This window comes from Limanda limanda, chromosome 16, assembly GCF_963576545.1.
Source record: "Limanda limanda chromosome 16, fLimLim1.1, whole genome shotgun sequence".
In the NCBI taxonomy this organism is placed as follows: Eukaryota; Metazoa; Chordata; class Actinopteri; order Pleuronectiformes; family Pleuronectidae; genus Limanda; species Limanda limanda.
The window spans coordinates 26,142,436-26,389,258 of NC_083651.1; the positions used below are offsets into that span (position 1 = coordinate 26,142,436).

The following is a 246,823-nucleotide window of genomic DNA, read 5'->3' on the forward strand; positions in this document are numbered from 1 at the left end:
TGGGATAAAAGAACACAACACATTCAATGTGAAGGCATACATTTTTGTGTTTTTTTTGTCATTTGATTCAAATATAGAAATACATTATTGGTTTGTCTAATAATATAAAAATGTGCTAAATATGGAGCATCAGGATTTCCTGCTTTTTTATTGATTTTGTGAATTGATAGTCATCAACTATAAGGGTTTAGTTGAGGGAACATAGGGCTTACACACATAATGGTGAAGGTAGATAGACACACTCTCTCTGTAGTACAGGAAAATATGGTTAGTAATATTGAGTGTTGTTTTTGTGTGTTTCAGCAGGGTTAGGCAACATCTGTCACGGGAGGAATGTAGAAGGAGGAACAGAGAGTATGAAAAAAGCGTAGAGAGAGAAATCAGTACACAGCCAGAATTAAAAGAAGAATTACTAAGACCGGAGAGAAAGAGATTGAGAAAGCGAGTTAAGGAAGGAAAAATTTGTATTTGTGTATTTTATTAGGGGCTTTCTGCAGAAAGGATCAACACAGAAAGAGAGAATGTTTTATGGTAGAAATATCAGCTATCCGTCAGTTAAGATAACAGTTCTGTTCCACAATGTCCTAATGAAAGAATTCAGTGAAGGAAAACAAAGAGCAGAGCCACTTCACAGATTTTGTGCAAAATCAAAGAACCTTCTATTGTCAGAGAAGAAAACATACGAGCTGCTGAAAACAACGACGCAATTTAGTCATACAAAACCAAAGGCCAAAGGAATCCAAAGTCAAAAGGCCCACCTAAAAACAGTCCAAAACGTCTTTTGTAATTCTGCACGTATAACCACTGATAAGCAAGACAAAATTACTTGAAAAACAAATGTGAATACAATTTTCATAAACAACATTTTATTGTTTGTTTTATTGCTGTAATTGATCAATTCAATGTATTTGAGAGTTCTAATTACTATAAATTAAAGTTATTGTCACTACTGTCAGATTATATTGGCAGATCCTGGATCGTGTGGGCTGATCGTGATGATAATGGCGGATCCTTTATTGTGTTGGCATCTGATAGTGGTGGTGGACCACGATTGCCGGCGGCATACAACTGCAGGGTGGTTATTCTAGATACATATTTTTGATCTTGACTGTATGTATTTTAATAATTTTTTCTGTATCATGGTCAATACTGTTGCAATATTACTTATAATACTTTTGTTTTCATTACAATAACACTTACATCACTCCACTTTCTCCCCAGTACCTGCTTTTGCACAGTGTCTGTTTTGCAGGTTGTTTTTTGTTTTTGTTTTCTGTATATTTTTACTCTCATTATGTATAGTCTAGTAGTGTATATATTTTGATCTTTCTTTTTTATTGTTGCTTCGGCACTGTTATTTAAATTCTGTTTTTCTCTTTTTTGCTGTAACAAGTGAATTTCCCCGTTGTGTGGATAAATAAAGAAATCTAATCTAATCTAATCTAATGTTCTATTTATTTGCTTTGTTGTTTTTATAATGACTGTGTGCTCTGTTTGATTTTCTTCTGTTAAAAAACTTTTTAAGTCTGTTCAAAAGTCTTCAAAACTAATATATAACTAAAGTTATTATAAGGTTATCATCATTACTAACCACTACACTGTAGGGTGTTTTGCTGCTGAATTTTGGCCACCTCAGCAAAAAAATTCTCAACAGTTCCTTCCCCTACAGCAATCTGTGTCCATGTCTGTTCTTTTGTGGGGACTCTCTGTTGCAATCTGGTGAGAATTGTGTTTTCCTGTGTACAGAGTGTTGTAAGGGATCCTGAACTGGAAAGTAAAGGTAACTCTGGAGTTAGAGAGAGAGACATCAGCAGACAAGATAATGGATCGAGTTTCATACACTCAGAATAACCCGCTGTTTGGCATTACACTCAGCAGAAGTGATCTCTCCAGTTTCCAGCCAGTCGGTGAGTACTGAGGCAGAAAGTAATCAAGGTATATAGATTGAGTTTACTCAGACTTTTGGGAGAAACTTGACAACCACAATATTGTTACATCCAGTTACTGCTGTTACTATGTGTATATGACAATTCTCATTTTAATTCTGTGAATTGCAGTTATGATTCATCATGTAGGCTAGGAGAGGGCTTATGAACATTTTCAGTTGAGCTACAGCATTTACAGGAGGAGAATGAATAATTTTATCTTGTTGGGGGAAAACATCATGTATTAATTAATGTATTTTTTATAATATATATTAATAACATGGCATTAAATCTCAAATCCTTGAATACAATCTCAATAGAACAATCTGGCTTTGTTTGGAACCCCGTCCAATCTGCATGCCAGAGACTCAAGACTTTATTGTCATGTGCACAACAATAACATTAAACAGTCACTGGCAATGAAATGCTTGGGTAACAGGCTCCCTTCCAGACATGCTCAAAATATTACAAAAGCAAAACAAAAATGATTTTAAAAATAGAATATATATTTTTTTTACTAAATAAATAAAGCTTAAGTATTAAAATAAAAATATACATCTAAAAAAGTTTGGAGGAATTATTGATGATTGGAGGAGTTTAAAAGTCTTATGGCCTTGGGGATGAAACTGTCTCTGAGCCTGCCTGGTGGTGCGGGCCCAGATGCTGCGGGACCGTCGGCCAGATGGCAGCAGGCAGAACAGTTTATGGCTGGGGTGAGAGGGGTCTTTAATGATCCCGTTGCTCTTCTTCCTTCACCCCTGGGTGTAGAGGTCCTCCATGGATGGCAGCTCCTTCCTGGTGATGTACTGAGCTTATGGTTCAGGGCGGTGCAGCTGCCATACCAGGCATGGTTTATGAGCTTCAGGGGCATGATGGTATTGAATGCTGAACTGTAGTCAATGAACAGCATTCTCACATATGTGTCCCTCAGGTCCAGGTGGGAGAGGGCAGTGTGTAGGGTGAGATCAAAGTGTCCTTGGTCAAGATACTGAGCCCCGAATCGCCACTGATGACTGTGATGTTCTCAGAAAAAGTGCCCATAGATGTGTTGTATGAATATGTGTGTGTGTGACTGGGTGAAAGGCTGGTGAAAGGCTAAGACGGTACTGTACATCGCTTTGAGTGGTCATCGACACTAAACACTATTTAAATACAGATGATAAAAAAGATCTTCAAAAAATCTTTTAGCTCAGGCTACACCCTGAACAGGTCACCAGTGTTTTGCATGGCCAACATACAGATACAAACCACCATTCTCTTTCACATTCACACCAATCTGCATGTTTTTGACTGTGGGAAGAGAAAAGACAGAAAGACCTCGGCCAATGGCAAAACCGGGACCAAATGAAATAAAAGACAAATTAAAAAAAAGGCTAAAAACGAGGTTGGAATGCTGCCACCAAGAAATACGATTTTTACAGTGTTAAATATTAATCTGTGAATAAATTGACCAATTTGAAAAATAATTAAAACATTTAATTTCAATTTAACTATTCCAAAACTCATAATAAATAAGACGACAAAAACAGATTTACAGCCAATAAATAATTGTAATGCATTACTGTTTTTCATAATCACATCAATAAATATACTTTTCATGATACTATTCACATGGAATTGCAAAACTAATTCTAAAAATCCTTTTTGATTCAATATTTCTATATTTGTATAATATAATATTTAAATTCAAAAATAATTTGTTTCCTGTAACTGTAAACTTAAAACTAAAACATAACTAATAAGTCCAACCCAGAGCAGCACAACTAGACTTTGAGTGGAAACTTGGTTTATGTTGCCATGCAGGGCACTGGCCAATAAGAACTTCTATTATTGCTCTTCGGTGCAATTGCCTGTTTTAAATAGGAATAATTAAAGAAGCAAAAAATATTAGAGTAAGAAGACACTAAGATGCACTCGTATGTTGCTGAAGGCATTGTGTAATAAAGTTACTTTGGGACTTAAACTAAGCCTCATCCTTCTTAACAGGAACATAACATGGGGCGGCTGTTGAAATTCATTCCCAACCTGACTACAAAAACATCATGCATCACTAGGCTCCTACACAATGACTGTGAGTTTAAATGGACAGTCAAACATGAGCATGAGTGGCAAAAACTCAAGATCACACTGACCACTGCACACGTGTTGACATTTTATCACCACACAAGGAGGATAAAATTGTCCACTGACGCCTCAAATGATCGCATTGGTGCAGTTCACTTACAGGCTGAGGGGGAACACTGGAAACCACTGGCCTGTGCATCCTGGGCCATGACAAACCATCACTGACCACTAGTTTCTATAATCCAAAAGAATCTCAACAAGATGTTTCCACGGATTCAACTTCTGATGATTAAGATGCAGAAGTATGACTTTGAACTGATTTACACTCCAGGCAAAGTAGTGGTACTAGCTAACAGCCTCTCCAGACACAGAACTGCAACAGGTTATTCAAAGCATTCACGAGGAATGGCTAGCAGGTTCATGTCCACAGTTCGGCTATGTCAGAGGTGAATTCAGTGTTGTGGATGGAATTAAGATTAAGAAGTCCTTTATTAGTCCCACAATTGGTTGATTTGCAGTGTTATAGCAGCAAGAGATCTGCGAGAAAAACATCAGAAATATAGAAAAATATCAATGTAAATAAAGTAGTATAGTGTAAAGACAGGAATATATATATATATGCAGTGTGAAAATATTTACATTGAATATATTGTACGTAAGCCTTTATAATGACAGACAGATGAAAATTGCACAGTTGAGACTTAAAAATGTATACAGAAGGCCAATATTGGAAATTGATTTTTCTTATTTCCAATGAGTTTTTGCTCAGTTACTTGAGTTCTCATGCATGTTTAGCCTCCCAAAAATGCAAGCATCAACATGCGCTGTGTGGCCATGGCAACACCATTCAATGAAAAGAGAAAGCATTCACATTCTTTGTACAAATTTTCAGCTGAATCTGGAAGATTGGTGCAGAATGGAAAATATATAGTCAAGTTGCAAGAACTTCCCGTTTTAAGATGAAACATCAAACTTTGTCACGCAACCGACAGGCCATTCAAGGAAACCTCACAAATTGAACAACTTTTCATCTTGAAGGTGATTAGATGACACTGACCTTATATGAAGCTGATCCCATTAATCCTCTAGGTCGAGACAACTGACTTTTGGCAACGAAGATGGGATCTTCCTTAGAGTGAATCGAGTTAAAACTGGCAGCAGCATTCGTAAACAGTGAAGATTTGTACTTTGACAAAAATTTAGAAATATTTGAAACCTATTTGAAAGGTTAGAACATTTCTTCATGGCAAATGGGCTGACTTAAGGTGATAAAAAGTCAAAAGCTGTTTTCCTGACTGTTGTGGGTAGAGGTCCACACCCTCCTGAAGGACTTGTGAGAGCCATTGAGGCCGTCCGATAAACAGTTGTCGGACCTAATTTAATTAATGTGCACACACTTTGTGCCAAAGACAAATTTCATAGCAGTTTAACATGAGGAACCAGAGACAAGATGACTCCATAAGCGAGTATATGGCTAGTTTAAGGAAGCTAGCATTCACTTGCAAGTTTGGGACATTTTTGGACGATGCTCTCAGAGACAAATTAGAATGAGTAAGAAGTGCAGAGCTATGCGACCGCATCTTGCCCACACAAAATCAGATCTCTACCAGAAGTAGTGATGTGTCGGTCATGAACGATTCTATCACTATGAACGAATCCTTACAAGGACTCGGGAGTAACGAGTCCTCTCAATGAGAGATTCGTTCATTTTCTTGTGGCCGCGCATCGGGACTGTTCCATAGGCTCAGTCAAGGAAGCAGAAATGATTCGTTCACTTCCCTACTGGGTCTTCGGGTACGAGTCTTTGGATCATTTTTCACGTGACCTGCATTGGCTCAGTAGAGGAGCGCTGGAGCTGTAGCGAGGGACGTTCACTGTCTCCCGGAGAAATGAACACTCTGTGTTTTTAGTATAGAAAGACGTGAATTATATTCGTTCACAAGTCATACTGACTGGTTTTGTTATTTTCACTTTACATTAACACTTACAGTTTAGTGCAGTGTAATTGTTTGCCGTGATAATTAAATGCCAGTATGATAATAAATGACAATTTCAAACCATACAAACTGTAATGTTGTACTGTATTTAATAGGTTTACTTTAAAAAATATGATCTGCAGTAAACTGTAAGTGTAAATAACAAAACCAGTCATTATGACTTGTGAACGAATATAATTCACGTCTTTCTATACTAAAAACACAGAGTGTTCATTTCTCCGGGAGACAGTGAACGCCCCTCGCTCCAGCTCCAGCGCTCCTCTACTGAGCCAATGCAGGTCACGTGATAAATGATCCAAAGACTCGTACCCGAAGACCCAGTAGGGAAGTGAACGAATCATTTCTGCTTTCTTGACTGAGCCTATGGAAACGTCCCGTTGCGCAGCCCCCCCCCCCCCGTTGAAATGAACGAGTGACTCGAAAAAAGATTTGTTCCTTTTACTGAACGAGATTCAAAGAACCGGGTCGGTAAAAAGATCCGAACTTCCCATCACTAATCACTAACCAGAAGGAAGACAAGATAAGCAGACCAAGTGTACCAAACACCTGGAATGACAGGCCAAGTGGATGACAGGGGTAAAGTCCACAAAGAATGTTGCGTTACAGCCAAAGCACCTGCAATATTTAAAAAGTTAAGGGATCAAGTTAAGGGATGCAAGTTCCATATTACATGTTCAATCACTCATAAGCCGTTTTCAGACATGACATGTGGGTAGTCTGGAAAATTGGGTCTGGAGTTTAGCCAGAGTTTGCCTTTCACATATTCACAACGTAGCTAAACAACAGCAAGAAATCCTCATTATTCAGCCAGAGGCAGGAAGTGAAGTATTAACTCGACTGCGGCAATCCCAGGATGTCCTTTACAACAAACAGACACATCAGCTTTTATCACCACAAACATCTTTGGCACTGTATGACACAGCTTTTTCAGTCCATATCTGTACAGCTATGTACTTACTTTCACACACAGGGACATCTGAACCCTTCAGAGTGGAAAGTAGTTTACCATTCAGTCAAAGACAGTTTGGTCTAATGCCAACAGAAAGGCAGCTCTCATTATTGTAAATGAGCTTTTCAAATTTATAAAAGCATTTGTATCATCTGGGTGAACCAGGCTATTTTCTGTTTCCTGAATTAATTTAACCACGATGCAAGTTTTCTGCAGGACACTGATCTAATTCTAGTGTTTCAAATGTTCAATGTTTGTGTTTCAGATCCGAAGCCAGCTAGGCCCAGAAGACAGTGGTGTTTTAATGTGGTTGTTGTTTACCTGATCTTGCAGACTGCCCTCAATGCCTTTCTCCTTTATAAAGGTACAACTGTATTCAAATAATATTCGTTAGGATATAATTCTATAACAGTTTCTGTAGTACACTTCATATTTATATGCTCTATACAGGTGAACTGAATGTTACTGACAACACTTGCCTATTTGTTCTCTCCCTGTCCCAGTTTTCACATTGGAGTCTTCACTGTCTGGGGCTAGAATGGAAAAGTTGAAAGGTGATCACATTGGTCCGGATGGGGATCAGCATGAAGACTTTAAAACTCTCATCCACAACAACAGTCAAGAAACCAAGACCCTATGGGCCCTGCAAAACCAGGTCCTGTGAGCATAAAATGCTGATTAAAGAATAATGTTTGGTTTGTGATACATCTGCTAGTTCAAATGATAAGTTAGCATGTGTACCTTTGTTGAACAGAGGCCAGTGTTGCCTCAATTGACATTCACTGGATAATTACATGCACAAGTAAAAAATAAGAACCATAAAATGGCGTTCTTACGATCACAATAATTGACAAAAAAAACAAAAAAACTCGATATTATAAAATGTTTCTGTATTAACCATTAAACGCTATTCCGACTGACCAGAGGTAATCATACTTCAGGCGTGACTTGACACGTCATCACATGACGCCTTACAGTATGGAGAACCAAGCTTATTTGCCTACAAAAATAACTGCAAAACACCATGCTAAACAATTCCCTAACATTAAACATGACCTTGCAAAATTGTGGTGGAACTGGACAGACACTTCTCCACTGCAAGGCCTCTCAAAATGGTTTCAATGCCCCAGCATGGACAATGACAAATCACTGTCACCGAAGCGACAACATCAAATACGGTAGCAAGTGCTGAAAGAATTGAGGTAAGTTGCCTATTATATTTAAGTTATTGAGATTATGAAATAATAAATAGTTTAATGAAATGGAGAAAGCCACAGAAGTGTGTGCACTGGCGGGGGGCGGGGGACCAAAGAAGGTAGGAACAGAACCAAATAATTGTGGGAGCGCGAGACTAATGACATTGCTATCTGCATACGCTTCATACCTGTGTTTGCAGAGCATGGTATGTCGTTCACGTCTACGCTGCAATGCTAAATACAACGGCATATTTTTCACCAAGCTCTTTGCTGTGCCCTGACATTTCTTGTCGTTGTTATCCAGCATTATCAACATTATATCATGCTAATTATAAAGCCTTATCTATGTTTTTCCTTTCTTGTCTTCAGAGACTTAAAAGATTGAGTCTGAAGGAGCACAGGGTGCTGACCGCCACAGGCATACTGCATTAAAAAATGCTAATGCAGGACCAGGAGGACAATACGGTATTAGGCCATGCTTAAAATGCTAATGCAGCATATTAGGTATTTAATAATTGGCAACATGGTTTGAGCTAGCCGCTGAGAGCTAGCTCGATTTGACGGTTCTCGACCTCTCAGTCCGGTTGTTGTCATGTCCTCACTCCCGGAACCCCTCATCCAGACCCGGCTCTGTCCGGGTCCGAAGGGGCTAGCTTTGGAGCTAGCCTCCGCTTGCTCCAGAGGCTAGCTGCGGAGGCTAGCTTAGAAGCTCGGCTTAATGTCTGCACACGGACCCTCAGTCCACGGAGAAGGGAACCCGGACAGAGTGTTGGCAGTGAATGCGACAAAACAGAATTTCGTCGATGACAAAATAATGTCATAGACGAAATTCTTAATGATCAGTTAATCGATTGTCAATTAATTATGCCCATCCCTACCGCACACCACCTGAAAATTAGCCTTGATAAGACTAAAATACTTTTTCCTCCAGGGAAAGGCTCTCCCACCCACAACCTGACTATTACCTTTGACAACTTCGTGTTAGCCCCCATCCAGACTGCTAGGAACCTGGGTGTAGGGTTGGGTACCGAGAACCGGTTCCAATATGGCACCGGTTCCAATACAACCGGTACCTACCCGGACCGAAATGCAACGCAGATTTCGGTGCTTAATTTCGGTGCCTGAGACTGAGGTCTTTGTTCCTCCCACCTTCTCACACTTCCACTCCTTCCTTCACGGGAAGGGGCGCCTCCCGTCGGGCCCCCGCATGAGTCGGGCGCGGCTGCCGTTGGACAAACTCTTGTCTCTGTGCTGCCCGCGCGTGCATCAGGGCTTCTCTGCAGGTGTGGGAGGATCTCCTCGCGTGACCTCTCCCGGCGCTGGCTGGCCGCCGCCGGGCGCATTTCCTCTGTTGCTGTGCGCCGCGACCAGCTCTAGGTCGGCTTTGAAAGGCTGTGGGCAGGAGGTTCGAAGACCACCCCGAGAAAGGTTTCACAAAAGCATCTGCATTTTTGGGGGGACGCGGAGACACGGGGGTCTCCGAGTGATGGAAAAGCGACCCTCAGTCTTCAATTGGGTCAGGCACTGAAGTCAGAGTCACCAGTCAGAGTGTGTGTTTTTTATTTATTTTTATTTATTTAAGTATAGTGTAAACTTTTGTTAACGTTCGTATATTATTCATAGTTTTAAGTAAAAAAGTGTTTTGTATTTATTTTTATTCATAATCTTCTTTAAAAAGTTCATATATTTGGCAATAAAAAAAGCCTTTCTTAAATGTCGTAAAGCGTTGTTTTTTTTTAAGTATCGGTTTAGGCATCGTTTAGACACCTGGGTGTGACACTCGACAGTCAACTCTCCCTTACTGCCAACATTACTACAACAACACGTTCCTGTATATATATGCTGCACAACATCAAGAGAATACGACCCCTTCTCACTCAGAAGGTGGTGCAGGTTCTGGTCATCTCACGCCTAGACTATTGCAACTCCCTCCTGGCTGGTCTACCTGCTAGTGCCATCCGACCTGTGTAGCTCATCAAGAATGCAACCCTCGACTGGTCTTTAACCTACCTAAATTCACTTACACTACTCTGCTCCTCCACTCCCTTCACTGGTTACCAGTGGCTGCACGCATCCGTTTCAGAACATTAGTATATGCGTACCATGCTGTGAACGGATCGGTTCCAGTATACATTCAGGACAAACCTTACACCCCAGCCTGTCCACTCCGCTCTGCCAATCTGCTTGTTGCTCCCTCATTGCGAACTAAACACTCAACAAAATCCCAATTGTTTGCTGTCCTGGCTCCTAAATGGTGGAACGAGCTCCCAAATCTGGACAGCAGAAAGTCTACACGTCTTCTGCCGCAAACTAAATACACATCTCTCCCGACTATACCTTGAATTAAAAAATAAATATAAAAAAGTAGCGATTTAGTAGCACTTAGTAGTTTGGCCTTCTTGAATAAAATTGTACTTTCTTGATTCTTGTTGTTCTGGGTTTGTACCCTCATGGTTGAAGGCACTTATTGTAAGACTCATTGGATAAAAGCGTCAGCTAAATGAAATGTAATGTAATGTAATCTATGACTATATGAGAGTTTATATGCCACAAGTAAAAACTAATTTGTCTAGATGTCTCCTGACTTGTATCTGCACTAATTCTGATGTGGATCGTGCATTACATTACATGTCATTTGGCAGACACTTTATCCAAAGATAAATTAGTGCATCCACATCTATGTGCATGTATTGGGGGTACCAATCTCTCTGTGATTCTGGGGTTCAGAACAGAAAAAGGTCTTAGATGTATTTGTAGATTTAGAATGTGTGTACAATGTGTGTTAATGGGGGAGTGGGAATAAACTGTAAATAGAAAGCGATTTGTGTGGTAATCAACACTAGAAAAGGGCTATATAAATACAGACCTTTTATCCGACCATTTACATCCTTTACAATCTGGCATTCTTTTTGTATAGCCTTCTGAAGCAAAGAGTACAACAATTTAATATCGTATATACACATAAGACACAGAACACCTGTTAACAATCAGACTCCCTCCCTGGCACTGTTCTCCAAACCAAATCCTCAATCTCTCACTCCTGCAGCCGGCGCTGACCACACCACACTACCACAGTACCAAATAAACTACTTTTTGTTTCAAGAAAACATAAAAAAACAACATTACATATTTTCAAATGCAATTAACTTGCCTGTCCATTCCACAGGAAACCCAATCCAGATCCAAAGTTAGATCTTAAAAAGGTTGGAGTTGATGTAGCATGACCTTTCTTATAGCTGGAAAAGAAAAGTAAAAAAGTGTATTGGTTAACATTGCATGTATCACGTCATGATAATTCAGCCTCTTGTGGCGCCCTCCCGACCTTTTGCGCCATAGGCAGTTGCCACCCCTGCTGGACGCTCGGAGCAGGGCAGAGCAGTGGAGCAAGAGGGAGAGAGAGAAGCCATCGCTTATAGACTAGCCTGTTAGCCTGCAAGGGTGGGCTCAAACAGAAGGTCCAGTGAAACGCAGAGGAAAAATCAGTCAGTAGATGGAGTGATATACTGTATGTGAATAATTAACTATAGATCAGCGATTAGCCATAGGAATATAGAGAAATATTGGTGTTAGCAGAGGACCTAGTTCATAGAGGTTGACCACCACCAGCAGCAGGAAAACAGGAAATGATGAGTACACTTACCGTAGCATGTAAGCCATACCTCTGGAAGGTAAGAAAATGCTCACCTACTTTAATCTGTGTCTGCGTAACATTTGGCATGTGTCATTGAATTATGAATTCAATGAACGCAGGTGATTGTATGACCCGGTGCGGTGTTGTCATCCATGAGAGTGGCATATAAACTCTCATATAGTCATAGATTACATTACATTACATTTTATTTAGCTGACGCTTTTATCCAATGCGTCTTACAATAAGTGCCTTCGACCATGAGGGTACAAACCCAGAACAAGAATCAAGAAAGTACAATTTTATTCAAGAAGGCCAAACTACTAAGGGCTATAGGTAAGTGCTACTAAATCGCTACTTTTTTATATTTATTTTTTAATACGGCTAAAGCTGCTGTGGATGAGCCTTAGTTGGTGAAAAGAGTTTGTGATTTTTTAGTCCAAGGCAGCTGTTAGATTAAATGCGACTAGATGAGATGAGAACCACCAACAGAAGCCGCTGTCTGTGGTGTCTGACTGCTGGTAAATTACCTATCCTGCTGAAAACTGGAGACTTCTGAAACCCTTTATCTCTCATCAGAGATTTCCATTTGGGAAGCAACACAAGGGTTTATCCTTGTTATTGTAAAATGTCCTGCTCGTTTCAGTTTACGGTTCCTAGTTTTTTTAAGGTATTAGTATGTTTCTCCTTTTAACGTAATTTCTATGAACACACTTTCAACGACCTTTTATACAAACCTCCCTTTCTGAATTCTTCTTCTTCTGATGATGATGATACTTTTATTCTCAAAACCCATCTGAATTTAGTTTTGCGTCACTAGTAACAAAAATTAGGACAGATAAATTTGACATAGCATTCAAATCACAAAATGTTAATACAAAAGGCAAAACATTTATCCGTATGAAACAACGAAGATGAGAGATTAAGTTCCATATTTCAGATTGACTGTTGCACAAAGGAATTTTTCAGTTTCACATTATTAAATCGTGGAACTCTGTTGTATAGTAACAATGTACTCTATATTCACTGTTCAGGACGAGATTTGGATAAGAATGAATTCCAGGTTATTGTATGGGCACGGTTGTTCTTTGTCTTTTGAATTCATATAGTACTGCTGCATCAATATACAAACCCGAAACGCTGTTTCTAACCGGTTTGCCCTTTTTGGGCAACTATAGCAACATGGCAGTCTTTGCCCTAACATAATAAAACACTGCGGTTTTTATGAAGATATGAGAATTATATTCCAGTTTTTCAGAAAGATCCTGAGAAATTCTTCACATTTTTTCTTTAAATCTTCGATACTTAATGTTGGGTAAATAATTAACTCTCTGTTATTCCCAGGATAAGGGGGTCCGCCCCCTGTACCACCATGATAAGCGCCCCTGTATAACACATTTTCATTCATTCATTGTGATCATGATTTATAGCAATGATTTAGCATTTAGGTCATATTTCTGTTGTTGCTTTATCAACAGTTGAACAGTCTGTGTGGAGAAGATGGTCAGCTGGACATGCTAAGGGCTGACCTGAGTCTGCTCAACATAAGCACCCGCAACTTGGAGGCCAAAATGACAACCATCAATCTCAAACCAGGTAAGCCAGTGTATGATTGAAGTCATCAGAATGTCATAAAACATTAACTATGCTGCTCATAAATAACACAAATAGAACATTTTCTAGTTGGTGCCCTCTGTGGATTTTTGTCGGAAGGATGGTTTCCAATAATGAAATACATTCATGTTTGAATCAACCCTAACAATATATTGTTTGTTATCCTCAGGGCCTCCAGGTTCTCCAGGAACAGATGGACTGCCAGGACATCCAGGGGGACCTGGAGAAATGGGCCTCAAAGGTGAGTCCACCGTATGGAACTCCATAGATAAAGTAAAGCCTTAGATAAAATTATTTAAAAAATGAGGAGGTGGTTGTGCCTGGTGCTGTTATCACTGAGTAACTGGGAGAACACTGATGAATTAAAAGGAACATCCTGTAAAGTAAAGTTATTGATGTGGCTATGTTTCTCTTAAATGCATCCCATTATTGTTCAATTTAAGATATCTGGTATGGCTTGTTCCAATCTTTAATCTGAAAACAACATTAGACTAAGTTTTTCTTTCTACAAAATTACAACTGATTTTGTTGTCCAAAACCACCTTTAGTGGTATGTCCCATCAGGACTTGGGTACCTGTATTATTTTTCAGCTCTCCCAGGACAACTGGTAAAGGTGGAGGGGTAGCCACTAGGGATGGGCATTCGATTAAATTGTCTTAATCAATCGTCGGGAGAATTAATGACGAATTTTCGTTTAATCATTAATATTTTTATATTCAAAAATTCACTATTTATAGGCTATATTAAAATGCAGTGAAAATAAAAAAAACAAAGAGTGTTTCTTCATTCAGATCTTTATTACAAGATGGACAAAATATGCGCTGCCGTAATCTCAAGCAGCGGAGCCGACAGCCAGAAGCTGGTGCTACTAAACACTAATAATATAAAAAACAATCATGTTAAACAATAACTTAACCACAAATATATAATACTTAGGTCTGATAGGTTTTGCCACATGTAACTCAAAACTATCAAACAAGGCACCGAGTCAAGAAAGCTTCATAAAAATAACTGGTAACTCACATACAACTTCAGCACCAGCCTACTGATTTGGGTTGAGAAAGATGACATGTTAACATGCTCTGGGGACAGACGCGAACGCAGCCTGGTGACCGTCGGTCCAGCCGCCGAAACAACTCGCTCTGAGAGGACTGACGTCGCCGTGATACACAGGTAGCTCCGTGCTAACTTGGCTAGCCTGGGGAACCTTATTCCATTCACTTTCCACCTGTTGAGTCATTGTCTCTGCTCGTTGTGCATCGCAGCTCCTCTGTGCTAACACCGAGTTGATGCTAGGTTGAGAGTGAGATCGAGAGCAGGATGCGCCGCCATTAACCAGGGTCGGATGTGCGTTCTTCAAGTGGTACATCATTTGAGTCGTGGCCGAGTTGTACTTAAACACAGCTTCGCAGTGTTTGCAGTGAACCAAGTCACTTTTTAATACTAAATGGTCCCAAGCTAAACTTCGCCGTGACTTCTTCGTGTTTACTTTGGAAATGGTAACACGGTAACACGGTAACTCGCAGGTAACTGAGTAGGTCTGTGGCGTTTTTGTCAAACACTGCCCCCCGTGGTCAAATGTGTAATTACCGAATGTATCGATGAAAAAATTATTTCCTCGACGAAATTCTTAATGATCAATTAATCGATCGTCGATTAATTATGCCCATCCCTAGTAGCCACTGTATTTAAATCCATCTTTCAGTGTATTTCGATGGATTATGACCATAATCAATAATTTGTGGGGATTTCAATGTACATATATGCTGTGAAACTAAACCTATGGCTAAAGCAGTGGTTCTCAAACTTGTTCTGTCATGCCCCAATTTGGGTCTAGAATATTTTTCATGCCCAACCCGCTCACCCGACCAAATAGAAAACATGCATGTGACTGGGGTGTAATATTTGTAAGTGTCTTCTTAATTTGTTGGGTCTCATAGAGTTTTCAGACATAAAATACACACTGGTCTCTCCTCATGTCCTACTGCATTGACTGTGAAGCCAAGAGCAAGACAGGCTTCATCGTACTTTCTTTTCAACTTGGTTTTTGAACACTGTCTCTGATCTGACCGGCTGCTTCACGTGAACGATCTCTGATCTCACTTTGTGTGTCTCTGAGCGAGTGAGCGGGGGGCGGAGCCCTGGGGCCTGTGTGTGTGCGCTCTCCGTTCGGAAAAAAAATTGCGCAACATGCACAACACTGTACAGGGAGCCACTGCAGAGGGGCTGAAGTCGCGGGTTGCCGACACCTGGCTATGGCGAAAGAGCCTCTACTATAAAAAAGACACTTGTTCTCACAGGCTTTCTCCTCAAGTTGAGTGCGTTTCATCGCAACTGATTACATTTTTCTTATCGTATTTCTTATATTTTATTTTGTTTCGTTTTAGTATTTTTATACATTTTTATTTTACAATAATAATTGTATTTTATTTGTATTCCTTTTACTTTAATGTATGTTTAATGTATAACTTGAACTTTAATGTATTACGTCTTTACTGTCCTTTGGTCGTACCTCTCCACCTGTAAAGTACTTTGGTCCACCAAGTTGTTTTTAAAAGTGCTATATAAATAAAATTGACATTGACATTTACCTGTAATCCATACCCTGCACAGATATTACTCTACACTATCAAAGCCACTTGGTTTCAGGGGCATCACCGCATAGCCTGCACTTTGGGTTTTTTTCTATGAGGTTGTTGCAATTGCTTAACAGACCTCTGAAATGCTGACATTGAATGGATGAAAACACAACAGCAGTTCAGTAAATCATTCAAATCTATATATTAGCCACAGACACGAAGAGTAATGAAGCAAACAGTTTAATTTGATTTCATGGAATGAAAATCTAGGTAGGATGAACACAAAGTTTTCTTACCTCACTAGTCTGCACAATAGACTACACACAATGCCCAGCACCACTTTAGTTAGTTAGTAAAAGTGTATTTTAGGCCTATTGAAGGAGGACTAACTATTTTCATGAGACCACATCAAAGGTAGCCTAGCTGCCAGACGAACTTAGCCCCGCCCACAACATTTGAGGTCGGGGAGTTCGGTCTGGCATCGCTCCGTTGGGGAGAAACTATGCCCGAACAGAAGCTGTTCGAACCAATCAAATTGTCAGGGCGGGCTTTATACGATGATGGACAGATGATCAACAGTAACGTAATCAACCAATCACCAAAGAGCGCAGCTGGCCCCGATGGACCCCATCGGGGGGTTTTAATTTTACCAATTTTACCAATAACATTATTAAATGTCCCCCTCTGCCACACAAGCAGTCATATAGATAAAAAGAGAGAGAGGGGGGCGCTACGTATTCTCCACATAGGCTTGAGTGGAGAATACGTAATTTACCCTCCACACCCGACATTGAACGGAGCAAACAGCGGAGAAGTTCTTGAAGATGGATGACAATAAATTAATAATTGAAGTGGAGAAGTACAGTGAGCTGTATGATCCTCAGCGCATATGAGACAAAAAAGACACTTGTTGGGACGCTGTTGCAGTTAATGTTGGAGCAACAAGTAAGTATATGCTTGAATAAAATGATTAACTGCCGTTTTTACTCCTCGCTATCTGGATTTACGAGCGGCATTTGAGCATTTCCATAGATTTATTTAGAGAGTGAATAAACTCGTGAAACAGAGAAGTACCGTCATGTAATCCATTTATTTCAACAATGTAACTGTATTCTGAATACCATCTACTTAAATTGTAACTGTAACGGAATACAGTTACTCATAATTTGTATTCTAAATACGTAACGGCGGTACATGTATTCCGTTACTCCCCAACACTGTCGCTTTACATACGTCACGTACTTCGTTGCTCTGATTGGTTGAAGGTCTATCCAATTGAGCGAAGAGGCTTTTTTTTTCTGGTTCGGTTGAAACACGCCCCATAATCAAAGCCCAATGGAGCGATATCAGACTCATATTCTGACTAGAATTATGAGTAGGTTAACGTCAGGCTACATCAAAGGAGCAGTGATTCTTAAATGTATAATACACATCTATTATTCACCTATTGTGAAAGGTGAGATAACACAGATATTGCTAATAGCTTTTCATCTGACTATTATTTTAGACATCTCTGTATGTATGTCTGTCTGTCTGTCTTTCTGGCATGTGTAGAAGGGACACTGCTTTAGTACAGGAATAATTTGCTGAACTCACTTGATTCGATTACTTCTTTAAATATCTACAAGACATCTTTGCTTGTTGACCTTAAATCTAACTTGTTCTTGTTTTTGATTATATTTACATTTGGCTTTAGCTTAGAAGTAGTTTTGGTATTTCTGACATTTTAGTTTGTTCACCTGGTTTATATTATATTTTGGCTTTATTTATTTACATCTGATTGCAATTGGATTGATGCAGTTGATATAGTTTCTTATAGGGGGAGCCCTAGTGTGTATGTACTGTTGATGTTATTGTGTTGATTTTTCCTGTGCTGCTGATTGTTTAGTTCTTTCTAATTATTATTCATGTATTTTTTTAATTAAATTTGTATGTGTTATTTTTAGGGCTGTCGATAGATTAAAGAAAATTAACTAATTAATCTCACATTTTGAAATTCATTAATCTAGATTAATTGCGATTAAAATTCTTCTAAAGACTAAATCTTATAAATTAACGAGTAATCACTTCAGACAGCCTGTATTTTACACAATGTTGTGTTTTCAAAGAGGCTCAGGCCTATAACACCTACCTATAAAGTGGCAGCCAGGTCGTTAAATATCATGTATGATAAATTGTGTAAAAAAAAAATTTAAAAACCAGCTGAAAATATTCCCAATGTCCTTGGAAACAATAACACTGCTTCTTTCTTCATTGAAACATCCAGATTAGTAAAAGGTAGAAAAAAAGGTGTATTTGAGACACCATTGGTACTGTCATCTTTAACATTGAACAACACACACAACAGCATAACAAGTGGCCTTGGTAAACTGAACTGACATTCAAATCTGTCATGTTAAAGTGCAAAAACTTAAAGTGCAAACAAACATGAAAATGAAAACAGGAAGATCTCTGCTACTTCAAAGGTCCCACCTTATGCCCATTTTACCACAGTTGATATGGTTCCTTGGGGTCTTAAAGGGACTCACCTTTGTTGCATTTGAGAATTACAGCACATTCAAATCATCCCGCCTTCCTCCAATGCCCCACCCCCTCGTTCCCATCCGCGGTGTTTTATTTAAGAAACTTTATTTACACAAGCAGACTTACAACCATCCCGGTGTTTTTATTTTTTTGAAGAAACTTTATTTACAAGCAGACTTACAACCTATTGCCTCCGCGCACGGAAGCATTCAGAAGCACCGGTAAGTTATATACATTTACATTCACATATATATTTTTCAGTTCAATGGTTATTTGCACCATTTGCGGGCCCGAATGCGCCACAAGAAGCAGACGGAAAACCTGCATGTCCATGCAGCAAACAGACAGGTCTGTCGGCCAATAAGGTCCTTCGGTCCGAAGAATTTTATTGGTTGAAGTTTTCACTAAATATTATGAGAGTGAAATAATTGTTTGTTTTTACTCCTGGTGGGTCTGTCTTGCATTTTAGAGTGTCATTACCTTATTAATACCAATTTAACCTTATCCAAAAAAAGTGTAAAAATGCAACAAAGGTGAGAGTCCCTTTAATGAAAATGAAACATATTTTGGTCAAAATACCACAAGGATCATTTAAAACACCATCATTTTACCCTGTCTAAAACAGCCCTCCTCAGATTGACCTGTTTTGAGTGCTGGAGACGAAGATAGAATCTTACAACCATATTGTTTTGAACCAGAGTCAGGTGGGCCGGAGCCTGGCTGCTAGAGCCCCAGCGCAGGCCCGCAGTGGGAGCAGTGGGAGCTGGAGCTAACCACTGCCCATAGCCCACTGCACATAGCTCCAGTTAGCAGCCCGGTTAGCTGCGCGGCGCTAGCTCATAGATAATAATCTCATAGATTAACGCGTTAATTTTGACAGCCCTAGTTATTTTGTATGCTTGCTAAATTCCATGTTTTGTGTATGAGGACCCACTATACTTGATTTACAGCGATTGAAATATATGTATTATTCACATCGGCCTCAAATCAACTAACTAAGTCTGTGGACTTGTATGTAGGCTGACATGTTACTGGTATAGAGCATACATAACTGTCTGTGTGAATAAGTCTTCATACTTCACTGATAGTACTGAGTAGCAGAAGCTGGAGTCCATCAATAACTTACATAACTGAATGATTCTGTTCAGGTGACATTGGTGTTGCTGGCCCTCCAGGACCAGAAGGTGTCAGGGGACCTAATGGACAACCTGGAGAGACAGGAGTTGCTGGGCAAACTGGTGGGTTTAATGAGGACCATTTATGTAATAATGTGTGTTTATTATTCTTTAAGCTGTACAAAGTATGATTCACAAAAAAGGAGGTTAAATCAAAATGTTGCTGCAGCATAAAAAGTGCCCCATTTACAACAATCAAAATGCTGATGAGGACTTTAGTGCTCACCAGAGCTGAGAAAAATAAATGGAAGACCAAGTTTGACATATGGAAAAAGTTGGACTCACAGATGTAGGAACCCTATACATATCTGTCTACTTTGGGAAAAGGAAGGCAGCTATGTTTATTGAATTCAAATCTCGCAGCTCCAACTCAAAATCACTTCACTGTTTCAGGGCCAATTGGATTCACTGGACCTCCTGGACCCACTGGTAAGCTTCCCCTTCTATTTAGCAGTCATGGTATTGGAAGCCATTATTAGCCAGGATTACAGCATAGATGTAGGGCAGGGTTCGGCAACCTTTGTTACATGAAGTGCAATTTGAAATGTTCTTGTTAGTAAGTGTGACATATCAAGATTATTTGGGGGGGGGGGGGGGGGCGGCTAGCTGTTGCTAAATGCTTCACTTGCTGCCCCATTACTGCAGGGAAATTAACTAGTTTTGAGGTCACTGTTTTCAAAATTCCCCTATTCCAAGTTGCCTTTGTGATGTATAACCAGAGGTGTAAAAAGTAGTGAAATATTGTACTCAAGTAAAAGTATCTTTACTTTGATGAAATTTTACTTAAGTACAAGTAAAAGTACCCATCTAAAAATCTACTCAAGTAAAAAGTAGTTAATTTAAAATGTACTTTAAGTAAAAGTTATTTAGTTACTTCCAACAACTTCATGGGGGCCGCTCCTATACAGTGCAAAAAAGGACAAGGGTCATAAATACAATCCAAAAACAGTTATTTTTAATTAAAGGAGAATCTTTACAAATATAAGTGCAATGACATTAAACATGTCAAACATTAAACATTGAACATGTCAACATAACATTTAAGAACTTTTGGGAGGACATGTCAAGACATGAACCACACGACAGCTAAAATAAAAAGTTAAAATGCAGCTGTCGCGCTTCATATATAAACGTTTGGTTAAACTTTGCTCCACCTTTAGAGCACTAGTCTACAAACTTCTTGTTGAGTTTGAGCATTATATAGCTGTTGCCTTGTTTGCCTTTAAAGGCAAACTGCTTGCTGAGATGTGGCCGCGGGTTTTCTTCATCTGCTTTCATCTCAACTGGCGGAAAGTTCAATGCTTCCGCTTGTTGGTCGTCCGCAGCGTGTTGGTAGTCCGCAATATCATCCTTCTCTAGCTCTCGTGACTCGGCACCGGCGGCTTGCATCGACTCCATCATCCACTCTATGCAGCATCTACCACCAGTGTTGTGCAAGTTCACACCTCTCATGAACAAGTTCAAAGTTCAGTTCATACAAGTAAACATGAATAATTCACATTCAAAGTTCACCATTTAAATTCTTAAGTAATTCATGGTTCAGTTCATTTCATAGTTTTAAGGTGGAAAGTGAGAATGAAAGACTTAACTTGATTTTTAAAGAAAACTTTATCCATCACTACCCCTTGCCTTAAACTGTACTTCTTATGTATCAATTACTAAAATAAATTTTTTTTTAAATTTTTTTAAATTATTTTTAATTTTGCCTGTTTATTTATTCATACCCTGCAAACAAAAGGCACAACAAATCAAAGTTTTGATACATTTATTTTGAAAAGGTTTCTTTAATTTTGAAAAGGCACTTCCTGAAAAATACAGAAAAGATCGCTACTGGCAGGTGTGCCTCTCGCTGTTGGAATGAACGCGTTCTTTTGAACTCGTTTATGCACAACACTGTCTACCACTGCAGTAAGAATTGCCTTGCACCTTAAAGGGACTCTCACCTTTGTTGCATTTGAGAATTACAGCACATTCAAATCATCCCGCCTTCCTCCAATGCCCCACCCCCTCGTTCCCATCCGCGGTGTTTTATTTAAGAAACTTTATTTACACAAGCAGACTTATAACCATCCCGGTGTTTTTATTTTTTTGAAGAAACTTTATTTACAAGCAGACTTACAACCTACTGACTCCGCGCACGCACGTGAGTTTTTGTTTACCAAAGCAATGGATTCGGATTCAGAAGCACCGGTAAGTTATATACATTTACATTCACATATATATTTTTCAGTTCAATGGTTATTTGCGCCTTGATGACGCGGGCCCGAATGCGCCACAAGAAGCAGACGGAAAACCTGCATGTCCTTTCAGCAAACAGACAGGTCTGTCGGCCAATAAGGTCCTTCGGTCCGAAGAATTTTATTGGTTGAAGTTTTCACTAAATATTATGAGAGTGAAATAATTGTTTGTTTTTACTCCTGGTGGGTCTGTCTTGCATTTTAGAGTGTCATTACCTTATTAATACCAATTTAACCTTATCCAAAAAAAGTGTAAAAATGCAACAAAGGTCAGAGTCCCTTTAAAATATGTCTTTTTTTTACTCAGTAACGGATGTTATTTCCAATGTAGCGAAGTACAATACTTCAGCCAAAATCTACTAAGTAAAAGTAAAATTGCCCATTTCAAAAACTACTCAAAAAATTACAAAGTACACAAAAAAACTACTAAATAACAGTAACGTGAGTAAATGTTATTTGTACTTTACACCTCTGTATAACATTATCTGCATAGAGAGCAGGGAAGTGATAGTTGTCACAGGAGACACATTCAGGACACAATTTAATGCCAAGTACGAACAGACAAACTTGAAGCTGTCAACTTGAAATCGGATTTCTCAGTACGAATGTTAAAACCAGTCCTGAACTGGTTCAAGGACTTGCTTACAGACACACAGTAATACATACCAAATGATCTTTACTGTGAGAGGACGATGACCTTCCCTGGTTTCACATCATGTTGCAGGTTTGTTGAAAGTGGAACATAAAGCGATATAACACTTCCTGTATGGAAAAAATGGATCAGCAAATTTAACTTGTGAAACAGTTCAGTGTCTCTTCCTCATTTTCCTCATCACTAATAATATATTGCATATAACCTGCTATTTCATGTGAAAAACATCCTTTGCACAGCTAGTATTGTTCATAATCATCACTCTGTGTGTGTGTGTGTGTGTGTGTGTGTGTGTGTGTGTGTGTGTAAAAACCTGGGCTCCAAGGGGCCCCAGGAAATCAAGGTCCAGGTGCAAAGGGAGAAAAGGGAGAACCTGGGACCCCAGGTAAGGGATTGGATATAAGTTGTGGTTCATAGCACAAATATTAAGTTTTATTCAACTAGACCTGACAACAAAGAATATCTTAAGAAACAGTTTTTATTTCTCATAGCCTATTCATTTGTTTCCTTGTCAGTGAAAAAAAAAGTGTAGGGTCTCCATTCATAGAGTACCAAGAGTTGTTGTTATTGAAAATAAATAACCTTTTAGTATTTTGTGCATTTCTATTTTAGAGACCTTTCTATCTTAGGAAGTAGTAGTAATTTCGAATTATATTTTGATATTTGTCACATATACTTTAGTAACTGCTGTCCTCTAATACTCTTTCAGGCCCTCATGGTGAAACAGGGAATTCTGGCCAAAAAGGTACACATTTTTTCAATTCAGTTGAATTTAATTCAAGTCAAATTAGTTAAAATAAGATTGGAAATCGGAATAATTCAACAACTCCTACAATAAACAAACACTTGGTAATTGTGGAGTGAAAAAACTCTTAACATGAAGAAACTACAGACAGAATTTTGGGGGAGGGCTGTTTTCTATCGAAGATGTTACATGCCCAAAGTGTACACCAAAATGTGTGTTTATTTGTGCCCATGGAAGTATGCTTGTGTGTGAATACCAAAATCATTTATGCTGATTTGTTTGTACCTACAGGATCTTCGGGAGTTTCTGGTGTTCCTGGGCACAAAGGAGAAAAAGGAGATCTTGGACTTGTTGGTCCACCGGGACCTCAAGGTCAGGTGCATAGTGTGTAACATCTATAATGCTTATACAGACTATTACAGGTCATTATGTCCTCATAAAATATGTAAACTAGTCATGTCATTTTTAATGGCATAAATCATTTTTGAATCCTGGCTTGATTTGTTTTATATGATATCAATTATTGGTTCAGTATTAAGTGTTTTTTTCTGTCATACTTTTATTCATAGTCTTATTTAAATAGGGCTTTAACATGGCGTGACATCCTCTGTCCTTAACCCTCAGCAAGAGTAAGGAAAAACTACCTGTAAAAAAAAATGGGTCCACCATTGCGACCTCTGATGCGCGATCCACAAATCGTAATCCAAGGTGCGGCCACAGCTGTGGCCCTTCCTCTGCGGGCGATAAGGCACAGCAACTCCGGGGAAGGGGTCAAGTTAGTAACATGTACTGATGAGATAAGAATTACTTTGATGTGATAAGGATGGAGAAGAGGAAGGAGAAGCTGGAAAGAGAAGCTCAGTGTGTCATGTGTCATAAATTCCCTTTGCGCCTTAGCGTCATCAGGGGTTTTTGCCATGTAATCAATGATACAATGACACAGGCTGAACTTGAGGGTGAACTGAGGCTAAGGTAAATCTGACTGGCTACTTGTTTGTATGGTAGTATGATGAAAACCATGTGGCCCACTCAGTAGATTAGATAGATAGATAGATAGATAGATAGATAGATAGATAGATAGATAGATAGATAGATAGATAGATAGATAGATAGATAGATAGATAGATAGATAGATAGAGTACTTTATCCATCCCCGAAGGGAAATTAAGTTGTCATAGCAGCCGGTATATTTGAATACAATAAAATACAATACAATGCAATAAAATTAAAAATATTGAGGTAGAAAGAATAAAAAAACAGAAGCACAAGATAAAATACAATAAAATAGGTAGATAAGGTGCAGTGGCAAGATGATGGTAATAGTACTGATGATATGATTGTAATGGTATTGTTAGAATACAATAAAATAGGTAGATAAGGTGCAGTGGCAAGATGATGGTAAAAGTACTGATGATATGATGGTAATGGTATTGTTAGACAGAATTTAAGAATAGTACAGTATATATAGTATATAATATAACATAATATATATTTATATATGATAGTAATTATACCAATATAAAAGCAGTATATGGTAATAATGGCAGCAACAGTATATATAATAATAATAGTAATGGTGATATAATATAGTAATTATAACATGTACACATGTATAAATATGTGTATATAGACTTATGTATACAAAGAATATACAGAGAGTATGATATAATATATGATATATAGTAGAGGTATGAATATGAATATAAGTATTTGACTATACAATAGGTAATATAATATACTATGAGTCTAAGAATATGTAGACAGAGTGTGCAAAAGACAATATTATTGTATAAAATTATATATAATATCAATATGGTGTATATGAACACATATCACATATGATGTGAAGTAAGTGTATATGGAGCGGAGTGTTGTACAGGTACACAGTGCAAGGAGACAGGTTTAGTGCAGTTCTGTGATGGTGGCTCTGACAGAGGTAGAGGAGTTGTACAGTCTTATTGCAGTTGGGAGGAACAATTTCCTGTAGCGTTCCTTCGAGCAGCGGGGTTGAATGAGTCTGTGGCTGAAGCTGCTCCTTAGCTTGTCCAGTGTTTTGTGGAGGGGGTGAGAGGGATTGTCCATGATGCCAGCAGTTTTGCCAGCATCCTGTCCTCCACCACCTTCTCCAGGGTGACAAGCTTAGAGCCAACCACAGACTCTGCTTTCCTTATTAGTTTTCTCAGTCTGTTTGCATCCTTTGCCTTGATGCCCGCACCCCAGGACACCACAGCAAGGAAGATGGTGCTTGCCACAACAGACTCATAGAACATCTGCAGCATCTTGTTGCAGACGTGGAAGGACCTGAGCCTCCTCAGGAAGTAAAGCCGGCTCAGGCCCTTCTTGTAGACGGCCTGTGTGTTGGTGGACCAGTCCAGTTTATTGTCCAGTGTGACACCCAGGTACTTGTATGCAGACACCACCTCCACATCCGTCCCACCGATGCAGACAGGAGAGGGCAGGGGCTTGTTCCTCCTGAAGTCCACCACCATCTCCCTCATCCTCGCCACGTTGAGCTGCATGCAGTTCTCCCCACACCACTTCACAAAGCGGTCAACCAGGTCCCTGTACTCAGCCTCCCCCCCGCCCTCAACACACCCCACAATGGCCGTGTCATCAGAGAACTTCTGCAGATGACACGACTCAGTGCAGTGCTTAAAGTCAGCAGTGTATGTGGTGAAGAGGAAGGGGGACAGTACAGTTCCCTGGGGGGCCCCGATGTTACTGATCAGACGATCAGACACACAGTTCTGTAATCTCACAAACTGCGGTCTGCCCGTCAGATAGTCATCGACCCAAGTGATGAGGGGAGCACTCACCTGCGTGCCCTCCAGTTTGGCCTTCAGCAGTCTGGGCTGGATGGTGTTGAAGGCGCTGGAGAAGTCGAAGAACATGATCCGGACTGAGGTGTTGGGTCTGTCCAGGGAGGAATAAGCCTTCTGCAGCAAGTAGATGATTGCATCATCAACCCCAACATGGGGCTGATATGCAAACTGCAGGGGGTCTTGTGATGGGAACACCAGCGGCCTGAGGTGTGCCAGGACCAGTCTCTCCATGACCTTCATGATGTGAGAGGTCAGTGCCACCGGCCTGTAGTCCTCCAGTGCAGCAGGACGTCCTTTTTTGGGCACTGGGACCAGGCAGGATGTTTTCCAGAGCACTGGCACTCTCTGAAGTTGTAGGCTCAGGTTGAAGAGGTGCTGGAGAACTCCACAGAGCTGGCTGGAGCATCCTTTCAGCACACAAGGGCTGATGCGATCAGGTCCTGCAGATTTCCTCTGTTTGAGCCTCTCCAGCTCTCTCCTCACCTGGCTGGCAGTGAAGTGGAGTCCAGACTGGGGGGTGGGGGATGTCAGTGGTGGGTTTGAGGGTGGAGGGGATGAGGGTGGTGCAGAGAGGTGTGTGTTGTAGGAGGTGGTGGGGGGCTGTGGGTGATGTGAGGATGTCCTGGGGGTGGGAGGTGTGAGAAGGTCTGTGGTGAGGTGGGGGGTTGTTGTTCGGAGAAGCAGAGGAGGCAGTGGAGGGTCCGCTGGGGGTGGGGGGGTTGGAGTTGAACTTATTGAAGAAAGTGTTCAGCTCGTTCGCATGTCCCTCATCCCCTGCTGCTCCCCCACCTCTCCTCTGGAAGCCGGTGATCTCCTTCATCCCACTCCAGACGTCCCTGGTGTTGTTGTCCTCCAGTTTGTGCTCCAGTTTTCTCCTGAAGTTGTCCTTTGCCCTCCCTGATGCTGCGTTTGAGCTCCCTTTGTACTCGCTTGAGTTCTACACTGTCCCGTGATCTAAAGGCCCTCTTCTTCTCGTTCAGAAGGGCCTTCAGGTCGCTTGTTACCCACGGCTTATTATTTGGGTAACAGCAAACCTCTTTAGTGGGGATGGTGTTGTCTATGCAGAACCCAATGTACTCAGAGACACAGTCAGTCATGCCATCAATGTCCTCACCATGTGGCTCATACAGAGCAGCCCAGTCTGTGGCCTCCAGCGCTCCACGCAGTGTTTCCATGGCCTCAGGAGACCATTTCCTCACTGTCCTCACTGTGACTGGGTGCTGCTGAACCACAGGCTTGTATGATGGTGGGAGCAGGACTAGGTTGTGGTCTGACCTGCCCAGTGGTGGCAGGGCAGTGCAGCTGTATGCATCCTTCACATTTGCATACAGCAGGTCCAAAGTCTTATTATCACGTGTTGCACACTTGACAAACTGGAAGAAGGTTGGGATTGTGGATGAGAGGGAGGCATGATTGAAGTCACCTGTGATGATGATGAAGGCCCCGGGGTGTTGTGTAATCCTGCAGTCACAGTGTGGATGACGTCACACGCTGCTTCCGCGTTCCCGGATGGAGGAATGTAAACAGTGATGGCGAAAACACTGGTAAACTCCCTCGGCAAATAATACGGACGAAGTCCGACGGCGACGAGCTCGATGTCCGGGCTGCAGACCCGCTGTTTAACCGTGACGTGCCCGGGGGGACACCACCTGTTGTTCACGAGCACGGCGAGACCCCCTCCTTTCTTCTTGCCGCTCGCGGTGGTGTCTCTGTCGGCTCCGTGTCCGGTATCTGCTCGTGCAGCCACGTTTTCGTGAGACACACAACACTGGACTCCCTGTACTTCCGCTGCGTCCTGATGAGCGCTTCCAGTTCGTCCACTTTATTCGCCAGCGATCTCACGTTTCCAGTGATGACTGCAGGGATGAAGGGCTTAAACTTTCTCTTCTCCATCCTCAGTTTAATCCCCGCCCGCAGCCTCGCCGTCTCTTCTTTAACTCCTCCGGGATGGTGGGTCTCTCTCCGGCCAAGAGGGCTGTGTGCCTCAGGGCCATCAGCTGGTCGCGGGTGTAAACAAAGCCGGCGTGTGTAGCAGGCATGCTCCCAGTGATCCGAAGAGACCGAAGTGCAGTTAAAAGTTGTAAAAAGTGTATAAAAATCAGTAGTAAAAGCACCTCGTCCTTGTGCGGTACGCTGATGCTTAGAGCAGTGCAAAAATAAATATAAAAAACAAACAGCAAACCTAATAAAAACACAATAAACCGACAGTAGTACCAGGAGCTGCTACGACAGGCTGCTGTTAGTACGGCGCCATCTTGGAGAGATGAGACCTCTATGCCTTTTTAAACTAAACGCTTCCTATTTTGGAACATAGAACGAGTTACTTTAGGCTTACGTGGGCGGCTGTGGCTGAGGGGTAGATTGGTCGTCCTCAAACCTGAAGGTCTGCAGTTCGATCCCCAGTCTGACACATCTGAATGCCGAAGTCTCCTTGGGCAAGATGCTGAACCCTGAACGGCCCCTGTCGAGCCCGGTCCCTTCAGGACCAGACAGCGTGTTCGTTGATTCGAGGTTCAAGTGGGAAAGGTTAATAATTTAGACAAGATCAGTGTTCAAAAGTTTCTCAGTAATACGTTTATTGTATAAGAACAATACTTACAGAGAGTCTCTGGAGTTCTCCTGGACACGTCACCAGGTCACTGGATCATGTCGAGAAGAAGTCCACAGTATTTGTAAGAGACACAGCGTGCAACACAGAGGCGGGTCTTTTCTTGGGCGCACTCAGCAATTGGCCAGATGTGTACTGTCTCTCAGTGCAGTTTTTTGCAAGCACATCATTGTCAGAGAAGGTTTACTGCACCAGGTGTCTCCCACCATTATGCCCTTATTAAAAAAAGGGAGTTTTTCACAGTGGAGAGACCCAGGAGATTAGACTTTAGAGGAGGATTTAATATCTTTTTCTCATAATAACTTGGAAAATGGTTATCTCAAGATGGATTTCCTTCTCACGCATCCCTAAACTGAGTCCAGAAGTTATACATTACTCCAGATGAATGAAACAGTTGTAATATTGTTAATTCTATAAACTACACAGCTAATATTGATTGACAGGATATAAATATAGGTAAAATATAGTAGAATATATTCATAAGGTAGAAAACAAAACATAGATATCTCAACACCCCTCATAGAATAACAAAGTGCTGTGAATAGATGCACTGTATGAATGTGTGTGTGAATGGGTGAATGTAAAACTGTACTGTAAAGCGCTTTGAGTGGTCATCAAGACTAGAAAAGCGCTATATGAATACAAAACCATTTACCATTTACTTTCTGCCGCACTAATTAGATCTAACTATAAGCTTTATCAAAAAGGAAGGTTTTAAGCCTACTCTTAAACAAACAGATCGTGTCTGAATCCCGAACTGAAAGTGAGAGATTATTCCACAGGAGTGGGGCTTGATGGCTGAAAGCTCTGGCTCCTACTCTTCATTTAGAGACTTTAGGGACGACAAGTAAACCTGAATTCTGGGATCGGAGTGCTCAAGTGGGTTGATAAGGTACTAACAGCTCTTTAAAGTAAAGAAGCGCCATATTATTAAGGGCCTTGAAGGTGAGGAGGAGAATTTTAAATTCTATTCTAGATTTAACCGGAAGCCAGTGTAGCGATGCTAACACTGGAGAAATGTGCTCTCTTTTCTTGGTTCTCGTCAGGACACGTGCTGCGGCATTTTGGACAAGCTGCAGAGTCTTTAACAACTTACTGCTGGAGCCTGATAATAATGAATTACAATAGTCCAGTCTCGATGTAACAAAGGCGTGGACTAGTTTTTCTGCATCTTTTTGCGAAAGGACATGTCTGATTTTTGAGATATTACGCAAGTGGAAAAAGGCGGTCCTAGAAATTTGTTTTAAGTAACAATTAAAGGACAAATCAGGATCGAAGATCACTCCCAAGTTCCTGACTGTTTCATTGGAAGAAAGGCCAATGTCGTCTAGCGCAGCTATATCATTAGATAGGGTCTCTCTAAGGTGTTTAGGGCCAAGTATTATAACCTCCGTTTTATCTGAGTTTAATAAGAGAAAATTGCGGGTCATCGTGGTTTTTATGTCCTTGAGACATGCTCGAAATTTAGTTAATTGATTACTTTGTTCAGGTTTTATTGACAAATATAACTGGGTGTCATCCGCATAGCAGTGAAAATTTACAGAGTTTGTCCTGATAATGTTTCCTAGTGGAAGCATATATAATGAGAATAAAATTGGGCCGAGCACAGAGCCCTGTGGAATACCATGGTTAACTTTGGTGCACACAGATGACTCATCATTCATTTGTACAAATTGGGAGCGATCAGAAAAATAAGATTTAAACCAGTTTAGGGCGGTTCCATTAATGTTAACTAACTGTTTCAGTCTCTGTAATAAAATTTGATGGTCAATTGTGTCGAATGCTGCACTGAGATTTAACAGAACGAGGACAGACACAAGTCCCTGATCTGAAGCTATTAGAAGGTCATTAGTGACTTTTGCCAAGGCTGTCTCTGTGCTATGATTGGCTCTAAACCCAGACTGAAATATTTCATATATATTATTTTGCTGGATAAACTCACACAGCTGATTGGCTACAACTTTTTCTAAGATTTTAGACAGGAAGGGGAGACTAGATATTGGCCTGTAATTGGCTAAAACCTCTGGGTCTAGGGTGGGTTTTTTGAGTAGGGGTTTGATTACAGCTATTTTAAAAGACTGTGGTACATAACCTGATGATAATGACAGATTGATTGTGTTAAGTAACGAACTATCTATTAGGGGCAGAATTTCTTTAAGTAATTTTGTAGGACTAGGATCTAAGAGACAGGTTGTTGGTTTAGAACCTGAGATTATTTTGGTAAACTGATCAGGGGTGACCAGAGAGAAGCTGTCTAAATAATAGGTAGGATTCTCAGCCATTTCTGAGATCTCTGTTGTTGGGTGGGTATTAGTGCCAATTGTGGGCAGGAGATGGTTGATTTTGTTTCTAATAGTTAGAATTTTATCATTAAAAAAGGTCACAATGATATTGCTATTTAGGGATCGAGGAATACTAGGTTCGGTGGAGGTGTGACTCTCTGTCAGCCTGGCTACAGTGCTGAAGAGAAACCTGTTTTTTTTTTATTCTCTTTTATTAGTTTTGAAAAATAGGCAGCTCTTGCTTTGTGGAGGGCCTTTTTATATTCTTTAACACTACTCTGCCAGTCTAGGGGATTTTCAAGACTGTTGCTGGACTTCCTTTCTAGTTTTCTTGATATTTTTTTCAACTCACTATGTTTTACACATTTCTCTTTTAGAGGCACTATTGAGTCTAATGTTAATCGTAATGAGCGGCGCTATCGACGAGGTGGTCAATCTCACTGGAGCTCGGGTTTTTAAAGAATTTGTTGTTTATGTCGACGGATAATACGGGTTTAAATGTAATCTGAATTATTTCCTTAAATTTAGCTACAGCACAATCAGGTAGACACTAGAAAATTAGTTCTGTTTATTCGGGGCATATATTCAGATAATGAAAAATCGAAGGTAATTAAATTATGGTCTGATAGTATTGGATTGCGCGGAAGTACTGTTAAATGTTCAATTCCGACACCGTATGATAATTCAAGGTCAAGTGTGTGGTTACAACAATGAGTAGGTTGGTGTACACACTGACTGAAACCAATTGAGTCTAGTATCGAAATAAATACTACGCTAAGGCTATCTTTATTATTGTCAACATGAATATTAAAGTCACCAACAATAATAATTTTATCCGTCTTTAGGACTAGGTTTGATAAAAACTCAGGGAATTCCGTTAGAAATTCAGTAGCCCCAGGAGCACGGTAAACTACAGCAAACATGATTGGCTGGTGGTGTTTCCTGGATTGGATACGCAGACTGAGAACAAGACATTCAAAAGAGTTGTAGCTGAGTTTAGGTTTAGGATTAATTGATAGACTGGAGTTAAAAATAGCAGCAACTTCTCCTCGTCCAAGTTCCCTGGGAACGTATGAATTTTTATGACTGGGGGGAGGTACATTTCTTTGTTTTAATAATCTTGTGGGCTTTAAAATCCTGATTGGTACCTATTTATGTAAAGCAGAGTGCATGTTTTTCAAGTCTGACAGAACAATGAACATTTTCCCAGGAAATTTAAATTAACTGTAAATCAACTGAAATCAAATTACAGTTCCAGCAGGAGGAAAGAGAACACATCACAAGGTTTAGCAGCTCACATCAATGATTTCCAGCAATGTTTCATTCGTAGCAGAGGAACTAATGGTCTAAATGGAGCTCAAGGAAAGTTAAAGTTCTGAAAAATGCTACAGTTAGGGTTAACAGAGATAAAGATAAAAATAATAACAAAATAAAAAATAGCACAGGGGTATTTTCACGAGTTGTACGTGTATACATAAGAAACTGGACAAACAAGTCCAACTCCTGTACAACTTCTGAAGGCAGCTTGTTGTTGACCCTTGCATAAGGAAAAAAAGAGGAAACTATTGCAGCGAACTGCACACAAATTTGTCCCCTAAATATGCTAGATTTTTTGCATCAGAATCCATGAATTATTCCTTTGGAAATAAGTAAAAATGTAAAACAACAACAACAATAAAAAAAAAGTTACAAAATCCCTGGATCTTCAGAAAAATGAAATGGGTTCTTCCCTGACCCATATCACATCCTTTCACCATGTTTCAAGGTAATCCATCCTGTCTTTGCATAATCTTGCTTACAACAAGTGAGCAAGCCAACAAAAGGACAGGGCTGATGAAAAAATGTCATTAAAAAATGATGCAAACAGTATGAAACACAATCACTATCAAGTGCATTTTCCTTTACAGGTCCTTCCGGACCACCAGGGACTAAAGGAGACATGGGAGAGCAAGGAAACCCATCAGGGTGTAAGTCTGCACAGTACTGACACTGGGACAACAGGAGCAGTAATCAGCATAGATATGAATACAACGTGGAGAATCTCACTTGTTCGTGTGTAAAAAGAAACCTCTGGAGAAAGTCTGGACCCAATTCTTTAGATTTCATGTTTATACTAATCTAGAGATATTCTCGAAAGTAATATTGTCGCCCGTGTTTTGACAAATTTTGTACAAATACACTGACAGATGGGGATTTTAAGCCTGCTGCAGGCTTCGCTGGTGCATATATATCAAAAACCACCTTCTACTCTCCAAAGGGAAGAGAGGTGATGCGGGAGCAGTGGCTCATCAGCTCTTCACAGGGCTCTTCACAGATGGTCAAAAAGGGGATTGTGGAGCTTCATCTTCTTCGTATTTTGAATATTTTGACCACATAATATTAGAGTTTTTCATACCTTTAAAACAAATTGTGGAAAGGGGTGTAATATGTCTCTTAAAATTGACTTTGATGTTCACCATACTATTGGAAATGAAAGAAAAAGCCAAATATGCTCCAAAGAAGAAATTGCAAAAGCAAATTGACCCCATCATGAAATCCTTAACATCTGGAGCTTTTTGCTGTTGCAGTGAATGTGCGTCTTGTGCCCGGGAGATCCCGAGGGCGAGTGGAGGTGAGGAACAATGGCCTCTGGGGAACCGTGTGTGACGACAGCTTTGACACGGTGGATGGCAGGGTGATCTGTAAGATGCTTGGCTTCCAATCTGCCATTTCCACCTACACTGCCAGCCCAGGTAAGGTCTAGTGCTACAAACGCGTAATTTCCTCTGTTCCATATAAGAGGAACAGAGGCCATCCTTATCTAAACCATGAACCCTAAATTTGTCTGCATACATGTGGTTCTATGTCTGTGTGTGTCATTTTAACTACTATTTCTCCCTTTTGTTGTGTTGAATTTGCTGATGACATGATGTTGAATGAAACCACTGTGCAAGACCTAAGAAATGATAATGAAGGGTATCTGCTACTAAAATCTCTATTACTTGGAAAAATACCTACTTGGCTTGTAAAAACACAAATTGCTGAAGTGTCAAAATATCTTCAGTCAATTTTGAAAATTAATCTTTACAGAGAACATGTATTGGGGACAAACACTTATCCATGAAGACTGGTGGCTTGTTGATCCACATGCAGAAAATGTAAAGAGCATGAGGAGTTATGGGCCAGAAATATTTCTTGTTGAACGTCTGTGTTTCTAGTCTAGTACAGCTTATTGTCTATGTGGACACCAGGTACTCCTCGATGATAACAACGATAACTAGGCTCACATAGGTCTTTCACTTTCAAAAGTCCACCACCAAATCCTTATTTTCTGTGTGTGTGGGGTTTAATCCAAACCACTCAAAAAACCTGTCCACCAAACTTCTCTACTCAGCCTCCCGTTCCCTGGGAGAAAGGGCCCCTAAGGCCATTGATGAAGCATTCACCTGCACAACCAGTAGCTTGCGGCTGAGAAAGGCAGTCCGAATAGAGCCAGAAAAGTTGTTAAAAAAAGACTTGCAGTGCTCCCAGCACTTTCCAGTTGAGCATAAGCTCAGTGAAGCAGAGACATGATGGCGTCTTTCACTCCAATATGGGGCTTGTAGGTGAACTGCAGAGGGTCCAGTGATGGCTTGACTTCTGATGGCTTGACTTCTGATCGGATTCTCTCCTGTGTTGAGGTAAATGCTATTGAGAGGGAGAGATGTGAGGAGAGTAGGGGTGTGGGGAGTAGGGAATGGATATAGATGTTTGAGGAGAGGTCACTGAGGGGGGTGATTCATAGAAGGGTCTGGAGGGAGGCTGAAGTCATATCGACAAACCTGTTAAAGAAAACATTTCACTCATTGGTGAGGTGCAGGTCTCCTTCTAAGCCAGTAAGTCATTATTTTTTTACTCACCCAGGGTATATTGTTAGGGAATAGCATACAGAGTATTAAAGGGCCCATATTGTACACCTTTCCGGGATTTTCAGGTATTGGAACCCCTAAGATATATGCTCTCTGGAGCTGCAGACAGAACAGGCCGTTTTCGCAGCTGAAAGACACGTATGTTTGCAGCTATAGAAGAACAGCCACATATTTACAGTTAGTTACAATAGAACATTTCTTAGCAGTAAGTTACACCTTCCTCAAGTTTGTTCAAGTTTTAGCGGGACAGTGGGTCAATGTAGGAGTAATGTCCCCAATTACAGTATGGAGTTTCACAATGGAGTTTCACTACGGAGTAACGTAGACTTTACACGGCATGTCAGAAGAAATAAAGTGTAACCGTTGGTCTCGAACAGTACCGGCTGAATGGGGTTGAGAGACAACATATTTCTTAAAAGGGACTGAGTGAAAAAGTCTGCGGAGTGACTGTACCTACTGACCCCCTTCAAGTCATTACGGATAGTAAAAGCCCAGAAAATGTATTTTACACAATGTGTCCTTTAAAGTGTCAAATCAAATATTAAGATAATCTGTAAAACTGTCTGTGAGTCCGTCTATGTCCTGCCCATGTTTATGACCCTGTTTATTATCATAAAGTATCCCAGTCTGTCATCTCAAAACAGCACTGTACAGTTTGTTCAGCTTCCTGAGACCACCTCAGCACAGTTCTGGTGATCATTGGTTACAGCTGGAGTGCAGGTATGTGGAGGGGCTTGAGGTGAACTGGAGCTGTATGCTTCCTTGACATTTGCACACAGTATGTTTTGTTTTCCCTGGTCTTACAGTCCTGAATCTGCTTGAAAGTGGGCAGAGATGTTGTCAGGGTAAGATGCCCAGATTTTAAGGGTGCAGGGTCTGGAGTCTCGTGGTCACTGAGTTGATTATGTCAGAGGCCCAATTTGATCAGCTGTAGGAGGGATATAAACAACAATAACGGTGGCATAGGAAAACTAATACGGACATAGACTCAGCACTATCAGTTCAATGTCTGGGCCGCATTCCTGTTCCTGGACTGCGGTGTGTCCAGCATTGCGCCACCTGTTGTTCACAAAAATAGTTCTTGGCACTTTGGCTGCAACTCTTGCGCCCCTGTACTGACTGAAAGCTGGCTACCCTCACAATAGAGTCCAGTATGTTTTCAGGAAAGCATGTCTGTGTGAAGAACATAACAGGGCACTCCCAAAAAACCCTCTCGTTCTTTGTGAGTGATGTAAACTTGTCTTATTTGCAGTGATCTCACAATCCCCTTAACAATAGAGGAAAGATATGGCCGGTATCTCCTCTTATATTGCCACCATCTCCTCCCAGTTCTGCAGCTCTGGTATTTTCTCCTCAGCTTCCTGGGAGTTTTGTGATTCTTGCCATGCTGCTTTGTTAGAAGGTCATTAGCTGATCCCTGGTGTAAACAATGGAGACAGGGATCCGGTACTATAGTATTACTCCAAGAGCGATGAAAACATCAACTTAAAAGTAAAAACGTGTGAAACCCCTTTACAATGCTGGCGGATCAAACGTAACTCACAACTATCGGTGGGACAAAAAAGGCAGATTACTTAACTGCCACCCATGACAGTGCAGGAAGTGGAAAAAAATGTTTGGTACCATTGTGCCTTTATAGACACTTAAGCCTAATACGACTTCTGTGCTCTCTGTCAGGGTTTTTGGACTGTAGTACCCTTAAATGATCATGTGGGGGCCTCAGTGTTCTTTTTTTCCTGTCACATGTGTTTTGATTTGATTGTTCGTTGATCAGAGAACCTCTTATTTAGAAACTATTCCTTTGTTGAACCTTGTTTTGTCTTGAGATCCTTTTTGTTACCTGTTTTTGGACATCCTAAGTTTTTGACCAGACTGTGTTTTTGTAGTTGTCTGGCAGTATTCTTAGTTGCTGTTAAAACCAGATGGATGCCTCTGCCTGAACTAAGTAAAGATACCTTTTTTTCCCTTACAAACAACTCGACCGTATCTATCTCTGCATCTGAGTCATCACCCCTCATAGCCCAGTGGTAGGCAATCCGCCTCTCACACGGGAGACCCAGGATCGAATTCCGACGATCCTTACACTCATTTGCTGTATCTGACAATGTATATCATATTTGCAAACACTGAACAAAGTACTGGATGGATTGATAAAAATGAGCATGGTGTTAGTTCAGGCAGGCAACAGAGTCAAGCTCCGCTCACCTGACTGCTGATTTCAAAGCCAGCCCACATGAGCCGATGGCTCAGCTGATTTCCTTCCCCTCATTTATTGGCAAACCTCAAACAAGGCACCTTATTTAACCTACCTCCACCCCAGCTCCACCCTTTTTTCAAAGAATGCTTTGTTTCTCTGTTTGATTTATTCAGTGTGATTTCTGTCTATGATGCCCCCTCTGTTCTGTTCCCTTTGGGGCTCTTGCTGCTGTTCTCCCTGTCATACATACATACATCCATGTATGCACCAAGAACAGATTCCATACCACCAAATGTAACTTATGCAAATTAAGATTTCTTTGAAGAGAGTGGTCCTGACTGAACTGTTGTTCAGGTTCCCTGAAAAAATTTAAATGTTTGTTAACTTCTGGTCACAGGTAGACCAGAAGAGATGATTTGTAATCGTATGAACAGGGATTACAAACCTGAAACCGTATAAAAAGTCCTGGTTGTAGTGAGTGTCTCAATGTCCTCTGGTCCCTCGTCCCCATGATCTCTTAGCTTAGTGTTGGTGTAGTGGCTCATTTCAGAAACAAAACACCTTGATCTCCACCAACCAATTGTTGAGAATGAAAACCATGTAGAACCATATTTCCAAAAATAGCTGTCCTTTATATTCTATTAATGGGATGGGGGGTTGGCAAGCATCCCCTTTTTAAACAAGTTTAATAAAGACATGTAGTAGAGCTTAGTTCCTTTATTGTCCAAAACGTTATTATTACACACAAAAGTAATCATTAGAATTGTTTATTGCTCTCATTCTGCAGGGTCTGGTAAGATCTGGTTGGACGAGCTACGATGCCTAGGAACAGAGTCTGATATCTTTGACTGCCCACACAGTGGAATTGGTGTTAACAACTGCCAACACAACGAAGATGCTGGTCTGCACTGCGTCTAGAATGATACAGTACATATACATGTAGACAGTACAGAATATATGTGTGTCTATACATCTCATGCTATGTTTCTCTTTATTACACTATTTGATTCAATTACAGTGTACTGTCAACATAAGATTGAACAAATAAATAATAATCTCTACTGTTGTCTGCCTTTCTTTTGTATGTTTCCAAGCAATACCTGTCTTCCTTCACTTCACATCTCTTGCCCTAAGCTTCATGCATGCCATCACCTTTTCATCCATCACACAGATGACTTTGTAGAGGTCAGCAAAGATAAAGTTGCATTGCATAAGTAATGTTGAGGAATGGTTTCTGCCTCACGTATACTGTAAAATACACTTGTTTAATTCACTTCTATTGGCATCAGTCATTACATTTAATTTGGTGCTCACAAACACAAAAAACAACTAAAAACAATACAAACAAAAGTAGTAAAATAAAAAAACATCTTACTTAAACCCTACCCCCACCCTCAGTCCAGGCCACAGCTCCTCATAAAATGTTCTTAAAGTAAAAGTTTAGCTTTCCAGCTTAGTACATTTGACTACATAAGGCATGCAATGAAATGGGAACAACTCACTGTGTGAGAGATGGAGCAAGTGCATAAATCTGTATAAGTGATTAGAGTGTGTCTGGAGAACATAGATTCCCATTACCTATTGTAAAATTTTCCTGAAGAAAGAAACATTTGTTGCAATGTATATGTATCCAATCTTTTTGCATGTATAAGTGTGTGTATTGCTGTGATATCAGTGCAGAGGGATGAGAAGAAAATAACTGCATCCTTATTTAAAATAATTGATAACTAACACTGGATCTAGGGCAGGGAAATATAAACACTTAAATAGAAATATAATATTATATTACATTAAAATTCAATAAACCTTGATATACTTTTGACTGACAGCATACTTACAACCCTTTAAAACACTTAAACATAGCTACTTCTTGTCATATACTGAAACAGACACCCCACAGTTTAGGAAACTAGGAAGGACCTTCCCTGGATCCAGCACATCTCTTGTCTCTTCTCCATGTGTTCTTGGACTTTTCGACCTAAATATTGAAATTTGTGATAATTCCAGTGCCATATAGATATCAATCAATCAATCAAATTATATTTGTAGAGCCCATATTCACAAATCACAATTTGTCTCATAGGGCTTTAACAAGGTGTGACATCCTCTGTCCATTACCCTTGTCTTGTCCCTGCTTCCCCTGGCTGTTTCCCCACCCCATATTAGGACGCACACGTAGCAGCCCTTGCAGATGTATTTGTTCGGCATGCGCCGTGCTCAGGAGCACCACGTTCCTGTTTTTCTTCGGGATCTTGAGGACACCAGAGTGGCAGTGGGTGTGAATGCAAATTTGGATTAGAACACTTCTCTTCCCTTGACCGTGAGCAGCCCGGTCGGGAACTCGGGCTAGTTCTTCCGAACCGACCACGGTGATCTTCCTCTCGAGTTCGTAGGAGGTGAAGTAATTGTCGCACGAGACATTACGACCCTGCAGTCCCTTCCGTTACATCAACACTACCCACAGCCCCTGTTTCCGTTCTGGGCGTCTGCCACTCGGCTTTCCGGTGTACACTTGCATCTTCCAGACGTGGATTTTGCATCGTAGGCCAACCACGACTTGATCCCGTATTTTGCCGGCTTGCTGGGCATGTACTGTCGGGAAGGACACCTGCCTAGGGAGAAGAAGAGGAGGAGAAGAGATGAGAGGAGATAAGGAAGAGGACTAGCAGCCGCTATCTACCTATAGATACATAACAAAACATAATAATATTTTAAAAAACGAAAAAGAGGCGGGTTGTAGAGGCGCCGCAGCCGTGACACCTACACGTCCCAGACCTCTCGCAAGGCCACCAATTTGACCGTAGCTAGTCGTGTGCGGCTCGTCTCGCGGTCTTTGAAGCGCAGCAGTCTGGAGTACGTGTGGAAGAGTTTTAATCCGACCCAGGAAGAACACAAGGGTTAACCATCAGCAAGAGTTAGGAAAAACTACTAAAAATTACTTTTAACAGGGTAAAAAGAACGTAGAGACCTCAGAGAGCCACATGTGAGGGATCCCTCTCCCAGGATGGACAGAAGTGCAATAGATGTCAAGTGTAAAGGAGAACATCATCAAGATAAGGGTTTTAGCAGCATTGATAAGAATAAACATTTTGAAGCATAACTGCATAACAAATGTCAATGAATTGATGGATTATTGTCAGTAATGGTCGAGTATCTGAGCAGAAATACTATATAATATATAGTATTTATAAATCATAGTTTATGGTCAGCAGCCACCACGATCATGATCCAACATCAAGATCGGATGCCACTATAGTCCACGGTCGTGTGTGTGTGTGTGCGCCCCCCCGGCAGCTCAGCTTGAATCCAGGGAGAGTTGATTGGCCAACTCATCTCAGCTGTGTCAATCACTTCTCCCTGGTTCAACTGGAGGTGCTCTCTGAGCCACCTCCATCCTCACATACCCCCATCACCAAATTCAGGCCGGGTAGCCAAAATCTTTGTTTAATTTGATGTTGAAAAATGCTTAATTATACACTGACCCATTAGCTGCTTAAACTATAATAAACTTTATTATAAAACTCTGTGCCTGTGTCAGTTTGGAGTTTTGCAGGTACCCAACTCTTGCTAAGAATGTCTGTAAAAACACTGGTAACAGTATTAGCCGATTTGTTTTTGAGACACCTGATACATGCATATTTAGAAAACACATCAATATTCGGTATTTCAAATTATCGTTTTCAGACACATATTCGCTAATATATACCAAATCAGAAGAAGAAGAAGAAGAAGAAGAAGAAGTTGAAGAAACTTAAAGCACGAGTGAAAAGAGCCAGAAATCATGCCAAATTTGAATGTTCAATCCAAAATGGTCAACTTCCTGTTGGGTGTGGTGAATATTGGCAAAGGGATATTTTGTGTGTCTTGGCATGATACACATGTGTGCCAAATTGAATTTATCTGGGCAAAAGTAAATAAGTGCTTTGACAACAAATCAAGAAATGTAAATAATACCTTTAACACATAAAAGCAGTAATATGTAAAGAAACAAGTCAAATAAAAGGTGAAATTAAAATGATAAAACATAGTAAAAACACAACTTCACATGAATGCAAGTCTATAAAAATGGATTTTAAGAAGTGATGTAAAAATAAGTCACTCACTCTGCAAACCTTATCTCCTTTAAATAGGCCGTTCCAGAGCCGAGGGGCCCTCATGACAAAAGCACGCTCACCTTTAGTTTTCAATCTTGAAATTGGAACAGCAAGCAGGGCTCCACCTGAGGATCTAAAGCAATTTATATTTTAAATGGTTCGGATTTGTAGGAAGCAGGACTGGACTTCTTTTTGAATTTGTGTTCAATGTGATTGATGGGGTTAGGTGGATTGAATAATATTATTTCTGACTCTGAGTTGTTGAGTTGCAAGTAGTTTTGTGCCATCCAACAGTTGATATCATTTCGATTGTCTAACACAGCAGCTAGGCTTTTAGGGCAGGGGTGTCCAAACTTTTTTTCCCGAGGGCCACAAACAAAAAAATATACGAAGGACTGGGCCAGTCACAAGACGTGAGGTATACTGCCTCACTTCTAATGCACTAATATTGGCAAAATCAATCAAATGCAGGTAAATTACGTTTGATAATTGAACATGTTTGAAGAAAAAAAGCCTCCTTCATAGCTCTCCATTAGTAGATTTTCATTTGATTTTTTACAAAAAGGATTGGTTCTCTTGGATTGGGTGCTGATCCCCCTCCATTGTCCTGTATGAAGGGAGAGAAGAGAAATAGGGGATGTGGATATTTTAAGCTTATTACACAAATAAATATTGGGCTTGTTAACAAATTGTCATCAACTTTAATTGACTGAATGTATTAAGTAATTGGGCTTATTAACAAATGAAAACTGTGTATAATTTTGAACTCACCTGTAATGGGAAGAATGTTGCGCTCAGTGGGAGCAGTGATGCTTTGGTCTGAAGGACAGCTGGCAGGTCAGGAGTAAGTTTGGCACCACCTAATGTTTCAACTAAGAAGTGCAATACAGTGGACCATAGTCCATTCTACTTATGACTTTGAAACGGGCAATTAAAAATGGATGGCGGGCTGCAGTTGGCTCCTGGGCCGTAGTTTGGACACCCCTGTTTAAGGGTCATCGGGTCTAAGTGGATGGTATACAATCCTGCTCACCATTATTGGCACCCCTTAATTTTTTGCATAACCAGTACAATATCTTCAGAATAAATGGAAATGTAACAAATTTATATCATCAGGATCTTTGAATTGGAGGTCCGAAGTAATTTAACAAAGAAAATTGTTTTTTCAACTTGCATATTGTAATTTCAAAGAAGAAACAGAAAAAACATCATGTGCAGCAATAACGGCACCCCTCTTTAATACTGGTTGCACACCCTTTGGCACTGATGACAGCCTCCAAACGTTTCTTGTAGCCATCTATAAGCTTCTTGCACTTCTCAGCTGGTATTTTCTCCCATTCTTCCTTTGCAATTTGTTCAAGCTCTTGAACGTTTGCAGGGTTCTTTTCCCCAATAGCAGATTTCAGCTCACCCCAAAGATTTTCAATTGAATTGAGATCAGGACTCATTTTACGCTGGCCATTTTAAAACAGTCCATTTTTTCCTTTTCAACCATTCCTGCGTGCTTTTGGATGTGTGGTTTGGGTCTTTGTCTTACTAGAGGACCCATGAGCTTCGCCTCAAACCAAGTTTTCTTACACTGGGTAGGACATTTCGCTCTAAAATCTCTTGGTAATTCTCTGATTTCATCATTCCTGTGATACGGTCAAGGCCTCCAGTACCAGATGCAGCAAAGCAGCCCCACAGCATTATTTATCCTCCACCATGCTTAAGTGTTGGTAGGGTGTTCTTTTCCTTGAAGGCTTCATTGCACCGTCTGTAAACATACTGTTGGTGCGCATTGCCAAGAGAGAGACTGAGAGAAGTCGAACCGAAGCTGTAAAGCTTGGTACTTTGTGTGTGTTAAATTTTATATGTTTTGATCGTAAATATCTCAAAAAGGAATCAGTCCGTTGCTGGCTGTGTGTTGGAGAGCCCCGTGGCATGCACCACTGCCACATCCACCATTCGCACCAACCTTCAAAGACTTCTCTCATCAATTTTTCTCTTCCCCCCCACGTCCAGTTCCATGCTTGGCAAACTTCTTAATAACATTACCTACTGTTGAAACAGGGATACCAAGGTCTTTGGAGATGGTCTTCTACCCTATGGAGGTCTTGTGTATGCTAATAATAGCCCTTCTGATGTCCTCAGACAGCTCCTTTGTATTCAACATTGTGACAAAGGAACAGGGAATAACAGGTGGCTTTTTAAAACACGGAAGTCAGCATTCATTGGCTAATATGTCAAATGGGCATGAAAATTTATCACAGGGGATTATCATTTGTGATTTACCACAGGTGAGTCATAATGTGTTTCCATACTGATTTACAACAGAGGGTGCCAATATCAGTGACACAGCAAGCTTTACGTTTTTCTACCCCCCCCCCCCCCCCCCCCCCATTGTTTATTGTTTTAAATTGTTGTTTATCATTTGCTCTTTTGTATCAAGCACAAATTCTCTATAGAAAAAAGTTGTTTCACTTGATTCATTTTTTTCAGGAGATTTCCACATTATGTACTTAAACTTCTTGGGTGCCGGACTGTATCTGTAGAGCAGTGAAAGGAGACGTTGTGGCATTGGATTTTTTGGCCAAGAGGTAGCATATAAATAGAAAATAAAATAAGGCCTAAAGGGATGTTATTACATCGGGAACATTGTTTGTGATATCATGCGCTTGGAAAAGGGCTATATAAATACAAAACCATTTACCATTTACTGGGGAAACAGAGTAAGAGCCTCTCCAATCCTTGCATTTCTAATTATGGAGTGACCGATTATTAGAGTTGTATCGTGGCAATTTCTACAATCCCACCTTAACAACGAGGAACGAGACACAATTCTCTTGAAGTATTGTCACACTTTAATGCTCAGAGCATGGTGCATACGACAAAGGTTAGTTTGTAATAAGCACATCGATGGGAAGCAGTTCTTTGTCCTTATACATTTGGCTCATCCCTCCCACTCTGGTTGGGGTTGTTACAAAGTCAAGGGTCAGGATCTTCTAATGAGTTGTACAGGATACAGCATGATCAAGGTTACATTGTATGAGATTCAAACATGATCAAAGGGGAAATAAACATGATCATATTGTGGTCAAAATGTTACATTTCCCTTACAGTTGCTAGACACCTATGGGTGTCATTTGCAACAGCCTGGTAGTTTGTAGTTACTGCCTAGGTCCCTGCTGACTGTTTTCCCCAACTCTGCGAAGGAGCTGCATCAACAGGGTTTAAGCCGGGAGGATGACCAGGATCATAGTTAATCTTGTTAAGAGGTTTTGGTTTTTTTTGTAAACAAACATAATACTCTTTTTGTTACAAATACATGTTTGCTTAGGAAAAAAATGTAAATATTAAAAGCAGAACAAACTGTGTTAACGTTAAGGCAATAAACATTTACAGTAAGCTGCCTGGTACCCATATAGTCATCCTTTTGCACCCCATTCCCATATTTACATGCCATGCAATTTTGATGTTCTTTGGCAGTGTCATGCACTTCATATATTACATCCATGGTGTCAGTTTCAAGTCTTGTCAAATAAAATCTACAACATCCCTAACTTCAACTTCATCAACATAGTTTGATTTTAATTATAGTTCAACAGTTTGAATAAAAAGAACAGTCCAGGGGCTTCATTTACAACTGTTGTGTACGCACAAAACAGGACCTGAAACTTTCAAACTTCTATTTCCAAATAATATCCCAGCTTTGACATAAAGATCCACTGATGTTTGAAGTAATCGGTTCGATTGCTCTACATACATTTTAATCAGGAGAGAGTTCGATTCAGCGTTTTAACAATATTTATTGATATGCGAACAGACAGTGATGTGAATGTTATATTCTTCAGGCTATCACTGGATGTGATATTATCGGGATTAGATGGGGGTGAAGCAGAAAGTATTACTGGAATTCCCCCCAGGGTCTAAACACTGGTGGTGGTTCAAATCAAATCAAATCAAAGTTTATTGTCACATACACCAATGACAGCGTCATTGGAGCAGTGAAATTCTTGGGACATGGCAGGCAGCATCTATGCAGGCAGCATCTACACAGTAGACGGGCTTTACAAAAATTTTAAAAAAAAAAGAAAGAATTGACATACCATATAACATATAACGTATAAAATATTAAAATATTAAAATGAACCAGAAAAATATTAAAATGAAGCAGATGTTTACTGGGTGGAGTGGGGAATATTAAACGTATTAACGTAGTAAGTGGGACCTGTGATCTTTTGACCTGGCAGGCAAGGGCTTTACAAAATAAAAAATAACATAACATATAACATATCACATATAACATAGACACAAACATATAACATATAACATAGCAAAGCAAAAATAAGCAGCAGTTTACCAACAGTTGAAGCGGGGGGAATATTAAATTAAATAATATGAATATATGTGTAGAAAGTGTATTTGTATGGGTGGTGGAGCAGAATGTACATTGTAACTGTTCAGAGGGTCAGTATTGCTGATTAAGAAGCCTTACGGCCTGTGGGAAGAAGCTGTTTTTAAGTCTGGTGGTCCGTGCTCGGATGCTCAGATAGCGTCTCCCAGACGGCAGCAGTGTTAGAATTCCACAGCCTGGGTGGCTGTGGTCCTTGATGATCTTCCGTACTTTTCTCAGGCATCTTGTGCTGTAGATGCCTTGCACGGAAGGGAGATGGCAGCCGATGATCCGCTCCGCTGTCTTCACCACCCTCTGCAGGGCCTTGCGATCAGCAGCAGAGCAGCTACCAAACCAGGCAGTAGTGCAGCCTGTGAGGATGCTCTCGATGGTGCACCTGTAAAAGTTTGTCAGGGTTTTTCCAGCCATGCCAAACTTCTTCAGTCTCCTCAGGAAGTAGAGGCGCTTTTGTGCAGTTTTGACCACCGAGTCCGCTTGTTTGGACCAGGTCATGTAATCCGGGATGAACACACCGAGGAACTTCAACTCGGAGACTCTTTCCACCACAGCTCCGTCGATGTGTATGGGATTGTGACCCCCCCTCTGCAGCTTCCTGAAGTCCAAGATCATCTCCTTGGTCTTGCAGACATTGAGACAGGTTGTTCTCTTGGCACCATGTAACCAAGCCACTGACCTCATCTCTATAGGCGGTCTCATCGTTGTTGGAGATGAGGCCCACGATGGTGGTGTCGTCTGCAAATTTGAGGATGATGTTAGAACTGTGTGTTGCTACACAGTCCTGCGTGTACAGGGAGTACAGAAGAGGGCTGAGCACGCAGCCCTGAGGGGCCCCGGTGCTCAGGGTCAGTGAGGAGGATGTGTGGTTGCCCATTCTCACCACCTGGGGTCTGCTCGTCAGGAAGTCCAAGTTCCAGTTACACAGGGGGGTTTTAAGACCCAGGCTCCTGAGCTTGGGGACAAGTTTGGCAGGAACAATCGTGTTGAACGCTGAGACAGATGAAGGGAGAGGTTGAATATGGAGGTGAAGACCTCCGCTAGCTGGTCGGCGCACCCCCTGAGGACACGGCCTGGAACTCCATCGGGCCCAGATGACTTTCGAGGCTTCACTCTTTGAAGCTCTCGCCTGACGTCAGCCACGGTCAGGGACAGAGTGCAGTCATCGTCTCGGTCCTCGGCCAGTCTCGCGGATGGAAGGATGTTGGTTGCCTCAAACCGTGCGTAGAAGGTGTTGAGGTCATCAGGTAGAGAGGCGGCGGGCTGATCATCACTGCTATTTCTCCCTTTATAGCCTGTGATGTGTCGCAGGCCACCCCACAAGCGTCGGGGGCCAGAGCTGAGGTAGTTGGACTCCAGCTTGTCCCTGTAGTCTCTTTTTCCATCTCTGATAGCCCTGCGCAGGTCCCATCTGGACTTCCTCAAGGCCTCTGGGTCACCGGAGTTAAAGGCAGAGGTCCGTGCTCTGAGCTTAGCACGGACATTAAATTTACCAAGGGCTTTTGGTTAGGGAAAGTCCTGACACTGACCCTAGGGACGACATCATCGATGCATTTGGAGATATATGAAGAGACAGTGTCTGTGTATTCGTTGATGTCCCCACACTTCAGCACTCACAGCTAGCGTTGAACTGCCCGAAAAAACGTTTTTTCCTGTTTTAGGCGCTTTCTGTAGGTTGGGATGAGCATAATGGAAGTGTGATCCGACTTCCCAAAAGCAGGGCGGGGGAGGGGTTTGTAGCTATTCCGTATTTGTGTGTAACAATGATCAAGAGTCTGGTCACCCCGGTAGGGAAAGTTAATGTGTTGCTCCGTATTTAGCGATGAAAGTATATCCAAAAGTACGAGTCGATCGTACTGTATGAGCGACAGTGCAGTGTGTACAAAAAAACAAACAAGAAAAAGTGAAATAAACATAAAACTGCGTAGTGCATGTGGAGCCATTGTCAGTGCGACCTTTCTCTACGGCGCAAATAAAGTATATCACGGCGCAAATAAAGTATATCTGTCAATCAATCAAATTACATTTGTATAGCCTTATGAGACAAATTGTGATTCTTGAATGGCATCCACTGCCCTTAAAGGTATGGTTCACCCAGAAATTAAAATTCACTCGTTATCTACTCATCACTATGCCAATGGGTGGAGTAAAGTGTTTGAGTCCACAAAACACTTTAGGAGTCTCAGGGGTAACGTGTTGCAGCAGAATCCAATACAATGGAAGACATTTTTTAAATTAGCTTCAGAGATAACAAAAAACCCAGAAAAAACATGACATGCCTCCATACTGCTCATTCGCGCATACATACATGCATACAGGTCATTTCCACCTACAGTATGAAGCCGTACATCTACCACTCCTGCAAATATTTTACAATAAAATCCCTTTTTTTAAACAAAAGAATGGATTCGGTCAACAGAGACCCTGGAGTGCATACAGAAAGTGTTGTAAAACTGATGTTTGTGACATAAACTCAATTTTCACTCAGGTGAAAGAATGTTCTGTTTATTCTGCTATGAACCACAATATTTATTCAGGAGCCGAAACAGACATTCCTGTTGTATTGCGTTCAATGGGTTGGTGACCATTGTGCTAGAGGTTTTTATCCAGTTAATGAGGGAGTATTTTCTCCCCACAGTCGCCAAATTACTTGCTCATTGTGGTAACTGTTGCGTTTCTCTATAAATGTCAAGGTCTACAGGTGTGCATGTGCACCGTTTTATATATCAGAGCTTTAGTGCGCACATACTTTTAGTACGAATCCCCCTCACTGCTGTATAAATGAGATCTTTCCAGGCGACCACTGTGCTAGAGGTTTCTTCCAGTTAATGATGATAATAATTGCGCCGCATTCGTTGGTCACCTTTTATGACTATGCTGGTGGGTTTTGGTCAAACATAGGGGGAGGAGATGGTGTTGATGAAGGTGTCCATATCAGCTGCATTGGAGAAAAAGACCAGGGGTCTCCTTTATAAATCAGTGCGTAGGATTCCTTCTAAAAGTGTACGTACGCACAAATGCCAGAAAGTACATACGCAGAAGAAGATCCCGATTTATAAAACCGTGCTTACGCACACCTGAACGCAATGTTCGCTTTATAAATCACAGTCCACCTGCAAACGTTTCGTACATGGATCTGCCTCCAAATCCGCCCTCCACACGCCCACTTTCAACCATAAATGGTCAATGCAAAGCACGGCATGATTATAAAATTATGCTGCTGACCAATGGGTTTCCATGTGAGTCCTGACGGAGTCACGGCATCAAGCGATGAGAAGAGGAAGCGAAACTTTCTGACACTAACATTGAGGTGTTTGTTCTTAAGGTGAAGAACGATTTTATGGGACAGCCGTGATGTCACTAATAGAGAAAGTACACTGATACCCTGCCTCCCATCAGTGGATCCTCACCTCCACTCTGGAATATTATTTGGAAAGCTTCTTCATTTCTTGTCAGTGATCTCATGTGCGCTCTGTGCACCTGATGGCATAGTCTATTTCACTGCAGTGCTTTGATGATACACGCACAGTGATACACGCAGTGTTAGAAGATATTAAATCCTAATAATGACGTCTCTGTAACTCCGCTGTTAAATGGAATCTAAATGTAATTTGCTGTCCGTTGTTTTATATATTTTTAAATTAAAAGGTTAGTTTGGAACAGATATGTCGCATGAGCAAAACTAAGCTGTTGGTTTTAAAGTAAATGATGAATTGGATCAATAATCTGGCTTCAGTTCACCATGTCACGTCTGCGTCGTCACTTTCCCGTCTCCAAAACGTTTGTACGCATGGCTCAGTTTGCGTGGAAATACGCACATTTTCAGTTTGTTTTTATCATCCCAACGTTTGCGTGAGAAGTGGCGTACGCACGTTTCAGGCCCCGTTTTGTGCGTACACAACAGTTATAAATGAGACCCCAGATCCACTGCGTTTATTCTAAACAACACAATACATTAGAAAAGAGAATTTATTCCCACATTTATTTGTTTATGTATTCTGTGACCGTATGCTAATGAAAAAGGCGGTCCTAACCTCAGTCTCATGCAGGATTGGTCACAGGTGTGTGATGTTCCAGTTCTTCAACTGGAAAGGCCCATTAGCATGTGCCTTTCAATGCTGACTGTTTTCCAGTAGCTATTTGCAGTGTTGTGCCAGTTCACACTTAAAAATAAATAGTTTAGGGTTCAGTACATGCAGATGAAAATGAACTAGTTCACATTAAGAGTTAATTTTTAATTATTTTTTTGGGATGTTTAGGTGACAAGTCTTGACTGTGAGCATCATGTCTCGTTGTACTCAGCGCAAAATGTTGACGAGTTTAAATGCAGTCTCAAACTCTGGAGCGAATCAAACAAACACTAAATTACTGTATGTGCTGTTCAGGTCCTGATAACTAGTGAGCGAGTGTTTATTAGTTAAAATGAGAGCAGGTCAGAGTGGAGGACGAAAAGGAAAACTCCAGCTTGGTACAAACCAACTGCAGCTTCTGCCTTGAGCATGCACGCGCTAGGAATAGATTGCATCCATCTGGATCGCTCAGTTGACCAATCCTGCTCGAGACTGAGGTAAGGACCTCATACCTAATTTAAATATGACACAGATACATAAATAAATGTTGAAATAAATTTAAGACTGATTCATTTATTTCTGTATTTATTTATTCTATTCAAAACTGCTTACAGCTACTGGACAACAGTCAACATTGAAAGGCAAAAGTAGTAGAACTGGATCATCCCACTCCTGTGACCAATCTTGCATGACACTGAGGTCAGGACTGCCTTTCTCATTAGCATACAGACACAGAAATAAATAATGAGGTAATTAATAAATGTGGAAATGAAATTTAAGACATTTCATTTATTTGTTTATTTACTTATACATTTATTTATGATGTTTTGTCCTCCATACAGAACAGACAACGGAACAAAACACCTTCCGATCTCTTACAACGGATGCTCTACGTCTCACCATCCACAAAACCCTTGTGCGCAATAGTACTCACAGAGTGTAACTCTTCCAGAGTAAACATATCCATTGAGCCCCTTGTGTTCTAACTTTAACTCAGAAGGTATTGCGGTACTATTTTGCGAGGGGAAGCCTTCAAAAGGTGTAACACCTGATCCTGCTTCAGTAGACATACAGTACCTGCAAAATCGACGGCATTGTCACACATCCGAGGTAGGCTTTGGCTGGTAGAAGTCTCTATAGTTGCTCTGGATAAGATTGTAAATTAAAGCACTCCGCTGCTGCTTACATCTGCGCATTACACACTCCTCCAAGGTCAATGCGTGTGTGGCATTAGTTTTGGTGCAAGCGAAAACAAACATATCTATTACTACTCTTGTTGATCCAACTCTGCCTTCGCTTTTACCTCAGCTAAACGAGAGAGATAAAAGCTAAGTTTTGTAAAGTTTGACTCTCTCTTGACTATCTTGCACATACACACCATTATAAAGCAACATTTAAATAACTGTAGCTATCAGAAAACTTTATTCAGCATAAAAGAAAAAAATACTTTTTGTGGTAACAGAGAATTAATAGAAATAAAAAGATATGCCAGTGTGGTATATAACTTTAATTTTAAAAACAACTCCACAAGGTAAAACTCTCAAAGAATTAACAGGATGGCATTATTTTGTTCTCCTTTTGGTCCTGGCATGCTCGACCTTCTGACTTCTGTCCTTAAAGAATGTCCTCACCGAATGAGTAAAATACTGTGTTCACCAAGCAATTTGGGGATTTGTTTTAAAGAGACCGTAGTCTTCTTTCCTGAAAAAGGCCACTTCTGTTTCATTTGCTGAAATGACAAATGGAAGAAATACAACCTTAATTTTATAAAATTGAATTAAACTATACAATCTTCTCAATGAAAATAGCAAAATCTTACCAACATCAGCAGCTCTAAGGGTTTGGCCATCTTGTAGAATGAGATTGTCATCGTCATCTAAACTCATCACCAGTTCATTAGTCTGCCAAAAGAAAACAACATTTTATTTCCACTTAAATGGCAACTTTGGAATTCTCTAACTGTAGACATTTGGCTTGCCCAATCACAACACTTGTGACTTCCATCAACATTATGTATGAACTCGGGATACATGTATAATATAGATGGCTGATGTACTATTGGCTGGTAAGTAAGAAACGGATATAATTTGCATTAATCTTTGGTTTAAGATATAAACATTTTTTGCAGAGACACTCACTAAAGGGATTTGCAGAAACTTTTCTTTACGCAGGGCTCCAGACTAACTTTTTCATTTAGGTGAACCAGTGCATAATTTAGGTGCACCCAAAAATGTGCCTTTTGATATTATTATGACCATTTTAAACAACTGATATAATGATATAAAGCATTATAATGCAAGTTCAACCTGTAAAAGAGCAATGAACTTGAAAAAGAATATTCAGTCTGACATTTGAATAACAAATAAAAATTCCAAATTAAATAAAACATTAATAAAACGAGCACCTGCACGTTGAAGCCTGTTGCGGTCGGGGGAGAGAGCGGTCGATGACCAAGCGCACGTCTCCGCGTTGGATGCGTTTTCCTCTCTCTGGCAAGGATAAAAGCTTCACTTCCTGTAGCCACCAGGGGGCGCTGTGATTTAAAGTCATGATTTCTGTGTAGATGTCATCAGGCCGGGACTCTAGTCTTACATGTCTAGTTTGGACTCAATTGGACAATATATGTCCGAGATACAGAATCACGTGTTTTGATGGCGTTTAATCAAACTTCGACGCCACGGTCACACGGCCTTAAAACCATATGAATATCTTCGGGGGGGGGGCTGTTGATACACACATGTAGTTTGAGTGAGATAGAACCATGAACACGGAAGTTACAGCAATTTCGTGTTTCACGGCGAGTTGATGAACTTTGACGCCACGCCACGGTCACACGGTGTGACGAAAAATCAATCCCTAAATCATTTTTTATCTACATCTCGTTGTGATGACACTCATCTGAATTTGGAGTTCACCTGATAAAAGCCCTGGGACAAGTACATCAAAGTAAAAATGGTGAATATGGTCAAAATGGCCACTAAATTAAAAATGGCGTACTTCCTGTTTGGTCTAACACATCGATCCAAGAGACTTATTTGTTTGTAATGAAAAGACACATGCCATACTCAATTTTTGTACAAGTCGGCCAATCGTAGTGCCGGGGCTGCCCTTTAGGGGGCGCTAGTCAGTTTTCTTGCCACGCCCATTCCTTAAAACCATATGAATATCTTCAGGGGGGGGATGTTAACACACATATGTAGTTTGAGTGAGATGGACCCATGAACACTGAAGTTACAGCAATTTCGTGTTTCGCGGCGAGTTGATGAACTTTGACGCCACGCCACGGTCAGACGGTGTGACGATGGACAAATCCCTAAATCAATTATTATCTCCATCTTGTTGTGATGACACTCATCTGAATTTGAAGTTGATCTGATGAAAGCCCTGGGACAAGTATGTCAAAGTAAAAATAGTGAATATGGTCAAAATGGCCACTAAATAGAAAATGGCGGGCTTCCTGTTGCGTTTTTCATAATGCTCTAAGAGGCTTTTTTTCATCATTCGTCACGATACACCTCTCGCCCGATTTTGGTGAAAATCGGTTATGTGGAAACCTAGCGGCTGGGTTCCAGGGGGCGCTGTTGAGCCATTTTGCCACGCCCATTTCCAAAACTCCAGAATACTGTCATTTTCACCAAGTTCTAATATACTGCAAAGTTTAGCAACTTTTTGAGCATGGGAAAGCCCTCAAAAAGCAAATTTAGGATAGTGACAATAATAATAATAACTAGGGCTACGTTGTAGCACTAACGGGCCCGAGCACACGCGCGTTTCAAGTCTGTCGCGGTCGGGGAAAAGACAGCGTTCAATGACCAAGCTCTCGTCTCCGCGTTGCATGGGTTTTTTTGCACTGCGGCTAGGATAAACGCTTCACTTCCTGTAGCCAGCAGGTGGCACTGTGATTTTAAGTCATGGTGTCTTTGTAGATGTCATCAGGTCGCGACTCTTGTCTTACATGCTTAGTTTGGACTTGATTGAACCAAATATGCCTGAGATACAGAAGCTCGTGTTTCGCTGGCGTGTAATCAAACTTTGACGCCAGGCTACGGTCACAAGGAAGGACGAAATGTTAAAATTCCAATAACTTTAGATCTCCATCTTGTTTCGAAGACACTCATCTTAATTTTAAGTAGATCTGATGAAAGCCCTACGACAAGTATGTCAAAGTAAATATGCTGAATATGGCCAAAATGGCCACCAAATCCAAAATGGCGGGCTTCCTGTTTACTCTAGCATATCTATCCAAGAGACTTATTTCTTTGTCATGAAAAGACACATGTCCCCGTCGATTTTCGTAGCTGTAGGCCAATCATAGTGCCGGGGCTGCCCTTTAGGGGGCGCTAGTCAGTTATTTTGCCACGCCCATTCCTTAAACCCATCTGACAGCTTTCAGGGGGGTGCTGTTGACACACACATGTAGTTTGAGGGAGATTGAACCTTGAACACGTTGATGAACTTTGATGCCACGCCATTAATATGGCGTTTGACGAAAAGTCACAGTAATCTTATATCTTCATTATCAATCCCTTGAGACCCATTCGCCACAGTTTGACATGGTTGCGCAAAGTGGATGAGGAGAAATACTTCCAAGTGTAAGACGTACAAAAAACAAGACATTTCCTGCTGCCACCAGGGGGCGCTGTGCTTTTAAGTCACGATTTCTGTGTTTATGTCTTTGGGTCGCGACTCTTGTCTTATGTGTCTAGTTTGGACTCGATTGGACCAAATATGTCCGAGATACAGACGACCGTGTTTTGATGGCGTTTAATCAAACTTTGACGCCAGGCCACGGTCACACGCTCTGGTGAAAAGTTGATCTTTTGATAACTTCAGATCTCCATCTTGTTGTGATGACACTCGTCTAAATTTTAAGTTGATCCGATGAAAGCTCTACGACAAGTACATCAAAGTAAAAATGTGGAATATGGCAAAAATTGCCACTAAATCCAAAATAGCGGACTTCCTGTTGCGTTTTTCATAATGCTCCAAGAGGCTTTCTTGTGCGTCTCGTCATGATACACAATTGTCTTTATTTTCGTGAGGATCGGTTAAAGCTAACTGAGGGGGCTTTCCGTAGGTGGCGCTGTTGAGCTATTTTGCCACGCCCATTTCAAATTACTCCAGAATACGTCAATTTCCACCACTCTCTAATTTACTGCAAACTTTAGAAAGTTTTTGAGCATGGGAAAGCTCTCAAAAAGCCCTTTCACTACGCTCAGAATAATCCTTTCAATTTCAATAGGGCCTCCCACCGGAGGTGCTCGGGCCCTAATAATAATAATAATAATCTTTTCAATTTCAATAGGGCCTCCCACCGGAGGTGCTCGGGCCCTAATAATCATTTCAATTTCAATAGGGCCTCCCACCGGAGGTGCTCGGGCCCTAATAATAATCATTTCAATTTCAATAGGGCCTCCCACCGGAGGTGCTCGGGCCCTAATAATAATAATAATAATCTTATCAATTTCAATAGGGCCTCCCACCGGAGGTGCTCGGGCCCTAACTAGGGCTACGTTGTAGCACTAACGGGCCCGAGCACACGCGCGTTCCAAGTCTGTCGCGGTCGGGGAAGAGAGAACGTTGGATGAGCAAGCGCTCGTCTCCGCGTTGCATGCGTTCGGCACTGCGGCAAGGATAAACGCTTCACTTCCTGTAGCCACCAGGGGGCTCTGTGATTTTAAGTCACGATTTCTGTGTAGATGTCTTCAGGTCGGGAATCTTGTGTTATGTGTCTAGTTTGGATTTGATCAGACCAAATATGTCTGAGATACAGAAACACATGTGTTGATGGCGTTTCATCAAACTTTGACGCCACGCCATGGTCAGAGGCTCTGACGAAAAAATAAAATTTTGATAACTTTGAATCTCCATCTTGTTGTGATTAGACTCATATAAATTTTAAGTTGATCTGAGGAAAGGTCTACGACAAGTATATCAAAGTAAATATGCAGAATATGGCCAAAATGGCCACCAAATCCAAAATGGCGGGCTTCCTGTTTACTCTAGCATATCTATCCAAGAGACTTATTTCTTTGTCATGAAAAGACACATGTCCCCGTCGATTTTCGTAGCTGTAGGCCAATCGTAGTGCCGGGGCTACCCTTTAGGGGGCGCTAGACAGTTATATTGCCACGCCCATTCCTTAAACCCGTCTGACAGCTTTCAGGGGGGGGCTGTTGACACACACATGTAGTTTGAGGGAGATTGAACCTTGAACACCGAAGTTATAGCAATTTCGTGTGTCATGGCGAATTGATGAACTTTGATGCCACGCCATTAATATGGCGTTTGACGAAAAGTCACAGTAATCTTATATCTTCATTATCAGTGTCTTGAGACCCATTTGACATAGTTTCACATGGTTGTGCAAAGGGGATGAGGAGAAATACTTCCAAGTGTGAGACGTACCAAAAACAAGACATTTCCTGCTGCCACCAGGGGGCGCTGTTATTTTAAGTCACGATTTCTGTGTTGTTTTCTTCGGGTCGCGACTCTTGTCTTATGTGTCTAGTTTGGACTTGATTGGATCAAATATGTCCGAGATACAGACGCCCGTGTTTTGATGGCGTTTAATCAAACTTTGACGCCACGCCACGGTCACAGGCTCTGACGAAAAGTTGATTTTTTTGATAACTTTAGTACTCCATATTGTTGTGACGACACTCGTCTAAATTTTAAGTTGATCCGATGAAAGCTGTACGACAAGTACATCAAAGTAAAAACGTGGAATATCGCCAAAATGGCGACTAAATCCAAAATGACGGACTTCCTGTTCCTTATTTCATAACGCACTGAGAGACTTTTTTGTGCGTCTGGTCACGATACACAACTGGGTATTTTTTTTGTGAGGATCGGTGAATGCTAAATGAGGGGCTTATCCGTAGGTGGCGCTATTGAGCTATTTTGCCACGCCTATTTCCAAATCCTACAGAATATGACCATTTTCACACATTTCTAACTTACTGCAAAGTTTAGAAACTATTTGAGCATGGGAAAGCCCTCAAGAAGCCAATTTAACTTGGCGGAGAATAATAATAATAACTAGGGCTACGTTGTAGCACTAACGGGCCCGAGCACACGCGCGTTTCAAGTCTGTTGCGGTCGGGGAAGAGACAGCGTTCAATGACCAAGCGGCCGTCTCCGCGTTGCATGGGTTTTTTGCACTGCGGCAAGGATAAACGCTTCACTTCCTGTAGCCAGCAGGTGGCGCTGTGATTTTAAGTCATGGTGTCTCTGTAGATGTCATCAGGTCGTGACCCTTGTCTTACATGTCTAGTTTGGACCTGATTGAACCAAATATGCCTGAGATACAGAGGCTCGTGTTTCGATGGCGTGTAATCAAACTTTGACGCCTGGCCACGGTTACACGCTGTAACCTATAGTTGATGTTTTGATAACTTTAGTACTTCATCTTCTTGTGAAGACACTCATCTAAATTTTAAGTTGATCTGATGAAAGCTGTACGACAAGTATATTAAAGTAAATATGCAGAATATGGCCAAAATGGCCACCAAATCCAAAATGGCCGGCTTCCTGTTTACTCTAGCATATCTATCCAAGAGACTTATTTCTTTGTCATGAAAAGACACATGTCCCCGTCGATTTTCGTAGATGTAGGCCAATCGTAGTGCCGGGGCTGCCCTTTAGGGGGCGCTAGTCAGTTATATTGCCACGCCCATTCCTTAAACCCATCTGACAGCTTTCAGGGGGGGGCTGTTGACACACACATGTAGTTTGAGGGAGATTGAACCTTGAACACCGAAGTTACAGCAATTTCGTGTGTCATGGCGAGTTGGTGAACTTTGATGCCACGCCATTAATATGGCGTTTGACGAAAAGTCACAGTTATCTAATATCTTAATTATCAATGCCTTGAGACCCATTCGCCACAGTTTGACATGGTTGCGCAAAGTGGATGAGGAGAAATACTTCCAAGTATAAGACATACAAAAAACAAGACATTTCCTGTTGCCACCAGGGGGCGCTGTGATTTTAAGTCACGATTTCTGTGTTGTTGTCTTCGGGTCGTGATTCTTGTGTTATGTGTCTAGTTTGGACTTGATTGGACCAAATATGTCCGAGATACAGACGCCCGTGTTTTGATGGCGTTTCATCAAACTTTGACGCCATGCCACGGTCACAGGCTCTGACGAAAAGTTGATTTTTTTGATAACTTTAGTAGTCCATATTGTTTTGATGAGACTCGTCTAAATTTTATGTTGATCCGATGAAAGCTCTACGACAAGTACATCAAAGTAAAAACGTGGAATATCGCCAAAATGGCGACTAAATCCAAAATGGCGGACTTCCTGTTGCTTTTTTCATAACGCACTGAGAGACTTTTTTGTGCGTCTGGTCACGATACACAACTGGGTATTTTTTTTGTGAGGATCGGTGAATGCTAAATGAGGGGCTTATCCGTAGGTGGCGCTATTGAGCTATTTTGCCACGCCTATTTCCAAATCCTACAGAATATGACCATTTTCACACATTTCTAACTTACTGCAAAGTTTAGAAACTTTTTGAGCATGGGAAAGCCCTCAAAAAGCCAATTTAACTTGGGGAAGAAAAAAAATAATAACTAGGGCTACGTTGTAGCACTAACGGGCCCGAGCACACGCGCGTTTCAAGTCTGTCGCGGTCGGGGAAGACACAGCGTTCAATGACCAAGCGCTCGTCTCCGCGTTGCATGCGTTTTTTGAACTGTGGCAAGGATAAACGCTTCACTTCCTGTAGCCAGCAGGTGGTGCTGTGATTTTAAGTCATGGTGTCTCTGTAGATGTCATCAGGTCGTGACTCTTGTCTTACATGTGTAGTTTGGACCTGATTGAACCAAATATGCCTGAGATACAGAAGCTTGTGTTTCGATGGCGTGTAATCAAAGTCTGTCGCCAGGCCACGGTCACACACTGTAACGTACATGTTAAATATACTATTTTTACCCTCAATCATGAACTAAAGTTATCTATCAACATTAATTGTCAAACATCTGTAAGTGTAGCTGAGTTTCCAACACATTAAAACTGTTTGAAAGAACTCCTATGACCTGTGAAAGAAAATGTGGTCCTTGGTCAATTCATGGTCTTATACTGCCATCTACTGTCTAAACATTGCCAGGTCAGCTTATTTGACTCAAATATGAGTCAATGTGTTTCCTTCAGACTTTGTTGAAAGCCACGATCACACGGTGTGATAAAAAAATTATCTTTTGATAACTTTACACTTTCAGATTGTTGTGATGGCACTCATTTAAATTTTAAGTTGATCTGATGAAAGGCCTACGACAAGTACATCAAAGTAAAAACGTGAAATATGGCCAAAATGGCCACTAAATCCAAAATGGCGGACTTCCTGTTGAGTTTTGCATAACGCACTGATATACTTTTTTGTGCGTCTGGTCACGATACACAACTGGGTTTTTTTTTCGTGAGGATCGGTGAATGCTAAATGAGGGGCTTTTCTGTAGGTGGCGCTGTTGAGCTATTTTGCCACGCCCATTTCCAAATCCTCAAGAATACGTAAATTTTCACCGCCTCCTAATTTACTGCAAAGTTTAAAACATTTTTGAACACGTTAAAGCCCTCAAAAAGCCAATCACTTTGTATGAAGAAAAATAATAATAAAAACTAGGGCTACGTTGTAGCACTAACGGGCCCGAGCACACGCGCGTTTCAAGTCTGTTGCGGTCGGGGAAGAGACAGCGTTCAATGACCAAGCGGCCGTCTCCGCGTTGCATGGGTTTTTTGCACTGCGGCAAGGATAAACGCTTCACTTCCTGTAGCCAGCAGGTGGCGCTGTGATTTTAAGTCATGGTGTCTCTGTAGATGTCATCAGGTCGTGACCCTTGTCTTACATGTCTAGTTTGGTCTTGATTGAACCAAATATGCCTGAGATACAGAAGCTCGTGTTTCGATGGCGTGTAATCAAACTTTGACGCCTGGCCACGGTTACACGCTGTAACCTATAGTTGATGTTTTGATAATTTGGATTCCCATCTTGTTGTGATTAGACTCATGTAAATTTTAAGTTGATCTGAGGAAAGCTCTACGAGAAGTATATCAAAGTAAATATGCAGAATATGGCCAAAATGGCCACCAAATCCAAAATGGCCGGCTTCCTGTTTACTCTAGCATATCTATCCAAGAGACTTATTTCTTTGTCGTGAAAAGACACATGTCCCCGTCGATTTTCGTAGCTGTAGGCCAATCGTAGTGCCGGGGCTACCCTTTAGGGGGCGCTAGTCAGTTATATTGCCACGCCCATTCCTTAAACCCGTCTGACAGCTTTCAGGGGGGGGCTGTTGACACACACATGTAGTTTGAGGGAGATTGAACCTTGAACACCGAAGTTATAGCAATTTCGTGTGTCATGGCGAATTGATGAACTTTGATGCCACGCCATTAATATGGCGTTTGACGAAAAGTCACAGTAATCTTATATCTTCATGATCAATGTCTTGAGACCCATTTGACATAGTTTCACATGGTTGTGCAAAGGGGATGAGGAGAGATACTTCCAAGTGTGAGACGTACCAAAAACAAGACATTTCCTGCTGCCACCAGGGGGCGCTGTGATTTTAAGTCACGATTTCTGTGTTGTTGTCTTCAGTTCGCGACTCTTGTCTTATGTGTGTAGTTTGGAGTTGATTAGACCAAACATGTCAGAGATACAGACGCCCGTGTTTTCATGGCGTTTAATCAAACTTTGACGCCATGCCACAGTCACACGCTCTGACGAAAAGTTGTTCTTTTGATAACTTTAGTACTCCATATTGTTGTGATGACACTCGTCTAAATTTTAAGTTGATCCGATGAAAGCCCTACGACAAGTACATCAAAGTAAATATGCTGAATATGGCCAAAATGGCCACCAAAACCAAGATGGCGGGCTTCCTGTTGCTTTTTTCATAATGCTCCTTGAGGCTTTTTTGTATGATTAGTCACGATACACCTTTCCCCCGATTTTGGTGAAGATCGGCCATGGGGAAACCTAGGGGCTGCGTTCCAGGTGGCGCTGTTGAGCCATTTTGCCACGCCCATTTCCAAATACTCCAGAATACGTAAATTTTCACCACTGTCTAATTTACTGCAACGTTTGGCAACTTTTTGAGCATGTTAAAGCCCTCAAAAAGCCAATTCATTTGGAATGTAATAATAATAGGAATAATCCTTTCAATTTCAATAGGGCCTCCCACCGGAGGTGCTCGGGCCCTAATAATAATAATAATCATTTCAATTTCAATAGGGCCTCCCACCGGAGGTGCTCGGGCCCTAACTAGGGCTACGTTGTAGCACTAACGGGCCCGAGCACACGCGCATTCCAAGTCTGTCACGGTCGGGGAAGACACAGCGTTCAATGACCAAGCTCTCATCTCCGTGTTGCATGCGTTTTTTGAACTGTGGCAAGGATAAACGCTTCACTTCCTGTAGCCAGCAGGTGGTGCTGTGATTTAAAGTCATGCTGTCTCTGCAGATGTCTTCAGGTCGCGACTCTTGTCTTACATGCCTAGTTTGGACTTGATTGAACCAAATATGCCTGAGATACATAAGCTCGTGTTTCGATGGCTTGTAATCAAACTCTGTCGCCAGGCCACGGTCACACACTGTAACGTACATGTTAAATATACTATTTTTACCCTCAATCATGTACTAAAGTTATCTATCAACATTAATTGTCAAACATATGTAAGTGTAGCTGAGTTTCCAACATATTAAAACTGTTTGAAAGAACTCCTATGACCTGTGAAAGATAATGTGGTCCTTGGTCAATTCATGGTCTTATACTGCCATCTTGTGTCTAAACATTGCCAGTCCAGCTTATTTGACTCAAATATGAGTCAATGTGTTTCCTTCAGACTTTGTTGAACGCCACGATCACACGGTGTGATAAAAAAATTATCTTTTGATAACTTTACATTTGCAGATTGTTGTGATGGCACTCATCTAAATTTGAAGTTGATCCGATGAAAGCCCTTCGACAAGTACATCAAAGTAAAAACGTGAAATATGGCCAAAATGGCGACTAAATCCAAAATGGCGGGCTTCCTGTTGCTTTTTTCATAATGCTCCTTGAGGCTTTTTTGTATGATTAGTCACGATACACCTTTTCCCCGATTTTGGTGAAGATCGGCCATGGGGAAACCTAGGGGCTGCGTTCCAGGTGGCGCTGTTGAGCCATTTTGCCACACCCATTTCCAAATACTCCAGAATACGTAAATTTTCACCACTGTCTAATTTACTGCAACGTTTGGCAACTTTTTGAGCATGTTAAAGCCCTCAAAAAGCCAATTCATTTGGAATGTAATAATAATAGGAATAATCCTTTCAATTTCAATAGGGCCTCCCACCGGAGGTGCTCGGGCCCTAATAATAATAATAATCTTTTCAATTTCAATAGGGCCTCCCACCGGAGGTGCTCGGGCCCTAACTAGGGCTACGTTGTAGCACTAACGGGCCCGAGCACACGCGCATTCCAAGTCTGTCACGGTCGGGGAAGACACAGCGTTCAATGACCAAGCTCTCATCTCCGTGTTGCATGCGTTTTTTGAACTGTGGCAAGGATAAACGCTTCACTTCCTGTAGCCAGCAGGTGGTGCTGTGATTTAAAGTCATGCTGTCTCTGCAGATGTCTTCAGGTCGCGACTCTTGTCTTACATGCCTAGTTTGGACTTGATTGAACCAAATATGCCTGAGATACATAAGCTCGTGTTTCGATGGCTTGTAATCAAACTCTGTCGCCAGGCCACGGTCACACACTGTAACGTACATGTTAAATATACTATTTTTACCCTCAATCATGTACTAAAGTTATCTATCAACATTAATTGTCAAACATATGTAAGTGTAGCTGAGTTTCCAACACATTAAAACTGTTTGAAAGAACTCCTATGACCTGTGAAAGATAATGTGGTCCTTGGTCAATTCATGGTCTTATACTGCCATCTTGTGTCTAAACATTGCCAGTCCATCTTATTTGACTCAAATATGAGTCAATGTGTTTCCTTCAGACTTTGTTGAACGCCACGATCACACGGTGTGATAAAAAAATTATCTTTTGATAACTTTACATTTGCAGATTGTTGTGATGGCACTCATCTAAATTTGAAGTTGATCCGATGAAAGCCCTTCGACAAGTACATCAAAGTAAAAACGTGAAATATGGCCAAAATGGCGACTAAATCCAAAATGGCGGGCTTCCTGTTGCTTTTTTCATAATGCTCCTTGAGGCTTTTTTGTATGATTAGTCACGATACACCTTTTCCCCGATTTTGGTGAAGATCGGCCATGGGGAAACCTAGGGGCTGCGTTCCAGGTGGCGCTGTTGAGCCATTTTGCCACACCCATTTCCAAATACTCCAGAATACGTAAATTTTCACCACTGTCTAATTTACTGCAACGTTTGGCAACTTTTTGAGCATGTTAAAGCCCTCAAAAAGCCAATTCATTTGGAATGTAATAATAATAGGAATAATCCTTTCAATTTCAATAGGGCCTCCCACCGGAGGTGCTCGGGCCCTAATAATAATAATAATCTTTTCAATTTCAATAGGGCCTCCCACCGGAGGTGCTCGGGCCCTAACTAGGGCTACGTTGTAGCACTAACGGGCCCGAGCACACGCGCATTCCAAGTCTGTCACGGTCGGGGAAGACACAGCGTTCAATGACCAAGCTCTCATCTCCGTGTTGCATGCGTTTTTTGAACTGTGGCAAGGATAAACGCTTCACTTCCTGTAGCCAGCAGGTGGTGCTGTGATTTAAAGTCATGCTGTCTCTGCAGATGTCTTCAGGTCGCGACTCTTGTCTTACATGCCTAGTTTGGACTTGATTGAACCAAATATGCCTGAGATACATAAGCTCGTGTTTCGATGGCTTGTAATCAAACTCTGTCGCCAGGCCACGGTCACACACTGTAACGTACATGTTAAATATACTATTTTTACCCTCAATCATGTACTAAAGTTATCTATCAACATTAATTGTCAAACATATGTAAGTGTAGCTGAGTTTCCAACACATTAAAACTGTTTGAAAGAACTCCTATGACCTGTGAAAGATAATGTGGTCCTTGGTCAATTCATGGTCTTATACTGCCATCTTGTGTCTAAACATTGCCAGTCCATCTTATTTGACTCAAATATGAGTCAATGTGTTTCCTTCAGACTTTGTTGAACGCCACGATCACACGGTGTGATAAAAAAATTATCTTTTGATAACTTTACATTTGCAGATTGTTGTGATGGCACTCATCTAAATTTGAAGTTGATCCGATGAAAGCCCTTCGACAAGTACATCAAAGTAAAAACGTGAAATATGGCCAAAATGGCGACTAAATCCAAAATGGCGGGCTTCCTGTTGCTTTTTTCATAATGCTCCTTGAGGCTTTTTTGTATGATTAGTCACGATACACCTTTTCCCCGATTTTGGTGAAGATCGGCCATGGGGAAACCTAGGGGCTGCGTTCCAGGTGGCGCTGTTGAGCCATTTTGCCACACCCATTTCCAAATACTCCAGAATACGTAAATTTTCACCACTGTCTAATTTACTGCAACGTTTGGCAACTTTTTGAGCATGTTAAAGCCCTCAAAAAGCCAATTCATTTGGAATGTAATAATAATAGGAATAATCCTTTCAATTTCAATAGGGCCTCCCACCGGAGGTGCTCGGGCCCTAATAATAATAATAATCTTTTCAATTTCAATAGGGCCTCCCACCGGAGGTGCTCGGGCCCTAATAATAATAATCTTATCAATTTCAATAGGGCCTCCCACCGGAGGTGCTCGGGCCCTAATAACTAGGGCTACGTTGTAGCACTAACGGGCCCGAGCACACGCGCGTTTCAAGTCTGTTGCGGTCGGGGAAGACACAGTGTTCAATGACCAAGCACTCGTCTCCGCGTTGCATGCGTTTTTTGAACTGTGGCAAGGATAAACGCTTCACTTCCTGTAGCATGCAGGTGGTGCTGTGATTTTAAGTCATGGTGTCTCTGTAGATGTCATCAGGTCGTGACTCTTGTCTTACATGCCTAGTTTGGACCTGATTGAACCAAATATGCCTGAGATACAGAAGCTCGTGTTTTGATGGCGTGTAATCAAAGTCTGTCGCCAGGCCACGGTCACACACTGTAACGTACATGTTAAATATTCTAATGTTACCCTCAATCATGAACTAAAGTTATCTATCAACATTAATTGTCAAACATCTGTAAGTGTAGCTGAGTTTCCAACACATTAAAACTGTGTGAATGAATTCCTATGAAAGAAAATGTGGTCCTTGGTCAACACACTGTAACGTACATGTTAAATATACTATTTTTACCCTCAATCATGTACTAAAGTTATCTATCAACATTAATTGTCAAACATATGTAAGTGTAGCTGAGTTTCCAACACATTAAAACTGTTTGAAAGAACTCCTATGACCAGTGAAAGAAAATGTGGTCCTTGGTCAATTCATGGTGTTATACTGCCATCTTGTGTCTAAACATTGCCAGTCCAGCTTATTTGACTCAAATATGAGTCAATGTGTTTCCTTCAGACTTTGTTGAACGCCACGATCACACGGTGTGATAAAAAAATTATCTTTTGATAACTTTACATTTGCAGATTGTTGTGATGGCACTCATCTAAATTTGAAGTTGATCCGATGAAAGCCCTTCGACAAGTACATCAAAGTAAAAACGTGAAATATGGCCAAAATGGCGACTAAATCCAAAATGGCGGGCTTCCTGTTGCTTTTTTCATAATGCTCCTTGAGGCTTTTTTGTATGATTAGTCACGATACACCTTTTCCCCGATTTTGGTGAAGATCGGCCATGGGGAAACCTAGGGGCTGCGTTCCAGGTGGCGCTGTTGAGCCATTTTGCCACGCCCATTTCCAAATACTCCAGAATACGTAATTTTCCACCACATTCTAATTTACTGAAAAGTTTAGCAACTTTTTGAGCATGGGAAAGCCCTCAAAAAGCCAATTCATTTGGATGAATAATAATAATAACTAGGGCTACGTTGTAGCACTAACGGGCCCGAGCACACGCGCGTTCCAAGTCTGTTGCGGTCGGGGAAGAGACAGCGTTCAATGACCAAGCACTCGTCTCCGCGTTGCATGGGTTTTTTTGCACTGCGGCAAGGATAAACGCTTCACTTCCTGTAGCCAGCAGGTGGCGCTGTGATTTTAAGTCATGGTGTCTTCGCAGATGTCTTCAGGTCGTGACCCTTGTCTTACATGCCTTGTTTGGACTTGATTGAACCAAATATGCCTGAGATACAGAAGCTCGTGTTTGGATGGCGTGTAATCAAACTTTGACGCCAGGCCACGGTCACAAGGAAAGACGAAATGTTACAATTCAAATAACTTTAGATCTCCATCTTGTTGTGAAGACACTCATCTAAATTTTAGGTTGATCTGATGAAAGCCCTCCGACAAGTATGTCAAAGTAAATATGCAGAATTTAGCCAAAATGGCCACCAAATCCAAAATGGCCGGCTTCCTGTTTACTCAAGCATATCTATCCAAGAGACTTATTTCTTTGTCATGAAAAGACACATGTCCCCGTCGATTTTCGTAGCTGTAGGCCAATCGTAGTGCCGGGGCTACCCTTTAGGGGGCGCTAGTCAGTTATATTGCCACGCCCATTCCTTAAACCCGTCTGACAGCTTTCAGGGGGGGGCTGTTGACACACACATGTAGTTTGAGGGAGATTGAACCTTGAACACCGAAGTTATAGCAATTTCGTGTGTCATGGTGAATTGATGAACTTTGATGCCACGCCATTAATATGGCGTTTGACGAAAAGTCACAGAAATCTTATCTTCATTATCAATGTCTTGAGACCCATTTGACATAGTTTCACATGGTTGTGCAAAGGGGATGAGGAGAAATACTTCCAAGTGTGAGACGTACCAAAAACAAGACATTTCCTGCTGCCACCAGGGGGCGCTGTGATTTTAAGTCACTATTTCTGTGTTGTTGTCTTCGGGTCGTGACTCTTGTCTTATGTGTCTAGTTTGGACTCAATTGGACCAAATATGTCCAAGATACAGACGCCCGTGTTTTGATGGCGTTTAATCAAACTTTGACGCAACACCACGGTCACAGGCTCTGACGAAAAGTTGATTTTTTTGATAACTTTAGATCTCCATATTGTTTTGATGACACTCGTCTAAATTTTAAGTTGATCCGATGAAAGCTCTATGACAAGTATATCAAAGTAAAAACGTTGAATATCGCCAAAATGGCCACTAAATCCAAAATGGCGGACTTCCTGTTGCTTTTTTCATAATGCACTGAGAGGCTTTTTTGTGCGTGTGGTCACGATACACAACTGGGTATTTTTTTTGTGAGGATCGGTGGATGCTAAATGAGGGGCTTATCCGTAGGTGGCGCTGTTGAGCTATTTTGCCACGCCTATTTCCAAATCCTACAGAATATGGCCATTTTCACACATTTCTAACTTCCTGCAAAGTTTAACAACTTTTTGAGCATGGGAAAGCCCTCAAAAAGCCAATTCATTTGTTCCTTTCAATTTCAATAGGGCCTCCCACCGGAGGTGCTCGGGCCCTAATAATAATAATCATTTCAATTTCAATAGGGCCTCCCACCGGAGGTGCTCGGGCCCTAATAATAATAATCATTTCAATTTCAATAGGGCCTCCCACCGGAGGTGCTCGGGCCCTAATAATCATTTCAATTTCAATAGGGCCTCCCACCGGAGGTGCTCGGGCCCTAATAAGAATCATTTCAATTTCAATAGGGCCTCCCACCGGAGGTGCTCGGGCCCTAATAATAATAATAATAATAATCTTTTCAATTTCAATAGGGCCTCCCACCGGAGGTGCTCGGGCCCTAATAAGAAAAATGCCTTCAATTTCAATAGGGCCTCACACCGGAGGTGCTCGGGCCCTAATAATAATAATAATCTTTTCAATTTCAATAGGGCCTCCCACCGGAGGTGCTCGGGCCCTAATAATCCTTACAATTTCAATAGGGCCTCTCACCATTCGGTGCTCGGGCCCTAATAAACCACATACATAAAGCAGTAAATGAAATGGACTCTCTGGCTCTGTTAACAAAAATGCTCAAAAATAAATATACAACATTTGGCACAGGATACATGTTCCCAGCTCAGTAAACAGGATGGTTATGATTCAGATGAGCATTTAACTTTGTATTGTATTAGGTTAGTATTCCAGCCTTTTTACCTTAAATTGTATGCGTGCCTGCCTGCCCGTCTCTGTCAGGTTGTGTATGAAGAGCGACAATGACAATTTTGTTATTAAACGATGGTGTTGCATTATGAATCTGGATCGTTCCAGTCACTTAAACCCTGATGTCCCAGCTGTGCGCTTCTTGTGTTGCATGTAGCAGAGTGTGCACAACAAAGTGTTCGACTTTTTTTTCAAATGTGTGTCTCACACTCTGCAGTGAATCAAACAATCACAAGTATATGTCAGTACTGTACAGATCCTGATTGCTTGTGATGAGTGTTGATGTTTATGATTTAAGTGTAAAGTCAGCACAGGCCAGCAGGAGTGTGGATTGAGAACACTCAGACAGAGATTCTTACACGGTACAAACAAACTGCGGATTCGGCTCTGATCCGTGTCTAAACTCTGCAGAGATGAGAAGAGGAAGCTACATGAATCAATGAAATACAGACACAAACTAGCTTAATGTTTTGTGCAAGGTCAGATCAAAGACATTTTTTAGTCATAGATTTTAAACGGTCGTACTCTGGAGCCCTGTATGACTGTGTTGGACAATTACTGAAAACTAGTAATTATCTTCCAACACTGTCAAAACCTCACGTCATCCTCCCCTTCCAAACATGGAAGAGAACCTTTGGCAGTCTTCAGTTTTCATACAAACTCAAAGGGTGATTAGTTTGTCCAGTCTGGGCTTCTACAAGAAACATGGCAGCCTCCATAGAGAGGACCCGCCCTGATGCAAAACTTGAAGGATTGTATCTTAACCGGTCTGTGTTTGAAAGCAGATCAAGAGAAAAATTTGACCTTAAACGCTCACATGTGGCTTCTGTTTATTATCAACTTCTTCTCCTTGGTTACCTCCCTAAACAGCATGCTGCGTGTGAAGTCTAGTTGGACTTCTGCGCATGTGAGTCAAATCACTGTCATCACCAGTTCCCATTTGAGTCTGATCCTGGCCACATTTCAAAGATAATGTGAACAGCTACATAAAATAATTGGATCAAGAAAAAAATCTGAATTGAGAACCAAGGCTTGCAGTGTTAACTTAGCAGCCCTTATTGAGGTCCAATGGAGTGATGGATAGATACCTTTGCTCCATGTGCTTGGTGGATTATCTTCATCGTGTCTGAAAATACATTAAAAGATAATCAAATGAAAAGCATGATTTTGCACAATGCAATAAAGTAAAAATATAATATTATAGCTATATCAGATTTAGAGGATAAAAAACAATCATCTCTGGTACACAACGTGTCCCTTTATTTATTTGCCTCTCTGATCACTCCAATACCTTTTGGTTGCTAGTTAATGTAAATCAAGGAAACAATTTATTAATTCAAGTTTTATTATTTCTTGTGATATGCAACTGTTTGTTTGTTTTTTAATTTGATTGCTACAACATCTACCTCTCAGAATAACAAGGACAGCCTGAACCTGACAGGCCCCCCTGATTTTCAGTTCATCTCATTCACTCTAAGCAGACCTCACAATATGTTGCTTCGACAAACGGTCTTAAAAACTGCATAACAAGTTCAGAGAAAATATGGAATATTATGAGATAAAGTCACATACCATAGGCATAGCTCCGGAAAGGCGGAGGAATTCCTGGTCTTGTCACAATATCTGGAAGAGGTTTGGGATGTAATATTACATAAATATTGTATGTTATGATACGATGCATCCTGCTCCATTTAACTCACCGTCTCTGACCAGCTGTATGAAGTCATGCACCGTTTGGTCCAAGATGACCCCGTGAAAAACTACTGGTTTGAAGTTTCTGTGCTCGAATGACCTGACCAGACGAACTGTGACCACGGCTTTATTTGCCATGTCCTGCTGCATAACACGACGAGACCGTGCGTTTACTGCAATTTTAAACAGTTACGTGCAAGGAATTGTTTCGCATGTGTTTTAAGGCTGATTTCCGGTTATGTCATAAGGCCAGACTAGTCGAGAATGTTCAGAAATGAAGACTCAAATAGTCGATAACCGAGCGCTCTTTGGATTGTATCTGCAGAGTCCGAGCATAGATCCGAGAGTCCCTGACCCGTTTTAGATCTACGCATGCGCGAGCCACTTCTTTAGACATACGCATGCGCGAGTTCCAGTCCCACTCAAGGAAGGAAATTGAGCATCTAGCATTTGTATTAACCTATATAATTAACATAATCTAGGCTGAAAATTAAAACACTAGTAGTGTGTGTGTGTGTGTGTGTGTGTGTGAGAGAGCATAGTAGTGTGTATGAGAGCCTGTGATGGTACATGTGTAATGGGGTTAATTCGGAGTACAGCTGTGTGTCTGAGTGTATGCGTCTGCGTGAGACGGTATCACATGCACGCTGTAATCGCCGCCAGTCAGCGTGTACACAGAAACTAGTGGGAATGATACTTGTGGTAATGCACCGGAACATTTATCCAGAGTCTATACTATGTGACATTGAGTGTATTTGTCTCTTTTCCTGCTATAGTACTTGTGGTCAAGACAATAAGGATGGCGTGGGTCTCTGCGTTATTGTAATGAATTGAAGGTATGGCATAAATGGTAAATGGATTTATATAATGGATTTGTATTTATATAGCGCTTTTCTAGTCTGATGAAGACCACTCAAAGTGCTTTACAGTACAGTTTCACATTCACCCATTCACACACACATTCATACAGTGCATCTACTTGCAGCACTTTGTTATTCTTTGGGGGGCTGTTTAGGGTTCAGCATCTTGCCCAAGGACACTTATGCATGCAGATGGTTCAGACTGGGGGTCGAACCCCCGACCTTCAGGTTGGAGGACGACCACTCCACACCTCAGCCACAGCCGCCCACATAATGATTTGTTTTGTTTGTTAATGTTTTTAAACATTTTGATAACCTTTTTTAATAATTGTTTGACCTTAATACGACAGGTCTGTTTCATAGGGCTGCCTTCAGCCCGGATATTTATGGACACTTTTTTTCCCAAATTGAGATTTCATTTAGATTATTTGGCCTTGTTTAGAATAAGTTTTCTTTCTGATTAGTTTGTTTGATTTCTGGATTCTTTGTTTTATTTTATTTTGTTCTATGGGCAATGTGCAATGTGGTTGACGGGTACTCGCATAGAGCCGTTGTTCAGCCTGCTACATGATATCGTTCTCACGATATTGTTGACTTTCAGGAAGCATACCTTGAGCTCTATGAGACATAAATTGGGGGTGTTAAGATTTTACCTGTTCGCAGAGTATCTGACCAATGGAGATGTTCCCAGCTGCAGTCACATTTGGTGAACATGCTGTCTCACCTGATTTGCTGTTCGACTCCCTGATATTTTATCTGAGTCAGTGTGATCTCTTTTCCACTGCTTTGCAAGAGGCTCTAGTTCAATGAGGAGAGACTTGATTTTTAATTTACAATATTTATTTTGCAAACACACAAGATATGAATGTTTACAGTCTGTGGCTTTTAGACCCCTGTGAGATGTCATCAGGGTTAGAAGGGGGTGGAGCAAAGCATCAAACAGGAATACCCCCCCGGGGTCTAGACACTGGTGGTGGTTCATCAGTCAAACAATAGTTTTGGATGGCCCATATTTGTGAGAATTGTCCTATTGGACTTCGCCATTTGTGACATCCTCTGCCCTTAATTGGATTGGACATTTAGAAACACCCACAATCAGCTGATCACTTTGCAGTTTAAGTGCTCCGTAGATCAGCTGATCGTCTGCAGCTTAAGTCTTCCTCACTGAACTTGCGCTGAGCCTCATTTGGTGATGATGAAGATGAGTTCCTTGATCTTATGGATCGCATGGGAGTAAGGACAGTACCAACACAAGAAATCTTGAATGCTACACTTCTCCAAGTGGCCCACAAGCAAATAATCCATTAACTGAAATATGCACTGCATAACACTGCAGCAGTCGCAGCACCAACTGTCAGGAAGTTCTTCACCAGTGTGCTGGAAATCCAGAAGATGTATGATGATCTTAAACCATCAACACCAAAGGTGGTAAAGCTGACCACGGCCTCTCCAGCTAATCCAGCAGAGAATCAAAGTTTGCGGTTTTTACATCAGTACATAAGGGGATTGGATAATGTTAAAATTTGTGACTGGGTCTAATGTCATCATCGTTAAGGAAATTTAATCTCATTCACCTGGTCGGAAGGGCTGGCAAGGCGGCCAATTGCACATACTTGTGGCCTAACTTTGGAGCTGCCGTCCACTTAGAACAGCTATCCTGAGCTTCAAGCTGAAATAGAGACTATACTGTCCACCAACTTCTATACAATGGACATTGCATAGGAATGCCTCTGTCACTCACTCACATGTACACACTTTTCCCTTTCTTGTTTAATTTTTGTCTGGTTGTAGCCTTATCAGAGCCCACTGTCAAGATCAATACAATGTGATTGTGAGACAGAGATAATATGGGGAAGATTTGGTCATTAGCTCATGTTGTGTTAATGTGTCCAATATCTTACACTGAAGTGGAGTCAAATAATTTTGGAAGTGTTGTTAATGCAAATGTTGATTTCCTTCAAATGTCTTGAATTAATTAAAAAAGCTTTTCATTTATTTTACTGTGATATTGCTGACACTTTACATAGTAGCTGTTGAACACTGTGATTCTGAAACATCTCTTTCAAATTAATTTGAGTTAACGTTGTCTGTTATCAGTTGGAGTATAATCTTTTTGGACATGGTTCTCACACAGTTGCATTTTTTACTGATAAATTATAATTGAATTGCAGACTATAGCTCATTTCAGCTGTTATTACTGGTAGTGTTTGTGAATCTGTTCTAATATACATTAGAGAGTACCTCAAAGGCGTCCTACTTTTTATTAATAAAAAGCACTGGTTGCTCTTGTTTTGTACATTTGTGTTAAAACTTAGTGTGTGTTTACTGCAGATAAGTTTAACTACCCATTGCCACAAATGGTAATTTACTATTTACTGTAATCATGTGTTTGTTCTAAAACTGGGCGATACTGTCTAACAGAGCAGAATTGCTCACTTTAGATAACTGCATTGGATAAAATCTTGAAAAACTTATATTATCCATCTAATTCACTACAGAGAATCTTTAAAGTAGACATTTCCCTGTTAGTTATTGTTGTGATCAGATTCTACTGCATGTTATATCCACTAGGTGGCAGCGTTTGTTAAATATGAGTAATTAAAGAAGCAGAAAAGATTAGAGTAAGAAGACATTTAGATGCACATATATGTGACATATATGTTGCTTAGTGCAGGCGTTCCCAAACTTTTCCAGTTGCAAACCTTTCTCTGCAATATAATGGCAAATATCTAAATTAATCAAACAAACAACTTCTTAATATATTTTCCCTTTTTTTTTTAATAACCCACAATTTATCTTATCTTATATCTGTACAAACATTCCTTGTCATTTCTCTACAGTAATATTAACCGTAAACATATATATAAATATTCTAGTTTTTCTATTTGTTATTTATTCATTACATTCAGTGTCTCTCTTCCGTTATAAACCATGCTCGTCATTTAAGTATGTTTGTCTCTGTGTGTATACCTGGTCCCTCACTAGTGGGACGAGCGGACTTGTTGGCTCCTACACAATTAATATATCCAAGGTTTTATGGCTGTCAGTGCCAGACGGATGTCATTCTCCACTTGCAGACATGCTCTGTGCTTTGTTTTCAATACCTTCAATGTGGAAAGGCCAGACTCGCAGAGGTATGTGGTGGCAAATGGAAGAAGAGATTTCATACCTCCTGAGTTTTAGATGCCAAGGTGGTATTCCGTGGTTGTGGCAGTTTTGCAGCTGAGTCAGCTTCAGTCTGGTTGTCGTTTTAAAAGTGTGTCAATGTTTGCTTAATTGGACCAACTTTCTGATGCAGCAGCTGCTCGATTGGCTTGAGCGGTGTGTGGGTTTTTTTAAATTAAAAGAATGGCATTAAAAGAAAAAAAAGATTGGCATCCAAGGACACATAGATTTCAATATGCAGTGATTAATACCATCTAAAATACATATTTAATTTAATATATTTATTGTCACATTGTCCCCCCTTTTCCCTTACAGTTTCCGCGCTCCCCCTGGTGCCCCCCTGGGGGTCGGGACCCCTACTTTGAAAAGCAGTGGCTTAGGGCATTGTGTAATAAAGTTACGTTGGGACTTAAACTAAGCCTCATCCTTCCAAAAATGAACATAATTTGTGATCAAACATGGGTTAATTCAAAAAGGGAAAAAATGTAGGCATACTTTAATTAGGGTGAAATAATGCTTTATTTGTTGATGGTGTCATGGTAGCCCCACTGCAAATTAATAAAATATTAGGATGACAGACCACATTTTATTAGGCTACATAAGCAAGATTGGCCTGCTTTAATTTATTCCCCAAGATAGTTTACTTATCACCAGCAAATTATAGACAATATATTTCAACACCTAACTTCATCTCTACATCACCAAATTCCATGTTATTCTTTGGTGGCAATTCAAATAACTTGATGAGAAAGACACAAAAAGGAAGGAATTTCCTAAATGCTTAAATAGTTAATAAACACTAAATCACACAGGGGAGAAATAAAACTGCTCTGTATTACCCGGTTTGTCTGATGCCAAACACAATTTAGGAGAACAAGCAGAACTTCGTAACGTATTATTCATCCGATGTGAGTGAACCTCTCCACAGACTCGGGTGGTGTTCACTGACGGGGGTAGCCTGTTAGCTCAGGTGACGCCGAATAGGAAACAGGCTGACGCTGGAGTCGAGTAGCTTGGGAGATTTCGTAGGGCCCATCTGAAAATGCCCACTCTCCCAATGTTAAAACTGTGGCCTGTGTGGTTCAAGCTGATTGGTGTTCCCATGGCACAATTCTGATGCTTGCCCCGTTGTGCCCAGAGCAGAGAGGACGGTTGTGGTTATTGAAAACCCGAGACCAGACTTGTTGCAGACACCAATACCAAATTCGGATTTGATTCTGTACATGGACGGGTAAAAAAGTATTGGTTTACCTTCTCTACCTCTGTGGTATTGTACACCCTTACAATAACTTGCATTCTGGCAAAAGGCAAAGTTGCATTCATTTACACACTGATTCTAGATATGCTTTTGGTATTGATTTAACTAAATTATAAAAATTAAAGGTTGTCCAGTCTGTCCGTGATCCCTTATGTTCTCGTGGCGCACTGTCCCACAGGGCTCATCGCAGGTGGTAAAAGGGGGGATTAATGAGATAATAAGATCACAAGGGTTTGCACACTTCCAGACGCTGTTAACAACCAGAACAGCCATTAAGGTCAAAGGTGAAGCAGAACAGATCCATGCTTCAAGATATATGCCAGCCCTTTCCCCTGACGGCCATGAAGAGGTGATTTATGGAGCATAGACTGTATATTAAGGGATATAGAGGGAAATGGGGAGGTTTTTCGTCCTCCTCTTAATTAGTTGTTTAGAAAGGAGGAACTTGTTCTTGTAACTTAAATGTTTCACACAAAAAAAACACTATTCAAAGTTCACACAAATAGAATAAAAGAGCTAAATGAGCTGCTAAGCAGAATAACTGATGACAATCACACTGACATGGTTTAGAGGGGACAAGAGGAACAAAGCAGACTTTACCAAAAACCATGTACCTCTGCGCTCCTATGAGCAAAGAGAAATATGCAGATTATGACTTTTTTTAGAAGAGAAAGAGCGATAGACAATGCTCACATTTTTTTTGTGTTGGTTTTATCCCCTCCCCACCCCTTGAGAACCCACCCACCCATCCCATCTCTAGGTGACAAACGCAGCAGAAAAGAACAAAAACATAAAGAGGGATGCACTCTCCAATGTTTAATCCCATTTTTTAATAAGGCTGATTACAGACCTCAAAGTATGTAAGTGAAGCTGATGAGATACCCGACCCAGAGCCTGACACTAATTGGACGTTTCATATGTAAAGGTAAATCAGATGAATCTTTCTGAGAAGACGATGGAGATAGCAGGACTTCATGCTCTGGGTGGTGCTATCCATGTTTTTTTCTACCTGAGAAAAATCCCTAATGCTTTCCATGATTTTTGTACAAGTCTGATTTCTAGGAATCAGACAGTGAATATTTTGTCTAATAAGTATGTTTAACTTTAATTCCTAGATAATTAAGACATTATAAACGATTTACAGGACTGTTACTTTTTGTGACATTCAATTCAAATATTTCATTTCCAGCTTAGCTTTATGTTTGAGCTTGCCGTTTGTTTTCATCAATTTTAGTGTTCCTATTTGATGTAATTATTAAAGTGTTCTTATCCCAAGCGTGTGTAGGTCTTAAGCTCCGGGTCAGTTGGTAATTGTCCTGAACAACATGAATGTTCAGATTTTAAAGATTCAATCAGATCAGGGGAGGGGAACGTCGGGTAAGACTGTTCGATCCGGCCCACTAGGCAAGTCATAACTAAAAAATAACACACAGACACAATCATACATACAAACATACACAGGATAGAGGAATACTAATCTAATACATCCCATCAACGTTTACTGAGCTGCTAACATATATCCTGTGCCAAATGTTTAATATGTATTCAAGAGCAATTTTGTTGACAGGGCTAGGGAGACCATTTTATTTATTGTTTTAGTTGTGAGTGGTTTATTTTATTTATGTTTTATTCACCAAGGATTTTTTAAATGTCAAATTGAATATTATTTACAATTAGGATCATTGCTCTCTGAAGGTGAACTTGCATGATCACGCTATAGTATTATTTTTCCGTGGTTTAAGATGGTTTAAAAGTTATGACAGTAAATATAAAAAATATATATATCTGGATCATATTTTCATAGAAATGTTGAATCATGAAGAAAACTAAATTGCAGTTGATAATTTGTGAAAGTTGGAATGATAATCCTGCTAGTATGGAATCCATATCGCCATGCATCGTATATGCTAGTAACCTCTCCATGATGGTGACCCTCTACTGTGCATGAAGTACATGGGTTGAACACTCTACAATGTGTTAATTATGATGATGGTTAATGTGATTACATTTTTGATTTTCATTGAAGTTGTTAAATCTAGTTTGTTTATTCAATTGTTTTATTGTTCTGATGTATTCAGGTATGTTCATGTTATTACCCCCTTTACTTGATAGGGTTTCATCTAATATGAGAATGGGCAAAAATAGGTATTTTCCGTCTGACCTTTGCGCCTGCCTGAAAAATTTAATAATTAGGGGAATGGTAATAAAAGGGGATGTTATGTAAGTTTCCGAGACACTGTCTCCTCTTCTTGAGACTTAGTGCAGCTGTCTGTCGTGTTTGTGGAAGTGTGATAGCATGGTTCAGGTCAAAGCGTTCACTTCCTAGACACCACATATAAGAGAAAATGGTCCTAACCCTGAATTAGAGGGAAGTTTTGGTGCTATTCAAATAGAACTGAAGTGAATAATAATGGTTTCACTGTAATTTGGGGTTTAAAATGACTTGTTTGATGATTTATATTATGTTTTTTGATACGCAGTAGTTCTTTTTATTTATTACTGGCCCTTGATATATAATGAAAACTTATCATTGATGATCATTCTTGAGTTGAGAAGAAAAAAGGATATAGATGGAAACCGTACAATTTTCCGGATTAACATTTAGGTTTATTTAATAGAATTGTTCTATTACATTAAAGAAACATGTCGCATTTGACCTTGTTACGATAGTTATATTATCTTATATTCTTTGAAAATTAGCAGACTAATTGGTTGCCGCAGAGCTTTTACTGAAATTGGCTGAGAGAGGTTTGCGGTTCAAATTAATGCTTGATGTGTGAGACCTATTAAGTTGAATTTACTCTGTGTTTTATCTATTGTATTGTACGAGAGGCACCAACTCAAACTCTTTAAATATTTAACCAGTGGCAAGACGTAAGGACACAATGTGATTTCACTATGCAATAGGAAGGAAACACCTACATGCAACATAGAGAGTGACAGCAATTCTAGCCATTCATGGGTGTGCTGTTGGAATGGGTGATGCAAGTAGAGGAAGATATATGGGGATGCTGTGGGAGACATCTTCTGACACCATTTAGGAGCCAGGACAGCAAAGAGTCTTGATTTTGTTAAGTGGTTAGTGAGGGAGCAGCAAGCCAATTGCTCATGTTAGTCTGTTAGCTTTTGTATATTGTTCCACCTTCTGGTCTCCTTGATGCATCAAGTCTTCTTCTGCACAAGACATCAGCTACTGCCTGAGTTCTCCTTTAACCAGCTTCCAGAAAATGTCCGCACAAACAATCTCAATACCTAAAAATGTTACCGGTGACTTTAAAGGGATTTCGTAAAATACTGCAGTATCATTAGTCACCTGACTCTATAATAGTTCTGCCAACAAGGTAAATTCCTTGAACTTTCTGCTACTTTTATGAATGAATGTAAAGAGGAGTCAGACAATTAAAAACAAATTATAGAGACCAGACAGCGGTGATGAATACGGGTGAAGTGCCATGATTGAATATGTCTGAAGAATTTCTAACTGAGCAAAGTATTTTGAAAGAATTATCGTAAAATGAAGGACAGACAACATAAAGATGCAATTGGACAAAATTGGGTTCAAGGTCTTAAAGTTTAAAAAATAAAATGTGTTTCATAAATTAATTCTGAATAATAAAATAAACGAGAAGCAATCTGATGTTATTTGCAGGATGTTTTACATAAAGCACATACCGCCTGAACCGTGTAAACTGATGACGTCAGACAAACGCAGAGGAGCCGCACAACTGTATTAGTGGCTCTGTGGTGACGACGGTCGCTTGTTTTCACACAAGGAAGTGGAGGACGTGTAGCGCCGCTGAGAGCAGGAACTAACACGAACCGTCGAGTTTTCCGTTCGAGGTAAGCCCCGCAGGAGGACCCGTGTGTTTGTACTGAGTTGTGCACGATACGAGACCGACTGTCTCTCAGCCGCAGCGTGCTCTGCCTACCTGTCATTACATTTGAAAGGTAGAGATTGGCTGTAACCTGCGATTTAACAACCGTATTGTTTCCGCCATCGGGGCAAATGTGAATTTTAAAACGTTCACGGATAAGAAAGTCATTAAGCTTATCGACTGTCTCTGTCGGTACACTGCTGATATTTGGACGTCATCTTAGGTTACTTTTCGACATGCGATAGCTACACAAGAGGAAACCACTGTCGCTTAAAGGGTCGAACAGTCCACGCTGTGAACCCGGACACTGTCCACGTCTGTAGTTTGAGATGCTCACCCTCAGTAAACATCAGAGACCTGAGTCTTTGTGTCCATGGCTGGGTTGTATGAGACTAGAAGCTTTGACCACGGTATGTGGATATTATCACCATAGAGCTGTGATATTAGCCTCCATAAGATTACGTTTTATGAAACCATTAGGTCACATGAGACACAGTTGGATAGTATGGTAGATGCATGTACAAATGTCAGTGTTTTAGCTTCACTGGCTGTAACGTGGCCGCGCTCCCCAGTGTCTAATGGAACACATGTATTTATCCTTGCTTTTTATATACAGCTTATGACAGCATGTGATTTTCCGGCCTGCGGTAAAGCAGCCCTCATGTATGTTGATCTGCGTGTATTCGGCATTATGGTGATAACTAGTAAAGGATTTCAAAGTAAAAGCGTTTCATTCAGCCAGCCTATCAATGGATGAATGAACTTGTAAACAAACAAATTAATAAAAATACACAAATAGTTAAAAATGCTAAAAACACGAGCTTTAACATTTGTCTCATTGGTATTTATTGAAACATAATGATAACGATATATTAAAAAATAAGCAACAACTTAAATTTCTAGGGCTGCAAAGCAGCACTGGGTGGGCCCGAGCACATGCATTTTGAAGCGTTGCATGCTTTTTGCCTGAAAAAACAAAAATAACGAGAAAGAGACGTGACCTTTGCAAGACATAAAGTTTCCTTTGATCTAGGAAGACTGACACTGTAGGAGTGGAGTTGTTTGTTTGCGCCTCAGCATCAAAGGATTCATGGTCCATGTATGTCTGCGTTACAGAACATCGTGTTTTAATGGCGTGTAATCAAACTTTGACGCCACGCCACAGTCACACCGTGTGACTAAAAAAAAATATATATATTGATTTTTGTGAAGACTGGTCAATGTGAACACGTTCCAGGGGTCTCGGGGGCACCGTTGAGCCATTTTGCGACGCCCATTGAAAATTCCTTCAGAATACGTAAATTTCACCACTTTCTAACTTTCTGCAAATTTTGGTAAGAATTTGAGCATGGTAAAGCCCTCAAAAAGCCAATTCATTTGCCTGAATAATAATAATATTAATAATAATAATAATAAATAATCATTACAATTTCAATAGGGTCTCACCTGACCTTTGATGTCAGTGTTCGTGCCCCAATTAAAGACCAGGCAGATTTTAAGGAGTGAAATGACAGGCTGTTGCACAGACCAATTTAACTTTATACTAAAATTATTATATTATTATAATTAATACTGAGATGTCGTAATGTCATTCTACACAGTATTAAGACAGTCTAATGTCACATATGAGCTATTTTATTAGAATGAAAAGGACTAAAAAACAAAAATTATACACCTAATTCATGTGCTTGTTTTTTGTAAAGCTCATAGTGAGCGTCTTTTCTGTGTTTTGCTGTGATTTATGGTGACTTTTCCTCTCCTCTGCACTCGGTTTCACCTTTGTGACATTATTCACACCAGGACTGATGTTACTACCAGCTGAGAACAGGACCTTTTTCTTTTCTGCTAAACCCTTTTTTCTCTCATTTCCCATGTAGGCCTACTTCTTCTGGAATGGAGATTTATGGATGCATAACCACCATGTCAGCATGTAACGCATCAATCTCTTCAGCATGAGCTCCCATAAGCCAATTGTCAAAACTTCAGTCCAAATATGGCCCCTGTTCCTCCTGGGATCCGCCTGTTGGCGTCCTTTGATAGGAACCAGTGGTGAGTGACTGACTGACTGAATTGGAGTCTCTTAACATGTCTGTCCTTTGAATTTCAGCTTACTGTTGAATCATTAATTCTCTTGGATATTTAGTAGGATTTTCACCATTAACTGCCAATTTGCTACTGATGTTACAATGATGTGAAAATGTGAATTATTTGCCAATTTGACTTATTTGTTAAATCTTTCTCCATCCAAAACTATCAAGTTTTAATAGCTTGTTAATAATCTGTATTTATATATATTTGTGCAATAACAATGTTATGGTGTAACGCAGCCATTCCCAAACTTTAGAATGCCATGGCCCGATTTGAAAAAGGGACAAATTTGTGTGCCCCACCCCAAATTTAAATAATCACAACTTTATGATCCACATACAAGACTAGATATACATATGCATTGCAAATCCAATCCATTTTCCGTAACAATCCATCCATGTTTAAAGGGACTCTTACCTTTGTTGCATTTGAGAATTACAGCACATTCAAATCATCCCGCCTTCCTCCAATGCCCCACCCCCTCGTTCCCATCCGCGGTGTTTTTTTGAAGAAACTTTATTTACAAGCAGACTTACAATCTACTGCCTCCGCGCACGCACGTGAGTTTTTGTTTACCAAAGCAATGGATTCGGTAAGTTATATACATTTACATTCACATGCCTTGATGACGCGGGCCCGAATGCGCCACAAGAAGCAGAGGGAAAACCTGCATGTCCATGCAGCAAACAGACAGGTCTGTCGGCCAATAAGGTCCTTCGGTCCGAAGAATTTTATTGGTTGAAGTTTTCACTAAATATTATGAGAGTGAAATAATTGTTTGTTTTTACTCCTGGTGGGTCTGTCTTGCATTTTAGAGTGTCATTACCTTATTAATACCAATTTAACCTTATCCAAAAAAAGTGTAAAAATGCAACAAAGGTAAGAGTCCCTTTAAGCAAAACAATTTGCAAAGCAACAAATGTAAATAATTAAGTGCAAATAGTGGATTGTTAAACATCTATCTTGCTGTTTGTGTAACAGAGCACTTACATGTTACATTTCACAACAATAATATCAGTAAGATAATGTCACTCAACACATTTGTGGCCTAACCAAATATACTTGAGGCGTTTAAGGCCCCCCGAAATTAAAAACTGCTCGCTGTCACAAGTCCATAAACTGACATTAACACTGGATTTCCTCCAGTCTGAAAACACAAGCAGTTTATCTTGATATACTGGATATTAAATCACATCGTGTAAAGTAACCTGTAACTCACCTAATGAGAGGGGTGATGTTGCTGCATAGCTGGCTCAGATACTCTTAGCTTATTTTCAAAAAAATCTCAAGGCTTGGATAAATAATGTCCATGTTTAGATTCTAAATGGTGGCACACTTTACATGATTTCAGGGCCTGGTTAGTTGGCATCTCAGAACAGCACACACACAGGCTTGGGGGTTGGCCTCTGAGCCCGCACTATATAAATCCCAGAGACAGCTTTTTTGTTTTCAATGATTCAGTATGACTTTCTGATTCACCTTCATCATAAACAGCTTGCCTCTTTCATCCTGACAGCCACTGCTCCATCTTGCTCGACCCAGTACATAACAAAGTTCAAGTGTTCAAGTGTTCAAGATTTTATTGTCAAATGAACAGAGATAACATGAAGTAGTCACTGTCAATGAAATGCTTGGGTCACACACTCTCTTTAAGCAATGCTCAAGTATAAAATAGAATAAAAAAAGAATAAAATAGAATAACAATGAAATAGAATATCAAAAATTTAAAATAGAAAATAAAATATATACATCTAAATATATATCCTTACAGGTGAATGTTCAATTTGTGCAGTAGTGCAAATGTTCAAATATGCTTGTTATGGTGCTGGTGTAAATATGCATATATACCAGGGTGCTGGTTTGGTGGAGTTATTGCAGTTCAGGAGTTTAAAAGTCTTATGGCCTGGGGGATGAAACTGTCTCTGAGCCTGGTGGTGCGGGCCCGGATGCTGCGGTACCGTCGGCCAGACGGCAGCAGGCAGAAATGTTTATGGCTGGGGTGAAAGGGGTCTTTAATATTCCGGTTGCTCTTCTTCCTGCACCGCTGGTTGTAGAGTTCCTCCATGGATGGCAGCTCCGTCCTGGTGATGTGCTGGACAGACTTCACCACCCTCTGTAAAGCCTTACGGTTGAGGGCGGTGCAGCTGCCATACCAGGCGGAGATGCAGCCCGTCAGGATGCTTTCTATGGTGCACCTGTAGAAGTTGCACAGGATCCTGGAGTCCATGTGGAGCCTCCGCAGCCTGCGGAGGAAGAAGAGTCGCTGCCTGGCCGTCTTCCTGATGGAGTCTGTGTGATGGTTCCAGGTCAGGTCATCACTGATGCGGACCCCGAGGAACCTGAAGGTGCTGACTCACTCCACCGGGGTCCCGTTGATGAAGAGGGGGGCGTTTTCCACTCCTTTTCCCTTCCTGTAATCCACGATCAGCTCCTTAGTTTTGCCGACGTTGAGAAGGAGGTTGTTGTCCTGGCACCAAGATGTCAGGCCTCTGACCTCCTCTCTGTAGGCCTTCTCATCGTCGCCGGTGATCGACGACTGTGGTGTCGTCGGCAAACTTGATGATGGTGTTGGAGCTGTGGGTGGCCACTCAGTCATGCGTGAACAGGGAGTACAGGAGAGGACTCACACAGCCCTGGGGGCCACCGGTGTTGAGAGTCAGGGTGGAGGATGTGGAGCTGCCGATCCGCACCGCCTGTGGCCTGCCCGTCAGGAAGTTCAGGATCCACTCACGCAGGGCGATGTTGAGCCCAAGGTCTCTGAGCTTGGTGACGAGCTTCAGGGGCACAATGGTGTTGAATGCTGAACTGTAGTCGACGAACAGCATTCTCACATATGTGTCCCTCTGGTCCAGGTGGGAGAGGGCAGTGTGGAGGGTGAGGGAGATGGCAACTGCAGTTTACCTTTTTGGCTTGTAGGCAAACTGCAGAGGGTCCAGAGTGTCAGGGAGGGAGGAGGTGATGAAGGGTTGGACCAGCCGCTCAAAGCACTTCATTATAATGGAAGTAAGTGCTACTGGGCAGTAGTCATTCAGGCAGAGGATTTTAGTTTTCTTGGGGACAGGGACAATGATGGTCTTCTTGAAACATGCGGGGACTACAGACTGGAGCAGAGACATATTGAAGATGTCTGTGAACACATCTGCCAGCTAATCTGCACACACCTTGAGTGCTCGGCCGGGGATGCCATCAGGTCCAGGTGCCTTGCGTGTGTTGATCTGGTTGAGTGATCTCCACACGTCTGCCCTGGATATGACGAGGGGGCAGCGGTCCTCCTGGGCCTCTTCGATCTCCCCAGCCGGGGGGCTGCTCTCAAAGCGGGCGTAAAAAGTGTTCAGCTCCTCTGGGAGAGATGCAGACACATCATCAGCACTGCTGGTCTTAGCTTTGTAGTCTGTGATGGTTCTCAGTCCGGCCCACATGTTCCTAGTGTTGGAGCCCTTGCAGTGGGACTCCACTTTGTCCCTGTACAGTCTCTTAGCACTGCTTATAGCACTCCGGAGCGCGTACCTGGACTTCCTGTATTCCTCCAGATCCCCTGAGATGTAGGCAACGGTCCTTGCTTTTAGTTTAGCATGGACGTCACCATTAATCCAGGGCTTCTGATTTGGAAATGTTCGTACAGAAATCCTGGGTACGACGTCATCGATGCATTTGCTGATGTAGCAGATGACCGCGTCCGTGTTGATGTCATCATCCTGGAACACGCCCCACTCCGTCGTGCTGAAGCAGTCCTGAAGAGCCGAGTCTGATTGTTCGGACCACCGCTGAATGGTCCGAGTCACCGGTCTGTCACGCTTGAGTTTCTGCCTATAGGAAGGCAGGAGCAGAACTGAAACGTGATCTGATTTGCCGAATGGGGGGCGGGGAGGGCCTTATACGCATCCTGGAAGGGAGTGTAAACATGGTCCAGCGTGTTCGCGCCGCGCGGCGGACAGCTGATGTGCTGATAGTATCTCGGCAGGACTTTCCTCATCTTGGCGTTGTTAAAATCCCCGGCCACAATAAACGCAGCCTCTGGGCCGTGATGTCTCTGTCCTGTCGATAACACCATGCAGCTCGTCCAGCGCCAGGTTGGTGTCGGCGTGTGGCAGAATGTAAACAGCGGTGATGATGACCGATGTAAACTCTCGCGGGATGTAGTAAGGCTGGCATCTTATCATGAGGTGCTCCAGGTCCGGAGAACATCCCAAAGAAATAATCTCCACATCTGAGCACCACAGATTGTTCACCATGAAGCAGACACCTCCTCCCTTGCTCTTCCCCGAGTTAATTGTCCGATCCTGGCGGTGAATGGAGACCCCCTCGGGAACAATGGCGGAGTTCGGGATCGATGAGTTGAGCCAAGTCTCCGTGAAAACCATCACGTTACAAAACTTGATGTCCCGTTGAAAAGCCATCCTGCTACGAAGTTCATCCAGCTTGTTATCCAAGGACTGAACATTAGCTAGAAGAATGCTTGGTAGAGGAGGCCGGTTCTCACGTTTCCTCAGCCGGACCAGGACGCCTGCTCGGGACCCTCGTTTCCTTCGTCGTCGCCTTCGTGTTCCAGGTAACGCAGGTAACCAGCGCCATGGGAAGTCTCCTTTGTTTGTTGTTGGTGGCGGTGAAAAAGTGTTTTTTATCGTTAACCCGATGGAAAGAAGTTGTTCTCTATCATATGTGATGATAGGGCTCGCTTTACTCGAGTGCACAATACAAAATAAAGTACAATAAATAACAAAAAGATAGAAAAAAGAGCAAAGCTGTGGGAGAGCGCGAGACACAGCAGCCATCCTCGGCGCGATCTTCACATTTCTCCTCATCTATGATTCCCCGCTAATGATGCGTGATGCATTCAGGTGTTAATGTCACTGTCAGCAAATACAATGACATCTGATATGTAGGTCAGATAAAATAAGAATAACGTGGAATTTTAATCAGGGGGCCGCAGCCCACACTATGGGAATGACTGGTGTAACGCATACAGAGTTTTTTTTGTCCATGTAGGTTGACCACCATGGTCATGCAAAATATTTACAAATGTGTATGGTGACTGAGTAATGGAAACATTTTAGTACCTCTAATACGGAGGGTGCATTTTAACACCCATAACATCCCTGTAGCTCAGGGGTTCCCAAAGTGGGGGTCGCGAGACACAGAGGGGGGGGGTCGCGAGATGCCGTCCAAAAAACAAATACAATTATAAAATAATTTAAAATGGAATTTGTAACCCTTTATTGTATAAATAAATATGAGTTGAAATCAGTTTTTTCCTTTTTCTATGTATGAGGTTATTCCGGCACGGATTAGCGGAACGAGCAAGAGTTGCAAGGCCAAAAGAAAGTCCTTACTAAACAGACAATCCCAGCCGCAGCTCAAAGGGCATCATATGAGGTGGCATATTTAATTGCACAGCCAATAAAAGCCAGACATAATCGGCGAAACGTTAATTAAACCTGCTGCTGTAGATATAAATCTGGCCATGCATGGGTATAAATTATTAGCACGAGATCTGGAATCAGTGCCGCTGTCCAGCGGGACTATTACCAGGTGCATCACCGACAAGTGCCGGCTGGTGGATAGAGTTAAGAAAGGGAAATATGGTTTACAGTTAGATGAATCCACAAATATATTAAACTCTGCCCAGCTGCTTGTTTTCATCAGATACAGTTTTTTTTAGTTTTTTTTTAAATATTTTTATAAGAGGTAAGGCACAGTAGAACAAGAATCAAGGATACAGTCTACCTCCTTGGATGTTTTTCTTAATTAAAGGACCACATGAACGTGGTCCTGCGAACAATACATTACACAATTCAATGAAAATAAGAATAATAATGATAAATAAATAACTGAAAATTCTATTAAGTATTAAAGCTGCAGAGTATAAATTAATAAAAATAAAAGAATAAGTAAAGGAATAAATAAAAAGGAAGAAGAAAGAGAGAGAGAGGCAGGGTCCCTTATCAGGGGGCAGGGACTGGAGAGAGTGGAAGAATGTAAGAAAGGGAAGCCACTTATTATAAAATTTGTTAGAGCTACCTTTCACTGAATATCTGATCTTTTCCAGCTTTAGGAAAGACATGGTGTCGTTGAGCCACTGAGTACTGGAGGGAGCTTTAGTCGACTTCCAGTGGAGAAGAAGGTGGCGTCTTGCCAGTAAGGAAGTAGAAGCTAAAATGTCTAATTGAGTAGAGGTAAACCGGTTATGGTCTTCTGGGAGCCCGAATATGGCAACATGGGGGGAGACTTTTATAGTCACTGAAAGTATTTTTGACATGGTGTCAAAATAATTCAACCAAAAGCGAGAGAGTAGCGGACATGAGAAGAACATATGGGTTAAATTGCAGGATGAGGCATGACATTTGTCGCATTTGTCAGTGATACTGGGATAGATTTGCGACAGTCGAGCTTTAGAAAGGTGGACTCTAAACAGTACTTTAAACTGTTTAAGTGTGAGACGAGCGCAGGATGAACTAGTGTAAATTTTCTTAACAGCAGTGTCCCACCAGTCATCCTCCAAGTTTAGATCGAGTTAATCTTCCCAGGCAGCCCTAACTTTAGTAATTGGAGAGCAATCAAAAGATAGAAGTTCATTATAAACTTTAGAGATGAGTGATTTTTGAAGTGGATCGTGGTTTAACAGCACCTCCCACTGTAGGGTCGGCGGCGAGGAGGGAAAAACTGGAAACAAAGCAGTGTTTTAGCGCAGTGTCTAATTTGAAAGTATTGAAAGAGATGAGAAGGTGGGAGATGAAATTCTCCTGAGAGATCTGTAAAGCTGCGAAAAATACCATCCTTGTAAAGATCTTCAAAACATTTCAGGCCTTTATTTTGCCATGCAAGAAAGGTTGAATCTGTAAGCGGAGGTCGAAATAAATGATTGTTCAGTAAAGGAGCTAAAGTAGATGTTGACTTGAATTTGAAGTGTTTCCTAAACTGATACTAAATTTTAAGTGTGGAGTGAACCACTTGATTATTTGTAAAGCCAGAGAGGTTGGATGGAATAGAAGAGGTAAGTAGAGCAGGTAAGGAGGATGAAACACGTGACTGTGCCTCCAAGTGACACCATGGCAGATTCACTGACTTGAACCAAAATGACATTTTTTGAATATGTGTCGCCCAATAATACAGTTGGAAATTTGGAAGTGCCAATCCGCCATTGAATTTACATCTCTGAAGTGTGGATTTGCGGATCCTAGGAGCCTTTCCACACCATGAAAAATCAGAACTAGTTTGATCAATTGTTTTAAAAAACTGCTTTGGCAGGAAAAGTGGGAGACAATGGAACAAAAATAGAAATTTGGGCAAAATGTTCATTTTAACCGCATTAATTCTTCAAATTAACGAGAGAGGTAAACATTTCCATCTTTGGAGGTCAGATTTAATTTTAGACATTAAAGATGAGAAATTAGCAGAAAAAAGAGAGTTTAACGTTCTGGTTACGCTGATCCCGAGGTACTTAAAGCCAGAAAGGCTCATTTTAAAAGGGACATCTGACTGTGTGAGCTGTGATGCTGAAGCATTGACAGGATAGCATTCACTTTTAGAAGTATTCACTTTATAGCCTGAGAATGATCCAAATCTCTGGAAATCAGATAAAATTGTGGGAATGGAAAGGACAGGATCTGAGACATACAACAATAAGTCATCCGCATAAAGTGACAACTTAAATTCTGTGCCCAATCGTGAGATCCCAGTAAAAGTGGAGGAGGACCTCAGAAAGACTGACAGGGGCTCTATAGCTAGCGCGAACCATAGAGGAGATAGGGGACACCCCTGTCTGGTGCCACGGGTTAGAGTAAAAAAATTGGACTGAATGCCATTAGTGGAAATGTTTGCTTGTGGAGATGTGTAAAGGAGCATATCCACGAAATGAACCCATTACCCAGTCCAAACTTCTTTAGTACAGTAAATAAATAGTCCCATTCAATTCTATCGAATGCTTTTTCAGCATCGACCAAGATCACTACCTCAGGTGTTGTTGTGGCAGTTTTAGAGTAAATAATATTTAGGACTGTTCGGACGTTAAAGAATAACTGCTGCCCCTTAACAAATCCAGTTTGCTCATGTGAGACAATAGTTGGTACAATGTTCTCCAGGCGATAGGCCAAAGCTTTAGCAAGGATCTTAGTAGGGCTGAACGATTTATTGCATTTGCGATTTAATCGCGATATGATAAAACGCGATTTCCTAATCGCAACGTGCGCGATTATAACGTGCGAACGAGAGTAGCGCACCGGGCCGCTGTCCGCACCCGCAGCCAGAATGCCGCGGGACAACACAACTCCGCTGATCCAGAAGATAGCGAAGCAGGCCTGCGTCACCTACGTGGCGCAAACACACAGCGAGCTCATCTCGCTGGTGATCGCGTTGCGGGCGGCGGATCTGAAAATCCCTCCCCGGAAAAGCAAGCCGAGCTCCGGGGCGGCGAGCCGAGCTCCGGGGAGGCGGGGCTCCGGAGTCCCCCCGGTCACCTACACGCACATCTGCGGGACGGAGGTGCTCAACATCGGGGTCTTCCTGCTGAGGCCCGGCGCCTCCGTACCGCTGCACGACCACCGGGAACTTGAACGGGACGCTCAAGGCTTTACAGCGCCTCATGTCTGCTGTGTTGTGGCTCCACACACACACACACACACACACACACGCACACACTGTGGTACCATTTCATTAACTTCAGGAAACTGTTCATACATGCAGTTGTACTGTTTGACTTTGTGGCCTGTGCATTTCTCCGTTTTTTACAACTTTATTTACTTTGATTTTACAAAATATTTTCAAAGTATAGTAGAGGCAAATTCTATGTTTCAGTTGTGTGAAATGTTTCTGACTTGGGAGCAGTAAGACACCTATAATTTTAGATATTATTTAACACTAAATGTTAGGGATGAGCGAGTACAGCATTATCTGTATCTGTATCTGTTAACCATATGAATTATCCGTATCCGTACTCGGAGTGGGCGGGGCCTAACCCGGAAGTCGGTGTGATTTAAACCGGAAGTGGGCTGGTTCAACATAACTTTCTTTTTTAACTTTGAAATTTTTTTATGATTTTTTTATTTTTATTTTTTTTAAATTTATTTCCACACCGTGTGTGTGTGTGTGTGTGTGTGTGTGTGTGTGTGTGTGTGTGTGTGTGTGTGTGTGTGTGTGTGTGTGTGTGTGTGTGTGTGTGTGTGTGTGTGTGTGTGTGTGTGTGTGTGTGTGTGTGTGTGTGTGTGTGTGTGTGTGTGTGTGTGTGTGTGTGTGTGTGTGTGTGTGTGTGTGTGTGTGTTGCAAGGGACGTTCACTGTCTCCCGGAGAAATGAACACTCTGTGTTTTTAGTATAGAAAGACGTGAATTATATTCGTTCACAAGTCATACAGACTGGTTTTGTTATTTTCACTTTACATTAACACTTAAAGTTTAGTGCAGTGTAATAGTTTGCCGTGATAATTAAATGCCAGTGTGATAATAAATGACAATTTCAAACCATACAAACTGTCATGTTGCACTGTATTTAATAGAGGTTTACTTTACTGTAAAGTAAGTGTAAATGTAGCGCTCCTCTACCTCTACTCGTGAAAATTTTTCCAAAGACTCGTACCCGAAGACCCAGTCGGGAAATGAACGAATCATTTCGGGGATGAATAAAGTACTCTATCTATCTATTTCTGCTTCCTTGACTGAGCCTATGGAACAGTCCCGATGCGCACTGAACCTGAGTGACTGAGAGACAGAGAGCTGTTCTGTGAGTGAGTGAGCAGAGCGGTGTGTGACGGGAGGAGCGCTGTGACGCTGTGTGAGGATTTTCATTCAGTCCGATCACAGATAATGACTCCGATTACTCGTATTATACTCGTGGTCGGCAAAAGTGCTTTATCCGTACCGGATACTCGTTTCAGCCGAGTATCCGGCTCATCTCTACTAAATGTATCTAATATTGTGTTGGTCATATTTAAATCATTCATTACGTTTTGTTGGGAAAAAAAATTGGATAAAAAAAAATAATCGCATATTAAATCGCAATCGCAATATTCGGGAAAAAAATCGCAATTAGATTATTTCCCCAAATCGTTCAGCCCTAGATCTTAGCATTTACATTTATGAATGAAAGAGGTCTGTATGAGCCGCAGAGATTCGGATCCTTATCTTTTTTTAAAGAGAAGAGGCTTGCCTTAAAGTGGGAGGGAGAGTGCCGTGGGTTGTTGGTCCAATTTGGTGATATTGCTAGAGAGTTCTTGCAATTTAGCTTTACGGGATTTATTCAAGTGGGCAGAGTAGAAAATAATTTGTCCCTGCAAGTATGCTTTTAATGATTCCCACAGCAGTGAACATGAAACTGGTTCCATATCATTTTGATTTAGGGAGATATAATCATCAATTTTAGTGAACTTATCATCTGAGAGAAGTAATGTATTGAACCTCCAAGGTGTTGAGTACCGGGGTTGTGAAGAGAACTGAATAGCTAAAGAAAGAGGGGCGTGGTCAGAAATGACAATAGGATGATAATTAACAGACAGTACTTTGGGAATTAGTTTAGCATCAATAAAATAATAATCAATCCAAGAGAAAGATTGATGCATCTGAGAAAAGAAGGAATATTCCTTGGTACGAGTTTTATAAAATCTCCAAGGATCAGTGCAACGGTTCTTGGACACAAAATCTGAAAGTGACCTCGACATTGAAGAAGGGGTCAGAGTTCGTGGGTTGGAGCGGTCTAGTTTGGGATCAATTACACAGTTCATGTCCCCGCCAATTATAAGGAGGCTGTTATTCATTGAGGGAAGACGTTCAAATAGCTTATTCATAAAGTGTGGATCATCGAAATTGGGGGCATATAAGTTAACTAATAAAATGGGAATATGGAATAGCGTACCTGTAACAATTAAGTATCTGCCGTTTTTGTCTGATATCACCTTAGAAGCTGAAAACTGAATTGACTTACTAATTAAAATAGCAACCCCCCTGGCCTTAGAGTTGAAATTAGAGTGAAACACCTCAGAAACCCAGGGACATTTAAGTCTGACCTTATCTTTAGTGCGCATGTGGGTTTCCTGCAGAAACACTAAGTCCGCTTTAAGACGTTTCAAATGAGCAAATATCCTTGATCTCTTAATTGGACTCCCCATGCCTTTACTATTCCAGCTCAAGAATCTCACAGAAAACCCAGTAAGTGGGACAACAGAAGTATTAGTATTGGTGGTCATATGTCAAATCCCTTGTTCCACCATTTAGGAGCCAGGACAGCATAGAGTCGTGATTTTGTTGAGTGGTTAGCTAGCAGTGAGGAAGCAACAAGCCAATTGGCCGATGCAGAGTTGAGTAGACAACTGGGGTGTAAGGTTTGACCATGTCCTGGATGTAGACTGGGCCCTATCTGTTTGTAGCATGGTACGCAAGTACTAGTGTTCTGATTTGGATGCTGGCAGCCACTAGTAACCAGTCAAGGGAGCGGAGTAGTGTGAGTGAATTTAGGTAGGTTAAAGAACAGTCAAGCTCCTGCATTCTAGATGAGTTGCAGAGGTCTGATGGCACTAGCAGGTAGATCAGCCAAGATGGAGTTGCAATAGTCTAGGCGTGAGATGACCAGAACCTGGACCAGAACATGTGCTGCCTTCTGAGTGAGAATGGGACCTATTCTCCTGATGTTGTGCAGTATGTACCACAGGAGCGGTTGGTTACAGTAATGTTGGCAGTAAGGGAGAGTTAACTGTCGAGTGTCACACCCAGGTTCCTAGCAGTCTGAGTTGTGGTTAGCACAGACTTGTCAAAGGTAATAGACATGTCAGGGGTGGGAGAGCCCTTCCCTGGAAGGAAAAGTAGTTTGATCTTGTCAAGGTTGATTTTCAGGTGGTGTGCAGACATCCATTTAGAGATGTCAGTCAGACAGAGATTTGTGCTGCTGTTACCTGTGTTTCAGATTGGGGAAAAGAGAGGATTAGTTGGGTGTCATCAGCGTAGCTGTGGTAGGAAAAGCCCTGTCAGTGAATGACAGAGCTGAGAGAGTTGGTGTACAGAGAGAAGAGTAGGGACCCCATTATGTCAAAAGACATAGTGATGTGGATGACAGATAATGACAATAAATGACAAAAACCTCATTAAACAACAAAAGATGTGTATTGATACATATTTGAATTATTTTGACAACAGAAGTTGACTTAACTTTTAAGTTCAAATGAAAAATGTAACTCTTTTAACCCATGTGCAGTATAATTCAACCCCCAGCTTCAGTACTTTGTGGCACATCCTCTAGCTTTTATAACTTCTAACAAACGTTTTCGGTAAGTGTGGACAACCTTCTTACACCTCTCGATCAGAATCTTTGCCCATTCTTCACATGCAAAAGCCTCTAGCTCAGTGATGTTTGATGGCTTCCGTGCTGCAACTGCCTTCTTTTAATCCCACCAAAGATTTTCAATCAGATTTAAATCTGGTGACTGTGAATGCCACAGGATGTTCCAGGATCTTTTTCTCAACCAAACTTTGCTTGACTTGGAGGTGGGCTTTGGATCATTGTCTTTCTGGAATGTCCAATGATCACCAATGTTTAATTTGTCAACACAAGGCATCACATTCCTCCTTTAAAATGGCCTGGTATTGACTGGATGTGACCCGGGGGGCCGTACAATGCCCAGGTCTGGTCTAGAAGGATCAGGATAGAGGAGAGAGCAGTGTGAAGTTGCTCAGAGACAGCAAGGAGGCTCAAGAGCTTTAGAAAGAAAGGGAAGAAGACAGACAAATCTGTAGTTGTTTACTTCTTGTTTACTTTAGCACCTGGTCAGTCAGCACTGGTGCACCTCAGGGATGCGTGCTCTCCCCACTGCTCTTCTCCCTCCACACAAACGACTGCACCTCAGGAGACTCATCTGTTAAAATTCTAAAATTTGCAGACGACACATGAACTGCTGGACCTGTGGTGCGGTCGCAACAATCTAGAGCTGAACACGCTTAAAACCGTGGAGATGACAGTGGACTTCAGGAGGAGCCCCCCAGCACTGCACCCCCTCACCATACTCAACAGTACTTTGTTGGGAACCCAACATCAATACAATCATCAAGAAGGCCCAGCAGAGGTTGTACTTCCTACGCCAGCTTAGGAAGCACAACCTGCCTCAGGAGCTGCTGATCCTGTTTTACACTGCAGTCATCGAGTCTTTTCTGTGCACATCCATAACTGTCTGGTTTGGATCGGCAACCTAATTGGATAAAAATAGACTCCAACGGACAGTCAGGTCTGCAGGAAAGATCATCGGTGCCAACCTGCCCACCATCCAAGACCTGTACACCTCCAGAGTCACGTAACGGGCAGGAAAAATCATTGCAGACCCCTCACACCCTGGACACAACCTATTTAAACTCCTCCCCTCTGGTAGGCGCTACAGATCTCTGTTCACCAAAACCTCCAGACACAAAAACAGTTTCTTCCCCCTTGCCGTCTCACTACTGAACAGCCAACCCACTGTGGCACTGTGCAATAACCCTGGATCTTTATATTAACCACTGTACAATTACTCCCGAAATGATATTATATTATAATTATATTTATTTATTTCACCCTTACTGTATAACCGTAATACTCATACCGTTTAATATTTATCCCTGCACTTCTTTTCTTTCTTTTCTTAGACCGTCGCACTGTTTGTATTGTTTTGTGTTGTGATGTGTATTCTGTGTAAGCACACTGAGAGACACTTTACCAAGTCAAATTCCTTGTTTGTGCAAATTTACTTGGCCAATAAAACCTGAATCTGAAAATGTCTTCAAAATGAACAGACATCTTCACTTGGAATCAAAACATCGAAGTGACTAGGTTTTTGTGGTAAAAGTTCAAGAACACTGTTCAAAATACATTTATAGCCATGATTCAAGAATTGTAATACCAATTGAGACAAAAGCATTTTTCAACTTCACCGTCCGGTGAGCTGTGACTGCATTTTTACATTTGGTCAGATATTGAATTTGGTACACTCATTTTGGGTTCCCAACTTTAAACTGTGTTGGTTGTATAGATATTGTGTGCTGCTGGTGTGTGTGAAGTGCCCATATTTTTAAATTAGTAGCTTCTTTGCAGCAATATGAACTTCAGGTGATTGTCACTGTAGCTCAGTGTTGACTACAGTGTCTCTTAAGTAAGTATTTATCACTAAAAACTATTCACTGGTATCGTACATGCTAGTAATAATGTCCTTGCTAAAAGTGACACTTAATAACATCTATTAAATACATTTAAAATCTACACTACATTTTTCAATCTTGCAACCATATTGTTTTGAACCAGAGTCAGGTGGGCCGAAGCCTGGCTCCGGGGAGAGACGGGCCCGCGAGCTGACGGGGTCAGTGGAGCCGAGCCATGTGGCGTGACTATGACGTGTATTCTGGTCGAAATCCCATTTGACGCCGTCTAGCGTATCGTTTCTGACATAGAGGAACCACAACAAATCGCAAGAGTTGTTTTTTTCCAGTTTTTGGGACGGTAGACATGCTAGATACCCAAATTAATGTGTAGAAGCACTACAAAAGTGGAATTTTCATAATATGTCCCCTTTAAGTAATTGAAGAGATCTACTTACCAATCAAAATGGTGGCTTAACCAGAAATTCTGTGTCTGTTAAAGTTACAGATATACCCAATTACCATCTTCTTTATTTGACTGGCATTGTCATCAGTTGCTACTTTTGAGATGGGGAGTAAAATGTGTGCAGTGTTCTTGGATATGTTTGCTGTGGTTTCAGCATGTCCTGCTGACAATGATGAGAATAAGCAAGCTTGTAAAAAATGACCAGTGTTATGCTGGTTTAATTTAGTTCAGTGGTGGTGTTTGAATTTTTTTCTGTTGTACCTCAATTCTCATCTCTTTCCTCTTGTGCTTCCTGTCTGCAGGTACAGAGCCCTCACCTTTATCCTCACCTTTCTGCTGTATACCAGCTTCCACCTCTCCAGGAAACCCATTAGCATCATCAAGGTAACAAACAGGTTGTTGTAGTATACAGATACACCAAGTTTTCCAGACAGTGATAGGCCCCAGTCTAAGACTGACGACAAAACTAAATTGAGATTTCTACTGATAATGTTACTGAGGGAAAGTAGTTATTTGTTTAATTAACTGATGCTCAGGGCAGCTCAGCAATGTTAGAAAGATAATAGCTGTACATTACAAAGGAGGTGGAGGTGCAGGTATGTCTGCCCTCAGTACACTGAGAGGTTTGTCTACACTGAACATTATTATGAGAAGTTATTATAAAACACAGGCAAAACATGAAAGTATACATTGCTATTGTGTTTTTGCGTAATTGTTTTGCTACATCAGTCAATAAATCGGTCAAATGAACTGCACTCACACACACAGTCAGGTTGTGGACCTCCAAACTCAGTTAGTACAGTTAAAATCTACTGTCTGCTCTGAGACAGTTTTATGTGTTGTTTTTTGCCTAACTTGTTTAAATAGTAAATGGAATGCACTTGTATAACCCACACACATTTGTACTGTGATTCATATTTATTGCACACATCCCATCAACAAACTGATGGAATAACTATCAGGAGCAATTGTTTTGGTCTTACCCTATTGACGTGCAGACGGGAGTAGTTGATGACTGACTATCTCCTGAGCCACTACCACTAACTTACCCCTTTTCCACCAAGGCAGTTGCAGCTTTTTGTGTTTCAATGGCCAAAGAACTGGCTCTTGGCCAGAAAAACTGGTTCCAGGGTAGCGCAAACTCGTTGATGAAGATGATGTGTGTCTGTCTGTGTGTCACTGCAAGTGAAGGAGAAAGAGAGCGAGCAGAGTCGGGGGTGGTGGGCTGAGTAAAATAATGAATGCTCGCAGCTATGAAGAAAGATTTTACTCATTGAAAAAAGTATTTATCAATATGTGTTGATCAGTGTTGTTAATGTGGCGGTAGTTACAAAGGAATCAACGTTTAAACTGTAGCGGATCAGCTGAGTCATTGTGTGTGTCTGCGTGTCAGCACAAGTGAGAGAGAGCGGTGTAAGGTTAGACTGATGAATATATGAATAAATGAATATACACTGTTAAAAAAAAATAAGGGAACACTTAATCATCACAGTATAACACCAAGCCAGTTAAATTTCAGGAATATCAATCTTTCCATTTCCAAGTGATTGTGAATCAATTTCCCCTGCATTGGTGCAAATTAAAGTAGCAAAAGGTGCAATACTGTCTTTGTCACTACTGGTAGCATGAGGCAGTACCTGCAGCCCAATCAGGTTGCTGAGGTAGTCCAGCTCCTCCAGGATGGCATATCCATAAGTGCAGTCATAGGAATATTTTCTATGAATGTTGTGGTCTCAAGAGCATGGAGGAGATACCTGGAGACCAGCCATTGCACAAGGAGAGCGTGACAGGGATATAGAAGGAGTTCAACTGAGCAGCAGCATTCTCTTCATACATGAGAGCAGGTTCACACTGAGCACATATGACAGGCATGAAACTGTCTAGAGATGCCGTGGTGAATGTTATGCTGCCTGTCACATCATTCAGCATGACTGGTTTGGCGCTGTGTAAGTGATGTTCTGGTGAGGCATAGCCTTGGAGGGTCGTACAGGACACCATGTCATAGCCAACGGTACCCTGACTGCTGTTAGGTACCGGGATGAAATTCTCAGAGCGATTGTCAGACTTTACGCTGGTGCAGTGGGCCATAGGTTACTCCAGATGCATGACTCTGGCTTCATGTGGCCAGAGTGTGTAGGCAGTTCATGGATGACGAAGGCATTGATGCCATTGACTGGCTCTCATGTGAGGTAATTTTGAGTCTTGTTGCCACTCGTTTAGATCATTACATTAATGTTTCATTGGTAAAAGTAATTATAGTTGTAGGTTTTCCTTCAACAGCAGGCCCATGGCCATATCGCCAGGAAGTTTCACTAATTTATCTATACATTGTCCAATCTGTGCAAGACATGTCTGATGACCTGCCGTGACCATATCTTTATGACAAAATTCAACATATTCATAGCACCACCTACTAGCAACAGGATACACGCCTCAACAGGATGTGACATTTAATGTAACTGCCTCATTAACTGTGCAAATGAATAATGCAATACCAACCTAAAACCAACCTCCAGTAACTACACGGAAAAAGCAGCACACTGACTGCGAGGGACCGGCCATCGCTGCTTGCAGCCTTAATTACAGGATTGATTTTAAAATGATTATAAAGTACGGCAAGGGCTTGCCCCTCCCTATATTTCAGACCTTTTATCTCCCTTCAGCCAGTACGCATTGAAGTCCATTCTGAAGTCTTGGCTAAAAACCAAAGGAGATAGAGCCTTTGCCATAGTTTGTTAGCGGGTGGCAACCGACATCAAGATGCACTACCTCTGTCTACTGTGAACACCTTGGTGCACCATTCCTGGTGGTACTGCAATACAAGGTTAATGCATGGTTACATCAAACCCCCAAGGTGTGTGGGGCTCTGATAAAAAAACAAAAACATTCTTCTTCACTGTTTGGTTTATTGGTGGGTGGCATTCAACGTCAAGATGCATGACCACTAGTTACCATGTTGGTGAAACATTCTAGAGCAGGGCTGGGCAAACTTTTTGACTCGTGGGCCACAATGGGTTCCAAAATTTGACAGAGGGGCCGGGCCAGGAACAGATGGATGGAGTGTTTTTGTGAACTAATATAAATGACATGGAAAAATCATTAGATGAAAGGATTTGGCCTTTACCAAGTAGCAAAGCACTTATTTGCAAGGCTATTTAACATAAAGCCGCCTTCAGAACAAGGCCTGCTAGCCTTTGCAATTTCGAATGCCCTCCAAAAAAGATGCCTTGGTAGATGACTCTTTAATCGCAGTTTGTCTGTGAAAAAAATGTTGCTGAGTCTGTAAATTAGGCAAAGAATAAAAGTGAAGGGAGATCATGTGCCCTTTCGAGCCCTATACACTACACTCCCGGGCAAATTTAATTTAGCTGACGCTGTTGAATGTTTGCGCATTCAATGTCAATGTTTGTTTTTTTGAGGCTCATTTGGGGCTGCGGATATCCATTGTTTCAGACAGTTCATAGATTGGTTCAATCAGAAAGAGTGTGATTTTTCTCTGTATCTTTGCTTGCATTCATTCAGTATAAGATAACAGAAGAGACAGAATTCCCATCACACCGGCTCCTTCAGCCCTGTCAGTCTGGGTTCAAACCCAGAACAACAAGAATCAAGAAAGTACGATTTCTTCAAAAATAAAGCAAAACTACAAAGTTCTATAAGCATGTGCCATTAAAGTGCTACAAAATTGTTAGTTAAAAGAAAAAAAAAAAAAAAAAAATTTAATTTTTTTTTTTTTTATCTGGACAAGTTCGGCGGGCCGGATTAAAAAGCCCAGTGGGCCGTATACGGCCCGCGGGCCGTACTTTGCCAATGTCTGTTCTAGAGGTACTGGAATACCAGGTAGATACGTGAAGTGCACAGAGCAAGTTCCTATTCCGTCTCCCTCCCCATCTTCTTCTTTGTTTGTTTTTTTGGTGAGTGGCAACCAACATCAAGGTGCATTATCGCCATCTACTGTGTTCAACTGCTCACCCCTAACTCTTCTTCCTCTTTGTGCGGTCAACTGGCAGGTTGCAATCTTTGTTTGGGGGCATGATTCTTAGCAGGAGAGGAATCAGAAGGGAATGGCAGTATCCAGTACTAAAGATGGGGGAGGATGCAGCAGTCTCTGTTGAAGAGAAGGCAGATATGATACCAAAAGCACTTATTCCAATCATAACTGACTGAGGATGGCAAGGATGAGTTTAGCTCATCCTGAAAATCTTTAGGGAAATTACAGTACTAACAGTTAAATGGATGCATCATTGAATTTGGAAGAAATGAGGAAGGCAATTGAAAGATTTGGGGTAGGGGTGCAACGATTAGTCGACGTCGTCGACAAAAATCGATGACAGGAATAGTCGCCGACGAATTTATTAGTCGATTATTCGTTGGTTACGTCATAGCACGTGTTTTTCGTGCCGCGCAGCGGAACTAAACGTCGTTTTGCCGGAGGTGCTGATGAAAGCAGCTGAGGAGTGAGCCATCTCGCTCCCTTCCTATCTCTGAAAGTCGCGCATGTGCAATAGCGTCAAAACACGGTCCGATGGCGGCCTCCGCTGCAGCAGCATCGCGCACCAGAAAGTAAAAAGTTCGAGAGAACTTCACCTGTAACAGCCCGAAAAAAACTACCTGCAGCATCTGTTGCGGCGGACCTGCTCTCCAGGGCAGCAGGACACGTGCATGTGAGGAGGAGGAGTCACGTGTGACTTCGTAACGGAGACGATGCGGACTCGCCTCTGTCAGATGTTATATATAAACGTATATACCTGCGCGCAGGATTCTAGCATCCATTACAAAAATATGGTCTAAACCTAAACGTTATCCTATTGCCTGACAAACGTCACAATTATTTAGTCAGAAGAAGACTGTAGTTTAGTTTGTTGATGTTTTTATTGCTGTTACTTTCCCTGTCCTTTTTGTTAACAGGAAAAATGAATACTTGATTTTTAATTTATTTGTTTTATTAGCACTTTGCCTGTCCTTGGTTTTAAATGGACAAAACTTGATTTGTCTTTGCTTTTGTGTCAGCAGTACCCTTACATGCAACAAAGTTTATTAAAAGACATTTTTTTTGAATGAAGTATCAATTTTCATTGCCTTCATTTTCAGTCACCACATGCCTCGAACAACCTCAAGCTAAATTTAAAAGCTGTTTGCTAAATAAGAGCAATTGAGAATTTGTGTCATTCATAATCCGATTAGTCGATTAATCGTTTCAATAATCGGTGACTAATCGACTATCAGAATAGTCGTTAGTTGCAGCCCTAATTTGGGGTAACATCTCCAGGGAAGGATGAAATCAGTTATGCAATGCTAATGATGATGAGTAATCATCAAGACTCCAAAAGTGCTATATAAATACAAACCATTTACCATTTAAAGCATCACTGAAGTTGTTAGGTTTGGATAATAAGTAATGGGAAGTGGGGAAGTTGCCATCTGGTTGGAAAGAGGCGTTGATTGTTCCTATCAGGAAACCAGGGAAGGATTCATCAAATCCAATGAACTATAGGCCAATAGCACTGACATCACAAATGGGAAAAGTAATGGAAAAAATTATTACGGGAAGATAAGCATTTTATATGGAAAGCAGAGGAATCTTATTTTGCCATCAGAGTGGATTTAGGAATTATGGAAGAGAGGGGACTTTAGAAAGAGAGACCATGCAACTGGTCATATGCTAGGAAACAGAGCTTAAGAAAGCACAAGTTAAAAAAGGCATATGATATGGTTTGGAAGGAGGGATTAATGAAATTAAACATGATAAGGACAGCAGGTAGGACATAGACTTGGATCAGAGACTTTTAATTTAATATGTTTATCCAAGTAAGAGTTGGGATAGCTTCATCAGGTAGGTATATGGTGGAAAATGGTACTCCTCAGGGTAGTGTCATTAGTCCAATAATGTTTTTCATATTATTAATGATGAAATTCTCTGAAGTTCAGGCTGACATTGCTCAGTCGCTCCTTGTTGATGATAGAACCTTGTGGAAAAGGGGAAGGAATATTAAGCATATTATGGGAAAAATTATTTTATGCTTCCCTAAACAACACCGTAAGAGCTTGTGCATCTTCGGAGGGTCGCTAAAACATCAAACTTTCCCTTTGTGAAGTTACAGATTCATAACAGGAAGTCCGCGTCTCTACCGGAACTTTACTTTCAAAATGAAAGCATCTAATACAAAAACGGAAATGAGAATGTCTGACGTTAAAGTTAGCAAATACTTCACAATAAAATAACAGAAAGACACTTCAACCATATCAACAACAACATAAATTTGGTTATTTACAAGAGGTTATTAATGTTGTAGCACAATGCTTCAAGTTCTCAGTGGAGAAAACTAAAGCATTAATGTAATTAAAGGGTTCAGTATCTTGCCCACGGACACTAACGCCGGGTTCACACCGGACGCGTAAGCGCAGCGTAAGCGCAGCGTAAGCGCAGCATCAAGCCTTAAATAACAGCTGGCTCCCATCCACTCCCATGTTAATCCCTTGTGCCGGCCCCGCCGGAGGCTGAAGTGCATCACTGCGCCAACACTGCCTCGCGTCGTGCAGCGATCGTATCAGCGTCGAGTCTATTTTTTACGCTTGACGCAAGCGTATCGCTCCGGGAAACAGTGAAAAATGATTTTAAACGATATTGATGACATATTTGATATGATATAAATGATAAAATATGCATCCCATAGTTTGTATTCCCCTTCTGTTGTCCTGGAGTTTTAATTTGACCAATTTTACCAATCACATTATTAAATGTCCCCCTCTGCCCATCCATACAGACACATAGGCAGTCATATAAAGATAAAAAGAGAGAGGGGGGGTTGAACGGAGCAAACAGCAGAGAAGTTCTTGAAGATGGATGACATTATATTAATAATTGAAGTGGAGAAGTAGTAGCCTCCAGTAAGCTGTATGATCCTCAGCACATGTTGTATAAAGACAACATTAAAAAGGACAAATGCTGGGACGCTGTTGCAGTTAATGACAAATATCAGCTGTATGTGTGATCACGGAGAGGAATCGCAGGATGACCACCGCGGAGTTCAGCGTGTCCGGGGTGCAGCCTGGCCCCGGCGCTAGGGATCTACGCGAAGCTTACGCATCCGGTGTGACCAGCCTAGTGCTTACGCGACGCATACGCGACGCTTACGCGTCCGGTGTGAACCCGGCGTAAGGCATGCAGATGGGGAAGACTGAGGATCGAACCTCCGAACTTCTGGTTGGAGGACAACCACTCTCAAGTCTTCAGGTTTTTGGGTGTGTGGTTGGATGCTCATCTCACATGTAATGAACATATAATATATACAAGGTACTCTCCAAATGTAAAAAAATATTATTAATGTGATGAGATGTCAAACAGGGTCAGGATGGGGAGCGAGCAGGGCTTCAATGAAAAATAATATTAATATTTAAAATATTAAAATATTAAATAATAACTTCAATTGATTAAAGTTACCTCGGGGCATCACCCTTCAAAGGAAGGAAAAAGATAGCCAATTCATTGATTAAGTCTCATAAAAGTACATACTACAAATTTGGAACTCTGACAATTAAATTTATAACTATAACCAAAATTACCATATATACACTGCTCAAAAAAAATGAAAGGAACACTTTGATCCGATCAGATCTCATTGTGAAAAAAATTATGTTGGATATTTATACTGATATGGACAGTTTAATGTCTTAGGGACAAAAGGATGCCATATCTTTGATGGAAATAAAAGTTTTCAGCCTACATAGGGCTCAATTTTATAGACGCCCCGAAAATCATAGTGAAAAAGTGATGTGGCAGGCTTGTCCATTTTGCCAAAAATTCAATTTCTGCAACTCAAAATGCTTCTCAATATCTTGTGTGGCCCCCATGTGCTTGTATGCATGCTTGACAACGTCGCGGCATGCTCCTAATGAGACAACGGATGGTGTCTTGTGGGATGTCCTCGCAGATCTGTGAGCATCAGTGAGCTCCTGTAAAGTCTGAGGAGCAACCTGGTGGCGTCTGATGGACCGAAACATAATGTCCCAGAGGTGTTCTATCGGGTTTAGGTCAGGTGATCGTGAGGGCCATTCAATTGCATCAGTTTCTTCATCCTCCAGGTACTGCCTGCATACTCTTGCCACATGAGGCTGGGCATTATCGTGCATTAGGAGGAACCCAGGACCTACTGCACAAGCGTAGGGTCTGACCATGGGTTCAAGGATTTCATCCCGATACCTAATGGCAGTAAGACTGCCGTTCTCTAGCCTGTAAAGGTCTGTGCGTCCCTCCATGGATATGCCTCCCCAGACCATCACTGACTCACCACCAAACCGGTCATGCTGAACGATGTTGCGGGCAGCATAGGGTTCTCCTTGGCTTCTCCAGACCCTTTCACTTCTATCACAGGTGCTCAGGGTGAACCTGCTCTCATCTGTGAAAAGCACTGGGCGGCAGTGGCGGACATGCCAATTCTGGTGTTCTATAGCAATTGCCAATCGAGCTCCACGGTGCTGGGCAATGAGCACAGTGCACACTACAGGACTTCGCGCCCTGAGCCTACCCTCATGAAGTCTGTTTGTGACTGTTTGGGCAGAGACATTCACACCAGTGGCCTGCTGGAGGTCATTCTGTAGGGCTCGGGCAGTGCTCAACCTGTTCCTCCTTGCACAAAGCAGCAGATTTCGGTCCTGCCGATGGGTTGAGGACCTTCTACGGCCCTGTCCAGCTCTCCTAGAGTAACTGCCTGTCTCCTGGAATCTCCTCCATTTTGGAGGAGTTGGACAATCTGTGCAACTTCTGTAGGGTTAAGAAATCGCCTCATGCTCCCAGTAGAGATAATGACTCTAGCTAAAGCCAACACTAATAGAAAACCAGTCGAAGTGATCAAGAGGGAGAAACTTGACACATGCAAAACCACTCCTATTTTGGGGTCGTCTCATTGTTGCCCCTCTAGTGCACCTGTTGTTAATTCCATCAACACCAATGCAGCTGAAACTGATTAACAACCCCCTCTGCTATTTAACTGACCAGATAATTATCAAAAAAGTGCAATTGAATTCATGCCATACCCTGATAAAAAAGTGTTCCTTTAATTTTTTTGAGCAGTGTATATAGTTAGCTAAGTTGAAGGATATAGAGTTCTTTACAGTGTAGATGTTGGCAATATTCACACTTATGCAACATTAATAAAAAAACTTTTGTGAAAGAAAAACGTTTATTATGAAGATATTAAAGTGTAAAAACACAAATTACTAACGGTGTACTTACTATATATAGATGTATGTGAGTATGCTTGTGTGTGTCTATGTGAGTGAGTGTGCTTCCAAAATGGCGGCTGGCACCTCCAAAGAAAGCCCCCCCCCCCCCCCCCCTTTGGAATGTTTACTACATGTAGCGGGGGTCAGAAAGATGGGTGCGGAGATATGCGTGTGTGTTGGTGCTAAGTAAGAGAAAGGGCATAGAGTGAAGAACATACATAACTAACATTAACTTTCAAATAATTTGTAACCAAAATATCACAGCAACACAAATCAAGCTTATAAACATTACAAGGAATCGAATCAACAGTCTTTGCTTAGCCTAGTATAATTATTAAGCCCAGTTGTGGTACGCCGGGTTTACACCGGACGCTGAAGCGACGCATAAGCGCAGAGCCAAGCCTTAAATAACAGCTGGCTCCCATCCACTCCCATGTTAATCCTTTGTGCGGGTCCCACCGGAGGCTGAAGCGCCGCGCTGCACCAAGGCTTCCTCGCGCCGTCCAGAGATCGTTTCGGCGTCGAGTCTATTTTTTGCGCTTGACGCGAGTATATCGCACCAGGAAACAAGCTGAAAAATGATTTTAAACGATATTGATGACATACTTTATATGATATAAATTATAAAATATTCATCCCATAGTTTGTATTCCCCTTCTGTTGTCCTGGAGTTTTATTTTTACCAATTTTACCAATCACATTATTAAATGTCCCCCTCTGCCCAGCCATACAGACACACTAGCAGTCATAACGATAAAAAGAGAGAGGGGGGGGTCTACGTACTCTCCCCATAGGCTTGAGTGGAGAATACGTAATTTACCCTCGACACCCGACACGTAGCAAACAGCGGAGAATTTCTTGAAGATGGATAACATTAAATTTATAATTGAAGTGGAGAAGTACAGTGAGCTGTATGATCCTCGGCACATCAAAAAGGACACATTTTGGGACGCTGTTGCAAACCTCTTAAGAGGCGGGTGAAATTCGCCTAAAACGGCTGTTTTCTGTGCGACTCCCCAGTTAAAACAGTGGAGTCTTTCAGATTCCTGGGGACCATCATTGCACAGGATCTGAGGTGGGCGGAGAACATCACCTCCATCATCAAGAAGGCCCAGCAGAGGATGTTCTTCCTGCGACAACTGAGAAAATTCAACATGCCGCGGAAAGTGATGGTTGAGTTCTACACAACTATCATTGAGTCCATCCTCACATCATCAATCACCGTCTGGTTCGCTGCCTCCACTGCCAAGGACAAGGGCAGACTGCAGCGGATCATAAGGTCAGCTGAGAAGGTCATCGGCTGTGACCTGCCGGCTCTCCTAGACCTGTTCCACTCCAGGACCAGTAAGAGAGCGGGCAAGATCATTGCTGATCCTTCACATTCCGGTCACCACCTTTTCCAGAGACTTCCAACCGGAAAAAGGTTCCGGGCCATCAGGACTAAAACCTCGCGCCACCTGAACAGTTTATTCCCCATGGCAGTGGGGCTCACAAACAAGCCCCCTGCATCACACTGACTCTGCATCACCCAGACCCCTTGCACATAATTTATAATTTATATATTATTGGCACTATCACCAATCTCTGCACCTTAGAACCGCGTGTGCCCATAACTCTGTTACTGTATATATTTTTATTCTTTTTTATTCTATTTTTTTATATATTGTTGTTTTTATATTGTTTTTTTATGTTCAGTGCACTAATGACACCAAGGCAATCTCCTGAATGTGCAAATATACTTGGCAAATAAAAGAATTCTGATTCTGATTCTGATATTTGTATTCCTCAAAGTCTGTGCCTGATACACTTTCCTGTTTTCTTGGTAACTGATTGGTGCACATGTTTTGAATTGACAGAGTGAACTCCATAAGAACTGCTCATCTGTCAGTGAGATGTCCACAGCCGCCTCCAGCAGCAGCCAGCAGGCCTCTCTGCCATCTCTACACAACGACATGGACTGTAGCTGGAAGCCTTTTGGTATGTATCTTGACATTTCAGGCTTTTTGGTTGACTTTATAAAGTTTGAGTTAGAGGTTTGGGTGCACTAGATGTTAGTGATGGGAAGTTCGGATCAAATTCCTGCATGAAATTCCTAAATTAAAATAATATATCATGACAGTTTGGATGATTTGAAATGGTCATTTATTATCACACTAGCATTTAATTATCACGGCAAACAATTATGCTGCACTGAACTGTAAGTGTTAATGTAAAGTGAAAATACCAAAACCAGTCAGGATGACTTGTGAACGAATATAATTCACGTCTTTCTAAAACAGCGGAAAGGGAATGAGGTAACTGTTTCCTCTACTAAACAGGTCACATGAAAAAGGATCCTAAGACTCGTACAAAGACCCAGTCAGGAAATGAACGAATCATTTCTGTTTCTTCTAGCTAACAGAAGTGAGCCTATGCAGGTCACGTGAAAAAGGATCCAAAGACTCGTACCCGAAGAACCAGTCAAAATGAACAAATCATTTCTGTTTCCTCTAGCTACCAGTACTGAGCCTATGCAGGTCACGCAAAAAATGATCCAAAGACTCGTACCCGAAAACCCAGTCGGGATATGAACGAATCATTTCTGTTTCCTTGACTGAGCCTATGCAACAGTCCCGATGCGCGGCCACGAGAAAATTTGAGAGGACTCGTTACTCCCGAGTTCTTGTAAGGATTCGTTCAAAATGAACGAATCGTTCACGAACGACACATCACTACTAGATGTACTGAAGTCATCTTAGTACTGTTGAAGTAAATTATACAATTGATCAGCTACTGGAATACTATCCCCTTTCGCATGTATAAGTCTGATAAGAAATGTAACTATTTGATATTGAGATATTGGCACTGATGGGAATAACATAACTAATTACTTTAAAAAATTGTTTGTTTGTTTGTTTTTTTTTCATGGAAGTATCCAGAGTATATATATATATATATATATATATGTAATTTTTTTTTACTTGATATTCTCAGATAAAAGCAACTACAAACAGCTGATGGGAGCCATGGACTACTCTTTCCTTTGTGCCTATGCTGTTGGAATGTTCCTCAGGTGAGATGAAGTGGAGTTTTATTTAAAGCGTGAATTGAGTCAGTCTGAGTGAAAGAGTAAAACATTCACATTCACATTCAACCCTAATATTCTTTTTTCAACAAATTTCCCCCAAGCTGAAAATAGTCTTGCAGTCAAGTAATACAAAACGCATTCGAAAAACATAATGAATTGATAATATAAAACCTAGCCTAAATGATTCATCACAATTAATGCTAATTATCAGATGGTTAAACAACAGCCACTGCTCAAGTTGAAGGATGGGTGAGGGAGGAGTAACGCCCGGGCCACACAGGCTGCTCCTAGTCTTGATGACCAATCAAAGTGCTTATAGTCTTTGCCATTCACACACACAGTCATGCTGTGCATCTATTGGAAGCACTTTTTTCTATGCGTTCAGCATCTTGCCCAATGATACTTTGGCATGCAGAAAAGGGGAAGACTGGGATTGAGCCGCTGACCTTCTGGTTGGAGATCATCAGCACCTCATATGTTCCTGCTGCAATTGCAGAGGATCAAGTGAATCCTCTACAGCCCTTCTAAGCTTTTTCTTGATAATCTTTTCAAACCTATCAACACCAGTGAATTCAGAGCCACAGTTGTAAAATCAAATGTCTGGAGAGGCCTTGGTTGATTTTTTTTGTGTGCATTAAGGTTATACAAAGAGGTCAGGGCAAATACCGTTGCTTACTATAATAAAAAGGAACTTTTTATAAATCTTGTTTATTTATTTAGTCTCTCCCTCTCTTTGCATTTTATTCTCTAATATTAACACACACACCTGCACACACCTGTACCCAAGAGTGGTGGCGGCTTGATAATGTTGATAATGAATAGTAAATAACTAAGAGTAGGCTGTTTTAAATATAACCACTGTGTGCCCATGCAGTGGCATCATCGGAGAGCGTTTGCCCATTCGACTTTACCTGACTGTGGGAATGCTGGCCAGTGGCCTGTTCACCTGCCTGTTTGGACTGGGTTATGTATACAACATCCACAGCCTGGGCTTCTATGTTTCTATCCAGGTAAGATTAGTAAATCATGAGTTGATCAGGAAACATCTGTATTACTAAAAAAGTTGAAGCAGAGACCATAAGCCAACTTGAATTGCACTTATAGCACTGCTGAAAGAGAGCTGCCCCCATGCATGCTGAGATGAAGAGGGTGTTTTCACAAATAGTTATTTTTAAATTAACCAAACTATACTAATACCTTAAACGTGAAACCATTAAATGGTGTGCCTTTGGGCATTCAAAAAATCTGTCTATCAGTAAAATATTTAATTTTTTTATAAAAAATAGAAATATTAAATAATAACTTTAATTGACACTGAAGCTACCTCAGGGCACCACCCTTCAAAGGAAAAGCCATTTTATTAAGTCTCATGAAAGTACAAAGTACAGAATTGGAAACTCAGATTAATAATTCAATTAATAATTATAACCAAAATTACCACTTTAGTAGTTAGCAAAGTTAAAGGATATGGAGTTCTTGACAGTGTAGAGGCACCACCCTTCAAAGGAAAAGCCATTTTATTAAGTCTCATGAAAGTACTAAGTACAGCATTGGAAACTCAGATTAATAATTAAATTAATAATTATAACCAAAATTACCACTTTTGTAGTTAGCAAAGTTGAAGGATATGGAGTTCTTGACAGTGTAGAAGTGCAAATTCACACTTATGCACATTTGTTCAAATGAAACATTTATTAGGAAAATTATAAAGGTATACATGTGAGTGTGAGTGAGTGAATGAGTTTCAAAATGGGGATTTTTGAGTGGTTGCACCATGTGGTTGAGGTCACATGTATGTCTTAAGTTTGGGGAGATGTGTGTGTGTGAGGTGTTGGTGCCAGGTTGGAGAAAGTAGTAAGTTGCATGCAAAGAAAGACTGTGAGGAGCATAACATAACTAGCATTCGCTTTCAAATTACTTATTACCAAAATATCACAGCAACACAAATCAAACTTATAAACATCACATGAAATAGAATTAAGCGGTCCTTTGCTTAGCCTAGTGTAATGATTAAGCCCAGTTGTGTTACTAATTCATGAAAAGGGGAAAAGGGTCCCTTTTGATGTGTTGTTTGAAGTCCAATGAAGTGATCTTTCTGGAGCCATCCTGTTGTTGTGGTTCTTCTGGCAAGACATTGAGTCGAAGCAGCTTGTGCTGAAGTTTTGCCAGCTTGGGTAGGTAGAGTTTCTCCCTGGCTGGGTGAGCAGGAGAGGTACCTACTTCTCCTCCAGGAGAAGTGAGTACAAAGAGATACAATAGAGGGGCAACTGGACTTTTATTTGACTGATGACCTTATGGGTAATGGGGCGCACAGTGACCAATTGTGGTTCAAAGTTGTGTCCAGGGACTTCCGGTCGGTAGGGCAGATGGAGTAGACGTGTAGGCGAGAGCTCCCGTGAATGCTGAACTTTTCAAACAACCCAGCCCTCAATTTTAATTTTTAGGAAGAATTATTTTCTGTCTTCTTTTATCTTCAGTCCTGTTTTGCCCGGAAAAAACTAGTTTTCTCTCTGAAATGGCTTCGAAAAGCGGAAAATCAAGCAAAAAAGAAGAAGCTAACGCTAGCTTAACGCTGGAAGCCATCACTGTGCTGCATCGTGACTCTCTAGCCACCGAGTTCAAGACAACATTCAGCCAGCTCGACTCGAAGCTCGACCAAACGCGGCTCGCAGTAGAGGAACAGAGCCAGCGTGTCTCATCCCTGAAACTCGCTGCAGAGGACATCAGTCAAAGAGTCTCGGACCTTGAAAACATCTGCTCGACTCTGAGAGACGACAATGCTAAGCTTAAGGCTAAGGTCTCCGACTTGGAGAGCCGAATCAGACGTCAAAACGTGCGCATCTTGGGCCTGCCGGAGTCTACCGAAAGCGGACATCCCACCGACTTTTTTTCGAAGCTGCTGTGTGAGGTATTTGGGACGAGTTACTGCCTACTCCACCAGAAATCGACAGGGCCCATCGCTCTCTGGCATCGAAAACCGGTCCCCGGACAGCGACCGCGGCCAGTCCTCCTCCGCCTACACCGCTACCAGACGAAGGATCTCCTCATCAGAGAGGCTCGGCGACGGAAGCTCGATTATTGCGGCCAGCCAATTCGGATCGTAGAGGACCACAGCCCTGAAGTTGTCACCCAGCGAGCGGAGTACAGAGAAGTGATGACTGAACTTTATAAACTGGGTCTGAAGCCTGCTCAGCTCTTCCCCGCTCGGGTCCGACTGACGCTGCCCAGCGGAGCCAGAAAGTGGATCAGCTCTGCTTGACAATGCAGTTTTTCACCTGTGAGTGTTTGTTTACGTTGGGAGACAATTTTAACTCTACGTTACCTGGAACTAGACGCTTTATGTTAACTGTAATCATATCTTAGAGCTCACATTTGTTTATTTTTTATTCTTTCTATTTTGTTTGTGAAGACCCCCTAGATTAGGTCTACACATGTTTCTTTTCTTTTAGGAGGTGCTGACTCCCCTTATGTGTATGACACGGGAGCAATAGTTAGATGTGTGTGAGACAGGAAGAGGTGTTGTTGAATGATGTTTGTTCTGAAGAGCTTGCTGCTTTTTTTTCCCTAGCAGCTGTCTTGGTTGGGGAGGGTGGGTTAGGGTTGGATGTCACTGCCTGTAATTTTGTAATCTTTTCGAATCCAGCACAATGCACTAGTCACACCTTATCTCTTAATATTTTGCTTAGGTCACTGCGCTCATGTTTTAACTTTATTTATCAAGCGCTATGAACAGACATCTAGGTCTACTGAGTTGGAATGTTAAGGGTCTGAACCATCCTGTAAAAAGAAGAAAGGTCTTCTCACATTTGAAACAACTTAAAGCAGGAATAGCTTTCCTACAAGAAACCCATATTAGCAGTTCAGATAACGTCCGTCTGTTGTCACGATGGTCGGGACAGGGATTTCACTCCTCTTTCCAAGCAAAAGCCTGGGGAGTTTCAATTCTCATCAGCCAAGATATTCCCTTTGTGCAACATGATGTGATCTCTGATAGGTTCGGTCGGTATGTGATTGTCTCAGGTAAACTATGTAACACACTTGTAGTATTTGTAAACATTTAAGCTCCTAATGTGGATGACGTAGGTTTTCTTGAACGACTGTTTTCATTGCTCCCAGATCTTACTACATATTCTCTTATCCTCGGAGGTGATTTTAACTGTTGGTTAGACCCGGTTTTGGACCGATCTTCTACTAAACCCAGCACAGCGAGTAGGCCAGCCCGCTCTATTCAAGATTTTCTCTCTAACTATGGTGCTTGTGATATATGGCGTTCTTTGCATCAATACGACAGAGAATACTCTTTTTTTTCACACGTCCATCACACGTACTCAAGGATCTATTATTTCTTTATCGATAACGAACTTATTCCACTGGTTCATTCGTGCGCTTAGCAAAGTAATGTCATCTCGGATCACGCACCTATTGTCCTGACCATGTCTTTCCCTGGCCTCCCTCAGAGGAACAGACAGTGGCGATTCAATTCAACTTTGCTGTCGGATGATAACTTCGTCAAATTCATGCAGGAGGAAATAGCCTTTTTTCTTTCTACAAATATGTCTCCAGACATTTCTTGTTTAATTGTGTGGGATGCTCTTAAGGCCTACCTACGCCCAGACTAAGTGTCCAGATTTGTATAAAAAACGTTTGGAACTCATGACCAGATTCGATCTGCTCACTGCCTACTCAATTGAACAATAAAGAGTAAAACCATGTTTTACATATATGGAGACAAATCTGACAAATTATTAGCCCAATCAACTCAAAGGTCACAAAGCAAAACAAAATATTTCTAAGATCCGGTTACCAAATGGCCTTATAACTACAGATCCCCACAGATTAATGAAGCATTCAGGGACTTTTACACCCAGCTTTATACCTCAGTTTGTCAGAGTGATTCTAATGCAATTTCTGACTTTCTAAGTGGTCTCAACATCCCTAGTCTTTCATCAGACATAACGAAAAGATTGGAAGAACCTTTATCCCAGACAGAACTGGCTTGTGCCATTTCTTCAATGCAGTCAGGCAAGTGCCCAGGCCCCGATGGCTTCCCGGCAGAATTTTTTAAGAAATTCTCTCTGCTCCTTTCCCCACTGTTATGCTCAGTCCTCTCTGAATCTTGCAGGCAAGGTTCACTTTCTCCATCATTTACTGAGGCCTGTATTACCCTTATTGCAAAGAAGGGTAAAGATCCGACTGAATGTGCCTCCTACAGGCCTATTTCCCTTCTCAACACGGATGCTAAAATTGTAGCCAAGGTCCTAGCCCATAGATTGGAGACTGCCCTCCCTACAATCATATCCAAAGACCAAACTGGCTTTGTTAAAGGCAGGCAATCCTATTTAAATATTAGACGACTGCTTGACATTATCTACTCTCCCTCTGAAGATATCCCAGAATGCGTTGTCTCTCTCGATGCAGAGAAGGCATTCGACCGGGTTGAGTGTGTCGACTTATTTGCTGTGCTTGACAAATTTGGCTTTGGCCCAAAATTTACTTCATGGGTTAAGTTACTTTATTCACACCCCACAGCCACAATTTGCACGAACTCACAGCGGTCAAGACCGTTCAATTTGCATCGCTGAACCCGCCAGGGATGCCCCCTGAGTCCCATGCTTTTCGACATGGCCATTGAGCCGCTTGCTACAGCACTCCGTACAGCACTCCGTACTTGCAAGGACATATCTGGCATCGGTAGCACGGAGCATAGAGTTTCACTATATGCTGACGATCTTTTGCTTTTTATTTCTTATCCGACCGCCTCACTACCTCCCGCTCTTTCGCTGCTCAGTCAGTTTGGTAAATTTTCAGGCTTTATGTTAAACCTTAACAAAAGCGAGCTGTTTCCTATCAACAACAACGCACAAGCTTTAGACCTTGCCAATTTGCCTTTTAGAATTGAGAATTAAGTTTTCCTATCTAGGTATCTCAGTTACAAGAAAGCACAAAGATCTATTCCAAAACAACTTTACCATGTTATTGAATCAGACTAAACAAATATTAGCACAGTGGTCACCCTTGTCATTATCTCTTGTCGGACGTATTAACTCATTTCAACATTTTACAGCTTAGGAAATATTTTGGATTTCACAGCTTCTCTCTTCTGAGCCCCATCGCATCAAACCATCTTTTTAAACTGTCCTGCCAGGATTCTGCTTTTCGTGAATGGCACAGGAAGGGTATCATGCGCTTTAAAGACCTGTTCATAGGCAACAGCCTGGCATCTTTTGAGCAGCTAAGTGAAAAATTCAGTCTTCCTAAGTCAAATTTTTTCAGATATCTTCAAGCAAGGCATTTTGTTGTTTCTCATTTACCTGGCTCTTTAATATCAACAGACTTGACCACTGTTGATAGAGTTCTCTCTGTCAATCCACTTAAAGAAAAGTTAATTTCAGCTCTGTATAACATGGTGTTGGATCTTGGGCGTGCCTCCACAGATAGGCTTAGAACAGCATGGGAGGAAGACTTGGGTCTCTCTCTATCAGAGGACACTTGGACTTCCATACTTAAACTGGTTGGCTCGACCTCCCTCTGTGCACGTCACAGTTTAATTCAGTTCAAAGTGGTGCACAGGGCTCATATCTCAAAAGCAAAAATATCATCTATGTACCCTGATATTAGCCCACATTGTATCAAATGTGGTTTTGCTGAAGCTTCACTCATCCACATGTACTGGTCCTGTTCGAGCCTTACCAACCACTGGAGAGAAATTTTCCATACACTCTCGGGTGTTAGGCATCAGATTGGAACCAAGCCCGTTGATTGCTCTTTTTGGGCTCATGGAGCGAGAGGTCAAGTTGTCCATAGAAAAACGACGTACTATATCCTTTGTCTCCCTGCTAGCTAGGCGACTGATCCTGCTCAGGTGGAGGGATGCCTCCTCCCCGACTCACTCACAATGTCTAGAAGAAATCATGTCCTGCTTAAAATTGGAGAAGGTTAGATACTCGCTTAAGCAATCAAGTGGGAGATTTCAGAAGGCCTGTGGTCCTTTTCTTAATGCATTCCAGACTTTGTGAAAACCTGGCCATTAGGTGCAGCTAAACAACACTATGTACTCTTTGCTTATTTTTAGCGCAGGCTCTAGATGTGATAATGTGCTCATATTATTGTAGTGTATTGGCAGTGACTGGGAAGGGATTATTTTTCATTTGAAGATTTTATTTGATATATTCTGTCTTTTCTGTATAACGTTGCATTTGTTTTTTTTCTGTTTTTCTCTTTCTGTTGTTACCTTGTGTTTGTTTTTGTTTTTTTCCTGAAGTTATATTGCCCAATTCATGTCTGTCTGGACACATTGGTGTAGATTGTTGTACTCATGTTTACCTCCTGTCTCTGTAATGTCCATTCAGCATTGCACTTGTATATATATTGAAAATCCTTCAATGAACAGATTTGATTTAAAAAAAAAGTTGTGTCCAGGGTTAGATTAACACCTAGGTGTGAAGTTGAAGCACTCTGGGAGAATGAGTTCTGGAAGCTCTCCTTTGTCTCGTACCCAGCCTACAAAGACTTAAATGAACAAAGCCATTGATTAGACAACTTAAACTCTTCAGAAATTGAATCCATCATGCAGGACTGTTTCTCAAAGACTGGGATGTGCCTAAAGCTGCAGCCACACCGGAGGATTTCTCCATCAACATACCGGAGCATGCTGAATATGTCAATAGGTACATTAGCACCTGTGTTGACAACATTGTGCCCACCATACAAGTTTGGAAGTTTCCTAACGATCAGGGAACGAGAGACTACAAAAGAGCAAAGTACAGACTGAGGAAAAACATCAAAGAGGCTAAAAAGCAGTACAGAGAGAAATGGATGGCTTCTACTTTACTGCTGATACAGTGTGGATGCGGCTGGGCCTGCAACACATCACAGATTATAAGGGCACATCTACAGAGATCACCAACTCCACCATCACCTTGCCAGAACAGCTCAACCAGCCTTGAGGAAAATTAACCCCTACAATGCAGAAGGCCCGGATAACATCCCTGGGCAGGCCCTCAAGGCATGTGCTACAGAGCTGGCTGATGTTCTCCTCTTCATCTTCAACCTGTCCCTCTCACAGGCCACTGTCCCCACCTGTTTCATAACCACCACCATCATCCCAGTTCCCAAAAAGAGCACAGTGACTTGACTACAGGTCAGTTGCACCCACTCCAATCAACATAAAGTGTTTTGAGAGAGTTTTTCTGGCCCACATTCATAGCCTCGGACACATCTCTTCAGCCTTTCACATAGCCCTCTTCCACTTGGAAAACAAAGATGCCTACATCGGGTTCTAATTCTCATCTCTGTTAAGAGTTGCACATGAACAGTATTGATTAAACATAACAATGCCTGCATCGTGGGCATTGCTGGTCGAGTAGGTTTACCAGATGTCTGATCAACATTCTCTCGCTTCACTGTGATGCAAATGACATGTTTGTGCTCTTGTTTAAGCACAAACATGCTTAAACATCGTGCACTTTTAAGAGTTTTTGATTAAAGAGAAACTTTATAAACTTTGTGAAACGCTGTCTGTCAATTCCTAATTATTTGAGAGTACTTGTAAATTTGGTTAACGTTATATATTAAGTTCTTTCTTTGTGTGCATTTGTCCCAGTATTGTCAAGACTAAATTTTTCAAACAGGAGAAGTAGTTGTGGAAACACTACTGCTTTTGTCCACATAGGCGCAAAAATCAATGAAAATGAAAAGGTCCTTGTAGGACCTTTAATGCATCTTGGGATCATTCAAACCTTTACTAAGAGCTGGCCACTTGTGATCAGGTCTGCCTAGGTTCTTTAAAATACACTCAAATTAACACTCAGTGTAATTCCCTACACAATCTTCTACATTTTGTTTTATTGAACAGATTTAGCACATACTACTTACTTCAAGTTGTTCTGTCTGTGTGTTGTCAAGAAAATCTATTTTTTTTTGTTACCTGCTCCGTCTGCCTGCTGCACCCGGCTGCACCTCTCGCCTGAATAATTTGGAAGGCTTGTTGCTGTTGTGCATGTGTGTAAGGCAAACTACGGGTAAAGTCCGTACCCAATTCTTCGGATTTAACCCGCACGTAATGTCTGAAAATGGCTCTACTGTACTTATGCTTTAGTGTTATCTCTAACTTGTAATTAGCTTTGAGTAAAATATTTGCCAAATAAGTAATTTGAATTATTAATTTGTCCTTTTGTGATTTTAGGTGGCTAACGGATTGGTCCAAACCACTGGCTGGCCTAGTGTGGTGACCTGCATTGGCAACTGGTTTGGAAAGGGAAGGTAGGATCTAACTGTATGGAAGTTTTCTAGAAGCTGGTAAAAGGAGAAATCAGGCAGCAGCTGATGTCTTATGCAGAATATTTCAATATAGACCTGATGCATAAAAAAGACCAGAAGGTGGAACAACATACAAACACTAATGCTGGGGATAAACCGGAGGCATAAGCGCAGTGAAATGCCACTAAACGCTTCCTTTCGGTGCCCGTGTTACTCCATTGGGCTGTAACACACTGGCAACGAAGTGCTGCGAAGCAACGAGAAGCGCTGCGGGCGGCTCACGATCTGTAACAATGGTTTGGGCGTCTTTTCTATTTGTTCTGCTTGCCACGGGCTAATCCATTCTTAGCCAATTCTCCTGAAGTTTAAAGTTCCCCGATTTTGTCACCCCATGACGATATCTGCCCATCCACTGTAATTGTTTTTCAAATTATGTACTTATTCCACACTATTCTCCTGTACAGATATAATTTAATTTACATGATATACATAATATATAGTGGCATATACATTAATGTGTGAGGATGGTCAAAAATTCCTCAACACAAACTTCTCTTATTTTTATTCTTAGTGATACTCCAACCCCATCCTGCTGCTTCCACTACTATAGGTCTCATTCATTTTCCGATGTAAGAAAAGCTTTCTTTTTTATTGCACTATTAACAAAAAACACATCTATCATGAGATTATTCTTTTTCAAGTATATTTTGTAAATAATACACATTACGAACATTTTTCTTCCAATTTAATGTTTTACTTGGCTTTTTTGATCCGATCACGACTGAGTGACCACATATATGGTTAAAGTTAGGTTAGTTTAATTACCTCAATATAGATAACAACCCTGAGATATCAGATTCCCTATAGTATATTTAAAGGGCCCATATTATGAAAATTCCACTTTTGTAGTGCTCCTACACGTTAATGTGGGTATCTGGCATGTCTACCGTCCCAAAAACTCTAGAAAAAAACAACTCCCGCAATTTGTTGTGGTTCCTCTAAGTCAGAAACGATACGCTAGATGGCGTCGAATGGGATTACGACCCGAAAATATGTCATAGTCTCGCTACATGGCCTTAGACCACCCCCCACCATCATCTCACCTGGCTGTGAGAGCCCCAGTGCCCCAGCTCAGCCCCGCAGTGGGAGCTGCAGCTGGCACAGTTAGCTTGCGAGCTAACGCTAGCCCCCCAGTGCCGGTGAGATTATGGTGGGGGATCACCATCATCTCACCGGTGACCCCCCACTGGTGAGATGATGGTGATGATGGCGAGCTCCGGACAACGCGATCCACCGTGGAGAGCGCCCCCCCCCCCCGGGATAGAGTCTCTGCGGTCTCCGCCTCCGCCTTTATCGGCCACTTAGATGTCTGACAGGTCGCGAGCTAGCGTTAGCTTGCGAGCTAGCTGCGCCAGCTCCAGCTCCCACTGCGGGGCTGAACATAAAAAAATACAGTTTAGCCAACTAATGTTGTAGCTGACCCCCAAGGCCGTTTTGTAATAGTTTCAGGTTCCCTGAATAATGTCACTGTTCTTGTAAATCTTTATAAACCTAACTGGGATGATGAAGCATTCATTGGAAAAGTAATTTCACTTCTACCTGATTTAATCTCTAACCATTTAATTTTGGGAGGCGACCTTAATTGTGCACATTGTCTTATCCAAAACATGATTCCGCCACTAAAACATCAAAAGCAATTTCATAATTTAGGTAGGAAGTATGGATCCATGGCGTTTTCTTAATCCTGATAAAAAGCAGTTTCCTTACCCTCCCGTTCATAAAACATTTTCAAGAATCAAATTACTTTTTGTTGATAGTTATTTTTCCTCTGCTGTCAAAAGCACTGAATATCTACCTATTGTGATATTGTTACTTGGCATCTGTTTTAAACTCTTACAAAAAACATGCTCTTCCTGGAGGTTGAATTGCACACTCTTAAATGATGATAGATTAATTTTATCATGATATCACCAGACCAAACAGAATTCATGAAAAAACAGTATTCCTCTAATGTCCGTCGTCTTCTCAATATCCTTCTCTCTCCAGCATCCACTGAGACTTCAGAAGGGGTGGTCTCTTTGGATGTGGGGAAAGCATTTGATCGGGTGGAGGTGGGGGTATCTGTTTGATATCCGTAAGAGGAATTTTCAACTGATTTCCAAGCCTTTTGCTTTTAGATGGCTATTTAAGATACCGAATGCTTGGTTACATTGACAAGCCTGTTTTCATATAAAAATATATGATCTTATTTAGATGATAATATTGTTATATTTCTACAATTATTTGAATTTCCCCAAAGTAAGTTGTTACTATATGTAAAATGCCTGCCATGGTGTAATTTCCCATGTAATTTTGAAAATACATGAAGTTCATTCATGAAGAACTTCAGTTGTTCTTACTTAAATATATGAGTTTATTATGACATGGATCTGTCTACGAGGAAGATTCTTGGTATAACATACATTCAGATAGTCAAACCAAATAGCTTAGACTACAGCAGATGCTTCACAGTATTATACCCTCTAGAAGAGAAAAAATATATAAGCCTACGTCACCTCGGTCCCCCCACAAACTCTCAATGTTTGACACACAGTCACAGACAGGCTGGCATACAGGCATCATAAATCCTACGGAGGATCTCATAACTTCAGATCAACCACTTATACAAATAGTTGGGTTAAGGCCTAGTGTAAGTCACAACAACTCCCAATGATCATTATGATGTACAGGAACAATACAGTAAATGTAAAATTCCTCAGAGTCTGTGAAAAAAACCAGGCATTACCTGATGGTTGTAAATCCTCTAACCGAGAGAGAGAGAGAGAGAGAGAGACACGTTAGTGAAGGATACAATTAAATCGAATGGGTGAATTGCAAAACTCTACTGTAAAGCCCTTTGAGTGTTCATCAAGACAAGAAAAGAGCTATATAAATATAGACCCTTTTCCATTTATAGTCTACTAAAGAACATTGGTATAACTATTAAAGTTATTACTCTAATAATATAAGTAATATATATTTCTGTCCTCCTCAGGAATTGCGCTCGACAAATTTCTCTGTTAATTGTTCTTACGAACAATGAGATGAAATTTCCACCCCTGGTTGTAGTGTTCGGCAGTATTCTCTCTTGCACCTGCTGAAAGAGTTAATGAGTGTCCTGTCTTCCTGTCAGGCGTGGACTTATCATGGGCTTGTGGATCTCCCACACCTCAGTGGGCAACATCCTGGGCTCTCTGATTGCTGGCTATTGGGTCTCCTCCAACTGGGGCCTGTCGTTTATTGTACCAGGGATAATTATTGCAACCATGGGAGTTGTCTGCTTCTTCTTTCTCATTGAGCGTGAGTGCTGCCTCCTCATTGTCAAGTTGGCTAAAATATCATGATATATTTTGCTTGATTTATTTATTTTTGATTTATTTTTTTAATTTAATGTGTTCATTTAATTTTAAAGTGCAAAGTAAATCTCTGTCAAATGAGACTTGCTGAATGAGGCTAAAATATTAGAGGAAATTAATTGGCTGCGTTACCACTAATATATTTTCACTTTAAAGTTATGTTTTAAAATGAATATGAATGAGTGTGTATGGAGCCTGAACTGTCTGCTTTTTGCGGCTTATATTTCCGCTTACTGACATAATATAATAGTATAGAAATAATACAAAGAGTACATGTTAACCTCAAGGCATCTTTTCCCATCTTCAGACCCAAATGACCTAAAAAGCATGTATGCTCAAAATTCTCCCCCTGGCAAGAGTGTGAGTACAGAGAGATTTTTGTTTGTCATTTTTGTAAATAGAAACACATTCTCATTTTCTCTGTCTAGATCTTATCATTCTTCCTTATGCTTGTATTATTGGTATTCATTAAAGGAATAGTTCACCCAAAAATGAAAATTCACTCATCAACTTACCCCTGCGCAGATGGAGGGGTGAGTAGATGAGTGAATGACCACTTCTTTGAAGATAAAAAAAACAACATAAAATGCCTCCATACTGCTCCTGTTGAGTCATCCACAAGTGTCCATAAGCCCCAACATTCAAACTCGACTTAGAACAAGATAATTTACACTGTTTTTAGCCTTAATGTCAGCTTTTGTCCTGAGCCCAGAGCCGCGCACACACAGCACAAGTTTGCGCCTCTATGTTCTGGCCCCAAGGAGCACATGATGACATCAGCAAGAACTCGCTATAGCTGCAGTGACTAGAGATGCTACCAGTACTTATAATGAGTTCTCACTGATCTTGTTGCATTCACCCTTAGGCGGGAGCTTGTGTGCGTGCAAACGTGAAAGTGGCTCCAGGCAGGAGGATAGCAGCAGACCTTTAGGCTAAAAACTTGGTGTAAATGATGCAGTTTTGAGTTGAATATGAAAGTATGGGCTAACAGACACTTGAATGACACTACGAGTGCAGTATGAAGGCTTTTTTTGTTTGTTTGAAGAAGTTGTCCCCCACTAACGTACTTGATTTGGCTGCAACGCTGTTAACCCCTGAAACTCCCAAAAGTGTTTTGTGGACTCAAACACTTCACCCACCCCTCCATCGGCATTGTGGTGAGTAGATAATGAATGCATTTTAATTTTTGGGTGAACTATCCCTTTAGTGCCCTAGTGTGTATTTCAGCTCGAGTTGTGTTATTTTGTTGTTACAAGTATTGATCCAGCTACATTTATATTAATGGGCTGTTGTGCAGCCCCTCATTTGAGCTTCTGACCTAAACAGACAATATATTGGAAGACATGTGAATATGAATGTACTTTATTGTCCTTTCAAGCAGCTTGGAGTAAATGGACACAGCGAGGTGTATCTGCAACACAAGAACAATAAATCCCAGGTTTGTGTGACAAAGAAGCATATATATAGCCTGAGGAGTAGAGTGAATGTCCTCCTCCAACCAGAAGGTCAGCGGCTTGAATCCCTGCCTATGCCGAAGTGTTGAATAGATGTTGAATGCACTAATTAGAAGTCGCTTTGGATAAAAGTGTCAGCTAAAAGACATTTAATGTAGTAGAGCTTAAACAAGTGTGACATCCTCTGCCCTTAACCCTAAATAATAGTAAGGGGGAAAAAAAAAGAAATTAACTATTTAAATACAACCTATTAACCATTCAGAGCATTTAGTCCATAATGGAATGCTTCAGATTGTAAATGTTTTCCTGATTAATTGGCAAGTCTGTAACCCAGTTCAGACATTGAACAGTGTGAGAATATCATTGTTTGTTTTGACCAAATACTGTGGTAAATTTTTCTAAGCTTGTCATTCAGGCAGACATACTACAGGTACTAGTACTATTGCCAGGAGAGTGTTAAAAACAGGAAGGTCGGTTCCCTCAGTGATTCAAGGTCTTTAATGGTCATTTCATCAGGAGTCACATCTTTCAGGTTGTGTGGGATTCTGGATGAACACTGAAATATCATTGTTTTGGTGATTGCAAATGTTGACACACTGGGCCTTTATGGACATCTGGTAAACAGACCATGCCATGCTTACCATCATCATAGAATGTCAATGGGGGCATGTGGATTCTCACAAAAAGAGCACTTACATCCCCTTGCAGACTTGGCTTAGGTTGGCCCCAGGATGTCAGAACATTAGGATTCAGACTCTGGGTTTCTTGAAACTTTTTTTGATGATAATGTTAACAGAGTTGGGTTTATTATATGCAGGTGTTCTTTACAAACCACCCATATATTACAACAAATGGGTTGAACATTCAGTATGCACCATGAACTGAACTGATCAGAACAACTGAAACATAAAAGAACATGTAGAAATACTGTCATTTATTGGCTCTTTCTTCCATTCAGTTTTCCCTTCTCCTCCCTCTCTTTTAGAGCTACGACATAGAGCACCTGTTGCCCAGGGACAGAGTGTGTGTCCCTGTGCAACCAGTCGTAGTGGTTAAGAGTGAATCAGAACCATCTGCCATCAGCTTCACGGGAGCCCTACAAATACCGGTCGGCTACACACAGACACACACTATGCCATCATCTAAACCACTTTTTATTTAAAAGCATTGGAGCATTACAGGCATGGATGATGATGCTGAATGATCAGTCAAATCAATAACTGAAATTAAATCTTTCACATGTTATTAAAGAAGGCTTCAATGAGTCGCTCCACATAAGTTGTTCCACATAAGACCTATTCAGACCTAGAATAGATCATCCATCCTGAGAGATCCAATCACAGGTGCACTGAGTTAAGTCTACTGATCACACATGGCATTAAAATGTCTCCTTAATGTACAGTCCCCACTCAATATTCAAATTATCACATACTTCATTTGTGCTTGCAAAGACCAAATAATGTTTTTACCCAGTCTGACTTGTGTCTGTTGTCAAAAGGTTTGAGAGTGTGTCAATGCAAGAGATTAATTAATTAACCAATTGAGATTTAAATCTACTATGACGAAAGATTTTATCCTTTTGAAAACAAATTAAAATCATAATGTGTTCACATCGTTGATATTGTGGTGGTGGCCTCAAACAAATCAGCGTATTGGCAATGAGAAACATAAAAATACATTTAATTTATTGCGAAACTGTAGCGGCTCAGAGAACGTCAGCTGACACCACCTCTGATTGTGGTCAGTCACAGAAAAGCTATTATAATAATAAATTGGTTTTATGTGTATGTCTGTCTTGCTAGGGGGTGATCGATTTCTCTCTGTGTCTGCTTTTTGCCAAACTGGTCAGTTACACCTTTCTCTTCTGGCTGCCGCTCTACATCACAAAAGCAGGTGAGGACAAACTTTTAAATTTTACTTAATCAAAGGATTTAGCCCAATGGGCTTAGATTGAAACATGGCGCCATATCCTTGTGCGCCTCGGCACACCGTGCAAAAGGCAGTTAAATGTCCAGTGCGCAGGGAGCCTGACTGTATGGAGCCCCTGAAGTCCCAAAAGATTTAAATTCAGTGGCTCTGTAGCTCTGTAGAAACAGCCAATTGACTGTCAAAATAATGCAATTCATGCCGACATGTTTAGTTTCAATCATAATACTTAAGAAATTACCCAAACTCTTAAAATTTACTGTTGTCTTTAAAGCATCGGCCAGTGGTGTCTTTACTACACAGAGTACAAACACGACCAAATAATATTAATTCAGTTAACTTCTTTAGATTGAGGTAATCAAAGCTGTCTCTAAATTTAATAATCATGCATTTTTTATTTTGCCTCCTTTGAATTGGATCTTTTTTAATTTCAGGCTCCGTTCTTTCTATCATACTCACTCTCACTCACTGTATTATCCACAGCAGCAGCAGAGTATCAGTGTATTTTCTTTATTTTCTATCCCATAAAATCACGCATTACCTCCACCTTACTAACAAACACCTCGATGTCAGTGTCAGTATGTTTTGCTTCATCTTCTCATCGCTAAATGCCGTGACTCATGACTCGCGGTGGAAACCCATTGGTCAGCAGCATAATTTAATATTCATGACGTGCTTTGCATTAATAATTCATGGTTGAAAGTGGTCGTGTGGAGGGCAGACTTGGAGGCAGACCCTAGTACTCAGATTTCCAGGTGGACTGTGATTTATACAGCGAACATTGCGTTCAGGTGTGCGTGCGCACTGTTTTATAAATGAAACCACTGTTCAGTTTTATCATCACCTCATTAGTCAGACGAAAGACTTTGCGACAAAAGAAAACCGAACTACAGCAATATATGATCAATCACTGGCCACTTTATTAGGCCATCTCTTCAATTGCTTGTTAACACAAATAGCTAATCACGACTTGCTGAAGTTCAAACGGAGCATCAGAATGGGGAAGAAAGGGGATTGAAGTGACTTTAATTGTGGCATGGTTGTTGGTGCCAGACGAGCTGGTCTGAGTATTTCAAAAACTGCTGATCCACTGGGATTTTGACACACAACCATCTCTAGGGTTTACAGAGAATGATCTGAAAAAGAGAAAATATCCAGTGAGCGGCAGTTGTGTGGACGAAAATGCCTTGTTGATGTCAGAGGAGAATGGGCAGAGTGGTTTGAGATGATAGAAAGTAGGGCTGCAACTAACGATTATTTTGGTAATCGATTAATCTATCGAATATTTTTTCGATTAATCGACTAATCTAACGATTATTTCCCATAGCAAATTAAAATAATGACTCAAAATGTTGGAATTTGAACTTCAAATGTATTTCAGGAACAAGTTGTGTAAACATTTAAACATCATAATAAACAAACAAACAAAATTGTAATACCAATGAAAGTGCAAAGTTGCTATGGATTATTTCCCATTAAAATGACTCAAAATGTTGGAATTTGAACTTCAAATGTATTTCAGGACAAGTTGTGTAAATATTTAAACATCATAATAACTTATAAAGTGACATGTGATGCCAAGATATGCCTCTGTTGCTACACTGGTCCAAGCATCAGTTGTGAGGGCAATCTTGTTCTCAGTTAATTGTGTTGATATAAAATAATTTTTTTCCACAATCTTTTGTTTGAAGAATGCTAAGTGGAGGAGGTTAACTTTTCAGAACTAGGGTTACAGAGGGGCGGAAAAACACAGTGTGTTATGTGTAGATTAAGTGAACTGCATTACCCAGAATGCACTAGGCATACGGCTGTAGACGTGATTTTAAGAATCAGTGCACAGCTAAGAACACTTTGGTGGTTTAAGAACACATTTCCAACTGTTCATGAATCTGACTTTGAATATTCCCGGAATTTTGCAACCCTATTCAGAACGAATGAAAAGACAGGCTACTCTGATAATTTACTGATTTACTACATTGCACTTAACATAACTGAAATAGCGTTAGCAAGCATCCTCCATGAGACGTTCTGTTTTTCAACATGTAAGCGTAAACCTTACAATAAGTTAACAAGGCTAACGTTACTCAGGAGGTTAATTTAAACTTACCCATCTGGAGGAGAAGACTTGGTGGCTCCAGGATGCTTCCGTTTCAAATGTTCATGCATTGCCGTGGTGCTGCTATGAAATGCTAATTCCGTTTTGCAGATGCTACATTGTACTTTTTTATTTGATTTGCTGGTAAAATATTCCCAGACTTTTGAAAGTCTCGGTCTAGCTTGTTTCGGCTCTCTGATCCGCCATGATTCCAAAACGTTCTTCTTCTACGCCTTGGTGCATATAGACAACGGAAGCGATACGTAGTAGACGCACGTATTGCGCTCTCCCGCACTGACTTGTAAAAACTCAACTTTTCATAACCCAAACCCGACCCGAATCCCTAGTAAAGAGGGATTAAAATCCTCCACGCTTCATGGCCTCCGGAACCAGGCTGGCTTAAGAGAGAGAAACTGCGAAAGACGATTCGTTCGACATGGCTAACCAGATTAGCATGCCTGCTCTGACTAGCTTGCTGGAGGAGCACCGCCAGTCCATATCGGTGGCACTGTCCGCTGAGCTCAGGTCGGAGTTTGCCTCTCTTGAGGCTAAACATGACACGTGCAGGCCACAGTGACTGACTTTGGTGAAAGAATTGAGAGTCTGTAGTCCAACGCCATTTTAACTGAGGAACGCATCTATGCTCCACCCTATCAGAGGCTTGTGCTAAACTCAAAAGCAGAAACATCGATCTGGAGGGACGAAGCCAACGCAACAACATCAGGATTGTCGGCCTGCCTGAGTCCATAGAAGGTCCCTGACCTACGTCCTTCTTCTCGGACGTCCTGATGGAGATACTCGGAGACCAGGTGCTACAAACTCCACCCGAGCTGGACCGGGCCCACCGCTCCCTAGCTGCTAAACCGCGACAGGGAGACCGGCCCAGACCCGTGATTGTGTGCCTTCACCGGCACCAGACCAAGGAGCTAATAGTCCGGGAGGCCCGCAAACGGAGGAACGACCTGAAGTACCGCGACTCGTCGGTCCGCATCTACGAGGATTACTGCCCCGACGTTTTAGAGCAGCGGGCAGTCTACCGCGAAGTCATGGCCAAGTTGTACAACCTGGGCCTCCGGCCGGCTCTGCTTTACCCTGTAAAGCTTCAAATCACCAAGAAAGATGGCACTAAGAAACGTTTCTCCTCGGCCAAGGAGGCCGTTGCCTTCGCGGGGACCCAGCCCGCCTCCTGAGGCTGCATCACCGGCTCGGCTCCGCAATCGTTGAACTGGCTAATGACTAGCAGCTAACGCTAACAACATTACCGACACGGGCCTCGGGATGACTCGCCCAGCCGAGTGTCTCGACACGAAAACATTCAACACACAGTGACTGTGAACTCTTTCTAGTGTCTTAGGATGCTTTCTGAACACTGAGATTTTTTTTCACCATTTGTAAATCTCCACCTGATGCTGAGTATGGAGTCCACCTCGGTTTGTTTTGATTAGCCATGTCACAACCGTTAGTCACTGATTACACTTTTCATTTTCCAGTAGGGGTAATATCAGTTAAACATTTAATACGAAGTTGTCTGTTATATCACAGTGTGAGTCCGGATGAATGTGTGGTTTCTTTTTCTCTTTGGTTATATGAAGATGCAGCCTCTCTAGTCTTGTTTTTTCCTCCCGGGTCATATAGTCCCCTACTGTTCTGTAGAGGCGAAACAACAGGAAAACTCGCCGGTTTTTTTCTATAATACTGTGTGGTTGTTGTTGTTTTTTTTGTTTTCTTTCTCTCTCCTTCTCTGAACGACCGTTTTTTAAAAATGCTCATGTTCACGTGTGAGTAAATTGGTTTTATGCCTTAAAACATGGGAGGCACTGAAACTTTTTTCAGTTAATGTTTGACCCTCTGTATTATCTGGGTTACATTTAATCCAGCGGGAGTGGAGAAGTTATGGGGATAAGTGAGTATAAAGAAACTGGAGGATATACAGGGGTTTTGAATGGTTGTTTGTTTTGTTTTTTTGTTTTTTGTGTCCCCCCCCCCTCCCAAGGGCATCACCACCGTACATCTCCGCTTGACAAAGGGTGAATAATGCATAATACAACTACACCTCCAAATCATGGCTGCAGGTTGGTATGGAACGTTAGGGGAGTCAATGGAACAATCAAGAGGGGCAGAGTGATCTCACACTTGAAACAGCTCAAAGGGGATATTTATTTCCTTCAAGAAACTCACCTTAAGACCTCTGAGATTTCACGTGTTAAAAGACCTTGAATGAGTCACGTGTTTCATTCCAAATTTTCTCCGGCCATCATTATAAGTAAAAATATAACATTTGAACCAACAAAATCAGTTGAAAATCCAAATGGCCGTTTTGTGGCTGTTTCAGGCAAACTGTTTGACATCCCAGTTATTTTAGTGAGTGTCTATGCCCCTGTGTGGGATGATGACAAATTCATAACCCATCTTTTCTCTTCCCTCCCGGACATGGACAGTCATTACCCTATTATAGGTGGCGATTTCAAACTTATTCAAGATCCTGTTCTAGATAAGTCCTCCGCTAGGCCCCTCACTTTGCCCAGTTCAGCTACTACATTGAAATCTTTTATGAACCAGCTTGGTCTTTGTGATCCATGGAGATCTCTTAATCCAACCACTAAGGCCTTTTCATTCTACTCCCATGTCCATCGTACATATTCTAGAATCGATTTTTTTCTTGTTGATAACAGGCTACTGCATTGAGTCAACTCTGGCGAGTATCACAGTATAGTGATCTCAGACCATGCTCCTACGTCCGCTGTCTTAAACTTTCCAAAATACAGTCCTCCACATACTCAGTGGAAACTTCTCACTTTTTATTGAATAACTAACGTTTTAAAACATTTTTTCAGGAGGAAATAGCTAATTTTTTTCAGGCGAACGACACCCCAGACGTCACAAGATGCACTCTTTGGGAGGCGTGTAAAGCTTATCTGAGGGGACAGGCGATCTCGTTTGCCTCTCGGCAGAAAAAAGCGGACGTGGAAAGGGTGGTCTGGCTCTCAGAGCAACTAGTTAGTATCGACACACAACATGCCGCCGCCCCTACTCCCTCCCTTTATGACCAACGTCTTAAACTTCAGGCTGAGTTTGACCTCCTGTCAACATCCAAGGTTGAGACAAAATCGTTAAAAACAAAGCAACGCTATTTTGAAATGGGAGATAAGGCGGGCAAACTCCTCGCCCATCAAGCTAGAACCGCAGCTCTTTCGAGACTGATCCCTAGGATAAAATTGCCGTCGGGGTCAGTGGTCACCGACCCCAAATTGATAAATGATGCGTTTTTGAACATCTATTCTGACCTGTATACCTCAGAGTACTCACCTGAAATCTGGAAGAACCACAATCCCCTGGAGGAGCTCTCATATCCCAAAGTTGATGGCAATCTGGCTGATAAACTGAGCGCTCCGATTGCAGCAGCGGAAGTACAGGAGGCGATTAGGCAGGTACCGCACGGCAAATCCCCTGGCCCAGATGGGTTTGTAGTAGAATTCTACAAAGCATATTCAATCCTAATAATCCCACATTTGGCTAATGTATGCCACAAATCCTTTAATAGTGGGAGATTGCATCCAACCCTATCAGAAGCCAAGCCATCTCTCTTTTATTAAAAAAAGACAAGGACCCTATAGGCCCATCTCACTTTTAAATGTGGACCAAAAGATTCTTGCCAAGGTTCTAGCCCAGGGGTCACCAACACGGTGCCCGCGGGCACCTGGTCGCTCGCAGGGACCCCGCGAGTCGCCCGCAAGGCATGCTCTAAATAAAAAAATAAAAATTTAAATATTTAAAAAATTTAAAAAAAACCCTGAAAAAATAGTTAATTTGAAATTTAAAAAATAGTCAAACCGCCATCTCACTCTATGCCAGTGATTCTCAAACAGCTAGGGCGCGCGACCGGGAGGGGGACATGTGGGTGTGTGTGTTTGTGTGTGCAGACAGCACACACACCCCCGGGGCTCCGCCCCCAATCATTCGCTCAGAGCAGTGATTCTCAAACTGTGTGGGGCGCGCGACCGTTAGGAGGAAATGTGAGGCGCAACTAATATTAGAGCTCTTTAACGGCGGAGCAGTAAACAAATCGCTCTTTCGCCGTAGCCAGTGGTCGGCAGCCCGAGGCTTCAGCTCCTCTGCAGCGGCTCCCTGTGCAGTGTTGTGCACGTCGCGCACACACTCACGCCGGCCACACACCGGACGCGTTAGCGTCGCGTAGGTGTCGCGTAAGCGCACCGCCAAGCCTTAAATAACAGCTGGCTCCCATCCACTCTCATGTTAATCCCTTGTGCCGGCCACACCGGACGCTGAAGTGCAGCGCTGCACCAAAACTGCCTCGTGTCATCGTTTCGGCGTCGAGTCTATTTTTTGCGCTTGACGCAAGCGTAACGCTCCGGGAAACACAGTGAAAAATGATTTTAAACGATATTGGGGACATATTTTATATGATATAAATGATAAAATATGCATCACATAGTTTGTATTCCCCTTCTGTTGTCCTGGAGTTTTAATTTTACCAATTTTACCAATCACATTAAATGTCCCCCTCTGCCCCTCCATACAGACACACAAGCAGTCATAAAGATAGAAAGAGAGAGGGGTGTGTGTGTGTGTGTGTGTCTGTGTGTGTCTGTGTGTCTACGTACTCTCCACATAGGCTTGAGTGGAGAATACGTAATTTACCCTCGACACCCGACATTGAACGGAGCAAACAGCGGAGAAGTTCTTGAAGATGGATGACATTAAATTAATAATTGAAGTGGAGAAGTAGTACAGTGAGCTGTATGATCCTCGGCCGTGTTGTTTAAAGACAACATTAAAAAGGACAAATGCTGGGACGCCGTTTCAGTTAATGACAAATATCAGCTGTATGTGTGATCACGGAGAGGAATCGCAGGATGACCGCCGCGGAGAAAAGCGTGTCCGGTGTGCAGCCTGGCCCCAGCGTGCTAGGGATCTACGCGACGCTTACGTGACGCTTACGCGTCCGGTGTGACAGCCTAGCGTTTACGCGACGCTAACGCGTCCGGTGTGAAGCCGGCGTCAGGCCCCGGGGCTCCGCCCCGCCCCCACCCACTCACTCAGAGACACACACAGTGGAGAGCATCGTTCATGTGAAGCAGCCGGTTAGGGACAAACAAGAGACAGTGTTCAAAAACCAAGTTGAAAAGAAAGTACGATGAAACCTGTCTTGCTCTTGGGTTCACAGTCAATGTGGTAGGACATGAGGAGAGACTAGTGTGTATTTTATGTCTGAAAACTCTATGAGACCAAACAAATTAAGAAGACACTAAGAAACATTACACCCTGTTACATGCATGTGTTCTTTTTGGTTGAGCTTTATCATCTTTGTGACAAAGTGATTTTAATTGAATTCATTTTTTCTCTATTTTTTAGTACAGACTGATGGAGGGATGTAGTGATAAATGTCACCAAGTTGAAAAGAAAGTAAGATGAAGCCTGTCTTGCTCTTGGGTTCACAGTGAATGAAGGAGGACATGAGGAGAGACTTGTATGGATTTTAGGTCTGAAAACTCTGGCAGCTGACAGTATGAGACCCAAAAAATGAAGAAGACACTTAGAAACATTACACCCCAGTCATATGCATGTGTTATTTTTGGTTGAGCTTTATCATCTTGTAACAAAGTGCTTATAAGTGGTTATTTGGTTATTTTTTATCTACTTTTGAAAAGAACAGACTGATGGAGGCATTTAGTGATAAATGTCACCAAAAGTACTTCAATTAAGTTGAATTTAAGCAAAGTTAAAACAGTTTAACAGAAATAAATGTTGCATGTATTAATATATCTGTTTCCTACAATCATTGTTGTGGAAATCATTGTTAATAATTATTTTGAGGAATAATTAACATTAACTTGATCAGTCTCTTCACATAAATTATTAATAATATTAAAAGGTGATCTGTGCAACTCTGTTATTCAGGACGTTTGTATCAAACAAGCAGTGGTGTATAAAGTACTTGAAAGCCATACTTGAGTAAAAGTACAGATATCTTACTTGAAAGTGACTGGTAAAAGTAAAAGTCTTAGAGTTGCTCATATTAAATGTACTTAAGTATCAAAAGTATCTGGTGTTGAAATGTACTTAAGTATCAAAAGTAAAAGTACAAGTACCAAAATTAAAAATGCTAAGTGCTTTTTATAGTAGGCATATACAGACACAAAACAACCCAAAATTGTTCAGTTCAGGATTTATTTCAACTGACTGAAAAATTATAACAACACTATATATTGTATAACTTTACAAATTTTGAACCCGAGATGCTGAGGTTAAAAAAGTATTGGACAAGTGCATCTGAACTTCTAGAGACAACAAAGAATCAACACAACAGAATAAACAAGTGCCTCTTGATTCTACCTAAGAACACTAGACCTGCCACTAATAGACCAAATTAACCTTTTGTGTCTATTAGCTGTATTGTGTAACTGCCTGGATGTTTACCTGCCTGTATACCTGCCCGCCAGCTTGTCCACGCATCTACATGTAAGCCTGTTTATTTATCATTAGACTATCTTCACTGAATGGGCCTGCGGTTGTGTTTGCATTTGTTTCCAGCAGGGTGACAATACACCTGTAGGGTATCTTGTCTGTAGGGACGACAAAGTGAAAATACAACCCTGCTTGAAGTTGTACACATTAGCCAGTTTGTACAATATATATATAAAGACTCAACAGCTTCTAAGTTGTTGTCGACACAGTGTTTGTTTTTGGTTGTGTTGGCTGAAAGTTGTTTTTGCGTTTGCTTATATAATTGGTTGTGTTGTTTGTTTTTCCATCTCGACTTGTTTTAAATCTGTTTGTTTTGTTTATGTGGACGTTTAGACTAAGTAGACACGGCCAACCAATGATAGTCTATTTACCAACAGTTTTTGTTTAAACCAAATACTTCCAATATTTTCTTTAAGAAAAGTTAACTACTTGCTGCTTCGAGCTATGTATTTATGTGCAGATGTTGACACGAAGCAGGAAAGGGAAAACGAATGTGAATCGAAAAAGGAATACCTTTAAAAAATTATGTAAAGTCACCTAATAAAGGCCCTCAAAAACCAAATTAATTTGCCTGAATAATAATCCTTACAATTTCAATAGTGCCTGTCAGTGCCTGTCAGTGCCTGTCAGTGCCTGTCAGTGCCTGTCAGTGCCTGTCAGTGCCTGTCAGTGCCTGTCAGTGCTCTGGCCCTAATAATAAAGACTGAACCGAGCTCCTGCAGGAGCAAGAGAGCGAGAGAGAGGTGCGCCGTGCGTAAAGGTGCACCAACCTCCGCTGCTCAAGTAACGAGCCAGTTTTGAGAATGTAAGAAGTAGAAAGTACAGATATTTGTGCTTAAATGTAGCGAGTTAAAAGTCTTCAGGAAAATAAATACTCAAGTAAAGTACAGATATGTGAAAAATCTACTTAAGTACAGTAACGAAGTATTTCTACTTTGTTACTTCCCACCACTGGAAACAAGTAGCCCTTCGTACTACTCAGTACCTTCGATGTAGTTCTCAGTCTAAAAAAGGTTGGTGACCCCTGTTCTAGCCACTCTTCTGCAGCAAGCCCTACCTACCCTAATTTCTACAGACCAGACTGGGTTCATGGCCGGAAGGAACTCTTCGTCCAACACCAGGAGACTTCTCAACATTATCGGCTACCCCAATCCTGTCACACCCGAGGTGGTAATTTCTTTAGACGCTGAGAAAGCATTAGACAGGGTTGAGTGGAAGTATCTGTACTGCGTCCTGTCTAAATTTGGTTTTGGCTCCGACTTTATTGCATGGATTAGACTGCTTTATGACTCCCCAACTGCCCATATCCTTACAAACGGTTTGAGGTTGCCCCCTTTTGCCCTCTGTCGGGTCACCAGACAGGGATGCCCCCTCTCCCCCCTCTTATTTGCTGTAGCTATCGAGCCATTGGCCATCTGGCTTCGGGGGGAGGGGCGAGTTGAGGGCATCACCAGACATGATGTCACCCACAAGCTATCCCTTTATGCTGACGATTTGTTATTATATGTGTCTAACCCAGCCTCATCCATCCCTGTTATTTCAGACATTTTAACCCAATTTGGCAGATACTCTGGTTACAAGTTAAATTTTAATAAAAGTGAACTTCTTCCTATAAATGAACTGTCTAAATGGGAAAGAGGATGGCGGCATCTTTTTAGAGTTTTTTCAGAGGGGTTTCGATATCTGGGCATATTTGTGACTGCATCTTTTAAGGACCTTTTTAATAAAAATGTTCGCCCTCTCATTGACAAGTGCAAGCTAGATCTGACTCGTTGGTCCTCCCTCCCTCTCTCCCTAACTGGCAGAGTTAACCTGGTTAAGATGGTGATTCTCCCCAAATTTCTTTATTTGTTCCAACACATTCCGATTTTTATTGGACGGTCCTTTCAGCAACTGGACCAGACGATTTAGTCGTTTCTGTGGTTGAATAAGCCGCCCCGTACTAGAAAAGCTGTTCTACAACTCCCCAAAAAGCAGGGCGGTCTTGCACTACCCAATCCTATCCAATACTGTTGGGCATGTAACATTAACAAAATCGGTCATTGGCTTGACAGAGGAGCCGACGCAGACCCATCATGGGCTCTGACAGAACTACGGTCCTCAAAGTTTTCCTTACCGTCCCTCCTTACCGCGCGGCTCCCCCTCAAGATCCATAACGTCTCACAGAACCCTGTTGTTACTAACTCGCTGAAAATCTGGAATCAATTTCGTAAACATTATGGCTTGAATGAACCCTCAACTTTGGCCCGGTTGTTAAAAAACATCTATTCCCTCCCTCCTCATCTGACCCTACCTTTACTATCTGGCGAAACAAAGGTTTATTATATGTCAAAGACCTTTTCAAAGAAAATATATTTACTGATTTTACAGAGCTCGCAGCCAGGTTTGAATTACCTCACTCTCACTTTTTTCGTTTCCTTCAAGTCAGGCACTTTGTCCAAACTGCCTATCAACACTTCCCCAACCACCCGCCCTGGTCTCTGATTGACTCTGCTCGTCCTCGATCCTGCTCAAAAGCGCTCCATCTCTGTGATTTACAATTCCATTGACTCCCTCAACCCTGACCAAACAACTCGTCTGAAGCAGACCTGGGAGCAGGAGATAGGAGTTCCAGTTTCAGACGACCAATGGGTCCAAATCCTTAAGCTAGTTCACACGTCCTCTATATGTGCCAGGCACAGCTTATTACAATGTAAAGTTCTTTTCAGAGTGCACTACACAAACGTCCGATTGGCGAAGATTTAGCCAGGCACCAGTGACACTTTTAATAGATGTAAGCAGTTGCCTGCTAATCGCACACATATGTTTTGGTCCTGTTTGAACCTCACCAAATGTTTTATACACTTGCAGCAGTGCTTGAAGTGGATCTTAACCCTGAGCCTTACACAGCCCTGTTTGGCCTGCTTCCACTTATGACACTTTGTCTCCCTGCATCGAAACGCCGGGTACTGGCCTTCACTACTCTATTGGCCAGACGCCTTATTTTGTTTAAATGGAAGTCATTATTACATAGTTACTCCACCTTCACACAATAGCTGGCTTAGGGAGGTCCTCACTCATATCAAACTTGAGAAGGTTAGATTCTCTCTGGCGGGGTCGGATAACGCTTTTAACAAAACCTGGCAGCCTTTCTTAGAGTACTTAAGCAGAACTACTATTCAGACAGAAAGTGACTAGATGCCCCCCCCCCCCCCCCCCCCAACTTCGTACTATTTACTACTCTCTATTATCTTTTTTTATGTAATGGTTTAATTATGCAATTATTTTACTTTTTTCTTGTCAGTGGGTGGGAAGGGTCAAGGGTTAATTGTGGTTCATAGAAGCCGTTCTGGCTCAGTTTAAGCTCATTGTTGTTATCATCATACATCATGTAGGACATCCTACCGCTATTTTCTACCTCTAAGAATTTTTGTATACACTGTATGTGTGAATTATTGCTGTATGTGAACGAAAAAACTAATAAAAAGATGTGTAAAAAAAAAAAAGAAAGGCAACAGTAACTCAGATAACCACTTGTTACAACCAAGGTATGCAGAATATCTATGAACGCACAACACGTCAAACCTTGAAGCAGATGGGCTACAGCAGCAGAAGACCACACCAGGTGCCACTCCTCTCAGCTAAAAACAGGAAACTGAGTCTACAATTTGCACAGGCTCACTAAAATTGGACAATAGCAGATTTGAAAAACGTTTCATGGTCGGATGAGTCTTGATTTCAGCTGGGACTTTCAGATGGTAGGGTCAGAATTTGGCGTACACAACATGAAGGCATGGATCCATCCTGCCTTGTATCCATCCTGCCTTGTATCAATGGTTCAGGCTGGTGCTTTTGGTGTACCAGTTGAGTATCGTTTATACGCCACGCCTTGTTGAATCTATCCTACGAAGAACTAAGGCAGTTCTGAAGGCAAAAGGGGGTCCAACTGGGTACTAGCAAGGTGTACCTAATAAAGTGGCCGGTGAGTGTACATATATAAAAATATATATTATAAAAAATGTGTTGTGTTGTTTCAGCTCACCTGGATGCCAAGGAGGCTGGAGATCTCTCCACCTTGTTTGATGTGGGAGGAATTGTGGGTAGGTGCTTTTGTTCAAATTTTTTTCAAAACTTATCTTGAGACTGTGTGTTGGTGTGTGTGTAGAGTGTGTGTCTTATGTAACTACACTGCTCAAAAAAATTCAAGGAACACTTTTTTATCAGGGTATGGCATGAATTCAATTGCACTTTTTTGATAATTATCTGGTCAGTTAAGTAGCAGAGGGGGTTGTTAATCAGTTTCAGCTGCATTGGTGTTGATGGAATTAACAACAGGTGCGCTAGAGGGGCAACAATGAGACGACCCCCAAAATAGGAGTGGTTTTGCATGTGTCAAGTTTCTCCCTCTTGATCACTTCGACTGGTTTTCCATTAGTGTTGGCTTTAGCTAGAGTCATTATCTCTACTGGGAGCATGAGGCGATTTCTTAACCCTACAGAAGTTGCACAGATTGTCCAACTCCTCCAGGATGGCACATCCATGCGTGCCGTTGCAAGGAGATTTGATGTGTCTCCCAGCATAATCTCCAGAACATGGAGGAGATTCCAGGAGACAGGCAGTTACTCTAGCAGAGCTGGACAGGGCTGTAGAAGGTCCTCAACCCATCAGCAGGACCGTTATCTGCTGCTTTGTGCAAGGAGGTTGAGCACTGCCCGAGCCCTACAGAATGACCTCCAGCAGGCCGCTGGTGTGAATGTCTCTGCCAAAACAGTCAGAAACAGACTTTATGAGGGTGGCCTCAGGGTGCTACGTCCTGTAGTGCGCCCTGTGCTCACTGCCCAGCACTGTGGAGCTCGATTGGCATTTGCTATAGAACACCAGAATTGGCATGTCCGCCACTGACGCCCTGTGCTTTTCACAGATGAGAGCAGGTTCACCCTGAGCACCTGTGATAGACGTGAAAGGGTCTGGAGAAGCCAAGAAGAACACTATGCTGCCTGCAACATCGTTCAGCATGACCGGTTTGCTGGTGGGTCAGTGATGGTCTGGGGAGGCATATCCATGGAGGGACGCACAGACCTCTACAGGCTAGAGAACGGCAGTCTTACTGCCATTAGGTATCGGGATGAAATCCTTGAACCCATGGTCAGACCCTACGCTGGTGCAGTAGGTCCTGGGTTCCTCCTGATGCACGATAATGCCCGGCCTCATGTGGCAAGGGTATGCAGGCAGTACCTGGAGGATGAAGAAATTGATGCAATTGAATGGCCCTTACGATCACCTGACCTAAACCCGATAGAACACCTCTGGGACATTATGTTTCGGTCCATCAGACACCGCCAGGTTGCTAGTCAGACTTTACAGGAGCTCACTGATGCCCTTAGACAGATCTGGGAGGACATCCCACAAGACACCATCCGTTGTCTCATTAGGAGCATGCCGTGACGTTGTCAAGCATGCATACAAGCACGTGGGGGCTACACAAGATATTGAGAAGCATTTTGAGTTGCCGAAATTTAATTTTGGCAAAATGGACAAGCCTGCCACATTGAGACCTCTGTAGGCTTTTATTTCCATCAAAGATGTGGCATCCTTTTGTTCCTAAGACATTAAGCTGTCCATATCAGTATAAATATCCAACATCATTTTTTTTCACAATGAGATCTGATGTGTTTTCAAAGTGTTCCTTTAATTTTTTTGAGCAGTGTATTTACTTAACACTATCATGTGTACATGTTTGCTCAGGGGGAATCTTGGCGGGAGTCATCTCTGATAAACTGGAGAAGAGAGCCACCACCTGTGCAGTAATGTTGTTGCTGGCAGCTCCCACTGTAAGTTTCTATTGCACTGTTTCACTTATCCACATTGTTAAGTTAGGTCCAAAAGTTGGTATCTGGCATTGTATTTTAGAGTGTACCAGACGTCAGTGGATATTCCATAAAGTCAGAGTCATAACATCAAGCGCAGTCTCTTCAAATAATGTTGGATTTATATGTTTGAATCTACTCTGTGTCTTTAGAACTGTGAAAAAAAATGTAGGCACTGAAATTAAAGTGACATTGCTTTCAAAAGTAACACCATGAATAGCTTTTCTAAGTTAACTTCATACAAACAGAAAAACAGAAAAAGAAAAAGACTTGATCAAATCAGTATTTATTCTGGATAGATTGTTTAGAGCATAATACTGTAGATAAGATGCTATTGGTCTATGGATTGAGTCTTTTTCAGTGTTTTCTGTGAACCCAGACTGACTCCAGACTGATTAACTGATTAAAAAATCAAGCCCACCATTGCCTGCCCCTGGGCGGTGCAGTGGGGGTCCCTAGTGGGGGCAGTTCTGGGCAGGGCCTGGCGGGGCAAACCTCCTAAAGGGTGGAGGGATGTACGCAAAATAAAATTCAGATATATAAAACTGGCGCACGCACACCTGAATGCAATGTTCACTGTATAAATCACAGTCCACCTGGAAATGTGCGTACGTGGATCTGCTTCCATGTCTCCCTCCACAAGCCCACTTTCAACCATGAATGATAAATGCAAAGCACATCATGAATATTAAATTATGCTGCTGACCAATGGGTTTCCACTGTGAGTCATGAAAGAGTCACGGCATCAAGCTATGAGAAGAGGAATCATAAACATGATGAATAGCAAATAAGGATGATAATTGCCCCAATAATAGTATATAAAGCCATCTTTCCTGCCACATTGTGTTAAATCCTGATAATGGCATCAAAGAGCAAAACGAAGACAAATTTGAAATCCTGCTTCCAGAGATATAAAGAGAATAAAGTCTATCATTATCTCCATGTTTCTCTCTTCATGTGCCCTCCCCCCCCCCTGTGTGGCAGCTCTGCTGCTGCCTTTTAAATCCAGGGAGAGTTAAATTGGCCAACTTATCTCAGCTGTGTCAATCAACTCTCCCTGGTACCCCCCCAGGTGACAGAATCCACCTGCACTGGCACGTTTTCTGCTGGTGCTGACTCAGACATTCACTCACTGAAAGTTGAGTTGTTTAATAGCATTTAAATTACCAGAATATGGTTTTATTTTGAGAATAGACTGACAAGTTTCAATGCGTCTTCTTTTCTTTTTTTTAAGTTAACGCATGGAAATGTTTCAGAGAAAAACACAGAATATTTGGTCTATACTGAAAAAGCTAATTTTAAAATTGTTTGGGAATTAAGCACCTAGATAACCCTTTTTAAACACATGAACATGTTGATGGGGAGAATACTTATTCACAAAAATAGACTGCCCTCTTTTGGTTTTACACACACACACACACACACACACACGGGTGTCTGCATATTAAATGTGACACATGCTCTATTGTTTTACTGTTACTGCTGGGCTCATGTTGGGTATCCACAGAAGGTCAGCTGAGGGTTGACTCACAGTGCTGTGTTACCAATGATACACTGCTCCAGCTCAGATAACTCTGTCAACCTTCCTTTCCTTTTTCCCTTCCCCTTCACTGCATTTATAACTGCATCCAATCCCTTGGCATCCACTGCTGACACTACAAAATATAACAACTTTTTTAGGGTTTGAGTCCACTGCGACGCTGTCTTCAGAGGTTCGTTTTAACATTCTTGACTGAATACATTTTCTTTTCAGTTTCTGAAATATCTACTTAGTCCTGCCCTTTTATGGGCATTGATGGGCGTTTACCTATGCTGATTAGGAAGAACTGGCAAGCGCTTTCAACTTCGGAAGACATGACATTCATCAATATAAGAACACATTCGCGTACAATTCTGCAATTTCTGAAGAACAAATTTAAGAATAATATGAACAAGATATTGGTAATCGAGGTCCAGACGCCTGCTGAAAATATTGAATTTTAGGTACGATCCAAAAATGTCTTCCATAGCGACAATTGACAAGTCAAGCCAGCCATCTCGAAGCACGCCTTGTGCAAGAAGCAACGTCATTTAGCAGCAATATTACTAAATTTAGAATTAATTTATGATTTGAATTTCAGAGTTAAAACGGTATGTCAACATCATTGACATTTTTATATATAATTGCTTCAAACTTATAAAAGATACTATCGATTAGTAAAGAAATGATTTAAATAACAGCAGGCTACTACAGTACTTTCATGGTAAAGTGTCGACAAATAAAATCTGATTTTTCCCTTTGATTTGAGGTGATTGTAAGAAGTTGCTGCTTATTAACCCATTAGATATGATATATTCACAATTACATGGGAGGACCACATAGGAGACAGCCGGGGCCGACCATTAAAGATAAAATCTCTCTCATTTCTTTTTAATTCTTATTTATGTAATAATTTTATCCAAATAATTTATACACGTTTTTTTCCCCGCTCTTTGTTATCAATGAAGGGTTTTACTTTGTATGGGTGTTTATTTTGGGCTTCACCTTTATTTGTTGTTTTCTTACCCAGCTCGGCCTCGGGGGGCTGCTTGCAACAGCGCAGTAAAACATTTTATTTACTGATAAAAGCTATTTATGGTTTTACTTTTGAAAGCAATATACCTTTAATTTCAGTGCCTGCATTTTTTTCGGTCCCAAAGCCACAGTAGTGAGTAATGAATGGTGAATGAAAATGTGAGTGCTTTCATTGTTTTGCGTTGTCTTTGTTTTGCAGCTGTATGGCTTCTCCATGATAAGTGAGTTTGGTCTGGGGCCAACCATCGGTAAGAGCCAGATCTCACTTTTCAACTTATGCAGAGTTGGTGCCACATGGTTAGCTGCTTATGAAGCAGTTTACAGAAACATGCATCATTCAATTTCTCCTCATCTTGCGTTTATCCGGGGTTCAGGTCGCATAGGTAGCCATCAAAGAAGGACATTCCAGACGTCCCTTTCCCAATCCATGCTTACCAGCTTTCCCTGGGGGATTCTGAGGTCTGTCCCGGGGTCTCCTCCTGGTTGGGTGTGCCAAGTAAACTTTTAACGGGAGGCACCCAGGATGCTCCTACAGATGCCTGAACTCCTCCCTATTTATTATGGCTGAGCCCAGCCACCCTAGGGAGAAAACTGATTTAGGGCCCTTTTATTCACGATCTTATTCCTTCCCAGAGTTCATGAACATATGTGAGGGTTAGAATATAAATTAGCTGGTAAACTGAAAGCTTTGACTTGTAACTAAGCTCCTTCTTCTACACAATGGTCCGGTTCATCGCCCACATTACTGATGACACCATACTGACCCACCTGTCCATCTTGCACTCCATCATCCCCTCACTCGTGAACAAGACCCAAAGATACTTTTACTCCTTCACATGGGGGAGCAACTCACCCCAACCTGAAGAGAGCAATTCACCATTTTCCATCAGATTTTCCATATTGCACTCGACAAGTTAGGCCTGATGAAGCCAACAGAACAACATTGTCTGCAAAAAGCAAAAATGCACATCTAAGCGCTGTCCTATCCATGGATGAGCTTTGAAATGATGTCCACGAAAATCACAAACTAAATTGGTGATAAAAGAGCAACCCTGGCTTGCAGAGTCCAACAGCCTATGGGAATGTGTTCAACTTTGTACTGAAGGATACAGCTCTCACTTTGCTTTGCTTCTTAACTACCATAGCAACCTCTGCCAGGGATATAGACAAGTCGTCCCCCAAGTCTTCAGACTCTGCCTGATCAACAATAGACATATGGGACAGTTTCAGGTGCTCATTTAAGTCCTCTTTCCACCACCCAGCCATGTTTCCTTCAGCCTAACGGACCCATCAGCCTCCTAGGTTGCTGCCACTGACAACAACCATCAGACTACAGCTCCCACTTTCCTTGACCTCTTTTAGGTCACAGAAGAGTAATTTCAAGAAATAATTTACAGAGCATGTGTTCTGGTGTTCATTCATCATATATTCTGTGGAAATCTGACTAATTTAAATTTGAAGTTCATTTTATTTGTGAGACATCTACAATATCTCATACTGTTACTTTTGTCAGACACCTTGAGTGGTAGTCTGTGTCCGGCCACATTAGTTTGTCATATTTATTCATTTGACTTTTGGCAAATTTGCGGTCAACTAAAATATGGACATTGTCAGAAACAAATAGTAATATTTAAGTCAAGACCATAGATATGCTTTATCATTATTGGATAAAAATTAACATTGACAACCATATTTAGTTGAAGCTTTTGTCAACAAAATGACCCCAAGTGTCAACTAAATTGTATGCTTATCGGGAGATAGAGAGGGTCTTCCATTAACTAGAGTGTTTGTGGTTCGATACCCTGTCTCCTTGAAGCTACATTACCTAGGCAAAATACTGAACACCAAATTGCCCCTGATGGCTATGACAATGTATGAATGGTCTGCCAGAAAACCGCGCTGTGTATGACCTTTGCACTTTGCGTGGTCGATAAAATCTCTGCTTCTTTATACAAAGGTCTAAAATTCTGAGTATAGTGGACTTGCAGACTGAAATACTGAAAACATGAATAAGACATGTCTGTGTATGTCCTAGGCATGCTCCTAGTGTGTGGAGGTCTAGTCAATGGACCATACGCCCTCATCACAACTGCAGTATCTGCTGATTTGGTAAGCGTGTTCTAGTATAGTCACATTCCATTTTAAGTATGAAACTAAGGAACAGGTCCACTCTCTTATGTTTCTGTCACTCTCTCTCTCTCTCTCTTCATCCTAGGGGACCCATAAGAGCCTGAAAGGCAACGCCAGAGCACTGTCGACTGTCACTGCCATCATTGATGGCACAGGATCTGTAGGTCAGTGCCACTGATAAGCAGACACTGTGTTCATTTTAATATATATATATATATATATTAGTGCTGTCAAATGATTAAAATATTTAATCGCGATTAATCGCATTTATGTCATAGTTAACTCGCGATTAATCGCAAATTTGTATCTATTCTAAATGTCCCTTCATTTATTTTTTTTCCATCATTTTTTTTTTCGTTTTAATGCTCTTATCAACATGGAAAAGTGGATTGGCTTGCTTTATGCAAAGTTTTATTTTATTGAAAAACAACATTGCCAAACAGGGCGGTACAAAATAAAATTAGGAAGTGCACATTTCAGGTAAACAAGGACTCAGCCTATAGTGCAGTTAAACCATGGCTTAATATTAAAAAAAATTCAAGTTTGCTGTGAACATAGCAGTCAAGACTCTTATTTCAGAAACAATGAACCATAACAGTTAGGTTACCAATAAAAGGTAAGCCTACTACTTTTTGCTTTCAGCCAGCTACTCAAACAGACAAGCAACAAAATAACAAACAAACAAAATACACAGGCAAGTGTCGGCCTACTTTGAAATAAATTAAACACAGAACTTTGTAGGGCTATTTGAGTCCTCCCTATATTTGTGGAAAATGTATGAAATAAGAAGTACCCTATTTTTAAATAAATAAAAACATATAGCTGCAGCCTAATAGTGTAACGGACTGGGTTTATGTTTATGTTTGGTTTTGACATATGTTCAGTAAAACACTGTGTTGAAGGAGCGTTCTGATGGCTGAGGGTCAGTGAAGGGGTCTGGGTGGAACATGTGAGTGTTTGGACCAATAGGATGGGGTTGTTCGGGGATCGGGGCTCAATGAGGAAGTGAAGTGTTGTTGATGTGTGCGAGTGACGGAGTGCACATGTCCGTCTAGAGGATAATACAAGTTACTAAACCACGAAGAAGTTCCGTGTCCTGTGGAAGCGGGGATGCTACAATAGCTTAAAAATATATATTTTAGTTGGCGAAATATTAAAACAAAAAGCGAGAGCAGGTCAGACTAGATCCGAACACAGATACTGCAGCTGCAGCTCTGCTTTAACTCGCGTTAAAAAAATTGACGGCGTTAAAATGGGTTTGCGTTAACGCCGTTAATAACGCGTTAAACTGACAGCTCTAATATATATATATACATACACTGTTAAAATAAATCTCTGTTATTGTCCTCGAGCCGTATTCGCACATGACTCAGAGCGGACATTTGAAAACGGGGCGCCAGTGGCAGACCTGCCAATTCGGCTGTTCTCTGGCTATTGCCAATCGGACTGCAAGCACAGGTCCCACAAGAGGACGTAGGGGCCTCATGCCATCATGGAGTCTGTTTCTGAAAGTTTGGTCAGAAACATGCACACCAGTAGCCTGCTAAAGGTAATTTGGTAGGGCTCTCGTAGTGATCCTCTTCCTGTTATACTGTGACGATTTATTGTTTCCCTAATTTCTTTAAACATATATATATATATGATTGTCACTGTCTTGTCATGGCTATATTTTCTTTACTGCATACAGAATTACTACAGACATTTACTGGTGTAACTACTTTAATAAATAGTAAAATTATATTTGTAGCAAGTTTTTTGGGGATATTGCCTTCAAACTTCAATGTTTGCCTTAATACAAAATGGCATAAAGACCATTTCTTCTGGTATTTATTTCACAGAAGGAATCATTAGGTTAAAATAAAGAGAAAAAAAAAAAATGTTTTCTATCATTTTCTAGTTGCATGATAAATTAAATCATATTACTTAAACTTAACCTAACTTAAGATCACCATTACCTTCAAACAGCAAACCAACAAAAATATATTCATTGGTTAACTAAGAATTATTAATAAGGGCATGTTCCAGCCCGAGACACGCAGAGCAGACCTGGTGAATGTCCGTGCTCGACATTTTATTTCCACAGGTGCACAGGCGATTGGCATCGCCTAGATGCGAGGTGGAGGGAAGCTTTGCAGCTTGCTCCATTTAGCTTGGTGTGCTAAAGGGGAGCGAATTATCTGGAATGATAATCCCGGTTAGCTAGCTAGCTCCGGTGGCAGGCAGTGTGGTGACCGCAGGCTCCCGGTGCCGTTTAGCTATGTAAATTTGAAAACTACCTATGGTGAAGGCAATCGGATCGACGTTGCTACCACTAGCGTCCGGCGTAGGAGGTGTTAGCTCCGGTCTATGGACAGCAGCTAGTTAGCATCGACGTCGATTAGAAAATGCTTGTTCGTGAAGCGAAAACAGGTGTTTGAATGACGTGTGACGCCGCGTCCACCGTATTTAAGGTGCGGCACCTTGACGCAGACGTCACGACTGCCAGCCTATCAGGGCTGGAGAATTGTTATAAGTGCTTCTGTGAATACGCGCGAGGGGCGTAAAATTCCGGGAATATTCAAAGTTGGAAACTTTCCATGGGAATTAACGGGAATATACGGGAATTAACGGGAATTAACCGGGAATAAACTGGAAATGTTGTGGGTAATTTATACTAACTGTATTTACCTTGTCATATACAGACATAAATATAAACATTTTGTTGTGTCATAGGCTGATTTGAGCCCTGAGGAAACTTTGGGCACTTGACTATATGCTTCTGCATCGTTGTGTCATTCTTGACATAGGTCTTTGCACAGTATTTTCAAATGTACACAGCCTTTCCTTCGTGTGGAGACATGGGGTGAAATGTCTCCACACATGAGATAGTGCACGTGGTATTGTTCTGTAGAATTAGATGAGAAAAAAGTTTGTAAAAAAACACTAATGCAATGCCAGAGATATAAATAGTTACCCAAACAATTGGAATAGTCTGTAAAAATATTTTACAATTGATGGATAAATTGATGGAAATAGGCTAGATGAACAATCCTCAATAAGCATGCTAATATATTTTCCCGAGTAATATCATCGAAACGTACCTGACTAGTCCTGCACACCTCAGTAGGCCTCAATAGTTCTGTAGTGCGCAGGATGCTGGGAATTATCTGTGCATGTGATGGAAGAATGCACAGTGGAGGGTTGAAACTCAACGTGCAGTGTGTGCTGCATTCCATACATCTTTAAAATAGAGTTTTGAATGATGTTTTTATTGCTCAGCGTTTAATTTGCATAGTTTTATTTTTTTCAAAATTCCCGAGCTCAATATTCCCGTGGAAAGTTTCTGGAAAGTTTCCGGAAATTTACCGGAAACTTTCCACCCCTTTGCAACCCTAGGCGTATCCCATAGTGAGACATCTCACTCATGCTACTCAGAGAACCGGGGTTACGAAAGTAACCTAAAGGTTTATGAATGGGAAAGGTACCAACAACAAAAGTAAACTTATTAACCAATTAGGATAGTAGAAGACAAAAGAAGCTTCTCTGAGCTATTACATTTAGAAAAAAACACAGCTGGTGAGGTTGGACACTGATGCATATGTACAGTTACAGTGAGTTACTGATAATAATAATACCTTTGGTTTCTGGCACCTTTCACTCAAGATCACCTTACATGGCAGATAAAAAAACACAACATAAAAAGCAATGTATCAAACCATCAATAAAAGGACATGAACAGTGAATAAAAAATGGAAGACAATCAAACTGAAAAAGCCTGTTTAAATGGATATGCTGAAGGCTCTAGATCCCATGGTGGACAAATGGGCAGGTGGTACAGTGAGGTGAATGGAAGAAGAAGATCTGAGGTTGCGGGAGGATGTGTCGACATGCAGGAGTTCAGAAAGGACTGGTGGATGGTCTTAAAGGTGAGGATTAGAATTAGAACAGGAGTGATGTGATTAATTGAGGGGGTTCTGGAAATGATGCGAGCAGCACAGTTCTGGACTAATTGAAGTTTATGAAGAAGTATATAAGGGAGACCAAAAAGAAGGGATTTACAGTAATCAATGCGGGATGTAACCAGGGTGTGGACAACAATGGCGGCAGTGTAAGGGATGGGTGGAGACGATTAATGTTGCGTAGATGAAAGCATGCGGACCGGTTGACATTATTGATGTGGGCTTGGAAAGACAGTGCTGTCAAGGATGACACCAAGACTCTTAACTTCAGGGGAGGGAGCAACTAAAGAGTGGTCAATATTGAATGAAAGATTGTCTGATTTTGATAAGGTGAATTGAGTGCCAATAAGGAGAACTTTGGTTTTATCGCTATTGAGTTTTAGGAAATTGCAGGAGAACCAGAATTTGATTTCCTGTAGGCAGTCAGAGAGGGAGGTAGGTTGGACGTTGGTTTGGTTTAAAGGTAGAGCTGGGTGTCATTCGCATAGCAATGAAATTTTTGTTTACATTTATGGAAGATATGGCCAAGATGAAGTAAGTAGATGATAAACAGAAGGGGCCCAAGTACAGATCCCTGTGGAGCTCCAGTAGTGACTGGAAATTTCTGTGATTTGAAAGATTTTCGATGGATGAACTCAGTGCGGCCAGGTAAGATTTGAACCAATCCAAGGGTGTGTTGGTGATGCTTATGGAGGCTAGTCTGTCGAGGAGTATATGGTGAGAGATGGTGTCAAAGGCTGCTGTGAGATCAAGGAGGATGAGAATTGTTAACAGTCCGCAGTCAGCTGCCATGAGGAGCTCATTAGTGATTTTTACCAGGGCTGTTTCTGTGCTATGGAGGGGCCGGAAGCCAGACTGGATCTATCAGACAGGTTGATGGCTTAGATTTCTGAATGAGGTCAGAAATTTCAACAATAGAGGGAAGATTGAAACTTGAAAGTGAACAAGAGAGAGGGGCTGAGAGAACCAGAGGGGATGGACTATGGGATGAGTTAGGAGTCAGTTACTGGGGAATTTGGTCAACTTTCGAGATAAAAAAGAACATTAAGGAGTGACAGTAAGAGGTTGAGTACAGGTGAGGTGGTCGTAATATGTTGTTTACCAAGGAGAACAGGGCTCTTGTGTTCCCTCCACTTGAACTGATTAAACCTGAGTAATAGGTGGATTATGCTGAAGAGAGCATCCTTGTAATGAAGAATATGATTGTTGTACATTTCTTTGGTAGAAGCGTTCCAAGCGGCAGCCATTCGTTTTGAGTTGGCGTAGTGTAGGTGTAAACCATGGGGCAGATCAGGATAAGGAGACAGACCGGGTTTTTAAAGGAGGCAGAGTGTTTAAAAGGCAATGAAGACCATCGTTGTAATGAGAAACTAATTCATCAGTGGTGTTAGGATTTGGGGGGAGGAGTAGGACCCAGAATTGTAATTAAAAAAGCTCTTTAACTAACAAAACAAACGTGAACACTAAAGGGACTAAACAAAAAGCACAAGGAAGCTTTCAATAGACTCAGGAGATCAGGCAGAGCAAGAACGCAGGAAATGACAGCACCATGGAACATCAACCACCAGAACGACAAGAGGAACAAGACAAGAACAATCCGACAAGGACAAAGGGAAGGACAGAAGCTTATATACACACAGGGAAGGCAGGGGCAATTGAACACAGGTGTAACACATGAGGACTGGGGCAGACAATCACAGACAGGAAGTGAAGACAGAAACAACCCACAAGGAACAGAGACTACAAAATAAAACAGGAAACAGAAACACAGTGTGAAAACATGAAAACACTTTGAACATAAACAACAGGATCTACTAGAATAAACAAATCACACTTTTACAATTTATAAACAAAGTATAAAGTGCCCGATCGTTACAGATGGATAAACAGTTTATGCTGGGGAGGCTGACAATTCAACTGGATAGAGCATTTAAATGTCTTTAATGTTGCGAAATGAGATTTCACAAGACGGATTTGTTTTGGATAGCCGTAGGTTGATTTTAAAAGAAATCAACTTATGATATGATTACAGACACTTTAATAACTGTTCTACCTGCTTAGATGGAAAACCAACAATTAGTGAGCAATAAATAGTAGTACATAAATGTAATTGCATGCCATGAAATAAAATAATGAACCTGCCTAAACAGTAACTGCCTAAGAGGGACATTGAAAGAAATAAAGTAATTATGAAAGAAATCTGGAGATATAAGAGGCTGGAAACAACAATGTCATCACGTGTATTTAATAAGGGGCATTCTGCAGAAAGGATCAACACAGGGAAATCACAAGGACCTCAGAGTGAAGATGCAGAACAGTCAGATACACAGATCTTATATAGCAAGCTTTAGGGCTGTCTCTCTTAGCCAATTTAGACAGGTTCCATAGGTGGGGAAGAAGAGGAAAATTCAACCTAACAGCTGATTCACATGTGCTTCCTGAGGTGATAAGACATACACTCCTTCCTTTGATTGGTAATTAAGTCGCAAAAGGTCTCACTGTATTCACATCATAAACAGTTCCGACCATAAAATAGCTCAAGTCATCAGAAACTTGTTGTATGTAAATACAAGTCATAAAAGTCTCTTGACAAGGCTTTAAACACTTACTGTCCAAATACAAAATAGTTTGTCAACCATGCTTAGAGGGTTAGGGTTAGGGTTTTTACACCAGTCTTATGTTTTTCATGAAATTTAAGGTTCAGTTATGTGTCAACCTGTTCAAGCTCCCCTTAGGTTCTTCAGTAAACCGTTACAATGATGATCCTGCTCATGTTTATGTATTCAGGTGCAGCACTTGGCCCCCTGCTGGCTGGCCTATTGTCTTCAGGGGGGTGGGATCAGGTCTTCTACATGCTGATGACAGCTGACTTCCTTGCTCTGTTGGTGAGTGCTTTGAAAACCAGCAACAGATGTGTCAATATCAATAACTAATCCCTTTTCAGAAACAGAAAACATAGAACGTCCACATTAACATTGGTCAATGGTTGCAGTTTTTTTTTTTAATTATGTTAATAGTTTGTTAGTTATGTTTTGTTTCTGTACTCTCATTATGTGTAGTTTAGTAGTGTACATATTGTGATCTTTTTTATTGTGCTTCGGCACTGTTACTTAAATTCTGTTTTCTCTTATTTGCTGTAACAAGTGAATTTCCCCGTTGTGTGGATAAAATAAAGAAATCTAATCTAGTTATAGTCAGTCAGAAGTTTGATGGGGCTGTCTATAGACTGAGTTTTTCCCTTGTGTTGACTAGTTATACAGTAGGCCTCTGACACTGGTTTCCAGTGTTTAAATGGAGAATATGTACCTGTTATTTGTGGAAAAATCATCTTTTTAGCCTCTTTATATTTTTGCAGAATGCAGAAATGTTTGCATCTGTTCATAACAGTGACCACTGAGAAGAGGTTAAGAGATAAGTTTGCAGAACTAGCTGTAAGAACTGAGGATTATAGTAACAAGATATAAAACATGCAATGCAGGACATTGTGACCACACAGTGGTTTTACAACATTTCTGGCTGTGTGCCACATAAGAGGGCTGACTGACCACTTAAACACCCACTGTCATCTCCAGAGAAAAAAACACCATTTAACGTCAGTGTAATTGTTTTTCTAGCTTTGCTTCCTTACATTCAGATTGGTATGCTACTGGTGGTCTGAGTCACAATAGAGATTTACATACAGTGATTATTGAACCTTAATGCATATGGCAGACACAAACAATTTAAAATAAATGTTAGTCATCATAATAACTTGAGTTTATAACGTATCAGATGTGTTTTCAGTTTGCTTCACCCCCAAGAGAAATAAAGCTCTAAATGCATGTTTTATACCAGCGCCAATGATATATGAATATGTATTTATATGAATATCCTGTAATAATTGACTTTGTGAATGTATGTACAGTTTTTGCTACGGCTTGTGAAAAAGGAGCTTGACTCAACTAAATCCCGTCCCATTTCCATTGTACAGTAAGTCCATTTTTTGTACTATTCATGATTTAACTCAATGTCCTGTTTCCATTGGTTGATGCACAATTTGCATTCTATATCTCGTATGATCATTGTAAATGAGTTTGATTTTATGTACAAATATTAGTTTTGGATGTCAAATTTTAAATTAAATTCAGCAGAAATTACTCCAACCAAAATCTATGTTCAGTGAAAATTAGCACCCATTTGTTTTCCCTGATGGATTTACCGTGAACATGTAAAGGTGTTTGATGATGCTACTAACACACGACAGACAAAAAATTCACACATAGAAGATAAAAACGAAGATGGTAAAAACAGTGGTGATAAGACAGTGGTGTTGATGTGCTGTAAACAACATCAAGTGATCTCCACTCTATCTGCTGCACCACCCCTCACCTGAATCCTGCTGAGAATTTGCTGTTGTGAGCGCGTATTAGCAGAGAACCCCCTGCTGCATTATGCATGTCAAAAGAGAACTCAGGAGAAACTCTGGGCCCAATTCTTATTATTTACTTAATAAATGGAATGAACATTGTTCCTTATGAAAAATTTTCAAAAAGCTAAGTGGTCTTAAAGGTAAAACGTAATGACACCCAATTATCAAAATTGTGTTGGTGTTTGTCTTTCACAGGTTGAAGGAGCATTGAGAAACCAACATGAATGTATGTGTACATACATTCACAAAACTGTGTGAACCTACAGAGGTTTGCTGTAAACAAGAGGGTCCTTGTGTCCACGAGGAAGAGCTGAACGACTCAACAAATGATTGGCAGATTCTGGATGTAAAAGTAGCCTTACTTTCAAATGTCTATTCAAACTACAGAGAAACTAAAAGTGACATTTATTTTGGTAGCAGTCATTTATACAGCAAATTCCATTACTTTATTCTTATAAATCCTACTATAGTTATTGACAGCAGTTCCTATTCTTGTACTTATGAGTCCCCCAAAACCCTGGCCTAATTATAACATCTGTAAGTAACCAGTCTATTTCATATCAAAGCTATTATTTCCAAGGGATCATATATCAGCTATACACAGCCTCACAGTGGCTACCGCAGGGTAGATGCCAAAATGGTGACAGAAAAATAGCCACAAATTGGCATGACTGCAGGTTGTTATACTACTCAGAACAAAAAGCAACTTAAAAAACAATGTATCTTTTCGGTTGTTATTTACACATCATTTTTAACTCCTATAGCCTCTTCGGTGCTGCTAAACTTTAGTGGGACAGATGCACTCTCACTAGTGATTAATTGGATTATGAAGACAAACTAAAATGCCATGTTGTGATACACCTGCTTAAATTTTTGAGGGAACCCTGCAGCTTAACTCCTGTAAATAACTGCTACAGACCAGGAGCCATCTACAAAGATAGTTTCTGTTATATCAGTGAGGTGAGACAGTGACACCAAATGAAACCGTGACTAATTGGAAGACTAAAAAGTTAGCCACGTTACCTCTAGGCTAACTAAGGAATACATCTTGTGTTACCAGGGTAACCGTTAGTGACACCTGTTGACTAGTGGTGCCAGTAAATGATAACAATGCTCATGATCACAGGTTTGTTAACAGTGTTTTGGAGCAAGTGGTGAGATTGGAAGTGAGTAACATGTTGGAAATATACAACAGTAAAGTAAACTGTCCTGAGCCTGGGATGGGTCCTTCCACAGCAAGACTGAACTGCACTAAGATTTGATGCTACTTGAAGTTTTTTTGTTTAGTATCGTCCTTGTAACTTTTGAATTCTTCCAGAAGTTAAATGTTTTCTGCGGAATGAACTGTGTAAGGTTGGTGTGTTGGTCACTCTTGTTTTCTTATGAATTTAGATAAATGTCTAAAAAATTAGGTGTTGGTTTGATCTTATTTAAGTATGTTTTATCACACTGTGACCCCGAACCCCTGTGGACTATTGCAGCCCATTTGTTCCCGATATTATTTGTAAAATATGTCAGATATGGTCTGTCAAAATCATGCCCAGCCAAGTCAAGCCACAGTGAAAATTATAAAAAATGTCAGTCCCTATCACAAAAGAAATACAATAGCCCTGAAAGGGTCAGTCCACCCAAATTGTGAACATTTTATATATAGTTGTATATATCCATTCAGGTAGATTTAGTTTGATTTGTCCCGGTTTTGAGATCTATCTGAAAGCTCTGTCTCTCTGCTACTACAAGTGAGGTGAATTGAAATCATTTCCATTGCACAAGGAAGACTAATAACCAACAAGACAGTTAAATAGAAAAATTGTAAGTCCCCAACTTACACAAATCCTCTCTGTGGACAAATATGGTTGTCAGGATGGAGTACCTGTGTGATGCTCTATGAGGGCACATAGTCTTGCTTAAGTCACCTTGTCTTACTTAACCAAAGATTTCATGGGATCAAGTTGTAATTTATTCTAGAAACAAATTTAAACAGTCATTTAACTTATTTCTGTCAGTTTTGTGGATTCAATATTTCCCCCCCATTATTTGTTCTGAACTTAAGGCACCAAAGTTGTATTTTTACAACTACATTGTGCTGGTGAGGGGATCTGAAATACTATGAATGAAAGTTATAAAATCTTTTGGATATATTTTGCAGTGTAGATAAGTAAGGTTACTATTTGAAATACTTCCTCATAGTTACTGAATGTAATTTCAGACTATGAAATAGGACTATCAGTGATGTTGGCACCGCTTATTTAAACCTCATTAAAAAAGTGGTAGCACTGTTGAAAAACGAAAACATTTTGAAAATAGTTATTGTCTCTTAGTTCATCAATTTGTTAATATAACTTCTTTCTGGTGATTTATTGTTTGTTTATTGTATCATAATAAAATCCACAAAATACAAACTTGTCAATTTGATATACATATATATCTTAAACTCTGGGATCATTTTGTTTTGTGGCAGTAGTAATGAGATTATTATGCCTTCCTGAAAAAAACATATTGCTGTGTATATTTATTGTCTCTGGTTGGCCTAGGACATGTGCCTTGTTTGTTGTTAATCTTTTTACTAGACAGTTGATTTTGTAAACAAAATGTTGTCATCACTCTTAATGGTCTTGGTTTGGGGTGCGTTGATTTCTAAAGCACAGTTTCTGGGAAACAAAATAAAGCGTTTTTTTCCCTTAACTTTGGAGGTGATGTTTTTTATGGCTCTTTTTCCAAGCATAAAACTACAGGCTGGCTTAATCTGTCTAATTTATGGCATGGAGTGGCCTTAAGTCTCAGCTGGAGTTGGCAGGTGTCACCTGAAATGGTAAGCTCCTGACAGCCTGAAACCCACTCACTGACACAGGCAGAAACTAGAAAGAAAGAAAAAAATTACAATGCACAATTGCACATACAATGAAGGAACCACCTACCTTCTGTGCCACAGACAACCACAATTGGGTAAGAGTTTGTGGAATACATAATTTGCAGAGTATTGTATGATCAAAATATTGATATCACCCTCATCTCTCTGCATTAAATTATTAGCCCAGTTTTTATTTCCAAGTCTGTCTTTTTTAAATAGCCATATGCTTATTTGTATATTGAAGTGTCAAGTTCCTTCAACGGATATGATAGCGGACAAAAACCATAGTCCTCACTTGATGTAAATCATCAGGTCTGCAAGTAATGCATGAAGATATGCACTGTATGAATGTGTTTGTGAATAAGTGAATGGCAAAACTGGACTGTCAAGCACTTTGAGTGGTCATCAAGACTAGAAAAGTGTTTAATAAATGCAGACCTTGAACCATTTATGTCTGATTGATTTTGATTTACTTTTCAGTTGCATTTACACTGAGTAATGTCACAATAATAAAACAACAATGACCTTACAATTACAAATAACAAAAGACAAATGGGGAGATAGATACCACTCTCCTTTATACAGCTTTTGATCCATTCTTTTCAGACCAGCTGAGAACATGATGCATTCTTCTGTTTGTATGCAGTCGATTTTTCCCAGCATTGTTTATGGAGCCCTGCTTTAATCCTAAAATGATGAGTCAATTTTTGAGTATATTTCCTGTACAATGTCCAACCACTGTCCTGTTCGAGGATGGTCACAGTTTAACCAGCTCCTTGTAATGGCCTTTTTACACGCAAGTATCAGGATTTTCAAGATATGTATCCTTCTTTTAAATTAATTTCATAGTTGTCAATCCCAGGTACACAATCCGAGGGTCCTTAGGAATCTTGTAGCATAAAATCTCCTCAAGAATCTGAATAACGCTGTCCCAGAATTTTTGAATTTTTATACATGACCAGAAAACACGTGAGTGAGTGGCATTCACCTGTCTACACTGTCTCCAGCATTTCTTTTGCTTACCAAATTGTTTAGTTTTTAAGTGAGGTGCAGTAAAGAAGTGTATCAAATTATTCCTGCAAAAATCCTTGCATCTCTTGGATCAGATGGATGTTTGCTATGTTCTACACATGGAATGCCAGTCACTTTCTGAGAGACTATGTTAATTTCTAGCTCCCATTTTTGTTTTACAAACAGAGAATTTCTTCCACTTTGCAAACTACTGTACAATTTAGACACACTCTTTATGGGGGTTTGTTTGTATGTACCTGTCAACACATCAATTACTTCATTTCCTGGGCTTCATCATGGGTTAGGGTTAGTAAGTGCAAGGGGAAATGCAGTGGCATGAGAGAACATTGGGAAAAACAGACTGAAAGGATGAGAAGTGAAGAAAGCTTGTACCTAGAAGAGTCTGACAGTGAGATTGAAACAAGCTCAGAGCAGGAGGGGCAATGAGACACGGCCCCTGTAATATCGCCACCCCCAGAGAACACATCAAACTCTGCACCCAGAGTTTTCACTGATTCATGTGCAAGTCAACCAAGCAAGTGGTAACTATCGTCCAACTCAGTAGCCAGGGGCGAGTCTATAGGCTCGAAGTGGAGGGGCCCATCTGCCCGACAATATAGTCTCAATCCCAGCCTCAGCAATGATCAGTGTTGGGGTTGTGGACAGCCAGGTCATCAGAGTAGAGACCGGTACAGGCCCTGCAATAAGGACGCCCGGAGAAGCCTGAGGGGGAGACCATTGTTACAACCCTAAGGTTGTGTGGATCCCTCTCCTTCTCCCTCTCCCCCTCTCTCTCTTTCTCTCTTTGCTGTGATGCTTGGGTGTGATGTGTTGCAGGTGTGTCGCTACGAGTGGATGAGTGGGGAGGTGTGTTTACAGGGAGCTGATTGGTTCCAGCCCAAGCTGGAAGGATAAGAGGACGGCTTCCCACAGCTCCTGCGGTGTCTCTCTTTGCCACTGCCAGCCGGACCTCCAGCTGGACTCCCCTTGTGCAGCACTTTGTAAACTGTTCTTTTGTACCAGCCCGTTCATGGTAGGGGTGGGTAGCCTTTTTGTTTAAGCCATGTTTTCTCCTGTTTTGCTTGCTTGAGGAGTTAGGTCAGTAACCTGTCTTTTGTTTTCCTTAATTTTGAGTAGGGAAGTTTAGGTTGTTTCGCCTTAGGGTTGTTTTCTGTTTATTGTTTTGCTACTAGCCCACCCTGAAGGAAAAGGTGTCAATTAACACTAACGGGCTGTTAATTGTTTGTGGCTGGTTCTTGGGAGAGTGGAAGGAGGGGGGGGGGAACTCTTGTATCATGTTGCGACTGTTTTACCTCCTAGGCAGGGTCGTAACACCATGACACCAATAATCTCATCACAACCACACAATGAGCCCACCATACAGGTTTTAATCCAAGAATATTCTTTCATGGTGGATACAGGTACAACACTGGGGAGAATATCCCCAAGCTCACCCTCTCAAGCACGTTGATTAAGACGATAGGCTATTCTGGGAAAACACTCTATTCGACAAATACATAAAAAAAAAGGAGCGATATGTTGTGTCCTTTTGCAGCTAACTTGACCTGCACACAAAATAGCATCCACAAAGACCTCCCTGAAGATCCGCCCACAACAAAGATGAAGCCTGAGGTTATGAAACAAGACAACATTTCTGGGCTGGCCACAAGAGTCAAGGTTGAAACAGGAATGGAAGACGTGGGAGCTATCTGTGAGATTTCAGATGGGAAAAGCAGATCAAATTGCCATTGCAGTGCACTCTCACGCAGTGGTGGCTCCAAAAGGGAAAAAGATGAAAGTGAAACATTTCGGGAGATATCATTATCGTCACATTATTTTTTAAATGTAATAAATTATACAAATCCTCAAGTAACTTTTTCCTGCCTGCTGCCTATGAATATCATAGTCTAATCAGCTGCAGCGTCAAGCCCGGTTCAACAGAGTACGGAGGATTTCAGCCTGGTTGAAGACAGAAGTCTGTCTGTCTGTCTGAAACACACACACAGACACACTCAGAGCGACATAGTAAGATGAGAGGGAACTAGCTTGGAGGAGATTGATGCCAAGGAGGCTGTACAGATGAGATTCAGTCAGGGCAAAAGAGCTAAAGTCCCAAATACAAGGGTTGGCCTTTTAGAAGTGCCAGACCCTAGTGGTCCTCAGGGGGATGTGCTCTAAAGGGAAGGGAAGGAGAGGCTTTTGTAAAAGGAAGTTCCTTGTTTACTTGTTTTGTTGTGGTTGTTATTTCGTAAATGTTTTAATTACTAGAACAATGGTTCAACTGCTACTGGTTTCCACTGTGTTGTTATATAATATATGAGAGATTAATATTCATCACAGATCTTAAAGTTTACAATTATTGATGTAACATTAGTTTACAGGGACAATTACAACATTTTATTCCACTTATTCACAAATTAGAATGTGTTGTTTTGTTTGGTTAATTTAAACCAGTATTTTCAAGGCAAAATAGGTTAAACATTGCCTCTATCTCAGTTACTACCAATTGACACAGTTGGGTTAAGGACATTGAGCATGTCTGATAAGGCTTTGAGATGAGTTTTTTTGCCCTGGAATGTTGCTTGTTGTGGAAGTGAGGGGGCTGGAAGAGCACCTTCTGCTGTAAATGAGCACAGATGAGAGCTGTTGGGTGCTTCCGCATCCAGTGTGAACCCGGCCTCAGGTCAATTTTTTCGCGTATCGTACCAGGAAACACACTGAAAAACTATTTAATTTTTTTTTATATATATATATATATATGATATAAATGATCTAATATGCATCCCATACGCCCGCAACAAGGCAGGGATCATATTCATTTCATTGGTTGACCAGTGGTCAACACCTTACCTGGCATTCTATAGGTTGGGGAATTTTGAAAGGGGTTATTCAACAAAAAAATAAGAGCAGAGGAGAAATCTGAGATCAAACGATTCACGAGGGCACTGAAAGCAGCCCGAGTGCAGGATGGATTGATGGAACTGGGAGCACAGGAAATCTGTGTGAGCAACAGTAAATCTGAGTCCCAGCACACAGTTAGAGCAGAAGCAGAGCAAATTTAAGTGCAAACAGGGGCTATTTGAGTGCAAGGGCAGGGTTTTGATGGAAAGTCATACACAATCTGAACATAAATTCAACAAGCCATGAACTCAAACTGAAAGACCACGCTCTTGAATCAAGATAGGAAAAAAGCTCCATAGACGCAGCGCGCTGATGGAGGCGGTGGGCGCTGCCCCGAGTCCGCATCGTCATCGACAGCGTGGTCGGCTCTGATTGCACGTCCCCGAACAGCTCTGGTGAAGCAGGCGGTGGGCGGGTTGCCGATCCGGAGAGTCTCGCCCAACGATGCCCACCTGCTCGACCTGCGGAGAGCCTGGTTAGGTGGGCTGGCTTCCTCTCCTGGTCTGTGGGGAAGGGGCAGATTGCTCCCTGGCCCATAGTCAACTGCCACACCTGTCTACCACAAGGCGATACCACTGCTACCCCGGTTTAACATAAAGCACAGCGACTTTGCATCGGCTCAGTCCAACAAAGTTATTTTTGTTATCTTAACATTTTAGCATCGAAATGGGAATCGCAATCACCATCGATAAAATTTAAATGATACCCAAACCTAGTGCTAACTGTTGTTCGCTCCCATGTACTACAGTGGGCTCATACCTCACGTTTTGTCTGCCGTACCATTTCTCTACTGAAGAGACATTTTTGGTGGCCCACCATAGAGGCTGACACCAAGGAGTTTGTAGCAGCATGCTCTGTTTGTGCTAGAGGCAAGGCCTCTCATCAGCCCCAAGCTAGTCTGCTTTGCACGCTACCTGTCCTTGTAAGGTCCTGATCCTACATAGCCCTGGATTTGTATTACTGGCCTCCCTATTTCTGAAGGTAACACAGTAATTCTTACCATTGTTGACAGGTTCTCCAGGGCATATTCATTACTGTCATAAAACTCTGCGTTTGAAACTGCTGAACTGTTGATCAATCATGTTATCAAGATTCATTGCATTCCCATTGACATAGTTTATGACCAAGGCCCACAATTCATATCTCAAGTTTGGCATGTTTTCTGCAAAGCTATGGGTACATCTTCAAGTTTATCATCAGGTTTCCACCCTCAAATCAATGGCAAGGCAGAAAAGACCAACCAGGACCTGGAATCCACCATACGCTGTATGGCTGATGCCAACCCTACCTCTTGGAGCACACATCATTCAAAATATATTCCACCATGCACTGAATCCAGGAAGCTCTCAACCCGCCTACTCGGGCCTTTACGTTTTTGACAAGGTCAAAAATCCCAATGCAGTCATGCCTAAACTTCACAGCAGCATGACGATTCATCACACTTTCCATGTCTCCCAGCTTTAAACTGTTCTTTCCAGTGATCTGTTTTAAAAATATTTATATATCTAATAAACAAACATTAAACATCCGTGTAACACTTGCAATGAAAAAAAATTTGATAAGTTCAATTGTGTGAATGCTTTGCTTTGTCCTTAGAGAAGGTGGCTATGAGGTGCACTGCGCCAACAGCATCAAGCCAAAACAAGCTGTCATCTCCTCCAGATCTATACATTGACTTAGTTTCCAAGTTCTGTTGTTTTTACACAATCTGAGTTTACACGAGTCCAATCAGACTGTTTGTGTGTCTGTGTGTGAGATAGAGAGAGAGGAAAATAATGCGCGGGACGGCTAATGAATGCGCTGCTCTGAAGAATGATTTAACTAATTTGAGAAAGTATAATTATGTTATGATCAGTGTTGATATTTTGGCTTAAACTGTAGCAAGATGTCAGCTGAGTGTGAGAGAGAGATATCTGATTGGCCAAATATATTGACATGTAGATATATTGACATGTAGAGTGTGAATGCATAGCACATGGAACACCATTCATAGTAGTTCAAATTGTCCTTTGTGATACGCATGTTGATATCCCAATGACGATCAATTTCCGATATATCGTTCAGCCCTATGAACTAGTTAATATTGTCGTATCCTTACAAAAAAATAAGGGCACACAATAAAATATGGGCTGACAACACTTGAGACAATTGGAGAGGCAATTCCCTTCCAATGCATTTGCATTTTTTGCAATGGACGTCTACTAGAGGCTTCCAGTATATCCAGTATACAAAAACCATCACGAACTCCGGTGTTTATATATAGAAATTAGGTTTAGTTGCACGTATATATGGCATTTACATGTAGCACTTGTGCTTTGGCTTTTTACATGATTCTTACTGTTCTGGGTTTGCACCCTCATGGTTGAATGCACTTATTGTAAGTCGCTTTGGATAAAAGCATCAGCAAAATTATATGTAATGTATCGTCTGGACGGATGTATTAGTTCATTGGCTCATGAAATTTTATTTTGATTTACTTCAAACTGTGGTAATGGTGTAATTTGATGTAACACTGCCATTTGATTTGATGAGGCACATCATGTGAAGTTACATCACAATTAACATTATGTTTGATGTGATGTTCAACATTCTATTTAAAGACTAGAACCAATATTTTTCTTTATTTTGTTGTACTTTGGGAATAGCAGAAGTTGTGAAGTTGGAAATGTTGTGATCATTTTTGTATCATCATCCCTTCACATCGATTTGAGTCCATTAATTAATTATCATTATTTACTATGTTTCATTTAATATCATTTTCATTAATTACTTATTATTCATTATGTGTCATTAGTTACTTTTTAACATTGGCTGTCATTATTAGGGTTGGGTATATATCACTTAAATTTTATCGATTTCGATTCCGCTTATCGATGCTGTTTTTTATCAGTTCACCATTTTGATTCCAAAAGAGTAAAAAGAAAAGAGGTCAAATGTTGAGATAAGAAAAATATCTTTACTGGACTGGACTGATGCACAGTAGCTGTGCTTCATGTTACACTGGGGCAGCAGTGGTAACGCCTTGTGGTAGAGACAGGCAACATTACGAAAGAAAACCCACACAACTCATCTCAGAGCCTCATCAGACATGCTCAATCTTTTGTAGTACATCTTATTTATACGAAACCTGTCATAATCAATACAAGTCATGTAAGTGAGGTTTCCCTTGAATACCAGCGAGAACGGAGTGTTTCTGCCATCACCGCTCGCTCGCCCTGGAGGTGCTAGCGAGGTGCAGCTAGGCCAAGATGAAACACTCAGACTCGTAGAGACCGCAGGACATTCAACGCTGTACAGTCTTTCAGATCGATGTCGTGCTGCCTTAAAGGAGACATATAATGCCCATTTTACCGCAGTTTATATGGTTCATTAGGGTCTTAATGAAATGTCTGAAACATATTTTGGTAAAAATACCACAAGGATCATTTAAAACAGCACCCTTTTTACCCTGTCTAAAGCAGCCCTCCTCAGATTGACCTGTGGGCTGGCCGGCGAGCTGAGCTAACCGGGCCGGTGGAGCCGGGCCGTGTAGCAAGACTATGACGTCGGCTCGGGTCGTAATCCCATTCAACGCCATCTGGCGTATCGTTTCTGACATAGAGGAACCAAAACAAATCGCGGGAGTTGTTTTTTTCCAGAGTTTTTGTGACGGTAGACATGCTAGATACCCAAATTAACGTGTAGAAGCACTACAAAAGGGGAATTTTCATAATATGTCACCTTTAAATGTTTGGTGAGCTTCCCGCATGCATTGCACGTTGCCTTGTCGTTGTTGTCTTTTTTTAGAGTGAAGCCAAACTTCTGACCTTTTATCGCAACTCATCTTAGCCACGTTAGCCATGCATACTAGGTCTAGTCTAGACAAATGGACAGGCTGTTGCGTAGTCCGTGACGTAGTCACGTAGGCAGGTCCTAGCAGATATATACTCCCTTTACCGAGTCCAAATGGTGCAGAATGCTGCTGCACAGAGGTTAGTAAAATCAAGAAATATTAGAACATTCTGTTGAGAGTGGATAAGTGTATGAATGCATGTAATTGTTAGAATTATTATTCCGCTGAACAGGTAGGCAGAAGGAAGAACCCTACCTGTCAACAGGTTATGGGCCAAGCTAACCGAGAATGATTCTAAAGTTTGACGGACAAGTGAGTAGATAGCTAGCAAGGATGCGCTAGCAAACAGAAGTAGGATTATCCAAAACAGCTAGTTTAGCATCGGGAGTACCGGAAGCTAAAGCTAGGCTAAAAAGGAGCTAAACTGAGCAATGAACACCAAAAGCCAAGGCGAACAGAAGAAAAAGCAAGTAGCCCACTTTTGAAGGGAGAGCAGAGGAGTATGAGCTCTGGGAAAAAAGGATGCTGTGCTGCATGCACGGAGTGAAGCAGACAATCCTCACAGAGCCCACTGGACCACTGTCGGTGGAAGAAAAGGCTAATGATGACAAGCTGAATGCGGCATCTATTGTGCACTGGCACCGCTACTTGACAATACGAGCTTGGGACTGATATTCAGAGACACGTAGGACAAGGGCCGAGAGAGTCTCAAAGTGTTAAAAGAACACTATCATCTTGTGCTGTTTCAGAAAGAGCAGAGAGAATCTAGGCCTACGGGCATATAGTGACGCAGACTGGGCTGCAGACGCTACTGGCAGACACAGTATCACCGAGTATTGTGTGAGTATGGGCAAAGACAGGTCCTTAGTCTCTTGGAAAGCCAAGAAGCAACCCACGATAGCACTATCCACATGCAAAGCCAAGTACATGGCTCTAGCTCTAACAATACAGGAGTGTATTTATTTGGAGCAACTACTGGGAGGTATAGATACCTATGTGTATGAGAAAACTGTAGTTTATGAGGATAACCAGGGGACAATTGCGCTGGTTAGGAACCCTATGAGTAGACAAAGATGTAAACATCTGAAATGACATTAAATATCACTTCATTAGGTCTACCATAAGGGAAGATAAGATGTCACTTGTTTACTGTCCCACAGATGACATGGTCACAGATGTTATGACAAAGCCCGCCCCCAGACTTTAGCTGAGGAAATTTTCAGGAGTCATGTTTGGTGTGTAAAATGTTGACATATGACTATGCCATGTTATTTTTTTTTGTTATGTAAAAGTTGTACAGTATACACGTCATTCATAAGTGGGAGTGTTGAGAGTGGATAAGTGTATGAATGCATGTAACTGTATTTGTTCAGGAGGAGGCGCTGTTGCGCCTCATATGTTATGGAGTCACGTGTGACTGATGACAACACTACCTTATAAGGGGGATGTTACCACCCCCTCACTCTCTGTACCTGACTCTCACGGAGAGCAACCTGTTCTTACCAGTTCTTCATTAAACAAGGCCACTGGATCGATGGCTAAAGAAACACACGTCGGTTCATCAGTTAGAATTATTATTCCGCTGTGCAGGTCAACACATTCCTCCAGTATTTTAAAATGTACAGTCGCTGCCTCTTACATTCTGTACTGAAAAATATCTAATAATGAGGCAATCAAGGATTCGCTATTAACCCCGTATGTGCCGTGCCATGAGCTTTGATTGTTGAACGGATGGTTACTTTAACTATACTAATTACTAATTGCTTTTGTTTTGAAAATAACTATATAACTCATATACCTCATTTGCACCTGGAATTAAAATTCTTTGTAAAACAGGTGGTTACTACCGAGGGTTTAGGCAGCACGGAGCACATGGGAAATATTTATTAAGATTAATTCACACACTTTAATACTTCGCACCACTGTGTGTGCGCGTGCGCGTATGTGTTTTTTTTTTAAGTGACTGAAGTAGGCGGGACCCGCGTGCACAGGCTTTAACAGAAGCAGCCCGATAGCGAGGTGACAGAGAAGGCTCAGACCCTTCCGAAAGATATACTTTATGTCTTTGTGTTGAGAGACAGACTGGCGGGCTAAATGTCGGACCGCTGACTCACTTTTCACCTCCTTTTTTTTAACGACGGTGGGCGTAGACTGGAGCGGCGGCACGGAGCCCGGAGCAGAAACCTCAGTCAGAGGCTGACGCCTTGCAGAGGGTGGACTATGGGCTCTGCTTCCTCCTCTTATCGGGTCATCCACCTGGACGTGGATGGCAGGATCCAGAAGGTACAAAACATACAGAATGGAGGTTGGATGTCAATAGAATAAATGCAATTTATCTTAGTCATCCGGTAGGCACTCAATCATCTAGAGAATTTTAAAAATGTGATATCTTATCTAACCTTAGAAAGAAGGCATTTCGAAAAACGAAATATTTAATACATATATATATATATATAAAAAACGTCATTATTTAGAATATAAATATTAATGTGAATATTGAATAAATTCAATGTGATTGGAAATTGTTTGATGTATTTGTGTTGTGTTATTAGGCTATTCATTTCATAATCTACAAGTAATGGTTATTGTTTTTAAAGTACTTACTAAATATATAGGGTCATCTCACTTTTTGTTGCCCTGCAAACAATATCTCTCAAATGTAGCAGCATGGTCGGTAAAATTACCAAAAATATATAGGTAAAACCTTGATAGACACCCTGAACAGCAGTCATATGAAGTAATCTAAATCAAACTTTTTCAGGGCTACTGTGTGTCTGAGGGTTGAACAAATTAAACGAATAAAACATCAGAGAGTTGCTTTAAATCCACAGCATGCACAGTGGAAATCTAGCAGCTCTCATTTGAATTGTATACAAATCGAAATGCTCAACATTTCAGTTCTTATGAGATCAACGTCTGTAAAGATTGAAATGTTCAAAACAATGACAAAGAATTTTAGGATTTTGAGTGGGTCAAATGAATTGTTGGAAAAGCAACAGCTGTCAACATTTTATCTTAGATTGCACTTTATTCAGCCCTTTTCTAAACCTTTTTTATTTTGTTCAATATCAAAGAATTGCCAACTTCAGTTGCAAAAAATGTTTGTCAAGAGCAATCACAAAAATCACCAGATTATGCATGTATATATTTTATTGTGATCAGAATCATGCCTGCCTGAGTAAAAGTAAAACCATGAATCAATGGACATCATTCTTCAGTTTTAGTAAGACAAAACAAGAATTCTCTAGCCAGCATGTGCAATCTGAAATCAAAAAAAGATTGTAATGCCTTCACACACCCACCCTTCGCTGTGGAGTCATTATTACTCATTGACAGTGAAGGGCAGTAAATGGTCTTTATTTATATAGTGCTTTTCTATTCTTGATGACCACTCAAAGCGCTTTACAGTACAGTTTTACACACTTTTCTCTGTGAGAAGGCTGGGATTGAACCACCAACCTTCTGGTTAGAGGAAGACTGGTCTAACTCCTGAGCCACAACCACCCTGAAGTGAAAACATTGAAATGCCAAGAGATTTCACTGTCCATCTCCAGAATGGTGTTTGTGAGACAGAATGTCAGAGCTCTGTTGACACTGACAAACCAATGGAGGAGGGACAGCAGATCATAAAAGGCCATATAATGAGGTTTATACCTCACCAGCACTGCATTTATTGCGTTGTGGCTTCTTTATGGAGTTCACAGAGAGTGGGTAGCTGTCCGCTGCACAAAATACATGTAATTTCCTCATGCACACAATTTCACAATTTGTAAAAAAAAATCCACCAGGGTGAGAGGATTAACATTTGTATAAGGGTCATATGGCTTTATGCGTGTCAAGCAAGGACTTTTTTTTTAACTGTCTGGAAACTGGAAAAAGATACTAGCCAACATTTTATGCACATTATAGTTCAGTGCTGAGGCTAAATTTATTTTTTTTCATTTCTCTTTTTTTTATTTAAATCTTTTCGTCTGGTGTGTGTTTTTCCAGGAATGAGTGATTGCATTTGATGCCTCACCACCAGCTAAACCTGCTGTGTTGACTGTTAATAATATTGAGTTTTGTGTCTCATTGGTTCAGTAGTCACTTGCTGTGAGGCTGCTTAGATCCTGTCTATGCTGTGTAACAGACTTGGTTTTGGATTTAACATAGGGCTGGGCGATTTTTCGATCCCGATTCTGGATCGCGATAAAATTTTGATCGATTTCGATTATCTCCTCGTGACATGTATTCGATCTCACGTGGCAAAAGTAAGCGCAACAACAGTGTCGGAGTCTGCCGGCTGCCGTCTGCAGTTAGGACACGACACGCCCCCTTCCCATCGTGAGAGCTGCAGCAGTTGCGAGAGAGAGAACGAAGTTGGAAAAAGGAGAAAAAATGAGTGAAACTGAAGTCGGGGACAGCGAAAATAATGGCGAATGTGAGAGCGACATCACTACATCACCCGGAACCGAAGACATTGTCGAAAAAAAGCGTAACGCGACGTCAGTTGTGTGGACGTGGTTTGGATACGGCTAAAAGGACGAGGAGCAGACGAAGCCGGTCTGCAAAATATGCCGGCGGTCGGTACCAGCCAGGACGGGAAACACCACAAACCTTTTCAATCACCTGAGACGGCACCATCCCAGTGATTATGTGATAGATAGTTAAAATGTATGAATAAAGTTAAAATGAATGAATGATTTCCATCTGCACTCTATTAGTATAGCCTGGTTGAATGATCTGCTGATCGATTAGTTTTACCTGCAGAGGCCGGATTAGGGGAGCTCTGGGCACGGGTGTCATTCTTGATGCAGCTACTGAAGCAGAAGCACCGTGTCTGAGTGACGTTATTAACATCTCCCCTTTTCAGGTAGGAAATTAATGTTTATGTGCTGTGAATACATTATTGACCTGTTTAGCAACAAGATTATAATGTTTGGATGGTTGAATTTGTGATTGTGTGCTGTTTGTGCAGTTAGTTCACACTTTTTATGTAGCTCTGCTCTGCTCTGCCGGTGGTAGGCAGGTAGCAGCACGTGGTGAGCATGAGTGCACCACATGTTGTGTGCATTGTTCACATGTTTGATTTAGCAAGACATCTAAAAGAAAGAATTATATTGCTGATGTCTATGTGTATGATTAATGTTAAGTATGTTTATGTTTGTAAATTAATAAGAGATAAGGTATTTTGTTAATTATCAATAATTGAAGTTACTGTTCAAAGATTAATAGGCCATATATATATATATATATATTGTTACCTGTTAATTTGTTGTAATGTTGTAAATTGATTTTGTGAATTATAAACGATTCTTGATGCAGCTACTGAAGCAGAAGCACCGTGTCTGAGTGACGTTATTAACATCTCCCCTTTTCAGGGCACAACAATTACACAGAGAGTTTGACTCTGCGGGCTCAAGTTTGCACGACACCAAACAAAGAGACAGGCAAGACCACTACGTCTCCTGTTAGCATCGCTAACGTTAGCGATGCTATGTTAGCAAAACAACAGTCCATCCAGTCATGTTTTGCAGCCATTGCCCCATATGAAAACAATCGAAGCGGGGAAAAAATATAACGAGCACTATTACTTATTGCTTAGCTACAGATACGATGCCCCTGAGCACAGTGGAGAGGGACGGCTTCAGGAAACTGATCAAAAACTACATATCGTGATAAGAATCGAGATCGATCAATATGGAAAAACATATCGTGATAACATTTTTTCCCATATCGCCCAGCCCTAATTTAACACACTACTTTTAGGTCAGAGTTACACACTGAAGGTCAAATGCAGCAATATGTCTATGTAATGATGAAGAATCTGAACAAAAATCAAGGGAAAGGCTGTTATTGAAATCAGTCCCAGCATTTTAAAACTAGAGCATGGATTTGTTTAGAAATGGTTATAAATGTGTGGAGAATGTAATCAAGTGATTTAAATCCTACCAAGGACTGAAACTTTTGTATAACCACAAAGTAATACAACGCATTTTTAACATTTTTTGATCAGTAAAAGTGCACTCAAGTGTTGTAGGGATGTTATGTTTTGATGTTCATCATCATGTTTTTGTCTTAACACTTTGTCTTAAAATAACTTATATTCAATTAGATTTGATTTGTATAACACCAAAAAAAAATAAAGAATTTATCTCAATGAACTTTACTAAGCAAGGTCGAGACCATCCTGGGTCTTGGGAAATCGTGATTTCCTAAATCCGTTTTTTTCTATCCAAATTTTTTCAATTTATCTGTTAATTGATTTAACAGATCATGAGAAACATGTTAGTTGAGTCTTAGTCCTTATGCTTTTCCATACACTTATAATTGTAACACCAGCAGAATGTGTTGTAAATGTCTTGCTTAGTGAATTTACAGAAATTAGAATCAGCTCAACTTTCCTCACTACATAAAACTCAAACCTTGTAGGATATATACATCGATGTTCGTGTTTCTGACCCCATCAGTTCCTGTCTCTTCCACATGTGATGGCTGCCAGTATCACACTGCTGAAGTGCTATTTGACCTCTCACCTCCTCCACAATCATCTCTCCTTTTGCCTCCTGACAGCGCTCACTAAACCCGCCCCCACCCCTGCCTCTGGTTACACTGATAAATCTTGTCATGCGATATATAAGCTCTAATACTACCCAATAACCGTTAGGAACATATCAGTGAGCCGCAATGTCCCTTCTTGTTGACAAAAACACTAATAGGGCTGCAACTACCGACTTTTCTGATAGTTGATTAATCTTTCGATTATAGAAACGATTAATCGACTAATCGCATTATGAACCACACAAATTCTCATTTGATCCTATTTAGCCATCAGCTTATTCATTTAGCTTGAAGTTGTTTGCGACATGTGATAACTGACAATGAAGATCGATACTTCTTTCGAAAAATTTCTTTTAATAAACTTTGCTGCATATTAGGCTACTATTTACACAAAAACAAAGAAAAATCAAGTTTTGGTCAATTTTAAACCAAGGTCAGGCAAAGTGCTAATATAAAAAGATCAAGTTAAATTCAAGTTTCCCTTTTTCCTGTGAACCGAGAACAGGCCAAGTGCCAATACTAAAAATGAATAAAAAATCAAGTATCCCTTTATTTAGTAAACAAAAGGATAGGGAAAGTATCAGCAATAAAAAAATCAACAAACAAAACCATAGTCTTCTGCGGACTGCATAATTGTAATTAAATAAGACGTTGTCAGGCAGTAGGATAACATATAAGTTTTAAACTTGTTTAAAAATATTGTATTCATACCATAGTTTTGTGATGGATTCTAGAATCCTGCACACAGGTATTGAGGGAGTTGCCAAGACAACTCCGTTTATATAGCAAGCTAGATAACAGGGTATCCTTCCGAGGCGAGTCTGCATCATCTACGTTATGATGTCTCCTCTTCAAACGCTCGTGTCCTGCTTCCATGGAAAGCAAGGTCCGCCTTACAAATATTGCAAGTAGCTTTTTTCGGTCGATGTTAATGGTGAAGTTCTCCCATACTTTTAACTTTCTGGTATACGACGTGTTGCAACGAATGCCGTCATTGGTCTATGTTGTCTTGCTATTGCACATGCGCGACTTTCAGAGATAGGAAGGGAGTGACATGGCTCACTCCTCAGCTACTTCAATCAGCACCTCAGGTAAAACGACGTTTAGTTCAGCTGCACGGCACGAAACACGCGCGCAATGACGTAACTAACGAATCATCGACTATTAGCTTCGTCGGCAAATGTTTTTGTCATCGATTTTTGTCGACTACGCCGATAAATCGTTAAACACTAACTGGACATTTTTCAATAATCTGCTGCTGAAAACAGTAATCAGTAAGGGTGTTCCGATCGCCGTTTGAGGTAGTATCGGTCGACACCGATTCTGATCAAGGAGTCTATGGCTCTGTTTACACCTGATTAACATCGACTTGGGTGACCCAAGCGACCACTTGTATTCTGATTTATCTTTCCCGATCTATATGCAAATAAACACTACAGGGCTGAATCCTACCCTTGTCAGTAAATGTCCATTATTACTGTCAAGTTGTTCCTTTTTTTTAATTCAGCGCAACATGAACTCCTGTATCAGCCTGTGTCTGATGTTTCACCTGCGCTGTCAGCATCTGCAGGAATGACACTGTGCAGGTTTCTGAATTGTTCCAAACACCCAGGCCATACTGGGTGCGTGTGCAGCACGTGACGGCAGCGTTGCTGATCTGCTGTGTCTGTTGTTTACACAGGGAGCATGTCTGCTGCGTGCCTGCGCGGAACTGCTACATGAAGTTTATGGTATGACTACTTTGTTTCCTTGATTAAAAGTAGCCCTATGTACTGAAATAAATACCTGGACTCCATGGTATTATGCCGTGTGTCTGAATACAAATGAATGGATTCAGTCAACGGAAACATTAAAGTGTTGCATATAGGAATAGTATTATTTGACATGTTCGACAGATAGACATTGAAACTGTGGTGAAAGCTAATTTTCACCGTCCATTTTTAGGCATGCAGAGAAAAAAGGCAAGACTCCAGAAGAGCAGTGTGGCAGTGGTGCATGCCAGGGGGCTCTCCAACACACAGCCAGAGACGTAACGATCGCTTTTTTACATATTTGATCTCACCACACACGTGATCAAAACATATAAACTTTAACACACTCAGAGTGACAAGCTTTGCAGCTTCAGTTCGGCTTCTCTCAGTCTCTTCAGTCTGTGAGTCTCCGAGGGCCCTGATGCAGCAAAGCCGCTGCCTTTTAAAGTGTGAGGACCAATCAGCTAAAAGCTCTCACCTTTGCTGATTGATCCTCTGTGGTGAAGGTGAGGGTTCTTTCCCAGCCGCCTCACCTCCACATAGTGCATCTTTTACACCTGAGACCCACATGCCTCTCTAACTTGATAACATGGGCACTGACACAAAAAGCAAGACGTTCCACAACGCACACAAACTATTCATGCGCTCAGTGTAGCCTGGGCGTTAAGCTCAGCTAAGAATTGAGCTGAGTGATGACATTAGTACGTAACCTCGGTATCAGCTGTGCAACTAACTGGCAAGCTCAAGTACAGCCAAGAGAAGAAAATGCTAACCCACTGTTGCTATTTTTTAGTACATTAAAATGGTACAAGCCATTAGCCTGGATGCAAGACGAACTTAGCCCCGCCCACAACATTTGAGGTCAGGAAGTTCGGGCTGGCATCGCTTCGTTGGGGAGAAACTATGCCCGTACAGAAGCTGTTCGGACCAATCAAATTGTCAGGGCGGGCTTCATACGATGATGGACAGTAACGTAATCAACCACGTCACCAAAGAGCGCTTGGGTTGAATTCGTTTTCAACAAACATGCCTGCCGCTGGAGAGCTGAGATGTGTAGATGCTGCCATTGAGTCTGTTTTAGAAGACATCGACAGCGCATTCATTTTGAAAGAGGAACAGAGAAACGCGATCAAGGCAATTGTAGAACGAAAAGATGTTTTTGCAGTCCTTCCTTCGGGATTTTCGGAAAAAAAATAATTTATCTGCTGGAGTTTGAATTTTACCAATTTTACCAATCACATTATTAAATGGTCCCCTCTTCCCATCCACTGCAGCCACACAAGCAGTCATATAGATAAAAAGAGAAAGAGGGGGGCGCTACGTATTCTCCACATATGCTTGAATGGAGAATACGTAATTTACCCTCCACACCGACATTGAACGGACCAAACAGCTTGCGTGAGAAGTGACATACGTACATTTCAGGCCACGTTTTGTGCATATGCAATGGTTATAAATGAGATCCCTGGTATTTCATGATGGCCTGATACGAACTAACCTTTTGTAAGATCAGCAGTACCAAAGACTATTTTTCCACATTTAAAACATGATTCAACATCCAACTCTTTCGATCCTCCGATTCCGAATCCGTGCACAGCGCCGGCGGCCAGCGTGTCGCAGATTTTGGTGTGATGTCGACGGATGCTCCAGTCTCTACGCCTGGTCCTGTCTCCAAGCCCCTTCCTGTTCATGCAACAAGGCTGGCGGTGAAGCCAGCATCCCCTGCTCCTGTTTCCACGTCCCCTGCTCAAGTGCCTACCCCAAGGTCGGTGGAGAGGCCGACACCTGCAGCCCCTGTCCCGTGTCCCTCGTCGGCGGACACCTACAGCCCTGTCCTTTGTCCCTCGTCGGCAGAGAGGCCGATACCTGCAGCCCCTGTCCAGTATCCCTCTTGGGCGGAGAGGCCGACACCTGCAGCCTGTGTCCCTCTTGTGAGGAGAGGTCGACACCTGCAGCCCCTGTCACGTGTCCCTCGTCTGCGGAGAGGTCGACGCCTTCAGGCCCTGTACCTGTTGCCAGGGCGCCTGTGAGCGTCGCCCACTTGCCCATCCTCTGCAGAGACGCTGCTCACGACCACGCCCATCTGCTCGACCTCCGGAGAGATTCGGTGGGTAGGCTGGCGTCCTCTCCTGGTCCGGGGGGGGAGTAGGTCAGGCCAGATGGCTCCCTGGCCTGAAGTTGGTGATGGGGGTATGTGGAGGGGGCTGGGAGAGCACCCTCACATGTAAGCGGATTGGTCCTCACGCTTAAAAGGCAGTGTCTGCATTGCCTCGGGAGTGATCACTCTGGAACTCAGACACACGGAGGACTGAAACTCTTGAAAGGACTGAGCTGTAAAGCTTGACGCTTTAAGTTGAAGTTTATTTATGTTTGTTGAAGTGTGTCTGAATTAAGTAAAAATGTTAAAACCTGAATGGTTCGTCTCTGGCTGCTGTGGTGAGAGCCCTGTGGCATGGTGTACTGTTACAGTGCGTTTTTACATAGTGTGGAAACACTTTAGGAAGCCAGCGGCAGAGAGGAGACGGGGACTACTGGCTGAAATAACTGCTGTGGTATATGTGTTATTGAAACTCCTGAGAAGCCAGCGCTGTTGTTTGTGGGTCCACAATGCCATCCGGAAGAGCACACAGCTCGGGGACTTTCATTGCTTCTCCAAGAGCTCTGTCTCTCGCTATGCAATAAACATGAATTTTGAGTCTAATGTTCCGGCAAGTTGCATCATGCATGTTCCCAGGGGTGAGAGATGCAGAATTTGTGTCTATTGGCATCTTTTCTCTTATTTGCCTTGACTTAATATGTAAACTTGTCATGCAACAATCATCACAGCAAACAATGTCTCCAGCACAATATCAGCATCAAAATGACCTCTTCATCTCTCTAGATGAGCAGGGTACTCAGCCCCAAAATAAAACATTCGACATTGATCCAAACAAGATTGTAGATGCATCTGATGGCAATATGGATGTTGCCATCAAGAGGCTACACGTCCGTGATATAGGATTCCTAGCACAGTTGTGCAGAAAATTGACCACATTACCTACATAACATTACACTTAAATTAATAAATGGGCAGGCTGCATCAGAGCAGTCTTTAGGTTCAGGAAATCAAAACCATCTTTAAGGCAAAGCAGCAGGTCAAAGGCCAGTTCAACCCATACTGTTTTACTTTGGAATTCCTAGATTTAACCATTTAATTTGATATTCATGTTTGTGGTAATTGAATTTGTTTTTTTGTTGATGTTTATTGGTGTTGATGCCGCCCCGCGCGTGCCCTTGGGCAAGAGTCTGTGCAATTTTCCGGTGGTGTAAATGAGGTTCGAGTTGATGAATTTCAGGAAGGAATCACCACACTTTTTATATATTTCAGTGAACTGTCCCTTTTATCTCTTAATTTGTTTGTTATTTAAAAAAAATGTACATATTTTGAGAGTACAATAAACATACCCAATGGATTAGGCAGTATCTGAGTTGTTGAATTGGTAAAACTTTAATGATACTCATTTGTAAATCCCTGATTATGTTTTACTTTCTCTGCCTTTCAGTGTGCCACTATGTTGTAGATATTTTAATTTTATCCACTGCAAGTCAACTATTGGGTCATCAATTATAAATTTAATTTTAATTGTATGAATATGTGTGTCGTTCTCCCTTAGGTGGTCTTCAGTAGATTCTGCAGCCCGTATGACATTAAGGATCTGTTCTGTACAGTAGTGGGTGTGCCAAGGTAAAACACACATACGCACGCACACACATTTTCCAATGCTTTATTTTTCACAAATCATAGATTCATCTGAACAATATTGACGACCAGATTTGGCCATTACACATTTAACATTACAAATCGGTTACCGTTATCTACTCAAAACTCAGCAACCCGGCATCTATTCCCCTTTTATAACAAATGTTATTTGACCTTATTTACCTTACCCCCCTTACAAATACCCTTACCGTTCCTTCTAAAGTGTAGTTTATGCTTGCTGTTCCGGGATGAAGATTGCAGAGACTGTTGGTAAGGTATTCTGCAGGAAACTATGGAAAGGAAAAGAAGTATGCATATTTAACCAGCCTTTTCCCAAGAAAAATTTCAATGTTTTGCAGCAAAACAGGAAGTTGTTTTAACTTTCACACATTTGGAGGGCTAAACGTACTTGAAAAGTCGCAAAACTCATCACACATATCGGAAGTGACAAACATTTACTTCCAATATGGGTCTTGCATGTGCGGCAAAATGGCTAGATAGGACCCCCTATACAATTTCTATGAAGCAGCCCTGTAGCTAGGTATATATATATCATGTCCAGACAATAAAATTTAAAAAAAGCCCTAGACCCTGCATTAAGTCGAACATTTTGAATGTAATGTACAATATTTGCTTGTTTTTTTTACCAGTTCCTTGCATTGTACTTTAACAAACTCCTCCTACAGGATTAATCACTTGGCTACATATTGGGTCATTGTAATCTAATCACTTTCAAAACAAAAAGTTTGTTCTGTTTCTTCCCCTTTTTTATTGTAGCTGTACTTCTCTCAGTGGTGACACCTATTGTTTAGGAGAACACTGCACTGAGTTATTGCACATCAAACAGGCATATGAAATGGAAAAGAGCTGTGTCATCTTGAGGGTTGCAAAGGGGCGGAAAGTTTCCACGGGAATATTAAGCTCAGAAATTTTGGGAATTTCCGAGCTTAAGACTTAAAAAAAAAAAAAAACTATGCAAATTAAGCGCTGAGCAATAAAAACATCATTCAAAACACTATTTTAAAGATGTATGGAATGCAGCACACACTGCACGTTGAATTTCAACCCTCCACTGTGCATTCTTCCATCACATGTACAGGTAATTCCCAGCATCCTGCACACTACAGCAGGGCTATTGAGGCCTGCTGTAGTGTGCAGGACTAGTCAGGTAAGTTTCGATGATATTACTCGGGAAAATATATTAGCATGCTTATTGAGGATTGTTCATCTGTTCATCAAGCCTATTTCTATTAATTTATCCATCAATTGTAAAATATTTTTACAGACTATTCCAATTGTTTGGCTAACTATTTTTATCTCTGGCATTGCATTAGTGTTTTTTTACAAGCTTTTTTCTCATCTTATTCTACAGAACAATGCCACGTGCACTCTCTCATGTGTGGAGACATTTCACCCCATCCAATGTAGGAGGAAAGGCTGTGTACATTTGCAAATACTGTGCAAAGACCTATGTTAAGAATGACACAAAGATGCAGAAGCATATAGTCAAGTGCCCAAAGTTTTCTCAGGGCTCAAATCAGCCTATGACACAACAAAATGTTTATATTTATGTCTGTATATGACAAGGTAAATACAGTTAGTATAAATTACCCACAACATTTCCAGTTTATTCCTGTTAATTCCCGTTAATTCCCATGGAAAGTTTACAACTTTGAATATTCCCGGAATTTTTGCAACCCTAGTCATCATCACAGTTGGCTAGAGACTATTGTAGACACGCATCCACGATATCTTAACATCAACATCCGGTAATACAACATTAATATTTGTCTTCATGCAGAAACACTAATCTTTCCTTGCTGGATGCCTCTGGAGCCATGGTGTCCATCGACCCCACCATGCCACACAACACAGAGAGGTATTGAAAACGTATTGATTCATTGATTGACAGAACATTTGTTCAGTCCACTGGATGGCCGATGGACTCTTTTACCAATTGACCAGTGTTTTAGATGACATTACTTTGCACTTTATAGATCACCCTTAGAATTTACCTGAAGCTTTTTAATTCAGGTACCACAGCTCACCACAGCAGCAGCAGATTATCAGGGTATTTAAAAAATAGCGCAAGTGTAAAATGGCAGAGGGAGGGCAGCCCTGTTTGATCGACAAAAAGTGTAAATGGTAAATGGATTTGTATTTATATAGCGCTTCTGTAGTCTGATGATGACCACTCAAAGCGCTTTACAGTACAGTTTCACATTCACCCATTCACACACACATTCATACAGTGCATCTACTTGCAGCACTTTGTTATTCTATGGGGGGCTATTGAGGGTTCAGCATCTTGCCCAAGGACACTTCGATATGCAGATGGTTCAGACTGGGGATCGAACCGCCGTCCTTCAGGTTGGAGGACGACCACTCTACCCCTCAGCCACAGCCACCCTAGAAAAAGTTCTCTTGTATCGAACACTTCGGATTCGAAGAATCCGACGAGGAGCCGTGTCAATTCTCAAGCGTGCTCCGGCCTGGCTGTTCACACCGGACCCGCGCGATTTATATTTGAGACCCCAGGACATTCTCATTAACAGTGGGCTGTAAGATAAGTTTTATTTCATCACACTGTTAAAACCACAGAAAGCTTAAAACGGGACAAGGCCAGTTGTCTCATGTATCGTACAGTTGTGACAAAAGTTTAGCGTTCACAACACCTGGGGCCACATCTGGCTTGCGCCTTCGGGGGAAGGATTCTTAACATGTTCCCCAGAGTCCTGTTTTAGCGTTCTTTAACGCCATTACCCATTGGTTGGTAAGGTATGGTGTGTGACCTCCGCACCCCCGCCATCTCTAACAGTTCCCTTAGAAGCCTGCTCTCAAAGTTAGCCCCTTGATCCGAATGGATCCTCGTCAGTAACCCTTATACGCAGAAGAAGTCATCCCACAATTGGCGGGCAACTTTTTTTGCAGATCGACAGGGGAAGGCATGTGCCATTTTTGAGAACGGTCGATAATGACAAAGACATCAACTTTTTACTTGTCACTCAGTCTAGCAGGGTACAAAAGTCAATCTACACTGGTTCCATTGGTTCAGAAGTTTTTTGAAGGGTTCTCTGGCTTCAAGTTCAAGATTCTAACCAACAATACATCGCTCACATCTTCGTAGAATGATATCTCTTTCCATGCCAGTCCAGAAAAAAACGTCTCCCTGGCAAGGGAAAGGGTTCATGCACAGCCCTGATGACCAGCATTGTGGTGAAGGCCAAGGAGAATTTGGTTTGGAAGGATTGGTGGGGGAAAGAGGATTTATTCTTGGGCTACCTGCCTTTCTTGGCCAGAGATCGAACTTGCCATCCAGAAAGGAGCCTCAACAAAGGTTTGGCTCTTGCAGAGCAGTTAGCGATGAAATGCTTAGAGTAAAAGACCATCCCCATAAAGGACCTGAGCTTTTTCCGGGAAGGAGTGACACCATCACTCTCCATTAACTTTCCTCTCCTGCATCATCGATGGCCTTCACCTTGTCGGGGTGTGTTCTCGCCCCATCTGCACAGATGACGTGTCCCAGAAATTTAACTGAGCTCTTCAAGAGATGGCATTTCTTTGGTGCCAGCTAAAGTCATTTTTCAGAAGGTAGAACACCATCTCCAGAGGCCAGCTGCTCATCGGGGTCGCAGACCAACAAGTCATCCAGGTAACAGAGCAAGCTGCTGAAGTTCTCGTCTCCCCAAAGATCGATAACATCATCCGCATGAAGGTTGCGGGACTGGTTTCAAGAAAACATTCTCTCTAAGTGCAGCAAGGACATCCACTTGGTGAGGCAGTGGTTGTGCATCTTTTACAGTCTTTGTATTGAGCCATCTTAGAGTCACTGCCCTGCTGCTAGGGATCGTTTAAGACGAACCCAGCTGTCACCCCACAGAGGTGAGACAACACGTCCAACCAGCACATTCCTGGGTACGGATCTGGACTGCATTGTTTCAACAACCACTGTGATAAGGTGCGAATGCGGGCAGCTTGCCCCAAACAAAGTGTTCACGAAGAGGTTCAAGTGTCACACTCAACTCAACTTTATCGTGCAGATCTTGTCGGGCATTGGTCCTCCCCACCATTACTCCGAGTTGGAGAGCAGGGAAGAGAGCTGGCCACAATCATCATCTGCAATGTCAACTGGTGCAGCAAGAAGTCTCCAATAGTCTTCAGACTTTTTCATCAAGCGTATGATCATCTTGATAGCATTGCTACCAACAATTATGTCATTCGCTTGTGCAGGGATGACCAGTGTTAGGGATGAGCAACTTGAAACCAAAGATATCCACCTCCAAATCAAAAACTGCTTTCGGGTAGACGTGATGACCTCCAGCACCAATAACAACAATGTCATCAGCAGGACAACTCTTTAAATCAGAGCAGTGTTGCAAGAGACGTGAAGCAGCAGCTCCACTTAGGGAGCAAGATACTATCAATCATGGTTTTCAGTTGAACACCACCTGCTGCACGAACATCAGTGTAGAATAAGCTGTCAGATTTCTAAAGTGTCTTTCAGGACAGTGCAAAGGAAGAAAGAGATTCATACAAAGATTCCAAGTCATCAAAGTCACAGCTGGAAGCCGTAGTTTTACGGTTGCTGATGAGTGGTTGACGACGTGCGACCAGGACAAGCACGCATACAGTGGTCCGGTGAGTGGCACAGAAAACAGAGCTTATGGTCATGACAGTGAGTGAAGGTGGAGTGAGCTGCATCATTACAGACAGAACAAGGCATCTCATGTAACCCTTTAGGTTAGCCAGACTGTCTGGCTGGACCTGAATGAACAGGTCTCTGCAGAAGCAACTTCTCAAGCATGCTGATAAGGCGTACCAGGGTAGCACAGTCTGTGGCCTGCCGTGAGCCCTGCCACCCAGTAGGTGGTGGAGTGGCAGTGAACTGTGTGTTCATTGTAACCCTCTCCTTAGTTACCTTACTCACCGTGGATGTCACCCCTGAATGATACTCATACTCATTCTCAAAATGTCCTGAACTTCATGAGCAGTCCACTTGACCATTGTCTTCGACCGAAAGGTCATGGAAAGTTCAGGAGAGGGACAGTTTCTTATGAACATGCGTGTTACCTCAGTGCCAGGACAGTCAAGCGACTTGCACTACTCTTTCAGACGTTCAATGGCAAGGTCTTACAGCATGGTGCAGCCTGAGCAAGTAGTGAAATTCATCCTCACCTTTCTCAGGCAGAGTGGTATAAAAGTCTGCTAATGGGAGGTGTGAGCATGGGGCAGAGTCAGAGACTATATATAGTCTCAGAGTCATGGGTGATGTCTTTGTCACTGTTCCAGGTACCAAACCTGCCGACATCTCTGACTTTGCCTCTAAGATGAACAAGGATCTCCTTGGCTTGTTCCTCAGTGTGGAGGTGAGGGGGCTGGTAGAGTCCCCTCACCTGCACCACAGAGGATCAATCAGCGCAGGTGAGAGCTGTTAGCTGATTTGTCCTCATGTTTAAGAGGCAGCATCGGAGCTGCCTCGAGAGGAACTCAGAGACTCAGACACTGGAGAGACTCCCAGACGCCCGGTCTGAGCTAAAAAGCTCTGCTTCAAGTTCAATTTAAGTTTATTTTTGGATTCAATAAAGATGCTTAAAAGCAACATGTCTTTCTTTGGCTGTGTGTGGGAGAGCAACACTCAGGGTCTCAGGTTACCTTTCTTAATAAAAGCCCTAATGAGGTCCTCCCACTCTCACAGAAACAAGGTCAGAGCTGTCCCCTCTGAAGCATGGGGGATCTTCTGACTAACAAGTGGCAAGGGCATCAGTGCTAGGAATAGTAGAACTACTGTCGAGACTCATGTGAAATGCATAAAGAGCGACTTAGGGGAGAGGCTAAATCCCTATTGATTGAAGGGAACCCTGGTGTAACCTGACTATCCCCTGTAGCAATATCACGTCGTGAACAGGATTTTCCAGCTGCAAGAACAACATTCCTCTACCCCTGCCAAAACCACGGGGTGTTATCCTCCTTGATAAAACTTATCATGAAAAATCGAATGAAAAATGTATAATATCAGAAATATAGATTAAACACTCAAAATGCAAAAAGGTAAATTCAGATGATCAGCAAAAAAACGAATCAATGTGCACCCACCCCCACCTGTAACAATCTGTTCAGTCTGTTTCTGTTTGTATTCACTTCCTATTTTATTTTGTTGTCTGGGTTCTTGTGTCTTGCTCTACTTCCTGTTGGTTTCCCCACACACCTGTACCTTGTTTGTCATTAAGCATTCCCTATTTATACCCTGTGTTTCCCCTCACCCTCTGCCAGATTGTCATTGTCTCCTTCGTGTGTGCATGCTCTCCAGCGATTACCTCCGTGTGTTCTCTATATTGCTCTGCTGCTATTTGAATGCACTTCACTGGAGTCAGCAGTGTATGGAGAAGTTGGACCGATTTATTCTGCAACACATGGGACTACCAAACAAACACAGTTGTGCAGAATTAATGGCAAGTTGGTCAAAAGTCTGTCCCAGCTCGAACCACAGCGTGTGATCGTTTGAGAGATAAGCAAATTGCACCGAATTTAGTACGACATCAACTTCCGCTGTGGATTTTCAAAATAAAACACTACAGTAAAACTATGGTTACAGTCTCACGTTTAATAGGAATTTGACAATAAACTCCTAGATGGTTTAAAATATATACTTCAAACGTGCTCAGAAAAGCAATACGAACTTGATGGTATTTCACATTCAAATGATTAGTTTTCAGTCATAGTCCCACCTACTGGTAACAGGAAGTAAGTCTTGTAGGAAAACTTTCACTCTGATTTGTGTGCGTGGTCTAGCGTTGCATGATGGACACAGGATGTGACGTGCTTAGCTTTTCTGTAGTGCCCAAAATGCACTGAGCTGTTTTCCTAAGTTTGGTTCCCGTTGCTGTGTCCGGTCTTGGCTGGTCTCGACATGTGCGATGTGCGAGGGCCTGTAAGTGCTGCTTGCTAACCTAGTTATTACTATTATTATAATTACATTAAAGTCCAGGGGCCTGTAGTATGAAGCTAATTCAACATACCCAGGATATGTTTCAGTTATCTTGGTGAACTTAACAAACGCAGTCAGGCTAAGCGGTCACAAGCTGGTTATCAACTTTTGTAAGTCAAACCAGGCTTTCCTGCTCAGCGTCTCATATTTGGTGGCATTTGATCATGATGGTGATTAGATTAGACTTGATATACAATATGTCTACTCAGATACTCTACCATTACTGACAATAATCCATCAATTAATTTACTTTCCATTATGCTACAAACTGTTTTTTCTAATCAATGCTGTAAATGCCCTTTATCTTTCTGTTGTTCTCCATTACACGTGGCATCTATTGCACTTCTGTCCATCCTGGGAGAGGGATCCCTCACATGTGGCTCTCTCTGAGGTTTCTATGTTCTTTAACCCTGTTAAAAGTTTTTATCACTTACTCTTGTTGAGTGTTGAGGGCAGAGGATGTCACACCTTGTTAAAGCTCTGTGAGACAAATTGTGATTTGCGAATAAACAAATAAAATTTGATTGATTGATTGATATTTAGGAGTGATTGGACCTGTCACTTTGATGTGAATTTATTGCTGCTAAAATATTATGTAAGTGTGCCATCAAACTATTGTATTATGCTTGTTCTGCTTGGTACAGTGGTTTGTCCACCAAACTTGAAAGAAACTGCAGATTTTACAAAATAATGTTATATTCTTTTCGTGAAATTTTGCATCCCCTCATACTAATATAGGCAAAGAGGAATTCAAATCAGTAGGGCTGTAGCTGAGGGTGTAGGGTGGTCATCCCCCAACCAGAAGGTCTCTGCCAGATCCCAATTTTCCCCATCTGCATGCTGAAGTGTCCTTGGGCAAGATATTAAACCCCAATGGCCCTTTATAGAAAACAGTGCTGCCCATAGATGCACTGTATGAATGTGTAGTTCAATGGTTGAATGGCAAAACTGTAATGTAAAATGCTTTGAGTGGTCATGCACACTAGAAAAGTGCTCTAAATACAGACCATTTACCAGTACAGCTCAGAGTAGAACAACAGAAGCTGAATCATGTGTTCAATATTATGAATGGTTATGCTCCTAAGTACTTGTGATTTAAGATTACAGGGGATAATTCTCAGCACAGCCATAATACCACGGCCAGTGCACGCTCATGTATAGTGCCTAGAGTAAATCATGTAGCCAGAGGCTCCTTTTCTTGATGTGTAATCTACATATATTCTCATTGGGAGCAATTAAAAAAATAAACACCAGCATCACCCACAGAGAACAAGTAACTCCCACAAGCAAAGAAACAAAGGGCAATTAGGGGTGTGCGATAAAAAAATGCGATATTGATAATGTTGCTCTATATTGTGGTGACGATATGACTTGCGATAAATAAACATAAACAGTCCCTGGCTATGGACGCAAAGACCACAGACAGCTGCACAGCCGGGAGAAGGCGCACAGCTCGGTCACAGCACCACCAAGTCTGGGGCAGACACAAAGGAGCCAAGCACAGCTCCACTAAGTCCACTTACAGTGTTAATGTAGGTCTTTACTTCCATGTTTGGACCGTGAAAAGTTATTTCATTACAGTCTTTAGTGTCTCTGTCAGTAATTTAATGCTCCTCTGTGTCTCTATCATTCACACTGTGCGCTGCGCCGACTGCATCAAACCAAACTGAGCGCTCCCCGCCACCTCCTGCTCCACATTTTTACCCAGACTGAGTTTACACGTGTGTGTGTGTGTGTGTGTGTGCGTGTGAGACACTCACTCATTAATAAAAGAATCGATCATTATGTGATGATCAGTGTTGATATTGTGATGACAAACAAATCAACTTTTAAACTGTAGCTAGTCAGAGATGTCAGCTTAGAGAGAGAGAGAGACGGAGTCTGTGTGCGCTGTTACTTCCCTCAGGATCGGGGATCATGAATAAGCTTCACAATTATTTTATATAATCAACAGCTCATATTGATGAATCTGACCTGGGACAAGCGTGATCACTAGAATTTTCCACAGTAAAATTTAGTCGGAGGGGGCAGAGATCTCTGGATCTCAGAATCTCTGTTCAAATTCTCAGTTTTCTCTCTATTCTCTTCTTATCTTCTTCCGACAATGATTCATTGACGGAAAAACCCGTCAATGATCTGATTGTCTTTCATTTATCATCTAAAGCGGCCAAATATAGACATGCAGAGCGTGCTGAGCTTGCACATCGTTAAAACAACAATTACGATATTATCGTAGATGATATATATCGCACACCCTTAAGGGGGCAATGCAGACATTACCCTTACATGTTGGGTTGTTAATTAGGCTCCAGAGGCTGACAAAGGTTTGTCATTCTCTCTGATGAGAATCTATATCTTTTAATAAAGATACTCATCGGAGTATGCAAAAGGCTTTTGTTGGTCGCTGAAGACCCTTACCATCCGCAGAGACCCTTTAACAATTTGTAAGCTTTGTAGGACTGAAAAACCTGAAGTTACCCCGATAAATGTAAATCCTGCCTTATAGTACAGGCCCCATGCCATTCCAGAAATTGAATGGTGAACCGACGAGCAGTTCCATCCAGTGTTGTGTAATCCATCCAGTCTGAAACATGTCGTTACTGTGTGGTCCTTCAATCTAAATGATGATGGCCGGGGGTCATTCTCCTCTACTTGATAGCTGAAAGCTCTGGGGCCTCATTTATAACCGTTGCGTACGCACAAAACGGGCCTGAAACGTGCGTACGCCACTTCTCACGCCAACGTTGGGATTTATAAAACTTGACTTGACGGGAAAATGTGCGTATTTCTACGCAAACTTAGACTCATGCTTACGACCGTTTTGGGGAGACGGGGAAACGGCGACACAGACGTGAGGTTGTGAACTGCAGCAGATTATTGATCCAATTCATAATTTACATTGAAACCAGCAGCTTAGTTTTGCTCGTGCGACGTATCTGCTCCACACAAGCCTTTATATTTAAAAAATATAAAACAACTTAAAGCAAATTAGGTTCAGATTCGGTTTAACAGCCGAGTTAGGGAGCAGAGTCATTAATAGGTTTTAATAATATCTTCTAACACTGTGCGTGTATCATCAGATCGCTGCAGTGAACGGGACTGAGCCATCAGGCGCACAGAGCGCACTGGAGATTACTTATAAGAAATGAAGAAACTTTCCAAATAATATCCCAGAGGAGGTGAGGATCCACTGATGTGAGGGAATCGGTCCGATGCTCTAAATAAATAAATACTGCCGTGACAGTGGTGCGGGGATCTGCTCGATGTGCGCAAGCGAATGGAAGGACGAGGAGGAAGCAAGGCTTCAGCGATCTCTGATCTCACACAGTGTGTTATCCACAGCAGCAGCGGCAGAGTATCAGTGTATTTTCTTTTTTAGTGACATCGCTGCTGCCCCATACAGTCGCTCCTCACCTCTTCCTCACTAACAGACACCTCGATGTCAGTGTCAGAAAGTTTCACTTCCTCTTCACATCGCTTGATGCGGTGACTCCGTCAGGACTCCCGGTGGAAACCCATTGGTCAGCAGCATCATTTAATATTCACGCCGTGCTTTGCATTGACCATTTATGGTGGAAAGTGGAGGTGCGTTCAGGTGTACGTGCGCACGGTTTTATAAATCGGAATTATCTTTTGCGTATGCCATTGCCGGCTTTTCTACGTACGTACACTTTTAGTATGAATCCTACGCACTCTTATAAATGAGACCCCTGGCTCCTACTCTACTTTTAGAGACATTAGACATGACAAGTGAGCCTGAAATTCTGGGAGTGAATTGCTCTAGTGGGGTGATATGGTGCTATGAGCTCTTTAAGGTATGATGGTGCCATATTATTAAGGACTATTATTAAGGCCATCATTAGGCTGAAAAATCAAAACAAACCTATCAGAGAGATAGCAAAAACATTAGTCGGGCCAAATCAACTGTTTGGTACATTCTTAAAAAGAAAGAACGCACTGGTGAGCTAAGCAACACCAAAAAACCTGGAAGACCACGGAAAACAACTGCGGTGGATGACAGATGAATTATTTCCCTGGTGAAGAAAAACCCCTTCACAACAGTTGGCCAGATCAAGAACACTCTCCATGAGGTAGGCGTATCTGTGTCAAAGTCAACACTCAAGAGAAGACTTCACCAGAGTACATACAGAGGGTTCACCACAAAATGTAAACCATTGGTGAGCCTCAAAAACAGGGAGAGCAGATTAGAGTTTGCCAAAAAACATCTAAAAGAGCCTGTACAGTTCTTGAACAACATCCTATGGACAGATGAGACAAAGATCCACTTGTACCAGAATGATGGGAAGAGTAGAGTATGGAGAAGGGAAGGAACTGCTCATGATCGAAAGCATACCACTTCATCAGTGAAGCATGGTGGAGGTAGTGTTATGGCGTGGGCATGTATGGCTGGCAATGGAACTGGTTCCCTTGGATTTATTGATGATGTGACTGCTGACAAAAGCAGTAGGATGAATTCTGAAGTGTTTCAGGCAATATTATCTGCTCATTCAGTCAAATGCTTCAGAACTCATTGGACGGTGCTTCACAGTGCAGATGGACAATGACCCGAAGCATACTGTTAAGCAACAAAAGAGTTTTTTTAAGCAGAGAAGTGGAATGTTCTGCAATGGCCAAGTCATCACCTGACCTGAATCCAATTGCGCATGCATTTCACTTGCTGACGAAAAAACTGAAGGGAAAATGCCCCAAGAACAAGCAGGAACTGAAGACTGTTGCAGTAGAGGCCTGGCAGAGCATCACCAGGGACGAAACCCAGCGTGTGGAGATGTCTATGGGTTCCAGACTTCAGGCTGTCATTGAATGCAAAGGATTTGCAACCAAGTATTAAAAGTGACAATTACATTTATGATTATGTTAGTTTGTCCAATTAATTTTGGTCCCTTAAAAAGGTGGGTGCCACATATTAAATGTGTTGTAATTCCTACACCGTTCACCTGATTTGGATGTAAATACCCTCAAATTAAAGCTGAAAGTCTGCACTTAACTTGATTGTTTCATTTCAAATCCATTGTGGTGTTGTACAGAGCCAAAATGATGAAGATTGTGTCAATGTCCAAATATTTATGGACCTAACTGTATATGTTTGTTTATATATGTCTGTGGGGGCGTGTGTATAGATGTGAATGCATATATGCAGAGGGGTGTATGTATATTATGTTCTTCCATGTGTTACATTGTGTTTCCTGTTGTGTTGTAGGTCACCGTACCGAGTTTTGCCTATGACTGGAGGACAGTTTGCCGGTGAGTTGTAGAACAAACTTAAGCAAGGCCTTTATATGACCCGTTTAATTGTTTTCATGTTTATTGCACACAGTCAGTGCGTTTAACAGCCATGAGTTTACTCAAGTTCTAACACAAAAATGTTAAAACAGCAGGATTCTTAACAGGATTTGTGCACTAATGAAAAATTTGATAAGGTGTAACTGTTGTGTTGTACTTATGGGAGGGAATCTCCTAAAGCTTTTTTCTCTGTGACTTCAAATTCGTTGATATTACTGCTGTCAGTTAAACGCGTTATTAACGGCGTTAACGCAAACCCATTTTAATGCTGTCAATTTTCTTCTCGCGAGATTAACGCAGAGCTTCAGTATCTGTGTTTGCCTCCAGTCTGACCTGCTCTCGCTTTTTGTTTTAATATTTCGCCAACTAAAATATATATTTTTAAGCTATTGTAGCGTCCCCACTTACACAGGACACAGAACTTCTTTGTGGTTTAGAAACTTTTATTATCCTCTACACGAACATGTGCACTTCTCGCTCTTACTCCGTCACTCGCACACATCAACAACCCTTCACTTCCTCATTGACCCTCGATCCCCAACAAAACCAGCCAATGAGGGCCTTATATCCCCAAACAACCCCATCCTATTGGTCCAAACAGTCACATGTCCCACCCCGACCCCTTCACTGACCCTCAGGATATCAGAACGCTCCTTCAACACAGTGTTTTACTGAACATACGTCGAAACCAAACATAAACATAAACCCAGTCCGTTACACTATTAGGCTGCAGCTATATGTTTTTATTTATACACAAATATGGGGAGGACTCAAATAGCCCTAAAAGTTCTGTGTTGAAAGTAGGCTGATACTTGCCTGTGTATTTTGTTTGTTTGTTATTTTGTTGCTTGTCGGTTTGAGTAGCTGGCTGAAAGCAAAGAAGTAGAAGGCTTACCTTTTATTGGTAACCTAACTGTTACGGTTCATTGTTTCTGAAATAAGAGGCCTGACTGCTTTGTTCACAGCAAACTTGAAAAAAAGAAAATATTAAGCCATGGTTTAACTGCACTGAAGGCTGAGTCCTTGTTTACCTGAAATGTGCACTTTATAATTCTATTTTATACCGCCCTGTTTGGCAATGATGTTTTTCAATAAAATGAAACTTTTGCATAAAGCAAGCCAATCCACTTTTCCATGTTGATAAGAGCATTAAAACGAAAAAAAAATTATGGAAAAAAAAATAAATGAAGGGACATTTAGAATAGAACAAAATTTGCAATTAATTGCAATTATTCGTGAGTTAATTCATGACATAAATGCGATTAATCGCGATTAAATATTTTAATCGTTTGACAGCACTAGTTGATACACATGTGACTATTTTGTACAGCTACAATTTCCTTTTGACAAGTACAAATTCCATTATCCATAGAGGATCAAAATAAGGCTTCTTACTAAAACGAGACAAGTTATATGGATCAAAAAAGAGGGGATTAGACAAAAAGGCATTCTAGAGTGGAGTTAAATTAAGGTCCCATTACAATTTCAGGAAATACAGTATATAAATATTTGTATATACACTCCTGATCAAAATCTTAAGACCAGTTAAAAAATTGCATGAATTTGCATTTTGCACTGTTGAATCTTAGGAAGGTTCTAAGTAGAGTTTCAAAATGCAAAAAGAAGAAATGGGAACAAGAGCCCAAAAGTTGTGAGCAGGCAATTTATTGAAAACAACAATTTAACTGAAGTAGGCTGTTCATCAGCTGATCAAAAGTTTAAGACCACAGCTAAAAAAAACAAAAAAACCCCTCCTAAAACAGAAATTAAAGTGTCAAAAACTGACTCAGTAATGAGTAGCTCCACCATTATTGTTGATCACTTCAAAAATTCGTTTTGGCATGCTTGATGCAAGTGTTTCCAAAAGGCTAGTGCGAATGTTGCGCCAAGTGGTGAAGATGGCTTCACGAAGGGCATCCACTGTCTGGAACTGAAGTCCATTTTTGTAAACTTCCCTTGCCATCCATCCCCAAATGTTCTCAATTGGATTAAGATCAGGGGAACACACAGTATGGTCCAAAAGAGTGATGTTATTCTCCTGGAAAAAAGTCTTGGTCAGACGGGCATTGTGAATTGGAGCGTTGTCCTGCTGAAAAACCCAGTCGTTACCACACAGACGAGGGTCCTCAGTCATGAGGGATGCCCGCTGCAACATCTTCACATAGCCAGCTGCTGTTTGACGCCCCTGCACAACCTGGAGCTCCATTGAAGGAAAAAGCACCCCAGATCATGATGGCGCCCCCTCCACTGTGCGGCGTAGAAAACATCTCAGTTGGCATCTCCTCGTCATGCCAGTAACGTTGGAAGCCATCAGGACCATCAAGGTTAAATTTGTTCTCGTCAGAGAATAAAACTTTCTTCCACCTTTGAATGTCCCATGTTTGGTGCTCCCTTGCAAAGTCTAAACGGGCAATTTTGTGGCGTTGAAGGAGACGTGGCCTTTGAAGACATTTCTTGTTTTTGAAGTCCTTCCTTCGCAGATGCCATCTGATGGTTATTGGGCTGCAGTCAGCACCAGTAATGGCCTTAATTTGGGACGAGGATCGTCCCGTGTCTTGACGGACAGCCATTCGGATCTCTCCGGCTCAGCGCCGGTGAGATTTTTTTGGGTCTACCACTTGATTTTTTTGTTCCATAACCCTGAGGATCTTTTAAGAAATGCAAAATGACTGTCTTACTGCGTATAACCTCAGCAGCGATGGCACGTTGTGAGAGGCCTTGTTTATGCAGTTCAACAATCCTACCACGTTCAAAGACGGTGAGCTTTTTTGCCTTTGCCATCAAGAGATCTTCACAGTGTGATTACTTGACAGGAAATTACATGGAATCCAAATTTTTGCACAGATTTTGGCTTTTAAAGGCTGTGGTCTTAAACTTTTGATCAGCTGATGAACAGCCTATCTCAAAAAAGGTTGGGATGGTAAAGCATTTACCACTTTGTAATGTTGCTATTCCTTTTCACAACACTTTAATGACCTCAGGGACACCAAGTGATGAAGCATTTCAGGGGTCATTTTGTCCCAGTATGGGGTCTCCGTTGTTGCATTTTGCGTTTCAATATGCGCCACATATTCTATTGCATGGATGTCTCTGAAAAAGATGTCTTGAAGGTATCAGATGCTGCTCCAAAATCACATAAGTGTAAGTTACCTTTAACAAGGGCACTGATACAACACCATACCATGACAGAACCTGGCTTTGGGACTTGTTGCTGGTTACAGTCTGGATGGTCCTTTTCATCTTTGGTCTAGAGCAAACAGCGTCCATTTCATCCAAAAAAATGCCTGAAATACTGTCTCGTCTGACCACAATACACGTTTCCACTGTGTTATGGTCCATCCCAAAAGCCTTCAAGCCCAGAGAAGTCGCTTCTGGACACGGTTAACATAAGGCTTCCTTTTGGCACAGTAAAGTTTTAACTGGTATTTGTGAATGTAACTACCTGATGTGTGTATGAGCAGCCTTTGTGAATCTACACTTGCTCTCTCAACACAGATAAAGAGGAACTCTTTCAGAATGTACTGACGCAAGTAGCTGAACAGTTTTCAAGGTAAGCAAATGGCTGAACAGGTTTCACACAGCAGCAGCTCTATTAACTCTTAGTACTTTAGTAAGTGTTTGATATGTAGATTTTATATGTGCATATTTTCTCTGGTAATTGTAAATAATTTGTTATGTCCCTCTTACTTTCCTTCTATATCAAGATTTTAATTCTTGTGAGTCTTTTTTATAGTGTATCTCCCAAACCAAAGACAGGCTTAAGCAAATCAACTTGTTACGTACCTGATAACAATACTCCTTTTTTCGTTTATGAAGCTGTTTTAAAGTAGGCTATTGCACTACAATTACAAGACCCTGGAGAATGGTCTAAACTCATACAGGAGTTTGCAATCCTTCTTCGTAATCGCTAAAGGGTTTTCATGCAGTTGCAACATGTGAATGTAACAAGTGATATGGAGAAAATGCAACATCACAAATTCTTTCATACAGTATCTGCCTCTTGCCTTTGTCTTTGCACATTTCATATATATTTTTCAGGGGGACATGATTTCACTTGTATACCCTGCTTCAGCTCTCCTATCATACTTTTTTCTCTGTGAAGACTCTGAAGTGCATAGGAGTACAAAAACACACAAGAGTAGATGTACAAAGGGTAGGACAGGAGTACACTGGTGCAATGTTAACAAAGCAAAATGGCATCACATACAGTGCAGTCACTGATCTGACTGCAGAGTCAGAGTTTGAATCAATAGATATGATAAGAAGTCATATGCTACAGTCTGACAAAATGTCTTTAAAGAGCAAGGGATGAATCAACATTTGAGTTGTAATTCCAGTTGCTTATTTTGTCTGGTTAATGGCCTGCCCCAATTCCTCTCCATTAGCCCTACCCCTACATCTGAAGTACCCAACAACAACAGGACTCGCAACATCATAAGCAACCAACCAACTTTATTGCAGTGACAAACAATATCAACTATTAATATATTAACAATCGTTACAACCAAAATTATAAAAGTGACAGTGACACATCTGTACAACTTGCAGGACAGACGGACAGATTGATTCATCAATCAATACACACTCAATCACCACGTGCTATTTTAATGTTACGTAAGTCTTGTCCATATAAACTGAGCACTGAAAATGTAATAAAATCCGTGTTGGAATTTATGCAAACATTTTTGCAAACTGCATATACTGGAGTAACGAATGTTACTCATAACACTTAATCAGACCGGTTATAATCTTGTTTCTAAGTTTCTCTTGTACCTTCACTTTACAGCAATTAAATTACATTTAATTTGTTACTGGATTAAACTAAGATATTTCGGTGGATTCTAAAAAAAATTCATGGTAATTTTCCAAGATTTAATTTCTTATATTTTTTAACATTTTTGCCACAATGGTCACCGTGCTGATTCGCTTTGTCCCTTTGTGAAGCATTTGGAAATTTCCATCTACCCCTTTGTTTTTAAGGTGGTCCTGAATATACTGTGGTTGAAGGGTTGATGAAAGGCTAGATGGCCGATACCCGTAGATCACATGGAGTACCATGAAAGGGTTGGGCTAAGTGGTAGGGCTAATGGGAGAATTGGGACGGCCCTAAGTATTGCATCTGTTAAATTCACACAGATACCAAGTCTGGTTTGGTTCAAAAAAGTTTACACATTATTAAATGCTACCTGTAACAGAAAAGTGTAATACAAAATATGTATTGTTATCATAGAGACAAAGTCTCAGATGGCAGTAACTTCTCTTTCTTAAGTAATTTCTACCTCTGTCTTTTCCCCACCTGTGTCAATCTCTCCAAAGGGCGTTCAAGATCAATGAGCTGAAAACTGAGGTCACCAACCGTCTTGCCATGTTGGAGAAGAGAGTAGAATGTAAGTTTGTTCCCATCACCCCATGTACAAGTATGTTGGCATTTATTTGACAGTTTAAAGACTGGAAACATTGGTGGAGAGACATGCAACAAGCTCCCTGGTTGGAATTGAACTGGTTGGCTACATCCGCATATTTTCATGGCCCATAGTAATGTATTTATGATACAGATTACATACAGTAATGCAAAAAGATGCAGACAATCAGTTATACAGTACCAGTCAAAAGTTTTGACACACACTCATTCAATGGTTTTTCTTTATTTTTCTTTCTTTCTACATTGCAGATTAATATTGAAAACATCAAAACTATGAAGGATCACATATGGAATTAGGTGGTAAACAAAAAACCATTATGCCCATTTTACCACAAGTTGATAGGGTTCCTTGGGGTCTTAATGAAATGTCTGTAACATATTTTGGTCAAAATACCACAAGGATCATTTAAAACAGCACCCTTTTTACCCTGTCTAAAACAGCCCTCCTCAGATTGACCTGTTTTGAGTGTGTGAGTGTACCACCACCTAGGGATATAATCTGGAAGCCAGATTGGCAGGCTGCAGAAAACATAGTGTAACGGACTGGGTTTATGCTTAACACCTTGTTAAAGGAGTATTGAGATGTCCTGAGGATCAGTGAACAGGTCGGGATGGGGCATGTGACAGTTCTAGACCAATGGAGTGGGGTTGTGTAGGATGATATAGTAGGGTCAGGAACCTCAATTCCGTGACCATTCTCTGGCTAATATGTTTTGACGACTGATTTAACTTTACACCTTTTTATAAAAAAATTTGCCCCCATGTTCCTCCCAAAAATGTCGGCATTTTTCGCTGGAGGGCCCAATCAAAAATGGCAGCCGGCACCATCTTGTAAAAGTAACTTTTTTACCAGAGCACCTAGAATAATATATGAATACACTTTTTGGGGTAAATTGACCATAAGGATTGTGATTATGACATCATTTTGCCACTTAGACATCATCTTGACCCAAAATCCAAGATGGTCACCATCTGGTAGAGCGAAAACATAATTTTTGATACACAAATTAACTTTTTAACCAGAGCACCTAGAATAATGTATGAGGACACTTTGTGGTAAATTGACTATAAAGATTGTGATTCTGACGTCATTTTGACATTAAGTCATTCTGTTGACTCCAAAATACAAGATGGCCACAATCCGGGAGAGCAAAAATGTAAAGTTTTATACACAACTCAGCCCCCAGGTCTCCAGGAGATGGGTGATGTATGGCCTTTATACATGACTTATTATGGAAGGACAAAAACAAAGAATATCAGAAATAAGTTTTATTTAATAACTGTAACTTAAGAAAGGAATGAAAAACACTTAAAACATGCCAATAAGAAAAATTGTACCCCAATAATTGTACCTTTGTCATTAAAAAAGACAAAATTGTTAATTACAGGATGCTTTCATGTTGTTAAATGCTACACATTATTCTAACAATGTAACTGGTGAATAATAAGGACATTGATATATAAGATTAGTCCAAATCAGAGCATTCTGCCTCACTACAATCTAAATCACCACTATCCGATGAATCCCATCGCCTACCCTGCACATCATCATTTTTCTTTTCATCACAATCATACTCGCTCTCATCTTCCTCGCTGTCTTCAACTGGCCTTGATGCAGGTTGATGAGTTGGAAGAGCAGGTCGTGTGTAGCGAACAGGGCGACAATGACCATCCAGCAACTCCCATCCATGTCTGATTGGCAAGGGGTGGTGCTTCAGGGAGGGATGGCGTGCTAGATATGCCAAGTAGTTGGCACGGAGGCAAGTGTTGACTGCACGGGCCTCAGCCATGATGCTACTCTTGTGGTCACCATAGATGACATGTCTTTTAAACTTGTATAGCTCCTGTAACACCTTGTCCTCAGCAGAATCAATGACAACAGGTCCACTATAGCCTGACTCTCGCAAATGGATCATCCAATTTCATGTAGGTGTTGGGGTTATGTGCCTTACCCTGTGCCCGCATGTCTCGGTAACTTTCGAAAAATCTAAGCGAGAAAACACAGAAAAATTTACATTTTCATAAGAGCAGTGCTGTGAGAGTCAGGCTATAGTGAACCTGTCGTCATTACGCCAACACTTGCCTCCGTGCAGAGTAGGCGATGGGATTCATCGGATAGTGGTGATTTAGATTCTAGTGAGGCAGAATGCTCTGATTTGGACTAATCTTATATATCAATGTCCTTATTATTTGCCAGTTTCTTTGTTAGAATAATGTGTAGCATTTAACAACATGAAAGCATCCTGTAATTAACAATTTTATGTCTTTTTTAATGACCAAAAGGTAAAATGATTGGGGTACAATGATTTCTTATTGGCATGTTTCAAGTGTTTTTCGTTCCTTTCTTAAGTTACAGTTATTAAATAAAACTTATGTCTGATATTCTGTGTTTTTGTCCTTCCATAATAAGTAATGTATAAAGGCCATACATCACCCATCTCCTGGAGACCTCGGGGCTGATTTGTGTATAAAACTTTACATTTTTGCTCTCCCGGATGGTGGCCATCTTGGATTTTGGGGTCATCAGGATGTCTTAATGTCAAAATGATGTCAGAATCACAGTCGTTATGGTCAATTTATCCCAAAAAGTGTCCTCATACATTATTCTAGGTGCTCTGGTTAAAAAGTTAATTTGTGTATCAAAAATTACGTTTTCGCTCTACCAGATGGTGGCCAGCTTGGATTTTGGTTCAAGATGATGTCTGAATGGCAAAATTATGTCATAATCACAATCCTTATGGTCAATTTACCCCAAAAAATGTATTCATATATTCATTATTCTAGGTGCTCTGGTAAAAAAGGTACTTTTACAAGATGGTGCCGGCTGCCATTTTTGATTGGGCTCTCTAGCGAAAAATGCCGACATTTTTGCGAGGGACATGGGGGCTAAATTTTTTATTAAAGGTGTAAAGAGGTCAAATCAGTCGTCAAAACATATTAGCCAGAGAATGGTCACGGAATTGAGGTTCCTGACCTTACTAATAGTTTCTCATTGTCTGGTTTGTTGGGGGTCAGGGGTGAATGAGGAAGGAAGTGTCGAAGATGGTTGTTGATGTTGTGGGAGCCTTGCAAGGGTAAACAGTGGGTACACAAACTGGAAAAGAGCAGTCAGAAGCAGGGGTTGTGGTTAATATAACTTACGCTTTTATTTATAAACTTAGGGGAAAAAGGGAGGAGGGCGCATAAAGGTAACTCAAAAAGCTTCACCGGTCTGGCAGTTGGCATCTGGGGCTCTGTCGGCCTCTTCCTGTGTCAATGACAGAGACAGCAATTAATCGTCTTCATAAATCAAAAGGCAGGCCGCTGGCCTTTTACCCCGAGACTGTCTGGGAAAGCGTCTGGTTCTCACTCCTCTGTAGCTCAAGACCTTCTGTATCCTCTGGTTGAGGTTTTTAAGATGGCTCCTGATTGCCTGGTGATTCACTCCACCTGTGAGGGACAATGAGAGATACCTGGGAGGGGAAGAGTTCCCTATGAGGATCCTCTGGGGTAGTACCGCCCATCCAACACCACGCCTCTGGATTGCCTTTGTTTGGCTGTCCTCAGCCATGTGGGGCACTGCTCACAGGCTGGGCCATCACAATATGCGGAGTGTCGGAAAAGGAACAAGGAGTGTGACATGTTCATGTTGACTTTAATAAAGTTACAAATAAGAGACGAAATTCCGTGTCGTCTGTGAGGCGGCGACGTTACAATACCAATGAACATCAGCCAATGCCATCTGTGAAAGTCAAGTTTATTACCGATGGCAGTAAACAAGATGAATCTCGGCCGCTACTGATGTACAGCCTATACATCGGTGCACCACTAGATTACACTATGACATTAGCACACATAACATCTGAGAGGACATCAACAAATCATGGCAAATAATCCACTTGGGAGCATTACGCATGTGTACAGATTTGCTTAGATTTTAAATAATATTTAATTTTAAAAGGGTAGTAAAAGGCACAGTTTCTGATAACTATATGTATATACTATAATTATCCACAACGGTTATCTGTTTCCCATTAATAGTCACATCTGGGCGTATGGTACTATTGGACCTCTAAGAAAAATACATGCAAACCGCTTTATTAGTGTTGAGGTCAGCCAGCCACACAGAAATACTACTCATAGTTGTTGTTAATTTCTGAGCAATTTCTGATTACTTTTGCCGTGAACAAATAATACTTCATCATCTGGATACATTTGAGCATCCACTTATCCACGAAAAAAATAAGCCGCAGATCATAAAGGTAAACACTGAACAAAAGAGGTGCCAGTATTGATCCTTGGGGAATTCCACAATAATTATAGTGAAAGTCGTACTGGCTGGGACTGAAGTTCCCAGTGTCCTTTGAGGTGAGACGTCACCTGGAAGAGAGGTTGCCTGCACCGGCCCCAAAGTAGCAGAGGATGGTCCGGGATTATTGACATTGCACGTGGGAAAGGCGGCGTTTAAGTCTAAGGTTTGAATTATTGTATTTATAACATTTAGAGACAATTTCATTTCAAGTAGAGTGGGCAGGATGGATGCTTCGGCAGATGAACCATGTTCTGGTGTCTTCTGCTTTTTGGATGGAATATTGTCTGCAGTTCTAAGAGAGGATGGTGGAGCAAAGCTCGTTTTTGCTGGAGTTTTGCCTTTACCTTTTGGAGGAGTGCTGACTGGATTGTCGGCGTTTGAGCTGCGGTGTGATTCGTCATTCGGGTTATCTTGATTCAGAAGGTAGTCGAAGAGTTCCTCAGGGTTGATGCCAGCTGGAACTCAAATATTATGAGAATACACTCTTCAAAGCTGCGGTGGATGGGCTACCCGACAAGATGTTTGCGGGCGATGCGGGAGCATCGCCGCAGACATTGGGTTCCAGAATTGTTCTCGGATTGGACCTCGACGGAGTGAGCCTGGGTTTCTGGGCTGAATCCGACGTCTTCCTCTGAGGACCAAGCCTCATTTTCTGAATCAGAGATGGCAAAAGACATGGTGATCTACAGAGCCAAGAGGTAGGATAGCATTCACATGAGTAGCTATGCTGAGACACTAGGCAATTGGCCGCGATACTTCGAATGAGCTAGGAACCATAGAGCGTGATGGGAATTTCCCTCTGCTTAAATAGACCGCCTAATAAGGTGGGTGTGTACTATAGATGAGTAAGGTAGGTCACATGATGTATGTCACACGATTGGAGCAGTGCTGCCTGAACTAGCTCGCAGGCATCGCTCGATGTATGATCCTTATCATTTGCTTTGAAACCATGATTTGAATCAGTAGTGTTCTTTGATGAAGTTATGGATAATATTACACTAGACACATTCATCTGTACTTGTTGTTCTGTGAGCTAATACATTATTGGATGGTTAATCCACAATTAGATATTTGACGGCCACACCACTGATGTGTGTGACTCCAACTTAAACTTGCCGTTTCTGCTGGCGTCCAGCTTGCAGTTCAGTCTCAGCTCGGCTCTGTCTCTCATAAGTCTCTTTGTCTGTCCGATGTGCCTTACAAGAGGAAAGTCCCGTCAAACAAATAGAAGAAACAAACAAAGTTGTCAAGAGAGTTTGTGGTGATAAGAGCCGATGACGGTGTCTGGGAGCTGTAAACAAAATCACCTGATCTAAGCAGCAGAGGTAATACGTCCTTTCCTTTGTCTGCTACACCCGGCTGCACCACCTCTCACCTTAATTAAGCAGAGGATTTGTTGCTGTTGTGAACACATCTGTAGAAAATCTCCCACAGTGTTGTGTATGTGTGAAAGGCAAACTGCGGATAAAGTAAGTAGCAAATTCTACAGATTTTACCCGGATGTCATATCTGAAAACAGCTTTAGGAACTTTTGGCACCATTGAGGATGAGTCCTTGTGGTAGGACCCTTTGTTAATATAACCTGAGATGGACAAGTATTGTCAATTCCAAACATCACACTGATCAAAAGTCTGCAGATGAACATTTGTTCCACAAATGGTCTTGACCAGTCTGAAGCTGGCAGCTATTCACCTCAGCCAGAGGTTTTACACAAAAAGAGAACATTTAGAGAAGTGCACTTGAGATACAGAGATCCAGTTGGATATTTTTTCGATGTGTCAAAATAACGTGTTTTATTAACTAGAGCAAATCAAACAAGCACAAAGTAATTTTTTAGGAACTGTACAAATCACTTCTGATTAGTCTTGTGTTGGTAGTGTTAGTGTAAAGTGGGCAAAGGTCAGTGGGAGGAGGGAGGACATGGGGCATTGTAATACAGTAAGGTATAAGGATACCTGGCCTAAATTAACAGCAGTGGCAATAATTCTTCAAAGGTTCTGAGTTAATTAAAATATTGGCCACACAAATAGAATTTGCCTTTATCTAATTATTAGCATGTTTGTTTCTTAACATGACTAAAAGTGTATAGCTGCTCTGTATTTGACAACTCTAGGAGTATAAGGTTTACCATGTTAACCATATTACCTTAGCCTGTTATTATGCTAATATTTACCAAAGCAATAATGTCTGCATAAGTTTTGTAGGTATTTGGTCATAAACCACAGATTTAGGAAAGTAAGAAAAGTTACATTTCTCTCAATCACAAAAGGTGTTGCTAGAAGTCACATGATAACCAAGTCAATAGGGGACTATGAATGTTTACACAAATCTATCAGTCTCAGTCTAATTTGTGGACCAAGTCACAAATATTAACATACCTAGAACTGTGTTAATAGTGTGGATAATGACATTTCTATATTTTATTGTTTAATAGGTTGTAATCCTTTAACAAAGGGTGTATTTCATTTGTTTTCATTTTATTAGAAGTTACTTGAGATAAAAAAAGTTCTTATTATAAGCACAGCAAATCAGAATGAATCATTATATCCTCACTATGATATTTCACAAATTCACTTGACAAGATATCTTATCTCATAAATAAGACTGAGGATGATATTTTTCAGAACCCACTCTCCCTGGCTGGCTGTACCATAGTAGCAGTTTCAGATCTGACGCGCATAGCCACTTTAAACAAGAATGCCATTTGCCTGGAAACCTAGTTGCTACAGCAACATCATGGAACCCTCATGCATCTCCATCTTCTCTCTGCTTTTGTCACCATGGTCACAGATTATAATGGGAGCTGGAGTGTTGAGCTGATTATTTCTGATTCAGAGAGGGGTGGATTATGAAAGAGAGGAGGATAGGACCTACAGTCCTGCTCACCATTATTGGCACGCAAGAAGTTTAAGTACATAATGTGGAATATCTCCTGAAAATAGAGAATTATGTTTGATACAAAAGAGCAAATGATAAACAATTTAAAACAATGGAGGAGGGGGGGAATAGAAAAACTTAAAGCTTGCTGTGTCACTGATATTGGCACCCTTTACAGTAAATCAGTGTGGAAACACATTATGACTGCTACTGTGCTAACTGTGGTAAATCACAAATGAGAATCACCTGTGATAAATTGTCTGTGCCAATGTGGCATTAATTAGCCAATAAATGATGATTTGTGTGTTTTAAAAAGCCACCTATTATTCCCTGTTCATTTGTCACAATGGTGAAGACAAAAGAGCTGTCTGAGGACATCAGAAGGGCTATTATTAGCATACACAAGACCTCCAAAGGGTATAAGGCCATCTCCAAAGACCTTGGTATCCCTGTTTCAACAGTGCGTAATGTTATTAAGAAGTTTGCCAAGTCGTGGTTTCAACAAGTACCATACGCCGCACACTAAACCAAATAGGGCTTTATGGGTGTAACAGCCCCTGGCTTGTCCAAGCATGACGCAGAGAGCTCTGAACTAATGTCACGGCTCTTTATTCAAAACATCACATAGTGGCGCCGTAGAAACACCGTAAAACTATAACGACAGTAAGTACAACATAATCATTCAATAAAAGCCAAATACAACCGTTAAACAAGTTTGACGAGTTAATGTGACATAGCGACTCCCATTCCGCACTACCTGTAGCAAAGGGAATAAAACCAGCTTCCTTACCTCGTTCAGCTCGGCGAGGGGTGTTTAACTATGATCAATAGGTCCGTAAGGTGGGGAATTGCCTTACAGCTGGCGTCCTTTTGTTACTTCTGCTACGATCCTTGAAACGCAGCTATACGACAGGTGTTTTATATCTGTCTCGGACCGGAAGCGAGGGATTTGGTGTGTTTAATAAAACGGTCCGCTCCTTAAAGCTACAGGCACTTATGCGAGGGGAGTCGTTACGTTTGAAAAGACAACAAATTACTAACTTAAATAACACGACACATACTTGAAAATAAAGAACAAAATAAACCCAGCCCAAATAACAAATGAAACAATCTTCATAAACTGGCAGTTTTAGCAGACAGTTACAATGGGCAAAGGCAGAGGAAGACACCATTGCGGAGGAAAAGACATAAAAAGGAACGACTGATCTTTGCCAAAGAGTACCTGGACAAGCCGCAGTCTTTCTGGGAAAATGTTCTGTGGACAGATGAAACAAAAATAGAGCTTTTTGGCAATGCACACCGACAGTTTATTTACAGACTGCACAATTAAGCCTACAAGGAAAAGGACACCCTACCAACAGTTAAGCATGGTGGAGGATCCGTAATGCTGTTGGGCTGCTTTTGATGCATCTGGTACTGGAGGCCTTGACCGTATCACAGGAATCATGAAATCAGAGAATTATCAAGAGATTTTAGAGCGAAATGTCCTACCCAGTGTAAGAAAACTTGGTTTGAGTCGAAGATCATGGGTCCTCCAGCAGACAAAGACCCAAAGCACACATTCAAAAGCACGCAGGAATGGTTGAAAAGGAAAAAATGGACTGTTTTAAAATGACCAGCAATGAGTCCTGATTGCAATCCGATTGAAAATCGTTGGGGTGAGCTGAAATCTACTATTGGGGAAAAGAATCCTGCAAACGTTCAAGAGTTTGAACAAATTGCAAAGGAAGAATGGGAGAAAATACCAGCTGAGAAGTCCAAATATTAAAGAGGGGTGCCGTTATTGCTACACATGCCGTTTTTTCAGTTTCTTCTTTGAAATTACAATATGCAAGTTGAAAAAAACTATTTTCTTTGTTAAATTACTTTGGACCTCCAATTAAAAGATCCTGATGATATAAATTTGGTACATTTCCAATTATTTCTGATGATATTGTACAGGTTATGCAAAAAATGAAGGTGTGCCAATTATGGTGATCAGGACTGTAAATGGTCTATATTGTTACTATTTTTGTAGTGCTTTCCTAGTTCTAAGGAATACTCAAAGTGCTTAACGGTACAATTAACACATTTACCCATTCCCACACACATTCATACAGTCCATCTTTGTGCGCACTGTCTCTATGAGAAGGGGGAAATTTGGGGTTCAGTATCTTGCCCAAGGACACTCCGGCATACGGAAAGGGGAAAACTGGGACCCAACCGCTGATCTAGATAAATGAGGATATATTATCAGTTAAGACATGTGAAAGTCTAAAAGCTTCTGATAGCAGCTGCAAGTCAGCACAGATAAATTTGTATTTTACTATTAGCCAGTAAAGCTGGTTTTGTTCTTCTTCTGGTAAATTTGTAATTTTTAAATGTTGAAATCTCATGTTAGTGCTATCCTTCAACTTATTTTCTAAAGACACAGAGATGAAGGAGGTGTATGTGAAGGTTAAAAGCTAACCTTTGGCAGTTCCCTAACTATATTTCTGAAGCCCAGCTCATCTAAAGAATTTGATTCCAATCCCTTCTGTAACTTAAATCTTAAACTCTTATTGAACTTTTTTATACCGTAAGTTTAACAAATATCCTGGGAAGGACTTCCATTTAGGGCTCCAGCCTACTTCCTGTTTCTAGCCTGCTCTGCAAAGATATGTATACTGGGGCAAGGAAAGGTTCATTAAACCCTTGAAGAATCTTCTTTGCCTTTGTTTTATTTATGATTCAATCCACAGCTTCTTTGATTGGTCAAGGCCTGGGCTCCAAAAGGTGGATTTTCTTAATTTGAAGTCATGTAGTAGATTTACTATCGTGTTTCTATAACCACCTTCTACTTCATCATCAGCTAGTGCAGGGGTGCCCGAGATGCTTAAAATGGAGTATTTAACCCATTATTGTATTAATATATACATAAATACGAGTTGAAATTAGAATAAAACCATGAAATAAAAACATTTCCATCAGTTTTTTCCTTTTCTTTGTTGACCCATGAGGTTATTATGACACGGATTAGCGGAATGAGCAAAGGGCAGTGGTGCATAAAGTACTTGAAAGCCATACTTGAGTAAAAGTACAGATATCTTACCTGAAAGTGACTCCGGTAAAAGTAAAAGTCACACGTCAGAAAATGACTTAAAGTAGCTCATATTAAATGTACTTAAGCATCAAAAGTATCTGGTGTTGAAATGTACTTAAGTATAAAAAGTACAAGTACCAAAATTAAAAATGCTAAGTGCTTTTTATAGTAGGCCTATACAGACACAAAACAACCCAAAATTGTTCTCTTCAGGATTTATTTCAACTGACTGAAAATTATAACAACAATATACATATTATGTATAATTTTACAAATTCAGAACCCCAGATGCTGAGGCTTAAATAGTATTGGACTAGTGCATCTGAACTTCTAGGGACAACAAATAATCAAAACAACAGAAAAACAAGTGCCTCTTGTGTCTACCTAAGAACACTAATAGACCACAGTATAACCTCTAAAAAGAGAGTAAGTTTCTCTTTTGTGAACAACCTGCACAGTGCTAGTACAGAGAAGAAAGATCACTGGACAGAGTCTCGTTTGGCTGCCAAATTTCAGATCGAATAATAAAGACTGAACTGAACCGAGCTCCTGCATGAGCACCTGGATAATTCTAAAGGGAATAAATGGATTGGGGAATGTGCTCGCGACGATTAAGTCCTTCCCCTTTGCCCACACATCGCTACTCCCCATTGGATGGTTTAGTGAGGTCCTCGGATCGGCCCCTCCAGAGTCAGTCACGGCCCTGGCGGAGCGCCGAGAGGACGGTCAAACTCGTAACAAGGTTTCTAATGGTGAACCTGCCAAGGGATCATTACCAGAACAGCCTGCTCGACCCCGGTCGACCAAGGCAGCCCGACCAACCTCCGGACGCTTAGGTTCTCGCGCTGCCTCCCCAGCGGCAAACACATCTCCCGAGGCAGCAGGTACGCGAGTGAGAGGTTCCCCGTGCGTAGAGGCGCGCGTTGCACCAACCTCTGCTACTCAAGTAACGAGACAGTTTTGAGAATATATGGAGTAGAAAGTACAGAAAATTGTTTTCAAATGTAGCGAGTAAAAGAAAAAAGTCGTCAGGAAAATAAATACTTAAGTTAAGTACATATATGTGAAAAATCTACTTAAGTACAGTAACGTAGTATTTCTACTTCGCTATTTCCCATCACAAAGAGGTACAAAGCAAAAAGAAAGTCCTTACTAAACAAACAATCCCAGCCGAAGCTCAAAGGGCATCATATGAGGTGGCATATTTAATTGCACAGGCAAATACGCCACACATTATCGGCGAAGCATTAATTAAACCCGCTGCTGTAGATATAAATCGGGCTGTGCATGGGGATAAATTAGCTGTGATCTGGAATCAGTGCCGCTGTCTAACGAGACTATTGCCCGGCGCATCACCGACATGGCACAGGACATAAAGTGCTGGTGGATAGAGTTAAGAAAGGGAAATATGCTTTACAGTTAGATGAATCCACAGATATATTAAACTCTGCCCAGCTGCTTGTTTTCATCAGATACAGTTTTGACGGAAAACGTAATTTTGTTTTGCTTCTCGCTGGAGGGGACGTGCACAGGTGTGGACATTTTTACAAAACTAAAAGAAGAGGGACTATCTTCGGAAAACTGTATTGGTGTGTGTAGGGACAGGGTTGGAGCGATGCTGGGGGAAAAGGCAGGACTGAAAGCGAGTGCCTTACAATTGGCGCAGCACGTAAATTTCACACACTGTTTCATTCAGAGAATCTCTTGCAAGCAAAACACTTGAACCAGAGCTTAAACAAATTGTTGACATTGTGATAAAAATGGTCAACTATGTAAAAATACGTCAGACTTGCTGTTGCGGGGAAATGTGCTGTGCTGTATGAGCTGCGGGACGAGGTGCGCATATTTCTGATCGAGCATGGATCTCAGCTCGCTGACCACCTCACTGACCCTGACTGGTTAACAAGGCTGGCGTACTTGTGCGAAAATACTTTCTAAGCCCTGACATGCATAAAGAGTAAATACAGAGCGCAGCTAAATGTGGAGAATGATCTCCATCTCATTTGTGAGTATAAGAAATGAAAGTAATGTGTAGGCTAAAATAAATAACCCTAAAGTTTTTGCACATGGCACCAAAAAAGTGTCTGCTGCTCGTTATGCATACAGACGGGCACAGACAAACACAGACATCACCTGCGCACTTTTTTTATGAAAAGGGGGAAAAGGGTCCTCTTTGAGGTGCTGTTTGAAAACCAGGGAAACAGTCTTGCTGGTTGTGGCTGTGGTTGAGGCAGGCTCTTGTGTTGCTGCCTTTTGGAAGGTTTTAGCAGTCTGCTTCAAGCATACTTGAAGGTGGAAAGAGTAGAGATGAGCCGGATACTCGGCTGAAACGAGTATCCGGTACGGATAAAGCACTTTTGCCGATTACGAGTATAATACGAGTAATCGGAGTCATTATCTGTGCTCGGACTGAATGAAAATCCTCACACAGCGTCACAGCGCTCCTCCCGTCACACACGGCTCTGCTCACTCACAGAACAGCTCTCTGTCTCTCAGTCACTCAGGTTCACTGCGCATCGGGACTGTTCCATAGGCTCAGTCAAGGAAGCAGAAATGATTCGTTCATTTCCCGACTGGGTCTTCAGGTACGAGTCTTTGGAAAAATGTTCACGAGACCTGCAATGGCTCAGTAGAGGAGCGCTGGAGATGCGAGGGACGTTCACTGTCTCCCGGAGAAATGAACACTCTGTGTTTTTAGTATAGAAAGACGTGAATTATATTTGTTCACAAGTCATAATGACTGGTTTTGTTATTTTCACTTTACATTTACACTTACTTTACAGTAAAGTAAACCTCTATTAAATACAGTACAACATGGCAGTTTGTATGGTTTGAAATTGTCATCTATTATCACACTGGCATTTAATTATCACGGCAAACAATTACACTGCACTAAACTTTAAGTGTTAATGTAAAGTGAAAATAACAAAACCAGTCTGTATGACTTATGAACGAATATAATTCACGTCTTTCTATACTAAAAACACAGAGTGTTCATTTCTCCGGGAGACAGTGAACGTCCCTCGCATCTCACTCACACACACACACACACACACACCTGGTGTGGAAATAAATTTAAAAAAAATAAAAATAAAAAAATCATAAAAAAATTTCAAAGTTAATAAAGAAAGTTATGTTGAACCAGCCCACTTCCGGGTTAAATCACACCCACTTCCGGGTTAGGCCCCGCCCACTCCGAGTACGGATACGGATAATTCATATGGTTAACAGATACAGATACAGATAATGCTCTACTCGCTCATCCCTAGGAAAGAGGTTGGGTAGGGAGAGGGGTCCCTGGCTGGTTAAGCAGAGCTCAGAAGAAAGGAGAGACACCCACCTCTCCTCTGGGAGAAGGAACTGGGCTTTTAGTTTGAAAGTTGTGTCCTGGGGCAGGTTTAACACCTAGGTGTGAAGATGAAGCACTCTGGGAGACTGAGTTTTGGAAGCTCTACTTTGTAGGCTTTGGCTACAACTGTAGGCCCAACTACTGTTCACAAATAGTAGGTTCCAACACCAATTTGTGTACATGTTGGTCAATCCTGGTGCTAGGGCTGCTCTTAAGGGGCGCTGTTCAGCTATTTGCCCACACCAATTCCTTAAAACCATATGAATGTCTTCGGGGGGGGCTGTTGTTATACACATGTAGTTTGAGGGAGATTGAACAATTGAACAATGTACACTGAAGTTACAGTAATCTCCTCTGTCACAAGAAGCCAAAGAGTAGTTATTGCAAGATTAAATAACCATTTTTCCTCATTATTTGTTAAATTACTTTATTTACTTTATGTATATACTTATGCAGTGATGGGAACAGACATGTGCTTTTTGATTTTCTAATTGATTACATTTCTGACCAACAAAATGACTGCATTAAATGTCACAAAAATAAAAAATCTGTTAGTGGCCAGTAGCTATATATGAGACCAACCCATCTATCAATGAGATCAGTATAATAAATACAGTTATTAAATGCCAGATTACTTTAAACAAAGACTTAAACAATTTTGAGGAAACAATAGGTGGAATAAGGTTTTAACATTTAACATGACATTGTATTTGCTGACAGTGGAGGGCATGAAGGTGGTGGAGATTGAGAAATGTCGCAACGACATCAAGAAACTCCGTAAAGAGATGGCATCAAGACACAACAGGTGACAGCTACAACAGTAACAATTGGTAAATGGTCTGTATTTAAATCGTGCTTTTCTTGTCTTGACCACTCAAATCACTTTACAGTACATTTAGCCATTCACCGATTCATAAAAAACAGTCATACAAAATGGGGTGTCTGCCCAATAATAATGCCTAGATCCTCACATTTATTGCAGCTCATGCTTCTATTGAGCAGCATAGTGTTATCAGGACATCTGCATTACATTGAGCATCACCATACTCTAAATGTCAATATGCACAGTGGTTAGTAATTAATTAGAATGCAATTTCCATGTTACTGCAGTAGTAGCGAAAATAGTAGTAGTAGCTACTGTATTATGGGTTCAAAGACCGAAAATTTGATAATTAAAAAATTATTTAAGTAATTTATTCAGGTTGCATTTAAAAGGTTATTTCTTTACATCAGTGATGTCCCATGTGGAAATACAGTATATCAAAATGTTACAATAATAAAGATAATACAGTTAATAAAAGTAATTGACAGATAAAAATGACCACAATCAGTATTTAGGTGTCGCTTGTAGTTCTAGCATTAAACCTTAATAGCAGCTGTTACAATGGGTATAGTAACAGACTGCTGTAAGATCATTGTTAAAACTATTTTGGAAATAAAGGTAATTTAACAGACTTTGGATATTATACAGTATATACACAGTATGAAATGTTATTATTTACTCTTGTTTTTTTTCCTAATATGAAGCTGTTTTCTCTTGATAGTAACTTCTTGGAAGACAATAAGAAGCTGACTCCTCGTAGAGATGTGCCCTCCTATCCCAAGGTAAGGCTTTACTAGAAAGTCTCCACTGCACAATAATCCTCATGCAAGACCATTTTTGCGTTCTTACCTTAAAACATTTCTTACAGTTCCAACTTCAGAAAAGTCTGTAAATGCATAAACATGTACAATGCAACCTTTGTGTATTTGCACAAAAATACACAAGAATAGCACATAGAATAGTGTAAAATACATTTTCGGGGCTATTACCATCTGTAACTACTTGAAGGGGGTCAGTAGGGACCCTCAAAGTATGAAAACAGTCACTCCACAGACTTTGTCTCTCCATTCTAAGAAATATGTTATCGAAATGTCTCGTTTCGTACTTCCTCCCCCGTATGAGTCATACGAGATCGCACTTCTCTCTCAGCCCCACCCAGCCGGAACCAGTCCAGCCTTTAAGGCCCCAATATTAGAGTATAAGGCAACTCTCCTTTTCTTTTTATCAGCATCAGTAGTGGAATTAAGGGACCTGCTTAAGCAGTGTTGTCACTTGTCACTTGCCACAAGCTATGTTAATTCCTTAACACTAATTTTGCGCTTCAACATGGTACGACTGCACATATGATTCTCATTGTATGAGCACTTGTATCTTGTATGTGACGTTACAAGGGGTATCATGAGCCAAAGAGCTTCAGTCTTACCACAATCCTCTGGTGAAAGTAGTAAAATGTTGGTAAATGACCTGAAAAAAGCTTACATGGCGACCTTTAAAGGGGCCATATTATGCCCATTTTACCACAAGTTGATATGGTTCCTTGGGGTCTTAATGAAATGTCTGTTACATATTTGGTCAAAATACCACACGGATCATTTAAAACAGCACCCTTTTTACCCTGTCTAAAACATCCCTCCTCAGAGTGACCTGTTTTGCGTGCCTGTTCCTTAAAAAGCTAATGAGCCAGCTCCCCAGTTGTTGGGTCGGTAGACATGCCAGATACCCAAATTAACGTGTAGAAGCACTAAAAAAGTGGAATTTTCATAATATGTTCCGTTTAACATTCTACAAGTCATGCCAGCCGTCATGACAACTGCGCTGTTACACAGAATAATGTCAACATAATTATGAGGTATAATTTATATGGAATACAATCCATTAGTGTAATTTTTTATTAGAATAACAGCAGACTAATTTCGTGTGGCTCCTAGGACAGGACTACAACACATGTTAATTGTGTTGGTACTTGAAAGAAAGTAAAAAATACGAGAAACTTAAGCCGTTTTCAGACATGACCGGTCAAAATTATGGTGGTTTCAATCTAGTTAAACTGGCCTCCCAAAGTGTTTGTCGAAATATTTACGAGAAAATAAAAAATATATATTTAAATTCAAAAAACACATCAGCTCTAACGTTACCTCCTCTATGACCAAAGTCAGACTCAGATGGTTGTAGTTCTGGCCAAATACACTAATGAATTCATAAACAATTTACAGAAAGACAAGCTGTATTTTGGAAATTTACATTAGCCTGTTAAAAGCTAGTATGACCTCCAATGGATATTTGTTACACATTTAAAGCAGCAAGAATTTTGGAACATATAGTCAAGTAATTGGGTTGACGTTAGTATTTATGCGAGAACAGTAAAGTTGGTATGTTTAGATGTTTGCCCCCAAGCTCGGCAGGGGTGGACAGGGTTAACTGCGAGCTCTGTTGCCTTCAGTACATGCTGTCACAACAGACCATAGACGCCCTCAAAAAACCCTACTTTGACGTCTGGCTGTGGGAAGCCAATGAGGTAAGTCTCACAACTCACAGCTAAACCTGTCTCACCCGTAATTCCTCCCTTTCCTCTCTCCCTATGTCCCATGTCTTCCTGTCTATCCGGCTGCCTGCTCTGTGTGTGTGTTTTTTTGTGTGTAGTACCATCTGTCTGAGGAGACACTAGAAGCTCTTAGATTTCCTACATTTGAAGCTTGGCATTGGGAACCTAATGAGGCGAGACTTGCTCTGTGATTAATTAATTAATTAATTTTGCATTAAGGCCATGCTAATAATGTTTAATTTTGTTTTATATTTTGTTTTCATTGCTGATTTATCAACTAATTGAGTTATAAATATCAATGGATGAATATGCTTTTAATAAGTTCTAAATCAGTCAATATTATTTCCTTAGTCAAAAGTCTTTGGTTGAAGTAAGATGTGATTTTAATTGGAAACTCAAGTCTCTGGATAAAATTTATTGAAAAAAACTGTCTTATGGCAGACATTTTGTTTTGTAAATAATGTTGAGTGCTTCACCGATTTAGCATCACACTTGTAAAGAACCTGGTTGACTCATAATTAAAGACTTAAAAGGATCAAAATCGTTACAGCTGAACTGCTCTTGTTAAGCCCTATGATACTTAATTGTGATTTGTGGATATGGGCTATACAAATACAATTTGACACATCCGTTTTTTTGTCCTACTTCATGGTAAAGGTTGTGAAAAGTGTCTCCAAAGAGAATGGCATGTGATAAATATTCTCTCTGGCTAAAATAAGACTGAGAAATGAGTTACTATACCTTTCTAGCCACTCATAATTTCTGCCTGCCTGCTACTAAGATAACAAAACAAATTACCAACTCCATTACCAACCACTGTCAATGGTTAATTGTACATGATTTATGTAGGCGCCATAATTTGACAAGGAAGAGGAATGTTTGTAATATACTGTCAGCAATAATGGAGTATTTGAGTAGACACATTGTATATCAAGCAGTCTTGTTGTAATCATAGTCCATGATCAGCAGCCACCACGATCCACCATCATGATCAGCTGACACCATAGTCAATAATCCATCGTCATGATCCACTGCGGCCATCTGGATCCACCATCAGCTGCCACCTCGATCATGGTCCACCACCACTATCCACAATCAGCTGCCAACACGATACAGGAACCGCCTTTGCTATCACAATCAGCCAGCACGATACAAGATGCGCCATTAGGATCACGATCTCTGATTCACGATCCACCCTCATAATTCACGATGTGGCTGCTGCTGTGGCCCTGGATTTGCAAACGATAAGGGATAAGGACTCCTGGGAAGAAGTCAAGTCAGGAACATGTATAGATGAGATATTAATTTCTTTAATGTGATAAGGAGGGAGAAGAAGATGTGTCATGTGTCCCCTGACATTCTAGACCAGGGCTCAGAACTCAATGCTCTAGCCCCTCATGTCGCTCTTAACCCCCTCTACAGTGCTTCCGTGCATAGTGTACATGAATACATTCATATGATTTGTTCATGAACGATGAACTGAACGAATCAGTTTTCATATGATCAACGTGAACGTGAGTGAAGGTCACTCAGGTCCATTCATCGTCATATTAGGCCATCATGTGAAATATAAGGACAAGTGTGTGTGTGTGCTCCCAGATAGCACAAACACACACAGGCCCTGGTGCTCCGCCCTGCCCACCCCCACTCACTCGCTCGAAGACATGCAGTGAGATCAGAGCCCGTTCATGTGAAGCAGCCGGTAAGTGACTTTGTTGAATAACAGTGGAAACTGTGAAAACAAAGAATTTCCCTGGTCAAGGCTGCTCAGAGATCATAGCAGAAGTTGCATTTTGTTTGTACCGTGGAGGAGTTTCTCTGTACTCCTCCACTCTGACCTGCTCTCCCTTTAACTAACAAACGCTCATCACTACTTATCAGGACCGGATCATTACATTAACTAACTTAGTCTTGGCTCCAGAGTTTATGAGACTGCATTTAAACATCATAACTTGTCATGACTTGTTGACGAAATGGACGCATAGTCAGGACTGAGTGTTAAAATGACCTGAGCATCTATATATAAATATAATGAGAATAAATTGGGCCTAGCACAGAACCCTGAGGAACACCGAAATTAACTTTGGTGCGCACTCTTCATTAATATGCACAAATTGGAATCAATCTGAAAAATACGAAACAACCCAGGTGAGGCCAGTTCCTTTAATGCCAATTAACTCTTCGAGTAGTCTGTATGATAAAATTTGAAGATCAATAGTGTTAAATGCTGCACTAAGATCTAACAGGACGAGGACAGACGCAAACCCTTGATCTGAAGCTATTAGACAGTCATTAGTGACTTTTGCCAAGGCTGTCTCCTTGCGATGATGAGCTCTTAACCCTGACTGAAAGTCCTCATATACATTACTTTCCTAGAGCAACTAACACAGCTGATTGGCTACAACCTTCTCCATGATTTTAGACAGGAGGTGAGATTGGATACCGGTCTGTAGTTGGCTAAAACCTCCAGGTCAAGGGTGTTTTTTTTTTGAGAAGGGATTTGATAACAGCTAGTTTAAAGGACTGTGGTACATATCCTGATGCTAATGATATTTCTCTTTCAACATTCGTTCGGTATCTCACTATGGGACACGCCCTCGCGCTGTCCCCCAGAAGCAATTTTACATTCGCCAGCCCTGACTGGCAGGCAGACGTGAAGTCTGTCAATAGAGGAGGGACCTTCTACTCTATATAAGACCGGATGTCACGTCATCGCCTTTAGTCTAAAACCTCTTCTGGCTCATAGCGGAACAGTCGCCCCAGCAAACTCAGACCCACACCAGTCAGCTCACATCGCATCTGGCAGCCCTGGGTTTTGCTATAAACTTGGAAAAGAGTGTTCTGATTCCAACTCAGAAAATCACATTCATAGGGCTGTCCCTCGATTCAGTCACGTTCAGAGCGCGTCTGTCTGCGGAAAGGATAAAAGCTTTCCAAGCTTGTCTGGCACTTTTTCGCAGGGGGGCGTTGCTAAAATTCAGGTCGTGCCTCAGACTGTTAGGACTGATGGCCTCAGTTCTGGTGGTCACTTCACTGGGTCGTTTACACATGAGACCAGTTCAGCGCTGGGTAGCGTCGCTCAAACTGAGCCCGACACACCACCGTCATCGCCAGGTCTTAGTCTTTATGGCCTGCGTCCATGCGCTGCGCCCATGGAGATGCACGAGTTTTCTGACCAAGGGCGTTGCCATGGGAACTGTCATGACACGGAGGGTTATTACAACAGATGCCTCGCTGGCTGGCTGGGGGCCACACACGAGGGGAGGACAGTGAGCGGAACTTGGACTTGCAGTCCGCTCACATAAATTGTCTGGAACTGTTGGCTGTATCGTTGGCACTGAACAATTTTTTGCCCCTTCTCAGAGGGCAACATGTTCTGGTCAGAACGGACAATAAAACCGTGGTGGCATATATCACGTCATCTTCACACATTGGCACACAGACTTATTGTGTGGAGCAGTTCTCACCTGTTATCCCTCAGGGCGAAACATGTGCCGGGCACACGGAACTGGGGAGCGGATTTGCTCTCCAGGGGCAGCCCTCGCTACAAGGATTGGAAACTCCACGGCGAGGTGATAACGCAGATGTGGAGAAAATTCGGCCGGGCTCAGGTGGATCTCTTCGCGTCAGAAGAAAACGCACAGTGCCCGATGTTTTTCTCCCTGACCGGCCAGAACGCCCCGATGGGGGGGATGCTATAGCGCACGTACCATGTACCCCCATGGTCTCATACAGTTCTGAGCGTGGGGTCAGTCACAAATGTCCCTGTCTGACTGACGGATTTAATCGTTCCTCAGTGGTCTTTTGATAAGCTTATCTGACAATACGGGAGTCGCTATATCCCATAGTGAGATACCGAACAAATGTTGAAAGAGAACTTAAGGTTAAGGAGTTAACCCCAGTTCTTTGAAACATGAGTGAGGTTTCTCACCAGATCACCCTCCTTGCCTGGAGCAAGGAAGAGGTGTGCTTATTTTTTAGACTAAAGGCGATGACGTGACATCCGGTCTTATATAGAGTAGGAGGTCCCTCCTCTATTGACAGACGTCACGTCTGCCTGCCAGTCAGGGCTGGCGAGTGTAAAATTGCTTCTGGGGGACAGCGCGAGGGCGTGTCCCATAGTGAGATACCTCACTCATGTTTCAAAGAACTGGGGTTAACTCCTTAACCTTAAGATTTATTGTATTCATTCAATTACTATTAATTAGGGGTAGAATTTCTCGAACACGAGACTACACTGGTAGGGTTAGGGTTAAGGAACTGTCTACATGACCCTAACACTCCTGCATACCTGGCGGGCGTGGGGATGAAGGGTTCCCTGGGTTGTGTATGATGAGAGACCGGGGGAGCTGGTAGTGGGGGTGCCAGAGCTGGAGATGGAGCATGGACAGGAGCCGTCAGCGTGGTAAGGTGAGTGGAAAGGACAGGTTATGGAGAACTTCCATAACCTCCTGTAAAGCTTTCTCGTGCTGCCCCACACGAGCTCCTTGGGTGTATAGCGCCTGTGTGGTTTTTAACAGCATCTGCGGGGTCCATTTTGGCCTGATAAATCTGTTAAGGATTGTTTTTGGTTGGACCCCAAAGCAGGCTGCTGGCAGGCTGGAATATTCACGGGAAGACTGGAACACAGAAACAGGAGCGAGGAGGACACGGCACAGGAAGACAAAGACGAGGACGAGCTGCTTGGCACGCGGGAGGTCTGCGTAACACGGGAGGAAAATACGGATTAGTCAGTAACAAAACACAAGGACAAGAGAGCTGAGGGAAATACGTGCGGATGCGCTACCGAACAAGCCGGAATTATCTGGCAGCGTAGTGGAGTCAAGAGCAGGCTTTTATTGAGAGGTGATTTGATGAATGAGAGCAAGTGTGCCTTGTCAACTGCAGGCGGGGAAGCCAGCCACACCCCCTGCCACACACACGACCTGCAGCGAAAGAACAGAAAGGGGAGGGGGAGAGAGAGAACACTAAAACAACCAAACACAGAATCATCACAGACTATTGTATATAAGCAATACTTATTTGTCCTACAAATAATTACAACAAAAGCAATGCGAAAATATTGATTTTAAAAAATCATGCCATAGAATTAAAGATACAAAGAAAAAATAGGTATATAAAAAAACACGTTACATATAACATTTATATAACATATATATTAAAGCTTTTAGAATTGGACAGTTCAATGTTCCGTAATAATTTTGAATCCAGAAAGCTGCTCATAGACTGTGGAAGTGCATCAATAATGGGGAGCAACATAGTGTAGCGACTAGGGATGGGACTACAGGAGTTTTCATGTTCGAATATTCATAACGTTATTGAACAATTATTCAAATATTCATTTTTCAAATGAATATTTGAATAATACTACCTTACAGGCTAGCCTACTGTAGGCTCTGAGGAATGGCTAACAAACATCAGGCTATTAAACAACTGCCTTCCTGGATTGCCTGGGCATACATTATCTATCACAGGCCCATCTTAGTGTTCTTGTTCATGAAAATCAACATATTCACATGTTCTGGGGTAAGACCATAGGGGTAAGACGTGTGCGCAGTCGATTCACTGTCAGTCCGCAAGATACCGGAAGATGTAGTTCTCATAATGTGAAGGACTAGAACGATTATTCATTAGGCTTGGATTTTTATTCGAATAAATTCTTAATGACGAATATTCATTACCAACCCTAGTAGCTACCCTGTCCAGGTTAGTCTTTCAAGCAGGGGCGTCGTGAGGCCTGTTTTAGGGGGGCTGAAGCCCGATGCCGTATCAGGCGGTGATGCAGCCAGTCAGGATGCTCTCTATGGTGCACCTGTAGAAGTTGCACAGGATCCTGGAGTCCATGTGGAGCCTCCGCAACCTGCGGAGGAAGAAGAGCCGCTGCCTGGCTGTCTTCCTGATGGAGTCTGTGTGATGGTTCCAGGTCAGGTCATCATTGATGTGGACCCCGAGGAACTTGAAGCTGCTGACTCGCTCCACCGGGGTCCCGTTGATGAAGAGGGGGGCGTGTTCCACTCCTTGTCCCTTCCTGTAATCCACGATCAGCTCCTTAGTTTTGCCGACGTTGAGAAGGAGGTTGTTGTCCTGGCACCAAGATGTCAGGGCTCTGACCTCCTCTCTGTAGGCCTTCTCATCGTCGCCGGTGATCAGGCCTATGACAGTGGTGTCGTCAGCAAACTTAATGATGGTGTTGGAGCTGTGGGTGGCCACACAGTCATGCGTGAACAGGGAGTACAGGAGAGGACTGAGCACACAGCCCTGGGGGGCACCGCTGTTGAGAGGCAGGGTGGAGGATGTGGAGCTGCCGATCCGCACCGCCTGTGGCCTGCCCGTGAGGAAGTTCAGTATCCACTCACAGAGGGCGATGTTGAGCCCAAGGTCTCTGAGCTTGGTGACGAGCTTCAGGGGCACAATGGTGTTGAATGCTGAACTGTCGTCGACGAACAGCATTCTCACATATGTGTCCCTCTGGTCCAGGTGGGAGAGGGCAGTGTGGAGGTCATTCAGGCAGAGGGTTTTAGTTTTCTTGGGAACAGGGACAATGATGGTCTTCTTGAAACATGCGGGGAATACAGACTGGAGCAGAGACATATTGAAGATGTCTGTGAACACATCTGCCAGCTGATCTGCACACACCTTGAGAGCTCGGCCAGGGATGCCATCAGGTCCAGGTGCCTTGCGTGTGTTGATCTGGTTGAGAGATCTCCACACGTCTGCCCTGGATATGACGGGGGGGGCAGTGGTCCTCCTGGGCCTCTTCGATCTCCCCAGCTGGGGGCTGCTCTCAAAGCGGGCGTAAAAAGTGTTCAGATCCTCTGGGAGAGATGCAGACACATCATCAGTACTGCTGGTCTTAGCTTTGTAGTCTGTGATGGTTCTCAGTCCGGCCCACATGTTCCTAGTGTTGGAGCCCTTGTAGTGGGACTCCACTTTGTCCCTGTACAGTCTCTTAGCACTTCTTATAGCACTCCAGAGCGCGTACCTGGACTTCCTGTATTCCTCCAGATCCCCTGAGATGTAGGCAACGGTCCTTGCTTTGAGTTTAGCATGGACGTCACTATTAATCCAGGGCTTCTGGTTTGGAAATGTTCGTACAGAAATCCTGGGTACGACGTCATCGATGCATTTGCTAATGTAGCAGATGACCGCGTCCGTGTACGTGGTGATGTCATCATCCTGGAACACGCACCACTCCGTCGTGCTGAAGCAGTCCTGATGAGCCGAGTCTGATTGGTCGGACCTAGGGTTGCAAAATTCCAGGAATATTCAAAGTTGTGAAAGTCCTGGCGGTGAATGGAGACCCCCTCGGGAACAATGGCGGAGTCCGGGATCGATGAGTCGAGCCAAGTCTCCATGAAAGCCAATCAGTGTGTGTAAGGTAGTCACAATGCACACTGCATTAGTGGAGTAAGTGAGCTGGATGGAAGTTTGGGGTTCTCAGTAGGCCTGCTGCGATTCGTCAACGTCATCGATTACGTCGACGCTGAAAATGTGTCAACGCTTTTTTTTTTTTTTAAACCGCTGGGCACACACCCGGCGCCCTCTCCTCCACGCAGCCGGAGGCTTGGTGTGCGCCTGCATCAAGTTTTTTTTGGGGGGGGGTCCTCGTCCACGGTGTCGCTGGTGCGGGGGCTTCCTTTCTCTTGGACCGCGGGGCGGTGTTCGTCGCCGGTGCGGAAGGCGAGCCCTGGACGCATGTCGGGTCCTTCTTGCGTCACCTCAGCTAAGGCGCCCGCTGGGGGAACTCTCCGTTCGCGCGCGCGGGGGGGGGGGGCTAGCCTGAGTCCAGAACATGTGGACATGCTGACATCCAGAACATGTGGACATGCTGACATTCTTACATTACAACACACATGTCTAACTGACGTTTGAGTCGGATTTTGAGCTGGACACCATTGTTTCTTATACTTTAAACATGTTGAACTTTGTTTAAAATGCAGACCTAACTTTTTTATTTTGATAAGGGGTTAAATAGAAACTTTGGTATCTTTTTGAGTTGCACTGCTGACTCAACTTATAAGCCCTCTTTTTTATTTTTTTTGATCATGTTGGAGTAGTTTAAACCTACAGTTTTGCACTTAAATATTTGAGCCTTTGTTTACATTTTGTTTTGTGCTGCATTATACGATGATACGATTATACGGTCAAAATAAAATTAACTGAAATGAAATGGTCAATTCGATTTTTTTGGGGGAAAATTAATCGTTTAGATTTATCGACTAATCGATAAAATAGTGTTTGGTGGCAGCCCTAGTTCTCAGTGAGTTTTATTTTGTCTGTGTGTTATGCCTGATAGAGTTTTACCTTACTGCTTAGATATTGTATAAGATCCTCTGTAAAAGTTAGCACCGAAAGACCAGCCAGTGCCCTACTATATGCACCTGCGCTACAATATACACTTTTGTTTTTTGTTCATAGCTTTGTATATGGTACCGGAAGATCCCTCACTGCATACAGACACATCACAACTGCTTTCCTTTGTTCTTTCAGATGCTGAGCTGCCTTGAACATATGTACCATGACCTTGGCTTTGTTAAAGACTTCACTATTAACCCCATCACACTCAAGAGATGGCTGGTGAGACCTGGACCACGGAAATTCAAATAGATTTACAGAAACAAAGCAAGAACTTCCAGATTCCTGACCAAAGTTATAATTGCACAACTTCAATGTTTATGTGAAAAAACACAGAAGAAATAATAACCTGTCTATTTATTTTTCTCTCTGCGTAGTTATGCATTCATGACAACTATAGGAATAACGCCTTCCACAATTTCCGCCACTGTTTCTGTGTCACCCAGATGATGTACAGCATGATCTGCCTCTGCAGCTTACAGGTAATCAGCTTCATAAAGATGTGACTGCTGTGAGGCCTCACCTAATAATGACTTGAAACTGTACACTTAATAGCAAAACCTTTAACAACACTAATCCTTGTTTTGTACTGTAAAATGTATGGTTAACACAGCATTAAAACATTAAGATTTTAATATAAAGTAAGTATGTCAAGACTTTCATAGTCAATGTACTCATCATGGGAATTTCTAAATTATTAACAATGTTGTAAGTCGGGGAGCTTTTTTTGAGTCTGACAAAAATACACCTCCATCGATATATATTTCTGTGTGAGGTTTTGTTTTTAACTGGACCCGAAAGCAGACGCAGAGAGGGATTGGTTGTGAATGAAAAGAGTCTCTTAATGGAGAGCTGGGGTAGGAAGATATCAGGCTGGTGGCTGGCTGAAAGTGAGTACACGATCCTGTGAGCAGAAGAAGAGGCAGGCGGGTGTAGGCTCTGGCGTACCTGAGGCACAGGAGAAAATAGTAATAATAGATTCCACTAAAAGTCAGCGCAGACAAAAGTGTATACCACTGAGGTGACTGACAATATGGCCATGAGTGGAGAGAAGACCGGGGTTTATATTAGAGCTGCTGCTTATGTGATTGAGACAGGTGTGGAGCTCAAGCCAGTAGCCAGGAGTGAAGACTGCGCCCACGAACACACACACATATGTACAAACATGCACACACAGGAAAGGAGGAGAAAAGGAGGGGAGCATAGAGAACAGGGAAAACACAAGTGTAATGGCTTGAGCCATGATACTCTGCTTCTTTGAACCAACATTTTTGTTATCTCCCCGGCATATAATGCAGTGCAATATAGTGATCAGTATACAGTGCTGTCAATCTGTCTATCTGCAATCATTTAGTTCCTGGAGCAGAACTCATTAACCATCAGGAATGATTTTCTGGTATGTGAATCGGGTAATAAATTTGAGTCTTATTATCGTTTAGTCTCTATATTTGGAGTTGAATGTTTTTTTCCCCCTGTATTTCCACGGCAATACGTTTTACTTGGCTAAGTTGAGATGTTGTGCAATAGGAGTAAACTTGACGTTGGCTAATTATTAATAATCATGAAATATGATTATTAAAATAATAAAATTATTTAATTAAAAATAATTAAAAATGATAAGGCTATCACTTAAGAATAGTAAAAATAATTAATTAGAAATGATAAGGTTATCCATTAAGAATAGTTAAATAATTAATGAAAACAATAAAATTATCAATTAGGAATGATACTATCTGTAATTATTACTTATCGTAGCGGGGCACCACCCTGGTTACAGGGACCAACAAGTCAATCTATAAATATCAGTCTCATCTGATAAAAGTTAAATTAATAATCTCAATAGTTAATATTAATGATTATATAATAAACAATGAAGGGTTTTAAGTTCGAGCACAGGCTATCATAATCCAGCTGTATTCACATACATATGCACAAATAATCACAGAATACAGATAATTTAATTACAACAGCATTTATTAAAAAGGGGAAATAAAGTTTAAGTTATTTAATGATTCATCATTTTAACAAACTCCAATATTTCAAAGATAACAACAGCAGCAGCACTTATCACAATTCAGAACACACATGTGAAACCTATGGTCTATGTATGTATGTCTGTGTGTGTGTGTGTGTGTGTCTGTCTGTGTCTGTGTCTATGTGTGTGTGTGTGTGTGTGTAAGAGAAAGGGGGAGTGGTAATGACGTACTCTCAAAATGGTGGTCTAACTCACCGGGACTACAACCAAAATGGCTCGTATTAGGAATGTGAAGCCAAGAATGGAGGAGAGAGAAAGGAGGAGTGGCAATAACAACTCTCAAAATGGTGGTCTAACTCACGTTATTCAAAATGGAGCCTATGTTAATGACACCATGCGGCCGAAGCCCAAAATGGCGGTTGCCACGTGAATTAAAACAAAGGAATTTTCAGACAAAGAGACTTCTTTATCTCTGCTTTGGCCTTGGGGCCGAATGGCTTCACGATGCGTTCAGGCTCTCTAAGCCTAGAGTTATCTAGGTAACTTGAAATGTGTGAATACAGATCGGACGTGTTTATAGGTAGGTTTAGGAGAAGAGAGAGAAAGAGAGAGAGAGAGAGAACATGCAAGGAAATATCAAAGGAGCTCTTAAAAACACCGTCAGAGACAAGTTTAACAATTACCACTCAGTACCCAAGCGGCGTTGTGTGCTGAAGTTTGACCGGTAAAGTCTCTGTAAAGTTGGTCAGACGGTCACAGTGCAGGTGGAGACGCTTCGTCGCGGCGCTAAAATACTGTAACACCATAAAACAAGGCCGTAACACCGGTACCGGAAGTGCCGGCTCGTCACGGCTAAACAGGAGACACGGAGGTCCCACAAACAAATACACTCAAATATTAAACGACACGCTAAGTATTAAAACTAGTCTCTGCCCAGACAAAATAACCTCTTACTGTAACTGTAGTTTCGTGGGGTTGCATGCGCGTTGGCGCGGATATCCCGGAAGTTTGGTGAATAAAATCGTGGCCTCTCAAGCTCTTTTTCGCTGGGTCGTCTGCTGCAGCGGGCGTCGTGCTGGGCCGAACCGGAGCGGATTTTCTCGTGCTCTTTGACGGGATGAGTCTTCGTCTTCTTCTTCTGTGGCAACGGAGATCGTGCTGCTGATCAGGAGCGGATTATTCGTGCTCCTCAGCGGAATGAACGTCGCGCTTCTGCAGGGAACAGCTGTTTTGAAGCCGTTTGTAGATCGTTTGAAAAAAAGGAAAGTCTGTGTGCAACTCGCCTGCGAGTGAACTTCCTGTTTCGATCTTTTCAAGTTAAAATAACAAAAAGTCCTATCAAAATAAAACGTTGACTAAGATAAGAATAAAGGCAATGAAATGAAATAAAACAAACGTCTGTGAGTGCCGCCAATAGCAGCTGGAACATCTGGAAAGACCCGAAGGTCTTGTTCAAAAGTCTTTATGCAGGGTAAAGGCAGCGTTTTCTGTGGGCTCAACAGTTTTATACCACCTGAGGAGTTCCTGCCTCCTCAGGAAGTGGTCATGGGATTCAGTTGGCTCTCAGCCAATGGAATGTCAGGGTTACGACCTTAGTGGGCGGGGATTCGACCTCAGTGGGCATTTTAGGATCACAGTGGGGGTCCTCTGAAGGACACCCGAGATGCTTCCCCCACCAAGGAGAGGCTCCAGGTCGGCTGAAGAAGGTGTGGATTCAGATTAGAAACCGGTAGAACTGGTTTCAGGTTGGACTACAGCCATGGCCAAAAGTTTTGAGAATAAATATTCATTTTCACAAAGTCTGCTGCCTCAGTTTTTATGATCGCAATTTGCATATACTCCAGAATGTTATGAAGTGATCAGATGAATTGCAATTAGTTGAAAATTAACGAAAATTAACTTAATCCCCCAAAAACCATTTCCACTGCATTTCAGCCCTGCCAAAGAAGGACCAGCTGACATCATGTCAGTGATTCTCTTGTTAACACAGGTGAGAGTGTTGACAAGGACCAGGCTGGAGATCACTCTGTAATGCTGATGGAGACAAAATTGCAGACTGGAAGCTTTAAAAGGAGGGTGGTGCTTGAAGTCACTGTCCTTCCTCTGTTAACCATGGTTACCTGCAAGGAAACACGTGCAGTCATCATTGCTTTGCACAAAAAAGGCTTCAAAGGCAAGGATATTGCTGAGAGTAACATTGCACCTAAATCTACTATTTATCAGATCATCAAGAACTTCAAGGAAGGCGGTTCAATTGTTGTGAGGAAGGCTTCAGGTCGCCCAAGGAAGTCCAGCAAGCGCCAGGACCGTCTCCTAAAGTTGATCCAGCTGAGGGATCGGAGCACCACTAGTGCAGAGCTTGCTCAGGAATGGCAGCAGGCAGGTGTGAGTGCATCTGCACAAACGGTGAAGACTTTTGGAGGATGGCCTGGTGTCAAGAATGGCAGCAAGGAAGCCACTTCTCTCCAGGAAAAATATCAAGGACAGACTGATATTCTGCAAAAGGTACAGGGATTGGACTGCTGAGGACTGGGGTTAAGTCATTTTCTCTGATGAATCCCCTTTCAGATTGTTTGGGGCATCTGGAAAAAAGCTTATACGGAGAGAAAAAGGTGAGCGCTACCATCAGTCCTGTGTCGTGCCAACAGTGAAGCATCCTGAAACCATTCATGTGTGGGGTTGCTTCTCAGCCAAGGGAGTGGTACCAAAACGTCCTCCGAGAGCAACTTCTCCCAACCATCCAAGAAATAATGCCTTTTCCAGCATGATTGAGCACCTTGCCATAAGGCAAAAGTGATAACTAAGTGGCTCGGGGAACAAAACATTGAAATTTTGGGTCGATGGCCAGGAAACTCTCCAGACCTTAATCCCATTGGGAACTTGTGGTCAATCCTCAAGAGGCGAGTAGACAAACAAAAACTCACAAATTCTGACAAACTCCAAGCATTGATTATGCAAGAATGGGCTGCCATCAGTCAGGATGTGGCCCAGAAGTTAATTGACAGCATGCCAGGGCGAATTGCAGAGGTCTTGAAAAAGAAGGGTCAACAATCCATATATTGACTCTTTGCATAAGCTCTATGTTATTGTCAATAAAATCTTTTGACACTTATTAAATGCTTGTAATTATACTTCAGTATACCATAGTAACATCTTACAAAAAGATCTAAGAACACTGAGGCAGCAGACTTTGTGAAAATGTATATTTGTGTCATTCTCAAAACTTTTGGCCACGGCTGTACAGGCCTTAGTTTTATTGCTCTTTGTCTGGAGGTCAGATCTCAGGACTGTACCCCCCAACAGAGAATAGGCACTTAATGCAGAACTCTTTATCAATGATCATCGGAGAGACATACCATGTTCCCAGGGTGTGGATATCACTCAATACCCTAGACCTGCACAGTAATTGAACACAATATAAGACAAGGATCAGGCTGTTCATCAGATGGCAGAGGAGTCTTTTCTACATTTGGTGAATTTCCCATTTATTTCAATATATTTCTGTCTGCATGCGAGGCCAAAGAAATTAAGATACATTTTCATTTCAAAATGCCAAATATATTAATCATAATATTTTATTTATTATTTATTTTATCTATCAGATGAAAGAAGCTTTTTACCATTGTGAAACTGTGAAAAAAAGACATGTCAAATAATTATAAATGCTGAAGGTACATAGGAAAAGAGGATCAGGAGGACGATTGGGTTTGATAAGAGGAATATAATGGTCAGAAAAGGGAAAGAGAGAATAACAGGGAAGGAGGAGCTTCTTGTCAGGAAGTCTCCCTCTCAATTTTTCTACCTCTGATATTTGAGAGGACTATTCACAAGAGGCTTAATTGTCATAGGCCTAATGAATGATTATGAAGCATCTGCACCAGTGATGGGCTAACAAGATCTCACACACACACACACACGTGGTTAAACACTTGATTGCTGCATTGTGTAATATAATTTTATATATGTAATATATGTATATGTTTATTTTTAGGAGAAGTTCACACAGGTGGATATTTTGATTCTCATGACAGCTGCTGTGTGTCATGACCTCGATCACCCCGGATTCAACAACACGTAAGACAAACTAACACAAACACATGCATACTCAGAAATCTCAGCCCACATTATAACTATTTATTTTCTTTGTTTCAAATAATTTGTTCCTGCTTTGCATCATTCCTTCCTTCCTCCTCACTTGGGATGGATATCGTGTGGTATTCTTTTTTTTTTTAAAAAGGCTTTTTTTATTTCCAAATATATGAACTGTTTAAAGTAGATTATAAATATAACTAAATACAAAATACTTTTTAACTTGAAACTATGAATAATATATGAACTGTTAACAAAATTTACACTATACTTAAATGAATAATAATAATTACAAAACACACACACTCTCACTCGTGACTCTGACATCAGTGCCTGAGACAATTGAAGACTGAGGGTCGCTTTTCCATCATTCGGAGACCCCCGTGTCTCCGCGGCTGGGGCTGTCGAGAGCAGGTTTCGGGCCACCTTTGTCCCCCCCAAACTGCAGACCCTTTTGTGAAACCTTTCTTGGCGTGGTCTTCGTTCCCCCCGCCCCCAGCCTTTCCAAGCCGACCCAGAGCCGGTCGCGGCGCACCGCCACGGAGGAAATGCACCCGGCGTTGGCTGGCTGGCCCCCGCCGGGGAGAGGTCTCGCGAGGAGATCCTCCCACACCCTGAAGCAAGTACAACGCGGGCAGCGCGGAGACAAGAGTTTTTCCACCGGCAACCGCGCCCGACTCATGCGGGGGCCCGATGGGAGGCGCCCCTTCCCGCGAAGGAAGGAGTGGAAGTGTGAGGAGGCGGGAGGAACAAAGACCTCAGTCTTCGATTGGCTCAGGCACCGAAATGAGGCACCGAAATCTCCGTTGCATTTCGGTCCGGGTAGGTACCGGTTGTATTGTTACCGGTTGAATTGGAACCAGTTCTCGGTACCCAACCCTACTCCTTACTCCACCTTCTCTTTCTCCCTTTCTTACTCTTTTCTTTTTTTTCACATAATCTTCCATTCCTGTTTTACTGCTCCTGCCTTGATCTTTCGGTGCCTATCCATCTTTCTCTTTCTTTCGTTGTTATTTTGCTTATGTTTTCATCTTTCCATCCCCCTTTGCCCCATCTCCTCCCATTACTGTCACCTACTTGTAGCATTCCCTGTGTCTTCTATCTTAGAATTAGACTTTATTAAACATGAACAAACAAGTCAAATTGACCCTGGCAGTTAATTTGGTGCTGCAATGGCAAAAGGTACTGAATCGAGGCACTAGAGATCACAGTTCTCTCCTTTCTTTTTGTATTTGGGCTTAATTCTTGTTTTGCTCCATCCATCTCATCCTACCATTTGTTCCAGGTACCAGGTCAATGCCAGAACAGAATTAGCAGTTCGCTACAATGACATCTCCCCTCTGGAAAATCACCACTGTGCTGTAGCTTTCCAGATCTTCGCTCAGTCTGATTGCAACATCTTTTCCAACTTCGACTCAGAGGCATTCAAACAGATACGACAGGTAAGTCTGTGTGCTTCTGTGTGTTTGTGTATGTTTGTGCATGATGAGCTGTTTCACCTTGTGCTTTGTTTCAGGGAACAATCACACTGATCCTGGCCACAGACATGGCGCGTCATGGTGAGATCCTTGATTCCTTCAAGCAGAAAGTCGACAACTTTGACTACTCAGATGAGGAGCACGTCACCTGTGTAAGGACACTTTGATTTACAAACAACTCGAAGGCTGCTGTGTAGTCACAGACAGTTTTTAAAGATGTTATGTTGCACCAGTATCATCACAACATGGATACACTATAATTAATGACATATAGATTATTGATGATTGTTAATAACACTCTGCATGAGAAGGTCCTGTAGCTGATAAAATAACATTAAACAGCTTAATTTATTTGTGTTGCACTCTGGCCAACAATGACATCAGCTGATTTTGAGGTTTGTCCCCCTGTTCTTCTAATGAGTAGGTTATATCTCATTATATGTTGAAGTTTTTACTAGTGTACAATTTGAAGGAATTGTATTGTGTACTTGTACATTCACATTTTACGTGAGCATGCTCTTTTAAACGTGAATACTTAAATTACTGCCCATTGTTAGCTTTTCTGGTATTCCCTGTTCCTTTTGTTTGTAAAGCTTTGTATGTGGGTCAGGGACAGCCAGTGGCCAGAGGCAGTACGTTTTTATCTATCCATACGTACAGACCTATCTTTTATTGTGAACACAATATCGCATCAACACCTTCAGGAATGTCTTGGAATTTTGTAAAATGTTCAGTTGGACTCAAGAAAGAACTGATTAGAATTTGATCATGGTCATTGGGACCTCACAACCCCTTTTTTTTATGTTGATCGTGTAATCTTTACAACGCCTTAAGAGAATACTTAGTTTTGGAAGTCAAAGTTTATAGTCAAGATTATGGTGTCTTTGGCCTCACAAAACATGTTATTTGGCCTCTTGAACATATTTCAAATCTGCTTTAAATCAATTTCTTTAGATTTTGACCAGTTGTCACTTTGACTCCATGAGCAACTGATATGATTTCAGTGGTCAAAGGTAAAGATCACTGTGACCTAAATTGACTTGACTAGAAAAAGTAATCAGAACTAGAATTTGAATCTTACTCTTTAATTAATTCCTTTTAAACTGTGAGTTTTCATAGAACGCCATGTTAGTGTAATGGAATCGAATTTTAAGTCGCCATGACACACAAAATTGCTGTAATTTCAGTGTACATTGTTCAATCTCCTTCAAACTACATATGTCCCATGCCCCCTGATGGCATTCCTATGAGGGAAGCCCTAGTGCAGACATGGGCAAAGTACGGCCCGCCGAACTTGTCCAGATAAAAAAAAAAAATACCTCTGTGTATTGTCCAATCAGCCTCAAACCTCTTTCACATGATCACAGTCCTGCCCTGAACAGATCCATATGTCAATATTGACTCATCGTCACAGCGCCACCTGCTGGTGACAGGAAGTGAAATGTTTTATTCTTTAATGCACTGCTCCTTGCTGCTTTACAATATACAGCTCAAATGAGCTCAGACAAGTCATAACACTTTCATGGTCAGAATTGTGACATTGAATTTCATCCTTCGCCAAAGGCGACGATGTTGTCATAACTCCACTGTGCATTGTCCAATCGGCACCAAAATTCTGTCACATGATCAGAATCCCCACCTGAACAGCTATATTTGTCAATATTAACTCGGGTTATAGTGCCTCCTACTGATCAGCATGACAATGAAGTTGTTGTAACTCCACTGTAAATTATCCAATTGGGCCCAAATTGATCAGATCCGCGACCTGAACAGATCTATTAGAATGTATGTAGAGATAGTGATAGTGCCACCTACTGCCAACAGAAAGAAAGCCTTACTTTTACAACTTTAATTGCCCGAGCACTAACGGTGTGAAGGCCTTATCGAAATTGAAATTGAAATGATTATAAGGGCACGAGCACCGATAGTGCTCGTGCCCTCACATACCGTGAATAGTGTATGTGATCGCCTTAGCTTGTTTGGATCCCCTTTAAGGTTTGTGACACATTCTACAAGGGGTATGGTCGCTTCATGTGGACTGGTTAGGGGTGTCAGACAGAGGGTGAAAGGAAGCACTGTAGCCATTCATTTTATGAACATGTGAAGCTGTTCTTGTCGAGACTAAGTTAAAATATGGACCTATAAATGGTCATGTTGTACTTTAAGTACATAATGTTAACACTAATATTGCACTCATATTGGTGATATTCTGCATTTTGCTTCCATATCATAAATGCAATTTAATATTAACATTTCTCTACCTTCAGCCAGCATTTAAGTTCTCAATGCTGGAGTTTTATTTGTGACAGTACTTTCACACTTTGTTAATAATATTTTTACATAACCCAAGGATCTGAGTACCCCCCTCGTCTTTATCTACTGCTGACACTTTTACTGCGAGGTACAGGAATTCTCTTTTACTGTTCGTCCTCTGGCAAACCTGCCCATAAAGTATTCAAAATCACCAATACAGAAATAAAATGTTATTATTTATCGACACATGCAGAGTTTAGTTTCATCATAAGATGAATTATTTCATATTAGCCCAGCAGCGCTATTCATTTTCTGGGGTAGCAAGTCAGTGCACTTAAACTTAAAAGTAGGGCTGGGCAAGTTAACTCGTTTTAATCGAGTTAACTCATCCCTTATTTAACTCAGACAATTATTTTTATCTCGCATTAACTCAGGTTTGATTATTTATTGTTTTATTGTGAAAGTCAGGCTTTTATTTTGTGAAAGTCTGTTGCTGACTGCTGCGGAACCGGAAAAAAGAAAATAATTGGCGGATAAACAACCATGGATAAGGGTACAGAGCTTTTACATGGCCATTTTCATTTTAAAGTTCTTCCAGACGGCGGAGTCGACAGAACCAAAGTTATTTGTAACCACTGCCAAGGTGAATTTTCTTATCACCGGAGTACTACCAGTCTAAAATATCACCTAAATGCAAAACACACAGTTGATATCAGCAAATCACTCAACGAAACAGCGAGCGGAGCGAGGCTTCGGCAGACTATGTTAGACGCAGGGAGGAGTATACATTTTTCATAACGAAGAGGATAACATTAATGCCCTGGCAGTGGCATTGAGCTTTAATTTTGTATTTGCTTTGATAATATTGTTAAGTTGAGATTTACACTGAATATTTAATTAACTGCTACTGTATTAAATGCTGATGTTAAAAGTGTTTGCACAACAAATGTTATGGCACTTTCGTTCGTATGGCAGAACATTGAAAATAAAATTGCGCTATACACTACTTTTTAATTCATTATTGGATTTTGCGTATACAAATGCGATTAATTGTGATTATTCAGGGAAATCATGCGATTAATCGCGATTAAAACTTTTAATCGTTGCCCAGCCCTACTTAAAAGGCATTCCTTCTCACTATAGCAGGTTATGAACTATGCTTTTCTGTGTTTAAATCTTGTTAACAGTGGGGCTCAAAGAGTGTACTCTCTCAGACCCATTGTCAGACCCAACTCTTTTCATGGTGACCTATGTCCTCTTACACTGTGCTCTATTCAGCTGAAGATGGTGCTTATCAAATGCTGCGACATCTCCAATGAAGTGCGACCCATGGAGGTGGCTGAGCCATGGGTTGACTGCCTGTTGGAGGAGTACTTCATGCAGGTGAGTCCACTAAAATGGGCAAAATATTTTCAAATTGTGCCATTTTCATTGTAAAAATTATCAAACCCTATTTCTTCCACTGAAAGAAATGGGGTTTACTCTTGATAATATCACAAATGTAATGTCATAATTTTTAGATAAATATTCAAAATGATTCCTGACTGTTAAGGCCAGAGGATTGTTCAGCCCTAAGAGACAAATTGTGATTTGTGAATATGGTGGATACAACAAGAATTAGATTGGTCATTTGATTAGGTCATAATTATAAGATGTAAAGTCATAATTATGAGATAAAGCCAGAATTGTGAGATAAGTCAGAATTATGAGATACAAAGTAGAAATTATAACATACAGAGTGGACATTCAATAAATTCCTTCAAAGGAAGTGGAAAAGATAGCCAATTTATTGATGAAGTGTCAGGAAATTACTAACTACAAGTTTGGAAATCAGATTAATAATTAAATTAACAACTTTAACAAAAGTTGAAGGATATAGAGTTCTTGACACTGTAGAGGTAGGCCAAATTCACACAATTTACTGACAAAAGAATGTGTGTTAAAGAGTGTGTTTCAAAATGGCAGCTGGCCACTAAAGGCTGGCCATGCTACTGCGGCTACCGCTTTTCACGCAGTTTTGTCTACGGACTAGTTTTAATTTATGGTTCTCCAAGGGTTGCACGTGTTGCAAAGCAATTCCTCACCAGGACACAAGGTGGAGTAACATTTTGAGACGCCTTTTTTGTGTGTGGCAGTCCTATCGACTGTTTATTTACATCGCCACTGCTGCGCCTCATATGCGGCCGGTGGAGCCCGGGGAGCCAGCTAGCGTAGCTCTCAAGCAGCCGGTGTAGCTCACGAGCGGCCGGTGGAGCCGCGTCCGGTGGTTAAAGGCCTATATATGCTTCTCCGTTTTGACTGACACGGACTGACACCGACAGAGGAACGCCCCCCCGAGTGACTCGGAGAGCTTTTGTGTACCTCTGACTATCCGTGGGCATTTCGGAGAGCCTAGGGACAGCCCCTGGCTGTGATTGGTACGCTAACGACATCATTTCCGCACAATGTCATTTCCGGAATCTAACATTTCGTGACCTCAAACTTGTTTCATAAAATACGTTACAAGCAAGTCCCCTTCCATGTCAACAGAGGTGTCGAAAGTGTGTGTCTTTGAAAGATGACAAACCGGAATGAAAACAAGCCAAAATGAAATAGGAGTAACAAGGCTATTTTTAAAATGTAAGGAGTAGAAAGTATAGATATTTGCGTGAAAATGTAAGGAGTAGAAGTAAAAAGTCGTCTGAAAAATAAATACTCCAGTAAAGTATAGATACCCAAAATTTCTACTTAAGTAAGGTTACGAAGTATTTGTACTTCGTTACTTGACACCTCTGCATGTCAAGCAGCTCCAGCTCCATCAACAGCCTTTGTCTGTTAGTTGCCATCGTTCACTGTGTGTGAGGAAAGCCGGTAGGAGGTAAATAAACAAACGTGGACTTCTTCTACTAACAAAGAGGTAGGCTTCTCTAAGCTCGTCCTCCTTTGCGCCACCTACTGTTCTGGTGGTGTATTGTTTTCAGCACCCCAGCCTTCGTAGAAGCGTAAATGAAAAAGAGTCCGTGGGATCCGTGCGTTCCTCCGCGCGCAACAGAGTCGGAGTAGCATATTTCGACCTTTAGAGTCACAAGGTCAAATTACATCAGGGGTGTGCAAGGAGGCTTTAAGGTGGGGGTGTTGTAGTGGAAGAGGGATTTTTTTGTTTTGTTCTGCCTGGGGTTAAGAATAGCCTATAGAAATATTTTTTGTGAAAATTCCATTCAGGTCCTATTCTAAAACAACAGACAACTGTAATATGAATGAAAATTATGTCAGATCCCAGCCAAAACATAGTTAAACAGGTTCAAAAGGCTGTTGCACGCAGCGGACAAGAACAAATCCACATATGCAAAATATTTTAACAGCAAGGGCAGAACAAGAGCAAAACATACAGTCCAGCTGTGGCTGTGGGGTAGAGCGGTCGTCCTCCAACCTGAAGGTTGGTAGTTCGATCCCCAGTCTTCCCCATCTGCATGCCGAAGTGTCCTTGGGCAAGATGCTGAACCCTGATTTTGCCCTCATAGAACAACAAAAGTGCTGATGCACTGTATGAATGTGTGTGGGAATGGGTGAATGTAAAACTGTACTGTAAAGAGCTTTGAGTGGTCATCAAGACTAGAAAAGCACTATATACAGCTGCAATCAGAAATATTCAACCCCCTCACCTCAATAGACATTATAGTGATGTGGATGACAGATAATGACAATAAATGACAAAAAACCTCATCAAACAACAAAAGATATTGACTGATGCGGATTTTAGTTATTTTGACCACAGAAGTTTACTTAACTTTGAAGTTAAAATGAAAAATGTAACTCTTTCAACACATGTGCATGTTCAGTATTATTCAACCCCCAGCTTCAGTACTTTGTGGCGCATCCTCTAGCTTTTATAACTTCTAACAAACGTTTTCGGTAAGTACAGACAAGCTTCTTACACCTCTCGATTGGAATCTTTGCCCATTTCTCACGTGAAAAAGCCTCTAGCTTAGTGATGTTTGATGGCTTCCGTGCTGCAACTGCCTTTTTTGAATCCCACCAAAGATTTTCAATCAGATTTAAATCTAGTGACTGAGAAAGCCACTCCAGGAGGTTCCATGATCTTTTTCTCAACCAAGCTTTGGCTGACTTGGAGGTGGGCTTTGGATTATTGTCTTTCTGGAAAGTCTAATGATCACCAAGGTTCAATTTGTCAACAAAAGGCATCACATTCCTCTTTAAAATGGCCTGGTATTTCTGTGAATCCATGATGCCATGTACACGATCAAGATTGCTAGTTCCTGCCGCAGAAAAACAGCACCACATCATCTTTGACCAACCTCCATGCTTGACTTTGGGGATGGTATTCTTCTCGTCAGAAGCCTGTCCTTTTGCACGCCAGACCTACAGCTGGTCCATACGTCCAAACAGTTCCAGTTTGGTTTCATCAGTCCATAGAACTGTCACCCAAAACCCAGTAGTCTTATCCAAATTCCTCCTGGCATATTCTAGTCGACTTTTTATGTTCCTTGTGGTCAAGAGCTGAGTGCGTCTTGGAGTCCGGCCATGTAGTCCTTGTTTATTCAGTGCACGTCTTGTAGTTGCCACTGAAGCACTTGTACCAGCCTTCATCAGGTCATCCTGTAGGTGTCTTGCAGTCACACAGGGGTTTTTCTGAGTTGTTCTGACTAAGTTGCTGAGGGCCCTTGATGAAATGTTGGTCTTTCTTCCACGGCCAGGCTGGTTTGCAGCTGCTCCATAAGCTTTAAACTTCCTTACAATGCTCCCAATGGTTTCTCTTGGAATATAATTTTTTTGGGAAATCTTCTTCTACCCAAGGCCTTTCAGGTGTGATGAAATAATTTCCTCTATCAGCTTTTATGCACACTCCTTTGTCTTTCCCATGATTGCAACTCACCTTGAATACCTTCATGGGTGGGGTTTATATATCACAGCTGCAGCAAATGAAGGATCAGTAAAGAGTTCCCAAAGGCTTAATTATGTTTCAACTCCACTCTAGGACAAAAAAAACTGTCAGACAGCTTTTAAAACAACAATATTATATGGGGGTTGAATAATTGTAACATGGCTATCTTAACAAAATATACTGCTACACACAAATACTACATCATGCATTTTCCGTGTTTATTTTCTGTATCACTCAACTCATAAAGAAGTCATCCGAAACAGAATCTTGCTCTTTGAGCTCTTTGAGCAAGATTCTGTCAAGTTTAATTGATAAACCCTTAACATCTTTGAATATTTCTGATTGCAACTTTAAATACAGACAGGGGAGGGGGAGTTGCTGTCATTTATAGAAAATGTAATCCCATTTTTCTTTATTCTGTAAATAACTGCAAAAACCCAGCACTCATTTTCATAATAGAAAGACCGCCCAACCCTAATAGTATTTTTATTGAAGAGTTTGCTGACTTTTATCACATTTTGTACCAACATTTTATAAAATTCTAATCTTGGGTGATTTAAACATACATTTCTGCTGTTCTGTTTTTTTTAATTAAGTTTTATTCAGTGGCGGAAATGGGCTCCATAGAAAAGGACTCAGCATATTGACCAAACACCATTAAGATTTTAGGATTTGCAGTTTTTTAGGCAGGGCCAATTTTATTTTACTTATATAAGATACATATTATATAAGATTATTACTCTTGTTGCATTGTAGAATGAGCAGAAAGATAATTTCTCCATCCTATCACTGTTATGTGAGATGTAATTTTCTAATCTTTGTGTCTGTTCTGTGCAGAGTGACAGGGAGAAGGCTGAAGGGCTTCCTGTTGCTCCATTCATGGACAGAGAAAAGGTTACCAAACCAACAGCTCAGATTGGATTCATCAAGTTTGTCCTCCTTCCCATGTTTGAGACTGTTATGAAGGTGAGTATTCCGGATAAAGTCAGGTTAAATTTATGGTTGTTATGGAAGTTTGCTGGAAGCTGGGAAAAGGAGAACTCAGGCAGAAGCTGATGTCTTATGCAGAATAATTTAATGTAGACTTAATGTATCAAAGAGACCAGAAGGTGGAAGGATATATATACAAAGGCAAAAGTACCATGAGCAATGGTCACACATAAGTCTGAAGATGTTTTCCAGAGCATCCCAGTATATCTCCCTCTACTTGCATCACACATTCCAAGAGCACGTCCATGATGGCTAGAATTGCTGTCACTCTCTATGTTACATGTAGGTGTTTGCATCCTATTGGATAGTTAAGCCTAAAGTATGCATTCCTTAATTACACTGCGTTTTGTCACTTATGAAATACGCAAAAGAGAGGATGTTGGTGCCTCTCTGTCTAGCTCATCTGAGTTAGATATGAAAGTCCATGAGCGTAGACACTAAAATTTACTGTTTGTTAGCCCTTTATCAATAACCTGACCTTGGGTACTGCTTAGAGATAAGGGAGTGTATGTGGAATGAGGCAGTCCCCACTCTGCCAATGGTGTACAGAAGTAATATACACTCAGTGTTGGGAAGGATACTTTCAAAACGTATTCCGTTACAGAATACAGAATACATGCACAAAAATGTAATCTGTAACGTATTCCATTACATTAACTAATCTGAGTAACGTATTCTGAATACTTGGAATACTTCCGGTTTGTATTGCATTTTTTAAGTGTATGATTGCGGCGTTGTTATAGTCAGTGGAACAGCAGCAGTTTAAAATCTCTCTCCGCCGATGCGTCGGGCCAGCTGGATGTCCGGCTCCCATCCACTCCCACCTCTGTGCCGGTCCCACCGGAGGCTGAAGCCCCGCCCTGCGCCAAGGCTGGCTCGCGCCGTGCAGCGATCGTTTCGGCGTCGAGTCTATTTTTTGCGCTTGACGCGAGCGTATCGCTCCAGGAAACACACTGAAAAATGATTTTAAACGATATTGATGACATATTTTATATGATATAAATGATAAAGCATGCATCCCATAGTTTGTATTCCCCTTCTGTTGTCCTGGAGTTTTAAATTTACCAATTTGACCGATCACATTATTAAATGCCCCCCTCCATACAGACACACAAGCAGTCATAAAGATAAAAAGAGAGGGGGGGGGGGGGGCGGAGAATACGTCATTTACCCTCGACACCCGACATTGAACGGAGCAAACAGCGGAGAAGTTCTTGAAGATAGATGACATTAAATTGGGACGCTGTTGCAGTTAATGTTGGAGCAACAAGTGACCATATGCTTTTATACTACTGGGTCAACGGGTGATATTATTTTAGCGTCGCTTCAGCGTCCGGTGTGAACCCTGCGTGCCTCGCTGGTCTCCTGCAGAGCCATGACAGCGGAGCTCTGGAAGCGCAGGTCGGTCTTCTCTCACCAGGCGCTGGAAGGGCAGCTTGCGGATCAGCAGCTCCGTTGATTTCTGGTAGCGACGGAACTCTCTCAGAGCCACGGTCCCGGGCCTGTAACGGTCCCGAGCCGGTCGCGGTGAGGCTCCTTCACGCCGCCGGGGGCCCGGGCGATCTTACGGCAGCCCTGGTCTCCAGCTGCTTCCTGGGGGCTTTGCCTCCGGTGGATTTACGAGACAGTGATTAAACTCGTGAAACAGAGAAGTACCGTCATGTAATCCACTGATTTCAACAATGTAACTGTATTCTGAATACCATCTATTTAATTTGTAACTGTAACGGAATACAGTTACTCATAATTTGTATTCTAAATACGTAACGCCGTTACATGTATTCCGTTACTCCCCAACACTGTATACACTATATACATTATAAAGAGTGGCATATACAGTAATATGTGAGGATGGTCAAAAATTCCTCAATAATGGCAACTTATTGGCATCATCTGTCTGTGGTCCTGAAGATGTGGCTGGAATAATTAGGCATTTTTAACTGTCTGTAAGCTGTTCACATTAAAAAAGCACCACAGAGAAAGAGTGTTTTAAAATGACATGGAGAGTTTTATATTCAAATTCCTGATAATCAAACCTATAATTAATCCTAAAAACTCAACTTGGACATTTCCTTCTTATTTAACATGTAGTGCACCTTTTCACTTTCCATTTCATTGTGTATACAGTTAGGTCCATAAATATTTGGACATTGACACAATTTTCATCATTTTGGCTCTGTACACCACCACAATGGATTTTGAATGAAGTTCAAAGTGCAGACTTTCAGCTTTAAATTGAGGGTATCCACATCCAAATCAGGTGAACGGTGTAGTAATTACAACACATTTTATATGTGGCACCCCCTTTTTAAGGGACCAAAAGTAATTGGACAAACTAAGATAATCATATATGTAATTGTCACTTGTAATACTTGGTTGCAAATCCTTTGCAGTCAATGACAGCCAGAATTCTGGAACCCATAGACATCACCAGATGCTGGGTTTCGTCCCTGGTGATGCTCTGCCAGGCCTCTACTGCAACTGTCTTCAGTTCCTGCTTGTTCTTGGGGCATTTTCCCTTCAGTTTTGTCTTCAGCAAGTGAAATGCATGCTCAATTGGATTCAGGTCAGGTGATTGACTTGGCCATTGCATAACATTCCACTTCTTTGCCTTAAAAAACTCTTTGGTTGCTTTCGAAGTATGCGCTGGGGCATTGTCCATCTGCACTGTGAAGCGCCGTCCAATGAGTTCTGAAGCATAATAATAGCAGATAATATTGCCTGAAACACTTCAGAATTCCTCCTACTGCTTTTGTCAGAAGTCACATCATCAATAAATATGAGGGAACCAGTTCCATTGGCAGCCATACATGCCCACGCAATAACACTACCTCCAGCATGCTTCACTAATGAGGTGGTATGCTTTGGATCATGAGCAGTTCCTTCCCTTCGCCATACTCTTCTCTTCCCATCATTCTGGTACAAGTTGATCTTTGTCTCATCTGTCCATATGATGTTGTTCCAGAACTGTACAGGCTCTTTTAGATAGAGTAGATTACTTTATTCATCCCCGAAGGGAAATTTAGATGTTCTTTGGCAAACTCTAATCTGGTCTTCCTGTTTTTGAGGCTCACCAATGGTTTACATCTTGTGGTGAACCCTCTGTATTTACTCTGGTGAAGTCTTCTCTTGATTGTTGACTTTGATACAGATACGCCTACCTCCTGCAGAGTGTTCTTGATCTGGCCAAGAGTTGTGAAGGGGTTTTTCTTCACCAGGGAAATAATTCTTCTGTCATCCACCACAGTTGTTTTCCGTGGTCTTCCGGGTCTTTTGGTGTTGCTGAGCTCACCAGTGCGTTCTTTCTTTTTAAGAATGTACCAAACAGTTGATTTGGCCACACGTAATGTTTTTGCTATCTCTCTGATAGGTTTGTTTCGATTTTTTCAGCCTAATGATGGCTTGCTTCACTGATAGTGACAGCTCTTTGGACTTCATATTGAGAGTTGACAGCAACAGATTCCAAACACAAATACCACACTTGAAATGAACTCTAGACCTTTTATCTGCTCCTTGTCAATGAAATAACGAGTGAATAACACACACCTGGCCATGTAACAGCTGAGCAGCCAATTGTCCAATTACTTTTGGATCCTTAAAAAGGGGGTGCCACATATAAAATGTGTTGTAATTCCTACACCGTTCACCTGATTTGGATATAAATACCCTCAAATTAAAGCTGAAAGTCTGCACGTAAAGCACATCTTGATTGTTTCATTCAAAATCCATTGTGGTGGTGTAAAGAGCCAAAATCATGAAAATTGTGTCAATGTCCAAATATTTATGGACCTAACTGTATATGGTGACTTTAAATGGAACAGAAATAAAAGTGTTCCCTACAAATTTTAACGATGTAACAATCCATTTTAAAATGTGAAATTAAGATTTGCTATTTGTATGTTGCTACAACTCTAAGTGATGTTTCATAATGATGACGATCAATATGGGATTAAATAAAATAGAGTAAACCAATTTTAACTCTATTCTGAGATAGTGTTGAGTTATTTGCACTCTGCTCTACACACACACATTTTTAAATATCTACCGACTGATTGTAATGTTTCCTGGGACTGTGGGTGAATTTGAAAGGCTTCAGGATTTTTTTAAGTAATTCATGGTTGGTTGAGGTTCTGCTTTGGAATATTGTACCTTTTGTAGAAACTGTCTTTCTTGATATCCTGAAGAATGCTTGTCATTTTTCAGGTTCACGAAATAAAAAGTAACAGTGCATTACACTTGATGGCTGGAGTTACCTCCCTTAAATTAATACATTTTACAAACAAAATTATATAAAACACAATCTTATTGCAGTGACGATACTAACAGTGGTGTGTGTGTGTGTGTGTGTGTCAGCTGTTCCCACAGATCGAGGAGGCAATGGTGCAGCCACTCAGAGAGTCTAGGGACAGATATGAAGAACTCAAACAGATTGATGATGCCATGAATGAGGTTGGAGGATTTCTATAAGTGTACATATCATAAGCCCTTGATGCAGATTGCGGCTAATAATAATTAATGTTCTCTTCAGGTGCAGAAAAAAAAAAGTGAGAACTTGACCATGGGAGGGAAGAAGAAGTAAACATTTTTGAAAGGGTAGGAAAGAACTCTGGCCGTACTTCCTCCATCCATCTATTCATCAATCGAACTATGCATACATCTATCTTGGGCCATAGATGGATGCATAGTTGGATTCACCTACCCACCCTACTATCTCCCTACATCCCACCTGTCCATCAATCCACTTCCTCATGATGTCACAGTTTTGTCAGTGTTGGAATCAGAGAGGCTAACTTAAAGGAACACGTTATGGAGAGATTTCTTGATGAATCCACTCTGTGTTTCAGAACCAGTGAGACTAGAGCATGGGAATGAAGCAATGTGACATAAAGTGGAGTCATCAGACACACTCGTTCATTATGGCCCATCACTCTGTCCTGTCTTCACTTGAGCCAGCTGAAGAGCAGTGGACCACCAGGATGTAATCTGGGAAAATTGGGTACATTTCAGTGAGACACAGTAAAACTGAATTGAGTGGATCTGTGAGAGCAGCTCTTAGACAGCGTTACAAGCTAGTGATGAACTTAAGTGCAAGATGGACAATCCAAAGCCTTTTTTTAGGGAGTCAACATTTGTACAGCACAGACTATTTCAGTGAAAAATATTTAGATATGTATCTTGCATTGTTTTCTTTATTTGAAATTACTTGTTTTGTAAAGATTGTACAGATATTCAAAGCTATTTGTTCTTTGCTACAAAAAATAAAAGGCATTACTTTAATTACAAACTCCTGTCTGAACCGTTGATGTTGCTGCTTATTGTTGAACTCCACTATCACACAATCATTATCCAAACCTCCTCTTAACTTAATACAAAATATATCTATAAAACAAATACGTTATATGAAGAGGGTTACACATTGGCTCTGTTGTGTGTCAAGTAAGGAAGTAGTTCACAAAATGCCGCTGTTGAAGTACTTATTCACAATGAAAATCTAACTTAAAGTAAACATGGTAATCAGTTCTGTCAGTGGTGTCTGTAGTGTGTGGGTGAGTGTATCCAAATAAGATCAAACAATTAACAAGATGGTGCCCCTTCCATGTCCATGTGGCGATGGACTGTTGTGTTCTTTTATCCCAAATATGAGAAGAGCCGGTCTCGGTTTGGTTCAACAAGTATTTATATAGAAGCAGTAAAAAGGTATGAAAAGGTACAGCACAGCAATGGGCACCTAACGCACAGCCCTGGCCCTCTAGCAGCACGGGGTAGTCAAGAGTCCAGCGAACAGACGGCGGGTTAATATTTATAACAGAAGGTTTAACTTGATTGGTCAATAACGATGGGGAGTCTTCCTTGATGGTGCGCAGGCGTAGTCCCAGCCTCTTGGCACTGGAATCCGCCAATGATGAGGAGCCGCTCCCAGTTTCGCCCCTCCTTTGACCATTGCTGACAGTTTAGGAAAAGGAACAAACAAGCCTTGACTCGACTAATGCCTTGTGGTTCTTCAGCAAGCATGCGCATTTTCCAGACATAACTTATCTGCCCTTGAGAACCTGGGGCAGCTGCCTGAATTCTTTCTAAGGCGCAGGTCACAATTTCTTATGAAAACAGTGCATTACTCAGAGGTGTAGAGTAACGAATTACATTTTCTCACGTCACTGTAATTGAGTAGTTTTTTGGGTACTTTGTAATTTTTTGAGTAGTTTTTGAAATGATTAATTTTACTTTTACTTAAGTAGATTTTGCCTGAAGTATTGTACTTCACTACATTGGAAATTACATCCGTTAGTGAGTAAAAAAAAACATAGTTCTAGGCCAAAGGCAATTCTCACTGCAGTGGTAGACAGTGTGCGCGAGGGACACCTGCCAGTAGCAATCTTTTCCATATTATTCAGGAAGTGCCTTTTCAAAATAAAAGAAACCTTTCAAAATAAATGTATCAAAACTTTGATTTGTGTGGGGCGGCTGTTGCTGAGGGGTAGAGTGGTCGTCCTCCAACCTGAAGGCCGGCAGTTCGATCCCCAGTCTGACCCATCTGCATGCCGAGGTGTTCTTGGGCAAGATGCTGAACCCTGAATGGAAAAATAGCAATAATAAAACAAAATTAAAAAACACATTTATTTTAGTAATTGATAAATATGAAGTACGGTTTAAGGCAAGGGATCGTGATGGTAAAGTTTTCTTTAAAAAACAAGTTAAGTCTTTCATTCTCACTTTCCACCTTAAAACTATGATGAACTGAACTATGAACTAGTTCAGAATTTAAATGGTGAACTATTCATGTTTACTTGTATGAACTGAACTTTGAACTAGTTCATGAGGTGTGAACTTGCACAACACTGGTGGTAGATGCTGCATACAGTGCCGCCGCTCCCATAACGCAAACTACGTGCTGTACGTAGGGCAGCAAGTCCTGAGGGGGCACCATAAAATAGGCAACTGAAAAATCATCATAGTTATAATAATTATGTAGCCGAGTGTTTGGTTGTATCATAGGTCCGGCCTCAGCCGACAAAGGACATGAGAGCAGGTCATGCGTTCGGGACAGCACACCCGTTTATTCACCGTTCATTTTACAACTTCACTCATCACAGAACCCACTTCATTTAAAACCCCCTTTCAAAATAAGAGTCACTACCAACAACCCGCTTAGAACAGGAAATACAAATCAACCCTCAACAATAACGTCATTAAATAAAATAGCTTTCAATTTTAATGCCGATACTATTTCAGTATAGAAATATAAGGCACCTTTTAGGCATGTATATCACAAAACAGGCAGAAAAGAGGTATATTTAAGTGCAAAAAAAAAGTTACGATGGTACGTGTACTTATTGATGATTATTTAAAGGGACTCTCACCTTTGTTGCATTTTTACACTTTTTTTGGATAAGGTTAAATTGGTATTAATAAGGTAATGACACTCTAAAATGCAAGACAGACCCACCAGGAGTAAAAACAAACAATTATTTCACTCTCATAATATTTAGTGAAAACTTCAACCAATAAAATTCTTTGGACCGAAGGACCTTATTGGCCGACAGACCTGTCTGTTTGCTGCATGGACATGCAGGTTTTCCGTCTGCTTCTTGTGGCGCATTCGGGCCCGCGTCATCAAGGCGCGTCCTCAACTAGAGGGTTTGTTTTGATTCCACGGCAGACAGTAGCGAGTAGCGACCGTAGCTTACCGGTGCTTCTGAATCCGAATCCATTGCTTTGGTAAACAAAAACTCACGTGCGTGCGCGGAGGCAGCAGGTTGTAAGTCTGCTTGTAAATAAAGTTTCTTCAAAAAAATAAAAACACCGGGATGGTTGTAAGTCTGCTTGTGTAAATAAAGTTTCTTAAATAAAACACCGCGGATGGGAACGAGGGGGTGGGGCATTGGAGGAAGGCGGGATGATTTGAATGTGCTGTAATTCTCAAATGCAACAAAGGTGAGAGTCCCTTTAATGTAATTTATTCAAAGTAACATTGAATTTGGGAAAAACATGTCTGGTTTATTTTGATACGATTCTGTTTACTGTAGAAAAGTTTGCACTTTCAAATGTATAGTGTGCGTTGGCTATTCTACATAATATGTTTACAAAGTCAGCAAAGCTGTGAAGATTTTCTCAATACTTGAATGTGTGTGTTTAAACTGTTCTACATAGTTTATTTACCTACATACTGAATAGCAAACATTTTAACTGGATAGATTTGGAGATTTTTCAAATTAAAGTCCAACATTTTCACTGTGGAATAGATCATTTCATGATTTTCACTGCAGAAAATAGATCATTTCAGGATACTTCAAAGTACTTTAAAAAGTAAAGTCCAAGTAAAGTAAAATTGTATGAATTTTCTGCTTCTAAATCTTTGCTTTATTGAAGAAGATTGCTAACTTGTATACTTCTGCTTTTAAGTTTGTATTAATGGATGACTATTTAATTTCTACGAAGATTTTGCACATGTGTATGTATGTTTTGGCTGTTCTGTGTACTGTGTTTACAAAGTAGATTTTCCTTTTTCTTTTTAATAAAATGTTAAACTGGCAGAAACAAACGTTTTTTCCCGGGGGGGAGGGCATCATAAAGGAGTTATGCTTAGGGCACCAAAATGGCTAGCAGCGGCACTGGCTGCATAGAGTGGATGATGGAGTCGATGTCACAAGAGCTAGAGAAGGATGATATTGCGGACGACCAACAAGCGGAAGAACCAAACTTTCCGCCAGTTCAGATTAAAGCAGATTAAGAAAACCGATGGCCATATCTCAGCAAGATGTTTGTAGACTAGTTCTCTAAAGGTGGACCAAAGTTTAACCAAAAGTTTATATATACAGTGGGACAGCGGCATTTTAACTTTTTATTTTAGCTGTCATGTGGTTCATGTCTTGACATGTAACAGTGCATTACCCAAAAGTTCTTAAATGTTGTGTTGACATGTTAAATGTTTAATGTTTGACATGTTTAATGTCATTGCACTTATATTTGCACTTATTCTCTGGCCTTGCTACACAGCAATCGCTTGACTTCCTTGCTCTCACTGAGACCTGGATCACACCGGACAACACCTCCACCCCAGCTGCTCTCTCCTCTGCCTTCTCTTTCACCCACACACCCAGACCCACTGGTAGGGGTGGTGGCACAGGTTTACTCATCTCCCACAAATGGAGTTTCTCTCTCTACCCGCTTCCACTCTTTACCCCAACGTCTTTTGAATTTCATGCTGTGACAGTTACTCATCCGGTACAATTAACTATTGTTGTTCTCTATCGTCCACCAGGTTCTTTGGGAGATTTCTTGGAGGAATTAGAGGTCCTCCTGTCAAACTTCCCAGAAAATGGCCCTGCACTGATCCTTCTGGGTGACTTTAACATCCAGACAGACAAGTCATCTGATCTTTTACTTTTACTGTCTTCTTTTGCTCTCTCACTCAGTCCTTCCCCTCCTACTCACAAAGCCGGTAACCACCTTGACTATATTTTCACCAGAAAATGCTCAACATCTAACCTCACTGTAACCCCACTTCATGTCTCTGACCACTTCTTTATCTCTTACTCTCTCCCACTATCTCAAAACGTCAACCCTACCACATCAACAGAGTCTGTACCTGTCCGTCGCAACATTCGTTCCCTCTCTCCTGCCTCGCTAGCATCCTGTGTTTTATCTGCCCTCCCTTCCACTGACTCTTTCTCACTCATGCATCCTAACTCTGCCACAGACATTCTCCTCTCTTCTCCCTCTGTCCTCTCACGTCACGACAGGTCCGCCACTCCTCCCCAGCTCTGTGGTTGTCTGACTCGGTGCGTGCCGACAGAGCCACTATGCGTGCATCAGAAAGGAAATGGCGGAAATCTAAACACCTGGACGACCTGCTCGCTTACCAGTCTCTTCTCTCCACTTTTTCTGCCTCTATTTCCACAGCCATACGCACTTTTTACCAAACTACTATTCAATCCTCATTTTCTAACCCCAAAAAACTCTTCTCCATCTTTTCCAAACTCCTCGACCCCCCCAGTCCCCCTCCTCCTTCCTCCCTTCTACCAGGCCACTTTGTCAACTATTTTACAAAAAAGATTGATGACATACGCTCTTCTTTTTCCGATCCTCCTTCTATAACCACACTTCCATCAACTTCATCTTTATCCCTTTCGCTCTCCTCTTTCACCCCTCTGTCTCCCAATCAAGTTCTTACCTTGGTAACCTCCGCCCGCCCGACCACCTGCCCCCTTGACCCCATCCCTTCTCACATTCTCCAGTCTATCGCTCCTGACCTTCTTCCTTTTCTCACCCATCTTATCAACACTTCCCTCTCAAATGGCTGTTTCCCTAATTCTCTGAAGGAGGCAAGAGTAAATCCTCTCCTGAAGAAACCCACCCTCGACCCGTCTGCAGTAAATAACTACAGACCTCTCTTCTTCCCTTTGTTTCCAAAACTCTAGAGCAAGCAATCTTTAATCAACCTTCCTCCTATCTGAACCACAATAATCTTCTTGACCCTCGCCAGTCTGGTTTCAAGGCAGATCACTCCACTGAGACTGGCCTCCTTGCTGTCTCTGAGCAACTTCACACTGCTAGAGCAGCTTCTCTCTCCTCTGTCCTTATCCTTCTAGACCTCTCTGCTGCATTTGACACGGTGAACCACCAGATCCTGATCTCATCCCTTCAGGACCTGGGTATCTCAGGCTCTGCTCTCTCCCTGCTCTCTTCCTACCTCAATGACCGCACTTATCGTGTAACTTGGAGAGGATCTGTTTCTAAACCTTGTCCTCTCACTACTGGTGTCCCTCAAGGTTCTGTCCTGGGTCCTCTCCTCTTTTCTTTGTACACCAACTCTCTCGGCTCTGTTATTCACTCGCATGGCTTTTCCTACCATAGCTATGCTGATGACACCCAACTAACAGAAACACAGGTAGCAGCACGAATCTCTGCCTGTCTGACTGACATCTCTCAGTGGATGACCGCTCACCACCTGAAGATTAACCTTGACAAGACTGAACTACTTTTCCTTCCAGGGAAAGACTCTCCCACCCACGACCTGACTATTAACTTTTGCTTTATTTGCTTTATTTCGAAGAAATTGTACTGTCTTGATTCTTGTTGTTCTGGGTTTGTTCCCTCGGGGTTGAATGCACTTATTGTAAGTCGCTTTGGATAAAAGCGTCAGCTAAATGAAATGTAATGTAATGTAATATTTGTTAAGATTCTCCTTAACTTAAAAATAACTGTTTTTGGATTGGATTTATGACCCCTAGTGATTTTTTGCACTGTATAGGAGCGGCCCCCATCAAGTTGTTGGAAGTAACTTTTACTTAAAGTACACTTTAAATGAACTACTTTTTTCTTTAACTTGAGTAGATTTTTAGATGGGTACTTTTACTTGTACTTAAGTAAAGTTCATCACAGTAAACGTACTTTTACTTGAGTACAATATTTCAGTACGTTTTACACCTCTGATTTTATGTAAGTAAGTAAAGAAGTACGGACATGTTACATTTCTATGTCATGATAGGTAGGCAAGAGGGTAAATGCCCCGGGGTGCTGACAAAAATTCAGTCAGTTGCTGTAGCAAACTACATTTTCATGTTACAAAATGTAATTTCAATTTAATGTTCTTATCTTACGCACCATGAAGTTATAAAAACATGACACATCAGATTCAGCAAACACGTCTAAAAGCACAGAAGTTTGTGAATGCAAGCGTTAACATAATGAATGTCGCTTGTGCATATTGGAGCAAACTTGCACAAGACAGCAAAATAGCACAATTAACACCCACATTAGCATAAACAACACCCCCATAATACTAGGCTTCACACACCTTATGCCAGGATGTGTAGTAAGAAGAATGGTAAACAGTCACCATATTTCTCTACAAAACTTTTAAAAATGTGTGTATTTTTTAAAGTCACTTCTTACCAGATTTACAGCAATATTTGTGATCTGTCAAATTTTAATGAATGCAATGTAAGATAAGATACATACATTTTTATTTATCCCACACACATGCACAAACATGCACAGACACACTCATGCAATTGAGGGAAATTTGTCCTCTGCTTTTATCCCATCTGGTGCAGGACACACAGAGCAGTGGGCAGCCATGTACGGCGCCCGGGGAGCAGATGTTTGGGGAGTAAGGTGCCTTGCTCAGGGGCACTAGACAGGGTAGGGAGATTAGTCTTTTGATTGTTTGGACAGATCCAGGTTCGTCTTTTTGTTGTTATTCCATCCAGGTAAGTTTTTGTTGAAACTCCGTGTTAAATATAATTAAATTTAAACCTAAATGTTAAATACAAACCTAAATGTTACATCTAGATATTAAATCCGAATTTAAATGCTAAATCTAATTATCTCAAAAGCTAATATGCAAATTCACACTGGCTGTACGACAGCTCTCCGTAAATTTCTTTTACAATTCGCTAATGCCAATATGGAGGTGGGTATGCTACATGAGCAGTGTTGGGAAGGATACTTTCAAAACGTATTCCGTTACAGAATACAGAATACATGCCCAAAAATGTAATCTGTAACGTATTCCATTACATTAACTAATCTGAGTAACGTATTCTGAATACTTGGAATACTTCCGGTTTGTATTGCATTTTTTAAGTGTATGATTGCCGCGTTGTTATAGTCAGTGGAGCAGCAGCAGTTTAAACTCTCTCTCCGCCGATGCGGCGGGCCAGCTGGATGTCCGGCTCCCATCCACTCCCACGTCTGTGCCGGCCCCACCGGAGGCTGAAGGACCCCCCCCCCCCCCCCCCGCGCCAAGGCTGCCTCGCGCCGTGCTACGATCGTTTCGGCGTCGAGTCTATTTTTTTTTGCGCTTGACGCGAGCGTATCGCTCCATGAAACACACTGAAAAATGATTTTAAACGATATTGATGACATTTTATATGATATAAATGATAAAGTATGCATCCCATAGTTTGTATTCCCCTTCTGTTGTCCTGGAGTTTTAATTTTACCAATTTTACCGATCACATTATTAAATGCCCCCCTCTGCCCATCCACTACAGACACACAAGCAGTCATAAAGATAAAAAGAGAGGGGGGGCGGCGGAGAATACGTAATTTACCCTCGACACCCGACATTGAACGGAGAGAACAGCGGAGAAGTTCTTGAGGATGGATGAAATTAAATTGAGACGCTGTTCCAGTTAATGTTGGAGCAACAAGTGACTATATGCTTTTATACTACTGGGTCAACGGGTGATATTATTAGCGCTGCCCGGCGCTTCAGCGTCCGGTGTGAACCCGGCGTGCCTCGCTGGTCTCCTGCAGAGCCATGACAGCGGAGCTCTGGAAGCGCAGGTCGGTCTTCTCTCACCAGGTGCTGGAAGGGCAGCTTGCGGATCAGCAGCTCCGTAGATTTCTGGTAGCGACGGAACTCTCTCAGAGCCTCGGTCCCGGGGCCTGTAACGGTCCCGAGCCGGTGGCGGTGAGGCTTCTTCACGCCGGGGGCCCGGGCGCTCTTACGGCAGCCCTGGTCTCCAGCTGCTTCCTGGGGGCTTTGCCGCCGGTGGATTTACGAGAGAGTGAATAAACTCGAGAAGTACCGTCATGTAATCCACTGATTTCAACAATGTAACTGTATTCTGAATACCATCTATTTAATTTGTAACTGTAACGGAATACAGTTACTCATAATTTGTATTCTAAATACGTAACGCCGTTACATGTATTCCGTTACTCCCCAACACTGTACATGAGTTAGAAAATAAACTTACCGAGGGCTGTGGTAGCTCTGTAGTACATCCTGTCACTACCACTGAAGCTGCAATTTAGATTAAACATTCAAGATTTAGATATATATTTAACATTTTGATTAAGATTTGATATTGAGTTATATGTAACAATGTTAAATTTAATACATATTTTAAAGAAAAATTCAAGAAAATTAAAGTTAATAAATATTGTTGTAACTCTTAAAAAGTAACTAAAAAAAATGCAAACCACTTTCTTTTTTAACCATTTTGAGGCTCAATATGGTTAAATGTTGCTGTAACTATTAGAATGTGCCGCCTTACCATCTGTACTCCATACTTATCTACCACTCAAAGCGCTTTACAGTACAAGTTACATTCAATAAGCTTCCACTGCTTTAACTTCTCAGAGTTAAAGAGACCCAATTAGAGATACAAGTGCTTACATTTTATTCCAATTCTGTCAAGGGCTAAATTCTATTTTTACTTTCTACCTATGAGGTTAATAGACGTTGTCATGAATCAGTTTTTGGTAAATAAGAGATAAGTGTCTCTTGCTGTTGAGCTCTGCTGTGTTTTTTTATTGCTGGGCCATTACTACCTGGTGCCTGATTTGACTCATTAGCAGGGGGCCAGCACAGCTGTAGCCAACCATCATCAACTTAATGCTGCTCTGTTTTCTTTTATTTGAATATGTGTATACTTTCCGTCCCTGTTCGCATATCTACTCATAGAAACTATAGGCC

The 246,823-nt window shown here is 41.4% G+C and overlaps 3 protein-coding genes across 8 annotated transcripts; 2 read left to right on the forward strand and 1 right to left on the reverse strand.

Annotated features, from left to right (window-relative positions):
* Positions 1-1,669: 1,669 nt before the first annotated feature.
* Positions 1,670-38,142, forward strand: marco (macrophage receptor with collagenous structure). The gene is made up of 13 exons (XM_061088511.1): positions 1,670-1,907; positions 7,201-7,299; positions 7,439-7,590; positions 13,238-13,355; positions 13,543-13,614; positions 19,625-19,714; positions 20,045-20,080; positions 22,866-22,925; positions 23,250-23,285; positions 23,577-23,657; positions 32,905-32,964; positions 33,565-33,729; positions 37,869-38,142. Exons 1-13 carry the CDS (start codon positions 1,823-1,825, stop codon positions 37,997-37,999), a joined length of 1,185 nt encoding a protein of 394 aa, XP_060944494.1. The 5' UTR covers positions 1,670-1,822; the 3' UTR covers positions 38,000-38,142.
* Positions 38,143-51,127: 12,985 nt separating this feature from the next.
* On the reverse strand, positions 51,128-69,844 carry c16h2orf76 (chromosome 16 C2orf76 homolog). The gene is made up of 5 exons (XM_061088512.1): positions 69,538-69,844; positions 69,410-69,460; positions 68,926-68,963; positions 51,455-51,536; positions 51,128-51,364 (listed from the first exon to the last, which is right to left on the reverse strand). The coding sequence occupies exons 1-5, from the start codon at positions 69,677-69,679 to the stop codon at positions 51,288-51,290; spliced, it is 390 nt and encodes a 129-aa protein (XP_060944495.1). The 5' UTR covers positions 69,680-69,844; the 3' UTR covers positions 51,128-51,287.
* An 8,702-nt stretch (positions 69,845-78,546) lies between these two features.
* LOC133022136 (high affinity cGMP-specific 3',5'-cyclic phosphodiesterase 9A-like) lies at positions 78,547-237,653 on the forward strand. Of its 6 annotated transcripts, XM_061089149.1 has the most exons (38): positions 78,547-78,652; positions 80,565-80,736; positions 95,618-95,699; positions 106,394-106,514; positions 107,511-107,589; positions 108,479-108,614; positions 116,789-116,865; positions 120,035-120,201; positions 120,565-120,617; positions 121,636-121,695; positions 122,697-122,819; positions 123,514-123,604; positions 136,235-136,297; positions 137,943-138,028; positions 140,818-140,866; positions 142,654-142,727; positions 142,834-142,912; positions 149,474-149,571; positions 150,591-150,655; positions 163,840-163,972; positions 173,634-173,704; positions 175,521-175,598; positions 185,923-185,966; positions 189,501-189,555; positions 191,322-191,392; positions 205,726-205,810; positions 206,550-206,610; positions 208,269-208,343; positions 216,861-216,947; positions 217,103-217,207; positions 222,692-222,774; positions 224,075-224,231; positions 224,306-224,419; positions 227,799-227,903; positions 232,240-232,368; positions 236,746-236,841; positions 236,921-236,985; positions 237,237-237,653. In XM_061089149.1, the coding sequence occupies exons 2-37, from the start codon at positions 80,681-80,683 to the stop codon at positions 236,969-236,971; spliced, it is 3,159 nt and encodes a 1,052-aa protein (XP_060945132.1). In that variant the 5' UTR covers positions 78,547-78,652; positions 80,565-80,680; the 3' UTR covers positions 236,972-236,985; positions 237,237-237,653. The 6 variants fall into 6 exon arrangements, with proteins under 6 accessions (XP_060945132.1, XP_060945131.1, XP_060945133.1 ...); XM_061089148.1 differs by having other exon boundaries at positions 236,921-237,653; XM_061089150.1 differs by having other exon boundaries at positions 121,639-121,695; positions 236,921-237,653.
* The last annotated feature ends 9,170 nt before the right edge of the window (positions 237,654-246,823 follow it).

Bases quoted from the DNA above. Each gene is read 5' to 3' on its own strand.
- marco (XM_061088511.1), top strand. From the start codon at position 1,823: ATGGATCGAGTTTCATACACTCAGAATAACCCGCTGTTTGGCATTACA. The intron at 19,715-20,044 runs GTGGGTTTAATG...TCACTGTTTCAG, and splicing joins AGGAGTTGCTGGGCAAACTG to GGCCAATTGGATTCACTGGA. The intron at 32,965-33,564 runs GTAAGTCTGCAC...TTGCTGTTGCAG, and splicing joins GCAAGGAAACCCATCAGGGT to TGAATGTGCGTCTTGTGCCC.
- c16h2orf76 (XM_061088512.1), bottom strand. From the start codon at position 69,679: ATGCAGCAGGACATGGCAAATAAAGCCGTGGTCACAGTTCGTCTGGTC. The intron at 68,964-69,409 runs GTATGTGACTTT...ATGTATTTTCAG, and splicing joins TTTCCGGAGCTATGCCTATG to ACACGATGAAGATAATCCAC. The intron at 51,365-51,454 runs GTAAGATTTTGC...TTGTCATTTCAG, and splicing joins CCTTAGAGCTGCTGATGTTG to CAAATGAAACAGAAGTGGCC.
- LOC133022136 (XM_061089148.1), top strand. From the start codon at position 80,681: ATGGCCCCTGTTCCTCCTGGGATCCGCCTGTTGGCGTCCTTTGATAGG. The intron at 142,913-149,473 runs GTCAGTGCCACT...TTATGTATTCAG, and splicing joins TGATGGCACAGGATCTGTAG to GTGCAGCACTTGGCCCCCTG. The intron at 222,775-224,074 runs GTAAGACAAACT...CATTTGTTCCAG, and splicing joins CACCCCGGATTCAACAACAC to GTACCAGGTCAATGCCAGAA.